This window comes from Drosophila gunungcola (assembly GCF_025200985.1).
Source record: "Drosophila gunungcola strain Sukarami chromosome 2R unlocalized genomic scaffold, Dgunungcola_SK_2 000013F, whole genome shotgun sequence".
NCBI lineage: Eukaryota > Metazoa > Arthropoda > Insecta > Diptera > Drosophilidae > Drosophila > Drosophila gunungcola.
In genome coordinates this window covers 3246-279081 of record NW_026453171.1, presented here as the reverse complement: position 1 = coordinate 279081, position 275836 = coordinate 3246, and the positions used below count along the sequence as shown (strand labels likewise).

Sequence of the window (275836 nt, the reverse complement as noted above, 5' to 3'; positions counted from 1 at the left end):
CCTACCTTTTGTGCCTAATTAGCCGGCAAGCCAGCATTTAGATGATTACCCAAGGCACAACGAACTCTCCAATTTAATTTTCTCAGCCACGACGATCCTTGGGCTGAATTAAATTTACATCAATTTTTACACTATTCACCACACCCAATTAAGTGCAATTTGTGGCTAGGGCATTCGTAATGAGGCGCACTCATCTCAGCTATTTCTCCTCGCGGAACCTGATTGTTAGCTAAACATTTTTTACATTTTGCCTTCGCCTACTAATGAGAGACGTCTATTTGAATTACTCATGGCTGGCCATAAATATCGATTAAGGGGCGGTTTTTCAATCAATTTAAGCAGTGTCGGGGGGCGGGGTAGTGGTAATGAGGCAGACGCCCAACAAAAAATCCCGTGGTCAAGGGCAGAGGGTCCGGGTCCGGGTCCTAAAATTCTTCCTTGCCGGCTTCGCTTACTAATCCAATTAGAATTACGCCGCCGGCTGGGAAATCGCTTTTGTAGGTGTTCCTAATTAGATTTTCGCTGGTCAGGCGGTTTCTCGTAGACAAAATTAAATTAATATTTCGTCTACGAATCCAGACATTGTTCTTCCAAAAATAGAAAAAAAAGAGTCGGTTTTTTTTTTTTTTACGAAAATTACAGTTATATATTTGGGTACAAAGCTGAAATGTTAATGGAGACCATTGTTAATCTTCGTCAAAGCATAAGTAATTTCAAAATATTTTAGAAAATTTTGTTATTCTTATTTCATTAAGAAAATTCCTTTTTAGCTAAAAAACTATTTAAACCAAAAATTTAGTCCCCAGTGCCTTTAATATCCACCAAGTCTTATGAGTCTTTTCGATTGGCTATAATACCGTATTTTGTGATTCAAAAAAAGTTTTATGGTAAATTTAAAAATTAGTTATAGCACGTGTTATTTGTGTATTTCACAACACTGAATTCATCCAACGATCGGCGAAATTAGGCACTTGGTGGGTAACTTGGATAGCCGCAAGCGGTGGCTCAAACCATTTATAAAAATACATTTAAATAGATAAACTCCAGAATCAAACAACTTAAATACAATTATCAAGAAAAAACACCTGCAATCATTAACAAACACCATACAAAATTTGAGTGAAGTAAGCAAATGCTGAAGTTGAAGTGCGCAACACAGGAGTGAAAAGTTAACAGTGGGCACGGAATCGTGAAATAAAAACATCGATGAGCCCCGCCAAACATCGATAGGTTCGATAATTTGAAAATGTCGATGCTATCGACGTTGAAGTCGAATTTTCCCCATATCTATGCGCGAACGACTCATCAACGAACATTTTTGCTTTTGCGGACGAATTTTTATTTTTTCCCTGCTTATAAGTTCGCGAAGTGGATAAATCGAAGCGCAAAGGCTGGAAAATCGGGTGAACTTTTCCAGGCCGCCGCGTATTTACCGGTGATCGCTTATTTGAGTTGGAAAATGAGAAAGTGCGGCCGAAAGTGGAAATTGTCGATTGCCGCACGACGACGTCATCGCCAGTCACAAATACACACTCGCACACTAATAAATAACCAGGTGTGCATGGAGAATTCAAATTCGTTGGGATCTTTGTAAATTATGAAAGCAATTTATCAAGCGGAAACTGGAAATCGAAAGAGCTGGAAGAAAGGGGAAGCAAAAGGAATAACAACAACATCGACGATAGCGGAAGAGGGAAGGAGAGAGCGCGAGAGATAAACGCGCCTTGATCAACGAATACACAAAGTGAGCGAGATAGAGAGAGAGAGAACGGCAGAGGACAAATAGTTATCTTTTTTGCTGGATAACTTCTGGGCTATTTTGACCTTTGGCAGCCGCATTTCTGTGTAAGTACACTAATTAATTTACAAACAAAAAAGCAAAACGCTTTAATTGCAAGCTCATAAACGAAATTAATAAAAACTGTGCCCAAGGCAACAGCAACAACAACAACAGCCATCTAACACCTCCTGGAAGGTTAACAGCCGCATAAAAAAGATGGTTAAGTGGCATGTTATTAACCCTAGAAGGACTTCTTCGATTTTATGAGGCATATACAAAATCAACTAAATTTGTGTAACATCTTTGAGCTAATAAACTATTCTAGATGTGCATATTTTTTGTTAGTTTTTTTTTCATATAAGGCTTTAGCAATGGGTATCTAGTGTAGATTTTATCTGCAAAAGGACGCCCACAAATTCTTGACATTCATTCACTGAATACATTAGCCAAAAACTTTCCGTTATTAACGTATAATTATTGTTGTTTTTGTTTTTTTTTTATTTGGCCTGTCATGCGTGCGACAAATATTAAAAAAGACACGAGGAAAAGATATATAGGAGATGCCGCCGACATATCCGCCGAGCGACAATCTAAAAATTTACGAAAATAAACACACACGAGCCAGCTGAATGGCCTCCCTCCGCACACCACCCACTTTGGCGCCCCCTTCCACGCCCATGACCATGTTTTGGTTTCATTTTCCATTTTTCAAAATTTACCACACGCAAAATAATGACTTTCCTATAATAATTTTGTGGATTTCGGCCTTAATTGTTTGTGTTTTCAGCAAACGTTTGCCACTCGTTCGTATACAGAGAGAAGTAGTTTGGATTTAGCAAACTACATTTTAAAGTATTGCTTGTACACATTGCAGTTCGTACTTAAAGCCAAAATGAGCCAATATATTTTTTTTTTAATTGAGAAAGTTTTTAATAAGCTTTGAGTTTTTTGACTTTTGTGGGTAATGAATTACAAATGTTACTTTCAAAAGACTACACAGTATCTAAAAAATTGTGTGCTTAGTTATCACATGGAGATTTATTTATTTTCATTAATTACTATAGCCTTATTGGATTATATTAGTACTTACTAAGAAGCTAAAGTGCCTCTAAAGCTGATGTGATTCTGTTTTTTTGTCCACAAATAAAGTCATACGCAGCCATGATAGTTTATTATTTTTTCTCAGTGCAATTGTACGTTTATTTATGCATTTCAACGTGTCTGCCGGTTATTTAGGATTCCCATATGCAAACAATCCAAATTACGGTTCGTCTGACTACCTACCTGTTTGGCTGCATTTTGGATTTTCGAGTGATTGCATACGATTTCATGCAATTGAGTGCGATTTTCTCCGTACTCCCATGTACTTACAGTTTTGGAGTCCGCAGTTTTGAAGTGACCATGGGCTAATTACTATACCCGATAAATGCTTGATGTTTGCCTTGTGGCTGTTGTTGTTTAAGCTGTACCTGCTCTTCATTGGGTAAACAAAAGATAGGCAAGAAATGTTGGTGTGGAAGCAGGTGCTCGCGAGTCTCGAGTTGCACACCAGTACATAGTAATACTATGAAACATGTATGTATGTATGTGCAAACGTGACAATTGTTGCCCCTGGCTTAATCGTTTACTCACCCACTCAAGCCCGCTTACTCATCCACAAACACACCCGCAATTTTCCATTTATCGAGCTGCAATTGAAAGCTTTTTGTACTGTTTGAGCGGCACTGCAATAAGTGGTTTTCTCCTCCGCAGAGAGCAGAAATCGCCGGAAGGAAATGGACACCCGAGTTGAGCTGGAGCTGGAGCCAGTTGGCAAGCAGAAGGAGCTGCCGAAGGATCAGCAGGAGGATGAGAGCGAATCGCAGGAAAACCAGGTGGAGCCGGAGCAGAAGAACCTGCTCACGCCGGTTAAGATAAGCCTTCACTTCCTCCGGAAGTCCCGCCGTTCAGGACCTGGAGGCCACGGCCAGGACGCCGCCTCCGATGAGTCTGCAGCCGGGAACATCGCGCCAGCTTTTCAGGGATGCCGCCCTGGCCCACGGCGGTCAGGAGACCACAGCCCTGCTGCAGCAGGAGCTGAACAACATTGCCGCCACTCAGACGCCTGCTTCGAAGCTCAGAAGTGCCAGCTCCACGCTGGATGCCAGTGTTTCCCGGAACCCCTCCACCACCGGGGGCAAGCACGAGAAGAAGCTTGGCCACCGCAGAGTGGCGGAGGGTGGCGAGGTGACCTACAAGAGGATCCAGTCCAAGCAGATCATGGGCTCCATACAGCTGGGCATCCAGCACACGGTGGGCAGCCTGGCCAGCAAGCCCAAGCGGGATCTGCTGATGAACGACTTCTGGGAAATGGAAACTATTTCGTTTCCCCCAGATGGTTCCTCCATAACACCTGCCCATCACTACAGCGACTTCCGCTTCAAGGTCTACGCACCCATTGCTTTTCGCTACTTCCGTGACCTGTTTGGGATCGCACCAGACGACTTCCTCATGTCCATGTGTGCCTCTCCTTTGGTGGAGCTCTCAAATCCAGGAGCCTCTGGCTCCATATTCTACCTGACGACCGACGACGAGTTCATAATCAAGACGGTGCAGAAGAAGGAGTGTGAGTTCCTGCAGAAACTGCTGCCCGGCTACTACATGAACCTCTCGCAGAACCCGCGAACGCTGCTGCCCAAGTTCTTCGGACTGTATTGCTTCCACTACAACTCGAAGAACGTGCGCTTGGTGGCCATGAACAATCTGCTGCCGTCGGATATCAAGATGCACTGCAAGTACGACCTGAAGGGCTCGTCCTTCCGCCGCAAGGCCTCCAAGGCGGAGCGGCAGAAGGCGAGTCCTACGTTCAAGGACCTCGACTTTGCCGAGCACCATCCGAACGGCATATTCCTGGAGACGGACAAGTACAATGCGCTGATGAGCACCATCAGGCGAGACTGCATGGTGCTGGAGAGTTTCCAGATCATGGACTACTCGCTGCTGGTGGGCATCCACAATCTGGACCTGGCCGCCAAGGAGAAGCGCGAGGAGCGGATCCTAAATGCGCGAGCCAAGCTGCAGCGCAAGGAGAGCGCCGCCCAGGGCCCCGCCTCCCTAAATCCGGATGATGATGCTCCGGAAGCGGACCAGAATCAGCTTCATGCGGTGGCCTCCTACGCCTCCATTCCGGGCACTTCGGCTGGAGCGGCCTTGAATCGCACACGCAGTATGAATCGCCAGCGTTTGGTGGCTCATTCCACGGCTCTGGAGTCCATCACAGCTGACATGGATGTGCCGCTGGAGGAGGACGAGGATGTGCCCGCTGGCGGCATACCGGCTCGGTCCGAAAACGACGAAAGGTTGATCCTCTACATAGGCATCATTGACATATTGCAGTCGTACCGCTTGGAGAAGAAGCTGGAGCACACGTTCAAGAGCATCCTGTACAACGGGGACACGGTGTCCGTGTGCCGACCCTCATTCTACGCCAAGCGCTTCCAGGACGCCATGGGCAAGCAGGTGTTCAAGAAGACGCCCACATTTCCACTGAAACATTCCCCCTCCAAGCGCAAGACCTCGACCTCCATGCTGCGTTCGCCCGCCTCGCGACTTCCACTGCTGAGCACCCCGACCGGTGGCCGCCAGCCGATCATGACGCTCTCGGGGATGTCGACACCGCCGCCAGCCTTTGACGACATCTCCGAGGAGGACATCACCGCCGCCTCCACCAACACTTTGCAGCAGCAGCAGCAGCAGAGGAGCAGTAGCCAGACGAACAACAATCAGGGCGAGCCGGAGGTAGTCACCAGGGGAGGGAGCAGCACGACGGGCGGCAGCGGGGAGCCGAGCAGCACCTATCACACCCAGTACTCCTACGACGGCTCTGGCCGGACGGGCAGTGCCCTGACCAGCGATTACAGCGACGACGAGTCCACGGGCACGGATCTGGGTGGATCCCGGTCGCCGCAGCACCGCACCCACCGGCTGACCAAGACGAGCGTTCAGGTCACGACGGTGGGCTACGTGGAGGACGGGGACCCGCTCCAGCCGGCGGGCGGAATAGATGTGGTGCACGCAGATGTCAACGGCAAGGCCACCATGACGACCACCACCCTGATGACGACCACGAAGACGGCCCACATCCAGGCGCCCAGCTACACGTCCACGCTCGTGCTCAACGATTTGCCGCGATGATTTTCTGAGCGGGATTCGGGTCATCAAGTTAGGCGAGAGATGTGTATAGCCCGTGTGTATGTGTGTCTGCAAGGTGTAAACGCCACTCCCCCCTTAAAAAAAAAAACGAAAAGGAATACTGAAAACGAGCTCGTTTATCATGATTAAACACAAAAACCAAAAGCGAATACGTATTCGATATTAAAATTTATGTGGCGCCCCTGCTAATTGACTGCCAACCAGACACGCCCCTTACACACAAACACACACACCTGCATATAGGGGGAAAGCCACCGTCTACTAAAATTGTAATTATTATTTCGCTTCTTATTGGTTGTAATTTGGACTTTTGTGAGTGTGGCCTTAAAGTTTGTTTTAATTATTGAAATTATTGTGCACAAGAAACGAAGAACTACTCAATCGAAATTGGGATAATGCTTGGAGAAAAGACGAAGTGTGAACTCAATTATTGTCTATATGTGTATGTTGCTGTATTATAAAGTGCGTTTACGTATTCTAAGATGCTCATGTAAATAACGGAACGAGAATAAATATATACCGAATTAAATTGGCAGGGCGTGCGTTGGGGGGCGGGCGTTTGGCAGGCGCTGACACTTATTGGAGCTTTTCCTGCGGCTGACCATAAATCACTTAATGATTTTCAATGTTGCTATTAAGAGCCGTTAATTTTTATCGCCTTGCTGCATTGTTAAGCCCTTTTCAGCCAGCCAGCGTCAATTGTGCAATATTTATTGTGCAACCGAAAGGATTTTGCCGAGGACTGAGCCCGGGGGTTCGCGATTTAAACGGAGGATGGCCTGGCAGAGCTCTCCATTAATTAGCCCGTGTCCTAGGGACAGTGGTTTTAATTTGTGTACCCTGTAATTCGGGATTGCGATGGGGGTAGAATGGCCAGCTTATGAAGAGCAGTTAACGTATTTTAAATGGGGGTACTTTATGCTCAATAGTCCGGATGAAAAAACACATGTATAACATTGTTAAAGTAAATTATTAAAAATAGTTACCTTTCAGAGACGTTTTTATTGTCAGCAATTTATTTAAGACTAATTGAAGCATTTACTAATAAAATCGGAGAACACAGAGCCAAATCCTCTATTCGAAACAACGATTTACGAAACAAAACCGCTCAAAAACAATATTATCATAAAATGCGTTAGAATCGCTAAAAATTGCATTATTAAACTGTGAATGAGCCGCAAATATTTGTTGGTATTTATAGGCGGTCATTTTGTACTAATTGAATATAATTTTAATTAATTGCTTAATGAATTCAATAAATATGTGTGTTGCAAAGTGTGAGTGTTACTATGGGCGAAAGTAGTGGAATAAAAATGTTCCGTCGTTTATTTATTTCATTTTGTTTACTTGAAAGCAGCACTTTGTCAATATTTGCTCGGCAGGGGAAGGCCAGTTGACCAAAGGCCATTTGGAGGCTAAAAAGACAGGGGTCAGAGTTCACTGGGCGTGCATAACTGCAAAATAAACTTCCCCCCCTCCCCCACTCATGCATATAACATAAATAGTTGCTGGTGGCACACCAACAAGTGCACTCCCCTTTCATTCTCTGTATGGTATATTATGTAATTATGGCGAAAAACAAAGTTTAATAAATATGTAAACGGCAAAGTGCAAAAACCACGCAAAATTAAACAAAATAAAACACGAGTTCGGTTTGCGATGTCACACGAAAATTGTTTTGCAGCATAATTAGTTTATTCCATTTGCATAATAGAGCCCCAAAATGTTTTGTTCATGCCGCATACCCCCCAGAAAATCATTTGCATTTTCAGTAACATCGGGCAGGTGGCCGCCCTTCTCTACTATGCCTGTAACTCCACAGATTTGGTCAGTGAAATCTGCATAAATGCCCACAATTTGGGGCATTCACATCAATTATTTAGAAATTATTGCACAGTAATGTATACTGGGCCATATGCCAAATGTCATTTTGATGGCCCCCAAACTTGAGGCTCAAGCTGTGCGCTCCTTAAATTACTGCAAAACGAAATTGTCAACTGAAAAGTCCTTTTTTGACAAGGTCGGGAAAAAAGGCGAGAATATATACAAATATGTAGTATGTACAATACATTTCATTGATTAAAATAATGATTTGTATCGCTGGGCGGAAATTTAATTTTTTCGTAACGGATATTAAGCCAATGTTCAGGCATGTGTGTGCAGTGCCCCTCCCACTTTCCGCCCATGTTACGGGGCGAATGACCCCGGAATCACCCGGGGGAGAAATACGGGTATTGGCAATGAATCCAGTCCAGCCAAGCGGCAATTGCATTAAATTTAATGAATTTAAGCCTGTTAAACGAATGAGTCCAATTTGTTTAAATGATGGACACCACTGATTGCCCGTCTCTGTTTCTCCATTTCAGGCATGTCCTTTCAGCGCAGCTACAGCAAGGTCTGGTGGGGCTCGGAGCAGTCCTCCTCCCTGACCAGCGGTGGTTTCTATTCGAGCTTCAACGGCGGCAGCAGCAGCAGCACCAGTAACTTCACCCCTAGGCAGCCCACCTCCCTCGGCCCCCTGGGCAATCTGTCCTGCATTCAGGAGGTGGAGGACGAGCAGAACACCTCAAAGCTATCCTGGCACAAACACGATAGTCCAGGCAGTCTACGCAGTCAGGTAAGCATTTTATTTGGGGCTACTCAATTCGGAGCACGAGAGGGACATTATAATTTTGAACAACCGTTGGGAACTCAATGATTTAGATAGCTCAAGTTAGATTGCAACTCAGTTGATTCAATCAATTTTAAACTAAAATTGACCATTGTGTTTTTTACTGTTTATTTAATTTCGAACTTGAAAATGTTAGGGCAAATAATTTAATAAGTGAAAAATATTAGATTTATTTTAGTTTCTATTTGATTTAAATGTATTTGTATTTACTATGTATTTTTTAATAAAACGAATTCAATTTCGTTAAAGAATTTATTTATTTATTTATTTTGGTATAGAGGAGTTATAGAATTTACAAATTATTTATATTTATTTATTTCGACAACTAATGGTATTACATTTTTTTCTGTGTTCTTTTAAGGATTCGGGCTTTTCGGACAATGAGGAATCGCATCAGCTGCAGCATCAGCATCAGGAATCGCCGCATTCGCCGCAATTGGACAAGCAGCAAACGCCCACGGCCACGCCCACATCAGTACATTCGGTGGCCACGCCCCCCACGGTGGTGCGCCGGGTGGGCAACTCCTCGTTCTACTCACCGCTGGTCAATGTTACGCGGCGAATTTCCTTCAGCAGCGGCCAGATTACGCCCAAGGCGAAATCCGGAGACGAGGATGCAGTGGACGCGGAGCTGGAGGCCAGCCGTAGCCGTCTGTTCGAGCAGCTCGACAGCATGAAACTGGACGATGAGGCGGCAGCCGAGGAGGAGCAGGATTCGCCACCACGTCCGGCCATAAGACGCCGCCGGCGACTGATGCGGAAAATCAAACCGGAACCGGAAGAGGCTTCGGCAAGTGAGGAGGAAGTGGTAACAGCGCCACCACCTCCGCCGCCGTACAACAACGAAACTGTTTACTTGGGCGAGGCGCCACCGCCCTACAACAACGAAACAGTGACCTTTGGATCCACCGAGCAGGATGAAACCCTTCAGTTGCAACCATCTCCCTTGCGAGTGAGGGCTTTGAGATTCACAGCTAGTACCAGTACGCCCAAAAGTGGCTCAAAGATAGCGAAAAAGTCGAGGAAGCACCCGGAACCGGTGGCCAGTTGGATGACGGAGCAGCGTTGGGCCGGCGAACCGGAGGTGATGTGCACCCTGCAGCACAAGTCCATTGCCCAGGAGGCGTATAAGAACAACACGATCACCACGAGTACCGTTTGCAAGCTGGTCAGGCAGCTGCAGCAACAGGCCCTATCGCTACAGGGGCACTTCGAGCGCAGCGAGCGGGTGCTCAGCGGACTGCAGGCCAGTTCTCTGCCGGAAGCCCTCGGCGGAGCCACCCAACTGTTGTCCCACCTGGACGACTTCACCTGCACGCTGGAGCGTCGGGGTGTGTTCTTCAACGATGCGAGAATCGAAAGGAGACGCTACGAGCAACACTTGGAGCAAATCCGCACGGTGAGCAAGGACACGAGGTACTCGCTGGAGCGACAGCACTACATCAATCTGGAGTCGCTGCTCGACGATGTGCAGCTGCTAAAGAGGCATACTCTGATCACCCTGCGACTGATCTTCGAGCGGCTGGTTCGTGTCTTGGTGGTCAGCATCGAGCAGAGTCGGGACGATCTCCTGCTGAGGGCCAATATCAACTGGGTGGCCACACTGATGAACATTGACTATGACGGATTTGCCTCCCTGACCGACGCCTTCGTCCAGAACGAGGCAGTGCGAACCCTGCTGGTTGTGGTGCTGGATCACAAGCAGAGTTCCGTGCGGGCCTTGGCACTCCGAGCCCTGGCCACTTTGTGCTGTGCTCCACAAGCCATCAATCAGCTGGGCAGTTGTGGGGGCATCGACATTGTGAGGGACATCCTGCAGGTGGAGTCCGCCGGCGAGCGGGGAGCCATTGAGCGAAGGGAAGCCGTGTCTTTGTTGGCTCAGATCACGGCCGCCTGGCACGGACCGGAGCACCGAGTGCCCGGCCTGAGGGATTGCTCTGAGAGCCTGGTGGCCGGACTGTCTGCCCTCTTGCAGCCGGAGTGCTGTACCCAGACCCTCCTCCTCTGCGCCGCTGCCCTCAACAATCTGAGTCGGATGGAGGCCACTTCGCACTACTCCATCATGTCCAACGAGGCCATCTTCCGACTGATCGACACCCTGGAACACCAGAGCTGCGCCAGTGTTTTCCTCTACGTAAGTATCTAGCACATTATGTAACAGGTTAAGGTTGTTACTTACCTACCATTTTTATTTTATTCAACACATTGAAATATAAGCATATATACAAATATCCTTCTGATCAAAGATATATAAACATTATAGCTCGAACAAATTTAATAAAACCATTTAGCTTGAGTTCAACTCAATAACTTGGTATGCTTAACACATTTTTGTGGCAATTTTGACATCAAATACCCTCAGTTTCTTCTTACTAAACCTATGAAATATATTTTTCCGTCTGAAATAAAAGGGCGAACCTGACCTTGGTGGGATTCCACCCGGATCCTGCAATTTTTCGGGCAATTTTATTGAAAGCTTCTCGGGCGCTGGCTCGTAAAATTTATTTGTGCATTTGCAAAGCAATTTTTTCTCAATCTTGGCCACGATTTTTCATTCCCCAATATATATACACACACACACACACACACATACAAGCCAGACCACTTTGAGATGCTTATTTTTTGCTCATCAACTTTTCCCCCTCTGTTTTATTTCATCCGCACAGGAGCAGATCGTTGGGATGCTGCACAACATGTCGCTGAACAAGAAGTGCCACAGCCACTTGGCCAACGGCATCATCATAAATTTTATCACGTCCGTGTACCAAACGGAATTCTACAAGACCTACGGCTCACGTGCGGAGTGCGATGCCCAGCGCCGCAGCATCAAGACCATCCTGCACACGCTGACGCGCCTGGCCAGCGATTCGCCCACCCTCGGAGCGGAGCTCCTGGAGCAGTGGCATCTGCCGGATCTGCTGCGCCAGTCGCTGGCCCTCAAGCCTTCCTCCAGTTCGCCGCTTCAGCACCTGGACAGCAGTTACGGCGGGGACATATCCCACTTGGCGCGTCAACTGCTCGGCGTCCACCGGCAGGAACAACAGCTGCTGGCCACTCCCACGCCAGCGGGATCCTTCTCCAGTGGTCACCAGACGCCCGAGGCCCAGACCCAGACCAGCTCCAGCTCCAGCAGCAAAAGCAAGGCCAAATCGTCCTCGTCGTCGCTGCTCAAATTCAATTTAACACGTCAGGAGAGTTTCGTCTAGTTTTCACCACCTGCGGGGAAGGGGACTCGCAAAGATGGGGTATCCCACATGCACAGCAGAGCTATGCAGAGAAATTATATAGCTTATTTACACCAGTTTCAAAATGTCAATACCATCAATATCAAGTTAATCCAAAACTCGATCTAATTTGTGTATACCAAAAATATAATATTTCATATTTATTTTTCAAATAATAGTTATTATTATATTAATATATATAATCCTTCATGTTAAATATTAATCAAGCAACAAGCTTACTTATTAATTTGATCGGATAAAAGCTTTGATTGCCTACAAAAAATTGTAGTCCACAACAAATATTTTTGCGATTTGTTCGTGAGATATAAATGAAGCGCTTTATCATATTGTTTAGAATTGATATTTTCTCTCTGTGTGGACACGTTCTGCGACCGGACACAAGCCGGAAACTCAGACGTGCGTCAAGTGTTATTACTTTGTCTAGAATGTTGCGTGACCCGTTCGGACTCGCTCTCCCTCTCGTTTTGAACCTCGTCCTTGCTGCTGGATGTAAACGAAGTAATTTTTATATTTCCACTCAGGCAAACAAATCAAACGTAGAGGCGGAGCGAGGAGCCAAATAAATAGAAACACAATTTTTGTTTACCTTTTTTTTTGTTGTTGCCGAGGCAACCTTTGGTATTCTTGTGTGCTTGTAACAAAAATGCTCTTAAAGTGATTTTTTACTCGGCAGCCAGATTTGTTTCATATTTAATTCAAAGCAAATGCAACTTTTGACATTTTGCATTCCCATTGTAAATATTTCTCCAAAAGTCCTGAAGTTAACCCCATACGGCTGGCAACTTAAAAACCAAAAATTCCCTAGCTGTAGGAGAGAAGTCCTTTGTGCCAAATGAAATGAGAAAAGAAATTCAAACAATTTATCTGTTTTGTACTTAAAGCAATTGTATTGCATAACATTGTATTATAAATGTATGAATGTGTTTACGCTTTCCACTGCTCTTTGGAGCTATGCTTAAGTTTATTATAAGATTATTAATTACACATTACTATGCCGCTGGAATAAACCATTGATGTGTTAAAATAAAAATCGTATTTTTTAATATATTTATTTAAAGTGGTTGATTAACTTTTGAGTAACAGTACAGACTATAATTTATTGTTCAGAATGTAATTTAAAGGGGCAGCTAAGATTGAAAAAGAGAAAGAGCGTGGCAAAGTGACAGAATATTCGGAGTCCAATTAACAAATTCTCCTTAATTAAATGCAAGGCTACCTACAAAAAGGTAATAGTAATTTAATATTGTTTCATATTCAAATCAACGAAATTATCAACTTTGTTTTCTGTGCATAAGAACTGGTACGAAGTAATGCCTCAAACGCACATATTATACTATAATAAAAAGGTATTACTCGAATATTCTGTGCTATACTCAAATGTTTTATGTTTTCCCTGACTAGACTTGACCATTTTAGTCCTTTTGTGCCCAGCATTAAAAGTGTTTTGTAGCAGTAGAACAAGCATACTTTTGTTAGACATACTTTCAATCCCTCGCATGCTTTTCCTCATCTCGCACATTTTCTTTTCCACACTGCCTTTCGACAGCAGTTTACTGGCTATTCGAGCACAGGCTCAGTTGAAATGAAAATATACAAAAGTAAACACTGCACTGATCACCATTTTGGCGTGCAAATCCACAGATACCCACAGACACTGGCATTTACACACGTTGTCGAGCATGGGTTTCAGAGCTTTGTGTATGAGGGTGTATGTGGGCGGTTGAGTGTCAAGAGACTTTTAAAGTAAATCTGGGATCTCATGGTTTATTCAACCAAACCAAACCAAAATAAACCAAGTTTCATTAGAAATGAATCCAATAGTAAACAATATTAAAAGTCGCAATGGGTACTTTGCATTTACATTTAAAGTTGAAATGAAATAATTTCCTTTTAGCTTTATATTTTTAACTAATATTGAAGGGCAATATTTACCAATCCCATTAGTGAAACATTTTTAAAAAGGTATATTATCCTTGCTGACTATTAATTTAATGATCAAATTAATTAATCATATATTGTATTGCTTAACAGCTTGTCATTTTAGTAATTTTTTTGTTTTTGTTTTTGCGCCAAAATTAAAACTTAATCGTCAACATCAGAATTTCTCCCCATATTTTAGAATGAGCATATATTGATATAATATTAATATATATAATTAGGATATATTTATCATTTTTGTTTAAGAAATAAAAAAGTTGTATCCGTGCTAAGCCATACAACTGAATCAATTCAAATCACACTCTCGATTTAAATATCGAAAGAAGGAGGAAACTATTCATAATGGACAGCTGAAATGTATGCTATGCAAAATGCTTTGGCCAGGCTAGGATGTCAAAAAGCATGCAAGCTCTATATCCTGTTGAGTCGTGTCCTTATATCCCACCTCCCCATCGCGCTGTCGATATCATCATCAGTCATAAACAAGTTCTTCAGAGAAGATTGAAGTTTTATAATGTTGGGATATTTTGCATGGCTGAGCCAGGAATGAGAGAAGATGCCTTGCCAATGTGCGAGTATGAGTTCCCATTGAAGTGCCCCAAGTCAGGAGAATCTCGTGTCCTGGCATCGCGTGTGTGTGTTTGTCGGGTTTGTCGGGTTTGTCGGGATTGTCGGGTTTGTTTGCGGTATGCGGCATGCGGAATGCCCGGCTCTGATCCAAAGTGTTGCGGCATTTGATGCCTTCCCATATCTTTGTGTCGCTGGCTGTCTATGTGTGTGAGCGTATTATGACAAGTATGGCTGATTTTTGTGAAAGAAAAAAGGATCTCAGCCAGGGGTGCACACAAGAGCTAAGAAATGGCAAGGAACCAAAACTTTTTGAGTGGACTTTTTTGGACTTTTATTCTCACTTGATAAATGCATTTTTTTTTTAAGAAACTCTACTGAAACTAAAACCAGAATAGGCTTTACTCAAAACGCTTTTTTGTAAGTGAAAGTTGAAATAACAGCTGCGACCAAATAGTAGCTTATAGTTATAACAATTATAAAAGTAAGTGCTTATAGAAAGAACATGCTTTAGTAACTTATAAACCTGAACTTCGATATGGAAAATACAAAAACAAATTGGGTCTTTGTCGTTTTGCTTAAAGTGAAGTTGGTTTGAATAAATTTATTTTCAAATTTTGACTACCAAACGTATTGTAGAATTTTTAATACCGCTTTTATATTTTTTTTTAACTGAAATACCCGATTTTCCAAATAATAAGTAGTATTAACCCATGAGCTTCAAGTGATCATCTCTGGTGTTCAGGAAATCGGGAACGACCCATTGACCTCGGCTGCAGTCTAACGCTCGTTTATCGTGTCGGGCTTATCTATGTGTGTATTTTGTAGGTGAGTAGTGTAGGGGGTGTGAGATTGGTGGGTGGTGGTTATGGCACAAACATAAGCACTGCTTTCATGATTTTTATGGCATTTGTTGCCGGTGCAGGAAGTGCCTTTAGTGATTTCCGCATGTGGCCGCCGCCTCGGCCCTGTTTACACAGCGAGCATATTGCGGTTGACACATTTTGTGCGTTTATGTTTTTGAAATGTGTTCGCTTTTCCCTCTTTTCTTCGCCGTTTTCCCTGTCCCAGCGACTTTAAAGTACCCAAGCAACAGCAGCCATGCAGGAATAAAAATGCTTCAGACAAATGCCATGAAAAATGCATGGCCGGAGGAAAAGCTCGTGGAAAGGGAAAGGAAAAGGAAAACACGTGTGGAAAAGGACGGGAAGGCTGGCAAGTGAAGCGTAAACAAACGATTTCTGACAAAAAGCAAAAACTAAGGGCTAAATTGTTTGCGGGCAGACACTGCCTGTAAGTAGGGCGGAGCTGGCGAATGGGGAACTAGTCCTTGTGTCATAATTAGAGCCTTTCCACGTGCTCTGGGCGGCAACGCGGCGATAACAGTTGGCCAAAACTTTCCTGACTACTATCAACAGCTAAAAGCGTTAAAAGTTGCCAGTTGGGCGAAAGTTGCACCTCCGAAGCGCCGCCGGTGCAACAATGATGGTGCAACAACGGCAATCGGCCGGAGAAAACTCTCTTCCGAGTGCCACAACAGTGGCAGCACAACGACTGCAAGTTACCCTGACAGCTTTCACAAAGTCTCTAGACTTTCAATCAAAAATTACTAATTTTTAGTAGCTATATAAATTATTTAGTAGGGAATTACAATATTAATGAAAGCTACGTAGTTTAGCAAATTATTTTTATGAAATTAAGTGTGACTAAAGAAAAATTCTGCCCCATAAAGAAAATGATATATATTTGCATATCCATTAGAACAATTTGAACAATTCGAGTTCTGCTAATAAGTTATTTTGATTGCAGTTTGGTAAGGCTTAGTAAGGTTTGGATTTTTCAGTAAGATTTACTTAATTAAATAAAGCATAGTCATTTTGCTTAATTTTAACAAATTTTTTAAAAAATACTTCAAGTGGCACCAGGAGCTTAAAGTTCACTGAATTGATGCTGACTCAGAGGTGCATGCCCTATCTGGTAGATAATAAGGCCTGGGATAAGTTTTTACGGGCACTCCACTTACGGGCCGTAGTTATCATAGGCACTTACTCGAACATCCCCTTCCGCTTACTTAGCCGCCATGCTGAAGCCAAGGACATGCAGGATGTGAGAACTGCACTTAAACGCAACTCCTGCAATGTTTTCCTTACACCCTCTTCATTTTTTTTTTGTGAACTACCAGCTTATCAGACTTTAGCCGCCGGGCAATGCAAACAGCCGCACACTCCCACACACACTTCTTCACTTACACCAAAAAGAAAAACACCACGCACACATGTGAGCTTTTCTCAGGCTTCAGGGACGCCAGTGCAATTAGGATAAAGCGCGATGGGCGAGTTTGAGTGCTGGGCTTTGAGCCGTTTTGATGCGGCCATAAACGAGTTGTCATTATTAATGGCGCCCTGCCCACCGCCCACCGCCCACGCCATTGAGACGACCCAACCTCTTTTCCACTGTCCCTTGCAATAAACCAAAGCATTATTAACTGCCCGCAAAAAGTGGAGAATGGATTGCGTATACGCAGCGTGTCCCACGAGTGAGAACTTTTGCCGCAGGCTGGCAGTCCAAATCCTTCGGCATTATCATGCGATTATTAGCCAATATTTTATTTCGCACCATTTCTTACACCATTCCAGGGCACACACATAAGCATACACATTACTTTGGCTCCACGCTGGGCAGAGTCATAAATTTTTATTTGTTGCAGCAAAGGGTTGTAAAGAGTCGCCATTATGTTTGCTATTTTTTTTGGGTTCGACTCGTCCTGGATTTTTGTTGGCTTTTTTTTATATTTCCCGCACAGACGTGCACAAGATGCGTCAAAAATTGGGGGGCGGAGGTTTTGTGCTGGGCGTGGCATCTGAATTTATGGCCACAAATTGATTGTAAGTGCATAACGAAAACTGGAGAATTTCCGACTGTTTCCGTTTGATTCCTGTTCGAGTGGTGGCCGAAATGCGAGTGCGAGTATTTCGCTGGCATTGTTTAACAACGAAAGACAGCAGTTTACAGGGTGCGGTTGTTATAGGCTGAGCACCCTTGGCTTGGCCACAAAAACAATCAAAACTGTTGACCGCAATTCGCAGCAATTGGTTTTGCCATCCATTTTGTCAGTTTTAAGCTTTGCGGTTAAGTGACGATGGAAATCGGGCGCAAGAACGGGGGAGTTATGTTTGCCACAGCTTGGCAGAGATATGAAACACGACAGGCAAACAGCTTCATTTTTGCTCAACTCTCTGTTTATTGTTGTCTTTTTGTGCTCTGGTCTCGTTACAAATTTTTTCAGCTTTTTTCTGCAGCAGCTCAGAAAATGCATATTGAAAATTGTGCAAACAAAACTGGGGAAAATGCAGTCAATTCTCCGTTGTGTCGTGTTGTTTTGTGTTGTGTTGTCTTCGGCTAGCTTGTCATTGGCAAACTGTGTCTGCTGTTGCCTTTTGTTTTGCCACATCTGGTTGCAGTGGCTACATCAACATCTTCCCTTCCCAGTGTCCTGCTTCGAAAATTGACACATTGAGCGATGAGGTTTGGTTAATGTGGCCAAGAGGGACGGAGAACGGGCGAAGGGAACTCAAATAATTGAAAATACTAGCAAAGGATATTATGTTCCTTAGCATGAAATTGCAAGCATCACACACTATTTTAGCTTAATTATTTGGGTTCGGTGGTAGACTGCTCAGTTACCACACAATTCAAAAATTTGATACATAGTTCTTGTACAAGACATGGGCAGAAAAATGTTTGTTCCAAAACCATAACTTGATTTCGGATTTGTATTGTATTCATATATGTATTTTCATATCTATATTTTAAATCTGCTTAAATGGTGCCTAACTTTTAAATGATTTGTGAGATTTAATTGTTTTTTTATTATATGGGGAAAAGGTATAAAAAGGGGACCGTGAATTACGCTTCCCTATATGAAAAACTAATTGTATTAAATTTATAACTCAATTATACGAATAATAATATACATATTATAATTATTTATAATTTTTTTATTAGATCCGAAACTGACAGCTTTTTTTATTTATAATAGTTTGTAATGAGTATTAAAAAAAAAAAAAATGTTGACTTCTATAAAGAAACTGAAAATTGAAATTGAAATTATTTTGACGCTCAGAAAATTAACAGAATATTAACAAATTAATAACAGGTTTGAAATTTTTTAATCATAACTTTCTGAATAATGGTATATAATACGTCCATTAGATGATCTTTTCAAATAATTGATTGTAGCAAATTAGTCTGTCAGTTAGGACAAAGAGTTCACAGATAGGATCGAATGAACCCTCATTCTTTTTCCTTTGCCGTCTTAAATCGGAGAACTTGAAAATCGCTCACCCACTTTTCCCTCGCCATTTGCACTCCCATTAAATTGTATTTTATCTCAATTAGCGCAAATATTTTGCGGCTGCCATTTCCATTGCCAGTGTCAGAATTGGGGGTAAAGTCGTTAGCCCAGGGGGCAAAGGGCCAGTCAGGAAGCTTCTGTTGCTGCATTTGCATTGCTGCGGAGCAATTTTGACGCTGCTGCCTTGTATTTGCTTGGCAAATGCTCTTTCTTTCGTTTACCCACACTGTTAGGGCAAAATAAAATACCCAGAAGCGAATCCTTTTTGTGCAATTTCTATCACAAACATTTGGAGAGGCTTTTAGCGCAGCGTGGACACAAAAAAAATATACAAAAATCAATTGCAAACGCATTAAAATTTGTGCAAAATTAATGACATCATTAGTAGTTTTTGGCCAGGGGATGAGTGGGCAGTGGGTGGTCCAAGGCCAGTGGAGTTTGTCATTTGTCAAATGCAAACGGCACAGATTCTCGGCCATTGCTGATAGCAATTTGAGTGAGCGGACGGACTGGCCAGGCCTGGCCTGGCCTCAAATGAATGCATGTAATGAAGGCTAACAAAACATTAGAACCGCACATAAACACAAACACCCGCAGGGCTCGCAGCACGTAGGCCAATGGTCGAGTCCGGCCAAACACCCGGATTCTGGGAGGGTGAGGGTTCGAGTTCGAGTTCGAGTCCGGCCCGGTCCCCGACAGCTGATGCTGATGACGGACGTGACAGCTGAACAATGCCGGACCCCACCACGACCCCTGGAGTACACAGCCGAAATGAATTCTTTATGTGAAAAGGTTTTCTTTTTTAAATAAATGAATTTGAAGAGCCCCGAAAATATCACACGGCAGCCGGAAAGTTAAAATTGTTCCCCGTAACAAAAGAAGTGAGCGATTCCAATGGAAAACTTTTCCAGACCGGTTGTTTTAGATGTGCCCTATGAGGACGAGTGCGTTCGCTATCTCACCAAGGATGGAATAAAAACAAGGAGAAATACTAATTGATTGGATTTGCAGTGGAAAAGTAAAATCAATTATATAAGGGTTAAATAAAACAGGTATACATTTTCCATTCAACCAAAAGCTCACATTTGATTCCACATGTTTTTCTAACTGATGTTTTATACGATATTTTTGGTCAGTATCACATGTAATCGACTACAATTAATAATTATGATTATACTTAAATCGCAAAACTGGCAACGAAAGAAAATGTTTATCAGAAATAACTAAGGTGCTTAGGTGAACTAAACAAATTCAGTAACTAATAGAAATCAAATATATTTGGGAAGTTGATATTATATATATAATTAGGAAACCATTTCTCATTGGATAAACAATAAAATGACAATAATATTTCAGCTTCTGCAGAATTTTGTAAGCTCTGAGCTCTCAAAGTTAAATAATATAAAGTACATTTTTCTGCACTTAGTAAAGTCTTGCTGCTAAAATATTTTATTAAAATTCCAATCTTAAAGATACAGTTTTCTTATATACCTCCGAATACACATGTGATAAAGTCAGAAACGTGCGTTTAAACCCTGCAAAAATTGTCCATAGTAAAATTCTTAACCCAGTCGTTTTATATAAATAGTAACTAAATCAAATAAATGTATGCTCTCCCAAAACTGGAAGCGAGCCATCCTTGGTTATTTATTGTTTTGTTGTTTGTATAAAGCAATGCACATCTCAATGGACTTAAAAATACAGACATGCATTTTAAAATAAATAAATCATAAATTTTAACTGATGAAAACGCCATGACTTTTCTTAAGTTTGCGACACAGCATTACAAGTGGTAAAGTTTTAAGTGATTATATATTTTATTAAAATATTCCATTAAAGGTAGAGTATATTTTGATTCACCGCTTAAAGTTTATCTTCTATGTTTGTGTTAAAAGATTACCAAACTGAGAAAGTTACACAAGGCTTTATTCCACCGCCCACTTTCTAACACTTTGTGTGTCAGTCTGGGTCTGAGAACTGGGCACAGGTGGTCAGTCGTGGCAAGCAAATGATGTCAGCCATTACAATGCAAGAGTCAAAAGTTGAATTTTAATCAAAAAAGCAAAAAATATAAAAAAGAAAGTGGAGCGGGAAAAGCTGCAGCCCACAGAGACACAAAGAAAGAGGCCACATGTTGTATCTGTGAGTGTGGGATTTTGTGAGCCAGCGTGTGTGTGTGGCCAGCATGATTAATGAGACGGTGTTGAACGTTTGCTTGACATGACCCCAGACACACACTCACAAAGCCCAGCCTCACACAGATACTCACTTACACAGCCAAGTAACCAGACCCAGCGAATACTCGCGTTATTGTGCTGCACAAATTGAACTCGACTCGACTGCAGGCGACATCGCTCAATTTGTTAGCCTTGAGCTGACTCCTCGGTTCAATTGTGAAAAATTCGCTCATAGTACAAGCGCTTAGCGATGTGACCTTGCCGGACCGCACTGAAATTGAAATCCAATGCGCAGGAAAAAATAATATTTGGCTAACCTGAATAGCCCCAAACTGGCAAATAAAGCCCCCGATATCTGGTTACACACATCGAACTCGCAGACTTGTGTTTCTCAACTTAAATTCACTTTAAACTATTAACAGGGAACGAGGCTGCGAACTCAGCTGAAATTTCTTTCTCTTTACGTATCAATTTTATAACCTTAGACCGAAAGGCGTACAAAATCATAAAATACAAATTGAAAGTGGAGCAGGGAACGTGTGGGGGCGCAGCCGTTCTGAAAGGACGAGTAGTGAAATCGAAGTTCGATAATTTATTTTCCTGCCATTCCAAGCGATTTCTCTCATGGGGCGTAGTACATTTATTACTTATGCTAAGGAGCAGCAGCATCCCACTCGCCCACAACTATATACGTATATATCGACATAGACGAAAGTGTGTGTGGCATTGCCACGGGAGCTGAAAGTTGCATGCCTCGGATTATATATGAGTGCGATTATTTTAAGTTACGTTGCTTAAATAGCAGCCAACGTATGAGGGAGCATCCTGCCCTTTCCATCCTGCCGCTTCGATGCCTTGAAATCGGAGCACAGGGCAACCTTGTCGACATTTTTATATTGAATATATGTATATACACAAGGCATTGGGGCGTTACATATAGTCCGAACGTCAGCCTTAATTTGCTTGTGGACGCTGCCTGTGGAATAAAATCCCTTTTCTTACTGCCTGTCGGGTTTACCCTGCGTTACCCAAAAAAATATTGATAAATGAAGGGAAAATAAGGCAAGTACAAGCTATTATAATTTTTGTATTATTACATCTTTTTAAAAATACAGAATTATACAAAAACAAATCCAGAACATTTTTAACTATGTCAAAATACAATTAGTACAAGTTACACATACTATATGTACAAGCACAAAAAATATGGACATTTTTAAAGTAACTTAAATACTTTAATTTGATATCAAAAATCTTCCTGAAAAAAACAAAAGATAAATAAATTGAAGTCAACTTTATTTCCCAAGAGTAAATATTTTTATTTTAAATTTTTTATAATATTTTAATCTTAATTGTCTTCCAAAATTAAAGAATTTTTTTTTGAAAGCTGCTCAAAGACCAACCACAGAAAACCAAAGTGATCTAAATAAGTATTAATATTACCATTACATTTATAACAAGGTCCTAAAACCAGGCGAAATGGATCAAACTTTATGATATTGTTGTTGCACCCTGATAAAAACCCCATAGAAAAACTATACATTAAAATATTTGAATGTAACATTGTTTTTAAAAATAAAAACTTAGTAAAAAATAAACTAAAACATTATAAATTAATTATTAACATATTAAATTGGTTTATCCTACAGGAAAATTGTGGATTACAATTTTTTTTTAAATTTAAAACTAAATTTTCCGAACTTAAATATTACAAGAAGGAAAGCAAACTTCGGCAAGCCGAAGTTCATATACCCTTGCAGCTATTGCATTAATTAAATACTTTTGAAAACATTTAAATTATGATTTACTTGAGTATGTGCTAAAAAAAACATTGAAACTATGATGATTTGCAGCTCAATTATTAGATAGTTATTTTTATATATTTGTATTATTTCTATGGGAGCTATATGCTAGAGACGTCCGATTTTGATAAAATTTATACCATAATTCTGAAATAATTAAACATTGCTATATGTCGAAGAACTAAACAAAAAATTAAAAAACAGAAAAGTTATAATTTTTTTTCATTTATTTTTCCGATTGTTCCTATGGGAGCTATATGCTATAGTCGTCCGATTTTGATGAAATTTAAACCGTAAATCGGAAATATTTTACCATTACTATATGTCGAAGAACTAAGCAAAAAAATTAAAAAACAGCAAAGTTATAATTTTTTTTCATTTATTTTTCCGATTGTTCCTATGGGAGCTATATGCTATAGTCGTCCGATCCGGCTCGTTCCGACTTATATACTACCTGCAATAGAAAGACAACTTTTGGGAAAGTTTCATGCAGATAGCTTTCAAACTGAGAGACTAGTTTGCATATAAACGGACGGACAGACGGACAGATGGACAGACGGACGGACAGACGGACATGGCTAGATCGACTCTACTAGTGATGCTGATCAAGAATATATATACTTTATAGGGTCGGAAACGTCTCCTTCACTGCGTTGCAAACTTCTGACTGAAATTATAATACCCTCTGCAAGGGTATAAAAATGGAAGTGTAATTTAATTTGAATTAAACACAACACCACTTGGTGCTAAATCACTACCGAAAATATTTAATTCAAAGTGAAAATAGTTTGATTTTTTAGTGTGATGCTAAAGGTAATTTTCCCTAAAACGTACATAGATTATTGATTTTTAGGTAATCTTGGTTTTTATGCGTTTTCAAGTGCACTTAAAATAATACATTTTTTTGAATTTCGTCCAAATGTAAAACTTTTCAATATGTTGTTGTCCCGTTTCAGACCCAATCAACATTGTCGCTGTCCTTGACCACTTCTTTCCTGGGTAATTGTAGCCGACAGCGGCTTTGTAGACCGTGAAATGGCTTATGAAAACGCACTCAACTCCATTACCCGACTCTGTGAATGACACCCTACAGAACAGGTCACCAACCGCAGAACCATAATGCCCCAGATCCCCATTCCGACGCCACGTTCACAATTTTAACGCGCTCAATGTGCGCTGGGGTTCAGTTTTTTGGGGGAAGCTCATTTATGTGGAAAACTTTTATGAGCCAGTCGCTCTTGTTAACTTTGCTTGTAATTTCGCCTTTTAGCAAGGTATAATTTTAATAGCACTCTTCTCGGCGCTCAAAGCTGAGCTCTTTGCGATGAAAGTTCAGCATTTCGCGATGCATCCATATTCTGCGCTAATGGAGCACGCTGCAGCAATTTGGACGCGTCCGCAAGCATATAAATTTCGGTTTGCATACTTTCTGGTCATTAGATATTTAGTATAATGTGAGTTTTATGCCCGCCGCGAGCTTAACAACGATATCAAAAATTGTATTATGATCGATTGCATACCTGGCCGAATGCCTGGAATTTTTACGAGCGGACCATTAAAAATATTTCCCTTTTCGCCATCGAAATTGTTTGATAGGATCCATCCATTTCGTTTCGCTTGGGAGATTAATTGAAATTCTATGATAATTTAATGGGCAACTTAATGTTTAGGGGACCAGCTTAGACAATAAGCAAATATTTGATTTGGCAACTTAGTCCAACTCGTCGCATACGTGATTTATGGGACGGGTTGTACTGCACACTTCCATATACTTGCTAACTGATGCCTTTGCCTAGTAAAATACCATTTTACACTATTATTACCCAGAAAATTAAAAAATGCTTTTGTTTTCGATGCAGCTGCATCCCATTTTTTGTGGAATTTTATTTTAAGATCTAAAGCAGACAGAGTGCAGTTTGCCCTGAAGGCTTCTTCCACCTGCGCTCTTGTTTATTAGCGCAGGTAATTTCAATTAGATTGCAACAACTGATACCAACCACTGAGTGAAGTTGAAGTGGCAGCTAATTAAATTACAACATTCACTCCAACTGCCTGCTCCGGCTTTATGTAAATTACTTTGTCTATGTCCTGGTTCTCTGCCAGTGGCAGCACAATCCAAACCGTGTTTGGTGCTGAAGCACCAAATTTGCATTCATCCTTGTCCTGTAACACCTCAAAATGCGGTTATTTACTAAATTTGAGGTCAATGAGGGATTTGATAAGTAACCAAAGGATAGTTGAATTAAAAATCCTTGAAATGAAATCTAATATTGAATTTATTTACTTTCTATATTAAGCAGTTTTTTTTATTTATAATTATAATTTTATTTACAAAATTATCACGAATACCAAACATTAATACTTAAAAACACGACTCTATTGTTTTGTAAATACTTTAATTACTTGAAACCACTTTGCGACACAAAATGTTAAAGGCCTAAAAAAATTTCTTGAAAAAATATCTCATTCTTCTAGTGATTTTTAGGCTTCACTAGTTGTTAAACACAAAATACAGTTGTTCGATTTTAAACCATTTTCAATGCTTAAGCCTCAATAACATCTATGAAGTGCTCCAAAGTTGAATGTTCGCCCACCACTTCCCAAGAATTTGCTCATTAATTAACGACTCTCTACAAGTTGCAACTGTGAGAGAAATTGTTGACAGCGTTTCTAAGATGTTGCATAGATTTGTGTGGAACATAAAGAGGAAAATAAATGAATTTCGTTATAATTAATTACGCTGAACACCCGACGAATCCACCCATCTAAACCAGTCCTCAATCCTCTATTCCGTTTCTATCTGACCCGCTTAAGCAGCTTAAGGCAGAACAATTCATATTAGAAAGTGAAATAAAAATGCCGCACAAATAGTTTACTCTGTCGTGCGGAAAATGGCCAGAATGACAAAGGCAAAATGCTGTATACCATTCTGCGGTTCTTGCGGAGGGGAAGCCAGCGGAGAGGCCAAAGCCAAGGCAAACAATTGGCCAACAAATTAATGATGGCAGAGAACAGAACAATGAACCGAGCAAATGAGGAGCTGGCTGCTCTGCAACGTCCAGATCAGCTTGATTAATTGCCCTTTCGTTGGCTTAGCACCGAATTTGTATGCAGATGCTGTCGCAGTTGCACTTGCAAATGCATAAAGTCAAAGTGAGAACTTGCCCGCCCCCCTGCCACTTTTCACCTTTTTCGCCGGGGAAAAGTGCTTTTCATAAGCAATAGCTGTGCCTTTGTCTTGCGTGGTGAAATAACTTGCATTCCAAATGGAAAATAGATGTGAAACGCCCACAATTCGGTTCCCACAATAAAATTGAAGACGAACTGCAAAAGACGTCAGATATGTACAGATAAAATGCCGAATGGCGTGGCGGTAGGAGAAAAAAAATTGAATAGGCAAATAGGCGTCAGGCGAAGTTCGAATTCCCTTTAAGGATTTTGGGAAAAACTCAAGACTTGTGAAAAGTTCGATTGCGTGACAACCCAAGTGTGAATGACCATCTATTTTAGGCGATTTAATTAATTGCTTATCACAGCTTGTTGTGATTGACACATAATTCTACTCTTCTTCTAAGTCCTTATAAATCAGACGAATAAGATTTGATAAACATATCTAAGACGTTAACATAATTGCTTGTCTATGTTTTGTATCTTCCGCAACACACATTATTCAAATTGCTAATTTTTGTTAAATTTAGGTTTTCATTAAACTGCCATTTTATTTAATAACAATAATATTTTTTTACACAATTAGCGAGTGGAAATTAACAATAATTTTGATAATATTAAAAAAAAAACTAAAAAAGTGCATATGCTTTGTTTTCAAAGGGTATTAAAAGTTATGCCGCAAAAAGAGCAACGCCTTTCTCTCTGCATCAAAGTGAAGCGAGAACAAAACTGAGGAAAAAAATAACGAAGTACTTTCCAATAAATTTGCATAAGTTGCATTGGCAAGCCACCAGGCACCAAGCTGAGGCCGAGCACAGCGCACAAATGCCGCAAAACGTAGCCCTGTGCAGGTTGATTTTTTTCCTATTTTACCTTAGCCCGGCAGGTCCTCCATCCGGATGCCTCCCCGCGAATCGTGGGCCTTTGTCAGCGAGCTGCGTTGCATAGTTGTGGGCGCTTAAGGTGAATTCTTGTGGGCGTGGAAGTCGATACGGGATGGAGACAAGCGGATAAAGACGGAATAGTGCTTGAGTAGAAGTATTTCGAATAAAATATTTACCCCGCTCTTTTACGCACAGGGTAATTGTCTGTTCTCATCCCAGGCTGCAAAGGATGTGACAAATGTTACGGAAAAATCTTGAGCTGTTTAAAATGTTGAACATTTCCATTTGCCTTTGATTGGTTTTGATTTCTAGACATTATTCATATCACATCGACCGCATCAAATCCAATTGAAAACCAGGCATATTAGAACTGATGAATCTGAAAAGGTCGGACATAATTGAGCAAAAGCCAGAGCAACAAACAAGTGATTAAATTTGAGAATTCAATTTAAGGCACGCCATAAATTGCCAACGAAAATACACACTTTTGTTTAAACCATATTCATTCTCCTTTTAAAAGGGAATTGCAATATTTTCAAAGTCACTTGAGAATCCTTGAAACTACAAATACAAATTAAAATTAAATATTTGATGTTTCTATTAAACTGAAGCAATCTAAAAGTGTCATTAACTGTAATTTTTTTTAAAAGGCAATCAGTTTAAAATATAAAACATCAAGTGAGCGAGTGAAAATGATTGAAATTCGTCTGAAAAATGTTTCGGCCAATTAAATTTAAGATAAATGTTTCTAAGTCATTTTATTCTTAGCAACATGTCCTGTTTTTTTCTGTGCAATACGACATTATGCAAACTCATTAAATTTAAGATAAATGTTTCTAAGTCATTTTATTCTTAGCAACATGTCCTGTTTTTTTCTGTGCAATACGACATTATGCAAACTCACAAGCCTCACGGTCGACTGGCGAATTATAAATTTTCGTTGAGTTGACACTTAAGGTCATGTCGGACTAAGCTCTTAATTTTGCACACGTAGCCAGCTCCGAAGGTGTCGTGGTCACCAGTGCGTATGCTTGTTAAGTCTGTCACCAGACGGAGCCTTGAAGCCGAACAGGGTTCGATTCAGCAAACAATTTTGCTCTTTTTTTGTGGCAAACTTCCATCCACACTGTAGCCCCGAGGCGCACACACACATACTATTCCTTTCCCCGGCCACTTTCCCTGCAAAAATTGATAGGAAAATGTAAAAGTTTTCTTTGCGTTTTTTTTCAGCCAGGAGGCTGTCCAGGACGTTATAGGTGTGGACTTTCAAGGACACAACTCGCACGTAACACAACGACACCCTTGGTATTTGTAATTACCTCGAGTCAGGTAATAAATGTGCATTGAAATTAGTTAAACTCATTTGTTCGGATTCAAGTAAAAGGTGAGTCCTTGGTAGTTGCGCAGCTGCAAAGAGCGGGCGAAAGTCTTATGAGTTGGGAAATTTTCTCTTTGGGTGGGCAAATACTTTGGTTTACCATTTGCGATAATTGAATACCAAGTTGCAATCAGAAACAAAGCAAAATTAATGTACTCACATATATTCTGCAAATTGAAATATCACTGGGCCATAAATTATTAGGGCTCGCCCACACTCACGGCTGGGAATATCCTTTCGTTGCCGTCAAGCGACAAATATTTTGTGTTCTTGGAAATCTATGAAACTGACACAAGACAAATGGTAATCGCAACATTTATTAGCTGGCTGTGAGCATTATGGCCAAATTGTGCAAAACACATATGAACATAATCGCCCAAATACCAATTGATGTCGTTCGAAAGCAATGACATAGTGTGATTATACGACTCAGTTAACTAAAAGTGCAATATTATTTTGATTCAAACAGACAATGAGGCAGGCTGCATTAAAAGCTTACGTTTCTTAAGTTGTTTATTTATAAATAAAATAATTACAATTCCTGTACACATTGAGCTTTGTTTGACTTATTTTCCGACTTAATTTCTTGGTAGGCAAATTATTTTTTCTTCAGAAAGGTTCAAATTGCAAACGATTTGTTAACCAAAAAACTTGGTTTATAATTCATAGTAATCAAGATACTAAGCTGCATTAAAGAGTATCATTATCTAATAACTTGTAAGTAGTTAAATTGGGCATAAAGTAGTTTTAAACCTATTTTAGGTCAACAACTTTTTCTTAGTTATATCACAGAATTATGGTGAATACCATAATTTAAGAAGTCATATTTATTTTTATTAAGAATGCCAAATATTGTTTTTTATTTAGATAATGATATGATTCTTTAGTAGAAAACTTTACATATTTCTTCTTTTTCTAAGCTTTTTCTTGCTAGATTAAGGATTATATTTCCATCATCGTCAAGGGTCACTCAACCTCAGACTCTGCAGCCAGACAATCTTCTGTGAAGTTGTTGTTATATAGTTGGGTTATTTAGAGCATAGCTTCCAGTAACAACATGTTGTTACTAAATGAATCCTCCAAAAAAGTTGATTTTACAGGCAGGCAATTTCTATTTCCATTTAATAGCCAAAGTTTTTATGCAACATTCGAAATTTGTGCCAAAAATATTTTTGGTGAGGCAGCAAAGTTTCTCGTTTTGCCATAAAAGTAAAAGGTGTGCCAGAGGGCCCAAAACGAAAGATGTTGTTGGGTAGAAATGCCATAAAGCAGAATCAGGCCCAGATTTGGGCCTTGCAACTCGATTTGAATTACATCGTGTGCTGTTGTTTTTTTTCCCTCTTCCGACTTCTTATTAAAAGGCTACAAATTCAAACTTCAGTTTTACAGAATTTAATAACAGAAAGACGAGGCAAATGCGAATTATTTACGGGGGAGGACAATTGAGCTCGTTGGGCACAGGCAGCAGAATTTACTTGGGGGGGGGTGGCAAGTGACGCGGGGTTGCGTTTTGAATTTGCAATTTCAATTTGAAAACAATAAACTAAGTCCATCGATTAAATCCTGCGCACGTAAGGCCGCCCGGCTTAGTTATCCCCGGCGTTGTCCCCATTGTTGTCCCTCGCCTCGGATCCTTCGTTCCGCTTTCGCCTCGGTTAGTCGTGCCTTATTTATGCGGTGGTCTCGGGGGGAGGTCCTTCGACCCTGGTCCTTGGTCCTTCATAATGCCGGCGATAGTATCGCCTGGGAAAGAGCAGAACAAGAGGGATGGCCGGCCTAATGCGCTTCGAAGGATATTTGGCGTCGGCTGGGAAGCGAATTCAAGAACAAGAAGTTACGGCCATAAAAATGTGCTCCCCTCGCTGTGGCCATCTGAATCCGGTTACATTTTACTGGTGGGCTGTGGGGACTGGCCAAAAAATAAATTTAGCGCGTAATCAGGGCCTAATGCTGAGGCTGGCCAAATCCACATAACAGCTGTCAATTAAAAAGGATAATTTCCATGATATCCATCACACTGCAAATGGCAAACTAAACCAGCGGTTGTGGGGATGAGGATGACGATGAGGATGAGGCTGAGGGCCAACTTGAAAATGGCTCAGCTCTTCGGCTGCGTCTACGGATTTGGCTTTCGGCCGGGCCAGTGAATTATGGCCAACAAATTAGTGCGGATTAACACGGCTGTGTGTGAATTGTGCAGATGTATTGAAGCGTAAAACGGAGCCCCGATTTCGTTTCAGTTCCGACAGCCTTTTAAGCCAAAGTCAGCCTGATTCATTGTGCACACAAGCGAGATTTTGATAGATTTTGAAAGATGCGGCTTTCCGAGGGGCCTTCTGGCTTGCCCAATTATTTCCTTTTTCGGCCTGCCACTTAAAAGAATAAACGGGAAACCTTTAGCCGGGGCTCTGAAATCCTGCAAGTGATTCTGTGAGTTCTTTGAGTGCGAGTGAATCGCCATTTTGTGTCGCTGTCAGAGTCATGTCCCAACACAATGACAGGCACACTCCCACACAGAACGACAGAAATATACCCGCACCACTAATCCACTGAACCAATTTGCTAGACAAGAGCAATGTATGAGCACCACAATGGTTATTGACAGCCGACATTCATATGGAGGCTGACGCTCTGAGAAAACCATAAGCGCTGTGGTAACACTTAGAGCAGCGTCCACATTGGATGCTCTATTCCTTGAATTAAGTGAAAAACTATTATGCTTTTTAAAGTTTAATAAATATAAGGAACCGCATAAAAGTTGGTAGCAGTTATCATAAAAAATTTTTTTTTAATGTATTTATAAAATATTAAATTAAATAAGAATGAAATTTATGTTTATTTAAAAATAAAAAACCTTCTTTTTCTATCTTAAAAATAAAGCGAAAACTGGAAAATAGTTCTAGAAATGTTAATAAATATTTAACTTGTCATGGCTTGAAATATTTATTGGGTAAACGTCTTATTTAGTGACGCTAAATAATTTATAACCGCTTTTCAAATATTTTTCAGAAGCCATTAGTGCCTTTTAAAACTTTAACCACTGCTATGAATTCTATTCGCATATGCCAGAACAAAACTTACTGTCAAAGCGAACGGTGAGGGACAGCTGTCCCAGGATCAGGCTGTGCTGCATGTTGTCTTAAATTCCTTTGGACAGAAAGTCTATTAAAGTTGCATACGCATACGCATTCCACTCAATCTCGAACTCACAAGCACAGGAGGGAATACTATATGTAGGCGCCAGCAATTCGGTCAGTGACGAGCCAAACTCAAAGGAGTCAGACAAGTTTTTTAGCCTCGGCGCAACCTTTTTTCTCGGCTTGGCACGTGCTGTCTAGTGCAGAAACATATGGAGCCCCGCACATTCTCATAAATGTTCGTCTCTGGCCGCAGTCAAAGTCAAAGTGGATGGCGGCACTATTAAAGCACAATCACATTTTAGCATTTATTGTGGCAATTTCGCCAGGAAACGACTCCCTTTTCCTCAATGTCTTTCTTTTGGGTCCTGCTGCTATAACTGGACCCTGGATATGTGGCCATTGTTGCGGGCCTGCGTATCAGTTACTAAATTCAAATATCCAATGTCAAAGTTGAGCCAATCCAATGAACCATCGCATGTGTAGCATGTTCTGCTTATGGCCCCATAACCATACCAATAATAATAATAATAAGGAAGCGTGGAAATCACATATGTTCGAATGCTTCATCCTAATTGATGGGGGGATGCGATCTGAGCTCGATTTAATTTCATTTTGCCGTAATGGATCAGAATTTTAAATAATAAGCAGCCTTTTATTGTGTATTGACTAGTCCACAAACGCAGCGAGCTTTATATTTGACCAATTCATATTGTAAATCTCGGTTTTCGTGGTTGTCTGACCATATCATTTGCTCGTGCCTTGTATCACTAAGCCAAGCAGCATTTATTTGGTACGTAGATATGACCTCATCAAAACGAAATGAATGCATTACCCGCCCATCGGACCGTCGACCAAATATAAATAGTGCACAGCCAATGGAAATGCACATCGCAACCCATAATGAACTGGGCCGGGGGCGCTGCGTAGATAAAGTGCTGAGTTTTCAATGCAATTACATGTAGATGGATAACCATTCGCTAAGGGGTCAGCAGAATATACAAAGCTCTGCAGTGAGTCTTCCGTTGGACTGGGTATACCAGACTGGATTTGTTTGAGAATATGTTCATCCTCATTTCAATTCGATTTTTTCTAATACAACTCATATGCTTAAATTACATTTCCTTATTACAAAAATTATAAGAAAAATAATTTGTATTAAATTTATTTTTGAACTAAAAGCACTCACTGGATTAATTACTGCGGATTACTAATTGATCTACCGTGTATAAACCTCTCTTTCAAAAAGGCATTTCTACTCTACGCATTCTACTCCTAACTTTGTTTGCAAATCGCTATTGTGAAATTGCCAGAACTATTTTTGCTTTCGATAAACTATTTCCCTCGGAGAATGGACCTTTTGAATTTGCAAAACTATTGCGTTTCTAGGAAAAGAAATTTCGATTGTGAGTGCACTGTGGGCATAGGACCTGTTCAAGTTTTAGAGTGCATCGCCATCGGTTCAGCCATTATTCTGCATTTGTAATTAGAAGTTGGAGGCAATAGCAGTTAACAATGATTGTTAACTTGTGCGTGCCGTTCGCTGGCATTTTATGCTCTCTTAAATTTTGCATTAATGTCGACCGAAACTTTTTCCTCGCTCCCCTCAAAGGGGGTGGTAAAACTGCCAAGGGGGTCGTTTTTGGGGGTGGCCTTGCGGGCGGTAGAAAGTTGATGTTGCAGTTGAACAGTTGCCTGAGTGAAATTGAATCAAAGTGTTTGTGTTGCGTCTCATGAGCAAACAGGCCACAAAGATTGAGCGTCTCTAATGACACGGCCACGCCCACGCGCAATAACTGGGAGGGCGGGTGACTGTGCCCTTGTCGGTGCATGAGCGTGTATGTGTGTGAGTGTCTGGCTCTGGCTTTTGTTATTGCCTCCGTGTGTTAACAGTTTTACAAGCATGTCGCAAACAGCTTCTTACAAGCGAGTCAAGTGGACTTGGAAACTTGGTGTTTTGGGTTGAATTTCAGTAGAGGGGGTATATAAACCAGCGGCGGGTGTCAGTTTTTTTTTAGGGGGAGAATTTTACAATGGATTTTTATTTATTATAGCATTATAATATGAAATATTCTGAGTTATGACAATAATTGTCAACCGAACACTATTTGGGTATTCCCGAAACGTCTGAATCTCTAAATTTCTTAAAATTCAGCAAAAAAATACTAAAAAATACTAAAAAGGTACTAAGCTGTTCTTAAAATTAATTAAAATAAAGTGAAAAAAGGATAAAAAATATTTTTGCTTTGTTTCAGTTTGTTATTGAAGAATTTTGTTCTTAATTTTCCCATATATTCCGGGGTGCAAGAGAAATCCTGTACATTTTTTTTGATGAACGTATTTCTTAACAAGATTTTTACATTAAAGGCTGTTATGCCCCTTTAAATTCTGTAAGGTTTACGCCACTGGTATGATATGTTCCTTCCTCTCCTCAAAACTTCGGTTTCGGGGCGTTAAATTTACAATGTAATTACAGTGGAAAAGCTGCACATGCATAAATGATTTCGAATACGAGCTGCAAACGATGTTGTCAATTAAAGCAAACAGGGATCAATGCATTGTTTATACAAAAGTGTGGAGTAGAGTGAAGTAGAGTGGAGCCTCGATAAGGGTGGTGGGGCCATCCTACTGTTTGTGCGGGGCCACTTTTGCGAATACGTACTCTTTTATCCTCTTAAAAGGCCCCCTTTGTGCGGGGCATTAAAGCAAATGCGAAACAATTGCCACATCGACACTCGATGATGGTCATTTGCGGTCCCCCTCCCACTCGCTCGCACTTTGCTTCGTCCCGTTTATAGCCATCAATTATTTATACGTACAATTATTCTTCAACCTTTGCGCAGCAGGAACTCATGTCCTGTTGCCTGCCGCCAACGATCCTTAATCGGACTTGAGAGCAGAGTGCAATTGCCAGTTGTTTGTGAGTTGTCTTTTTTTTTGCCGCCGAACGAATGGCTCTCTTGGCCTGGCCCAATTAAATGTGACTGGGTGACTGGCTGGAAGCCAAGTGCTGCACCTTACAGCTCCCCCATAAATCAAACTTGATTAATCGGGGTCAAAGAACACTACCCTGCACAACATGGGGCTCGTTTATAAGTTTTTTAAATCTTCAAGCATGTGCGACCATTGTTTTTGTTGACATTGCGTTGCAAATTGTAACGCATTACGCATACGCAGTGTATCTCTATCTCTGTTTTTTTGAAACAAATTCCAATAGTTTCTCACCCTGTTTTTCTTCTGCCTTCGGCCATTCAATTTTAATCAGCTGCAAAATCAGCTTTAAATTATTAACATGTGTGCGTGTTTTTCTGTGCACATTTGTCGCATCAAGGGAGTCAGAAACCCACCCCTCGCCCGCAATCCGAAAATTTTCACCTTTTGAAGGTTGTTTTTTTGTTGGCGGTTGCCACGTGTTTTCCTCACTTGTTTTTATGGCTTTCTCCAGCGTTCTTTTTGTTTCTTTGTATGAATTATTTTTGGGTATTGAAGGTATATCGGTTTTATGGTTATTTTCAGAACTGTCATTGTCAGCATTGTAGCTTGGCTTGAAAACCAATACCTACGCCAAAATTCGAATGACTAAGGTTTGATAATCAGGCTACCAAAATAGCTTACAAGACAAAAACCCCTAATATAAAAAAACGGGAACAAAATTTGTATAAGAAGTTTTTTACCAAGCCTTAGTCGTTAAAATTTCGGACTTATTGCAAAAAAAAATGTTAGGGATTAATCGATACATTTTTGCAGTAACTTAACTTAGCTTAGCTTAGCTCAGTAGCTTTAACTTTAACTTTAATTTTTAATCAATTTTTTTTCTAACTGTGACTTTGAAAATTACCTGATATTTTTGTACTGAGTAATAAATAAAGTTTTCAATTTAAGTTAAAGCTCAGTTTATTTAAGTTAAAGATAACTCATCATGCAGTATTCTTTCAATTTAAGTTTAAGCTCAGTTTATTTAAGTTAATGATAACTCATCATGTAGTATTCTTTAAGTCGAGTACCAAATATTTGACATTTTCTTTTCGTTTCTGTATTTTTGGGCTTTCCTTTTGGGCTTTTTGTTGCATTTGGCTTAATTGGAAATGAACTTCATTTTGTCGGTTCATTTAAATTTTCAACTTTGATGGCGAGCACACATGTGTGGGGCATTAGTCTGTAGGTCCCAGAGTTCAGGAGACCTGTCGGTGTGGATCTTGGGGAAAAGAACGCCATTTGGCTTCTTCCTCAAACGCTTCCTGCTAAATTAATAGAAACAATATTGGCTAACAAATTCCTGTGATTGTTTTTAGCTGGCGGAACCAACAAGAAGAAAAATAGAATTTTTAACTTTGTAGGATGCCGGTTTGCTCTGTGTGGTGATTCATAAACCAATATAGAAGAGGAATCTACGACTTTTTGTTTTGCTCATATGTTTTGCTATTGCATTTTATTTTGCGATCTGGCATCTAATGATATGGAAATAATTATTGATTGTGTTACCCACGCACAAACACACAGAGCTCCAAGTTGTGCTCAAATATATGTGTATATATATTGGATATGTATAATGTATTATATTCTCCATTGGAGCTTAATAGATGTTGGCGCCTTCGTGCGTACATTTCAGTTATCCTTAAACTTTTCCCTCCCTTTGCCACTCTGCCATCACATATGTGTGGTAAAAAGCAAAGTCCTGAAAACGGAAAACAAGGCAAAAGCTGTTCGTTCGGATGAATATATATGGCAAGCCATTTGCAAATAAATTGAATTCTCAATTTCAATAATTTTGCATACTTTCTGGCGCAGACAAAGTTGTTTCTAATCCATTTCGACGGGCGGGCAAGGGAAAGATTGAAGCTTTTGCTTATTACACATCTAGTTGAGTGTGAAAAATCTCCTAGTCCTCGGCTCATGTGGGTGGCGTTGTCTAAAAATATTCCAGAACGCACATCTGTAAAATGCGCAAAATCATGATTAAAAAACTTTGCCTGCCTCAAAGCAATTAAAGTTTGTTCTTCGGGCCATCAAACCGATTGCATAACTATTGTTCCCGAGTCCTAAGGTCACCGTCTAGACTGGGTTTCAGTAAACATTCAGTCGCTTCTGCTATGCCCCCACACATTTAATGATTCTGACAAGTGACTTCAGAGCAGTAGAGTCCTGCCATCCTCTTTATATGCCTTGCCGCAGGGTTTTCCATGCTATCCGTGGAGAAAACAAACCAATTGAGGAGCACACAGTCATTTAGTAAGCATAAAGAACTGAAAAGGGGCGAGTTTGCAGTGCACTGTTTCCAGTGAATCGAAGCAAAATCAACTGAACGAATGAATGAATGAATGGATGTCTGAAAGGGAAACCAGGCTGAATGCAGACTCGAATATTGTGCACATGATTGTAATATTGTAAATTTTATTCGTTATTTTATTTACATAAATTTCCCCTGGGAAATTCTACAAATACACGGACACATGGTTGCATGAATATCCTTGCACTTAATGCAGATTCGAGGAAGGCAGGCCTATGAACTGCCCGTCGCTCCATGTCCTTCTTCAATACTCAGGGCTGAAACTGAAATGTGTGTGGTGGCGGGGCTCAAGGACGAAGCCAAATTGCCATGGGTTTTGTGGCCAACAGAATTCCTAGTTAAAACCATTTGAACACAGTAAAAAAATGGTTTGCAAAGATCTGAAAAATAATATGCAAGAACTTTGTTGAATATATGTGTGTTTAAATACATTAGTATTGAAGTTTTTGTAATAAAAAATCTGTGAATAACAAAAAAAATGAAACATGAGAATAATACAAATAAAACAGTCTGTGTGTAACACCAAAATAAAATTCTGACCTTTTTTTTAGTATAAATAAATTTAATGTGCAATTTCCTAGAATCTAAGCTTTAATTGTCAAAAAAATTTGTTTCGATTTTTTTTATAGGCTGCTAAAATATTAGTTAATACAATCTAGTCGGTAACTCTTTAGTTTTAAAAGTAACAACTAAATTTTTTTCGGTGTTAATTTTAATTTTTTTCAGAGAATTTATAGTTTCTTAGGAGAGTCACAGCCCGGCCAGAACTTTTAATTTGTTGAGTAACCAGACTTCAAGTAAGTGTCTGTAGCTTTCATCTTTCCCTGTGGCCTGTCAGCAAAGGGCTCATACGATTTTCCCGAAAATTCGTTTGAATGGTTTTGGGGGCAAATAATTGCTGGGGCACATGAGATGTTTGTTATTTACAGTATATGTGTGTGGCCAAGCTTACCTTAGGGAAAAGTGAAAATGCACTTGGCTCTCTGTTTTTCCACTCTAGCCATGCAGCGTACAAGCAATTAGGGTTAGTTTTCCAGTGACGAGGTTCAAGAATGAAAAGCTCAACGGGTTGGGATGGTGGCAAAATTCCGCAGGAGAGCGTTTCCTCTGGCAGCAGCTTCCGTTTTGTGCCCGCACGCTTGGAGTGGCAACAAGTGCCACTTGCACTTTGACTGACGCGCCAGCTTCTTGGCCGTCTCCTTGGTTTTTGTTTGGGCCAGGTCTTCGCTTTTGGCCCGGCTTGGCAACTGCTAAAAAGTGCGCAAAATTAAGTGCCTGGCTGCTGTCTAAAAGGTGCTTCAGCCACTCGAGGGCGCGAGGAGCTGAAGGAACTGCGCTCATATTTAGCGGCTTTAGACATTCGCAGACTCTGAAAGGCAAACGAGCCAAGCTGTTTTGCCAGCTCGATGGCCCTCAGTCGACGTCGACTGCAACCATTTGGACTATGGTCGCAATTCAGAATAAATTTGTTGAAGCCAAAATGTTTTACGTTGACAAGGGTTCAGCACTTTTGGTTAAGTCTTTAAAAATTAAGATTTGAAGCCACAAAACCTTGTTGAATAGAAATTGCGCTACTTATCTAATATAATTTATAATACAAAGATTTCAAAGCCTTTAAAAACTTAAATCATAATTCAAGTCAGAAGTTTGCAACGCAATAAAGGAGACATTTTCGACCCTAGATATATTCTTTATCAGCAACACTAGGAATGTCGATCTGGGCATGTCCGTCCGGATCGTTAAAAAAATAAAAAAATTCAGCGGAAAATCGAAATAGCTTTGTTGTTTTTAAACATATCAGTGTGACGAATCGAATTTTAGAGTCTGAGAAGGAAACCACGAATATATATCCCAAAATTAAAAATCTGCTGTGATAAAAATTTGCAATAAAAAATGCCTGTATAGACAGGCTTTAATTTTTTGTTGAAGCGGGACGAAGGATAACATTTTAAAATGTTATTTCTATTTAATCGATTTCTTTACTATTGTTCATCACAACATTTGATATCGGAAATGTTGTATGTTGAAAGTGTTATCGTCACCACTTTTTTACATCGTTGAGAAGTGTTTTTGTTTGATACGCACAGAAATTAAAATATAGTCGTTTTAAGGATTGTTTAATTTTGTAATAGCATGCCGAAGCGTGATTCCTTTCTTGTTTTTATGTGCTTGAATGACTTACTAATGAACAAAGTTTTATTAAAAAAAACGACTCTTTTCTCCTTCTTGAAAGAATACTGAAAATACACGAATTCCACCCATAGTGCAATCTAGGTGAATCGGGATGAGAGACGAGCGGTCATGTTTGGCTAGGAAATTGAATTTCGGGGCAGCGTTTTCCGTCCGCTGGGGTCGCCAGCCAACGTTGCCAGGTGATTAATTGCGTGCAGGGGACAGCTGCTGCAGCATTCGGTGGGAGTGGGAGTTGGGGAGTCCCCGCGGTGGGATGCCCGGGGAATAGCTGACAAGCACGTGCCTCGCTCTGAAAAATCATTTTTCCTCGTATTTTTCAGCAGATTTATATGTTTCCTCCCTGCAATTACAAACAGAAGGGCAAACAAGTTGTGAGGTGCATAAAATAAAATATATAAAATCTACAATAGGTCAACAAATTGTCTAAAAAGAATTCTAAATTTAGAATCCCTCGATCAACAAAAATCCATATATGTTATGTCAATGAATTCGTTGTCGGAAACAGTTTAAAAAGCACAGTTGTTCCACTCAGCACTTGTAGTCTAACAACGAAAACTGAGTTCCCTTGTAGGATTTTTAATATTAATTTATTTATCCAATAAATTAACAAGGCTATTGTTATATTAGCATATATTTTTCGTAATCGATTTCTGTGACTGTCACTCAACTTATTTACCAAACAAAAACAGTTCACAATTTACAAAACAAACAAAATAAAATTGGATTATAACTTTTAATAAATGCATTCAACTACCTGGTACGTGTTATCAATAAACTAAAAAATTAAAATTACTACTGATTTCTAAACAGAAACCAAATTATACCATAGCATCTAATCAGTTAAAACAAAACATCAACTATAATTAAAACACCAAAAATACAAAAACAAATTCCATATTATAGGCATAATACTTATATATATATATTGTTTTATGTCTATAAAATACAAACGAAAAAAAAACCAAAATAAAACAAGGTCGGAAGTTTTAAAATGTTATACAATTCGAGAAATATTTTAAAAAATCGACAATTTTAATTCACAGCACCTTTGTGATACCGTCCTGTACTAACTCTGATCTAAATTTTAAATTGATTCTTCCCTAAATAGATTTTTTAAGTTTCTTCAATTACACACAATATTTTCCTTACCAGAAACCGACGAACTCTGCGTTTAGCACAGGGCATCGCAATTATAAAAACATTTTTAAATAAGTGGTCGGCTTGCTCGTTTTCCGCCGTTGTCTGCTCAGCCTGAGCTTGTTTTGCGGCATCACAATGGCCATGCGGTTCCTGCCGCCTCCTGGTGTCACATCCTTCGGCTTTGTTTTTGTCGTTGCTGTTTTTTGCTGTGCCACCTGTGTCCAGGTGTGCAGCGCGCTTTCAGGCTGATGTCGATTTCGGCATTCTGGTTCTGTTTTTTTTTTTTTTTTTTTTTGTTATTCGTTTAAGGTGGCAAAGCCAACCGAAAATATTCAGCAGTCTGATTTATAGTCAATTTGTCTTAAATTATGCATGTGGCAGGTAGCTGAGGAGCCCAGATAATGGCGAGCGATGCTGCACTGGCACTAGGATCTCGGCATTCTGCCGGGCATTTATCATATTTTATCACTGCCTAAATGCGTGCCATAAATAATTCGTTCAGTTCTTTTTCGCAACTGATTTAATAGACTGAAGAGCGGTTACCTGTAACTGCGCGAACTGCCGCATAAATTTAAGCGAAAGCCACACGCCGCTCGGTTTTGAAAAACTCGCAAATAATTTGGCAAATGCCAGAGGTGGCAGCCGTGGTGGTGGCCAGAAATTTATCGGGGCGCTTAGATCCCAGTGCATTTTGTCTCATTTTGTTCGGCGGTCTTCAAACGCCACCCATTTCAAAACGTCCGATTATCCTGATTCCCGGAATCGGGCTGAGTGCGGCAGCAGTTCGCTCAATTAAATTGCAATTGCAACATACTATGGCCATTCTGTAGGCAAAGAGGCGTGGCCTGCCCGCGATCAGCCTATGTGACCGTTAATTGGTTGCGGGTACTTTCGTTAAGCATCCTTACCTCAGATTACTGCAACTGGCACTGCAGCAATTTATTCATTTGGGCTGTAGCTCCGCGCTGACCGCTAATTACATTCTCATTGCCAAAGAGCAGAAACTAATTAGCTTGTTTATCGAGTTCGTGTAGCAGCCATCGAAGTTACTCAATATTAATTTTCAGGCTTATCCCATTGCCCTCTGTGCTTCTGTATCTTACTCTGATTGCCAATTATTGAATTGTTTTCCTAGCTGCAAATTCTAGCCTCATTTACCGCACATGCTAACCATTCAGCGAGGGCCTTCAAGTGGGCCATGAAATAATTAAAACTTTATGGCCGACAAAAAATAAAAAGAAGGAGCTTAGAAAAGATATAAACATAAGTACAAGCTGACTCACAGTTGCCCTGGCTGTTGACGGTATTTTACAAATTGAATGATGGCCGTAAAACAAAAAAAAATTGTTAAGTATTTTAAACTGGAAACTGAAGAGTAGTTGAGGTACGTTTGAATGGGAATTTTGAACAATAATTGCAATTGGAAAATTTAACTTCTACGATTATTTTATTGCTATTTTGTATTCAACTCATTTATATAACCTCAATCTGTAACATTCAGTTTAATCAAATTAAGTAATAGAAGTATAATTGTTTGGCCTATACCAAGTTAATTTATTTTTAAATATTCTTCAACTGTGAAAACTTGGATCTCTGTCTTAAGGAAATAGCCAAATTTAGAGAAATTATCATAAATATAAGATTTGCTTTTGTAGAAATACATTTTTTATTATTTAAGAAGTCGCAATGTTCTGCGAAATCCAATAGACAATATTGATACTTCTTAATTAGCTATATTTACGCCAATGCGATATTAGCTTGATAGCTTTTAAGGTTAAAGTTTTCATTAGTATTAAATAAGTGGAATTGCTCTAAAACCATTGGAATTGAGAACGATGCCTGGCCAACTCAATAAATTGCCGTCGCCGACGCCCTGCTGTTCCACTTAATGGTGGAAATTTAAGCGTAACCCAAAAACCGTCACCACAAACACTTACACACTCGCTTCGGTTTGGTTTGGTTTGGTTTTGGTCGGTCTGGTAATGGCCCCAGCAGGTTGGACTTGGACGATAATGGGGAGGTGTGCTTTTGCACATTCTTTCAGTTATGGTCTTCTACGCGCCGTTGTTGTTTTTCAGTTTTTCTTTCGACCAGCTATTTTACCAATGTGCTGAAAATCAAGCGGTCGAGTCGTAAACATTTTTTTAATTCATTCTCATCCAACACTTGGAGAGAAAGCAAGAATGTTGGCTATCAACCACACTCACACACACCGTTACGCTCACACCTACACTTAGAAAGGGAAGGCCATTAAACAGCTGCAGGGGCAACATTTACACTTGCAGAAATACTCTTAGTTAACATTTCCATTTTAAAGTCTAAAAATATGTATAATTTATTTAATTTAAGAGTTAAACGTTGTTTCCCTATTTTAACTTAAATGCAATTTGATCTGACTTGAAAGTAAATTTGGTTGGTTAATCGATTTGACATTCGGAAACATTAATTCAGAAAGGAGGCGAATTTGAATTATTTGTTTAAATTTATAGTTTTCCTGATGCTGATTTACATTTCCGTTCAATTAACCACACTTGAGCTGAATATTCGTTTGAGGTAGTTCAATTTTGACCTATGGGATCCAATTTAATCTAGAATTTGAGTAAGTAAAAATTCAACTTATTGAACAAATAATTTAATATACATTAATTTTTAATTTAAAAGGGCTGCTTGCATGAAAAATAGAACAATTTAAAAACAGGAAATCGCATCCTATCCAAATTTTTGTATACTTTTTGTAATGTGTAGAGAAGGAGCAGCCGATTCAGTTGGAGCTAAGCAGCTGTAGTCTGCCCTGGCTGGCGTGTTGAGTGTTTGCGTTTTTCAAATTGTGTGAATTTATTTTTTTGCTGCCTTTGTTTTTATGGCGCCTGAAATTATGCTTATTTCGCCATTTCTGCTTGGCTCTTAAAGAAATTAAAAAAAGAAGCAGCAGCTCGAAAACCCCCTAAGTGAAAGTGAAGAACAAGAAAACCACGAGGTAGTAGGACCTTGAGTGTTCCTTTGTGTGCGTGCGTCTGAGTGTGTATTTGTGTGTGCCTTTCGCTATGGCGCCTTTGCCGTAGACGACTTTGTTTTTGTTTTCGATACTCCGAGCCCTGAGCGAAAACAAAACCCAAAGCACTGTGTTCTCTAAAACACTCGCTTGTCTTCGCCTAATGCTCAAGGATAAAAAGGAGAGGAGCTCCCAGGCCAAAAGGAATTAAATGGCTAGGCGCCGAAATTGCCCTTTAAATTTTGCCCCCGATTGGCCGGATATCTCCTGCTGATATTTAATTCAGTATTTATCCTAGATGCTTTGATTTCTCTGGCCACATTTTGATTACTTCGACAGCAACTGGCAGGACTGTATATTTTTTGCTATTTTTTATGTTTGACAGCCAACTGTGGCCGAGCCTGACATTTCGACAGTCGGACATTCGGACAGTAGGAAGAACCCGGGCCATTTTCAAATTGACAAGAATAGGAAGAGCCTGGGGGAAAAAAGGGAACTCACGCCAATGAGGGAATATCAAAAACTCATTACAATCACTTCTGACGTAAATGTGGCTACCAAAAATAAACCTAATGGCCCAGAGGATGGCCAGCCCATAAAACACGGCCTGGACCGAAAGAAGACGATGCCATCTAGAAGAGGGTGACTGGGTCAGGGGAGCAGCCTTAATTAATGTTCACCTATTCACATTTCGGCGTCGATTCTTAATTAAAACTTCAATAGCTTTTATCAGAAGAATAGAAAAAACATTTTATTTGCCTTAAACTCGACATGACTTTCCAGCAATCTGAATGTATTTAATATGTGTATATCTATATGAAATATATATATCAATAAATGGTTTTTCTCTGTCTCATTTGTCTAGGCAATTTGAGTCCATAAAGCGCACAATAAAAATCGACATTAAAAGGCTGCCATTCAAATAAATATGGTCTTGTGCTAAACGAATCGTTAACAAAAACTGGAAGCAAAAAAAAAATTGGACAGCAAAAAAGCGTAAAAATGCGGGGGAGAACAAAATGAAAAGCGAAACACTTTTTCAAAATAATTTCACACAATTAAAGTGAAAAGCCATACGCAGACGTCTATTGTCGTGAACAATGGCCAAGTAGAGACGAGGGTTGGTTAAAGGAGAGTCGGCCGATTTATTTTTTGAGGGCAAATTATATTTGAAATACACACAGCAATGAATGTATAAAAATGTACTGAACAAATTGGTGCAACCAAAACGCCAGCACAAACGAATCGTGAGGAATTTGTTTCATTTCACTGGCACTCTTCATTTGTTATGTTGCCCCTTACCATTTTGAAGGCAACCAATTTAAGTACGTTTCGGGGCTTCCGGGAAGATGAAATTTTTAATAACTGTCTCTAAGAGCGTAAAACGCGCACTGCCTGCCATTTTCTTTTGAGCCGAAAAGTTGTCCTAACAATGCGAAATGCCATAAAAATGCCAGCTAAGTAAGTTCCACTGATATGGCTAACTTCATTTGTGTTTCCGCCACTCCGAGTACTTCCGCCGGTTGCCACGCTCGAACTCAAGATGGAAGAGCCAGTGACTTGGCCAAGAGACCCCGGCAGCAGGGGGCATACACATTTACATTTGAACGGAGGACGGCCCGGGCCAACGAATAGTTTATGGGCAGATGGCTAAGTCCGGTTGGCTTATTTATGGGGTCCGGGGTACGTGTTTTATAGTATTTTATTTGTCCCTGCATATTTCATAAATTACGTGGTAATCTCCGTGTAATTACCCTCCCTCCCTCCCGATGCAAATGCGTAATTACGCTCATTGTTTGAACAATCAGGTCGGGCCCAAGCACTCCATAACTCTTCTTCGATTGGCCCAGATGGATCGCCCCAAGTCATCGCAAACACTCATAATTGTGGGCCACCTTGGTTGGGCTTTCAATTGCTTCACCCTTAACCCCCCGGATCACAGCACTTGCTGGCACATGTTTTGGGGAAACAAATTGCGCTGTTGACCTTCGAACGATGGTTGGCAAAAGTTCTGCCTCGACTCAATTGAATCTCACAAAGGGGCACAGACAACTGCTTCAGCATATTTATAGGCATTATTTCTGTACTCAAGGATTTCCAGTCAACGATTTTGGCTCGTTAGTGAACTGGCTTCGCCGTGGCCGCTGTTGTCCCGTTGGCCGCAGATTTATGCCGCTGCCAAAACTTTTTTAACAACATCCGAAATTTACGATTTTCGGAACACGCACACTGAGCGAAGCAAAGTCATGTTCGGCGGGCCGGAGGAAATGGTTAACTAGCCTGGCCTTTGTATCTCCATCTTCGGCCTGTTGTTTGTCCTGCCTTGGATCTGTTTTGATTTAGTAATGGCTGGCGGACATTTAATTAGTGTCGCCAGAAAGTCTGCAAACAGGATCCCGATAAATAAGCCGACTTTTAGATGACAGACATCAACTATTGTTCGAACTTTATCTTTATAATGAGCTCGACCACCTTTAACTGGCAATGAAGTCATCGACTTTATCGGTCCGTTTTCGGTGGCTTTTGCTCACATTGTTGGGCCACGAAACAAAATTTGAATATGTAATGTGCGCCCCGAGTGAATTGAAAATGTTAATCGCAAGCCAAACAAAAGCTTACATTTGGCAACACCGATTCTGGTGCTGACAATCATGTTAATGAGGATGTCGCTGTCAATTAGGAACGCATCTCCAGGGCACCTGTGGCGACATAAAACGCTGAACACGGTGTCATGTTTATTGACATATTTTGTCGATCCCAATAAATCTTTGGGGGTATTCTAAATAAACATATTTAAAGTTGACAAGTGTGAAATGCTGATGTTATCAGGCTGTAATAAACAATAAGATAAATGAGTAATTAAAAAAAAAAATTTTGTTACATTTTCGGAAATCAACGAAAATTTAATTGTTGCAACGTTTATGTAAAGAAACATAAGCTTATAAAATATTTTCTTATTTATTTCGAATGAAGCTGGAAAAATTTACTGAAGCAGAGCTTCCCATTAGGAATCAAATACAATTTATGTGCGTCAATTTTTTATTCGGTTAATAAATTATAAATAAATAAATATTGAGCTAGTAGTGAATGTCGGATTGAAGATCTATCGCTTAGACGCACACCAATCCAATGCCGAAGATCTTTTTGCAGGGCTTCAGCGGGGTGGATTCGGTGGATTCGTCCGAATCGTGGTGGTGGCTTGGTGGTGGTGGCGGTGGTGGGGGTGGATAGTACGGGAAGGGTGGATAGTAGGGAGGTGGTGGAGGATAGTGTGGGTGATGATGACCGTGATCAGGAGGAGTGGGTTTCACGGTTGGCTTCTTGGTGGTCGTTGTGGTGGTAGTCGTTGTGTGGTGATGATGTCCACCTTCGTGTCCGCCTTCGTGTCCACCATGTCCACCATGTCCGCCATGACCGGGGAATGGAAAGGGCGGAGGAGGAGGAGGATAGTAGCCGGGGTAAGGGTAGTGCGGGTAGTGCGGGTACTGCGGGTACTGTGGGTAAGGCTGGTATTGCGGATGAGGCGGGTACTTGGACGGGTAGGGGTAGTACGGCCGCTTGGTGGTCTTTGGCTTCCTGGTGGTGCTGGACTGGGGGAAGCTCACCACCAGGTTTCCGCTGCTGCCTTCGCTGCCGAAGAGTTTGCGCCACGACGAGGGATCCGCCTCCGCGTCGTTCTCCTCAACGCTGTTCACCTCCTGGCTGTTCTCCAGCGGTGATTCCTGATCGAGGACCTCCTCCTGGGGACGAGCCATGGCCATGGCTCCGCAGAGCGCCAGGCATAGGCAGAGTACCAACTTGGTGCTCATGATGGGAAAGATGTTCACTTCGAACTGATTGACAGATGGCAACAGCTGCGCTTTTATACTAGTCCTATTCGCCAAAAGAAATGCGATGGCACCCCCTGAGTTGTTGCCAATAAACATTAACCCAGTTTGCTAGCATTTTCAAAAGATCTTTTACAATAATCTAGTCTTTTGCACGAAAAGTGTTTAGTCACTGCTTCGGCTAGCTTGCATATAAATTAGTTCGGCTATTAAAACCAGCTCAGAACACGCCCAACAAGTTCCTAACTTCATTTTATTTGCTTAGATCGGCATAATGGATAAGCTTGCTGGAATAACGGTTCATGCTTGAAAGGGTTATTCTTTGATTTTTTATAGGTATAAGCCAAAGCTGTCTTCTACTTAAATATGCAGAGCTATGGAGTGATTTGATCTTTATATTACATTGAGGCAGATGTCGGAATGAAGCCACTTCACAGGTACCGATTCAATTATCGAAACTTGTCAAATTAAAGGAGATTTGGTAGCAAATATTAATTTAATATTTATTTTAATATACTTTTATTTAAGAAAGCATTCATTAAAAGAAATGAAACAACAATTAAGGTTTGAGTAGTTATAAACTTACTTTTAATATTTTGTAGTTTTAATAAAAATCTTATTCGACTTTTCTTTTAAATTTCCTAATTTTAACTTACCTACATCCCGCCATAAAGATAATGGATTTTCAATAGTTGGAACCATATTTTTTTAACCACTTGTTAGTTTAGGAATATATCGCTTAGGCACCCAAAATGGACTTTAATTTATAAGCATTCAACCGAAAAATTGATCCATTAATTACAATTTAGATAAGTCTTTGCGTTGGGAATATAAAAGTTTGAGCGGCCAACAGTGCCTGGCATAGTCTTAAATAGAACTCAGGAACTAAGGAGGCTTAAATTTATTTTTAGCCATGTTTGTCCCTTTGATTGGTCTCACCCTGCTGCTAAAAGTCAGTTCAATATCAGGACAAGGATACCAAGTATATGGGTCACCCAATGTACAGGTGATATACCCGACTTCGTCGCAGGTTCAAGTCATAGGGTCAAGACCGTTCTTTCGTCGCGGGATATGGGAGATTGTAAGAAATCTTACGATCACTGCAAATGCAACTAGCCAGGATGTACAATTTGTCAGTCCTTCGGCCAACGCAAACTTTGCGTTGTCAAGTAACCACAATTCCGGCAACGCTCCTCTACGAAATCTTCTGAGGAACTTGTTTGGTCGCCAGCCCAATATCCAATATGTGAACCTGAACAGCAGAGCCTTCAACGACCGGTCCCAGGAGCCACATTACTGGGGTAATTATCAGCCCTTTGCCAGTCCAGTGGCTTTGGCCCGCACACGGGTTAAGTTTGTTCGACATGGTGTGCCACGCCGGATTTTGGTTCGGAATCTCAAATCCAGCCAGGCTCAGATGACCAATGTGGAAACTTACAGGATTCCAGTTTTCGAGGACGACTGGCAGGTGAGCGGGATATAGAGCCATGAATTAAACTTAACTATAATTCATTTTTTCTTCAGTATGACACGAAATATTCGGAATAATAACCTGATTTCAAAACTTGGTACGATATCTTAGGAGAATACTTACATGACCATATTAATAAAAAATAAAATATAAATTTAAAACAAAAATTTTATTTAGTAAATGTTTTGAATTTTACTATTGAATACAAAATCTGATACAGTGCTTCCTTAAAACAGCGAACTTATAAAAACTTGAAATGTCCCTTAGTAATGTTTTTGTTGTATAGGATTTTGTTGTTTTGTTGGTTCAAATTTTCATTCAATGCTAAGCTCAGACCGCGTTGGTCTATATCCCATATGACCATTTTTAATTCGGCGCAAAAGAGTAGAAAGCAATTTCTTTCTTAAGTTGAGAGGGATAACTAATTAACGAGAGATGATTTTTGTAAATTAGTTTAAAGATCTACATAGTTTTAACTTTCAGGTGTAAAAACCAAAACAGAAAACCAGTTTGATAGCAAAAGTGGCTTTTGACAAAGCATTCACCGGGTTATAATCTTTGTTGATGATTCAGTTCCAATAAACCGATTGTAAACGAATTAAAAAGGTAAACAAAAAGCTAAAAAAAAAGAAAGAAACTTAAGAGAGACTCGATCGATTTCTCCTATCGCAAACTTATTAATGAACCTACATTAGCATTTACATATCGTCGTGTGCAAATATTTGCTAAATATGCAAGACCAAGCCCAGACAGTGTTAGTTCAAAGGCGAACGCGTTTCGATATGAAACAAATCGGATTTCTACTGTGTTTAGTGGTATGGACCAGTATTCGAGTAAGTGCAGGTCCCGTGAGTTCAGAGCAGGAACAAATCCGAACAGCTTTACCATGGCTACTACTTCTGGGCTATCCGGGAGCCCTGGCACAGGTTCCCGTCCGCAGACCGCAAGGTGAGACAATCACCGGCACAAACAGTGCGATTATAAGGCAACCCCAGTCGGATGAGATGGTGAACTCTCAGCAGTCGAGTAATTTGGTACGCGAGCAATTCCTGCAAGGTATTCTACAGGGACTACAGCAGTCAGGAGACGAAGCGGGTGCCCCCACAATTTCCCCCGCTTTGCTGGCAGACTTTTTTGCTCAGGCCACCACAACAACTCGAATGCCGGCGGTTGAGAAAGATTTAAACGGTAACGATGAGGACTACGACTATATAGACTTTAAGAACGGATCTCGCATTAAATATGATTTGGACGAGTTTGAGCAATCGGTAAACAAAATTCTTCAGCAGACTACAAGCCGTCCAGCTACGGCTCGACCGCAAAGCAGTGCAAGCGTCCTCTACTATACACCTCCAAGAAGAAACGTATACTATAGACCTATATATAGGCCTGCTTCATATTACTACCGAGTTGGCTAAGCAAATATTACTTATCAGTGGAGATCAATAAAGATAAATTAGTCAATTAGCGATGTCTTGTAATAAAGGCCCGTTAAGTAGAACTTTCGTATTATGACAGGCCATTAGTCCGCTAAGTTATGCGAAATAAGCTTTCGGTTCACTTCTGTGATTTCACTATTCAAAACAATAAAAATTCAAATTACCGATTTGGATCATCACCAAGCCCAGTTCGAAATTTGATTTGACGCCCGTGTTCCAGTCCGGTCTTTTGTAGGTCCCAGACACAATCCACTTAATGACACCCGACAGACCGTATAAAACTGTTCGCATTTAGAAGCCGTCATTTTAGTTCTGAACTAACCGGAGCACCGTAGAATCTCTCTTCATAATGCTGATAAAAACCATAGGACTGCTGTTCTTGCTTACTGGTCAAGCCTGGGGGCAGTCCATTAGTTTTCCTGTTTACTCCGTAGGAAGTATTGTCTCGGCTTTAACTGGAGGCGGTGGAGGCAGTGGAGGAGGTGGAGGAGGTGCAGGACGTCCTTCAAGCAGCAGCAACAACGCTCAAGCTCAAGCGGACTACACTGACAATCTAAATCAATATTATAGCAATCTATGGCAACAGTATTACCAAGCTCAGCAGTACTACCAAGCTCAGGAGGCTTACAACCAATATTACAACTATTACTATGGACCCTTCGGCCCTAACGCAAACAATGGACAAGGACCGCAGCCAGTACCGGAATCAACCACTGCAGCTCCTGACACACCGCCGTCAACTCCAATGACCTCTACTGCCCTTCCTACAAGTACGGGAACGCCAACGACCTCTACTGCCCTTCCTACGCCAATTACTTCAACCGCTGTAGCCGGCGCATCTACAACCACAGCAGCTCCACCTACTTCAACTGCAGTTGCTACTTCTCCAGGATCCGACACCACTTCCACTGCAGTAGCCACCACACCCACAACGACAGCTTCACCAACAACTTCTACGGCAGTTGCTTCTACAGCAGGATCCGACGCCACCTCCACTGCGGTTGCCACCACTCCCACAACGACAGCATCTCCAACAACTTCCACTGCTGTAGCAACCGCAAACACCGATACGACTTCAACGGCAGTGGCGAATATGCGGTCTCAAACTACGCCTCTGCCCTACCACTATGTTCCCAGCGCTCTGATCAGTCCCTATGATCTGCACCGCATCAGTGCCAACCCAATTTACGTCCGTGGCTCCGCAGTGGCTTCGTCTGCAGCTCAGTCGTCGCCAGTATATATACCATACGAAAACATTTACCGTGGGGGACAGCCGTCTCCATACTTTGCATATGGCGGAAAAAAATAGAAGACTCATAGAACGAAAAAACTTTGGTGTATCTTACACATGCGAAAATTAATTTATTCAATAAAAAAGAACAACAGAAAGCAAAAAAAATTATTTACATTTCTTTCTCCAGATAATTGATTCCAAATCTAGGAAACAACGTTTTAGAAGCAGAAGTAACACCACAAAAACCTGCCGAATGAATGGCTAAGTCTAAATGGTAGCGCTAAGAACTAATTAGCATCAGCTGCACCGATTACGATGTTCGCCAGCTTAGAAGTGTTTTTTCAGTAAGGCTCGAAACTTTCAAAATCTATAAACAGTTAAAATATATGAAGTTAGATCTATTCAACCTTTTGTTTATGTATAGTATTATTTTAATTTTATGACTTCAGTGGCTTGTATAAAGCTCCAGGTGTCCAGCCGCTATCAAATCAGTTCTAGGCTAACCAGACCTCCGACTTATCTCAGCTCGGAATGATATTAAATGCTGTCGGTTTGTTGCTCCTGCTTGCCAGTCAGGCTAGGGGGCAGTCAATAAAAATAAGAATACCTGTGTGGGATGCTTCCACTTTATTCACGCGAATCACCGGAATTAGAATCAACTCAGGAAACAATAACAATCCAAGCCCATCGAATAATAACCAGCAGTATAACGAATACACTGATTATTTGAACGACTATTATAATAACTATTGGGCAAATGCATACCAGAATCCAGGACAATATGATCCATATGGATATGGATACTTCGGACCATATGGCCCCTATGACCCCAACGCATTTCAAACTACAACAACACCTTTTCCATTGACTACAACTGATGACGTGACAACATCAACTCAAGCTCCAACGACTATACCAACATCAACAACATCACCCATAACTACAGAAACTGCGTCGACAACTGAAAGCCCGATAACGTCTTCTGCGATTCCCACATCAACAACACCAGATCAATCCACAACATCAACTACAAGTTCAACAATGGAGTCCGCATCGACAACTGAAAGCCCGATAACGTCTACTGCGATTCCCTCATCGACAACAACAGACTCATCCACATCATCCAGTATAAGTTCAACACCGGATTCCGCATCGACAACTGAAAGCCCGATAACGTCTACTGCGAATCCCACATCAAAAACACCAGATTCATCCTACAACATCCACTACAAGTCCAACAACGGAGTCCGCATCGACAACTGAAAGCCCAATAACGTCTACTGCGATTCCCACATCGACAACGACAGACTCATCCACAACATCCACTTTAAGTTCAACAACTAGAATCTTCAACTACAACTGAAAGCCCGATAACGTCTACTGCGATTCCCACATCAACAACAACAGATTCCTTCACAACACCCACTTCAAGCTCAACAACGGAGTCCGCATCGACAACTGAAAGCCCGATAACGTCTACTGCGATTCCCACATCGACAACGACAGACTCATCCACAACATCCACTTAAGTTCAACAACAGAATCTTCAACTACAACTGAAAGCCCGATAACGTCTACTGCGATTCCCACATCAACAACAACAGATTCCTCCACAACACCCACTTCAAGCTCAACAACGCAGTCCGCATCGACAACTGAAAGCCCGATAACGTCTACTGCGATTCCCACATCGACAACGACAGACTCATCCACAACATCCACCACAAGTTCAACAACAGAATCTTCAACTACAACTGAAAGCCCGATAACGTCTACTGCGATTCCCACATCAACAACAACAGATTCCTTTACAACACCCACTTCAAGCTCAACAACGGAGTCCGCATCGACAACTGAAAGCCCGATAACGTCTACTGCGATTCCCACATCGACAACGACAGACTCATCCACAACATCCACCACAAGTTCAACAACAGAATCTTCAACTACAACTGAAAGCCCGATAACGTCTACTGCGATTCCCACATCAACAACAACAGATTCCTCCACAACACCCACTTCAAGCTCAACAACGGAGTCCGCATCGACAACTGAAAGCCCGATAACGTCTACTGCGATTCCCACAGCAACAACACCAGATTCATCCACAACATCAACAACAAGTTCAACAATGGAGTCCGCATCGACAACTGAAAGCCCGATAACGTCTACTGCGATTTCCTCATCCACAACAACAGACTCATCCACAACATCCACTTCAAGTTCAACAACGGAGTCCGTATCGACAACTGAAAGCCCAATAACGTCTACTGCGATTCCCACATCGACAACGACAGACTCATCCACAACATCCACTACAAGTTCAACAACAGAATCTTCAACTACAACGTCTACTGCGACTCCCACATCAAAAACACCAGATTCATCCACAACATCCACTACAAGTCCAACAACGGAGTCCGCATCGACAACTGAAAGCCCAAAACCGTCTACTGCGATTCCCACATCGACAACGACAGACTCATCCACAACATCCACCACAAGTTCAACAACAGAATCTTCAACTACAACTGAAAGCCCGATAACGTCTACTGCGATTCCCACATCAACAACAACAGATTCCTCCACAACACCCACTTTAAGTTCAACAACAGAATCTTCAACTACAACTGAAAGCCCGATAACGTCTACTGCGATACCCACATCAACAACAACAGATTCCTCCACAACACCCACTTCAAGCTCAACAACGGAGCCCGCATCGACAACTGAAAGCCCGATAACGTCTACTGCGATTCCCACATCAACAACACCAGATTCATCCTCAACATCCACTACAAGTCCAACAACGGAGTCCGCATCGACAACTGAAAGCCCAATAACGTCTACTGCGATTCCCACAACAACCACTACAAGTTCAACAATAGCATCTTCAACTACAATTGAAAGCCCGATAACGTCTACTGCAATTCCTACATCCACAACAACAAACTTATCCACATCATCCAGTACAAGTCCAACAACGGAGTCCGCATCGACAACTGAAAGCCCGATAACGTCTACTGCAATTTCTACATCCACAACAACAGACTCATCCACATCATCCACTACAAGTTCAACAACAGAATCTTCAACTACAACGTCTACTGTGACTCCCACATCAAAAACACCAGATTCATCCACAACATCCACTACAAGTCCAACAACGGAGTCCGCATCGACAACTGAAAGCCCAATAACGTCTACTGCGATTCCCACATCGACAACGACAGACTCATCCACAACATCCACTACAAGTTCAACAACAGAATCTTCAACTACAACTGAAAGCCCGATAACGTCTACTGCGATTCCCACATCAACAACAACAGATTCCTCCACAACACCCACTTTAAGTTCAACAACAGAATCTTCAACTACAACTGAAAGCCCGATAACGTCTACTGCGATACCCACATCAACAACAACAGATTCCTCCACAACACCCACTTCAAGCTCAACAACGGAGCCCGCATCGACAACTGAAAGCCCGATAACGTCTACTGCGATTCCCACATCAACAACACCAGATTCATCCTCAACATCCACTACAAGTCCAACAACGGAGTCCGCATCGACAACTGAAAGCCCAATAACGTCTACTGCGATTCCCACAACAACCACTACAAGTTCAACAATAGCATCTTCAACTACAATTGAAAGCCCGATAACGTCTACTGCAATTCCTACATCCACAACAACAAACTTATCCACATCATCCAGTACAAGTCCAACAACGGAGTCCGCATCGACAACTGAAAGCCCGATAACGTCTACTGCAATTTCTACATCCACAACAACAGACTCATCCACATCATCCACTACAAGTTCAACAACAGAATCTTCAACTACAACGTCTACTGTGACTCCCACATCAAAAACACCAGATTCATCCACAACATCCACTACAAGTCCAACAACGGAGTCCGCATCGACAACTGAAAGCCCAATAACGTCTACTGCGATTCCCACATCGACAACGACAGACTCATCCACAACATCCACTACAAGTTCAACAACAGAATCTTCAACTACAACTGAAAGCCCGATAACGTCTACTGCGATTCCCACATCAACAACAACAGATTCCTCCACAACACCCACTTCAAGCTCAACAACGGAGTCCGCATCGACAACTGAAAGCCCGATAACGTCTACTACGATTCCCACATCAACAACACCAGACTCATCCAAACCATCCACTACAAGTTCAACAATAGTATCTTCAACTACAACTGAAAGCCCGATAACGTCTACTGCAATTCCTACATCCACAACAACAGACTCATCCACATCATCCAGTACAAGTTCAACAACGGATTCCGCATCGACAACTGAAAGCCTGATAACGTCTACTGCGATTCCCACATCGACAACGACAGACTCATCCACAACATCCACTACAAGTTCAACAATAGCATCTTCAACTACAACTGAAAGCCCGATAACGTCTACTGCAATTCCTACATCAACAACACCAGATTCATCCACAACATCCACTACAAGTCCAACAACGGAGTCCGCATCGACAACTGAAAGCCCAATAACGTCTACTGCGATTCCCACATCGACAACGACAGACTCATCCACAACATCCACTTTAAGTTCAACAACAGAATCTTCAACTACAACTGAAAGCCCGATAACGTCTACTGCGATTCCCACATCAACAACAACAGATTCCTCCACAACACCCACTTCAAGCTCAACAACGGATTCCGCATCGACAACTGAAAGCCTGATAACGTCTACTGCGATTCCCACATCAACAACACCAGATTCATCCACAACATCCACTACAAGTCCAACAACGGAGTCCGCATCGACAACTGAAAGCCCAATAACGTCTACTGCGATTCCCACATCGACAACGATAGACTCATCCACAACATCCACTACAAGTCCAACAACGGAGTCTGCATCGACAACTAAAGGCCCATCAACATTAATTTGCATAACTTTCCCTGAACTTCCTATTTGTCAGTCTGCCAAAGCATTGAGCTTTGAATTAAGTAAACCTGGGATGTCTGATATTGCGGCATCGGGCACTGTATTTAAGCCAGAGCAACCACAGGCAATAACTTCAATGCCCCAATCAGTGACTTCGCTCTGTTTCTTTTACCCTCGTCTGTGCCTGAAACCGGAGGAAGCCCAATTTGTTCGTCTCACCGACAGAAATGGAAAGCCCCTGTTGCTAATATCACCGGTTGAAGGACGATCCGCTCAATCTCAACAGAAACCAGCTCTTTGGCGTGCTATAAGTAAAACCAATGGACAACATGACTTAACTATCAAGTAGGCTAGGTAGTCATAACGGAAAATATTATCTTTGGCCGAGTAGAGACATTAGGCAAGGAACGACCATAATCTGCTATAAATAAAGACCAAAATTATATTTAACTTAAAAATTTGAAACAAATCGAAAGTTCTTAAGTTAATATACTGCGGAATGACACTGCAATATATATACGAGAAATTCTAAAAACTATTTGCAGGATAAAAAGCAATGAAAAATATAGATTATTATTATTTTGTTATTAAAAAATAGGGTCAGAGATGTCACCATCTCTGCGTCAACCAAATGGGTTTGAAATGTGCCAGATTGAAAACTCGCTACGTGCCCAAGTACTTAAAGTTGCCTTCAACATGTAACTAAATATTTATTTCATATTTAAAATATGCCAATTTTACTTAAAGCTTTAGTTATTTTGAAAGTGTTGGTATTAGTACAGCACAGAAATATAAATACGGAATTCTCCAATAAAAAGCAGCTTGTCTAACACTTTGACTAAGAAAGAACGTCGAACATTCTTGCTTTGTTTAATGGCAAACAATCAACCAGCTCTATTGACAATTGTATTATATATAAAGCCATTGGGTCGCCTATTGCTCTGGGGCATCATCAGTGGTTTTTTATATTCTGATAAGTCTATATAAACGTTATTGAACATATTAGTAAGCTCAGTTTGGTTCAAGGCTTTAAAGTAACCTTGTCGATTCGAGATGTTTTCGAGATACGCGTTCTATATATTAGTGATCACAATACCAGTATGGGGTGACGGTCCAAAAGGATCTTCCAGGTTGAACATGCCACTCTGGGATGTAAGTGATCTTTACTCACGGTTATTTGGCGCAGCAAGCACCACCCAACCTCCACAGGCGTCCCAAGAAAATCCATCCGCAGCTGCTCCTTGGGACGCTTATTACAACGCGCTAATTCAGGAAGCTTACCACAAAAAGAAAGGGTTATACTCCACAAGCAATCTGCAGCCTGTTGATCCTTTGCCTCTGCCTGTACCTGTCCCAATGCCCCTCCCTCGTCCCCCTCGGCCTCTAAGGCCTCTGAGGCCTCAACTTCCGAATCGTCCAAGACCAAGGCCAACTAGAAATCCCACTAGAAGAAGCACGACAACCAGGCGGCCAACTACAACTACTATAAAAACAACAACCACATCAACGGCATCTTCAGTTTCTGTATCGAGTTCTTCATCCACTAGTGTTCCTACAACAACTGAGACGGTAAACAGCACAACAATCGCACCCACATCCAATTCAACGACAGAACAATCATCGACAACGGGAGGATCCTCTACAACGGGTGGTACTTTCACATCATCTTCAACTACAGAAACGGCCATTTTATCTTACCGAATCAGAGGAAATAAACTAAAACAAGCTACTACAGCCAATCCGTTATATTCGTATCAAAGTCAACTGCAGAGTAGTCCCCTTTTAACACCGACGGTTCTTAGTTTAGAGGGACAACCAACCTCCTCTGGCGCCCTCCGTCCTGAGTTGCAGTTAACAGTGCAATCGGAGCCTCAGTCCATGACGACGCTGTGCCACAATTATCCGCGACTGTGTTCGCAGCCCGAGGAAGCGCAATATGTAAGGCTAACTGACGGATTTGGCAAGCCTCTGCTTCTTATATCGCCTGGAGGCTTAGCTAAACCTCCACTTTTAACGACAACCATTGCTCGTCCCCTTTATTCAGAACCAAGGCCCTTGGGTTTGCGGCCACCCCGAAGAAAGAATCCCTCCAGGAGTAAATATATTTACCGTTTAATCAAAACAAAAAATAACCAACGACTCTAACTTATTTCTGTTTAAATGAAATAAACAATCTACAAATCATTTTATATTGAACCAAAATATATACTATAACAATACACTTTAGAATAAATATTTTTGAATACAAAAACAAAAAAGTTTGACCCCAACGGGGTCTTAAATGAAATTTATGTCGGCAGTATTATTTATAGCTATTTAGCTTAATTCTTTAATGAGGAAAAGTACCTTGTTAAAATCTTCAGGGTTTTTTTTAAGATAAACCTAAAACGACTTTTAACAACTAACAATAAGCTTTCCGATTTGCACATATGCTGTAAAATAGTAAAACCACTTCATGGTTTTCATTTCGCGCAATGGGACGAACAGCGTTTGGTGGAAGATGAGCATTTTTATTGGAAAAAAAACATATTGTCAGATGAAGCTACTTACACTACGAGTAACGGGTATAAAAATTCAAAATATCATCACGTTTTTGTATAGCCAACCTATATAGGCGTAATTGATATTTTATTTTTCCCAACTATGCAAAAAGCATGCAATTAATTTATGAAACTTTCCGATGAACTGAAAACTACAATACAAGCAGATCCAATCGAACTAAAGACAGCTATACGAAATACAACAAGTTTTGTTAATCCATAGTAAACAACAAAACTACTTTGCTAGATGTTGACTATGATGACTGAGATAAAGATTACAAATAAGCTTGTAGTCAATAAATTATTATGTTCTGAAAGCCATCAGTCTCACTACTAGCTTATCACAGAAATAGAATGAACCCATGAAAATGGCAATACCGTGGAGTTAATAAAATAATGAGTTTAAGGATTGACCGAAATAGTTCTTAGTTTGTTGGCCTCTTATTTTATTGTCATTAGTGATTAATAATCCACTTTCATGGGACATTATGGAATATAAAAAGGCGTTAATGACGACTCCACAGCAGTCTGTGCTTTAACTGAAAGCATGCAGCTGCTAAGAAGTGTTGTCTTATGGATCTGGCTAGTGGCAGCTGGACCTCAATGTCTTATTTCGTTAACCGCGGGCTATCAGGTCCAAGTCCGTATACCCGTGTGGGATGTTGGAGGCATTATCTCACATGTCACGGGTCTTACCAAGGGGCAAGCCAACAATCAGAAGAAGAAAGATCGACCCACCCATGAAGAGTATTGGGCTCCCTCATATGGATACTATGATCCTTCACCTCCAATTTATCCGCCGCCACCTTACTACCCATATCCTCCGTATGTGCCACCTACCAGTCCGCCGTGGCCAACACCTGGACCACCAACTAAACTACCAACGAAACCACCAACAAAGCCACCAACAAAGCCTCCAACTAAGCCACCAACGAAGCCACCAACTAAGCCACCAACGAAGCCACCAACTAAGCCACCAACTAAGCCACCAACTAAGCCACCAACTAAGCCACCAACTAAGCCACCAACGACAACAGAACCTCCAACCGATTCTACAACTGATGTGACAACGGAGATAACAACAGACTCAACAACGGACGCAACCACTGATGCAACAACTGTTGTAACAACTGACGCAACAACTGTTGTAACAACGGACGCAACAACTGTTGTTACCACGGACGCAACAACTGTTGTTACCACGGACGCAACAACTGTTGTTACCACGGACGCAACAACTGTTGTTACCACGGACGCAACAACGGATGCAACAACGGATGCAACAACGGATGCAACAACGGATGCAACAACGGATGCAACAACGGATGCAACAACGGACGCAACAACGGATGCAACCACTGATGCAACAACTGTTGTAACAACGGACGCTACAACAGAAGCAACAACAGACGCAACAACGGACGCAACAACTGAGGCACCAACAAATCCTCCTGTCCGAAACCTCTGTTCAATATATCCCTACCTTCCAGAGTGTCAGAAAATTAAATCAGTGCACCTGAAAAACAATAAGTTAAGCAATGTTTTTCAGCCCGAACAGAAGCTCTCGATCGAAACTATGCCACACTCGGTGACCTCGCTTTGTTTCTACTATCCCCGCTTGTGCATGAAGCCCGAAGAAGCCCAGTTCGTAAGATTGTCGGACGAGAATGGAAGACCGTTGCTCTTAATATCCCCAGTTGATGGGAAACCATCGCAATCTTTGGCGCAGCATAAGTTCCGGCCAAACGGAAAAAGAGTTTCTTAGCCAGATACATTCTCAAATCGAATAATTACAAGATGATCGTACTAATTTTCTTTTAAATTAATAAATTACATACTTTATATGAATCAGACCCGTTTCTGACTTTTTTTTATTTATTTAATAATTTATTATTTTTAGCAGACCGAACATCATGTCTTGCTTTGTTGAACCTCTCCTCCAATTCTGTATAATCGATTCAGAACAGCCAATTTTCTGTTAAAACTCACAACTCTTAAAGATAAAATTTAATAAGGGAAAAATTATTCTAGGACTGATTTTTATGGTTTACTTTACCGGAATAATGCATACTAAGGAATTTGAATTTAAGATCAGCTTTTGCTCTCCAAATCTGTGTTCGAGCTCGAGGAGTCACTATTCGTTCCTCTAACCGAATGCGAGCTGGTAGTACAAGCTAAGAGGGGAATGAACCAACTGCCCTCAGGGCTTTAAATCAATGGATGGCTGAGACCCACGCGAAGACCTTATTGGCAGAGACCATAAAAAACATATCTTACCGAGCGATCGAAGTTAACAAAGCTGATATAATCTGCGATAAATACAGTTTTGGAAGCTTAATTAAAACAAAATACTTCAAACTACAGGGCGTTGAAACTGCATTGAAAATTATTAAAATCAGAAGATCTGATAATTTAAATAAGAAGGGACTATAGATATTTCGTAAGATACAAATTCTACTTTCTATGTGAGGCCCATTGGAACTTCATCCGCAATTCTTTTGACATGACAAAGTTGACAGCACTCCAATCGAATCTATTCAAGCAAACTGGTTTCAGTTGCCCCACTCCACTTGGTCATCTTTCCAAAACGACCAGTCCAAGTTCGGCTTCCTGAGGAGGTGGTAGGTGAAGTCGAAATGTGCTCCGTCGAAGGCTTTCGAGCCCTGTTCACGTTTTGCATTCTAGTTCTGTGGTGCGAAGCTGCTCCACCGATCCAAGATGAGGCACTGCAGCAACTCAGGCAGTTGAGTTTGACCCAGGCGAAGCTCATTGTGGATAACTCTTCCGCCAAGTGCAGCCTGATCCCGAATCTTTGCGACTGGCAACTGCATCTGTACGAGGGCCACGTATTCAGTGTGCCACTTATCCAGCCCATGGAAAATCCCACCACGCCAGCACCGTCGAAGTTTAATCAAGAAGTCTTTGGATTGGCCCGTCAAGAAAATGGACCGCAGCTGTTTATTGTGGCCGATGTTGAGCCCAAGTCGAGACGAAAAGTGCGAGGAAAAAGAAAACTCCGGCGACGATTCACTCTTAATCACTTGAGTAAACAAAAATTTGTCCTGCTGGTCGTTCAATAAATAACCAAAATAAATATACACACTTTATTCATTTACATTATCATCTCTCATTAAGCCCAATCAATCAGGGGCAAAGATTTATTTCGGCTGACTCACAATTCGGAGGCAGCCAGTCTGTGAAATAAATTCCGCAGACATAAAAAAGATTCTGAGCTCATTAATGTCGGCTCGATTCACGCTTTACCTGCCGTGAACTCTTTGGTCCGCGCATGGAAGCCGTCCGACCACTTTCAACTTTAACCTGCGACGCTTTGGGTCTAATGCCCATTAAGCTGTGTTCAAGTTTAAACTAGAAGCATGCCGGCGCGGTTCTGGCATCCTCTATTTGTTTATTCAAATATGAATAGATGGGCTTTTAAGTGCCCAGACGAGTTATTGTTTTTGATCAGGGGACTTTTAATTAAGTCATCTTTGTTGACGCATTAAATAGAGATGTTGATGACTGTGCTGTGAAGTGATGATTATTATGATTAATAGGGTCAGATATTTGAACTAAAAGTGAATGTGGGTGAAAGGAAGGGGGAATTAAAAAGGGGGTTTGAAAGTATTAGTGGTTTAATAATCTTTTAACTTAATCAATATTCATTGATTGTTTTATTACAAATCATTGTGACCATAAAACAGAAATGGTCACATTGCCGACTTACTAGCTATTTGATCAGTACACAAAGTTGAGTCCCAGCGGAAATTCAATTCGCCGTTCGGTCGGTCACCCTATAAACACTAGTCCCGAAACCCTGTATACCCAAAGGGCCCGACCGTCGAAAACTCCGGCTTCACACATCATCCGTGGCACGTTCGTCGTCAGCATCATCGGCGATGGTATCATAAATCGTATTCAGAAATTTTCTAATTTCCGCATACGGGAGAATCTGCCACCAATTTGTCGTAGTTTCAATTTCCTCCTCCATTACTCCCGCGTTTGCAGGACGTCTCTGTGATTCCTGGCGACGTTTATCTTTGCCTTTACCCTTGCCCTTGCCCTTACCCTTGCTGTTCGTTGTTAAGGGACGATGCGTGCTGATTTCCGGTGATTGTGTTTCCAATTCCTTCGTCGGTTGCTTCGCCTTCGATGGACCACGACTTGGTCTCAGGATGGGGTTAGTTTCAGGGGATGAAGCAGCTGCAGGAGCTGCAGTAGCTGGGCTGGTGACAGCTTGGCTCGCTGACATCTTTGTATCAGTTTCATTGGACGACTTTGCTCCTGTTGGAGTTTGCTTTCGCTTGGCCTTCGGTCGAGGGGGTCGGGCTCTGGTTTCGTCCTTCCTCTTCATGCCGGAGTGAGCCTTTGTGCTCGTGTCACCGGCATTCTCCGTTGTCGGCCTGCTGACAAGCTGCTGCATTCCTGTCGATGCCATATCGATAATTGTCCCACTCGGGGCCATAGTTTTTTTCACACTTGTCAGGGACTCCCCCGCAGGAGCTGTCGTAGTGGCGTCTGAGGCTGGGCCATCTTCTTTGCCGATGCTATCCTGTCCAAGCAAGGCTTCTGTTTCTGCTGCATTGTGCTCGGGAAGCTCTGGCAGTGTCAGCTTCACCTTTAGCGGCTCCTGCTGCTCCTCCTGCTGCTGCCTTTGGGCCATAACTTCCTCGACGACTGGTTTACGTTCATGGTCGGTGGTCAGGGTATTCAATTGCACTATCTTCTTGGCCCCTACACTTTGCACATGGAACTCGTTCGAGTATAAATTCTCCTGTGCGTGCAGACCCGAGTTCATTTGCAGCGGCATCAATTGCATGTTTATGGCCGAGTTCTCAATTGTTTTGCTTAGCTCGCTGGCTCGACTCTGTCCTACCTCATCGTCAAGGTTCCTATAGTGAGACCTCTGGTCGGCGGATCGGCGACTGTGCTGGGAGATCTGCTGCAGTAGGTGATCCATGGGGGGCGGATCCGGCGAAGATCGTCTGGCCATCGCCCGGCGACCGGCGAGGTTCATCCGAGGCTTGTTGTAGGCATAGACATCCACGTTGAAAACTCCATGGGAGGGTGCTCGACGCCAGTGTCGGGCAGGAGTGGCTGCAAGAAGAGATAGTGAGCAATCACTGTACTTTCACTTAAACACCGTTCAGGGGGCTTACCTCTGGCCACAAGGGCACAAGACTGGATTAGCAATAGCAGTAGGGGCAGCTTCATTCTGGCTAATACATATTTTAGGCGTTGGCCCGGGCTACGACTAAACCGATTTTGGACCACTCGACCAATTTTATGGCCATCCGATTTGGGTCAGTCCGCAACTAATTTGCATCGTCGATTTATGTTAGCCAGTGTTCTAGGAATGTGAAAACACAGTGGACCCCACCGAAGCTCAAACCGATTGAAATCTAACATGTATGGACATGGAATCTTGTCGACTTGATGGTTCACTGTTCAGGGGAACTGGTTTTCCTGAATCGATTCCGAGCAACGGCACTTTTGACTTTTGCCAAGACACAATGGTTTAGTTTCGGCCCTGTTCTCAATGGCCAAGTTAATGCCGTGCCATAAAATATTATTGTGTTGCCACCTTGGTCGAGCCTTGGCCAATTTGTGTTTTGGGTTGCTTGGTCAAAAGTAGCGAAAGTTGAAAGTTGTGCTTAGCATTACAATGCCCTGCTAATGGAAAGTAATTGCCAGCGAATTCCGGAGAATGCAAAAACAAGAATCCATTAATTTTAAAATATTCTTAAATTCACATTTGATTGAAACTCTTAATCATCAATGAAATTTTTTAAAAATTCTATCTAGAAGATGATTGCTTTCTATTTGGCGAGACTAATTTAAAAAAAATCCATTTAATTTTTAAATAATGTATCTGCATAAAATACTTTTATTATTAGCAACATAAATTAGGCTTCCTTAAAAGCTACTAAAACGAAAACTATTAATTTGGAAGAACTTTTATCCGTACAAAGGTTATTCAAAACTTAAATGCAAAAAAAAAGGAAATTATAATTGCCCAGCAAAAAAATGGAAATTTAATTCGAACAACCATTCGGGAAAGTGATTTGCTTTAAAGAGCTTGTCAAAAACAGTTGACAAAGAGTCAGCAAGCAGCAAACAAACAGCGGGCAAACAAGCCAACCCGAGAACAGAACGGCTGACAGTTTCCACTCGGAGCACTTAAGATAACTTTGCGACGAGCCAGGCCAGATCACGGAGGCGTGGTTGGCGGTCTGAGCTGAGCTGATGATGTCCACCACCAGTGGCAGATTTATGAAAACTGTTGACATTTAGTTCTTCGAACCGTAAACTCTGAGCGGACTCAAGGCAGCGGAATTTACATTCAAACAATGCAGGCCGCAGCAGCAGGACCACACTGCACGGGACATAATGCAAAAGGAATCGAAGGAGAGAAAAAGCGGCCAGCAGACAGCGAACAGTAAAAAAGCCAGATGACAGGCGGCCAAGGAGGACAAAGGCAATTGTGCTGGCATGTGAAGGAAGGCCTGTAAGAGGCGAGTGCTGAAAAACGGGCAAAATCTCTATCCTTGATGCACTGCAAAAAAAAAAAAAATTATTAGAATCCAATATTTTTTTTCCTTATTCGTTTCGATAAATAACATTTTTAATCTAACCTGACACCATTTGTATAGTTCACCATTTTTAAATTTTTTATTACATTTAATTGTAATCACGAAACATATTTGCAAAAATATAATTATCTTAATTTGCCAAAGTTTCTATTCATAGTTCATGGAAACATAAGCACATAAACAAATTTTCTTTAACAATTTAGTTACTAAAACAAAAGACATGTTTAAAATAGGTTAATTTTTAATTTTTTCTTTATTCCAGTGTAATTTTTGCCTCTACTCTGGCTTATATGCAATTTGAATGGCGTCGAATTTTATGTAAATATCTGTTGTATTAAGGGAACTGCGCAGATAAAGCGATTGAATAGAGTGTGAACCTTAAAAAAGGATAAACACAAAAACAAATTGCTCCGATGGGTGAAGTCAGAAAGTGTCTAAAGGAAGCAGTTGCAATACCAACCTTACATAATCTGAAGTGGCACTTTTGATTCTTCAATCGAGTTGAGGGCATGGAAAAGACAATGACATATCCGCTGACGTTGAAATGCCTTGCACTGGACAAGTGCTATGCGAACGAGGATGAGGATGGGGTTGCGGAGCAGGCCTATGCAAATAAAAACAAGGAGGGGCCGGGCGAGTTGAGCGGATACGAAACGAGAGGGAATGAAAACAAACGGGCTTAGCACTGTGGAAAAACTTCATCACAATACCGGTATATATTAATATATAAAGTGTAAAAAAAATTTTTTAAATTTTCCATTTTACATTCCAATTTTTAGCAATAAAATGGTAACATGTATTGTTTGTGTTGGCTAAAATGGCATACATTAATAAATTTTTCAACTTTTTTATCAATTTTTGTAGGAGTTAAAGACAAAAGTTTCTTTAATAAGATAGCGTTTGATACATATGTTTCAAATCATTTGAATCGCGGCAGGCGGCAAAAACGTTTCAGAAAATGTTGTAATATTTAGATAAAGGCAGTAGCGGATGCTGTTGCATTTTTTGTAATCACGCTTAGCAATATAACATTCTGGCCAAATTATCTTTAACTTTCGCCTGAGTTGGTTTCCCAAATTCCATTCATTTCAACAATTTAGTGGTAACCAACTTCAGAGGAACTTTTTCCGGTGTAGTCAGAGAGCGGAGGGAGAATATAAGAAGTTACTGTTGTTGGCGTCTTAATTAAGCAGCTCAAACAGCAACAACAATTAGTCGAGTTGCGACTCAGGCGAAGTTGATTGTTATTTTAGCAGTGTCCTGAGTGACAGAACGAGGTAAAAGGATAGTGAAAAGCAGAGAGGGAGAGGGGAGATAGAGCTGTACTACTTGCACTTGTGGTTGGCTTACGACGAGACTTATTCAACAATTATTTCAATCGAAATTGCAGCAAGAAAATGGATGAGAACTTTAAAACTTTTCCAATTCCACTTCAAGTTGCCGGATTGTTTACGGTTTCGGTGTTTTTCTTGTGCTGTTGTGCCAGCAGATACACACAATTTGCTTTGTCATTAGACGAACACTTTAGGCACTCGACTGCGCTCTTTATCTGAGCCCATCTCTGTCAACTGCTTTTGCCTTAGCTGCTCATTTCCAGCTGTCCGTTTCTTTGTCCTGCTTTTATTTGACCATTCATTTGTTGCATTTGCCTGGCCAAATAACTGGCGAGAGGGAGCGAAAGGGACGCAACTATCGGGAGGGAGCGGGACGGACTGAGATCCATTCACAGCATTTTGCACATTTTCGCTTAATTTGAATTTTTTTATGCAAATGCTGTGCACCCAGAAGAGGCAACAATAGAAAAGCATCCGAAATTCAACTGTTTTTCGGTAAATAATTCTATTTTATTTTGCGTTATTTTTTTGTTCCAGCTTTCGTCTGCGCCAAATTGTTATTGCAATTTTCTTTGTGTACTTTTGCACATTTTGCAGCATTCGCGGTTCACTGCGCTGTCGTTTATTTGATATTTGTATTCCTCGGTGGATATATCCCCCGACAAGGTAGTTCAACTTTTTAACAGGTCCTCTCGGTGGGGGAATATCCTCGAATTGAAGCTGGTTGGATTTGCGTAGTAGATTGTGTTTACAATTTTATCGAGGGAAATATGGCCGTTAGATTTACCATATCTTTTAATACTCTGCAAGTAATATTTATAAATTTGAATGATGGATATTCATCACCAAAAATATTTTAAATTTACAAAGTTTTTAAATTAAATCAAAAGCACGCTCCTTATCCTAATTTGGAATGTTGTTGAAAAGAAATATAATTTATTTTCAGTAGATTTCTTGTCTTAAAATATATTGTAAATTTCAACTTCCCGTATTTTACTTTGCTTTTATTGCCCATTTCGATTTATAACTTTATATTGCATTTAAATTCTCTAATGAACCATAAAGCAAAGTTGTCGTAGGTCGCTTCGATAGAAATTAAGCTTATCTTTTCCATTTCACTCTGGTTTATCTCTTATTTGGCTCTGATTATTTTCCTTTTCCAATGAAATGAAATGAGAAAATGGCTCTCTGTGCGAAAGCATACTGGCTAATTGTTATGCAAAAGCCAAAATGAGGCCATAAAAATCCGATTCCCAGCCCGAATCTGAATCCGAGTGCCGATAAACTTTCCCCCTCCGACGAGATCGTGTTTGATTTGCCGCGTGGCCTTTGCATGCCGCAAACAAACGACACTTTGATTTAGTGCAAGGACAATGGCGAGCAAACAGAGCAGTGTCGGGAATGGCAATAGTCACAGTAGCAGTGGCAAGGATTCTATGGACAATAAAACAAAACAAAGCTAATGGCCAAACAAAACGAAACCGAAATGCAGTCGGCAACTTTATGGCTGGCATAAAAACCCCCTTCCGCAGTCGTCACCCAGGCTGTCTTTATCTATTTTTTCATCCCCCCTCCGGAATCTGTATCTGAATCTGCGACGAACGTCTTCTGAATGTCAATGTGCAGCCTGCCCCAAGGCGGCTCACAGTGCGTATGCGCGATACAGTTTATCGTCGTGCCGCAGCATTTCATAGTTATATCCGCCGAACTTGTTGCTACAACGTTGCCACAACTTTTGCCACCTAATGCCGCATCAATATGCAAAGCCGAGCAAGTTTCGGGCCAAGTCGAACGCCCCACTAAGCTGCTTAAAACATAAAAAAAGGAGAAACTTTAAGTTCATTTAACTTTTGCAATCATCTGGGGAAGCAGACAGGACCATCGCCTGCCAGGGCAATTTATGATTTATTAACAAAAAGCGAAACTCAATTTGTGCTCTAAGCCCGTTAAGTCAGCTAAAAGGATTTCTTAAACTTAAATGATTTTAATTATTGAGAATTATCAGCAGTGCTGAGCTCTGTAATGCGATTTTCCCCGATTGGGGATTCGGTTAACAGATGGGAGCTTCCTGAAACATTGAGAACTGAGAACTATTTCAGTTTGATTTATAGCGTTGCAAATACCGTTTTCGGGGTGATTAAACTAGAGTCAGTGAGGGCTTAACCCACCCCACTTTCCAACCCATCCCAAACTCACACTCGCACCGCCATTGGCAATTATCTAAGCAAGAGAGCGTGTAATGGACCCAGGACCTTTTCCTACTGGGTTCCCGGAGATTATGGGAGTGTATTATATTCCTTTGGCCTTATGAAATCATAGGCACGGATTTAAGGTAATGGTTGTTAAAAATTAAATAATATGGAAATTCGGCTTAAAAACGCCTGCTGAAAACCTTTAAGCCACCAGGTATCTTTTAGTCGGGGAATTTTATCTATGGACATTGTTCCTTTATTTTTTCCTTTACTTTGTGGCCCGCTGTATTGAAGAAGCTGGCCAGATGATTTATGATTGCTTGATGTGGCTTGGCTTATTGGAGGTGGAGAAGAAGTTCTCGTTTCAATAAATGCCCTGTTCGGGCATTAAATTTTAATAGTCTCGTCTGGGAGCAAAATAATGCCCGGCTGAGTTATTTATGAAGTGACTCTCTAAATTTATTTAAAGCGCTTGCAATAAATTCTAACAGATTTCCATGTGAAATTTATGAAACCTAATTCTAATGCGTATTTATGGCGGCAATGCGAGAACAATGTTCGATGAAAGACACAGAGTGAGACCAAAGGAGATCCAATCTGTGGGAACTGGTGAATTTGTCCCCAATCAATCATAATTTGTAACTGTCATCGCAAGCTGCGACCGCGTCCATTGAGTGATGAAGTTGTCGCCACGAATCACACCCACAAACGCAAACACACTCGCACAGGCACACACTCGCCCACTGTCACGGAAGCCAACTAAAGTCCACCACAAAGCCCTGCACAGTGGGATTAGGGACATCCACGAAAAAAAACCATAATTACCAAAGCAAATTAAGCGTAATATCCTTTTATTTTCTGCAAGCGATTTAATATTCCGTTAACACGATTATAACTTTTTACGAAAACCAATCTTTATAAAAATCTCTTAAAAATGTAATTTTCGGTTGGAGTTCTATTTTTGAGGCTTTGTTTTACTTAAGTATACGTTCTAATTATTAATCACATTTAAAACAGGCACCTTGCTGGGGATTCGATGCTTATGTTTTTGTATCCAGAACAAATTATATGTAAGTCGATCATTAAATAAAAAATTTAAAGAAATCAGTACCAGTACGAAGCAAGAAAAGAAAGTCCTGTAATATTAATACTGTTGTCCGATCAAAACATATTTTGTATTACTCTACCAAAACAAGCGTATTTTTTGTTCGAGGGTTCTGAAATAATGATTTTTAAGCTTACCAAAATACAAACGAAACTTTTCACGAAATTTGCTACAAAAAAAATTTGAATTGTGACGACTCTCATATCTCGTTAAAAGGTGTTTTTATTTGAAACAGCTTTGGATTATTAACTAAATTTTTATGTGGCGTGTTAATTGTGATAAAGTGAGGCATGAACTAAATATTAAGCTGGGCTTAATTAATTCAAAATTTTACTTTAACTCCGGTTACTCCAGGTTTACACTGGTTACTCCACAATATACTGATTTTGAAGCACTGTTCGCTGTAGGCTTGTCCGGTTACCGCCCCCGCAATCGTAGGACAATTTGGACATAGCCTCGCTCCTGTTTCCACCTGCACATGTGTGCCTATGTGGATCGCAGATTTATCGCGAATTTCGCTTTGCCATGCCGAACAGTCGAAATTCAAACAATGGAAAGTTCGCTGCAAGAGGAGAGTGGAAAGCTGATATGCTGACAAAAGTTTGATATGCGGTGAACTTGACAAATGTCTGACAAATCCCGTCAGCATCCAGTATCTCTAATGAAAGCCAATTGCTGCTTAGTCGTCTTCGCGGAGACGACAAAAGATCCGGGTTCCAGCTCCGGAAGCTGTCATCGTGCGACGGAAAATCTTTGGCACGTGATTCCGCTCATCTGCAGCCCTGCCTCATCCCGATTCTGTTTCAATTTCGGCTGCCCTCTGAGCCCTGGCATATATACCACATACACCCAGATTTATTATGATTTTTTTTCACACACGTGTGCGCAAAAAGCTGGCGTTAATAACGATTAAGTGCGCCATGCGACATTGACTCCCGTCGCAGAACGGAAGTTTGGCCAGATTTTTGTTATTCCCGACAGGTAGACGGCAAACGCGTCGTGCCAGACCTCATGGCATCCAGGCGCCCTGTTTGTTATGATTGTAAACAGTGACCACCATGGACTTCCAATAGTTTGCTCAGGAACAAAAGGTATGTAGCGAAAATTAAATGTTTGCCAGACAGCCCTTTTTATGCAGAGTGCAGGCTGTCAGAAAGGCAGAAAGGGGATAAACTAGCAACATAGTTTTTCTATGGTTTCATTATTTGGCAAAAACTATGTTTGCCGGTAAGACCTTTTTTATAAAAAGTCCAGAAATAGACGAAGAAAGACATATTTATTTTAAGCAATTTAAAAAAATTCGGTCCTTAAAATAATTATTCCAGAAATTAAAGTTTCTTTTGTTTTTTTTTTACTCTGGCCTTAATTTTCTTTTAGAATTAGTTTTTTTAGCAAAATAAAATAGATGAACAATTAGCCTTGTTACTCTTGCTCTTTTCAGTTTTAATTAAAAAAAAATAAAAACAAATTTAATTATAAAATAGGAAAGGATATCTTTCCATTCCTAATGGGTGTGTATTGGTTGAGCTGCGCAAAAGTCGGGCAAACTTTCGCCTTCTTCGTGGCCTGGGCTTTCATTTTTAAATGCCTATCCGATGTGATTTGTGTCAAACTGTCGATACTGGCCAAGTAAATCAAAGTCATCTGGCCAAAGGCCCCTGCACTTGTCCCTGGTGCGGCACGCTCACATCAGTTGCGGGAATCGCCCACCTCCTTCGACCGGCATACGTCATTTTTCATGTTGCCATGTTGCCCGGCGACGGAGACCCAGAACGAACGTGATTATTGATTGGTGCTCACCTAAATTCATGGCTACACTCGCAGCCGGACTAACCATTTATCTAACTATAACCAAAAGTCAGGAGCTTGTTAGTGTGTGGCCAGTGGCCACTGGTCGGATCTACGGGGAAGGAAGTTGGATGGCAGGATGGCTTGGTGGTGCAAAGCCACAGAAAATGAAATAGAAATGGGGGGAAAAAAGCATCATGGAAGCGCAAAAGTTTGACGTTTATGTGACATTTGAAATCAATTTGCACAACAATTGAATTTTCCATTTTCGATATCCACAATATCTACGTTTCATTGTTATTGTTTGCTCGCCGTTGTCGTTGTCGTTGTCGTTTTGGTTGATGTTGATGTTGCTGAAGCAGTAGCATTCAGTTGTAGCTTGTGTTTTTATCAATTTGCCAGTGCAGCTGATGGGCAATCGATGCGTTTACATGTCAATTAGCAATTTAGTGCGTGCCTCATAGTCAGCGTTATTATACAGCATGGCTGTCGGTCTGCAGCTGTATGGGTGTTTGGGTGTTTTTAGCAAAAAGTTGCATATTTAATTGGCTGCCGCAAAGTGGACGCTTTGCATTTTGGACATGCCCGAATAACCGCAGAGAGGGCCGCAAATGAATTGGACAGCCGCCGAGTGGCTGCCAATTTGATGAATTCCCAGTGCCAAATAGATAATCCACAAACATTTGATTCAATCGAATGCGCAAAACGATTTCCACTTTGAAATTAATCAGAGCATTAAACGAGGAAATTGCAACTCCGGTCTGGGCAATACCATCTAATTGGTCGATTGAATGTGTGACGGAAACAGACTTCTGGTGCGCATTATGGATTTCCAGCCATTCTGGGGGACCTCCAGCAATCTGACTGCGATTTAGGACTGCCAAAACCTCCGACTGATTCCCGTTGCCAACTGCAATATTTGTTTTTCAACATGGGCCAGCTGACGTGAACCCCATTTAGCTTCTGGCAGGGCATGCAGACAAACACATCCAGGCGGCAAACACATCCGTTTGGCAAGTGCAAGGACTGAGGAGTCTGAAGAGGAGCTCCAATTGCAGCTGCTGCCCCTGCAATTGGCCAGATTTATGCCGTCTAGCCGCATTCTGAGGCATTGCAGCCGACATATGGACATGGAGACCCATGTTTGCACCAGATGGACACTGTCGAACCGTTCCTAATTACGCAGAGAAGGTAATTCCGGGCAGCAAGGGCTAAGAGCGCCTGTGCCCCAATGGGTAGTTTAGATTTTTGAGTTTTGAGGTTTTGTTGAAATTAGGCATCAGCCTTTCTGCAGTCCCCATTTCCTGGAAGCAAATGGAGTTCCGAGTTGGGGTGTACCCTGGACCCCAGCGACTGGGGCATGAAAAATTCCGAACCCAACGGCGGAAGTAATATTTTTCACATCAGCATACGTTGCGGTCCAGCCCCAGAACAGATAAACATAAGCATATGCATAAAAAAGCGGGTGGGCGCAAAAGTTTGGGTTATAAATCGAGCACTCAAAAAATAATTTTAATCAAATTTTGCGGAATCTAAATAAATCGAGATTATTTCCCGATCTTTTAAAATTGGTTGCTTCAAGCAATCGAAATATTTTATTTCTATATTTCAAGAAAACTATGCTGTTTTACTCTGAATAGTTAACTTATTTAGCAATTGTAAACTTTACTACAGAGACTATAAGCGATAGAGTCAAGTATATTTAGGAATATTAGAAATTTCAAGAAGTAGGTCCTTTAAAATTTTAAATTCCATTTCAATTATCTTTTTACTTCATATCCATTTTATTGTAAGTTTTTAATAGGTTTTGGTAAAGCATCGAGAGTAAGCATTTAAAAATGCATTTAAATATGCTAGCACATATGAAAAAGAAAGTCTTCTTAATCCTTAATTAAATATGCTATATTAAAAAAGCGATCTCCCCTAGTTTTTTCTTATTTTCAAGCCATTTTGAACGACGATTTTTTTTGGGTGTAGAGATATTGCCTTTCCTTGTGGCTGCGCTCGCTAGGCAGAAGCCAAGTGGTTACCAACTTAGCCCAGTGTTTGCCGCTTCTGCTGCCGGCGGAAGTGTCTGAGGGTCCTGTTTGTGTCCTGGGCTCTCCCTTCCGCCAACACCATGCATATGCAGATGTATGGCCAGAGAGATATAGAGTCCTTTGGCCGTGTGTACATACATATTTATGTTTAATATTTAGTGGCAGCTGCTGCAAAGTTTGGGGCGTACGCGGCGTATGCGTGTTGCTCAATTGCCGCTGGCAGAACGGGCAACGACTTTTGCTGTTATTTATGCCCAGCGGAAAGGGAAGTTGGCTTCGTAGCCGTTAGATTTAAGAACTTTTCCGCCGCAACCAGAAAGAAGGGGTAGGGGTGGTTAGGAAGTTTTTGGCCCTTGCCGCATGCTGCTGCACATACATGCATTTAAACCAAACCACTGGCATCGTTTCGAGAACCATTTATAAGGCACACAATTAATTAAATAGTCCCTTGTTTGCTGTCCGGGTGATTATTGATTTCTGGCCTGCACAGGGGGGCGAAACGAGGACATTTACCTAGACCACAACACGCTCCACCTGTAACTGGCAAAAAATAAAAGTTCGATGTAGATTTTGTGGCATTTTCATAATTTATTATGCTGCCAGTTTGTCGGGAGCATATCACCATAAATAATATCTATCCCGCACACACATGCATGGGTATATAACCACATATACTATGTAGTGAAACCCTTTTTTATGCTGCCGCTTAATCTGCATAATTTTCGGTCCCTTTCACAAGCGGTTTGATTTACACAGTGTATAATCATTAAAAAGGCTCGGACGGCGAATAAAAAACAATTTTTAAGTTGCCCTCCCTCAAGGGTTTGACCGCTTAACTTGTTTATTTATTTTAGGTGGTTCAATGGGAACGAAGGGCAAGGGGCTAAAGGGGGAAAGGTTGGTTTGCTAATATACCTCGGACCTCATATGGGAAGGGCAAGCGATTAGAGTCCTTAGTTTGTAGCTCTCCTAGTTGATGATGTATGCGGGGGCTTCTGCCGCTTCTGTTTCTGTTTCTGTTTTCACTTCTCTGTTTTTGTGAAACCATTTACATAAGTGCCATGCACAGGACCCAGACATCAGTCTGAACCCGGCGATTATCCCTTTTTAATAGACTCATAAAACGGTTATTAACTTTGTTGCACACAAATAGAATAGAAAAACCAGCCCGGACACATCGTACAATGTTTTATTTCATTAAAGTCATTTCTGGACACTGACTTAATTTATTATTTGAGTTTTTTGCATAGTCCGTTGCCATTTTTCCCTTGGTTCCCCATGCAAAGAAATAACATTTGGCATTAATAAATGGCCCAGAAGTGGGCGGCATAAAGGGGCCGCAGTTTAAGATTCAGGGTTGGGCTAAAATCGTTCAAGTTCGGCATGTTGCAGGCCACAGCATAGTGCCTTATATAGTTCTGATAAAAAATGTAGGGTATATCAGCTAGCAATATAACTAAAATTGCAATGATATTATTTGAAGAATAAAAAATAACCCAAACGTTTGTTTAAAAACTTTATAAGAATATTTCGGAAAGTAATATCTCCTTAGTTACCACTTTATTTTTTCTTTAAGAAAGACTTTATTATGTTGTTCAAGTTATTTTACAATTATAGTCCAATATAGCTGACTATTTTACAGGGCATTTCAAGCCAACAGTCAGACTCTCATTGGCTGTAGCTATTCTACTTGTTATTCCTGATTTTGCAACTGGCCAAATGCAATTTCACTTTTATGCTGTTGCTCTGTTCCAGTGCTTCGGGCTCGATCCTTTTCCTTCGATTCCCCCGTTTTCTGGTCCTCCTGTGACTGTGAGCACAAAATCCACACAATAGTAGCAAAACAAGATAAATGAAATTCTGATGCAAATTTGATTTGTTTGTAAATGTTCGACTGTTATGCTGCAATGCTACCCCAGCCAAGCCAAACTTGCACTTTTTCCCCACTTTTCCCCCCGATCACTCTTGGGAAAGGGGGCTGTGGGTGGATGGTGGGTGATGGTGGGTGGATGGTGGGTTGATGGTGGGTTGATGGTGGGTTGATGGTGGGTGGACGACAGCAACATGTTGCCACTGCTCTCGCCTTTCCCTGCCCCAGCAGTTGACATTTTTATGCGCGCATGATTAATTATGCAATTTTGCCATCGGTTCCGCTTTTCCCCCAGCTGGCTTTGGGGTTTATGGCTGATGCTATTATGTGCCCTGCTGCGCTGCTCCAGCGCATCAATCAGCATCTAGAGCCCGACTTGGCCGGCGTAACGCTATCGGGACACTTATTCAATAGTCATGCATGCAATTAGCGGGCGGAAGGCGGGAGGAGTGGAATTTAAGGACGGCATTTAAATGAAATGTACACAGGGCGTATGCGGAATTTAATCACGGCTGGTCAGGCAACGGCGAATGAGTGGGGAAACGTGAGAGGAGCCCAAGACTGGGGACTAAGAATTCGCTCGCAAATCCCAAGAAGCGCCAAAAAGAATGCGGTCGACAACTGGAGTTTCCTGTTTAACCATCCAATAACCTCTCACCCCCCTCTTTCCCTCCACCCAAAAACAAAGTCACATTGATGGTTGCAGACAATCGCAGCTGGCAGGCAAATAGAGCCCGGAATATCGTGCCCATAATGCTGCACGGCCAATTTGAGGCACGTTTCAGTTATTAACGGGACCGGGCAGCCTGTAAAGTGCATGCCACGTTCCATTCGGGCACTGACCATTCGTGCTAACGTGACCAATATGCTTGTCATTGCCATAATAATCAGCTTTTGTCAGCACTGAATGCTAACTCTGCCATTCTGCCATCCCTCCCAGAAATGGTTGCCTCGGAGTAACGCACGTTCGGTTCGTTAGGGTGCCCCTTTTTGTAGCTCAAAAACTGTAGGAGGTAGTCATATCATAAAATGAACGCCCCTGCAACTTACAGAAAAATAAATATTCCTTTTTGTTTTCTAAAGAAAAAAGCTTAAGGGACAAATAATGTCTTAAGAAATAGATTAAATAAGTTTTTCTCTGCCAAGATTATGAAGCTTTCTAAAAATTTTTCTAAAGTTTGGATGCCATTTTTACTTGCTTTGATTTGACTCCACTTTAGATGTTATTTATATAGCAGAAATTTTCCATTAGTAAAGGTGATTTAATATACTCCAAAAGCAAATAATTTAGATGTCCCTTGTAGTTATTTTATTGTTTTGTATCTAAACCTTCAACAAACCCAGAAGAGCCACTATAATAATTAAACAGCACTAAAATCGACCCACCCTCATATTCCAGATAAAGTTGTGTGAACATGTTGCCCGTCACGACTCCACTGCTAGCATGCAAATATTTGCTTATCCAATCGCCGGAGATGACACATAGCTTAGCAATTGTTTGCTGCAACACTTTGCTCCGCTTGAGTTCTCAGCGGGGACTCAAATTGTATTAGACAGGCATCGCCATGGGTGGTGACGCGTGGCTTCAATTAGGCAGCAGATATCATAATTAACATCAGCTAAAAGGGTTCCGCTGATCACGTGGAAGTCCCATCAGTTAAGGTTCCTGGTTATTATTTGTTGCTACCACGAAATTGACTTGTTTGTCCTTAATGTGATTAAAAACATATTTATTCGTTGATTTTTTCTTTTTTTGGCAGCGGTGCCGTAAAGCGTTAACAAATTGGCCAAAACTATTGGAGTTTTACTCCCAATATTTGAATTTAACGTTACAAAGGATTTTCATTCATTTGATTTAGAAATGCGAGCCTTAAATTGACTTTTGTTTTCGTCAAACAAAAAAAAAATGGTATTATGTTGGGCAAGCTGATATGAAAATACCCTTGCAAATTTTTAAAATGCATTTTAACAAATTTACATGTCAATCACGCTAAGTTGGGCAAGCTGACATTTAAATACCCTTTCAAATGCCATTTAAATTTTAAGTAAAATATTTTAATATCAAATTAAAAAAATCTATACTTTAATAAAAAAAATGTTAATTAACGCTAATTATAGTTCTGAAAACAAGCCCATCGCTATTTGCAGAGTATTTATTGTTTTGCCTGTTAGTTATTCGATTATTTTGGCCATTGATTGAGCGAATGTATATTGTTGTTGTTATTCAAAGTAAATTTGATACGATTTATTTTTAGATTGTTTGAAGCAGTCAAACGTGAATGGGGCTTAGAGTTTATCCTGATTATGTTAGTATCTGCTGGAATTTATTATGGCCACAGGCTCGCGGCGGCAGTGCATGTTTGGTTTTTAATTGACTTACCTATACGCGATGGCAGACTCTCGAACAATTAAAGGCGGGAAAAGTTGAATTTGATTTTTACAGCTGGTGAAAAGGCGCTCCAAACAATAATTGGATTTCATGATTTACGTCCGTTGATTGCCAGATGCGATTGGTTTAATGTCCAGGCGTGTTTCCGTCAGCATGCGGTTGCCCTGGAGGCGGGGCACTGGGCACTGGCTTAATGAAGTTGTCTCGTTGTAATTAGAAGTAATAATAATTTCCTAGCCCGAGCACGGTCATTATGAATTTGGATTGCGGCCAAGGAAATGCCATTAATCAAATTAGCAAGCGCATAACTTTTTATGATTATGCTCCGTGATAAGCGCAACTTGGAGACTGAAAAAAAAGGGGGGGCGGTGGCGAAAGGGCGTGACTTTGCATCCGAAGGAAAACTTGGAGCGACGAGAGCGTCCCGGCCATTTGCTTCTTGCTTATTGTTTAATTCTATTTATTTTTTAATAAACAATTTTCCTAATGAAATGTCTGCCCGAGGGAACCAACGAAGGGCGAGGGGCAGGAAAAGGGGACAGGAGACAGGAGTCGGGCAGAATCCGCAAAATTAATTACGATAAACCAGCCACAGGGAAAGGACGAGGCGCAGAGTCCTGTAATGAGTCCGCATCAAGTTAATAGTAATTGAAAAATTGTAATGAAATGCAGCTGTTGCTATTGCTGTTGCTTTCCTGGGAAAGCGCTCCCTCCTCAAATTGAGCCTCCTGCTCAGACATTGTGTCGTGATTATGCGATACACCCGAGTGCAGGGGCACACAGCCTTGGCCTAGGCTTAATTAAACGAAAATATCGCACTGTGGGTGGGCATGTGTCTGTCTCGTCCTCCAAATAATACCTTGCATAGTTCTGCCCATGTCATTTGAATGCCTGCCATCTGCGAGGGCCAATTAATTGAACTATCTGCCCATGGCTCCGTTCAATAAAACTTCAGGGCAATTTCGTAAATCGATCTAGCCATTAAATCGCATAAGTGATCGGGGAAGACTGCTTTTTGGTTTAGTCATATTGTAGCTGATTCAAGTATATTCTGCCTTCAAGGTAATATCCCTCCAAAGGCAAAGAACATATTTTATAAGAGAAACATTTTTCCAAACAAACGACTGATTTCCGTGAAAAAACCAATGAGGCTTTTTCACAAATAATTGATTCGTTTTTAATTGGATTGCATTTTGAGGCCTTATTCTCCTCTGATTGGGGCATACGCTTTTTTTCTGGTAAATATTTAAAAACTGCACCAAAAAAATATTTTTCCATTAAAAATTTATACGTTTTGTTTTATTTTTTATTTGAAATTAATCAATTTTATTAACGTTAAATAGGACCAACATTTAAAAAATATCCGAATCTGTTGATTAATGGATTTAAATTGATATTTTTTAGCGTTTTTGGGCAAAGGCTTGTGAACAAACCGATAGTTTTGTGCTAATGGAAAAAATATATATATTTGGTATGTGTATAGAACTACTTTTCACAAATACTTAAAGCAAATGATTCCCACTTAGTTTTTGTTTATATGGCTCAATATGTTTTAAATAGTACAGAAACGAGTCATTGTCTTTGTTTTTAGTGTTTAAAAATACTTGCTTTCTAGTTCTAGCCACAAAAGACTCGAGACTATTTCGATTACCAATGCAAGCGATTTGTTAAAATAGCAATAAGGATGTTCAAAGACAACTGCAACCCGCATGTTTGGTTAAAAAAATTAATTTGTCGTTGGTTAAGTTAAAAAACAAGAGACCTTTCGACTAATTTATACATTTTCAACTTAGCTTCACGAAATAGTCCAAATAGTTTAAAGGGCGTAACAAAAAGGTACCAAAACAAATGTGCCTATGAATAAACAAATGTTTAATTTAAATATATTCAACAAAACTGTATTATTTAAATGCTGCATATGCCTGGAAATAACATTTGAAGATGACACTTGCAACTGTGCCATCCCTTTAGTTCAGCGGTGTTACAGCCAGACACTCATCTCCACTTGGAAGACAGGCTATTTAGCCGTTGGCTAACTTGTTTATTTTGACATTTCGTGCGGAATTGAACGCATTTCGACCTAATTTGGCACAACAACGGCAATGCGAACTACAACGACATCGACGAGGGCGACGACGACGATGAGGACTGGCAGCCAAAACCCAAATATCCAAAGTCGGCGAGTTCCCCTTCACACTCCATTCGAACCGGACTGCCACTGCACTTTGCACTGATTATGGACAAACAGCTTTTTGTGGGCTTCCATGGGAGGTTTTGCTGTAGAATTTTCCTGGTGCTGATGTTGCTGCTGCTGCAGTGTCTGCATTTAATGTGCGTTGTAAGTGAAATTAACAGCAAAACTGCATTCGGTCATCACCATTTGCTATTTGCCAATTTAGACATAAATTCCATATCTTAAAGCCATTAAAGCTGCTTGTTGGCCGGGGATTATGGCGGGGTGGCGGTGGCCAGGACGGAGAGTGCTTGAGCTGGAGCTGGAGCTGGAGCTGGAGCTGAAGCCAGATTGGCAGGGAAGGATATGCAAATTGGGACAGACTTTTGCCTCCTTGTAAGTTTCAATCAAAATGCAAATATTGATGCAGTTGACATATGACGTTGTATGCATCGGGATCGGATTGGGAGCCGAACTCGGAGCAGTCGAAACATGCCTCGCCAGCATGCAGATTTATGATAACAGCGGCAATCGGGTGGTGGGGATTCCAAGGGGGAGGTACCGAGAACCAAGGACCAAGGACCAAGGACCAAAGCCTAAGCCTGGCCGGGAAAAGCCATCGAGAATGCAATAACAAAGGATAAAATAATACGATTTACTCATGACTTACTCTTGACTTTGCCAGCATCTGTGGCAGTGGGTGCGAACGGGGCAGATCGGTGGGTGGGGCAATGTTTTATTAAAACATAAACACAAACAAGATTCCGACAACAGCAACAGCAACAGCAGCATCAGCAACTATGGCGGCCAGGACACCAACAGATTGAATAATGGCAGCGTCTCGAAAGTAAAGGCAGGTGCCTGGCAGAAGGGAAAGTGGGGAAAGTGCTGCGGGCTGCTGGATAAATTAAAACAAAAAGTGTGCCGGGAACCCATCGCATTAAATTAGAGCGGAGATACAACGACGGCTGCCAAGGTAACTTTTTGATATTATTTTTCAATTTCTTTGTCATCTGCTGCTGCTGCCGATGTGTCTGCTTCTTATTCAGGTTTGATGTCATCTTTCAAGTGGCTTTTAAGTGTGTGCGTGTGTGGACCTCGTGCATTGCTAAACCAATTTTGATTAACTTTTGCATAGAATATCCTTTTTGTTGTTATCAAGACACAAACATTTTTCCCACAAACGAAATTGAATCTTTTTAAACCAGCCGTAAGAAAAAGGCCAAAAAAGCTTTCATCTTAACAACATCAATATAGATTTTATTGCATAAAAACATACAATTTTACACTTCTAAATTGTGTGCATTTGAAATGGCATTAGTTGCTTGAAGTTATTTCACTGCAATTAAGCTACTAAAATCTATCGTTCAACTTATAAGGCAGCTTTTTCGCCCTTTTCGCTCCGCTTCTGATTTCATTTGATCGTCTTTCAAAGGCAATTCATCAATTTGACTGGCATGTGCACATAAATCAACCCAAACAAAACCATAAAAAAGAAAGCCAAAAAGGGAAACCCTTCAAACCCATTTATAGTTGTATTTACAGATGTGCGCGCGGTGCAGCCAACAAAATAAACCCAACGCACACAAATTTATATACATACGAGTTCATGGAGAAATGGGAATTGGTGAAGGGGATGCATGTAGATTGCCACTTAACAGCAAAATAAAGTTCTGCACAAATTTTTAATTGAATGGCAGCGCATTGAAAAACTTTGCGTTGCCACTAAAATTGATTACACTCACCAGTCCACACAGACGCACTCGAGGCTCGAGAACTTTGCGAGCTACACATTGAGATATTGGGCAAATTATTGAAGCAGAAATCGGCACTCTTGTCAAATGCATGACGTTGAGCCCGATTCCAAATCCCAGTACCAGAACCAGAAGCAGAAGCGCAGCCCATTGAACACCCAATATGGAGGCCTGTCCTTTTGCCAGCATGTTGCAATTTATTCTAATCGCTTGTCGGAGAAAAAACACGCCGATGGATGCGAAGCGATGCGTGTAACGATGCTGCACATGAAGTCATCGGTAAACCAAAGCCGAGAGACCAGACCAGAAAGGTTGCCAATTGAGTGGCGCCAATCAATCTGCTGCTACTGCTGCTGGTGCTGCTGCTGCTACTGCTGTTCTCCTGCAAAACTGTGTCAAAAGCGGGGCCCAACTAAGCCGGAGTGAGCCGAAGAGCGTTAAACTCCGGCCGGATGGCGGACTGACTGACTGACGGCTTGTTGTGTCGCTTATGGCACTTAATTGACGCCAATCGCATTGACTTGCAGTCACTCCATTCAGCCTCTGCTGATGACAAGAAAAATCACAGCTCGTTAGTGCTGCGAACATACGATTCAGGTCTCCAACTCGAAGGTGGTGAGAATAGGTGAGGGTGTGGCAGGGTGTATATTGATGCCAAATTGCCATTCCTGCTTTCAGTTAGCACAAGCTGACAGCAGATTATTAAATGCCAGACTCAGGCGTGTGCAGTTAGGAAATGAATGTTTTTCTATATAAATAGGACATTGGGTCTTCAGAATTTTTTTAAGCTGCTAAAAATACTTGTAACTATCAGAATTACGAAGTCAGTAAACTAAATTCAAATATTTTCCTGAGAATCAAATCGATTATTGCTGGCTAACTTGGCGAGGGATATTTGCTTGGTTACAATCTTTCAATTGATTGATGCGTATATTTGAATGTCTAAGATTTACCCAATCGTTGGTATTCATGAAAATTAAAAAGGTTTTTATCTGTTTATTACCAATGCGCTTATAATTTCAGGAAATGGTTTTGAAAGTAGTAAAACAAGTAGTATTTTATTGTTGTTGGCAAAACTGTTACTTATTTATTTTTTGAAGCCAGCTACTCTTACTACTTTTGTTGATAAACTTTTTGGGTATATATTCGGTTAGTCTCTCAGCTTTTCATTTTGGTGATGTAAAATACAGTTTTTTATTTTCATTTCCCTTTTTAACAAAATCCAATCTTTAAATGTTTACAGCGAATCCTACAGTTAAATTTCGCAATTTAACAAAGGCTGTCGGACTGGCTGCTCTCGAAGCTTCGACAACCGCAAATCAGATGAGCCACCAATTCAAGGGGAAGCAAAACCAACGTCAGGACAACTACATGACAGCCAACACAAGACACACACATCGCTTGCAAGCCCATTCCTTAAAAATCACACCATTGTTTGTGCGTGTGTGCGAGCGTTTGTTAATGACTATTTGACGCCATGTTTGATTGACGTGCGAACTCCCGCTACTACAGCCTCTTATTGTACACATTTTATTATCCTTGTGTGGGTACTGTGTACACAGTACACCCCTCCGAGTATAGCTCCAGCCCCTTCGCTGTGTTAATGGCCACCAAAGACCGCAATAACCACAAGGCACTTATCAATTTTTGCGCCTTAACAAAATGGCACTCGAGCGTGTATTTGTGTGCACACTTCCGTTTCAATATCAAAGACTTATGTACATGTGCGTGGTTGGTTCTTTGCAATGGCGTCCCTGCATTAATATTCCGTTAAATTGACAGTTACACGATGAACACAATTATGTTGTTGCTTGCGATGATGCTGCTGTCGTGCGCCCTGAATGGTTCCTTGACTTTTGCCCCGAGAAATTATTCAAGACCTAATTTATCTTCATCAACGCAATAAACATTTAAGAAAATCCAACACAAAATTCACTTAGGTGCTTAACTAACTTTACTTAAGCACCACTGAATGAGCAACTTTTCTATTGGCGTTTACGACCAAACCTCTAATGTGCCATTTGAAATCAATAAGAGCAGTGTTCAACCATTTAAGACCAAAGGTACCAATGTAAAGCAAAATTGAAAAGCACATAAGATAATATTTTAAAAGATTTATTGTCACAAATTAGATTAGGATAATTATTAAAGACATGCATAAGACACACTAGAATGTGTTATAAATGTGCTTTAAAAAATTGTTTGAAAGGAATGCACATTAGGAGTTTTCTGATTTTTTCCAAATTCTCATTTTGACAGTAAAGGAAACCACAAATGTTTTTCTTATATTTAGGTCCATGCTAACTTTGGCCTAAGCTAAGACTAATCACTTAAATCCAGCAATCCGTTTTCCTCTGGCGTTGACGACATCTTTGGCAACACTTATTGCCATTTTTAGAGAGCAGCATTTTTCGGGCAATTCCATTTTTTGTCTGTGTGCGGGCAACAGACTTGTAGTGCTTTTCGCAATTTGCTTACATTCAACACAGCCATGTCCAAAATGGCAGCTACAAGCTTTTCCCCTTCTTTACACTATGTGTGTGCTGGATGTTGTTGGATAAACTACGTAGAGTCCTTGAAAAGCATGCAGGCCATAGGAGCGGAATGCCAACGGCTGCAAAAACAACGAGCGCAACAAATATAAAAAATAGAAAGGAAAAGTTAACAGTTGACATAGTTTAGAGTTTCTTGGTCAGACGAAAGCTTCAACGGGGGGAGGTGGTGGTGTTGTGGGTGAAGTGGCCAGAAAGGGGGTTTCTTGTCAAGGAGGGGAGTTGGGTTCAACAGCCACAAGCGTGAGCCGTTGAATGCGGGCGGAATGAATGTCTTAATCAGGGCAAACGGGGAGATTGGTGGCAAACTAAATGAATTTAATTGCCGCAGGATATGAAAGTAATTATTTTGCAGTGCATAGACACAACACTGACATGGCGTAAATGGGTGGGCGTAGGGGGTGGCAGTGGTTGTGGCAGTGGGCGTGGCAGTGGGCGTGGCAGGCTCAGCTAAAAACGCAATGAGGCCAAAGGCGACCGTCCCTCGCTCCCCTCTCGCTCGCACTCGCTTGCATACCGCTTTCTAGCATCGATGCACTTGCACTTAACGACAAACGGGCTTTCAAATCGCCACGCCCACGCCGCCTGTCCCGCCCACTTGCGATGCAACACTGCCAATTGCCCCGCGGTTATTTTGAGTTGTTCTTTAATTTATTCTCTTTTACGCCAGTGCGTTAGTTGTCCTTCGCCAGCACATGACTTTGTGTCAGTATCAGTTTTACACTGGAAGAAACACTTTGCAACTTTTTTTCCCACCTATCTATATATTTATTTATTTTTTTAATTAATAAAATTGTTATTAAAATAACTAAATCAATCAAACAAAATACATTTAAAAAGTTTGTGGGGTTCCCTTTTATTTTAAGAGTATCTAAGTAGTGAAGTTAATTATCTATTGACTTTCAATAGCTGTCTCATAATTATAAAAAATTAATTGATTATTTTTTTGACAGTTCTTCAATGTTTATGATTATCATTATGTTTAGAGGTTTTCAGAGATTGTGGAATATTTTTTTAAAAGCTTTTTCATATTTGACAAACAAAAATTTGATTTATGAATACGATTAAGAGGATCTTTAGAAGGAATTATCCAAACATTTTTAATGCGGTTTCAGCATTAGCAAACAATTGTTCGACATAGCTTTCCCCATTGGAAGCAGGCAAAAATATACGTTATTGGTAGACACAAACTTAAAATTGAAAAGAATATACATTTTTCTCTGTGCAGCTGCAGTACAGAGGCAACAGCAGCTCTACAAAAGGCAACGATGTGTTACACTTTCAATTGTCGCTGTCCCCCAATACTCTTCTGTGTGCGTGTGCGCGTGGGTCCAAACGAGCAAGTGTGCGTGGCAGAGGAAAGTGTAATCCTGCTTGTTTACATGGTGGCTCTGTTGTGCTGCCTAGATCAACGTTTCTTTCTGGCATTGTTAGTGGCAGGACCTTGTAACACTTTTGATCAAACACGCGCAGTCACACGCACGCGGACGAACACACATCCAAAGTCGTAGGCCATCTAACACAAACATGCAACAAATGAGCGATTCTGCCACTCAATTCAAAGTCCAATTATGACGGCACATGGTCCTGCGATTGATGGCTCTCTGAATGATTCGTCTATCTGCGATGAGTTCCGCGTCGGGTGAAAAATGTATTGTGTATGCCATGACACATAGGTTCAACTGACTCAATTAAAACAATTTTTTGTCCAACCAAGTACCTTACCTCTGTTTTTTTCAATGGAAAATTGACTGTAAATATCGAAGAAACTTTTAAGAAGTATTCAATTAAATTAAAATTATTTTCTTCCAACACATAATTTTATAAATATTAATTTACTTTATTTTGTTAGAACATTTCATTTGTCTAAGGGAGGGTTTTTTTTCAGTTTTCCTGTTCATATTGCGGGGATCGCACGTAGACGGGAGCAGGATGGGTCAGTCCATAGTTCCGGATGACCTTGGGATAGGTGGTGGCGTACTCCTGCTTGGGATAGCTGGCTGGCTGATAAGCGGAGTGCTCCTGCTTTCCACTCCTCAGAGTGAAGCCCTCGGGCTGGTAGTACAATCCGTTGTAGGCATCGATCAGACGACTCGCCTCCTCTTCGTCATCGAAAGACCGCTTGCCTCCACCGGGATGGTGGGGCTTAGGGGTAGGTGGTGGTGGTGGGTAGGGGTGGGGGTAGTGCGGGTAGTAAGGTGGGTAGCCATAGTAGGGAGGATAGGGATAGTAGGGAGATGGTGGGTAGTAGCCTGAGCCTGGCTTGGGTCCATTTCCATGACCATGTCCTTGTTCATGTCCATGTCCGTGTCCGTGACCGTGTCCGTGTCCATTTCCATGACCATGTTCGTGATCTGGCTTGGGCGTGGTTGTGGTGTCGGTAGCGTTGACGATCAGGATGCAGTTGACAGTGGTCACATCATCATTGTCATCTTCATCGCTTCCACTGCCATGTCCGCTTCCGTGTCCACTGCCGTGTCCACTGCCGTGTCCGCTGCCGTGTCCACTGCCGTGTTCACTTCCATGACCACTTCCATGACCACTGCCATGACCGCTTCCCGATCCTGAGCTCGATTCGGTATTGGGTTCATACTCAATGCTCACCACACGACCCAGGCGTCTTTCCTCATCCTGATCGTGATCCAGATCATTCGTGGAGATCACGCACAGGGGACGGCCCTTCTTGGGCTGATCCTTGGTACCGGAACTGAAGATGGCTGGAATGAAGTTGCCCACGGCGAAGCCAGAGGCCAAGCCCTTGATGCCGGCAATGGAGCTGCTGAGCAGTCGAGCCTCCGATACCTCCGCCTTGCCCTGGGTGAGCCGGAGGAGCTCGTTGTACTCCTGCCGAGACACCTGGTGCAGACGCACCAGCTGAGGACGACTCGTGGCTGTCACAAGGAGATGATCATTAGCTACTAAACTATCATTAGGACTAAGCCTAGGAAACCTCACCAGCTTGGACGGCCGCTATGCAGAGCACGATCACTGCCAGAACTGGTAAGAACTTCATGGCGATTGCGAATAAGCTCCACTCGCGCTGTTCCCTTGCTTATATATTTCAAAAGTCTTTCTCTGCCGCCAAGTTGATGGCTTGACGAGCCAAAGTTCCCTTTCGGCATTGTCATTTAAATGGATCAATTCAAACTGTTCTTCTACAGTTATGGCTTCGCCCTAATCGACTTCAATCTCCATAAAATACGCGTTGACCCAGTTCTCGCTGAGCACCGCCCTGCCCATTCTCGTTTTATTAATGGCTCTTTGGTCAAAACACGACTCGCTAGACTAGTTTCACTGATTTAATGATAATATTCTTGTTTCTGGCGCAGCTCAATGCAGAGATCTCTCGTCCAGGGCTTTTACCCTTCATGAGACTGGGGATCATCCATAGTTTCCACACAAAAACGTCGAAGATCAACATCGATTGCAGAAATATCTAGGATCTTAGAATAACTGTCATTGCGTTCTAACTTTCCAAACTAACATTAAATAAATACAACCGCTAAATTTATTTAAATAAAATCTTTATTATCAGTAGTTATAGGGCTCGTTAATGGACACAGGTTTGTAGGAGTACAAACGTTTCTTATAGCGATAGTCATCTTCATCTTCGGTTTCGTAGGAGTCCTCATCTTCCTCCTGGTCGTCATCAGCCTCGACCTTCTCAGCTTCCTCAATGGCATTTGCTTGGCCCATCTGGGTCTGATCCCAGTAGGGATATCCGTAAGATCCATAGTACGGCTGAGGATTGTAGGGACCAATGGAAGACTGCGGACCATATGGCTGTTGTGGGTAGGGACCATAGGGCGATTGCCCATATGGATATGGTCCGTAGGGTGGTCGGGGACCATACTGCTGCTGGTTCGGATAAGGCGGGGGGCTGGGATAGGGAGTGTAGGGAAAGCCACCATATGAGGGTGGGGGTGGTGGATATGGAGCTCCATATTGAGGTGGTACTGGTGGGTATCCGCCTGGATATTGACGTGAATCATCGGAGTCGTCGTCCAAAAGAGCAGCCTTGGGGTAGGTGCTCTTGTTAACCTTCTTCTTCCTTAAAGGAGCAGGTGTGTCTTCTTCAACTGACTCTTCCTTCTCCATTACCTCTTCAGGCTGAATCTGCACAGCGGATTCGGCCAAGGGTTCAGGAACCTGAGGTTTGTTCCAGTACTGGGCGTAGTTCGGGTGAGGATCCTGGCTGGGCAGCTCGAAGTCACTGTCTTTCTTTAGCACCACTATGCAGTGGATGGCGGATTCTTCGTCGTCGGCTTCGATGCCTTTTCCCGAGCTGCGAGCGGAGGTCACCTCCTCATCCCGGCCCTCACCTTCTCGAGATTTGATCACACACAGGGGCTGACTGTCAAAGTCAAAGTCCTTCTCGGCCTCTTCGGTCCTGCTGAGAGTGGTCAGGCCCACGATCCGCAAAAGAGAGTTCCAGCCGGAACTCAAGGACTCGCTGACGGTGGCAAAACCTCCGTTGATCAACCTGGCTTCTGATATAACATTATTGCCCTTGGTCAGCTTCAGAACGCGCTCATACTGCTCCTCATTGATTTCATACACTCGCACCAGTTTCTCTTGATTGGGCGACGTAGGAGGTGCTGTTGGGAATAGTATTTAGCATAAGTTCCTAAGATGACCGAACAAAAACACACACCTGTCTCTAGGCTGGCGAAAAGCGCCAGAAAAAACAGCAGGGCCAGTGACAGCTGCAACATGTTCTTAGACCTGGACAACAACGGACTAAATTGAGTCCACCCGGCTCAAGTTTTATTTATACTTTTCGCTAGAATTGATGGCAAGGCGAATAAAATCAAACGGTGAAAAAGACCCACCAAATTTGGAGATGAACTGCAATTAAATAAATATTGGACGACGCCCATCACATCAGCATCATCATATTCGACATCATCGCACCAGTGAATCAATTTGAATAAAATTAGCCAACTTTTTACGGGTTCCCAGACATCACTAAGTAGAGTCAATGAACGCATTACTGGCATTCCTTGTCTAGCTATGTCGAACTGGTTTATCAACCTGAATGTGTGATTTTTGTGAGGGTGCATGTGAACTAAATATAAAATAAATATAATTCATTCTTATCTCACCATTTTATTTTTTTCATAGCCACTAAAAACAGGCTGCCAGATGTGGTGGCTGTAAGCTGTAGTAAGAAATATTTATATAAGAAAATGTATTATTTTATAATTACATTTTGGTTTATCCGGAAGCAAAACTTTAGATAAATATTATACTCTACCCAGCCCAAAAATAACTTTAATGCGGCTTCATAAATTTTCTAAATAATAATTTTATTGAATCAATTTGGTTTCATTTCACAAAACTCTCGCCTGCTGTGTCCCTGTGGTTGTTGCCGCTGTTCAACAATTCTATCTGTATATGCATATGTAGGGTACCTATCGATACGCACACATAAAAATGATTTGAGAGTACCTGGTTTATATGTGAATATATTTGTAGCTGCAATGCTGTGACATACCCTTGTTCATATTGTAGTAGCTGGGGTTTCGTTATTGTTTTTTGATCGGGGACCGACTTTAATACTTGACACTCAATTCGAATCCGACGCTTTTAGGTGTTTCTGTACGGATTTAGCTTGTTCCGATTAATGTAATGTCCATTCACTCTATTTACAAGATGCGTGCTCTGGGACAGACCGTATTAAATTTATCTAGGTTTTTACTATTATTTAAAGTGTGTAATGTGTCACGTTGTTAAGTTAATTTAGTTCTGCATGTGAGCTATGCCAATTTTGCCTCAGCGTGCGGCTTAACAACTAGGGTGATTCGCAACTATCGAATCGGTTTTATCTGTTTATGTCATTTAAGATAATTAAAATTACAATTTCGACTACTAATGAATTTATTTACAGTGCCTGCACACACTCGCATTGCATTCGTATCAATTTTATCGATAAGCACAATTATAAATTGCATTTATTTTCAATTTTCCCCTCTTTTGTTGGTTTTTTGTTTCTAGCCCAAACTAATTATATACAATAAAACGAACTTCGCCCACAATTGGGTCAGACATAAACAAGGTTTTTCCATAACTTTCGAGTGCTGGCGGATGAAATCAAGTATCGACTGCTGCAGTTTATCCGCTTATTGGCTAAACATTCATTTATAATCGTTCTTAATCATAGCTAATTCCTAGAACTGATAAATGTGGAAAGCCAAAAGAGCTCTACTCCAACACAAAATCTTCTTTTGTTCTGAATCGGCAAGTTTATAAATAGTTCGAAGTACTCTTGAATAAAATTCTATCGAATGGCAATTATATACAGCAAATATGAATCCAACAACTTGATTCAATGGGCTACTGGAGTGCGAGTTCGTTGGCAGTAAGAGATATTGCGTAGAGTTAGGGTATTGTGATTCCGAAGAACTGGGTTTCTTGCCGTGAATCGGGCTGTAAGGGGGTTTTATAGCTAGTAAGTCTTATTTTATAATGAAAGGGTGTGGAAGGTTTCGCTGTGGGTGTGCAATCGATGATCTGTAGCAAAAGAGAGAAATTCAGTGGCTGAATATCTCTTATCTCGGGTATTGTTTACGGCCATCGATTGTCTCTGTAGGTTTTCAATGAATTATTTTTTAACCAATATAAAGTAATTTTTAGGCAGTCCAAAAGTTAGTAAAAGAATAAAACAGGCGATACTCAACGAAACTGTAAGTGAATCGATTATTTCAAACTGTAAGTGAATCGATTATTTCAGAACAAAGTTTGATAAATACTCAAAACAAATATTTAATATATACCTCTTGATTGGAAACAAATTTGAAAGAATTGCACAAAACAAAACTATATACTTTTTAAAACATTAAGCTACATTAGGATTCTCCACGAAAATGCATAGGTTTTTTTTGAGACTTGCTATTAGTTTTCAAGGGCTTAGCATCCTCTCTTAACACTGTTAAATACTTGTTCGCTTATCAGATAATATGTTTGTTTTCCACTAAGTGCATTAATCTTAGAAGTAAGTAAATACTTATGGTTGAACCCCCCATGCGATACATAGAAAACTTAAATCACCTTGAATATGTGTGTGTATGAGTGTCTTGTGTGTGTGACGGTGTGTGTTTTGCCTTTTTAGTGTTTCTCTGCGTGTTGATTATTCCTTCATCTCAAACACCGAGTTGCCGCTAGGCGTTCTTTCAACATGTTGCACGTTGCTGATGTGGATGTTGCTGCTGTTGCTGTGGCTGTTGCTGCTGCTGCTGCTGCTGATGCAATTCCTCCTGTTTCGCTGGTCGTTAGCGTTGCTCGCCTCGGGGGCCGCAGTGCCGCCGATTTTACCGACGGTGCCGCAACATGAATATATCCACACCCTGCCTCATAAAAGTGCTGCAGGCAGCAGGACACAATGCTCAGCAGCATGCAGCAGATGCCGCAGTAGAAGCTGTTGCTGTTGCTGCTCGAATTGTGTTGCATGGCCGCCGGGTGTTCGCCTGTCAAAAAGCGAAAACAAACAAGTCAATTAGGGATGACAGGCCTTTCGATGCATCATCTGTAGTAGCGATATTTAGCGATAGTTAAGATTGACCTATGACCTATATTGCTCTATTTGATTTGTTATTTCATTTAAGAAAGGGTGATGAAAACAAAATTATTTGTAAACGGTTACATTATTACAAAGGTAAATTTTTATTTAAATTTCTTTAGATTCTAATAATATGACGTACAAACCGGTCACCAAAGATTTTTAAATATAAATATTTATATATTCCGTTGCAGAGCGTATTTTAATATTTAATCACATAGCTCTCATAGGAACTTTGACAAAATTTATAACTTGACCTTTTTTATTATTTTAATTATAACTCAGAAAACGTTATCAGAGAACTCAGAGAAAAATCGGCTTGCTGAACCTTGCTTCCTTTTTGTTAATTAATGCACTCAATGATTATAATGTTTTGCAGGTATATGGAGTAAAGGCGTTCAAACAGCCCCATATTGAGCATTCCTCATCTCCATGTTACCACACAGGTATTGAACAGAAATATGAGCAATTGAACGCGAAAGCTCTGTTAGTTCGTTGGATAATTCGTTGGCAGTCGAGTGGGGCTCAAAGCAGCTACCTGCTCCCACTGATTACCTTTGAGCTGGCTTTTCTTCGACAGATAAGTTCGCTTTCAGCTTGCATGCATGCATTTCCTGTTTGTGCCAAAGAAAAACATCGGCAGCTGAAGTTGTTGTAGTTCTCGATGAGCTTTTGAGCTCACAAGCTGCTGCCATAAATCTGACAAGCTCCTCAAGCCCCCGACTTTTTAGCCATTCACACACACACACATGAACCGTGTTATTGGCCTGCAGCACAGTTTCCAACTGCAGCGGCAACTAGAAATAATTTCCGTGCTGCTGCACAAATATAAACATGCGGGGGCAGCGAAAAAGGTCGGGAAAAAAAGGCGAGCAGCAATTTCTCGCCGAGTCTGCTGCAATGCAATTACTACACGGCCACTCCCCGTTTTGCACTTGGCATTACAAATTGCGAATGTGCCGCTGCTAACAGCCAACTTCCACTTCCCGTCATAAACATGCAAAACTCTCTGACAGCACGAGCACCAGAAATTGCAGCGCAGGTAAGCCCGCCGCCGTAGTCCTTACTTACCGATAATTACGTGCACATAGACGCTCGAGGTTTTTGCCACCGTCGGCACACAGGTGTAGTTGCCAGTATCGCCGGGCATGGCGCGCTTGATTTTTAATCTGTGCCGGCGAACCGGAGTGCCGGGGTACCGGGAAGGGAAAGAAAGCATAGAGAAAGTGAATGGCAGTGGAGAAATGCATGGGAACAAAGGAAAAGGGAAAAATGCCACGGAATGCCGGGCAAAAACATCAAGAAAAAATGCAAAACTTTTGATACTTTATGCGATAGCATAATGTGTACCGAGTTCCTTCTACCACTGACTCTAATTCGAAGTTACTTTACACTAGGACCAAATATTTGATTAAATTTATATTAAATTTTATATTTACATAATTTCAATTGACCTTATAAGATAGTTAAAAAAAACTTGTAATACTATTTTTGTGATATATGCGGTTTTTTTAAATTGTTCTTTTAAGCAACACAAAGATAATATTTTCTTAACTTTTTGGGGGTTCTCAGCATTTAAACTAATTATTGACCTAAAAAATGTTTTTTTTTTTTTGTAAAAGTTTATACTTTGTTTTAAATTTCTTTACATTTCTGTTAACCTATATCCCTGCTTTTATTTCAGTGGTTTTCCTTTGGTTTTTTTTTTAAAGAGAGCTTACTAATCCCTGGTAAAAGCCACTCTCTTTTCATCTCTGTCAGCGGCACCTGCATTTTATGGTCGTCTGGGTCGTTAGTTAACAGCACAAATGGGCAATGATCACGTGGCGGCACCAGAAGCTAAGCAACTAACTACTGCAGCCCCAGACTCTGAATCCGAATCCGGCTGTGACTAAGCTCTGACTTTGAGTAAGGCAAATTAAAAGTCACACACGGCTAGCTCGAGCACACACTGAAGTGATGGAATGGAAAAAAGTAGCTTCAGAACCGGATGATACTCTACTTAAACGAGCAATGCTTAATTTGGCCAAAAGCGTGCCATTAATGTGAGAAAAAAATGAATATGCCTTTAAGGAAATTTATCATGGTATTTATAACTACAATGCAATTACAAAAATGGTATTTATAACTACAATGCAATTACAAAAACTTAAGAGCTATAAATGGTATTGAAAGGGTTTTCCGGCTATTTCTCCTTTTTGACTATTTATTTATCTTTTGGTCGAGACAGTGCGCAATTCTACGGTTTTGTAGATTTAATTTTGAGACTGCAACAACCGGGTAGTACTGTTAAAAACGGTCACAACAAATTTGTACATTATTCAAATGTTTTAACTGACCACAAAAGTGCTATATGTTATCCTTTTTTCCTTTTAATAGCTAGGAAAGTACTTTAAAATTGAAGCAATTAGTTGTTGTTGACGACTACTTCGGCTAGTTCTATAGACAGAGCCTGTCCCCTGACTAACCCACCCCTCAAAACTGTTCAGATCTAGACTGCTGGAGGGTCCTCTAGCCGCCACTCGTCCTTCGCTTTGGCCTTAAAATGTCATTCAAAGTAGGGGCCCGTGTTTCCCTCAGCCGGCTGGTAAGGACATGGCTGGAAAAGTGCAGGCTGCGAGCCTTTAAAATCCCCACCCGAATGCTATGTACCTGGCCTTAATTAAGTGAGGCGGTATTTTAATGCGAAATAACTGAAATGCTCGGCACACATTTGCACGTTTGCCAGGCGGAATGGCATGGCGCAATGATGGGTGAGTCGTTACATACCTCGAAGTCAGCCCGTCAGTCCAATCATCCTCGACGCGGATCCGGGCCATGGAACTGTCGATTTCGTTCTCACTCTTGCCATCGAGCATTTCGCTGCCTGGAATGTGAAGAGTAGCAAATTGAATTGCGTAAATGAGGTGCGGAAAATGGAACAAGGTGCATGCTGAAGTTCATTACGCATACGCACCTTTGTACCAGAATATGTTGCCCAGCTCGTGGGGTCCCTGCATAATTTTACAGGTTAGGTTGATGTCGCTGCCGGTTTTCACCATCAGATCGCTGGGCCCGAAGATTTCCGCTTTGAGTTCTGCAAAAAAAATAAAGAGGAGCGGGCGAACAAAAAGTCACTTTAGTTGCTAGCACACAAAGCCAAGTCTTTTCCTCTCTTCGTAACAATGATAATAATAATAATGTTAATGATAACGTCCAAGTGCACGTTTGTCTCTACAGTGTAAGAGTGTGGGGACGGAGGACTGAGAACTGAGGCTGGGCTCTACTTTATTACACAGACGCGTGTCTCTATTATGCTGGCGATAAGCTTTTGTTATGCCATATAAAAGGCAGTCGGGCACCGGGTGACTCATACGCCCCGTGGTACCTGCAGCTTGCTGTTGTTCTCTGTCCTGCTCTCAGCGGAATTGTTGGCAAAAAAAGGAAAAAAAAAGACAGAAAAAGACAAAGCCCTGGCCCGGCAGATTGGAGAGAATTTTCTGCTTTCCATTTGGGGCACAAAATCAAAATGTCAACATTGAAGTGCCTTTTGTTGTTACAGCGTCAATGATTTCAATTGAGAAAAATCATCGTGGGCAGCCACGAAATGCGATTTGTACATAGAGCTTATGATGGCTGACAGTTGCTTTAATGGAAAACGTCCCAATCGGCTTTCCCTCAAACCCATTTTCCCCAAAGTGAGCGGTAAATGCGACAGCGGAGGACGGGAATCTAGCAGCAACTCATCCGCTTTGCTCCACTTTCACTCTCATAAACTGCTGCAAAGAAAAACTTTTAAGGCCCTAAACAAGCGCCAAAGCCCGTGGAATAAATTGCAGCCAAAGTGCGGATTGCAACTGGAACATCTGTGTATCGGGATCTGGCACACACATTCCCGCACGGATGTGGCCATGTTTTTGCTACGGCTTGGCTGCCATTCAATCGTGTGGCAAAAAACCGAATGAAACGAAATTTGAATGCTCCAGAAACGGCTGATGACTTTTCCATAACTTCCTCTTCCTCTCCGAAGCTTTAATTCTTCGGTCTTTAAATCAGGTGTGAGGGCTGCGTCCCAAAAATGTTAATCTAAATGAAATGCCAAGTGGAAAAAGTAATATACATCGCCGAAACAAAGGAGAAGAGTAAAAAAACTGGAACAGAACGAATGGGCCGGAGCAACCCCAAATGGAATTCGAACATGCTGGGCGATTATCTGGCTGTTTTATAGACCCGCACACATATATCTGGGGGCCGAGTTCCGAGAAAAGCGCTGAATGTGGCACGTTGTTGTCGCTGATGGCCGTTGTTGTACCTGGCAAAACAATTGTGGCAGCGAAAGCTAACCGTCTATGACTTCTGCGAACCCCAGTGCAGGAGGCCGTGTGTGCGAAAATTATTGCCATCCAACCTCATACACACATGCAGCTGACAACGCGCCTGTGGTTCCCACGAATTGGGGTTTTCCAAGGAGTTTGGAGCTGGGGGTTGGCCAAGTGAGCCCGGATGAGGTGGCTTCTTTGTCACCCCCTCCACTTGGCAGGCAAAATAAATGGGAACCGTTTCGAGAGGTTCTCTCCCGGAAAATTGCTTATTTAACTATAATTAGATTAAGTGGGGAAGGCAATTGGCAAGCTGCATTGTGTATGAGGGAATGGGGCCAAGTCAACCCACAGCTATTTGAAGTTTTCATTAGACCTGGCCGCAGTTGACCCAGGCCGAAAAGTTGCAAAGTCTACTCCTGGCCACATGCCAAAGTCGAAACGCCCCCGTTGTCCTCGCAAACAAAGTCCTTGCCGAGTCTTGTTTACACACAGCCAGCTCAGAGGCTCAGACTGTGGAGAATTTTTGTGCAGCCGCAGCAGAAAGTGCAGAGCGAAGGATCAAGTCTGGTGGAGGATGGTGGATGGGGGATATGGGGAAGGGAAATGCATTTCCATTTTTCTTGATTTCGCGCATAAAATGCGCATAAGCCTATATGGCCATAAACATTTGGAGCGATGAACTTTGCAGAGGGCCGGGCACAAAACATGGCATACTTTTTGGGGCCAGTGCAGCACAGACTGTGGCTGGCTCCTTGCTCGTTGCGGAGCCGGGCTGTAAAAATTTATTACCCTCGCCTGTGTTGATGCATGTTTGCACACATGTAACAACATCTCGGTATTTATTGCCCGAAAAACAATATCAAACTGGGCCATGCCGAAGCGGGCATATTCTTTAAACTCCGGACCTCTTTAAATGCTGGCGCCGACAATTAATCGGACGTGGACGTGCAATTGCTCGGAATTAATTGTCAAATCAAATAAGCAAATTCAATTTGTAAAAGTCAGCCGCACTGCCAGCACAATTGATGAAGTATTCGCCCCTGCTCCATTCCATTTGCCTGTCAGGATCCTCGGATCCTAGGCCCGGCAATCCTCATCCCAACAATGGCTAAATGAAAATGCCAAAACATCATCATTGCCCGAGTCCCGTTTCGGCCTTTTCAGTAGACGCCATTGTTGTGATTATTATTATTATTAATAATTCGACATTGCTGCAGAGACATTAATCATTTCCTCCTCCGCTCCTCCATCCTCTACTTCACGGCAATATCTTAGTAATTTATCATTGGGGCATTTTTTGGGCTAGGCATTCGCCGTAGAATGTAATTTGAGCAGCAAATGAACGAAATGGGAAGTAAAACATTTGATTGCCCGGCAAATTGTGGGGCCCAGCTTAGCCGAGCTCGTCCTCGTCCTTGCAACTTATTTATAAAAATTCATTATCCCTTCGCACATTCGCTCCCACAAATGGCTGGATGTTCTCTATCTCTATCTCCATCTCACCTGGGCGTTTTTAACAGACTCTGCTGGATATTGTATATATTAACCAAAGGAAAACTTTACCTCACGTACAATTTGCATGCGAACTGGGTCAGACAGAAACAACTGCACCAACAAATGGCTGTTGGCAAGACAATGAGTATCGCTTAACTTTTAAGCTGGCTCAAGTGTTCGCTTCTTGGGCATTCAATGTGCATCCATAATTGCCAACATTTTCTTGGTTTTCGTCAATTAACCTCTGCAAACAATTGCCGTCTTGGGTGGCAAAGAAAGTGGCGAACTTCGCCAACTGCTTTCGAGTATTGAGGGAAACTCTGGTTCAAACAAATTTCTTTGTTTTTGGCAAGGCCACGTTAATGGATTTCTGTGGCACACCATTATTTTTCCATTCATGCTGCCAAAGAAAACTCCCCGAGCTGAAACTAATTTAGTGCTGCTCGAGGGAAGTGAAGAGGCACTTCTCAAGAAAGTGTCCCAGTAGAAGTTATTATCGGTTAAGTCGTTTAAAGCTACAGTTTTAGAAGTTGGCAAATTTTCATGGCAATTATATATGAAGCTAAGAGTAATTAAAATTAAACACTGTGAAAGAGAGGATTTTGTGAGGGCGGTAAACGAGAATCGGATAATGGCATTAATTAAGTTTAACTTAACTTATTTAAAGTTCACATATATATATATATATATTACTGTTTGTTTCTCCTAGTAAATTTAGGTTAATGGTAATCTATGGTTCACATTTCATTTTTCGACGCTTCCAGCTGTGTATTTTAAACGAGAATTTGAACGTAAGTCCTTCAAAGGGACGAAGACCTGCAGCCCGAAGCTATTTATTGCTCCTGGCTTGCTTATGCAGTAGATTATTATTTGCGCTTGATTGCATGCAATTTGCTGGCTGCTAATGTCAACAACATCTCCCATCTAAAGTGTTGGTTTATGGAGCCCAAAATGAGCCATCTACTTGGCATCGCCATCTTGTCAGCTACGCACTCAAATTGCCTTTCATTCCGGCTCCCCGATCTTTTGGACGACTGCAGCTCTTCCGCTGGCTGTGCAATTTGTTTTCCACTCCACCTTTTCCTCGCTTTTCACTAAGCAAGGTAGCGCTTACGCTTGATTACATTCGCGCTGGTAAACAAATTTTTCCAGAACCATCAACAACACCTTTCTTATTATACCCTTAATGTGGGGTAAGCGAAATTTTCTGGAGCTTTTGTAGTGCGGTAAAGTATACTTCTCTTCTTATATATAGGAAACATTTCCTGGAGCAGTTTCATTTGCTCATTTTCGTTTTTTCACAACAACTTTTTTATAAGTAGTTTGATAAAGCTTACAAATCAAAGCGGTCATGAAGAGTATTTTACCCGTAACTATACTATTTGAAAAAATGCAGCTCAATGTACAAGATGGTGTAAAGGACCTTTTGAAAACATTTTTTATAAGCTATTAAATTTTGATATTCTTTAAAAACATCTTACTAAGAATGCTTTGTATAATTTGAACTACGTAGTTAAAAAATAAGAGTGATTAATTTTGAAAGTTTAAAGTTTTTGCACAAGTCTTCATTTTTAGAAAGAACCTTAGCAATCCCTGCGAGTGTATATCAAAGTCGGCTTTCTGCAGTTAACTGGCTTTCTCGATTTATTTTTGTTCGCCCCAGCACATAGCCTGCTCCTCGTCCTTGGCTGTCAGTTGGGTCCTGTTCTCTTGTTGTCGCTCAGTTTGAGTGGGACAGGGACACATAATTTAATTTACAATTTGCTCGCTTTATCAGCGTGTTTGGTAATTTGCCTTAAATTCAAAATTAAATCGAGTCGGGGCGACAACTCGGAGTCGTCTGAAGTTATCTATGTGCATATAAACATGCTTCCACTGCTGACACCTAGTTGGCAGTACCTTCCTCCATTTTTTGAGTCGATTCGAGTCGAGTACATAAAGTTGGTAATTTAAGCAATTGGAGCGGCTGCTGCAGCATTAAAATGTCAAAAATATTGCGGCCAAGGCGGAAGGCAGTGGGTGGTGGGCGGTGAGCGGACAAGGCGCAAAAGCGGAAGAGGCGGCCCAGACTGGAGGCGATTTATGTTTATGATGCTCTGGTCAACTTGGCGCTGTTTTGTTTATCACTCGCCGCGCTCTTCGCTTTCATCTCACTGCCCGTTTTTTGTCTGGCTGCCTGGCGTGTAATAGAATTTTCACTGGCTTGGAAACAAAACAGCAGCAGTGGAAGAAAAAACACAAATTTATGGAATTTTTAGTGCACATTTTTTTATTTGCATAAGCGCATAAAAATTCTGGCATAACAACAAACTTGTTTGCAACGACAATGACGGCATATCCAGCACAGTGGAGCTGCTAAAATGAGAAGCAAATAAAAGCGTAGGAATGTTTACTTTTTATAAACTTGACATATTTGACAATTTTTTTATTGATTGAAATTATTTTTAATACACATTTATTTGACACGTTTTAGGGCACACTTTATTTGCCAATAAAAAACCATAAGCTTTAATGTTGGCCAAGCCTAATGGCATTTTAAAGTGCAACTGTATGATTATAGTGGTTTTTCCACCACTGTCTACACTGACCTGCTGTTTGCTGTTTCCGCGTGAGTGGCATGTCGAATATTTTATATGCACATTTCTTTTTGGGCATTCAAATGAGTTTCAGCCAGCCCGGGAGTTTCAGCCGCCCACTAATGTGGGCGTGGCCGGGCTATATGCAGCCGCTCCGCAGTCATTTGCATTTCCGCAAATGTAATATTTATGACTCTATGAGTCTATGTGAGTGTTTGAGGCTGACTTGTCAGCCTGTCAAGTTACTGGATCCCAGCTCTGGCATGCGTGTAAACTCATATTCAAAGCTCTCGGTTATATTCCAGGGCGCACTAAAAGATTCATAACCGAGTCGGGGGCTGACCAAAGCATTTTATACTGGCCCCAAAGTCGTTTGTCCGTGTGGCTAAAACAACATCGCACCCACTGGGCAGACATGTTGTGGGGAAATCAGAGATCAAATAAGCTCATTGAGGGCACTCTTCCGCACCAGAAGCTTTTAGCCAAATGCATTTTGCTAATATCAAATGCGATAAAAATGCACCGAACAGGAACGAAACCGAAAATCCACAAGCAAGCGGGTGAGTGTGGTGTGTGCTCCCAAGGATAAAGTCTTTCAGGGCACAAGGCTCAGGACTCAATACTCAGGACTAAGGACTCAGCCATCCATCCAGGCTCAGCTGCTGAAGTGTGACAAGGGTCCTGACCCTGCCGAACCAAGTGCAAACTAATTACCCGGCCAATTGCCAAGACAAAGAGGTGAGCACTCGCTCACGTTTAACCCCCAACTTGTGCTGCTCAGCAAGCCAATTTGCACATAATCGAATTGAAAATTTTATAATCACGAGCAGCAGAAGAAGGCAGCTCGACGGGTGGTCGAAATGGCTGCCAACTGGGCTCACATGTTCCCGGGCAGAGGAGATTGAGAAAATAACATGCATATTGTATGGCTTGCTTAAGCTCTAAAAACCTGCATAGCTTGCTCAAAACTGCCGGCAAGCTTCAAGAGCTTAGCCCATAAAAGTAATCACTTCAGTGGTTTGTGACCAATTTCGAGCCAGACTCCTGTTCCACCTCCTTCCATTTCGATTGGCCTACTTTGCAGTGCCGGCTAATGGTCGAACTTTTGATTATAAGCCCCAGTCTCGAAAATGAGTCAGCGATTATGGTTATGTTATGTTCCTAGCTGTTGCGTTTATCTTAGCTAAGCCAAATTTAAAGGAATAAATAAAACTAGTAACTATCGCGCACCCGTTGTTTTCTATTAAGCCTCAGTCAACTCGAAGTCCCTTTGAATCGAGACCCTAAATTTACATAAATCATTTATTTCATAATTCATTTTAAACTCATTTATTTTTAATTTGAATTTGCCCCTGTTTTTAATAAGGTTAGATTTCGTTGTATTTAATTTGTTTATATGTTACAGCTCAAAGCTTGTTAAGAAAAAACAAACTTCTTAAAACTTTTATTAGTTACTGTTTACTTGATACCTTTTGAGCGTAGATTACATAGTTCTTTTTTTTTTAAATTGTGTGCTGGCAAACTGTAGGTCAGCTGTTTTTATAGTTATAACACAGCAAATATTAGTTTTTTAACACAAAACAAAGAACTTTAATTTCGTTGGTGTGCCTTAACAAACTCATCAGATCCAGTAATCTTTACAGTAGTTTAAGCGTTCTAATAAAGCTTATTTGTTCTAAGCTTCATAATGTGTTATAAATTTAGAACAATAAATCTGTTCCTTTAAATTTGGTTTAACGATCAACAAAAAATAAGTTGTTTACTGTGTAAAACAGAATGTTAGTTAGAAGGAAGTGGCCATAACTCACCGACTACGTTGAAAGTGTACGACAGTGACATCTTGGGCTCCGTGTTGATTTGGCACTCGTAGACGCCGGAGTCACGTGGCTGTGGATACTTGATTTGCAGGGTCCAATTGGCGGAGCCATCGGGTCGCAGAACCTGCGGCGAAAGGGCGAAAAACTTTCAGTCTCCACCCGGAGTCGGACAGCGGAGGGGAGGAAGGGGGGTTGACACTCACCTGGAAACGCTGATCGGATGTGTAGGTGGTGCCGCCGGCTGTGAGGATATGCAGATCACGTTTGCGTATCCAGGAGACCTACAACGAAAAAAAGGGATCGGAATGAAGTGCTTTTCGCAGTTGGACCGCTTGCCACTTGGCAAAGTTTCGGGAGCATTACAAATTCTGCACTTAAAACTTTTTTTTTTCGAAAGTGAGTTAAACGTGTTTTGTCTGCTGACACCACTCCCCGGAGTTGGGATGAGGTGGCAAAATGAAAAACAAAGCGCAAAGTTTACTTTCCTTGTATTTTTTTTTTCGTGTTACGTCTTTGGTTAATCTTTAGCATTTTGCTTTTTGTTGCTGGCATTTAATCAGCAGACAAACAAAACGTAGTCGAGCTGGGGAATACAACCAAAAAGTTGTCGAGCCTAAGCAGAGTACATCTCAGCGTGAAAAGGACAAAGTTGCGTATACGCCACGTTGCTAGGAAATGAACGATGCCCATACAAATGGCCCTTGACAATTGCAAACTCTTAAAGCCAGACAGGTCGTAAGGTCAGTCTGTCAGTGGGTCGGGGGCGGTTCAATTTTATCAAAGCTGCTTGCTCAGCGCGATTTCCAATTGTTTCAAATAGCCTTCAATCCTTTTTTGAACCCAGCGAAAACGAAAAGGAAAAGAAAAACGGCAAGCAATGAGACAGCTTTGACGCCATTTTCAGCCTTTATTTGGGAGCATTTTTATTATTGCTTGAATTACATTTTCATTTGATTGCCTAGCGCCCTTGCCTTCGCATTGGCCTTCGTCCTTGGCTGGAAAATCATCTGGGGAAAGCCATTAACCATGATTTTGTGTGTCCCACTGCCCGAACGGGCCGTGATTTCATGGCAGCCCGCCGCCCACACACTTTGTCCCCTTTTTGGCACATTGTTTCCAATTTATTTGATGACCTTAGTTTCCGCTGCTGTTGCCCTCGGCCATTGTGATACTCAATTTTAATTACATGGAAAAAGTTTTGCTCTTCTTGTTTGGGTTTGGGTCCCACACTCCTGCAGGAAACTTTAAATGTTTGCCGACTGTCAGCATTAAAGATGAAAATATGCTACCTCATTAATAAATTTAACTGCGATCGGCCCCGTGGGCTTTTCCGTTGAGTTGGCCACTAAACTATTCTGTAAATACAGATGGCCAATAGGCCAGCCAACTATTGGCCATCTAATAAATTCATTCGATTTGAGCCGAAATCGGCACACAGCCGAACGAAACCGGTCACGTAAAACGTAAAAATAAAAATCATTCGCTTGTAAAACTTTTATGCGCCTGCACTTTTACGCCCCTCAGGATCATAGGCGAATTGTCTCGGCCGAATGTAAATTAAACAGCTCGGCGCAAATAGGCGGGGAAAAGGTCAAATCTCGGCAACATTGAGGCGATTTATCCGTTCGCAATGGCGATTCTGCACGCCGTAAAGCGAGTTCGAAATGAACTGTAAACGCGACAGGCGGCACCAACTAAATAACTATCGGAAGGGTTAGTTTAACGCAACCCGATTCGAAATCGTTCAATTAAATATTTCAGACCGGCACTTAAATATTTAATCTTTGAGCTGGAAACGGCTGGAAATCAAAAGTAAAAAGTTTTACAACTCCACCCAAGCCAAAGCCGGCTCACAGCCATATCCCCTGTCAAGAAGTTGTCCCAATCTTTGCCGCACGTTGGATTTCTCCGGCGAGGGACAGGTTGCAGTCCCGTGAGTGCTGAAACTTTGCTCGGGGTATAATTTTCGTAATGTCTTTAGGTTTAAATAAATACCACAAGCATAGTTTTATATTATTTAACACTTTGTGTTCGCTGCGGCCAGAAACTTTCACTCTGCCCGCCTTCCACTCTTGCTTTCCCTTTGTTTTTCTGTCATCTCACAGCAAAATGCCAAATGAAAGAAGTTTCAGCTGAGGTTGCTGGAAAAATAGTGTGTGTGTATGATTGTGTGTGTATGTGTGTTCGTGTTTGTGCGAGCGTGTGGAAAACTTGGCGAAAATACATTAAAAACTTTGCTGACGCATTTTCTGCGTCTCTAACCAAGAGAGACTTTAAACTTGGCCGAACTCGACAGAGCCAAAAATAGTTGCAGTTGCAGTTGTTAGTTTGTTGCCACTGGCTTTGTCCGAGCTTAGGAAATGGCGTGAAAAGTTCCATTAGGCGCTGCGGAAAGCGTTCCCGATCCGCCATTTACTGGGGCTTCGCCTAATGAACTTGCGATCCAAATTAAATTGTTTTTTCCGGAGCGTCAACCGCGTTTCGGTTGAAATGAAGACTTCAATGCCAATGGCAGCATTTTGTAAACAAAGTTGTAAACAGATTTCGATTTATTTTTTTCCCGCCGTTTCTGGGAACGAAGGTTGTCGTGTCGGCATTAAAAAGGGTTCGCTGCCTTTTCACAAAGCCCAAAACTTTGTTTAATATACTTTTTTTCCGCGCTCTCGATTGCTTTTGTTGCCGCCGGTATTACACGAGTAAATTGCTTGTGCTCATGTTCGCTGATGTAGCCGTGGAGCGTTTATGGAAACGTTGGCGGCACTCGGCGCGTAATAAATCAACAGTGAACGGACAATCCTGTGAAGTCAAGTTGAACAAGCGGATTCAACGCCAGCTTCCGCCAAAGAGCGGTCGAAAACAAGAACAGAAGGTTTTGCTTCATGGGCCGAAGATTATCATACCCTTGCTGGACATCCAAGCGAATTAATTGCCTTTTAGACTTGTGGCGAGGTATGATAGCCAACGCTTAACTAAATGTCGGAAAACTTAAAATGTCGTAGGCAGCTGAAATTGATATTCAATTAGGAAAAGCATTCAATATGTGCACAAATTCTATACATTGGTTTCACTGCAGTCTGAAATAGTAAACGACCTTGCCCTGCCTTCAATTTTTGTTTTAATAGTTAAGCGTTACTTTAGATCTCTTAAACGAAGTTCCAATGAATTAAAACGGCGGAATTATAAACGTTGTGTTCAAATTAAAAAGAACAGTTTTTTTGTTCTCCATTAATTGTAATTATTGCGCAGGAGCCAAAGGGAGTTGGGAAAAACACAACCCCGTTGAAAGGGTATTAAAAAAGCACGCCGCGAAAGCCGAGCTCCGCCGGCAGTGTCAGCTGATATGGAAATGGCACCCATCCCTCGGTCCACAATCCCCGCCTGCCCGGAAAACTCACGGCTAACGAACTAACGGCACGGGCATAAATTACCCGAGGATGCTGGCTCCTCGTGGAGTGGCGCAAAATGGAAGCCAAGCGCCGGCAAAGTTATTTGCCGTAACTGTTACACTTTCAATTTTGAGTTTATGGATGCAGCAGAGGCGGCGGCGAAGGACTTGGGGCAGGATGCCCCCAGAAGCCGGCTTTTTGCGTGGGCACTGACAGCGCGGTTCCAGTCCGTCAATTACAATTAATGTGGGCGACTTGGCTGCGGGACAAGTTTGTTTTCCAGCCAGCACATGCTTCACCTTCCCATAGAAAAATAGACGACGACATAAAGAGAAAAAATCGAAAAGTTACTGCTTAAAGACTATATGCATATTTTAATTCATTACAAAATACAGGAACATAAAAATAGTTAGCCAAACTGCAAGAAAATCATTTCGTTTATTTTAAAAATTAAATTATCAAATACCTTAATTTAGATAACCACCAATTGCGTCAAAAATATACCATGTCAATTCTCATATATAAATATATATATCGATATTTATTTGTTATAGTTAAAGAAGAGAAGAAGTATCGGCATCTGCTTAAAAGCAAGTACTCCTTGAAATAGACAACAGTCTGAACAACTTAACAAATATTCCACCCGAAACAAAAAGAAAGCAAAAGCTACCTCTATTTTACACAGAGATGTATTAAAATTTTTGGTTAATTTCGGTATTCATCTGCCCAGAAATCGTCAAACGAATCACAGAATGGAGTGCCAAAAGTGTGGTAAGTTTCTGGGGCATCTTACATCAATCACACGAAATGTGCCACCCGAATTGTTACCCCCAGATACCACCAGCAATGCCGGTGACCAAAGGCTCGATCCGACTAGGAATCCCGTGGACCTCAAGCCGGAAACGACCCTGGAGATGGAGATTGAGGAGGCCCTGTCCTCGAGCAGTGCCGATGACACACCACCGGGAATGATCGTGGTGGAGACCCACATCAGTTGCTGGGACAAGATGCGACCCCATCAGTCTTTCGAGAAGAACGCCACGTTAACGGATGTGGAGGTTCCAGAGCTGCCGGCCTGCTCCGTTTCGCTGGGCAGGAAGCCCAATGTCCAATTCCAGAAGTTGCCGCACCCCACTCATCCCCTGGTCAGCACCGAGGCCTCTCTGGCCGCTGCCACATGCCCCGCCTATGCCGCCACCTGCACCCCCAAGTCATCAATCACCGAGTCCATTGCCACACTGCGCCACTGCATCGACGGAACCACGCAGTGCAACAACCTGACCTACGACTCCGTTTCCAACGAATCAATGCCCTCGCTGGGATCGCTGGTCTGTCGCATTTGCCACAACGCCGATAATCCCGAACAGTGAGTTAAATTTCAGGCGCCCCAATGAGTTGGGGGATACAGAATGTTCGCTAGATGATACCCAAACAACAATCTATAGTCCCCGATTTTAATATATGCACGTTCGCAGGGTGTTGTAACTTCCATTTAATTACGTACGTGCAGCCGCAAATGGTGCAAGAAATTAATTGCACGGCATTTAATGCATTTAGTGCAGGGCCCGCCAGCGAATGCATTTATTTATTTTAATTATTAAAATTAACACTGCAGGCATCCACCATCCCCATCACGATCAAGCGCGACATGTCTGATTATCTGGTTGGCTGTCTTTTTAATCCCCTGATTTTTCATTGTTACCGCTGTTTACCCACCAACACACCCCCTTCTGAAACTTCCGCCTTTACCGCTCCTATTTGTTTGCAGACTTGTGTCGCCGTGTTTGTGCAAGGGCTCGCTGACATATGTCCATGTGCACTGCCTGGAGCGTTGGATTAGCACCTCGCGCTGCACCACCTGCGAGCTCTGCCAGTTCCAGTACAACACCGAGCAGACTCTGCGGTAAGTTTAAGGCCACACTCGGAAAAAAGGCAGTAAGGAATCATATTGTTTTGTGCATGGTCCCAAAAATATGCGCACTTTTGTATAGATAAGAGCCACTTTATCTGTACAAAGAAATGTATTTTCAAACAATATAAAAAAGGAAAAATATAGTTCTGGAAAAAAATTGCAAATGTATAAGGTAGAGAAAACAGATTCTCCGATTGACACTTTTATAACCAACTCATTGGCACTTAGTCTAAATTTAAGCTCAATCGGTTGAAATTACAAGGTCCCCAGTTTAAAAAATAGGTTTTTAAAAACCAATTACAACTGAAATTTTGTCATAAAAAAATGTTTTCAATGTTATTTATCTTTAAACGGTTAAAAAAAACACTAAAGCACTCTAAAGACTTTTTTCCGAGTGTAGTTAGCATATGGCTTAAGCTGCCAGCAGTTGAAAGGTGCCGTTTGAAGCGGCAGAAGATGAAAAACGCCTGCGGTTCAGGTCTTTTTAATCAGCTGAGTTGGCGCCAGTTTTGTGGCTGATTCGGCGCCAGCTTCTGTTTCTGTGGCAGCAGGTTCCTTCTAATTGCCAGTCGGCTTTGGCTTTGTTAGCATTGTTGTGCGGCCGTGTTGTCGGGCGGGGTGTGCACTTCTCCAGCTTCCGTTGCAGGTACACCTGTCTGCAGTCGCTGCGTCTGTGGTATTCGCGGGCCATGAGCCGCAGGGCGCTGCAGGAGGACTGCCAGATGTTCTCGTTGCTCACCCTGGTGGCCTTCGGCATCATCGGCACCCTGCTGGTGGGCATCCAGTACTACGCCCTGCACACCCACTCCTGGGGTCTGAGCAAACTCTGGACCAAGTCCTGGATGCTGTTCTTTTTGTTCATGACGGTGGTGAAGGTGCTCGTACTTCCGCTAACTCACGACTAATGTACCCGCCGCCCTCAGATTATCGTTTACTTTGCCAACATTTACATGCTGATCAAGTCCCAGCTGACGCCCTGGTATCGGTAAGATATATAATATTAACTATTAGCTTTTACCTCTCCTATCACTATTTCAACAAATTTCATTAGTTGTTCTTATAAAAGACCTATCGAATCAAGATATTTTCCAACACAAACAAAGCTTATACCTTAATGTACCTTTGAAAAACTTTATTATATTTATAAAGTTTTTTATCTCAATATTTTAAGCAAATCCAAAGACAAAAGATCATAATTAACAAACCAAATTTTGAATTTTAATCTATTTTAAAAGGAAAAATCAATTTCATTCTTACACTCTATACTCCTTAATTTTCATTCAGTATCTTAATCTAAATAACTTGGTTATGGATTGAGTTAAATTTATTAAAAACTATATTTTGTCGTATCATTATTCTACCTATTAAGCTGGTGGCAGTCTGCTCGAGACATCAAACTTATCCTGGAGAACAGACGACCGTTTCCCAATCCGAGTCGCTTTCTACGGCCATTTCACCTGGAGACGGCCTCGACTACAGCCTCCATGTTCACCCACCACGATCAGCAGGAGGGGCCCATGCCCAGCCGTCCGCCGGCCATCAGCTTGATCAGTTCCAGCGAAGAGGAGGTCGAGGAGAGGTTGGCCCACAAATGGGGCACCCGCCTGGACAGTGATGTCCTTGCCGCAGTTGTGGCGGCCACTGTGGAATCGATTGCGGACGCCAGTGCCCACGAGAGCGACAAACAAGCCGAGCAGCAGCAGCAGCAGCAGCAGCAGCAGCAGCAGCAGCAACCTCAGTCGCAGCAGCAGCAGCAACAGCAGGCACAGCAGCAACATCAAGCTCAGCAGCAGCAACAAACACAGCAGCCGGAAGGTGGCAACTGAAAGGGCAATGACAAATACTGGACTCGGTCTCGGGGGGATCGGGAGTTCCTTACTCCCGGGTCTGGGCAAGTAATTAAGGCTCAAGGGCAAGGATTTTTGCTTGGCTTTCGTTGTTTGCGTGTCATTTGTTTAATGTAGTTTCAATGCTTTTAATGAACTTTCCCGATGAGAGCTCGAGTTAAATGGGTAAACATGAGCCCGCGTGCTGATGCAGCTCCTGTTCTAGTCGCTCCCCCTTTTCCTGTCTGGGTTCGTGCCTGCACTCTGACTGTTTCCTTCAAGACGCACAACTTCCGGTTTCCGGCCTTGGCTTATGGCTCTCACCCCGCACACTTCCCTTGGCCACCTTAAAGCGGGAAAATTAAAGCTGATAACACGGGGCGCACGAGGCTGATGGCTGAGCCAGTCACGTGATTGATGGCTCATAAATTAGTCATTTTGCCAGAGCAGCAGAGCGGCAGTCTATTTTAGAGTGTATGTGTATTTGGAAGCGGAAAGTGGGTGGGAGGCACTCGTTAGGAGAAGGCAACTCCCTGTCGCCTGTCTTGTTTGGCCATTTTTCTCCCAGCCTCGAGTGCAGCCTCGAAATCACCCGGTAATTTGGACTAGGGGGGGCCTCCTACCCATGCTTCTCCCTAACTCTCCCTAACTCTCCCTTTACACTTCTCCTTTTCCATGGCAAGCCATTTAATAACAGCACGAGTCCTGGCTGCTAATGCACATTGGTTCAAGGACCCGTCGGAGTGACTGAATTTTGAATGATTGGACTATCTGTCACCACTCTTTGGACCACTGCTGGCCAAAGGGCTAATCCTGGCTAAGAGATGCGAGCTGGCCGCCCACCTAATGTCCCAGTGATGTTGACATATTAGGCCGTACCACGCCCACCCGCCCCCTCGTTTGCGTACGGGCCATATATGGCAAGGGGTTAACAACCCACTGCGACCTTCAATCATTTGGCTTTCGACTAGTCCTAGTCCGAGACGAAACGTAACGAAACGAAACGAACCCCAATGGTTTGGCAATCACGGGCGGAATGATTGAGTGCCTGCAAATCCCAAGCGGAATTTTCATTTATTTTGCACAATTTCCATATGTTAAGCCTTCGACTTTCGTACCCTGGCTTTCAGGCATTTTCGCATCGCTTACCAGTCTATTTTTAAATTTATAATATAAAACATTTTTTTTTCAACAGATATACCTGGGGCACAATACAGAAAACAATTTGCAATTAAAATTAAAAAAAAAAACATTTTTTTCATTTGATTTTTTTTTAATTACATACTTTACATTTCATTAGCACAATATTCAATAAACCTTATTAAGAAAAAATAGTATAATGCCTAAGGGATAACAGAAAATGAGAAAACATATTTGGACTAATTTATCGATAAGAGCCCTTTTAAAAAAGAAAAGAAATAAGACAACCCTTGAAAAAAATAAATGCGAAAAAGTATTTGTATAATTTTTGCATATTTAGCACCATTGGTTTTTGTTACTGTCTTTTAATTAGAAATAATCTATATTCTTGTGTTTTAGCTCTAATATTTACTTATTATAATTTCCCGGAAGAACAACCTTGACAATAGGGTATTCGAAGTGCGGTGCCCCCGAAACAGCCCTTTGATTCTCCACTTTTTGTTGAAAATTTCTACTTACGTCCTTATCGCCGAGTCGCTCCACACGGCAGTGGAGGAAGCCGGTCTGGCCGACGGTTACGGTCAAGTTGCGCGGCACATCAAAGTCGAAGTAGGGCAGCAGATTCGAGGGCGAGATTGTTGTTGTCGTCGTTGTGGGCGGCGTGGGTGCCATAGCTGCGCTGTAGCCTGGAAATAAAAAACAAAATAGGGATGGAGGTCAGCGGAGTGGTGCGAGAGCAGCGGCATAAAAACTTGTGCCAAATGGAAATTTATTTTCATTTTCATTTGCACATACGTAGCAGCGTATTGTTGGTTTTAGCGGGGCATTCAAATGCCCCGAGCCTTGTGGCTGCCAAAGCCCTAACTGAAACTGAAAAGTAATAAAATTCGCATAAAAATTCTGCTCAAAAACGAAGCAGAAAAACAAATAAATGAACGCTGAGAGGGACATGGACGAGCATGTGTATGGCACCAAAAAATCCTCAACAAACAATTATACTTTCTTTTTATACCCTTGCAGAGGGTATAATAATTTTAGTCAGAAGTTTGCAACGCAGTGAAGGAGACGTTTCCGACCCTATAAAGTATATATATTCTTGATCAGCATCACTAGGCGAGTCGATCTAGCAAGGTCTGTCTGTCCGTCTGTCCGTCCGTCTGTAAATCTTAATTTTAATGTTTTCAAAAATGTTTAATTCTTGCAATAGCTGCAAGGGTATATGAACTTCGGCTTGCCGAAGTTTGCTTACTTTCTTGTTTTTATTTCTTTTGGCATTTGTTTGCTGATGCGTGAGCTTTTCATATTGCAGTGAAGTGGTGGAAACTAGGGGGTAGTAAAGTCCTAGGGGATGTTCACTAAAAAATATCCAATAATGTGCCTTGCTTAACCACAGAAATGCAAACAAAAGTTACACATTCCATGGAAATTTAGATAATATTTTGAAATTTTCCAATTTCAATTTCGTGAGATTTGCCACAGAAAGTAAAATGATTCATCTTGGATAATATGATTGAAAAACTTACATAACAAACTTACACACAAACATAAATCTAGCAACTACCAGCCCTATTTGCGGATCTAACCAAACTTTTTCCTTTATTTGATGTGCACGAAATCAGAAGTCCATTTTTCTTAAGTTGTCGGGCAAAATATATGAGCAATTATGCGCCCTTTTGTTCTCGGCCAACGGAAAAGATGCTAATTATGATGGTAAAAATGTTTTCCGGTCATCAGCACACTTTGGCAAGTTTATGGCCACGGCAAAGTTGGTCCACTAAATATGTCAAAGCTGGACCAAAGTTGCGTCCTACAGTCCACTAAGAGCTAAGTTAGATAACGGCCAGGCAGCCAGGGAGCCAGGAAACGGTTGAACTAAGTTCATCAATACGCAACGCGAAGGCAGATGGGGGGCTCAAAGGAAAAGCTGGCAAAACTTTTGCACATCAAAGCCCTGTACAAATCGGCGCAGATCGCATGCAGCCAACTGGAATACGAATAATTGAATGAGGCAAGACGAGTCGAACTCCTGCTGGCGTCAGTTTATCGAACTCTGGGCTGAACTCTAACTGGCAGCAAGGAATCAAGGGCCTCCCCCTCCCCCATTTCCATCCATCGTCAGAAGATAGAGGAAAACTGCTGTTGCACATTTCCGTTTCCGCACGCGCGCAAAAAAAAAAAGAAGTACAAACTTTCGCCGGGACACGCACACACCCACACGCACAACCACTTTTACCGAGGCAGCTGGAAGACATACGCAAACTTTTCACATGCGTAGCAACGTGAAAACACGAATCGACTCCACCACATCGACGGTGGTTTGGGCTTGGGTGGTTTGCTGGCTGTCGGGACATGACAAATTTTACGATTTACTTTTTGAAAATTTTCGAACACAAAGTTAAATTTAATGCGCACCCGCAACATTTGCGTACGTGCGGCTTTCCATCTTCGGGCAATATGCAAAACATTTCGGCATAGATAATAACGTAAGAGGACCGTCGGGGAAAAGTTTTGTTCGTTAATCGAAGTCGAGTTGCACTTTTATGAAAAATATAAGAGCAGTTACTAATTTTGAAATATTTTGTAATGTAAAATAAGAATGAATTTGAATATGAACTTTTAGATAAACAAAATGAATAATTAAAAATTTATATTTAACCCAACCAAAAACACCTTAATGGAAAACTTCGTTCAGAAATTGTTATGTTTGCAAAAGGATATAGAGATAAATTTTCGGAAAAGCTTATATATAATCTGTTATATATTTTTGAAATAACTGTTATATATTAACTTAATTTTTACAGCAAGGTTTGATAGCGACTTCCTAGGCAAAGTACCCGCTAATACTCTACTCCACTGCCGCATCGACAGAGATAGGTAACAGGGTATCAAAAGCGAGCGAAAATTAGCTTAGAAATGTTGCACGTATGCGTGCGTGGCGCATAAACGGCGTGGAAAAGCGTGGGAAATTCGCTGAGCGGAAAGCGCGCAACGCCAAAGCGGAGGCAAGGGGACAGGATGGCGGGAGTGGAACAGAACTTAATTTATTGTTTATCAGCGAACATGCAATTTATGGGCAGCCCTGAAAAGATTTTCACCAACATTTTTGGCCCAACCACCCATTTTGTGGGCGATGGAGAACGGTAGCCTTGTGCTAATTTTAAGTTTATGCATGGAAAATTTGCTCACGCTGTGAAAATTAACGATGCGGCTGCCGGGAAATGCCTAGCCCAACTTGTCGAAGCCTCCATTTCGTTGTTAGCCAGTTTGTTTGCCCCGTCATTTGGGCCCACATTGGCTATTGATAACAGCCGAACAGCAGCTGGCGGCTGTCAGATTTTGGCTTTGGCTTTAAGCGTGCGCTTAATCAAAAAAGCTCGGCGCCTGCAAATTAACATGATGTATGGCGTGGCCAAGGGGTATCCGGCCCCTCAAACTGTCACCCCGAGGCCCCTGAGCTGCGGTTAAGGACCAAAAATATTTGCCGACTTTCAACCCGAAAATTAGCAAATGTGGTGGAAAATGTTTGCGGTTGTGTGTGGTTTACGTGGCCCAATATATGCATATTTATAGCGGCGCTTTGCTTAGACCATAAATCGAAAATGCCTGCTATCGATTTGCAAACCATTAAATCAAGGCCGCCTTAATTGAGCGTGAAATTTAGTTAAGGTAGTATTTCAAAGCGGTCATCTCTTTAAAAGCTTTGGGCATATAAATGAAAACTATTCAGCCAAAAAACCAAAATCAGTAATCATTAATTTTAAAAAATGTATAGAAAAACGTCTCTGTATTTTACCTTTCAAGGTGGAAAAATATTACATTTAACCACGTATTACAGTGATTATTGCCGCTTTTACTCTGTCGAAGCAATAATGCTTATTTTGGCTTTAATTCTGTTATAATTTTTTCATTTTATTGCCTTTTTAACGTTCTTCGATAACAAGAAGCTTATAAAGTCAAAAGAAAAACATTTTCCAAAAGACTAATTGAACTGACAGTGCTTTCTTCTCTGTAAGCTGACAGAACTTTGCCTTTGGCCTAGTTAATCTCGCTTGGAGCCGAACATCAGCATGTGAGCATGAAGCGAAGACGAAAGCCAAGACTCCTCGATGAGAAGCGAGGAAGGTTTGGATTGTCCATGATCCTGGCACTTACGGTTAAGTTGCAGTGACATGATGATGCAATGATGCTTTGAGTGGCAGTCGATGCACTCCACGGGGTCCTTTCTCAACTTGGCCCACAAATGTCTAGACCCATGGAGCAAGGGGGCGGTGGGGGCGGAGCTGGAAACGCAGCTTGAGCTCCTTTAAATATGCTGAACTATCGATTATGCTGGCTGAGTGTTTCCGCTTTGGCTCCGAGCGAGTGAACAGAGCAAAATATTTGTGCAGCAAATTGCTCCTGACACTTTGCCACTCTATTTGCCAGGACAAATTAAATCGAATTTAAATTTGACAAAAAAATATTGGGCGTATAATCAGAAAAGTTATAGTATGTTTGAGCATGCACAAAGTAGCCAAAAAAAGTGCAAGGCAAGAAGTCGATTGGCTCAAAGCAGAGATGATTTTTAAAGCGAATTTGTTTAAATAAATTCAAAGCCGACTTTGACTCGCATATTTTCGTTTTCTTGGGCGGCAAAGTTTTTTTGTCGTGTGTCGCCATTTTTATGGCCGACAATGTCTGCCTTTCCCCACTTTCCTCCGCTCCGGCCAGCCATTTCATCACTCAGTTGGTTTTATAAGTGCCGCATTTGGAATTTATGATTATTTTTTCCTTCCCTTTTGGCCCCCGTCCCTTTTGAGCCCCGGCAAGCTAATATGGCCATATGAATTCTTAAATACAAATACGCATACAAATCGGGCCAAACTATAAAAACAGTCGGTCATGACTCACAATGAGGCACGATAAGTGAGCGCGGCGACATATTAGGCCATCATGTGTGGAAAACTGCGACTCTTGGCAGCTCTGTGAAAACTTCGTTAGACAACGCCAACGATGTCGCATTTGAATGAGCATACAATCCCATGAAAATGTTGCAAAGATGAACCGCCAGGCCACCCAATCCCCACTCCAAGTGCCCAAATCTGTCTGTCTGCGTGCCTCATTTAAAAACCGCCCGTTCGCATTTGCATGCGCATCGCATGTCACGCAGAAAAACGCAAAAAATCTGGGCCAAAAAAATGTGAAAAAATCGAAAACGAAATCAGATAACGCCCGCTGAATGCTGCCACAAGTGACGGATGTGTCTCGTAAATGCTTCGACGAAAGGCGAATGGCGAGATCGTTGGGCAAATGAAAAATAAAAGCCAGAAATTATCTGAAATCGGCTTAAGGCGCGCAGCTCAATCAAAGGTGAGCAAGTGGGGGACACTTGTCACCGATGGCTGTGTGTGCTTGTATCTGCCAGATGTATGTCTCCTTGTCGGCACCACATGCTGCTGCACCCTTGAGCATGTTGACAACGCCACCAGCACACATAATCATTTTCTAGGGCCACAACTGCTGGTGCTGGCAAGTTCCCACGACGAGACTCTCCAGCTGAGCTCAGCAAGTTTCGCCTCAAAGTGTGCTTCACTTAAATACAGACATTAATCGGAGCTCCAAGCTCTGTGCTCTGAGCTCCGAATCCCTATCCCCATCTCTAGTGCGGTCTGTTTACATGCTCCACTTCAAACACATACTTTATGATCGGAATCGATTTGACTCCGCTTCCTTTTCGCAATGGCAAGTGCAATGGAATCGGAACGCAATTGTAAAAACAATTTCAACTGTTTTATTGTTTGTGAATGAAATCCTATATTGGTTAACCGACAAGGAATAAAAGTTGTTGCCTCGCACCGACTTTCGAAAAATTGATTACACTTAATGGCGATGATAAAACCGTAAAGCCTGACCACACGGCGTATGCGTAATGTTCGAGCAATTATCATTGGCATATTGCAGGCCATCACTTTGGCTCTGCATTGGAACCTCCTGGTTCTGTCCTCCAATGCTGGCAATTTTCTATTAAGTTTGCCTCCATTCTGTCGAACCGAGTGCTCAGACGACAGTGTGCGCACTTAGGCGCGACAATTAATTTATGGCCTAGACGCTTTGCCAACACATAAATTATGCTTGCGAATGCCAATGAGAACGGGAGAAAGCAAGTGGAGAGTGGAGCGATGCCGGCTGGTTGCAATAATTGAACAACGTGGCGTATGAGTAACGAGAGTTGATACACAGGAAGGTTACGTAATCATTGGCATTATTACACAGCAAAATTACAATGGAGAATATGAATGGTACTAGTCTCTCTATTGAAGACTATTTTCATGGAATTGTGTTGAGTTACAATTTTTTTGTAGTACAAAAGATATTTAAGGAATAGATAATAGAAAATAACGTAAGAGGACCGTCGGGGAAAAGGTTTGTTCGTTAATCGAAGTCGAGTTGCACTTTTATGAAAAATTTAAGAGCAGTTACTAATTTTGAAATATTTTGTAATGTAAAATAAGATTGAAGTTCATATTCAAGAACTTTTAGATAAGCAAAATGAATAATTAAAAATCTATATTTAAACCAACCAAAAACACCTTAATGGAAAACTTCGTTCAGAAATTGTTATGATTGCAAAAGGATATAAAAATAGATAAATCTTATAAAAATTTTGTTATATATTTTTGAATATTAACTTAATTTTTACAGCAAGGTTTGATAGCGACTCCCAATTTTTTTATATTAAAAAAAATATTTAAGGAATATTACTATTATAGTTTACTTGCAATAACAAAGCTGAGCCAAGTTTCTATGCTACTGGTAAAATTAAAATTGCCATAAATAAATTTATTGAAAAATTCCACAAGCTGAGCTGATTTATTTTGACTTTAAATAAAATTCATTTTGTGCTGTGACTGTTTCCTTTTTTTTCTAAAATGTTTTTATTTCGGAATGAAGCAATAGGCACAATAGCCTAAAACTAATCGAGCAACCCGCTCCGTTATCGTATTGATTAATTACCCGCTGATATGCTAACACACAACTGCCTGGTCGGTCGGCAGCAGTGACAGGTTTGGTTACATGGGAGCTAATTGCGTGCAGATTGAATCGGCGGAGTGAGCTCAAAGCAATCAGCAGCAAAGGGAGCCACTATGAAGCCACACAGTTGCAGTGGCAAATGAAACCACTTTAAGATAACCCGGCAATGGCATAGTTTTTAGATGTTGCCGGTCTTGCCAAGCCCGATGAGGAATCAACTCAGCTGAACAAAGTGCCCTGACTGAACAATAAACAAGTCCTGGCATTGATTTCTATCTTGGCAGACTTTCCACTTGTGCCATCCCTCTCTGATGCTTTGTTCCGTTGCCTTTAAGTTGGCCAAAAGTACGAGTTTGCCTTGAAAATTTTCCGGTTGACTTCAAAGCAGAAATGCAAAAGTGACATTCACAACTAGTGCCCCACTCAAATGTTGCTGTGGTGGTTTGTCGAGGGCCAATACTGAATGGTATTGTATGCAGGCATTGAACTTTGCCGAGTTTTCCCCCGAAGTGAAACTGCCAACGGGGAAACAATACAATACGGGCCACTATTTCGAGTCTGTGTGAGTGAGAGCAAAAGTTAAAGCAGGCGGCAGGCAGCAGGACATAGAAAACAAAGCACACATACTGACACAAAAAGTGCTGCAGACTTTCGGGCGACGCTTTTATGGTTATCTCTGGTTGCTGTTGTTGTTGTCCATAGCCATGGCTGACTTTTTCATGATTATGTCCCTCATTGCGGAGGGACATGGATATAGAGCGGGAGTTTTTGCTAGCCGCTCTGATTTAATTTAACAAAATGCCGCCAGCTAGGAACTCTGGCCCTTGGGCCATTGCCATTTGGTCAATTTCTATGTGAGTTTTGTATCTCTGTGAGCCTGGCTTTCCCTCTATCTCACGCGTTGCGGCAATGTCCTGTCATAATTTACCACATTTTATTAGCCGTTTTTGCTTGGTCGATAAGACCAGTCTGTCGTGCACAGAAACATCGTAACAATTTTGTTCAAATGAATGAACTGATTTATATATTCAATTTGATTTCTGACCGTTTTGAATACCATTACTACACAACGATTAGTTTATAATTGCAATTTTTTTGAAAAACTCTGGCTGCAGTAAAATGCTTGAAGAAAGGAATTTCAATAAATCCCTTCGTTACCACTTTTGCCTACATACATTATTGAAATTGCATTTAAATTTAATTCGGGCATGACAGCGTTAACAATACAAAACATATTTCTTCAAGCGTTATCAAAAATTTCCTTTATTTAATAATATGAAATATATGATACAAATTATTTAATTGTTTTCTGTGTAGAGTCCTTGCCCATTGCCAATACATCTGACGTAGGTCGTGGTCGTTGTTAGTGTTGCCTTGAAGATTCCACATAAAATTAGGATATCCCGCCCGTCCGAGGGGTTGATCACTGCGTATGAGTGATTTTTATGGCCTTTTTATTTGGGCCTAGGGTTTGAGGTGTATATTGGATCGCACCCACTAAGCCTTGTCTAGACGTCCTTCAGCATCCCCAGAAGCTGCTGCTGCTGCTGCTGGTGCTGCTGGTGCTGCTCATTAGCCCGCGATGTTTATGAAGCCTTTGTCGCCCCTACTGTTAAGCACATTAACACTGCAAAAGTTTTCGCCGACAAAGTAAACAACTTACAACGAAATGCTGCATCAGCGAAAGAAAAGCGAGGAAAAATCCCATTTAATATGCATGCGCAAGTAAAATCGCAAGGGATTCGCGAAAGGGGGGAATACAAATGGCAAAGCCAAACTTTCGTTTGCTTTAATCAGTGCGTAAAATATTCAACTGCCACTTGCATGGAAAAGGGAAAATCGGGAACTTTTTCTTGGGCACCATTTTCTTTACTTGACTTCTGTCTTTCCTCTTCCCTCCTCGCCTTACATGCGCCTTAAAATGGATTTACTGCGTTTGCAGTTTGCATTTCGCAGGCTCTGTCGGTGACATCCTCTTTGCGAAACAATAGACTCAGCCGCGACTTAAGTCAGCTCGAAGTTCTTCGAGGGAATCCTGCGGCCACGTTGCTGATTCCTTTATTGTGTGGCTTGGCCTTCCACATGTTGGATGTCTGTCAACTCTGACTGAACACTGCGGCACTCACTCCCGGAAATTTCGCCACCCAGCAGATTTCTCAATCCGCATCTCTTTTCCTTTTGCGAATAAAATTAACAAGAAAATCCCGCGAATAAATTGTAATGAATGGCACAAGCGTTTATTGAAATTTTTACCGCCGTTTTGGCCAGAACGAAAGCGAAATAAATTTCCAAGGCCAACGGGATTAGGGGAAAATTGTCGTAGAGCGGAGAAAAGTGCTTGTAAATGACAGCCATAATTTTACATTTAATGGTTTGACATAGGTATAAACGCCAAGCATTATAATTATATTGCTACGTAAGCATCAAGAAGACGAAAGCAATTAGTGGACACGTTCTAAGAAAAATACATCGTGAAAAGATGACACAAAAATATAATTTATTTCAGAATGGCTGGATTTTTAAATGAGGAAAGGTTAAGGCTGTAGGTACAAATTTTACACTGTTTGACTGTGAATTATTTATAAGGATCTACAATTTTATTAAAAAATTTTATTATCTCTTCCTAAATTAAAAATATTTAATTTTTTTTTGAAACTAATTCTAGACGCACATGTTATTCTCTCATAAAAACAGAATGATGCGTGTAACGGTTCTTGGAAAACCATCATGATGTTAAGCCTTCCATGGAAATCAGTAGAATGTAAATGCAAATTGATTTGTACTTCATCTCCTGCCTCAGCTACTTTACATATTCGTGTGTTTTTTTAATGGCTGAGAGCTGTTCATGTTCCCTGGAATTGATTTCGGCACTGTCTGCTTCGTCATTCGGTGGCGGTGGGGGGAATCTCTTAAATATTCCGCCACAATGAGCCGTCACTTTAAGGCCAACGCAGGCGAATGCCACGTAAATATATCTACTTACAAAACTCTCAAGTTAATGGTCGACTCTATTGGGCTTAAAAGTCAACAAGTTGGCCACCGTTCATCCCGCCACCTCCGAAGGGTCTGACTTGTTCTGGTCCTGTCTTCTATTCAATTTGCATTGAGTGTCATTGTTGTTGGCTACACTGTTGTTGTTGCTGTTGTTGTTGTCATCCCAGGGTCACACACTACACAATGAACGCATAACGACTCGAACGAATGAAAGTGTGCAAATAAATATGTTTGCTGGAGGATAGCCAGGAAAAAAACAGGGAAAACTGTCAAGCAGGGAGCTTATTCATAGTCCGGTCACAAATTCAACACCTACGCAACTATTGTGCCAATTTGGGGACCCAAGTTGACCTTTTTTTTTTTAGATGCCACCACCCCCACAACCTGCGCCTGACAATGCATGCAAATGACGGCATTTTTCTCCATCCTAGGCAGTGGAATGAGGGGTGTGTTTAAGCTTTCTGCACAGGGAAAAATGGAACCATGTTTGAAATTCGTATTGGACATTTTTACTATCGGCTTGAATGTATCGGAGAGTGTGCTAGGATATATGAAACTTCGGACTTGCAGATAAAAAAATAATTTATTTTTAAATTACCCAAATTTTAACAATACTTAAAGATTGCCAGGACTTTTATAGAATCATCTTATGCTTAGGGTGGTTTGGAAATAACGAACTATTGTTATAATAAATTCATTTCTTGCGGTATACCTTTTTTCCAGGTTTTTTTTTGTACAGCAATTTTTCCTCTGCATAGCCGGCTATTTCCCTTTCATTTCGGAACCCGCCTTAGATGCCTTTGTACCGGGATCTACTTCATTTTTGGGTTACTTTGCCCGGCTCACTGCTAATGTCTTCACTTTGGTGTGGGTCGGTCCGTCTGGCCGGGAATGGAATGGTCTGCTCTATGAGCTTGTTAGCACCCATAAAAGCGCCTGGAAGTGTGCCATTCCGGGAGGCCTTTGTAATTTTATGCCTGGCCTGCGACATCAACACCAACAGCCAACATCCAACAGCCAACATCCAACAGCCAGTTGAACGACGACAAAGGAAAGCGGAAAACTTTAAGACTTCAAATGGGGCTACGTGTCGCCAATGGGAATCTGTATGCTAATTCCTGTTGCCGGGCTGCAAAACAAAGTCTCTGCTTCGTTTAGCTTTAATGCGTCATAATCAACACAATCATAATTTGCATGAGGCATGCTCCGCATAATTTTCCACATCATTTCCCGGGCAAAAGCGATGGTAGCGGCAACTAATATGCCACGGGAGCCGGAAATTAGCACTCTGCGGCCCCCGGATTCGTCTTTCATCTCCACGAAACTTATGAACGGCATATTGCGTAACCCCAAAGCCACAACAACAACAACAACTAGGACAGGAACAACATCTATGAGCGAGTGCAACTCATTTGTTTGGCCCACTAATTGAACTGCTTCACCAGCTCACTCAGCCGAGAAGGCAAGCCCCATTAAACCCCTTTTACCCCGGCACAAGCATAAGACCAAAACCTGATGTGGTACTTACAACAGTCTCTATGGCGAAGGCTTTATGAGTCCTGTGGCTCAGGAACTTTTAGTCCTACTCCTCAGCACACTCCCTGTTCAATTTTCTTGTTGACTGAAAAGTTTCCATCACATTTCTTTACTTTTTTTCCCAATACACGGAACAAACAAGTTATGAACTATGAGCACACTCTATCAATTAGTTCAATAATTTACAAATTGTGTGTTTAAATAGGTGCGTTGTTTATTTTAATGCTCATCAAATATATGCAAAGCGCACTTATTATAAGTTAATCAATTTAAATTAGCGGGCAACCATGAAATATGAATGCAACACATATTCTAATTGATCAAATGAGTGAGAGTGAATTGAAATTTGCGATGCAAACCCCCAAAGTCGAAATGTAATGAAGCCGCAAAAACACAAGCCACTTTAAGTTTTTCTTAGCTGGTTGACGGACAAAGCCAATTTAACTTGGCCAAAGTAATTGAGTGCAGACGAGGGATTAAAGTCAAACATAGTCAATTTACGCGAACACTGTCCTTGGCCGAAACTGCAATGCAAAGTGGTTAACTGAGAGCATTTCGATATTGTCAACCATTTTTAATGTCTGGCGGTTGGGCGGCGTGACAAGGAACTTAAATCGGTTGTGACAACGTGGCGTATGCGCAATTCCTGATTTATGTATGCTTAACTGCAGTCGCTGGCGCTAATTGATGCGTGACCACATGGCGTATGCGTCATATTTGAATAGTTTGCTTAATTATATGTATGGCAAAAACGTTTTGCGGTCGGCATGCCAGTGTAACTGCTGTGAGTACAGTTCTGACCCGCTGTCAAGCACTGAATTGCCAGCAGCCACATGAAAGCCAGGTTGAAAATTGGACAATGCAATCACAAAACTTTAATCCCAGTTTCACAGGCTAAAGAATTCCCACCAAGCTGACTAATATCCACGATCTGGGACCAGTTAGCTTGCTCCATCAAAGTTATTCCCCTCAAATCCCCTTCCCGCACATACAATTAAAGTAAATGATGCTCGGATGGAACATCTTGTGGCAATATGAGAAAATAAATAACTAGATGTAGATGGGAATTACTTTTGCGTATTTTGTTTTGCATTTTGATGAGTTTCGTCGAGTATCGGGCGCACATCCAATTTATGCCCACGGCTTTTTCCGTCTGACTACGACTATCGCAAGGCATTCACTCCACATGAGTCTCTGTGTCTACTTCTACGTTAATGTGTGTGTCTAATATATCACGGAATCGATTTTACGCCCTGGTGGAGCAGCTTCTCGTCCCATTCTCCTGCGGGCTTTAAGCGAGTTTGGCAACTTTAAGCACTTCTTATCACTTAAACTCGCCGAAAGTGACCATGAATGCTTCAGGAAGTGAATATTTCATTAATGCGCCGACAGGGACAGCTGATTGTCACCCAGTCCATGGCCATCCAAATTAGATCTGGGAGCTGGGCCGTAGGTATAAATTCCAAATGATTTGCGCTGATTGCGCCGAGTCGTAATTAAAGTTTTACAACCTAATTAAGGCCAGCGAACCGAGCCAAACCGAAACGAAGGAGTGCGTGGGCCAGCTCAAGAGTTCTTCAATTAGGCCACAACGGACAGAGGCATAAACATTTTAATGACTCACGAGAAAGGGCGATCAATGGCAGACAGTATGCGATGCAGTGAGTATCCATAAAAGCGGCCATTAAATGCCGGGATGTGTTCACATGCGAACCGAACACATCCTGCCGACGGAAATGAAGCCTTGTCTTGGGTTTTTATGGCTTTCCAATCAAATAATCACAGCAAACGTTTATCGCCTTCACAGGACCCAAGCGCCCGCAGACACATTCTTATTCATTAGCCTGGTCCGAACACCAAAAGGACACTCCACACCAGGCGAAAGGATAGCGCCCGCCATGGAAGCCCCAAGTGCGTCCTGGAAACTCGAGTCACTGCCCGGGGGTTGAATATCCAAACTAATTACTTGGCTTTTTAAGCAGAAAATGTAATAAAATTTGTAGCCAGCAGCAGTGCAATGCAGTTAAAACACCTGTGAGTCCTCTTCTGCCCTCCTTTAAATGTTGCACAGTTTTGGGAGGGCAGCGGCAGCCATAAAATTTGCGCCATTAGGAGGCACATTGTTGCCGGCTATTTCTATGATTAATACAAAACTTATTTATATACATTTTCGCTTTATCCTTGTTTTCTCCTTTCAGCTTCCTCTGGATGCATGATTTACTTATCTTTGCGACTCCAACTCCGACTACGCTTCCTTGGTTTTGGCTCCTTCCTCCTTGCGGCCATTTGAATTGCACTTTGTTTTTCTTCCTTTGCTTTTTATGGCCAACGGACGGAATTCACTGTGGCATACTTTCTGTGGCTAAATACATTTGGATTGCCCGGCTGGCTGGCTCTTGATGCAATTTAAATGATTAAGTATTTTTTTGCAAAGTGCTGCAGACTTGTGCCGGAAGGCTAAGCGAGAAGTAATTTAAAATGTTCATGAAATTTTATTCAAACTGCGTTGAAAAGCCCGCCTCACCAAAGTAAATTAAAAGGTTCATGGAACCGTTTTAATGGAAAAACTGGGACGCCTTTAAGCCTGTTTTACCTGATTCCGTCTCAGCCGATTCACTTTCATATTTTTTTTGCCATTTCAGGCCGCCGCAGCGAAGCAGAAGTTCCATTAATTTGGCCCATTCATTAATTGAGTCAGTCACTAATTTATAAGCTGCTGTCGGTGTCCACTTTGTTTCTGATGCCGAGTTTTTGTTTACATTCTGGCAAACAGGACACGACACGCGGAGGAGGGGGCGACAGGATGCGGATACTGACAATGGGAAATCATGAAATGTAAACCAAAGGAAAGCATCAGCAAACAGCAAAAGAAAGGCGGCAAAAGGACCGAAATGGACAAAGCGAAAGCTGGGCGCAAATTACATGTATAATCAAGTGAAGAAATACGAGAGCACATTAATAATCCAGATTCATTAGGACGAGGCCCCAGAGAGCTGGCGGATACACCAAAACAGGCAAAACAAACAAATTGCAAATTGCAGTGGGCAAGCAAAAATCAAGAGGAGAAAAAGAGGCAAAAAAAAAGGGTGGAAATAGCCGATGCCAAATGGCAAATTGCTTGGCCAACACTTTTCCGGACTTGAGTGCGCTTTTCGCTAATCTTACACAGCAACGGACTAAACAGCGAAACCCTTGACATCCGACTACCGCTACACAGGGAAAAAAATATTGTATTTTGTTTATTTAAAGTAGTAAGTAAACTACTTTTGTTAAATACATTCCGGAAATAAAGAAGTAAAACAGAATTTTTAAATTGTATATCAAGTTCAGAGTTGAATTTTTTTTTAGGAGCACTCCAAAAAAAAAACTTCAGTAATCATTATTAATGCTTTGCAATATTTATTTGTAATTTGAGTGGGTACTTCAAAACCACTTAACATAAGATTTCAGAGAAATAATGCATTCGTTTGTCAGTTTTTTATAACACTTATAATCACAGGTGCAGTAACCGTACAAAGTAAATAACGTGAGCTATTTACAACAATTAACAAACTTACCACAGGGTATAATTACCTTTTTATACTTTTCAAAGCAATTTAAACAATATTTACTTTCTTGACCCTCAGACATCTCTCTTTAATTTATAAATCCTCTTGATCCAGGAATAAAGCTTTTAAGCCAACTCCCGGTCAACTCACTTGTTGTGAACTCATAACTGGTAAATGGAAATTTGTAGACGATGTCAAATTTAATTAAACGCCACTTTCGACCAGGGCCATGAATAATCGAGTGCAAATAAAGAGAAAACGAAATTATTTTGGATTTGTCACTGTCGCGGTTTGTTGGCAGTAAGTGGATGACGGCTCTGCTCTGCTCTGCCCTGATCTGCCTTCGTTCCTAACCTGCTAACTCCACCTGGCCGCTCACCTGGTTGCCAATGAGACAACGAGCAGCACTCGAAACAAATTGCCACATCCTGGATGTCTCGTCTTGACTCGTCTGGAGCTCGTGCACCTTGGCAACCACAGCAATAACCTCAACTTTGCCGCATAAATCTTCATCAGTCAAAGTAAGTAGAACAACAGAGCAACGATTGCCACTGACATGCTCCTCTTTGCCAACTCAGGCAATTTACAGGTCTGAGACTCACTTTCGCTCTCACTTTCGCTTTCGTTTTATTTATTTATTTTATATTGCGTACCGGCTTTAATTAAAATTTATTTAAATACATTTTTTGGGCAATCATTATGCCTGCAAGGACACGCTCAAGTTTCCTTTGCTTGCGGCTGTGCGAGCGTGATTTATAATGAAAAGTTCACAGTCGCCGGTCGGAAACGCTAACGAAATGCAAACATGCATACTAATTACATTTAAAACCGTCAGCTAAGCCAACTTAAGCACGAGAATAAATCCTTTTCGGCTCAAGCCGGGAACGCGGAAAGGCGAGTTACAAAAAAAAAAAAATAAATGATTACAAGTGTAGGATGTGTAAAAAGGATCTTCCTTCCTTTGTCGTTGCTGTTGCTGGGCGCCTCATCCGTGGAAATTATTTGTAAATGCTGCTCAAAGCTGCCGCTGAGAAGCTTTTCTTTTTCCCATTGCCTATGGTTTGCCCATTCTCGTTTCCAGCTTATTATTTGCATATTTCAGAGAAATGAAGGAGTGGATACTTTTGGCTGGCACGTGTGAGTGGTGGATTGCTTCGAAGCCACTACAGTTGGGTCGGCAATAGTCGAATTCGCTCTGGACTGAACAATCTATGCTAATTCAATAGAAAGGCTAACCCAAAAATGAAATATCTCACTGCCACCTCTCTCCAAGGAGCGCCTCAATGTTTCTCATTCAACAACATTAAGTAGAATTAAATTCCAACACGCCTCTGATGTGGCTAAGAGGGTTCTCTTTCTTTCTGCCACCACCATTACACTTCTTACATTTCGTTGCCATCATCTGGCGGGTCCTCTGTTTGCACAGTTTTCTTTTCTTTCACCACCAGCTTTTGACGTTTTAAACAGAATTTCTCAAGCACAAACTCAGTGAGAGTGCGAGTTATAATGAAATTATGAGAGTGCGTGCGCAATTTTTTTATGATAATGTATTTAATGAAATGCCATATGGTTGTTTATTAGCATATTAAATATTTACGCTGACAGTTGGGGCGCCGTCGACTGTGGCCACATCACGTATACGCCCCCGTATCTAACTCGCAAGAGTCGCAAATAAACAGAGATTTATTTGTTTCTTATTTGCAGTATAAAATGGTAATTAGCTGCAATGTCGCATACAATTTTGATTTGTTTCTGAGAACATTGCCGTCCATCTGTTGCTTTAATTTTCTATCCCAGCGATTTAATTAACGGCAACCACCTGAAATCAGCACACATCTCAATGAGGATCTCAATGCCCGAGTGCCTATACGAACTTTCGCCTGATTGGTTAACGGCAGCTGCGACTTCTCCCTCAGTGTGTATCTGTGTATCTGCTTAGCAATTACGTGTGTGCCTAAGCTATGAGTACGCACACGGATGCCTGTCAGATGATTAAGCTAAGCAAACATTCATACAAATAGACGTTTCGCTGCTTCACTGCATTTCAATTATTCGGGCCTCGAGCCTCAGGGAAAGCAATTGAAAGTTGCTTTAAGGGGGATCAATAAATCGATGAATAACCCATCAACTGGATCACTTTATGAATATCGAAAGGACGGAATCGTGTAACACGCATACCCAGCCCGCAATTTTCTGCAACATGGCACACTTGTCACATTCACAGGCATGCAAAATGGGCCTACAACCTCGGTCGTTGGAAATACGTTGAATTGTTGAAAGTCACTGGCCTCTTGGCGTGTTCCCGCTCCACACGAAGCCCCTTTTTTGATGTACAAACGGAGAAAAATATTTATTTTAATTAAAAACAAAAAACAATACAATTTTAAAGTTGTATAAAATGATTAACTACCAAATTTCGAAGAAAAAGAGTTTAATAAAAATGTGGTATGGCTTAAATTTTTGAACTAAAAGCATTTGCCACCAAACTTATTCTGCACAATAAATATGGTTTTAATATACATTTATTTATTTGCTTAAAAGCTGTCCTATTCATTTTTTATACAACATACGAACAAAATTTGATGCTATGGCTAATGCTTATGGCTAGCTACAGTAAAAGTTTTTTTTAATGATACTTATCCGTTAATGCAATTTACATGTTTTGGTAAATGGAAATAGCAACCTAGCTGGTAGTTGAAATCATGATTACTCTTGCGATTTAATACAATTATTAGATCTTTAGCTAAAGAGGATATAGTTTTTGTGTTTAAGTACTTGTATTTCCAAAACCAAATGCGATACATTTTGTTGTGATAGGAAAATTCGGCCTAAAAAAATTGTACGACTTTGTTTTAGGTATTCAGCATAAAACTTAAGTAACTACTTTTTAAGAGGAACATTTAATCCTTAATTTTTCCTAAAACATATAATTTATTTCATACATTTATTTAGGGATTCTGCTCTCAATGCATGTGTATATAAGTATCTAGGTAACAAAGGCAGCTACAAAATGCTGGCAGGAATGCCGTAGATTAAGGCAAGTGATACATCAGCTGTTGGGGCGTAAAGGGGCGGAAGGGGCGGCAGTGAGCGTTGGGGGCGGGACAAGCCCGCAAGGGGAGTGGCCTGGGCCAGGCCTAAAAACGGGTTAATGAAAATGAATGCGACACTCGCAGCTCTTCCGACTCTTGATCAACACTTTTGTCATATACAATCTATGTTATGCACATGTGAGTGTGAGTGTGAGCGCGAGTGTGGGGCTCCTACTCGTGTTTCTGTGCACTTTCCATGGACCTTTTGTGTTTGTCCCATGGGGATTTTAACATAATGAATGAATATGAATTTACTGTGACATTTTAACTGTGGCGATATTTTTCGTGCTGCTGGCTTTTAGGCGCTGGCTCTTTGTTTTCTCGTTTGTCCCGCTGCTTCCGTCAAGTGAGTGCACCTAATGCGACCATCCCATATCCTTCATCCCTCGCACAGACACACTGATATCAATCATTGTGGATAATAAAATGTGCCAGTGACTGACTGATGCAAGACTGCGGAGCGAGGTGAAGAAAAACACAAGTCAGCAGCTAAGGTCGTTTTTTTCAGCTTTCTAAGGGACCCCTTGCGGGGCCAGACGGTTGGCAAATGTATCATTAATATATAATGCGCCAAAAAGTATGCAAAACTTTCGGTGCTGCGACTTTTTGTGCAAAAGCTGTCAACAGGACTCGACTCGACTCGACTCAACTCAACTCGACTCCCTACCCGCACATTAAGCGACTTTCGTGGCAGCTAAAAGCCAAAGTGGGATTAGACTGCGGTCCCATATTGGATTTTTATTTCAGAAGGTTATTAAATGATCCACCCATGAGTGCGACTGTCTGTCTCTCGGGAAAAACCAGAACGAGAACGAGAAATAAAGAGACTGTCAACATTTGCTTAACAACTTTCGCACACAAATCAACTTTAAGGCCTTCTGCAGCTAGGAACACATAAAACCAACAGCCATCGAGGCATGTTAAGCCAACTGAAAATTGCCTCTCGGCTGCAACATCTACTGTTGTGCCAACAACCACAAAAGAGTCGGCTTATTAACTGCCTGACAACTTTCGCAGCATACATCAGAGCAGCTGCAGTTGGGCTGCACCTGCAGCAAGCTTGTGGTTGCCAACAGAAATAATTAAAAATAATTACGACCATGGCAGCAGCACTACCGAATGGAAGTTAGACCTGCCGGGTACATGAAACTGGAATTGCTGCCAGTCTAAAGTCTCTCTTTCTAAGCTGCCCAATGGCAGTCGTCGTACTCGTTGCAGTCAAAATTAATAACAGCACATAGGAGCCAAAAAGAAACACACAGCATGCCAACCAGGCCCTGTCATTTCTTTGCAGATTTTCTCAGCTGCAGCTATTGTGAAATATGCACAGAGGAAAAAGCCCAACCGAAATGCAAGTGTTTAACTCTGATTCAAGGCACGCTTTGTCCTTAAAAGAAAAAGTTTAGGGGACTATACAAAATTCTCGTCTCTGAGTATTTAAATTTAAATTAGTACAGGTTAAACGACAAAAGAACTCATTTAATGCTTTTAACCACCTTTATTTAAAAAAAATAAAATTAATGCACTATTGCCTCTTCAAAGCTTTTTTCCTGTGTACGAAATGGCTTTCATTATAGAACTCCAGCAGATGCGTAATAATAGCAATTGCATGTAGTTTCTTCTCCATTTGCCTTTTTTGTCAAGTACTTAGGCCACACATAACGTATTCGCCATGCGGTACGTAACAAAGTCATGGGAATGTTACGATGTGTTGAGTAATTCATCAGTTTTCGGAATTTCACACCAGTTCAGTTTGCATGTTATGACTTTTGCTTTTTTCGAATAACTTTTAATCATGCATTCCGAAATCAAACCAAATTATAATTAAACCCAGTTCCATTGGGTGCCCTTATTCCTTCAATGGGTCTGAGGGTGAAACACGTGTAGACAATTCTCGGTCTGATAATGGGATGTGGCTTAAGTGCTACATGAACAAGGACAACCATTTAGCAAAAGGGGCAGCTCGTGCCAGGCCCTGCTCCTGGTCCTTCTCCAGATCCTGCTCCAGCTAAAGCTAAAATTATTTTAGATTGTCGCTCAAAGTTTGGACAGAAGGGCTGCTATACATCATAGGCCGTTCTAGAGGCCATTGCCTCGGCTTTCAGCTAAGCTTTGCTTATGGCCCGGCCAGCAAATTATCAAATCCATCCTACGCACTGTCCTGGACTTCGGGGATTGCCCGGAGGAGGCCCTGGGAGAGCCATCTAATGTCCGCACGTAGCCGGACGCCCGGCCTCTGGCCCTGTGAAATTGAACATATGTGCCCCAATTTGTAAGAGTGTGTCCTGTGTATTTGAGAATTGTGCAATTTTTCAGGCCGCACGCACACACACACGCCCATCGGGCCCAAGGGATAATCAGATTGCGACTGAAAGGAGCTGGAGCTGGTGCTGGAGGTTTGAGACGGAAACATTTGCCCAGTATGTATTCCTTTTGACAAACTTTATTTAATGCCGTAATTTATTGTGGCAGGATCGGAGAACCGGACCGGAGTGCGTGGCTACAAATTGAAACCGAATTGAGGTCCTGGCAGGACCAACAGCCTCAGGCCAATCGCTCGTCTTGGCCATTAGCTATTTATGCAATTAACATCAAGAGTCAGACGGCGGCTATATTGCATATTTGCACAGGGTGCCAATATTTGCTCAAATAATTTGCAGCTGATGCCGAAAACATTGGGTCCAGATAAAAGCAATTTGCTTTCAGGCTCGCTTTAATTACACGCAGGCATCGCTAGCAGGGTTCTACATTTCGTTTTTTAAATGGCTAGCTCCCTTTTTTTTTAAGATAATTCAGAGAGCTGTCAAAGCACAGCGCTCTCAGATAACAATGCCGCCAAAACTGCCACGGATTGTAGCTTAATATTCGGGGGAACCGCAAAAACGGCCAAACGAGAAAAAACTCAAAAATGGCAGGCCGTTATGGGAATTCGCCCAAAACAAACATTGGCCCAACGCCACGCCACTCGCACAGAAAAGCACAAACAAATTGTCGCGCTCAGACGGGACTGAAAATGTCTGCGAGCGATGCCGTTTTGATCAGCCATTGAGGCGGCTTAATTACTGCGACCAGGCAGCATGATGGCCCAAAACACCCGGCCAACAAACAAAATGGCCAAGTGAAAAATCCCCAAACAACACAGCCAAACGCGACCCACTCAAAAAAACACATTTTGCGAGCGAGCGTAAAAATTTCAATAGATGGCCCGGCTCTATGAATGTCAATGAGAGAGCGCTGGCATATAACCTATATAGCCCCAAGTAATATAAAATAAAATTCAAATCTTTATAGGCTGGCAAAGAACTGAGCGAATTTTCGGGGTCATCGAGCTGGCAGCGTAAAAAGTTTTCCGCTCAATCTTGCGCTGCACACAAAACTTGTAATTGCCCCAGACTAGACGTGAATGTGCTGCCTCATTCCATCGGCAAATAACTCAGAGTTTAAAACAAAGGTTGTGGGTGCTGTGGCAACCTTTGCCTAGTTTTCGGCATCATTTATTACGTATACGCAGCGTCTTCCGCTCTGGTTTTTTTCGTTCCCAAGTTTAATTGCTTTCTGCTGTTTTTAACGGCCCACCCAATTGTTACTTTGTTATTGTTGCCGCTGTTGGCCACTTGCCAATGCACTCGAATTCACACAACTGCACGCAGCTGCAATGCAGCCGCTGTTGCATATTCAGAAGCACTGCAGGTCGATACCCTAAGATAGGGTTAATCGAACGTAGTTAGTAACTGGTCGCAGTAATTTCAAAATTCGAAAATGAACCATATATTTAAAGAAAATTAATAACTGAAGTGAGTTTTTCAGGTCTATTTTAATTCCCTGCTTATTTTACCTAATTGGATATTTGACCAAAATATTATTTTTGATATTATTTAAGTTGATCAAAAATTGTACTTTTTTTTGGATTTCATTAACTTGTGTTCAATTAAATTGACTATAAATCTTTGGAAATTACCTATCTTCGACCTTTTGAATTTTGTAACTCTCTCGGCTGAGTCTTAACCATATAATATAATATATGTTTTCTTAAAATGCTTTTCAATTTTTATTATTCCCCGTCATAATAAAAGTGAAGATTGGTTGAAAATTACTTGATAATTTTGGTTTTTTGAGCAGAGAAAAATATACATCAATATTAAATAATAATATTTTCCCAATCCAATTAAATATTAACACTATGTTGTTTGTTTTTCCGTCGATCAAGGTAATTGAAACGGAATCCAAAGCGCTAACGAGAGTAAAATAAAAATATTAAACTTTTTCCTGTAAATTAAGAGTATGCGCAAGGTCTGCTTGGGTGCTCGAAGTAACGCCTACCGCTCTGTTTCTCTTTTTCGCCAAAGGACACCACAAAATTAAGCCAAATGCTTGAGTTCAGTGAACCAAATATGGAACAGTTGTTGGTTGGCTGCTTGCTTGTGTTTTCGTTAATTCTTATTTTTATTTTATAATTTTTACATTCCGCAGAGTGAGAAGGTGTGTGTGTTCCGCTTTTCAGAGAAAGCAAATGCGCATAATTGTCGAGACCGAGCCATAAAAATGTAAAACATGACAGGCGCCCATAATTGTTAGTTGGCTGTCAATTCGTGTTCGCAGCTGGATAAACGGGTGAAGTTTTTGGCCGGGACTGTTTCGGCTGGTTTAATTAAGTGCGCTCTGTTTTCGAGCCCCCCGCTCCCCAGCCACTCAGTCCCTTGAGTGGGGCAAATCAATTCGAAGCGGATGCCCCCCACTCAGTCGCCGAATATCAAAGTACATGAAATCGACTCGAGGGGAGTGGCAAACTTTCGGCCAACAATGGCTAAGAAAACGGGAAATGAAAAACGCTTTGACTGTATAAGAGCTCAAAAAAAGGAAATGACACATCAACACAATTGTAAGCTGTTCGTATGTGCGGCACTCAAGCGGCAGCATCAACAAAAAAAGGGACTGGTTGGAGGGGCGATTCAAGGCGAAATAAATAAATATGACACGCGCGAGCGCATGAGAAATGCGTCAAGCCCCCGGGCGCCAAACGCTGTTGACAATACCAACAACTGAGGCTGCAACAACAATAACAAGCCAGTGAGGCGGACATGTACGGCAAATAAATAAGGGCCAAGCGGAGCGCACCCACTTCAACAGTTGCCTATTTGATACCCCTTGAATTTCCAAATCGAAACATTAGGAATTTTCCCTTAACAAAATTACAATGTCATATCTCAATTAATTTAATAAATACAAACTCTTTTTTTTTTATCAAATAACATATCACACATAGCTGGTAAATTGTTTGCTCACCAAATGCAACCACTTTATTTTTTGTCAGAAATAAATTCTGCTCAATTAAGTCATTTTTGTGTGTTTGAAAACGTATAACTTTTTAATTTTGTTTGATATGCACTAAACGATAAGCTTTAAAAGCCATAAATAACAGTGCCGAGACCAAAACAAAATTTATTAAATTGATAACTAATTATTTATTTTGTAGACTTATAAAATATTTATTGCTTGCACTTTATCGCAATTTTAAAGTAACAGAAAATTGATAGCGTTGAACTAAACATAAATGGATAGTTTCGAAATATTCAATGAACTTATATTTATAAGTTAAATAATTTGTAATAGCGTATTTTCTTAAAGGAAAAAAATATATAATACATTTTAGAATCTTTCAAGTAAATTACAAAATATTCCTTTGCTTGGAATAATAAAGCAAATTGTAGAAAAGATAAAATATGAACTTCTACTACTACTATTAATGCCACTCCAAATAGTTTTCAGTTTTGAATATGCTTAAATATGCTTTCTTTTTAAATTGTAACTAATAATGGTGGCAGCTTAGTAAATTTACATTCCGCAGAGTGAGAAGGTGTGTGTGTTCCGCTTTTCAGAGAAAGCAAATGCGCATAATTGTCGAGACCGAGCCATAAAAATGTAAAACATGACAGGCGCCCATAATTGTTAGTTGGCTGTCAATTCGTGTTCGCAGCTGGATAAACGGGTGAAGTTTTTGGCCGGGACTGTTTCGGCTGGTTTAATTAAGTGCGCTCTGTTTTCGAGCCCCCCGCTCCCCAGCCACTCAGTCCCTTGAGTGGGGCAAATCAATTCGAAGCGGATGCCCCCCACTCAGTCGCCGAATATCAAAGTACATGAAATCGACTCGAGGGGAGTGGCAAACTTTCGGCCAACAATGGCTAAGAAAACGGGAAATGAAAAACGCTTTGACTGTATAAGAGCTCAAAAAAAGGAAATGACACATCAACACAATTGTAAGCTGTTCGTATGTGCGGCACTCAAGCGGCAGCATCAACAAAAAAAGGGACTGGTTGGAGGGGCGATTCAAGGCGAAATAAATAAATATGACACGCGCGAGCGCATGAGAAATGCGTCAAGCCCCCGGGCGCCAAACGCTGTTGACAATACCAACAACTGAGGCTGCAACAACAATAACAAGCCAGTGAGGCGGACATGTACGGCAAATAAATAAGGGCCAAGCTGGAGCGCACCCACTTCAACAGTTGCCTATTTGATACCCCTTGAATTTCCAAATCGAAACATTAGGAATTTTCCCTTAACAAAATTACAATGTCATATCTCAATTAATTTAATAAATACAAACTCTTTTTTTTTATCAAATAACATATCACACATAGCTGGTAAATTGTTTGCTCACCAAATGCAACCACTTTATTTTTTGTCAGAAATAAATTCTGCTCAATTAAGTCATTTTTGTGTGTTTGAAAACGTATAACTTTTTAATTTTGTTTGATATGCACTAAACGATAAGCTTTAAAAGCCATAAATAACAGTGCCGAGACCAAAACAAAATTTATTAAATTGATAACTAATTATTTATTTTGTAGACTTATAAAATATTTATTGCTTGCACTTTATCGCAATTTTAAAGTAACAGAAAATTGATAGCGTTGAACTAAACATAAATGGATAGTTTCGAAATATTCAATGAACTTATATTTATAAGTTAAATAATTTGTAATAGCGTATTTTCTTAAAGGAAAAAAATATATAATACATTTTAGAATCTTTCAAGTAAATTACAAAAGATTCCTTTGCTTGGAATAATAAAGCAAATTGTAGAAAAGATAAAATATGAACTTCTACTACTACTATTAATGCCACTCCAAATAGTTTTCAGTTTTGAATATGCTTAAATATGCTTTCTTTTTAAATTGTAACTAATAATGGTGGCAGCTTAGTAAAATTAAAAATCGAATACGAGGTAATTCGCATTGAATACATGTTTAGTGAATAGTTTTCCTTGGTACTTTTAAGCCTTTGAGCCACAATGGAAATCTTAAGCATATCCTTCAGCTCCATGTACCCAGAGTCACCTCCATCGCGTTTGCAGGATAACACCGAAAATACAGCGACTATAGGATAAGCAACCAATGCGGCTCAGTTCTGTGAAATGTCGACGCCGTTGCTTCTGATGTGTCTGTGTGATATATTTTGGAATGACATAGCAATAAAACTGCTTCATCGCAGCAAGAACAACGGCAACACCAACGGCCACACAGACAATTGTTGGTTGTTTCCTGCTAGTTGGTTGCCTTAAACATGCTTATTTCGGCATCCTTTCCTCTGTATCCAGTGTACAAACTCCGTCTCCGACTTCACTATATCCCCACAGTCCCCCGCTCGATTGTGTGAGGAATTTTTAATAAAAGCGGCTCAGACGGGCTCGAGGATAGGCGGCTCAAAGCAACATCTCATGTAGGTTACTGGCACGCCCCGGGAAAAACAGCAAAGGCATCGCAGCTCAGACCACCACGAAAACTTTGTCCCCAGCACGTGTGACGTGTCCCGGTGTTAATAAAACGAATTTTACTTGGGAAATCATTGGGGCCTACACGATTTTTAGAGGCGCGCAACTGGTTTATGTTGCTCCTGTGGATTTATCGACATCTCAAAACTTATAGCGAGTATATCTGTTTTACGACCCTTGTCTGTCTGTCGGCGAGTGTTTTGGTTCAATTTGGGTTGCCACTTTGGCTAAAGGCTTTAAAATAAAATCGAGCTAAAAGCTGAGAGAAAGCGCAGCTGGTGAAGAGTTTTCGATTGTGGAGTGCTTTTTAATAGCCGAGAATTCTGGCTCAAGGCTGTTCGGTGGTCGTAAAAACAAGCCCAAACAATGCTAGGAGTCGAAACGAAGAGGGGGCCCGAAGCAATCTAGTTTGAGCTAATTTATGTCAGCATATAATTTGCCCGACAATAAACAAAACAATTCGCAGCCATGCTTGGACTCTGAAAATTAGTTGAAATCAAATGCATAAATTTTCTTCTTTCTCGGCTGACGAAGTTTTCTTTGCTCTTCTCTATAGTTACGTGACCGAAATAGTTGAGTTCAGCTAGAAAACTCTGTGCCAAGTGAATCAAAAAATAATGCTCATATATGTATTTACGCACTGGCTCACATATCCCGCGTTCCGCATCCCCAGAAGCAAGCTCCCGTTGTGGCAAAATAAAAACAATTTTCATTTATTTTTCCTGACGAAAACCTAAAAAACAACAAAAGCACACACTCAAGGGGCCGGAGAGGCAACAACACAACCTTGCTCGCAACACATAACACACAAAAACCTTGGCTGTCATATAAATGTCAAATCCATAAGTGTTACGAAGGCAACGGTATAAAAAAATAATCTTGGCGGTTTGACCCGCCTAGTATTGTGGGCAAAATAAGATAACCCCTGGATTTGCCTACAAAAATATATACTTTTGATGTCAACAACTTGCGGAACTTTTCGTTATTTCTCGGCACTAAACTTTGAAGCAGCAGTTTAATTAAAAAACTATTTGACAGTACTTAACTACTAAAACTCGATTGCCAACGGGTTTTAATCATGAAGGAAAATGGTAAATGCGGCCCCCTTCTTCATATAATTATTTAATATGTTGTATTCATATATTCAAGTTATAAAAAAAATTTAATATTAAACTAAAATAATATAAACTTTTGTAAGTAAAAAATTAAAATATTAAAATCATATTATGGTTGGTATTATTTTCCTAAGAGCAATTATTATTTTTTTCATGATACACAATTAAAGATGAAATCAATCTAAATCACAATTAAATAAATATTAAACACAAAAAGTATGATTTGTTGTATATGTTGTAAGTTGAATCTTTTTCTATTAAAAACTAAAAAATCGTTCTGAAACACCTTTTTTCATATTAATGTGTTAGTAGATTTTAAACTGAGGATATGTACGGAATTTTTTAGCTTCAAACTTAATTTTATCTTAACGCGAAAAAGAAAAAGCGGGAATATATATTATTCAAAAGCCACTTTTACCAGCTTTACACCATCTCATGTAGTCCTTGACCATCCTTGACTGAAGCCCCTCGTCAATTAAATGATTAATGACACTCTTTGAGCTACTCTCTAAACTCCGTATGCAAAACGTAGTCTGGAGCCCTTCCGGTTGAACTTTTAACCACACATTTATCACAAATTTATGTGAAGCCATATGCCATTAAAATCAACAACAGCGAAAGTTTATTTCTTGGAGCAGCTTTTGGGAATAAAAAACATGTGTATTTTGTACCCATTTGTATGTGTGGAGGGGCAATATGACGAAGAAATCAGGTCTGCCGCCCACGACCAATGGATATTGTGTGTCGGCCTTGAAGAAGCCGCCGGGTTTTTCCCAGAAGCAAGTGTGAATAACCTGGACCTGTCGGCAAATAGATCCTGCGAACCCTTGAGTATGTGCTTTGCATACTTTGATGCGCCTCCGCAGAACTCGGCGAATGGAAATGGATGAATGTGCGTGATGTTCGGCATTTGTCTGGGCCAATGCGTCGGTTCATTCATCAGTCTGACACCGCTGAATGATGTGCTCCGCCCATTGCCAATCACTCCACAATCAATTATTTTTATGCCGCTCCAAAGTCGCATAACTTCAGCATTAACTGGACTCAACGGGAAATCACGTCAGCTATTATCTTTTCTCTGCTCAATCAATAATTTTTCCCTTTTTAGCATCACGAGAAATATTTACAAAAATACTTAATAGCGACTGGGTAAAAGTCCGCAACATGCGAGCTATGTGGTAAAAAAGGGAAAACCGTTTGTTTGCCTTAAATGGCAAACAGCTGTGCAAATAAGTGCAGTTTTGCATACAGCGTGACACGCACACACAAACATCCAAACCGCAAGGGCAAAATTTATTTATTAATAAACCAGAAAACCAAATAACATGACACCGCGAAAGTACACGATCGAAAGTTTTATGAATTCATTATGGAAATATCTGCCGGAATTTATCGAGTTTTCCCTGTCAATTAATTTGAGAAAAAGAAACAAACTTCCCATCTCTGTGCATGTTTGCATGCAACAAAATTTAAATATTCATTTTTTCAATAAAAACTCTCCTTGGACATGCAAATACCATTTTTTTAATTATTGGTCTATTAGACCAAAAAAAAGGTTCCTTAAAATATCATAAAGCCTTTCTGTCAAAGTTGGCAATTTAAAATATCATAAAAGACTGTTAGGTTTAAAAAATATATAAAAATATCGTATTTTAATAAGGATTTCTATGGAGCTTTTTTAAAGGTAACTACAAATATTAAAACACACTGACGTTGACGATTTGCAATTGAAATATATTGTAAACAATATATAACAAACATATGAGTTTTAATTTAGGAGTTGCAAGCAATGCTTACAACTACCCTGAATAATTTACTACTTTGCTTATTAAGTTATTTTATCACAACAACTACAACATGACGAGATTGTATACAAAATCTTCACTTTGTTCTTTTAAAAGCCAATGCTATATCCACATTTATATTAATATCCATAATCATATAATGAAAACATTATTAGGGTAATATAATTATCATCATTATATCTATTGCCATTTTAACTAAATTTTAACTAAATTTAGCAAAAACAAAGGGTCTTAGCAGCATGCATTCCCCAATGATGCGCCAGGAATTTGCTTGGGTTTCGTGCCTTTCTGCCGGTTTTCCATTGCCAAGATGAGTAATTTCTGTTTGTCTGTGCCTAACCAACTTCAAGTAGCTTTTAGCCAAATGAAATGGCCAGACAGATGCCAGAAGGCCAACAAAATGGGCGAGTGGAAGGCGAAGGCAAGTCAAAGGAAAGCCAGACAAGGGAAACAATTTGCGCAAAAGTGAATTGCATTCGGAAAGTATACCATTTGAAAATTACAAAGCCCAGACGAACCACTGCCAAGGCAAATGATGCAAAATTGTATAAAAATGCAATTTACTGTTTTCAGAAATGACAAACGGTGACTGCAAAACGGAAAGCAGAAAATTTAAAGCTGAAAGCTGAAAGCCAGCGGGCAGACAGCTAAAACCAGAAACTGAAAACCCAAAAGCCAAACCCAATTGCAATAGTTTCGTGTGTCAACTGCAACATGCCACATGTAACGCAGCAGCAACAGCAACAGCAACAGCAACATCAACAGCAATTGCAACTGCAGCTGCAGCCAGCAGCGTTTTGGCCCTGACCAAGCTTCAACAGCATTTTCCAAGTGTCTGTCGCTCGTTAGTATTTGTTAGTTTTTGCTTTATATTTTATTTTGCCACAATTCTAGCTCTAACGCGGTGGCTGTGCGTGCCTCCCATTTGATGCATTGAAAGTGAGACTTCTGGCCCAGTGCCTGGTAGTATTATACGAAACTTTTTGCCCAGCCCACACTTGCCAACTCACACGTTGCATGTGGCAGCCGCACTCTGCGGTTCGCCATTCATCCCCAGACCCTTCAAACGGTCGCTGGACCAACCTTGATGATGGCGAATCTAGGACTGGGACTAACACTAGGACTGGGTCATGACTGCACAGGAAATAAAACCCATATCTGCACTTAAGTATTACGCTCTTGATTGCACAGCACTTTGTACATTAAATGTTCAATTTAAACTCATTGGGTCATAATTGCACAGTAAGTAATAACCATATTTGCGTTTAAGTATTAAACTCTTGAGTTAAATGTTTGATTTGAAAGCCGGTACTTGAAAACCACATATATATATATATATATATATATATATATAATTTGGCCAAATTAAATGAACTGTTTATCAATAATTTATCTTACTTTAACAAATTTAAGTTAAATTTTATACTAATTAATTATTGTTATTTAACAATTGGACAACCATCGGCCAACAAAGGCGATCCGATTGAATTAAATTGAACCCCATTAAACAAAGACAATCAATAAAATAATGTTAAAATGAGATCACAATAAAGTCTGCCAAGGCCAAATTATATAATGTGGCCTCTGTCTCAGTTTAAAACTTTAAACTTACAGTTTGTAAATAAATAAAAAAAATGTTTGTTTTTTAAGGATATAATAAGAATATACATATTGCCCACGTGTGCTGTAAAAACATTTCTATGTTTTTTTCAAGCTCTAAGTTAAGTAAAAACAAAGATTTACATACGAAAGGTTAAAAAAACAAAGTAAAGTAACTTTATAAAACATACACCTATATATATATAAAAACTGACTGCCATTATTTTTCCTCTGTATATGCTTCTATTTGGCCAGAACGTTTGTGGGTTCTCCGCTTTTGGGGCTCACACACACAGATGGGCACTAAATGCTTTCACCTTTTGACTTGCGCCAGAGCAAACAGAGACAAAAGGGGAAACTTTTCCGACTTTGTAGCGAAATTAAAATTCTTAGCACAAAAATTAAAGAATTTCAATTCGCATTCTACCCACCCCCACCCACACCGCAACGCCCATGTTTTCCGGAAATTAGAAGGCGACAAAGGAAAACCTTCGAGAGGGTTTGCATGGGGCCAATGGGTCGGGGGCAATTAGAACTGCCAGCGCCTGGCGCAAACAAATTAAATTTAATTTGAAATTAAATGAAAATAAATTGGATTATTTAATTAAAAAGCCCGACGACTCACCTCTGAGCAGGACCATCGACAGCAGCAGCAGCCAGCCGATGAGCCAGTTGAGTAATCCGAAATTGGCTCTGGATGGCAGGGACATTTTGCTGCTGTATCTGTGGTTGTTATCCGCAAGTTTATTGTTATTACGCTTGTAGTCGGCACGCGATCCGCCAGCACGGGGGAGGACTTGGCTGGTCAACTAACGATTCCGTCAAATTAGAGCCGGGCCCAACTCTCGGATAAGCTCTGCCTGGGGAGCAATGAAAGTGTATTCTCGGCTTGGCCCTGTTTTTGGTTCGCTTTCACTAAGAGTTTTCCTTTGTTTGTTTTTTTTTTTTTGGGTCTTTCTGGTGTTTTATTTTGCTTAATCCGTTTTACACAACTTTTTTTTTGGGTTGGGGAGGGTAGGTTGGTTAAAAGGTTTTAACGGGCTCCGAACACTTCAAACAGATCGTAAGCCCAAAAGCCACTAAGTAGGCAACACTCGGAGGGGACTCTAATTTATAACACTGGTTCACTGTACTGTGGCGGTTGGTTCAGCTCATTACTGGGCCCATGCATGTGGCTATTGCATTTTAATCGCCCGTCATTAATTCGCCATTAACACGCAGGCCTGTAGACTCATTAGGCCTGACACCCTCCACACAACACAAGTCTGACAAAATATTTGGCTAAAATTCCGCGCACATAAATCAAGAAACGCGTGCTTCGCTTTCGAGTCGCAGGATGGAACTGAATAGTAATCGGAGTTCGTCCAGCCAGTGAAATGACGAATGCTCCACATTCGGCTGCCTTCGGCACTCGGCCCCATTCGGCCAAGGGCTAAGAGCGAAGAGAGAAAGCGGCAAGAGAAATGCTCTCTTCAGCCGGGTTATTGGAGCACGAAATTGCCAAGCAACTTTGGAGTGGCGCTATTAAGACTCATTGTTTGTTTATTGCAAGTGCAATGCCAGGCACTCACACGTTATTGCGTTTTCATTAAAATATTTGTAAACAATGCTTTTTTCCCATACCTTTGGTTGATAGTTTCCACATTCAACCATGTGAATTTTCATGATTTTTAAGCAAAACATGAAATTTATTAGATTTTATTAAAAATTTGTGCAGGCATAGGCATAGGCATATGTATGACTTTGGTTGTATAACATTTAATAAGCAATTTTAAATTTGAACGTGACTTTTAATTATTTAGCCTTTATGTGTATATTCATTTATTGGGCTATAGCTAATAAAGTATTTATAAATGTTACAAACTAAATGCAAATGAAAAACTTGGCTTTTTCTATAAATATGCAATGTTGAAATTCAAATTTTAGATCAATAATAATAAAAATAATATTTAAATAAATAAACCCTATTTTATGGAATATATTAGGCTATTAAACAGTAAGAAAGCCAAGGGAATATATCCTGGCGTAGGTCAGTTAAGAAGCCGTATAAGAGTTCGCTCTTATACGCGCTCGGGGTGAAGAGAATATTTCCCCGCGCTTGAAAGTGGTTTCTCTAAGTTTCCAGCAGTTCAATCGACCAAAAAAGAATTCATTTTTAATTAATGCTCGTAATTAGCAGTTTTTTTGTTTCCACCATCCTTCGGCGGTTTTATTGTCGGCACTCATCCCCCAGCCACGTACACAAAGAAAAAAGCACACACGAGAATTTTAATCAATGGCGAAACTTTTAATTACAAGTCAATTTAATTTTGAACAAACAAACAGATCAAATGCACTGGAAAGCCCCCGCCGACCTCTCCGCCGTTGGTCAAGCCGAAGCGTTTAAATCAATTAAATTAATTAGCGACTGTGAAATATATTTGCAGATTGGACCGAACTTTTTTCTAGCTGATTATATTTAATTAATTGGCCCAGCTTTTGGCTTTCCCAGCTTACGACTGGCCCACTTCCCACTGCCTATTGCCCAAAGTCAGACTGTATTGGACGGACAGTTCCAGTATTATGCAATCAACTTTCGGACGCGGACTTATAGACACCCCACCACCAAGGTCGCCGCAATTAGCGCCCCAAAAGCGATTACACCATTCGATAGACGATAGACACTAAGGCAGGAGATTTGAGGGGCGTGGCGTGGGAGGGGCACGTGTCAATTGCAAGCCGATTATAGAAAAAGTAAAAGGCGAAAAAGCAAAATCAGTAAACTTTTTAATTGAAACAATTTGTAAAATTTTGCCCAATGCCTGCCCATCCCACATCCATCTTCATCGCCAGAATTAAAGAACAGACAAACTTTCAGGTCTCGCTTTTAATCTTCCTTTTCGAGGCCTTGAGCGCTCAATCCACCTGACAGAAGCCCAGTTCCCCCTATTTCCCGAGATTTCTTTATTGAATTACCCGACTGCTTTAACGGAGGGGTAGTGACAAAACAATAGGAAAGGCTCCGCTCCGTATTGATTTTCTATATTGACAAACAAGGAACTCCCCAAAAATTCGACAAATCTGGCTCCGTTTATGTTCCAGATTCGTTTGCCACATCATTATTCCAATCAGAGACGCACGCTCGGCTCACAATTGGATTTGGATTCGGATATGGATCCGGAATAAAGGGGAGGATGATTCTGGGGGTGAACAAACAAATCAAAAATCTATTAAGACGTGCGATGCGGCATATTCAGACCCAGCCGTTGTCCCTGCGGTCACGTGTCGTCGCGAAGTTGCAATCGTGCACTCAAAAAAAACAGACTGAGTTTGTGGTTTCAGTTATGTTGAGGTAACTGGAAGCTGTGCATAAACGAACAAGTATAGAAAAAATCATTACTGGAAATCGTAAATCCTTTAACAATTATAATAAGGGACTTTAGTGTGCAAATAGTATTTTGATAATATATATGAATGTTATATATTTTATTTATTCGCAAATATTTTTTGAAAAATATATGAATACTAAATTTGTATTTTTTGTTGAAGTCATAATCATATTTTCAAAATGTTGTTATTACAATTGTAGTTGCACCAAAACATTATAAATTTCTAACCATTTCGGTCTCAAGAAAACGTTTTTTCTTAATTCTAAAGAAATTGCGGTCGGGATTTTTTTGTGGCTATTGAATTTGTAGCAGAGTTTGGTCTTTTTTTTTTAAGTTATATGAAATACATATCAGGGCCAAGCATGGAGCTATTGGTCAAATATCCATCCAGTTTCAAAAGCTGAACAAAGCTGTTTTTTTTCCGGTGTATAGATGTACCTCGACTTCTGTTGACAACAAGCCAGAAGTGGAAAAACCATAATTTTCGTTTTGGGGGAGTCAGGGCTGTGTCCCTGGTTCTCAAGCTGGAACTGGAGCTGGAGATGGCTTCATTAGGAGTGCAGCGGCGGACGAGATGACCCCTTGGAGGGCAGGAGTGGGCGGAGGAGGCGGGATACGAGGGTGGCAAGTGCCATTAATTGAAATGCCAAGCAACAGCTCGTTGGGGCAACGAGGCATGACCAAATTACGGCCGCACACACACGCGTGCTAGTCACCCCACTCCGGGCCTGCAACTTGTTTATACTTTCGAGATGAATTTGATTGCGGGTGTGAGAGGTCCCCATCTCTTCGGGGAAAACCTATAAAACAAAGGAAACCAAAGCAAGGAAAACAAACGGAAAAGGGAAAAAGAAATGAGCGGCAGTGCAATAAAAATCAAACCCGCATAATTTAACACAAGTGCGCGCACTCTTCACAGCTGACTCAAAGCCACCGGGGAGAAAGGAAGGAAAGTGGGCGGATTTGGGTGGATTTGGGGGCGGTGGCGCTGAATAAATGCGTGTGTGACGACACTCAGGCCCTCCGCAAAACATCTCAATTATTTGTTGACTTTGGAATGCCCATCCTCCCACACTTTTGCCCGATTTTATTATCAGGCCCGCAACATCAACATTAACATTTAAAACAATTTTCAATGTTGTAAAAAGCAACTGTAAAAATGCTTGCAAAATACCAAGGCCAGGAGCATTTACTATTTGTATTTCCATTTCCTCCCTCACAATTCACACGCCTGCATACTTAATGCCAACAACAACCACAAGGAGCAGCACATCTGCCCTCGAACTCTGACCCCCTCTCCCCCCTTCCCACCCCACCCAAAATGGAAAATCACTGGGGGAAGCTACCAAGTAAGCCACACAACAGTTTCCCTTATCGCTCAAATGTCATCGACTGTCGGCAGTTTTTGGCTTTCGCTTTCGGTTTGACTTCAGTTTTTCGGCTTTGCTACTACCCAGAAAAGCAACCCCCTCTGGCCATTTTCCGCCCCCGCTAACCCAAGAAGGGCGTTCATTTGTGAAATTCTAGCCATGCCCAGGGGCGGCACTTGCGGCATTTAGTTAGTAATTTAGCGCATTTAGTACGCAATTTCTGCCAAAGGCTTGGGAGGGGGACCACCAACTGCCCTTCTGGGTTCATGGCCCCGGTCATTAAGCTGGCTTTCTCTGCGCTGCTAAAGTGCAAAATAATTGTAGTTTTGCTGCTGATTCGCTCATGAATATACAAGCACACAGTCGTGTTTCCTTAAGCCGAATTTTTGGTCAAGAAATTAAAAAACCCAAAACTTAATCTATGAAACCAATACAAATTCGTTTATAAAATATAAACTATTTCAAAATATATAAGTTATTGATTAAAAACATAATTTGAAAGAAGAAGTTTTAAATGCGATAGGTATAACCAAATAAAAACTTATGCTAACTAAAATTAAAAACCAAAACAACATTTTCTTGGGATGTATATAATAAAGCATTAAAATTAACACACATAATTTAATAAAGTTCTTTTAAGATATGCAACTTTAGTTCCTTGCAAAAAATTAATTAAACCATTTTAAAATATTTTTTTATCAGGACATTGTGTATTTTCTATGTTCCAGTTCAATTCACTCTATAGAGTTCCGACTGTCATTACCATATGTACGCTTAGAGATAGTCTCAATGGCCGTTTGAAGAGGCAAATATATTGTAATTTGAGTTTGGTCGTGTCGCTGCCGCACTTTAATCACTGACTACTTTTTCAGACCATGACAGAACTTTCCAGGCATTAACATAAATAATAAATGGTCCCTAATGCAACTCCTGCTTAAGCATTGACAGACACTGGGATCAGACAATAACATAAACACTGCATTTAGCTTCGTCGTGAAAAAAGATTCAAGGTTCTGGGTAGAGGTCCTCTGACCACATAAATCCAAACATCCAAATCAATAAGCGGAGCCGAGGAAAATGCCGGAAAGGGGGAGCCGTTGACATCGGCTAGTGTTAAAGTTAATAAATTGTGGCCAAGGAGGATTTATGTGGCCGGGCCGCTGCCCTCGACGGCAATGACATTTCAATGTTTACATAAGGACCGATGGCAAAGTAAAGGGGAAGTGGGAGTGGCACACTGGGAGTGGCGTGCCTGCCTGGTTGTATTAATAACCATTCTGACACTGCGAAATGCGTGACGCTGCAAATGGGCACACAGAGAAAAATTTTGGACCAAAAGAAAATGGACTTAATAGGCTCCATTCACAAAGAGGAATTTTGCAACCATATTTTCAGGCGAGGTCTATGAACAAACCTTCTTTTCTCTCGGTGCCTTCGTGTGTGTCACATACGAATGTTTCGTTTTCGATAGCGAGTTCACTTTCCCCGTAAAATACCCTTCGATGAAGCCCAGAGTGCATGTCAGCAAATCATAAAATATGTCAATCCAAGATTTCTCCAAGTCATCCGACCATTAATAAGGGCCATGAAATACGGAACAATTTAATTTTAATAAACTAATCGAAATCAATAAATAAGTTAACTTAAAGTAGGGCCTATGCTGGCACTTTCTTAAAGCCTATGCCTGCGGAACTTTTTCAGTGACGGGCGGTGAGATGAACGACGTTTGAGGGTCGCAGAACGCAATGTTCCCGGTCGAATTTGCAGCTGACGCCTGCGACGTCCTTTTGACAGGACAATGCAGGTGATTCCAGTATTGCCAGAACTGGTACCTGTAGTAGTACCTGTAGTACCTGGGGAAGAAGTAAGTGAAGTAGTAGTAGGTGAGCTGACGCCAGTTGTAGTATCCTGTCTCCATTGCCCTTCATCCATGTCATCATTGCTCCTTCCGTTGATCACCTCTCCGTCGATACTGCGGCTATTAAAGCAGATCTCCTGGGCGGTGCCGTTGCTGGTTGAATTCGTTGAAGAGGCGGTGGAGTTCAGCAGACTGGTAAGGTAGTCAATCGTCACATTCGAGGTGACCACATCGAACAGAATGGAGCCGCCCACGCCTTTGGTGATGCCCAGGGCAAATCCACTGAGCCCGGCCAGGGCCGAGGCTACCGATCTTCCAGCTTCAGAATGTGTGTCTATGCCGGATTCCTTCAGAGCTCGGCGAAGTTCCCTTCCAGATAGTGGGCGAAGTGCCAGGCGACGAGCTGCAGATGGATAAAGGTATATACAATTAGCCACATAATTGATTCCAATTTGATCTTTGTACTTGTACTTAAAATTGTTGTATTTTTTGCCCTAAAAAAAAAGAATCGTCCATATTTCATAAACTACTTTTCACATAGATTGGATTTTTGGTTGGATTTCAATAAATAGTTACACTTTCGCAATTTACCTTCTACACCGGCACTGATGCACGCGGTGAGGATGAGTAGGCCAAATGTCAAATACCCAAACGATTTCATCTTCCCGACGATCTTTAACGTAATCGCGTAGAAACCCAACTGAAACAGCCGACGGGTTCTGCTTCACTTTTATCTGTGACGAGAGGCCAAAGAAAGTTTCAAGCTTTGCATATGCAAATTCCCAAATTCCGCAGAAAAAAATGCTTTGACCCCAGACGGGGCTGCGACCCCAAAACTGGTTTTATTAGTATCATTAATAAGAATAATGAGTATGCTTACCCGTGACTTTTTCGTTTTAAAATCACAGCTTAACTGGAGATATTGCGACTTAATTATGATAAAGCTATATACAAATTATGAACATAAGTTAAAAAAAATTAAAGCATTCAACATAAACTAAATTGTAATGTTTTTTATGCGTAGAAATGTCTTTAGGACCTACAATAACTTATACAAATGTATTAGATAGCTCTTAATTATTATTGTAATATACAATACAAGTTATATCTGAATGGGAGCTGCCAGAATCAAAGCATATCTCCCTAATCGAACCACTGTCCGCTGAAACATTGCTCTGTTCGACCTCGGTTATATTGGCAGTTATGACGTCGTAAATAAAGACACCAGTGAGGGCCTTGCCCAAACCCAGGGCAAAACCAGAGAGGGCTGCAAAGCCACTGGAAACGGATCGACCCTCGGGCAAAGAATTCTCCAGTTCTCGAATCTCCGATTGACTTAGGGGTCGCAGCCCCAGCCGCCTTGCTAAGTGAGAGGAGAAAATTCATTAGCTGATGGGCTTCGTTTACGTGGATCATCATTTCTACCCAAGGGATTGCCTTTGCAATTCAAAATAACAAGCAGGCCCATCAAGAGCAGCCTCGTCCACTTGTGGCTGCTGCTCATCTTGCTCCAGGAAACTTGTCTTGGCCCGACCTCAGCATTGATTTATATGCCTGGGCCAAGTCTTTAGAACTCATTTGCATAAACACTAATCACCGACATGACAGCCAATCAGTCATTCCACACGTACACATATGTTTATGCCTCGCTACTCCCAAAAGCAGGAAGATTTCTTTATTTTGTTTTTTTTTTTTTTTGCTAATCAAGCACTTTCACTTTGCTTGATATGAATATGGAAACTTGGCAAATGAGCAGCACAGAGGGCGAAAGCAAACGTGATAGGAGGTCGACAGTTTTTGCATTTATCAAAGGCGCAACAACAACAGAAATTCCTGTGACCAGCTGACCTGCCAATCGAACCGTGTCACAAGGTGCTCCTCATCAGAGGAACCCAGAAACGAGTCTTATGCAACAGCGGCAAACAAATTTGTTCTCGTTAGGACTCTGACTTGTTATTTAAGACCTTTAGCTCCTAATACCCTAACGAAGGGATGATGTATTTTTAGAAAGAGTTTAAGAACGTTTTAAAGACTTTACAACTGTTTCATAAGTTGTATAACAAACTTTTAGGTAGAAGAACATTATATGTTGAAAAATAAAAAAATTTAGATTAAAAAAATAAGAAAATATATAATAACCATTATTGTTCGTACAATGTTGATTCATTTATCAATTATCAAAGTTTGTGACGTAAAACAGTAAAACATTTGTCTGAACAACAAACACTACAAATTAGTAAACATTTTATCATTCGCTCGACTGCAGCCAAAAAATTTTGTATATAAATCGGTATTTCCTATTGTACCGTGTAGTTTGAAAAAGTTTTAAATAAGGAGTATTTATTAAGTCAAGTGTAAATGATTGTTATCTTTTTTTATCCAAAGGAAATTATCTTTTTTCTATGCATCACTTATTTTTAAGTTTGTTCTTCAGCATTATACTTACAAATCTGTTAATACAAACCATAAGAGCATTCGGTTGGGTAACCCATGAATCGACTGCTTCAACTGAACCGCCTTTTTGCGAGCTCTTCTTGTGTTGACTATAAATTCAGATTTTGTGGCTCGGCGGAAATATTAAGCTGATTTTATGGCTTACAACTACATACTTAAATCTGTTTCCAGGCCAAGCCAGCTCCAAACAGGGAGTGTTGTCTATCCCATTTGGCAAGCGATACGCAGGCGGTCCCCGGGTGCACTTTTATTTGCCACGTACAAGTTGTGAATAGCCGGGCAAAGTGGCGCATAAAAAGTTTTAGTTGCAGCTTTGTCAGACATTTGCTTTTTAAAATGGCTTAAAGCTGACATCTGCCAATTGTCGGCGAAGTTTTTGGCTATGGGCCCCGAGGAGAGAAAGATATAATGGAACTGATTCGCAACTCCCTCTGGTCTTTACTTTGGAGGACATTAAAAGTGTCAAGGCGAACCAGCTGCCGGGCAACAAGTGATACGCAGGCGATGAATGCCAAGCTGTCTGCGCACGCGAACAATGCCGCATCAACACCATTATTAGCATAATTATGCAGCGCCTGCAAGGCAATCCCCCCTATATAGATGTGGTACAACCCCGATTGTTCCTGATTTATGCCGTGACAGCGGGCGTTGCGCTCAACATCGTTTGCAGCTCATTAATCTGTTCTGACGCACGTGGGGCTGCAAAACCAAAACCAAGACCAGCTACCGACAAGTCGTCATGTGGCAAGAAAAGTTGCCGTTTCCCTGGGAACCTGCAGCATAATTGAGTTGCCTGCCTCGAAGGCAACTTTTCGTGGCTGGAGCGCCAATACTTCAATACCGCCGGTGCATACAGTATCGCATTTCATATAATTAAATTTTATTCTTGACAAGCTTACCGTAATTTTTTCTTAATGGACTAGTTTTCAATGTTTCATATCTATTAATACCAGCCTATAAGACAATTGTTGTATGCTTTAGTTTGCAAGTATTATTATAATTATGTTAATAAGCAACATTTTAGCAATATCACATAAAATCCTTAAATGAGAATTTTTTGATATTTTATTGAATTCCTACTTTTTTATACACGATATTCAAACCTTATATTTAAAAAGTAACTAATATTATCTTTGATTAAACACGTTTTTATGAAAATGATTTTTTTTTTAAATTTTTTATTTAGTTTTTATTACTGTAAGGCATTTTATTGTGAATAAGTTGAACTAATTCTATAAAAAAAAACTATTTTGGCATGGAAATTTATGGCATTTTGTATGATTTATTTGTTCTGTGTGTACTTATGTCCTCCTGCTATATTGTAACTGAACAGACTACTGGGAATTTGGAGGATGATGTGAACTAATGTACCCAGGCCAGAGCAGCACCCGCGGAATGCAGGGCATCTGTGCAACTTCGAGGCGTTGCGGATTGAGTGCGAGAGGTGAGTAGCTGCAGCACAATGAGCAGGCACCATAATTTCATCGCTTTTGCTGGTTTTATGTGGCACGGCTGAGTGGTTTTTATGCTGTGCAGTGGCAGTGGCAGGAGAACCGCGTGAAATGAACATGCAGCGCGGAAAAGATGGGCCAAAGATAGTGGGCAGCATTGCAGAAGGAACTGGCGCATATTTCAGCAGCTGTGCGAGATAAAACAGCTGTGATGATAACCCTTGACTATAAATATATTTATATATATATACATATATCTATACGTATTATGTTCGCATAAACTTTATGCATAACACAATTTATAAAAGAGCGACGGGAAAGGAGTGCACTTACTCCAGGGCCATTTGCTCGTTAACATTAAGCGTCTTTGTGCACGAACACTGCCAACTGCCGCGTTATCACTGCTCCTTGATGGGCGGACATTTGAGAGGTTGATGGGCCGCCGCTTAAAGGATGCTCTGCTCGATATATCCAATCAATGCAGACCCATTGGCGTCGTTATTGCCAAATACGGTTATAAGTTGCATCAAAAGTTGATGGCTCCATTGTGATGCGGGCCCTTTTATTTACGATGCGATTTATGAGCACTGGAAAGCGGCCTTCTTCCCCCAACTCCATCCCGGGGGTCAGCCTCTAATTGTGAGAACAGGAACATGCGTGGTCCGAACAGAACGTTAGTTAGCTTACCGCCATAAATCATTCTTTATTTCACTCACGCACACCATCCACAATGAATGGGCCCGGACATTAGCACCTTCTTGGCCAGCAAATCAAGTGACGTGAGTGTGTGCGTGGCCAGTAATTAATTATGGTGTTATTTAATTTAATTGTGAGCGGCATTAGGACGCACTCAGTCGGGCAATTGCTTACAAATGGGTTTCTGCTATTGCCAATTTGGTTGCCACCTTTAAAATTCATAAACGCAGTTTCTGGCTGAGGAAAAACTATGGAATGTTACCTACTTATTTATATTTGATTTACGACACTAAAGTTTGGAAATGATTACGCCGCCATCAAAAGAATAACAAATTATTTTCAAATTCATTAGTTAAGAAAGAGTTTTACAAACGTCAGCTTCTAAATGGGAAGACAAATTTTGGGAAATAATTGGTTTTAATATTTTAATTAACCCTTATGTGAAGCTCAGAGGTAATTGTATAAATGTGAAACAGAACGTATACCCTACAAAACTGACATACTATTTTTAAAATATTTTTCCTTTCGATAATGGTTACGACCACTTCAAGCTGGATGTTTCATAAACCTTTTTAACACATTTGAAGCTCAAAATTTGATTTGGCTCGCTTATTGGCCTCAATCAAGGCTGACAAGGAACGGTTGTCCTTTCTGTTTTTGCCGATTTTGCCCTTTGGAGAGTCAAGCCCGAAACACTGACAACGAAATTTTGATGGGGGTCATGTGGAAAACTGGCTGTGAATTTTCCATTTTTCCTATTTTCGGTAGTCCTCTCCAGATATGTTGGCATTTTAAATTAGCGTTAATTGAATCCATATGGGCGGAGATGTGATTTCCTTTTTTGTGACCCGGTGTTGTTTTACTTTCGGACATTTCAGAGAGTCAATCAGGCGGTCCATCAGTCAGTCAGTCAGTCAGCCAGCTGTCAGGATGTATGTGGATGTGTGGAAAAGGAGTTGGCGCGTTGGCGATTGACAAGGACAAATGGCCGGAAAAGTGCGGGGGAGATCCTAGAAAGTACATGCCTACGGCCCTTGAGCCAACTAAATTTAATTAAATTGGATCCGATTGGATTTGGTAATTGCCATTGTTAATGCAAATGTGGATGCATATGTTACTGGCTGTGCGTTGAGGCGGAAGGCGATAAATAATAAATACAATTTGCAAAAAACACTAATTACAGGATTGTACTCCCGACCGCTGTAAATAGTTTCCATTAACTGATTTGGGGCGGAGTTCATGCAGATTATTCCGGCATCACTTGCTTTTGCATTTCATTTATATCATTTATTTCCTAGTTAAGCTCCCAGAGGTTAATCAGCCAGAAAATCAACAGTTGCGCATAAATAATTTCGGGTTCGAATTTATTTATGTCTGTGTCCATGTGCACTGAACCACAATGTGCAACAAACAATTTATTAACCGACTCCATTCCATTCGGTTGTCTTTTGCAATCATTTGACGTTTTTCCACCCGGACACAGCCTAATTAATTTTACAATTCTTCCCAGCTGAATTGTCCCTTGGCTCGAGCGCGACTTTCTTTCGGGAATTTCATAAATATTTAATGCAAAATAATTAACAACGGCGAGAGTGGACTGGCGAAGGCGATGATTGATTGCCACCTGCTACCATTTAGACAATCATAAAATTCCCGTTAATCAAGTTTTGTTAATTAAAGCCAACAAATGCGACCCACCAACTGGCCCACATCTCTGTTGATTTCACCTTCCTTGATAAGCTGTAAATCATGCCTTATATATCACCGAACTGGCCCAGTTTGAAGGGTTGAGCTCTGTCACCGGGCATTAACAACTTTTCCCAGCTTGGCCATAATCCCTTGGATTATGACTGCTTTTTCACATTGTTTTCCAGGCTGCAGAAATTAAGTTATTCGATTTCGATTACAGCAGTTTTTTTTCCAAATTTATCAAAGAAGTAAGTCGCCACAAAACCAATTTAATTGAAATTCAACTTTTCGATTAATTTGTTAGACAGTTTTTGCGCTGACGGCCGTTTATTCTGTAAAATGCTACTTTTGAACAAACAAAAAATGGCATCTCCGGCACTGTTGGTGAATTTGTTTACCAAACTACATTTTTCCAGAGCAGATAGCTTCTGTAGATCTATGGAGCCATAAAAACTATATTAACTCCGAAACTTTTCGGCAGTAAGGTTAAGCCAAACTGCAAACACACAGCCTAGGATCTCTATATAGGTACTTAACCTATTTAGAAAGAGGTCAGTAAGTACTGGCTAGTCGGGACACTCGAGCATTATATTCTTGCTGGCTTATGTTCAAAACATGTTTATGGTTACCGCTTTTACCGAGATTACATACCACAGGCAATTGGACATGATAAATTGTTCATAAATTGGGAAAAGCACTTGTCAAAAGTTATCAGAAAAGTTATCAAGGTAATTACTATATTGCTTTAATGGCTGTAACTCATTTGTAGAAAATATGCACAGCAAATGAACGTAGACTTTTACTCTAAAGTTATAAATAATAAAAAAATAAAAAAAAAATAAAAATATAATAAAATTTAACTTAAAATTAACTTAATTTAGCGATGAAACTTATGGCTATAAAATTCTTTCTCTTTGTTCAAAAATTAAAATAGAACATATAAAACAATGTGGTAAAATCATTTTTTTTTTAACAGCTTTTTGTTTAAATGTAATTGAGATACGGTTTATTTTCTTTTTAATATTATTGTTGTTATTAGGTGTATAGACATTTTTATATAATTAAAGAGTCAAACTCACAAGCATTACTTTAAGTGCAAGAATATACAAATCGGCTGTTTGGATTTTTGTACAAAATAAAACATTAGTTTGACAACAGTAATCCTGCTTGATGGCCGTGTTGTACTTCTTTCGCGAACCGGAAACGGTCTTCGATTGTGCCGCCTTCATTTGTGGTGTGCAGTTCACGATGGGATGCAGCGGGCACGGATCGCACTTCAATGTCAGTCGATGGGGTAGGGTTTACTCCCTGGCGGCGGCCATTATGGTATTAATGGGTCTCTTCAGCTCCCTGAGCGCCCTTCTGGCCGTTGAGGATGTAAGAGAACGGCTGATGAAAGCCGATAGTCTGGTCCTGGGCATTGCAGTCCTGGAATTGGTCATGTCCACTTTCGTTTTTGCGGCCACTGTGATTTCCCTGCAAATATCGGCACACCGCCATTTGGGAATCTATCTAAGACTGGCTGCCTTGGACCGCAGGCTAATTAGAGATTTTGGAGCCAATCTCAATTACAGAAAGATGTTGAGAAAGAACATAGTAATGCTGGCTGTGGTCACATCTATTTATTTGGTGGCCATCAATTGTGCTGCCATCCAGGTGGCCAGTGGTGACAGAGCTCTTTTCCTGCTATGTGCCTTCTGCTATGCGATTGTCACAGGAGGACCACATTTCACGGGATATGTGCACATGAATCTGGCCGAAATGCTGGGCATCCGTTTCCGGTTGCTGCAGCAGCTACTCAGCCCGAAGTTTCTGGAATGGCGATTTCCGCAGATGCAAGTTCGAGAATTGCGTATACGCCAGATGGTGTCCATGGTACAGGAGCTGCACTACCTCGTCCAGGAAATCAACAGGGTGTATGCCTTCAGTCTTTGGTCAGCCATGGCCCACGATCTGGCCATGAGCACCAGTGAGCTATACATTCTGTTCGGCCAGTCCGTGGGAATCGGAGGAGGAGCACCTGACCAGCAGGAGGAGGATGGGGAGGATCAGATGAGTAGACATCGAATGCTAGGATACATGGCCCTCTGCATGATTCCGCCGCTCTACAAGCTTTTGATTGCCCCCTTCTACTGCGATCGCACAATTTCCGATGCTCGAAAGTGTCTTCGACTCGCCGAGCAGATGGACAACTGCTTTCCCCAGACGACCTCGCTGCGCCCCCTGGTCAAATCCTTGATGTCCTGGCAGTTGCAGGCCAAGATTGAGTTCACTAGTGGCCTCGGGGTCGTCCTCAACCGTCGAGTCATCGGACTGGTGGGTAACGTGCAGAATATTACACGAAACAAATTAACTCATTTTTCTTAATCAGTTCACTACAATTCTAGTCAACTATCTGCTTATCCTTATCCAGTTCGCCATGACCCAGAAGATGGGTGAACAAATCGAACAGCAGAAGATTGCCCTGCAGGAGTGGATTGGAAACTAAAAAATCGTTAGTCTTTACAAATTTTACATATAGGTTACCTAATTTATGTAAAATGACTCTTAATGAAATTTTTTTATGGATTTATTTATTATATAAGTTTATTGTGCGGATGACCAAAAATTAAATTGAATAATATGCGATTTTAAATTTTTGGTGTGGTTTTAAAATTGGAGGTACCATTTTTACATTAAAAAATCATCCTATTATTGCCTGTTGATAAATTACAAAAAAAAAATTGTATTATAACTTTCGTTCACTCGCAAGAATTTACTTTATAAAGGATGTGTGCAAAGTTTTATTTAGATCGAACCATTACTTTTTAAGTTACGTTACGCAACGTCAAGAAAAATGTAGTTTTGAGAAAAACGAGCCTAAAGTTTTTTACATACCTGTGCCTTGAGCACGTTTACGAGATAAGCGGTATCTCAGAGAGTTTTAGTCCGATCGAAAAGAAATTTTCACAGGATATTCCTGAGATGTTTTTCTCATATAAAAAATTATAAAAAAATTTTTATGTGTTAAATTAAATTATATTTTACCAGGGACCGAATAATAATTTAATAATCTGCAGTGAAATTTTCTTTTTATCGATTGACTAATGATGGTTATTTTTGAGTTTAATTATAATTAAAAGAAAGTGTCACTTAGATAATAATATAAAAATTCAAACTAAAATCAGCTTCATATTAAGGAAAAAGTTCAGAAGCGAAATTTTCGTATGAACTTGTATCATAAAAAAAACATGATATGTACTTATGGTATCGAAGTAACTTATAAATTTGTATTTACAATTTTAAAGATTAAAGTAATCCTCGATATAAGAATGTTAAGAACTTAGCTTCTTATTAATAAAAAATAACATTTACAATTTTAAAGATTAAAGTAATCTTCGATAAAAGAATTAGCTTCTCATTAGTAAATAATAATATTTGTAAGGTGAACACAATTTTGGACTTTGATTTCTTAACTCACGAGTAACAAAATATTAGTGTTAAAACTAAAAAAAAAAATTTACGTTTAATATAGCTGACCTGTAGATTTCTTAAATGGTCTCGAATTTATGGCCGACCCATAGGTATTATTTATCAGGGACTTAATTAATTCTCTGCGAGTGGTTCGTTAGCATGGAAACTCCATAAATAAGTCAGCTTCCTTACCAAACTCCCAATTGCAGGCATCTGTCCAGTGTCCTGAGTCGACTGCACCCAGGAGAGCCGCCTAATGATTATTACGTTTGTCGTTTTATTTTATTTGAATTTTATGTAAATTTCCCTTACGGAATGACCTATGGGCAGGAGGCCGTTTTATCAATGCAGTCCAACCCCTCAGGTGAAAGTATCCATGGGGTTTTGCTCCCTGCTAATTTTCTGAGACATACGGTTTCTATCGATTTTTCTGGTCAATCAGGAATGTGGCAATGAGAAGTATTTCGAGGAAATGTCGTGACATTTTGTTTCTTTTTGTGTCGGAATGCGATGCTATTTTTGCACCAACCATTCACACATTGATTTAATTTCGAAAATCAAAGTTGAAACATTCGCTTAAGGGACGAAACTATTATGAGTATTCCTGCGCGATCCACACGACTGTTATTACTTGAATTTACGACCATACGACCAGCACATTGGAGGCTGACTGAAAGGGCGGCTTTGTGTATTTATGGGAAGGCGGCTTTTATGCTCGTCGTAACCATTGTCCTGGACATGACGCGTAATTGAATAATATTTTTTCGCCCTCCCACCATCTCGCTCATTTCGCCGCATTCCATTTCTTTGCTGTATTCAAGTATTTTCGATTGGCATGACTGCAATCCACGTATACGCCAATACTCATTCGCATTTATACACAAATGTTCGGTGCCATATAATTTGCAATAATTACCAACGGCCTTTTTGCCTTTCAAGAAATGTGTTCGAAATTATTGCATGCGACTAATTGAAAATTGATTGCGCCCACTTTGGACGAATAATCACCCGAATAATGTTTGCGCCAATAAAATATCGAATGTGAGAAGCATAGAACATTTTGCATTAAATTCAGCCTGCTGTTTGTGGCGAAAACTATAACATATTTATTTGATTTCAACGAAATTAGCTAATTTTGTCATTGGCTTATTTTAGTTTCAAATTATTCGGTGTAAAGGTTTAGTTTAAGCTTAAACTGTAAGAGAAACAAATACATTTCGTATATGTTTGAATACATTTAAGGAAAGGACGTGATATTTAAGCTAAAGAAAACAACAAAAGAAAGAGTTGTTTGATTTCAACATAATTATAAAACATGTCAAAAAAGCTTAACACTATCAATTTATTTAATATTAGTTTAATGTGCTTTCTGTAGTCTTATTGTTATTGTTAGTCTTATTGTTACACTAAGTAACACATCAAATACTAATATTATATACATTTTTAATGTATTGTTTGGACGACTTTTATACCCTTATGATTGACTTAAATTTAGTGTTTCATTTTTTGAGACAAAATTTTGGCCATATTACCTATTTTTAGGTCCACTGTTTGCATTTAAAATCAATATTTTTTCTGAGTCTGAGTCTAAGTCAATATGTTTTTTTAGCATGAAAAGCTTTTACTCTTTCATAAAAACAAACAGGGACCAGAAATAAATTTGAAATGGACTTTAAAGAAGCATGCTTTGTGATATCCCAACTCTAAATGCAAAACAAAGAAACATCCCTGGGCTGTAATAGAACAAATACAACGTGAAGGTGGGTAAAGTCCCCCCAAACCTTCTTAAGTTTTCCCCCTGGCAAGGACTCTGGTCCTTACATATTGTTTTAGGCGAAGAATGAAAGCGTGTGGAAGCCCCAGCTCAGGCAAAGCTGACAAGCTTTTGTAATGTCCAAGCCAAAACTCATAATAACGTAACCCGCTTTACTTAACTAACTCATTTAAAAGTTTCACTAATAGCACGTCACACAGGCAGCGGCAGCACATGGCGTGTGCTTAGCCCAATTAAAATGTGGTCATGGCTGAAGATTTCACAGCTCGCGAGCTGCCCGCATCAGCTGGGAAAAAAGGGAGGTTTTAGACTATGAGGATGAATCTGACGCTCTGGCAGCATCTGCTTCGGCTTTGTGCACAAAAGTCGCAGCAACAATGCACAAATAGTTGAGTTTTTCACCTCGACTCCTCGGCATTTTCCATTTTGGTGCTTAATTAGCAGACGTAGCAGGCGCCGACTTTTTGCACCGACGACTCTCAAACGTTTTCGCACCTGTATGTGCAAGACAATGGCAATGTGTTTACGCCCAGGGATAATGGATAATGCGAGCTGGTACAAATTAGGGTTAAGTTAGCTGACAAAAAGGATTCATTATAATTATGCGGCCCAGCGGGCTGGCACTGAGCCAGCTTTGTAAAGTGAATCGGTCATTTGAAGGCATTTGTCAATAAGGAGTAGCTTATCCACATCCTTTAATTAGCTTTGTATGTTTGCCATCACTCCAGGCATAACTGTCATTCCACTCTGCATGTGTCTTTCTATCCATATATGCATCTCCCTGTCTGTCAAGGCAATCTACATTTATTTATTTGCATAACTTCCACTTAAAGTGTCAAGCTAAAGTCGAGATACATGAGTCTTTGCAATGTTTGCTCAGCATTTGACAGTCGAAGCGAGAGGAAAGAGAGGAAGGCTTCTGGGGCAGGTCGTATGCAAATATAATAGTTACGTTATCCTTCTGGGGGCGAACATTTAAACAGATTTGCCGGAAAATATTTGCGGCAGTGAGTTAATCGAAGACCAACTGCAATATCACGCATACAACACGTGCGCCGCGCAATATGCATAATTGATGGGCAATCAATTAAAACGCACTTCCTTACTTCCGGGGAAGGGCAAAAAAAGTTGTGCCCAATCTTGGCCACACCTAGAGTGCCATTGAATTGCCTTCGGGGACACTTTGAATCGGATTGTGTTTGCATCGAATCTCGCATGCAAATCCACTCAATTAAAGCAATTTCGATGCAATTTGAACGTCTAGGGTGTCAGCTTTAAATTAAAAATGCATTAAGTGCGAACGGCAGTTTGCTGCACTCGCAATGTCCCCCGGCCCTCGGCTTTCATTCCTAATGAGGCCAGACACAAACATTTGCCCACGTAATAAACATTTTACGAGCGTGCAAGTGTTTATTTATTCAAATGCATTTAAAATAGCATGAAATGCCATAAGGAGGCAACACTTAACGAGCCCAAGACGAGTCCCCACTATATGTGATATACCATATACTATATACCTACATATGTATTCTGATCCCAGTGAGACGAGCACGCAATCAAAGACGAAAGACGGCGAGCACGAACACGAGGACGAGGACGAAGAAGAACTCTCCAGGCTGAAGCATTCGCCATATTGCAGCGTAAACACTGAAGCCTCCTTTCACTCGGGGCAATGTCAAGAGCACCTGGCCCACTCACACGGAGGAGGCTGAGGAGATAAAGCGGTGAAGGAGCAGGTGGGCCAGGCTTTGGCTGGCATCCACATCCATTAATGCATTTACTACTCTTTACTGCTCGCTCATTTTGTTTACACAGTCCAAGCTAACGACTTCACAAGTGTCGCCGCTGCAAGGACATGGCTCAAAATAACACACATGCACGTCTAATTCAAGTGCAAAGAAACAAGCAAATTATGAGCATTTTGTGCACGCTGCTTAGCAAAAAAAAAGGGAGAAACCAAGGGCCAACAAAAAGGTTAAGGGTTAAGGCCACTTTTGGCCAAGCCATTCACTCAAGCAATTTAACCCGTGACTTACATTTTTCTTAAAGAAATGTTTATTTTTTTTTTATAGTTTTCCAATTATTGTGAGAAACAGCAACAAAACAAAGTATCACAGCGCATATTTTCTGGAAATCTGCCAAACGGTTTTATTCGAATTTTCAGTCGGCCAATCAGCCATTAATTAAGCATTGACTTAATGCATTTGAGCCTCGGTAGAGTCAAAAGCTTCGCTTTAATTCAAATACCAATAGTTTGATTTGCGAATTCTTTCCTTGGAAGCCAAATGCATTCATGAAGCACATGCAGACCATAGAAATCAGTTGGCTTAGTGGCGGCCTAACCAAATCAATGCCGCTTACCCCACACCATGAACCAAACAAAGCGCTCTCCCAAAAACTCTGTGTAACTGACCAAATGGCCAGACATCAGAAAGCATTCTATACTATTTACACCCCTTGGAATCCGCGTCCAGCTGCAGCCTATCTCCGTGGAAAATGAGCATGGGCAGCCCCGGCCGTACCCCAGTACACATAAAGAAAAGGTCACAGGACTCAAAAGGCTACCTTTAGAATTAAATCGATTTTAAATTATGATATTTTTTTAAAGGAACAATAAGTTATTAAGTAGGCTGCTACGATTCGATTACCTTCATTACCTTAAAAAAATTTTTAGTATGAAGTATTACGAAATATTAAGAAGTATTACTTCCTTTCCAACTAAAAAAATGATAGGTTTTAAATTCTATTTCAATATAATAATATATATATATATATCATAATAATTCTTTAAAATAAGTCAAAACTCAAAAATTAAAAATTCTTTTGGGTTGGGTCTTACCCATAAGACAGGGTCTTATAAACCTTCACTTTTTCAATTTTATGTACGTCAATTTTTTTCTATTGGTGTATTTTTCAACGCAGGCGAGTGCCATTGTAGTTTGTCATGCGTGTTTCGCACAAACTGCGATCAGAGTCGACAAAGCGACAAGTCAGCGACACTAATTCGATTGCATCGTTTCGAAGCCAGACCGCAATTTGTTGTCCTGCAGGCACTGCTTTAAAATCGCTCACAAATGGCATTTAGAAATAATTTTAAAGCGGAATTCCCAGTCACTTGCCCAGATCGGGAAATCTGAGACAAACACGTCCGCCGGATGACTTTGCCAAAATCAATAAGGTACTCAGGTGGATGAAGACAGAGTGAGATGCCAGCAACAGAAGCGAAAATCGTTTTGTAATTTGAATTCGATTTTGGCAAACCATTTTGGAATGCGGAAATTGAAAGCGCATGCTGTGAAGAAACTTCCTTGCTTACGTAATTACAAGCGGGTGGCTGATAAAATAACAACAGCGAAGGCCCTCCTCCTTCGGAAGACTCTAAAAGAGTATATAGCAACAAGCTGCAAGCGCGTTAGGAAAGTTTCGCGGTTACGGCACTTGCCAAATTGACTGACAATGCAGCAGCACATATACGCGCATATTCACCTACACAAAGTTCACATAATGGCTTAGGCGCCATCTTTTCAGGCACCGCCAGGCACCCGTCCTCTTTTCGACCCGCGCATCCATTTAATTGAAGTGAAATAACATTTTGTGTCAACGTCTAACGAGGACTTGCTCGCTCCTCTCCCCTCCCGTCCCCACACCCTTCCTCAATCGTAAACTTTTGCTGCAGCATCTGGCATACATTGCGTATGCGCAACATTGAGCTCGCTGGAAAGCGAAAATGTTTTGAGCCACGCGCAAATCTGTTGCAATGGCGACCAGCATGCAATTTGCAACATGCCCGGCAACACTCCATGTCCTCCAAAGGACTCGGAGTGTGTGCGGGTGCGTGTGACTGCGTGTGGTTTAAGTCAACTTTAATTGAATCCAGCCAAGATGCCGCAGATGGGGCGAACGCGTCCAAGTCTCGCCAACAAATGAAACGGCAACCCGTTGGTTGAGTTCAACTAATGAAATCGAGATGTTTGGTGAACTCGGTTAAACCGTATACACTTGAATACTTTCCGTTCAAAGCGAGGTCACATTTATTGGTATACACAGTTTCTTTATACTCATACACTTAGAGTGCAACCAAAAAATGAAAAACTACCTATAAAGTGTTAAAAATTATATAACAGTTCAGAAACAACAACCTAAAATATAATATAAGCGTAGCCCCTTAATTTAAGGAAAAAATTTCACAAGTTATGAGTTATTATTCTTACAAATAAGATAATTTTTTTGTGTATTTTTATTACAACTAACACATTAAATAAAAATGACAATAAATAAATACTATTTGGGTAATTATTAATTTTAACCGAAAATAAAATATATATTTTATGGGTTTAGGAAGGAAACTGTGTTCTATCTTATCTGTAAGAACTACAGGTTCTTTGTTTTAATCTGTTTTTTATTAAAAATGTATTACCAGCATGGGTTATATTTTTTTCATGAAGCAATTTAACATGATTTCAGCCTCAAATTCAACCAAACTGATAAACCACGCTATTAGAATTTAATATAATTTATCTTTCATTAATTTAAAGACAAACCTTAAGTAACTTCGATTAATGTATGTTAAACATTTTTAATTTAAGCAATAAAAAAATCTTGGGGGAAACATTTACTGAAATCAAGTCATTTTCACCTTGGAATGGGCCCTCCTTATCGGCATCCGAAACGGAATCAGGCGGGAAATCTTAGCTGACTTTCGACTTAAGGCGAGTGCGGCCTTAAAATGTGGGGCTGCAAGTGGGTCATATATCTGGCTAGCTGAGCCAGATGTCCTTGAGCCATTTTTCGCGCTACACACACATCTTTCGGTTTCCAACTTCAACCCTCCTAAGCAGATGTCGCCCCATTTGGTCAAGCTTTGCATTTGACTTATGCTTTTTACGCCGTTCATTTTAATTCGTTTAAGCTGAAGTCGCATGCCGCACCCGGAGGAAATGTGCCAGGAGTACCACAAGCGCCTCCTAGTGGCACATGTCCGAGCAGCTCTGCTCCATTAAGCTAAGTGCCGTGCGAAGAAGAAGGATCCTGCACTCGCTGCAGGATATGCAATGCATTTGTCACTGCGGAATGCGTTTTAGCAAATGTTGGCCACGCTTTCAAAATTACATAACACAAATACCAGGAGATGGAGCTGCAGCCCGGACATTGCTTCGAAAAGGGCACCAACTCCTGCTGATGGTGCTACAGTTTTTCCAGCTGCACATGGAAAAATATTACAGAATTACAAAGAAAACAAATGTAAGGTTTAAATCAGTGGTTAATTTATTTGTATATATATTTTTTAACCATCCAAGTTTATAATTTTTAATCATAAGTTTTCTATTCAGCTGATTATAAATGCTTATAGAGAATTGATTTTTGAATATCTTTTTTGGCATTACATATTATAATCCTTTAAAAATGATATTAAAATATGAGGAATGTATGACCATTCCTACAAGCATTCTAAGTTTTCAAAGAAAATGTAATCTATTTTTTTGTATTTCTGATGTTCAAATAAAACTTAAATGTATTGTATTAAAAAAAATTCAAAAGTGATAAAATGGATCTAAGCTTCAACTACAGTTTCTCCGTGTGTTGTTGCTGGCGTCGATGTTGCTGCTGGTGATGTTGCTTCAGCCTTTGTATGTTGCTGTGGCGGCAGCTGAAATTAATATTTGCACTCAAAATGCAATTTTCCAGGCATTTCCTCTCCTTTTCGTTGGTGGTGCTGGTGGTGTGGGTTGGGTGTTGTCACTTGTTAGAGCTGCTGTTGCCCCACGCACATGCCAGCCACTTCCGCTTAGCCGCCCGGAACACCACCCAAAATCTCCAGGCCCCATGCCACTGCCAGTCTTTCATTTTGCATTTTCCGTTTAGCAGCGTGGGAAATGCAGCGTCGCGTAAATGAATTTGCCATTTCTCATGGCTCAGTCCCGGAGCCACTACGGAGTTGGCCAGATTCCAGGCCCAGACGCGTGACATGACCATTTGTCAAAGCCAGGCTCATGTGTACACCCACCCACATTAATAGTTAATTAAGCAGCCGTTGGTGTTGCTGCAACATACCGGCACCTGCAACAATAATTGCATTATTCATGGGCTGTCGCATGTGTGGCTGCTATTTCGAGCAACTCAATTTCATAATAAGCGAGTTAGTAATGCCGTAAACAACAGGAAAACAGGCAGCAACAGCAGCCAAGTTCAAGAACTCAATTAAGATGGAGCAACTGGAAGAGCTGGCGGAGCCAAGGAGTCGAAAGGCAGCTGAGAGTCCCTCGAGAATCCTGCGCTGCCATCGTTAATCTTACATGCAAATTCATATTAAAACTATGCCCTTGCTCTGTCTTCTTCGCAACTGGCGCAGCACAAAAAAGTTGTTAATTTTGTATGCCAACTGTAAGAGTACTTTGAGCCCCTCTCGACCCCTTTCACCGCGCCTCTTTAACTCAGCCACTGCATTGCGCAGTGCTTCTCATTGCAATAACATTTTGTTTATTTGAACTTTTCTGCTGGTGGCGATGGAGGCAGGAGTATTTCAGCATAGCACTCGTATGTCTGCATCCATCCCACCAAAAACTCTCGACAGAGATGAGCAGGAATTGATAAAACCAAATGGATTCAATAAGAGAATATTTTATTTGATGAAATGAAATGATTGAATGTTTCAATTGGCAAAAAAAATCGTTTTTTATATTGTTTATAATATAATTAGATTGAACAAGTCTACACAAGAGTTTCAAGAAATAACAATGCATCCTAACGAATTAGTATCCTATTTGTAAACTTTATATTTTAATTGAACTTTTTATGTATTCGAACATAAAACGGTAGTGTTTCAAAAAATATTTAACTGTTGCGCCATTTAATAACAAATTTCATCAGCAAAACAGTTTAATTATAATAAAACATTAATCAAGTTTTTATACAATTTAGTTTCAATTCTTCATAAGCTAGTGATTGAGGATTAAAATAAAAAGTCTTAGTTAATACTCTTAGCACAAACTCTTATAAAAGCGATATTTTTTTATTGCTTTATAATTTTTTAAGCTCGGACTATTCTCTGCTGATTTTTAATATTGCATTCCAAAAAATTCAACAACTCCCGATTTTTGCCTGCACTTTCGTAAATGCAATGTCAATGCAGTGAGTAGAATTTTACAACGCGGCAGAGAAAGTTTGTCTCGCCGCCAGCCACCAAAAACAAACAACTATGAAAAATGCTAATGAGCCTCTACGTAATTAAAATCACACACCCATATTTGCTTACAAATGTACATACAGATGTCACACAGGTGAGCAAATGTGAAATCCTCGCTGACGAAGATGCAAATTCAACTAATTGGAGTTTTATTAACTAGAAAATGAACAGATTGTTGGCAGCCTGCGATTCGCCTGAATTAAATCACGCTCGTTAAGGACTCGACTTGAAAGCCAAGCAAATAGTTGGCTGAATGTTAAGCATACAGGAACCATGTCAGATCCAATCTGCATAACAAATGGAGAACCCGAAACCAATTTTCAAGGCCAAAGCCAGACAATCAGAAATATTTGCATTCCACAAAATATCGAAAACTTGCATAGGCATAATTTGACACTAATCCTCGAGTAGAAATAATAGTAAGCGAAATTCCCTACGTTTTGGGACTTTAGGACTTACTGAATTGCTAACAAGACACCAAAATTAGTTTTTATTTATAAATGTTTAAATAATCTTAGACCTTTTTTGTTTATGTATAGAAGGAACACCAAAAGTAGAAACATACTCAAATTAATAAGTCATGTTTAAATATATGTAAATTAACAAGTCTAAAAATTTAATAAATATACTCTTAATACAAAGCAGACTTATTTCTTAAAATCTTTTAGTTTAAAATTGATAAAAACTTAAGATACGATTTAAACGAATTTGTAGCACTCAGAAGTTCTTCACATTTGAATCAAAAGCACACAAAAGCATTTAGACACACCTAAAAATTACTCTAAGAATAGGCACACCAATTCCAACTTTGGAAAACCGATAAACCAGATTACTGTAGCGCATTCTGGCGCAATTTCTGTTTTTAGACCAAGCGAAAACATACAATCACACTGGCAGAAAGACAGTCAGATATACGATGTTATAAACAAACTGCTGTGCTCTCGTTCTTTGCCTTTTCCATATAGTAGGCAATTTTATAGAGTGTGTAAGAGTAAAAATAAAATACAAAATAAGGGAAAAAACAAGGGGGGGAGGGGCGAAGGCAGCCGCAGCAAAGGCAGAAAATTCAAATGAAAAACTTTCTAATGAGTCGGCATTACAATTTCAAATTTGTTGCGCAAATTATTATAAAAGTTTGTGTGTGAGCTGAACAACATACTCAAACTTATATAGAGGAGCCTGAGAGGTTGGCCCACGAATGCCACAATAATTTTCGGTCCCGAGGGGGAGTGACGAGGCCAGGGAGTCAATTGCAGGACGAGTAGCCTAGTTTTGTTGTTGTTTGACTGCTACCTTTTTACGCAGGACTTGTTTCTGCTTCCAGTCACTCAGCTTGACATTTAATAATTAAATTATATTTACAGGCAAATCGGTTAACTTTGTGCTGGTATCAGATTGCTACACTTTCAATGCGTGTTTTTGGCAGTCATATAGGAATTTAAATTCAGTATTTTGCCGTGCTTTCCCCTCCGAAATTGTTTTAGTGTCATAAATAAATGTAAGAAATTTGTACATATATACAAATAAAAGAGGAGGATGACAGGTCAGGCAGGGGCCACAATTCGCACCTAATTTAGTTTATTATTTCATGATTTCATTTATTTTTTGCCTGCGGTCGGCCGAAAATTGTCGGCCAAAAGTGGATTAGAGTCGGTTCGGGCCGTAAAAGAAATTTAAACTTTTCCGTGCTGGTTTTTTATTAAGCTTACAACAAATTGTTGCTTGCTGAATGGCCTGGAAGGTGGAAAGAGGATAGGGGAGGCGAACTGCTGGTTTAAATATTTAAATCATTTTATTTGGCACGCCACTTAGCGAACAGCGCTCATGGCAACAAAATGCGCCTGCACTTTTTTTGCTTTTGGGCCAAAATCAATTATTTAGGCAGAATGTCAGCCAAATCAGTGTTTTGTTGTATTGCACACACTGTTTGTGTCACGTTATGAATTTAGATTAAACAATTTAGCCATCATGTGGAATGTGCCGCGTTGTCGTTGGGAATAGAAATCAGTTCACGGCTTAATCACAACAGAAAAGTATCGAGCTCAAATCTTTTGCACATTGTTTTGAACCGTTTGTGGAATACTTAATCAGGATATTTAAAAAAGATATTTTTTAAATAAAATAAATATTTGGACACTTATTTAAACAAATTGTCTACACAGTTCGTTCCCAATCATTGAAGAAATAGTTGCAATAATATTGATTAGGTGTACGCTGTTCCACGACTCGAATTAAAATCTAACAATTTTGGAATAATGTCTAATACAGAACAATAGCTGCTTTGTTTACCCTTGTTTGCTATTGCATTGACCTTTATTTGCAATGCAATATTTGCATTCGTAAACTAAAACCCATTAAACCTTTAATTATGCATCTGAAGAGAATTCGAGTTGTTTGTGCAAAGATTGTTTTAATAGGGTTTAATACCTAGGTAATTGGTTATAATATTTTATGAATATATGAATGCTAGAAAAGACAATAAAATACATTTATAACTTTTATTACAACGCCGTTTATTATATCATCCATATATTAGGCATTCAATTATCGTAACAATTGATGTTAATTAAAGTATTCAAAGTACACAAATGTTTTATTATAATTGTTCTAATTGGGGCATAAACCTTTTTTTTTAATATAAAAATAAATTGGGTCAAATAAATTTGATACCAATTAGGTCAAATACTTTTTAAACCAAACAAAAATTCAGATACAGAAAGATTAAACAATATTTGGGACTTTAAGAACTTAAAATTGTTGAAAATGTAGGCTATTTCTGCTCATTTGTCTGCAACTTGCTTAATTTCCAATGCAATCAAGCTTCATTACGCCTGAAAACTTAATCGATTTTCGATGTGTTCTCGAGCAGGAAAACAAACGCAACCGTTTCAAGGCATCCAGCAAGTGCCAAGCTATTTTAGACAATTATGCTCTGATTACACACGTTTTAGCTGCCATCGGACACTATACCGAATCCGATAGCGATTCCGGATCCAGGACAATTGTATGCTCCAAAAGGGGTGAGGCGAACAAAGGGGGTCCTGCCTGCACCTTTGTTAATTGCTGTTGCAGGCGTCTTCTGGCCAATGAGCTGGCGGAAGCTCAAATGGCACTTGCTGTGCATTCAGCATTAGTTCGTTAGCTCCGGCAAATGGTCAACAGCAAAGAGCCCTCGGGCCCAAGGAGCGGCGACCTCTTGGCCAGAAGTCACAGCAGGGCCAGCAAAAATGTCAACTTGAGGCGAAGAACGGACTCAGACAAAGGCTACGTGTATATACAAATAGAGTATGGGGATATGTGCCAGGTGGGATGAGCGGCCAAAGGGTGAAGTATAACAAAAGAGCTGAAAATTAAAAAGAGACAAGCAATTAAAATGGCTTACAACCGGGCGAACAAGGGGTAAATCGTGAATGGAACCGGGATTCGGGGACCGGGGGCCGGGGACCGGGGACTGGGGACTGGGGGGGGGGGGGAGCGGTAACAGCTGTAACTGTAATTGTTGTTGCTGCTGCGGCATAATTGCCGACAGGATGCAACGCACGCGACCACTTCCGCTTGGCAGGCGCTTCATTCTCGGTAGCCATTCCGGCCCTCGTCCTTTAACCCATTAATGCACAAGCCGGGGTAAAGTAAGCATTTTTAGTTTGGTTTATTCCCCAGTTGAGAGCAATGGCAAGGTGGGATATATTCAAGCCTTATAATAGCTAAATATATATCACAAATATTTAGTTTATTACAATGCGTTACAAAAGTTCATACAAAAGTTAATTAGCTTCGGAGCGCAAATACCGAATCAACCAAGTCAACCATAAATGTACTTCAAAGTTAAAAAATATAATATTTATCGTTTTTAAACCAAAATAACAGGAGAACATTTACGTATTTTAAAGTGCCATTATTTTATTATTAAATATTTTTTCCAAAAAATGTCATACTTGTTTTTATTGAGTTATTAGCGAAAGAAAACTAATTTGTTGTTAAATAAGAAACGAGGAAAAAATCCCAAAAAGCAAATCTCTTTGCTTGTCATTGAGGTTTAAAAATGATTAAGGTCGTCATTACGCCAATTTTGAGATCCATATTTTATCTAGCTATTATTATTATTCTATCTATTACTAATAATTATAAAAAGCAATGTTTTAGAGAACAAAATTCTTATTTTCTGTAGAGCGTAAGTATCGTATTGATTTTTTAAAGAAATAAAGCCCAAAGGCAACATTTAAAACCAAAGGGTTAAATAATCCTTAGCCCAGAGGCAGCACAGAGACAGAATGGCTTTCCCGGCAACTCATAAGGCTGGCACATTTTACGTACAAAATAAATGGCAAGCCGAGTGCAGCAGAAATTAATGGCAGTGCAAACAACAAAAAGCCCACCTCTTCCTCCGGCTCAGACAGAGCTCCAGTCCGCTGCACTTTGGATCCGGACCCGGCCTGCTGATGCGTAAGTTGTCAGTTGCTGAATGGCCAAGTCCCCTTGTCGGTCATCCTGAGCCCCACCTCCAGCCTCCAGCCTCCAAACACCCACGTTGTGCCAGGCGTGGCTTTTACCACTGACCAGGACTTTGCATAATGCGCATACGACGGGTAAGCCTGTGGGCAGCTTTACGCCATTGAGTGTTACTTCCGGTTTTAAGGAGCTGCGCCCCAACTGCGGTGGCTAGAACAATTACAACAATTGGTTGTAACCACGCGAGCTGCAAGCCACCTGGAAAAATAGGAAGTCAAATGGCTGCGAGCTCAGAAAAACAACGACCACGGATTGCTCACGACATTTTACTGGATTAAAGTATAAGCAGTACGGAGTTAAGGAAGTTTATGAATGCTTTCACTCAATTTTGTTTAATCTTTTAATTTGAGTTCATTTTTAAGTGAGAATGTACAAGCTCTGCATTTCTCAGCATTCCTTTAAAAATGACCATAACATATACACATTAACCAAAGGAACGATCTGCTATCATATATATGTATATATTTTCTTATGTATATGACTATATATTCAAAATAGTGTTTTTTTTCAAATCGGAAGAATCTTTTATAACTTAAAGAATTAAAACATACAATCTTAAAGACCTTAAACATATGGGGACACATCTTTATTTTAAAACGTAGCCTGCTACTAACTTTATCGTGGTCTGTAAAACTAATATCATTTCTAAAGTCTTAAAAAAGTTTTCAAAAAATGAATTTTCAAAAGTTTGGGCATATCTAAAAATTATATAGGATCGATCATTTTTTTTATAAAACAAAATTTTACTTTAAAATAAGAAATTTGTTTGTGGTAATTACGACTTCGCAATGTAATCATCCTTTGACTGGTAATATGGCCTGGCAAGAACGGAGAATACTCTCGCATTTGGCATTGGCACAACCCAAAAAGCCAGGGGCACACAGATGAGGACTCATAATGAAATACATGGCATATGCGGAGAGTCGGAACAACCGAACAATGTGTGAATGCAACTCCACAGCCGGTCGTGGCTCCGGCATCCTGTGCACTCCGTCCGGATCCCAGCCGTCACGACGGCAATCATAATAATGGCATACAATTTAACAGCATTGCAAATCGGAAGGAAATCTCGGTGGCCGCAATCTGTGCCTCTCGTCTTCGGGCGGCTGTGCCTTGGACCCGGACTCATTGCATTTGCCTACTTATGTACTCAACCCGAGGGCGGTGGCCGAGCAAGGGGCGGGGCACCGGGCCACTGCAGACCGGTTAAATGGGTCACTTTGACCGCTGCACAAATGACAATTGCCGGTCAGCAAATCCTGGGGAATTGCTGCAGTTGTTGACCCGCCTTAAATGCATATGCATTAACAGAATAAATTATGCATTTTTTGCACATAAAATTCTGTCGCAGTCGGGTTTCCCCTGAGTCTTTCCTGGGGCATCGCCGGTGTCATCAACTGAGTCATCAACTGAGTCATCATGGCGCAGCTCCAGGAATTCATAGGTGTCAGCGTGCAGCGGTCGCCTAAATGAAAATAACAGGTTGCAGCTTAAAGACTCTCAATATCTCACTCACTTGCAATAAATGAGAAGGTGCCGATATTTGTTGCTGGTTTTGTTGTTGTTGGTTTCAAATAAAAGTCCTGGGCCAAGTGAATCACTGAAAATTTAGATGTGGCATAAAAAAAACGATTGAAAAAAACAGTTTTAAAAAAAATAAGGTTAAATTAATTTTCTTTTGGATAATTTATTGCAATAAAAATAGGAGAGTAGCAAAATAATTCCCTCATTTCATACCTTGTTGTATTGGTTCTAATAAAACCTACGAAAATCATAATCTTTATATAATAGCTGAACACCTTTTTAGAAAATAGCCAAAATCTTAAACCTGTTTGATTGTGCTGAAAACATTAAACATCTCTAAGTGCAATATTAACATTTGTCTCAATTAAGACTAGACTAGACTACTATTCGATTTCTTTTCGTGTTTCGAACTAGACCATCTGAACGTATGTAAAAAATACTGCACATCCTGTTCCCAATTACTGCTTACCTGAAATCATCACGACCGAGCTGGGGACGAGGCTACACCGATAGCTTGGCCACGGTCAGACTGAAGTCACGGCTGTCAGGAGGCTCAAAGTCTCAACTCCCCCCAACATGGCCTCTCCTATTTCTCCCGCCAACGTGTCCAGGCCATGGTCCTGCTTTGATTGCAGTCACCAATTAGCGTAATATTCGCAATATGCTTTTGTCTGCGTATTCATTTTTGTTATTTTTGCTTCGTTCTTTAAGACACCAGCACGCCTCAGGGACGGACCAGGAGGGGATTGCCCAGTTCCCATGCCATTCATATTGGCCGGCAGTGTCATGGCAAAAAGTTTACAGCGGCAGATGGTTTTAATTGCTTTTCGGGATGTTTTTTACGCTGGTCTTTGGAAATTAGTTTAAAGCACTTGAACGCGAAGGCAAGCAACTAATTGATATTGCTAAATATTTATGGGGAGTGAGTGGAAATGCAGTGCAATTTAACAAATGAAAAACCCCGGAAATGCAAATTGGAGCAGAAACAGCAGCAGTCATGGCAGCAAAGTGCTCACTGAAACCGGAGAGTTGCAAAGAAATTAGCCGACTCGAATGTGTGTCATGCACTCAACTTAACAGCGGTAACGGCAGGTGACTACTTTTGCCCCGCCCAAAGCATTTGGGCTCTTCGTCTGGAGCTGATAAATCCGTGCACGATATGCTCGCCCAACATGGCCGGCCCTCCCATCCGATTTGATTAGGATTCATTCACCCGCCATGACAGCAATGTGCACACGGTTTTCTTCGTCCGCATGTCCAACGCCGGTATCGTTTCGGCAGAATGTAAACAATGAGCGCTGTTGAGCCCGAACCTTATCAGTAAACAAACGGGGAAAATAGATAGGACGTTAAGCAATCGATATTCAGGTGGAATCACGCCGCCCCAACCCGGCGATTAACAGATTTTAAGGGCTTTAATGCTAAGCACACAGTCCATGACGCAACTTAATGGTATACTTAACCCTAGACATTCCTGACAAAATCCCCTATATACACAAAGCCAGAGCGCAGAGAGCCTACTCCTCATCCTTGATACAGTTTTCGACCAGCTCCCGCAAATTTGGGTTTTCCATGGCCGCAGCGATGCGCTCCTTGTCATTGATTTGCTTGTTGACTGCAAGAGAGGGTACAATTGAATTGGAATAAATCCATTGAAGCTGCTTGTCAGGTCAAACTCACTTTCTTCCTCCGTTTGGTGGGCTCCCTTTTTGATGTATATGTCTAGTTTTATATTGTGCGGCAGTCCACGTTCCACTTTCACGCGTATACAGAGTCCAATAAGCGTGGCGAGCGAGCAATGGGGCACTGTGGGATTGAACTCGATTCGTACCTGAAATAATTACACAAAATAGTTAATGGGGTTCTTATTTTTATACATTAAATAAAAAAATCTATTTACTTTCGATATTAAATATCCATAAAGTCCTCTTATATGGAGAGGACATCAATTTAAATTTTTAACTTTTAGAAAAGTGTATTAAATGAGACTTATAAATATTTATGTTTAAACACATTGTGAATTTCAAAATTCTTATAAGTAAATTTTTTATCTATTAATAGAATAATAGAATTATTGTCCATTTTGTACTGAATATAAATCCAAATATATAACATAAACCAGCCAAATCAACGTAAAAACTGCATTTTTCAACAGGTTATAAGATAACGTTAACATACAGCATAATGTAAATTTCATTCTAACTAAAAATAAAATTAATAACTTTTGAAGGGACAAAAAAACGTACAACTGAGACATTTGAGCGCGTGGGGGGCATCACGAAAATCCCATCCTCGTAGATGACGTTCAAGTCCTCCAAGGTGCACGGTTTCTCGGGATCGCGAATGCTGCGCAGCAGATCTGCGGAAAGAGATGGTGAAAATTACATAATTTTGTGGGAATTGTTGGGAAAAATGAGGAAATCAAACCGTAGATAGTCTCCTGCAGATCCGTGGCATTCCTGTAGCCCAGTTCGTGGAGGAGTGCGTCCTCGCCGAAGGCAATCGCCTCCTCATCCATCGACATCTGGCTCGTTTTGCGCACTAACTCGTCGGCGTTGTTGCTGCGTCCGCTTGTGCTGATACCGCTGCTGCTCGAACCGCTCGTACCGCCCGCGGCGCTTCCACTACTCGCGCTCCCGCCACACGAAGACGTCACAGTTGGGCCAGAATTGACGCCGCTGTCGGATTCGGAAAGCTTGCGCTTTATGTAGGACAGCATGTTTGGCACCTTTGGATTGTGTTATCTCGCCTTTTTTTATCTTTACCAATGTGTGCGCGTGTGCATGTGTAATCAGTACAGCATAATTCGTTCACCTGGCGCGTTATTTCCTTTGTTTTTCTTATTTTTTTGTGAAAAAAACCTTAAGAAAACCAAATCGCAGCAGCTGATTTTTGTTTGTGTGTGGACCAGGGCTGCGCAGTAACAGTAACAGCTGGCTTCTTTTCTAGGCAGTGTGGCAGCCCTTTCCTCAAGGGTGGCAACCCTTAGGCGATTATTATTATTTTAAATTTGTCAACACTATTTCCCTTATCAGTTTTTATATTCTCTTTTAACTTATTGTTTTGTTGTTGGCCAACAAGTTTCACCGGCTTATTATTGGCAAAGATTGTTTAGGCTACAAACCTAGCCAATTATCCGTACTTTAAACAAAAATAATATAATCATATCTTGTAGAGCCGGACAGTGGGCATTGTGGCATTTTGCGCCAAACTGCAGCTTCTATTCCCATTGTACTTAAGTGTAAAATCGTGAATTAGCAGGCTGTGCGATTGAACAAATTTCTTTAAATTTTCAGCACTGCCGGTGCATCAACATATAATTCATTTCGTTTTAGTAAGTCGTACGATTTGTTTCTTATTTGTGAAAGCTCGTCGAACGGAAGCCAATCTCGCTTTACCCTTTTGAAAAATAAAGGAAAAAGTTCGTAAAAAGCGAAAGAGCCCGTCGAAATCAACACAAAAAAGGAGTTCAATAAAGGTGAGTCCAAAGGGAAAGTGACAAAAGTGATTATGGTGAATAAATACTGTGAGAGTGTGCAGCAAAACAAAATGGCGCTCCTGGAAGGAATCTGTTAGTTATTCTAGAATCGCGGGTTAGTTCACCACCTGAAAGTTAGGGGCCCGGCACTTTGTAGAAAAAACCTTCACGGTTCACGTTTAACAAGGTTTCTTTTTAGCACAAAAAATATCAGTGAGTTTTGCTAATTGTATACTTATGTATATTTTTTTCTGGATTGCTTCCCCTAGATCATAGAGAAAAATGGTTGCCAATAATATCGATGCTGGAGTGGAAATTGCTGCTGCCGATCAGTCCTCGACGCCTGTGGTCGCCAAGGACGAACTCCCGGCCGGCAATTACATCCTGGTGGGTGTTGACATAGACACCACTGGACGTCGTCTAATCGATGAGGTAGGTGCCCTGATATGTGGAGCACCCTCACTCGGACCTAACCCCACTTTCGCTATGCCCCCCAGATTGTCCAGCTGGCAGCCTACACTCCCACCGATCACTTCGAGCAGTACATCATGCCATATATGAATCTGAATCCAGCTGCGCGCCAGCGCCATCAAGTTCGTGTTATTTCGATTGGTTTTTATCGTATGCTGAAGTCGATGCAGACCTACAAGGTAAGTCCATACAGCATTGATACAAATAATGGTAATTAACGTACATGTTAAATAATCAATATTTAATCTAACTTTCTTAATATAACATTTTCTGAGACCATTTGAATATAATTGCACCATACACTACAAAGCTAGTGTTAAATAAGAAGCGCATAACATTTATTATCTTTCCCCACATGAAAAGTATAATAATTGCAACATACACTAAAAAGCTAGTGTTAAATAAGAAACGCATTACATTTATTATATTTCCCCACATGAAAAATATGGTAGCTTTAAAAACTTCAACATATTTTTCTTGTAGATCATCAAATCCAAGTCGGAGATCGCTGCACTGAAGGATTTCCTCAACTGGCTTGAGCAGCTAAAGGCCAAGGCGGGCCCTGGCTCGGACGGAATCGTGCTGATCTATCACGAGGAGCGAAAGTTCATTCCATACATGATCCTGGAGTCGCTCAAGAAGTACGGCCTGCTGGATCGCTTCACCAAGACGGTGAAGTCCTTTGCCAACAGCCTCAATCTGGCTAAGGCCTCCATAGGCGACACCAACAGCAAGCACTACAGTCTGCGCAAGCTCTCTAAGATCCTGACCAAGTCCAAGGAGGATGGCACCCCAGTCTCTGCCTCCACTTCAGGATCGGGATCGAGTTCGGTATCGGTATCGGGATCGACATCGACATCGACCTCCGTCAGCGACAGCACCGTGGTCAATAGAAATAGCAGCATGGATGAGAAGCGATCCCCCAAGAACGGCATCCAGGCTGAACGTGATCTGTTCGACGGAAACGCCAGTGTGCGCGCCAAGTTGGCATTCAACGTGGCCCTCCAGCTGAGCAACTGTGACCGCAAACCGGAGCCGGAATCTTCGGAGGCGCTGGAGAATATGTTCAACGCTCTAAAGCCGTTCGCCAAACTGGTCGGTTCCGATGTCCAGGAGCTGGACACCCAGAACGAGAATCTGGAGCGCCAGAACTCGTTCCGCCCGGTGTTCCTCAACTACTTCAAAACCACCTTGTACCATCGAGTGCGTGCCGTCAAGTTCCGCATTGTGCTGGCCGAGAATGGATTCGATCTGAGCTCCCTTGGTGCCATCTGGGCGGACAAGCGCACCGAGGGTCTGGACATGGCCCTGCAGTCGATTGGGTCAATGAAGAGCGAGGATAAAGCCGAGCTGCTGGAGCTTCTAGACAGCTTCTTCGACCCCAACAAGACCACGATCAAGCCGGTGGTCAAGTCGCCTAACAATCGTCGCCGCAATCGCCGCTCTACCGGTCAGCCGACCAGGAACGGAGCGGTAAGCTCGCGGTCCGTCAGTACCGAGTTTGGAGCTGAAGGCGACAAGTCGCAGAGCGTTTCCTCGTTACCGGACTCCACCACTAAGATGCCGTCGCCCAACAAGGCGCAATCTCGTCCACAGCGCAAACGGAGCTCACGTCATAGTTTCAATGGCACCGCCAACGGTCTGAAGGTGGCGGATACCTCCTCCTCCGACAAAGCTGACCTCAACAACACGGCTCCACCCGCCGTTAACCCAGTTGTGGCCTCACCATCTCCAGTGGCCATTGCTGCCTCCAACTAATACCTCTTTCGGTGGATCCGTAACGTAAATACCTTATAGAGATCAAGTAGTTGCGAGTGTTCATCCCACGGGTAGATTGTTGATTATTTTTATGGATTACTTACACTTGCTTGTATTTTATTGAATTTTTACAAAAAACCGAAATAGAAAATCGAATGCGAAACAAATATTTTGCTTACAAACAAACTAATTTAATTTTTAAATAATTTAGTGTGAAGTAGAGTTAAGTTTTTGTATGCTTATTTCATTTAAAAACGCACAAAACATAGATACGGATCTTTACATTTTAAAGACCAGTCTTCTTATTTTACACCAGTGCTTGTTTCAAGGCTTTTAAAAAAATCAATGATTTTTATTTTAAACTTGTCCTTTCAGTAAAATCAAATCTTTGGAAGAGCATAACACACTAGCAATTTAGAGATGACCAAAAAGGACTTGGGCGGATAAAAAAAAAATATGCACTTAAACAATCACAAGAAAGGTTTGGTATAAAAACCATAAGCGAACTTTTTTCCTTTTTAAAGAACTGGCACAGATAGAAACAAAATCAAAATTTCAGTGAAAGCTAAATTTACAGTGTGCACTAACACACAAACGCATCACAATCATGAGCACTTCAGTGAATGGATACTGTGAGTAAACCGTTACTGTGACCGTGACGTAAACTGTGACTGTGGCATAGTGATGACACAGCTTCAATTGAATATTTCAAAACGAATGAACTGTTAATCGTGATGTTGGGAACTCGATGTGCAGCATATGAGTATGCTGCCGCCCACTGTAAACACACGAGACCAAAGATCAAAACTTTTGAGCAACATGCAAGCATATTTTAAGAACTGATCGTACGATGGAGATTATGTTGAAGAAACGAAAGTGACTGGCCATAACATGACTGCACAATAATGATAACCGCTACTGCGTTTAGGCATAGTTTTCCAGGCGAACCGACGCAGGATGTCGTACCAGGATGGGCGATTGGAAAAATATGAACCAAAAAACGCATCGATGAAAATTTTACATTGGGCAGGCCTCTCGATCCACACTCAACCCTTTAATATTATAAGCAAGACAGAGCCTGGCCTTGTCCAATGTTGAAAACTTTCACATTGAAGCTTCACCACACCGAACAAGAAAAAAACACAGTAAGACCTCACACTCGCCACGCAATGTACCAGAGCAAGCAATCAATCAACTACACTTTTTTCACACACTGAAAAAATATCAGAATAATGGATGAAGAAGAAACTAAAAGCTCAATTATCAGTACATGTCAACACTTCAAGCTGTATTTCATAAATGTTTCATGATAGCACTTTTTTCAAATCCAAAAGCAAATGTGATCTCTATATGAAGGCGTGAATAAACGATTTGAATGTACATGTATCACTGTTTTCAATTTAGCAGGTCAACAATTTACACTAAAGTTGACAAAAATACTTTTAATAGAAAAAGAAAATTTAAAAACTTCCGGTCTGATATTATTATCTCTTCCATTCAACAAGTGTGACTATCGCTAAGTCACTGCTTTCACTTTCACCTGTTCATCCCTAAGTGTGGCCGTTCGCGTCTGGAAAGTGTATTACCGTGCGACGGCCCGTGGATCGCTTCCATTCCTGGTGTTCACCGATCAGTGCAATATTTCACACATCTCGGCCAGAATGGAGGTCGATCCGGATGAAGAGCCTCGCGAGGAGGCGCACACTTCCATTTACGATGGTTACCCTCCCGATTTTGGATATTTTAACATGGCTCACGGGATGCTGGTGGAGATCTCCGAGGAGATCCGGGCTAAGTTTCCGCAGGAGCCGCGTCTGAGGTTCTCCCAGCTGAACAACCTTCACCTAGCGGCCCGCAATGGCCAGATGTTGAGCTTCGTCGAGATTTTGAACACCATTAGCTGCAGGGCGGTGCAGACATACCTGGTCAATACAGTGAGTACTCGACAGAGCGCACAGGCCGTTGATGGAACGCCTATTTGCGTAATTGCCTGAATTAACTACTGCGTCATTAATGAAAATCACCGCCGTACGTATACGTATTATTCGGTTTATACGTAAAAAAAAGTCTGCTGCTGCATAGAGCGCTTTTATACGCTCCACTGCTGCTTTTGGTATTTACTTGGTTTGTCATTGTTTATGAGAGAGAACGAGTGAGGAAGCGAGATGGAGATATATAGAGGAGGCGGCTCCACATGCTCTTTCGATTGTACAGGGGACCCCCGCTATTTAAATTGACATAAATCTGAATTTTAAAATTACGGACAGGAAGTAACTTAATTAGGTGTAGGCAAAAAAATAAATAACTTAACAAAAATTAAATAAAATATAATTGATATATTTACCTAATTCATTTGAAATATTTGATATTTCCATTTAATTTACAAAATATTTAGGTGTCGATACCTATATCTGTACCCTTAATTTCAATTTAAACGGTAATTAAAAAAAATTTAGGGTAGGCATTAAATTCTTTTGTTTACTAAAACAGATAATACGAAATCGTTATTTGGTGAAAAGTCAAGTCTGTTGATCTTCTAATTTCTGTGTTTGGACTTTAAAAATGATGAATACTTTTTTGGAAGTTGTAAATCTTGTTAATAACTTTTAAACGAGCCCTCACCGTACATGTAGTTGTTTAATGTTTATAACTTAACTGCCTGCCAAAAGGGCAAGCAAAATCGCATTCAACCCGCAGTATTTGCAGAGAATGTTCGAAATTAAGGACCGAACACTACAGATAAAACCCTATTTAAGGCACTGAAAGTCATTGTCACAATCAATTGGATATCAAGTGGATGACACTGGGGCCATCTTTAACCAATTACTCAGAGGTGGCGTGGCTATCTGGACACGGAATTGGCTTGTTGCCAGATTTAATGCTTTGCAATTTCCTGAAATCCTAAATGAAAAATGTGCTTTTATTAATTTGTTTATTAACAATATTATTTACGGCACCTTTGGTGCTGCGTCGTAATCTAATCGAGCTTTGTGTGCAAAACTTACATAGGTAACTGCAACTGATCTTTTTTCATTGTACTTGTGTAGGTTCATATAAAGGTAGAATATGGGTTAAAGATTTGTAATCAGAATTAAAATGATTTAACCTTCAAAATTTTTAATATTTGGTAAAATATTTTTTACTGCAGCTTATGGATTGTTAATATCAACATCCAAGTAAAGCAAAAATTTAGCGAATTTTTTACTGATCGGATTATGAGATAAGATAAGATAATACCAAAAATGCCAAACAATTTTTTATTCGGTAATTGTCTTATTATAATTCAATGTTTGTATAAACTAATTATTTAATTACTTAAATTTCTCCACCATCAACAAGTTTTGTACGGTAGATTTCACAAAAATGTATATATAGTAATATCTATGCAAGTAAAAGATATGGGTTAAAAAAATGTTCCAAACTATTAAACCCTTAGAAGTTGCAATAAATATGTTATTCGATTTCTGTTCAAAATGATTTTACATTTTGCTTAAAAAAATCATTTCTATTTACGGTTGGGCACTTTAAAGGCACTTTTACACTATCGTTTTTTATACCGTACACATCTTTCAAAGTTCAGAATGTAGTTTTGATGTCCTGACACAACAGTAATTGTTTTCTGTGTGGAAATGCGGTTGACTCTTGCTTCCACCCCCTTATTTCTGTCTCACTCTCTCTGAGCGTCGGTGGCTCGATGGAATGCTGGCGAACAGCTGCGGGCGGTAAACAAACCCTCAAGGACCTCTCTCCGGGAACAGCTGTTTGGCCCTGCGCAGGGTCTATCGCTCCCTCTCGATGCGATTCGCCTCGATTCAACCCCCAAAAAAAAAAAAGAAATAGGCTGCTTATGCAAACTTAGGGTTGAGAATGCAAAGGAATCGTGTGCCTGGCGAAGTTTCATCGAGTTTTTCGGTGCTCGCCTCGCCCTCAGGACCTCCACTGTCCAGGCAGCTGTCAGTTAAAATTCAGATTCCAGGCCATGCACGCGGAGCTGTATCGGTAATAGATGGATTTTTCACAGCTCCGATATCAAGAGACTCCAACTCCAAACCAAACCGCTTTTCCACAACTAATTGCAGCACTCGCAAGCGCTGGTATGAGTCCGCCTGGCCAGGAGCCGGATTCTGGCGAGGAGCAAACGACACGCTGCCCGTGACCAACTACATCACGTATCCGGCGGTGAGTGAGTGAGTGTGTGTGCGTGCGGTGTCCCTGGGCAGCAGTTTCTTGACCCAGATGCGGCTATTTCCGTGGCACAACGCAGTAGCCAAGTGTATGGACTTTGGCCTGGATGCTGTTTTGCCCGATTTTCGCCCATGTAAAGCGAACAAAGAAAGCATGCACGTTTTTCCACAGACTTACACATATACCTTACATTCATCACTTGCGACGCACTATTTTCGTCCAACCTTGACTGTGAAACGGCTGCGCACGCACATCATAACTTTTCATCGGCCCCTCCTCTAATGTCTTATGTTCGTTCTATTCCGTTCTCCCCCAGAATTTCGATCAGCCAGATGGACAATCGTTGAACCCGCTCACCATGGCCGCAATGACGGGCAATGTGAAATTCGTGAAGACCCTGCTTTCCCACTACGACGTGGACTTGGAGCGGGAGTGCAATGTTATCTTCGACGGCATGGTTGTCTACGGAGCCACCGCCCTGTGGGTGGCTGCCGGAATGGGACATCTGCAGATAGTCAAGATGCTCGTCCAGGCGGGGGCGGCCATCAATCACAACACCAAGGCGCAGTCGTCGCCGCTGAGAGCTGCCTGCTATGAGGGTAAGAATCGATCGATGGTTTACCCAAAATGGCTAGTGACAACATTTTTGTTTCATAGATATTGGTTTTTAAAAGCTGAATTTATTTTATAGTCATGATATTCATTTATTGCCCAATGTACTGTATTAAGTGGCGAAATTTAATTTTACCAAATTTTATAATTTTAATATATGATCGAAAAAGCAAACCCTTCATAGAAATAGATTGTATCTATAAAATGAGAATCATTTGTTTAACCTAAAATGTTTAAGGACTCCAGATAAAGTGTAAATAATTTTCCAAAACGGTAACAAGTAATCATACGTTTAATAATTTTACCAATTATTATATGCTCACAGGTCGACTGGACATTGTTGAATTCCTTATTGACAATGGAGCTGACGTGAATGCCACGAATTTGTTTAACAACAACACGTTAATGATTGCCGCCTACAAGGGCCACCACTTAGTGGTGAACACTTTACTGCAAAATGGATCGAGGGCCAATGACCAGGCCTTGTGTGGAGCCACTGCCTTGCACTATGCGGCGGAGAGCGGGCACCTGGATGTGGTGGTGGCCCTGCTGGATCATGGAGCCACTCTTAAAAAGAACGAGCTGGGCATCACGCCCGCCTTGCAGGCAGCGGAACGCCTTCACGAGGATGTCCTCGAGGCGTTCATCCAGCGGCCGGGACTGATGAGCTTGGAGGAGCATATCACAGCCTTGGAGCTTCTCGGAGCCACCTATGCGAATGACAAGACCAAGTACGATGTGAACAAGGCGTACAGCTATTTGCTGAGAGCCATGCAGCTGCGCTACAGCAATCCGCGTGGTGTGATCCGCAAGAAAGTCCAGCCCACGGTGCCCGCCTACGACAATTGGTTTGAGACTGAAAACCTGCCCGAATTGTATGCCATTAAGCTGAACCACCACTCTATCCACATGGAGTCACTGGCCATTAGGGAACGCATACTGGGCCGCAATAATCCAGAGTTGCCGCAGGCAATCATCTATCGGGGAGCTGTGATGGCTGATCAGGGCCGATTCTACCAGTGCCAGGTGCTTTGGAACTACGCCATCGATCTGCGAATGCGCAATAATGTGAGTTTTGACTATGATACGCAAGTTGCGTAGAGTACACAGTAATTGTTTGTTAAATCTTCGCCAGGTTTCGGTAGATCGCGATCTCTTACGCTTTGCCCAGCTCTTCGCCCAGATTCTTCGGGTAGAGAACCACAACCTGACGTTGGATCACGTTCTGCCCGTTTTGGCCAAGTGCCAGCAGGAGATCGAGAACAATAAGCTTAAGATAAAGGAGGCCAAGCCCAACTCTTGCCCCAGTCTGTGGCAGGACCAGAACAATCAGAACTGCATTACGGCGCTCTATCTGATCAAGATCGTTACCCACCTGGCGCGACGCAAGCAGGACCACGACATCAACGAGGATCACATCCAGCAGCTGTTCCTGGTGGTGCGCAAGTTCATACAGAACGACACTCGTCTGCAGGACGGACAGACCTTGCTGCACATCGCCGTCAATGGAGTGATGCCGGTGGATGAGTTCTACACGAATGAAATGTGCAGGTGGGAGTTTTATTTTTAGGGATTAAATAAGGGATAATAAGACTTATACCTTTGTTTCAACTAAAGATTCCCCTGCTACGCCACTGCTCTGGTCCTGGTGCACTGCGGCGCTTCTGTCGTAGCCGTGGATGCGGCTCGGAACACCCCGCTTCACATCCTGGTGACCAAGGTGAACACCGCACAGGATCGCCAGGCGGAGATGGCGCGCATTCTGCAGCTGTTCGTTGAGGCGGGCGCCCATTTGGACGCGGTCAATGCTTTTGGGCAGACAGCGGCCACGGCCTGCAAGCAGCGTAAGCCGCACAATTAGTTGCCACTTGATCTTATTCATATATATTATTGCTGTTGCAGCTGTCTTGGCCAATCGGCTGCATGGCCATCAGAATGCCCACACCAGCCTCAAGTGCCTGGCTGCCCGCACCATCGCCACCAACAGGCTGAACTTCAAGGGTCTGATACCCACGCAACTGGAGGCCTTCATCCAAATGCACAGCGTGCACAAGGTGCTCCCGTAGATAGCCAAAGGCATGAGCCGCAACTGAAGTAATTAGAACTGTGAATAACTAAGCCACGTTGGAACACATTTATGTATCAATATGTACAAGCTTTGGTGTCTGTATGTACGAGATATATCGAATTTAGCGACTTAATCTAGCCAAAAGAATGCCAAGGGAAACGTTTTATTTTTGTACACATTTTATTTAGTATTTTTCACTCTTAGTTTATTTACAGTTACAATCCGTAACAACTGCACACGTGGACTGACTGTTTGTTTGTAATCATTAATCATAATCATAACTATTAATCATACCTATGTAAAATCATTTTGTACATTTTTTATGTAAAACTACTACTATTATTCGCAGTGCAAGAGGCGCAGGCCACCTAAGTTGAATCAATCGAATTGATTATGTTTTTTAGGTGCAAGTGAAATAAAAAACCAACCAAAATATGTAAATCACAGCTGACCAAGACAAAGTACGCATATATATATACAATTTGATAATCGGGATATCCAGGCTAGATGTCGGCATCGCTGATCTTATGGTTGTTGTGGCGCACCTGAGGATAAACCTGCGGCTGGCGCATTACCTCCTCGTATGACGGTGGTGGGGCTTTAAATGAAAGCTATTACTACGGAACAATATAGAAGAAGAGCTATGCTCACCGTTGATCACATAATCCTCATCGTGCATGTAGGCAGGATTAATCACCGCATCCGTGGGATAGGTCCGCTCGATGGTCCGCTCCTCCAGCGTGGAGCGTTGCGAACGATGCGAGTAGCGCTGCAGATTCTCCGTGTTCCGATGAAAATTGTTCATATAGTGATCTTCTCGTTCCACATCATCGTGTTGCAGCTGGATCACATGCACCGAGGGACGTCGATCTGGGCGATTATTGTATAAAAATAATACTATTAACACCATAACAATCGGATTTAGCCAGCAGATAACAAAATTAAGTAGAAATCGCAATTAGTTTGCTTCATATCGGACCACATATCTAATGGCTGTCTAATTAATATATCTTGCTTCTGATATGATTGTGATAATTTGTATACCGATAATGTGAAAATTGAAGTTCTGTTGTTTTTGAGTGATTAAATCGGAACGGAGAACCCTACCCGTTTCGGCGATGGCATCTGTGTAGTTTTCGCCAAAGCGAAATGGAGCGGCCAAGGACTTTTTGCACTTGAGAAACAGGACGATCAGTATCCAGCCCAGGATGAGAACCAAGTAGACAAAGCCCAGCATGCTCATGTGAAGGCCGTTGGTCCGAACCCAATGGGTCTGCGGCGGAGCTAGAATTTTTCCTTGACTGCTCCTAGCGCTCCACTGGGGGTGCCGAAAATCGATAAATGCTGTCACGTTGACGGCGTCCAGTGGTCATTGTTGTCGCCCGACGGCTGGCACGGAACAACTGACCCCACTAGCCAGCTAGTCAGCCAGCCTGAACCAGTCGGAACCGTGCTGCCGAGGGACCGTCGCCATATCAGCGGTTGGCCACAACAGAAGCGCGGCTAAAACAAGTGGGTGATGGCCGGAGTGGTGGCGGATGGTGGGGGGTTTCCAAATCCAGCTCAATGCTTGTCAACTTTGATTTCTGGATAGGCTAAAATGTTGTTGCCAGTATGTCGATAAACAGGAAAAAAACAATGAATGATAGGTAGCATAATGGAGTACCCTGTATGAGCGCGTGCATGGAGTTATCCTCCTCCCTCGGGAATCAGCTATGAGCTCATTTCCATGGAAATTAGCTAATTCGCTGGACGACACTCCACTACGCATATGTTCGTGCGACGTCATGGTTGTGAGGTTAATAGCCCACTTAGCATTATGCGGCCTTTCACCAAAAATAGAACCCGAAAAATGGCCCATCTGACCTTAGGAACTCACTTTCGATTGCAATTGGCTTTTATTTTTCTTTTCACTCTTATTTACTTCATGTTATGTTTTTCTTTTCTATTTGGGTGCTTCCAATTGGTTAATAAATTATTAAAGCCTTAATTCTAAAGAGGCATGACTTACAAATTTCTTTCCTAACACAAATGGGGCGTAACCTAAGTTAACACTATGTCTGGATGGGACCAAGAGGGTCACCATTCGGGGAAATTCTAACAACAGAGGTCAAAAGAAAGTTTTGTTTTAGACTTTTTAATGTTTACCACCATTTTCAAAGAAAATTTGGTAATTTTTTGATTTTAAAAATATACATTTTATTTTGCTAAATTTTTGAATTGAAATAAAAGTTTTAAATTTGAACAACAACTTGTTTTTTATTTTCTAATGATTTAAAAGGATTATAAATAATAAAAATTTTTTACACATAATATATATATATTTTTTTTGACGTTGCTAAGTTAAAAAGTTCAAGGATCTATAGTTAGTTTTTCAATCAGAGCCCATCCTTTGCTATTCTTTTGACCCCAGCTGTGTATATGCGTTTGTTATATGGGAGTTTCGGGATACGTATTGATTAGCTTATGGCACAAGTGGGTTAGTGTGGGCCAACTATTTGGATTAGTGCAGTGGACCTTAGGGCTACGTATATCGTTAAGACTACTCAAGACTACTCAAGAGTAGGGAGTCGGTACAGTCGGTACTACTGTACTATCACATGGTTTTTTGAGTGGGCTTTTGGCTGGTTGCTTCTGCTGCCTCACAGACTCGTCGTGGCCTGGAGCTTGAGGTAGCGGGTCCCGTTTTCCGCATCCGCCAGGCGGGCTATGTGCTCCGAGGCGGCGTAGCAGGTGGTGGCCGTCGGAGTTCCCGGCCTGCTGTTGTTGTTGTTGTTGTGCACGCTGCTGCTGTTGCTGCCAATGCTATCGTTATTCCTGCCACCACCACCACCACCTCCGTTGCCATGGCTGCCGCCCGTCTGCCGGATCCGCGTGGCTCCCCAGATCAGGACCAGCACAGAGGTGACCAGCACTCCCAGGCCCAATCCCGGCAAGAAGCTCCTGTTCAGCGAATCTATGACCGTGTAGCTGTGCAGCAGCGTCGATGGCTGCGTCTGTTGCGGCTGACTTCCCACCACCGAGTTGAAGCGGCGCTGGTTCAGCTGGTAATCCTCTCCAGCTTCGTGCACCGCCTCCGGATTCAGCTCATTGGCGGTATAGTAGGGCCGTCGCTGGTACTGACGCGACACGGGAATGGCGCCCGGACTGCTCCTCTCCAGCTGGGTGATATTGGAGCAGCCAATGTTCAGCTCCGCCTTGGGATTCTTCTCCTGGATCATGACCAGGCAAAAGCGATAGCTGTCAATGGATACAGTTAGTTGGTCTTTTAATTTACTCAAAAGGGGGCATCTCACCTCTCGCCTATTTCCAGGGAAGAGCTATCCGGCACTATCACACTGACTGTGTTCTGGCCATTGACCACTTTGCTCTCGCAATGGATCTGCAAGGAACAACATTCAAGTAATCAGAAAAAAGGAACTATCTTTTTGGTGTATCAATGCTAATTACCGGTGAATTGTCTATCAGAATCTCGTTTATGTGCTCCTCCTTGTAGACAAAGATCGCATCGCACATGTAGTCCTTCTTGCTAAGATTGAGCAGCCAGGTGAGGATCAGGCCATAGTCCGCCGAAAAGTGCAGCTCATGTAGAATAATCTGTAGAACAAATTTTTTATTTTAAATGTTTCTGTCTTTAATGGTGAAGTATTTTTGTTATTTTCTAAAGTTTCTTTAAGAAATGACCACCAATGTTTATTTAATCTTCAAAAGTATTTTGATTAATAGCACTGCAATCTACATTTTTCGATAAGTCAATTAAAAATACATTTTCGGCAAATCAACTTTCAAAATATTTTAATATTGTTTGAGTTTTAAAAAGAATTTGTTCAACGTGCTGAAGCTTATACTATGCCACAAAAAAGTGACGAATAAATTACTATGAACTTTCGATAAGAAAACCTTTTAATTACTGAATTATACTATCCATTAAATATAACATTTTCAAAGTGAATGAATACATAAAAGCCTTGTTTTTTCGTTCGGTCTAAATGTGTATAAAACTTACCTCCTCGGAGAGATCCTTGATGGGCGAGGTTTGATTCGGCTTGGCCAGCGTCTCCAGGTGCTGCATGATGTTGGCATTGTCCTTCTCCACGTTGTCCATGTCGCAGCTGAGGGTCTCCACGGGAACCTGGAGAAGGGGAGCCCCCTCCAGCCTGGGCGGCGTCACACAGGAGGCACTCAGGCTGGAGTGGAGCTGCGACTCCTGCAGCCACTCGGCGAAGGGACGGATGCTGCAGTCGCACGACAGCGGATTGTCCTGCATCTGCAGACTCTCCAGCTCCCGAGCTCCGTCCATGGCGTTCCGGGCCACAATGGAGATATCGTTGCCCGCCAGCCGCAACTCCCTTAGCGATGGCAGCGGTGCTATCAAATCAGAGGTCAGGGCTCGCAGGAAGTTGTGGGTGAGATCCAGAACGGTCAGGCGGGACAGATGCTGCAGCGAGGAACTAGAGATGGCCACGATGCCATTGTAGCTCAGATCCAGGCTGTCCAAAGCCCCCAAGCCAAAGAAGGCGTGGTCCTGCAGCACATCAATCTGGTTGTGGCGCAGCGAGAGACTCACCAGTCGCGAGAAATTGGCCAAGGCCTTGTTCTGGATGCTCTTGATAAGATTTCGATTGAGGTTCAAGCTCTCGAGGCTCCTCATTCCGGGCAACGTCTGCTCACTCAGTGGTCCATTCAGGTTGTTGGCCTGCAAGTCCAGCTGCCGCAGGCTGAGGCACTGGCTCAGCGACCTCAAGCTCTGGGCATAGTCACCCAATCTGTTGCCGCCCAGCTTCAACACCTCCAGCTTTCGTAGGTTCCCGAAAGTGCGTTGGGAAATGCTCGAGATCTGGTTGTTGCTCAACTCCAGGTAAACCAGACTGGTCAAGCCCACAAAGTCGGCGGTGCCCAGGGCCTTGATCTTGTTGTTGGCCAGGTCCAAGCGCTCCAAGGCGCCCAGCGTGGACAAAGCGTTCCAGGGCACGCTCATCAGCGCGTTTCCGGGCAGGCCAAGTGCTTGTAGAGGTCCACGGATTCCCAGGAAGGCGGACTTGTGCACCCGCTTAATCTCGCCGGAGGAAATCACTAAGCCGTGCAGCGAAACTCCATCGAAGATCTTGGCATCGCTTAGGAAGGTAACGTTGCGCAAGGAACAGTCCAGCAACGAAATGGAGTACGGAGAGGTGCGCAGCCTGTCCGCCAAGAGCTGTAGGAAGTAAAATTAAAGATTTAGACAAATATAAGAAAAAATGTTTAAATCTTATTATTAGTTCCTAAGAAAGCTAAAGCTTTTGTTTATTACTTAACAAGCTTAAATAAGTCCAAAGTCGAATCTTAAGATTATTTAGGGTTGTCAATAATTAATGTTAAATCAAAATAGTATAATGTTTGTTGTCTTTATTATAAAGTTAGAATAAGCGGTGCTGAATGCATCTTATCTTATCAATATTAAAATTGATTTAAACGAAGAGTTTACTAATTAATTAACTTAAATATGAAATACTACTTCAAAAAGACTCCGTGGCGCAACAGTTCAAATCACGTCGGGGTCAAAGGTTGGAATTGATATAACTTTTTAGGTGGTAGATGTCCTTTTTAAAATTCTTTTTCCTAGCAAATAGTTATGTTTTACGGGGCAAAAGCTTGCAAAACAACTCATCTGGCGAAGCAATTGACGGACGGATTTTGCAATACTGCATTGGCTGTTAATATTGATCAAGATAAGTGATCTTGAACACTTATTTTTTGGGCAAGGGAAAGTTGTTTCTTAGATTTGGTTGACAAGAAGAACAAATTTGGTCATATTCATGAATAAGATTAAACTGGTAAGAGGTAAAATCACAATGCTGAATGAACCTATCTTATCAATATTTTAAAAATACATATTTATACTGCAGTTTCGCAAATTGATCAGCTCATATAAGCAAAATAAGTACAAAATGACTCCGTGGCGCAACGGTAGCGCGTCTGACTCCAGATCAGAAGGTTGCGTGTTCAAATCACGTCGGGGTCAAAATTGGAAAACTTTAATATGTTTTTTTTTAACTCTATATACTGGCAAAATGTTTGGATGATACAAAAATGCATATTTTGTTTGGAATATGATATAAAGTTGTGAAATTTGAATGCTTTCAAATTATCTTTATGTTTTTGTCTCTATATTAGACGGTACATATCATAAAAACTTTCTTTCTATGCTTTGGAGATTTAAGCTTTTCTACTTTTAAGTTTGAGTAACATGTTATTATTAAACTAAAATTTTTAATTTGATTTTTAGTTGGCCTTACCAGCATTCCGTGCAGATCAATGTTGCACCGCAGTGTGTGGGGCAAGTCGCATCCGCACTCGAGTTCCGCATTCCGAGTGCCCGTGATATTGGGGCACTTCCACTCCATGAGTCCGTCGTCCACGGGCAGCGGCAGCGAGGACACCTGCTCCGCCTTGCGCTTCCTGGGAGAACTCTTGTTGACGTACTTGCCGGAGGAGGACTTGGACTTTCCTCTGCCGGCAGCAAGGGCGGGAACTGCGGCTGCGGACACCACATAGGCGGTGGGCGTGGTGGGCGATGACAAAGGTGAGGGGGTGGTGGTGGTGGTGCTGCTGCTGCTGATCGTCGTGGTGCTGTCCTCTAGCAGATCCTTGAGGTCATTGGCCGCTGCCAGGGCGGACAGCAGCGAGAGCATGAAAAATGGGCTGTAAATGGAAAAATTTTCATGGAAATTAGTTGGACAAGCATTGAAAAGCGAAAACACTTGGACGCTGGGCGGGATGCACTCCTCCTCACACATCATCAGATCGTGCGTTTTTAGGTCAAGCCGCAGTTGTCACTGACACTCTGACACACAAACACCCACACAGTGCATCTGTATCCAGTGGATGCGTTTCGGGCTAAAGATTCCCATTGTTATCTCTGCAAGACAATTTGCCAATTTAGAGCTTAACGCAATCAAAGCGATTTATTGAATGCACTGCGAGATAATCTGGGGGGTTTGTACTTAAACTTGGCTATATATCTAGTAAAAATGGAACTTTTCTTTTTTCATGAACTTAGCCGGCCACATTACTTTGGGTAAACCAAAAGAAATGCTCAAAAATAACTTTTGAATATATGTATATATGGCCTGTTTTTTATTAGATACCCCCAGTGCCGAGTAACCCGCACACTTTTTTTCCATGTCACCGGACCGCTCCCGAGTGTCGCCTCCCACTTCCAGAAGAAAACAAAAACTGCGTGCGAGGCTTTAAAAACCCAGATTTCGGGCGCTACGCATCCAGTGCCGTAGGAATAATTCCGCAGCAAAGTGCCCAGTAGTCGCAGTTGCCGCGGAGGGAAGCGCTCTACAATCTCTCGAACCCAAAGGATTAGCAGTGGTCCCAGCACAGTATCCAGCACAAATCCCACCCTGTAACCCAACATGGCCAGTCACTTGCCCAAAGGCGGGGCCCTCGTCCTGGTGCTCAATCTTCTCCTGCTTTCGCAATGGGAGACCGAGTCCAAGCTGCTGACCCGCTGCCAGTTGGCCAAGGAACTATTGCGTCACGACTTTCCCCGCAGTTATCTATCCAACTGTGAGTATGGTGAAATGCCCATCAAATTTGCCAAGATACGAGTGTGCAACAAGGCAAAATACAAAATTAATTTCAACTTGTTTTTTACGCAAACTTAAAAATAATTTTTAAAAATTTGTGAAGCATAAAATTTAGTTTGGTTCTGCATTTTCAGTGTGTTTAATATACAAAATTTAACTCAACTTCAGTTTTATGTAAATTAAAAAATTATTTTTTTTTTAAATTGTGAAGCATGGTAGAATGTTAAATTTCTTAAGTTCATATTGACAAATTGTGGTTTAAATTATAAAAGGTCGAGTTCATATCAATATCAAATACTTTTTTAAATACCAAGTACTTTTTCATTAAAATTATCAACAAAAACATGATTAAAAGCTGGTAAAAACGAATATAACCTATATGCCCCAATTAAACAAGTATTTTTCGCTTTACTTTCAGGGGTTTGTCTGGTGGAAGCGGAGAGCGGACGCAGTACATCCAAATCAATGCAGCTGCCCAACCAAAGCGTCAGCTATGGACTCTTTCAGGTGGGTTAACCCAAGCTCCTTTTCCACTAATTTTTGGACCGCTCAATGCTAATCCGCCCATCCACAGATCAACAGCAAAAACTGGTGTCGCAAAGGTCGTCGCGGTGGCATCTGCAACATCAAATGCGAAGGTGAGTCCACAGTCTACAGTCCACATTCCCCGAACGCCCACGAAAAAAAGGCATATACAAATAGAGAGCTTTCCGTTGCAGAGTTCCTGAACGATGAGATCTCGGATGACTCACGCTGCGCCATGCAGATCTTCAATCGCCACGGATTCCAGGCCTGGCCCGGATGGATGAGCAAATGTCGTGGGCGCACGCTGCCCGACGTCTCGCGCTGCTAGGACTGCTCTTCGACTCGCTCTTAGCCTTAACTAACTCTATGCATAGCTACTAAATTACATAAAGCTTAAGTCATTATTTCGGAAGAAAGTGTATTTATTTATTTTATTTATTTATTTACTTGGAATTGCGCTATTAAATCTTTTCCAGGTATTTCCCGCTATCAGCTCTAAGCGAGATGTTATCGCAAACCTGGTGTTTTGCCCTGTCCAGACGAACACTATTAATTATAAAATATAACATGTTATGAGCTCTCTATGTAAATCAATCAAGAGCCACAATTTATGGTCTGTAAATTAAAGCCTACAGGGGAGCAGAGCAAGCACTTGTAATATCTAAGTGCCGGCCACTAGAACCTATGCAAACAGTTTTAATACAAACCTCAGCTAATGAGGTTGTTTTTTTTAGCAATCCCTCTGACGTTTTCCTCCAATTGGTAAGAGACTCGGAGAAAGAACCAGGACCTCTATATCGGTGACATACTACAACTAACAGATTGCTACAAATAATTGACACTTAAATCTAAAAGAAAATTGAGTATTTATTGTTTAACAAATTTTTAGCAATTATTTTAACAAAAAATAAAACAACATTTCATGTTAAATTGTGGTAAAGAAATCGTTAAATAAAAAAAACTATAAATTTTGCCTTCAAATATTTATTCTTTGCGTTCTAAAAATCGAAAAAGTGATAAAGAACCAGGACAAAATTCAAAAATTAAACCATATTTAAGAACAACTTCAAGAATCATATTTTTATAGCGACTGAAGGGTTTAATATTTATAGACGATTGGGAAAAAATACAATTCGGAATAATAAGCCTATTAATTGGCACTAATTACGGTCGACTAAATACTAACATGTTGAAATTAAAAAATTGAAATCTTCAAAATCAGAGAACCGACAGGCTCTAAATTAAAATATGTTTTTACTCTACTTACAGCTAGAGGAATATTTGTGAACAAAAAACTGATAATTAATGAGAAATAAAAAAAATTTCGCTAAGATTAGAATAAGTTACTTTCCCTTGTCATTATAATTAACCGTTGACAAATTGAAAATATAGTATGGAATATTAATTTTAAAAAGTGTCTTTTTTACTGAAACACCATTAAAATATTAAATTCCTTGTTTTTTTTTGGCTGAGATTTTTTAAATGACAAATTACTTATTAGCCTGTACTTGTAGCATTAGGATATAATAATAATAATAATAATAATAATAATAATAATAATAATATAATAATAATAATAATAATAATAATAATAATAATAATAATAATAATAATAATAATAATAATAATAATAATAATAATAATAATAATAATAATAATAATAATAATAATAATAATAATAATAATAATAATAATATAATAATAATAATAATAATAATAATAATAATATAATAATAATAATAATAATAATAATAATAATAATAATAATAATAATAATACAAATATTCTAAAACCAAAGATAAAATTCGATTTTTATTACTAAGAAATTTAACTCATAAATAATCTCAAGAGACTTATGCGACACTTTGCTTTCTCTTATTTTTTTTAAGTAAATAAAGTCCATAAATTGGATCATCGAACTCAAGCTTGTTCAATTGATTGCTAAAAATACATCGCAGAAGTAAGAAGTCTGAAAATTACAGGCCTCTGAGCAGAGTCATCCAAAATCGGGAAATACCCTCTCCTCTCCGAATCACTCTAAATCATCTGATTTGTCAGAAAGTTCAAGTGGTAAGTCAACCGTGACAGCGGGCCTTATCAACTTTATCAGGCTGACGAGCAGAGCAAATTCATATGGCTTTTACTCGGCGATCGGCGTTTTGGGAGAGAACTACCTCGACCGAGTTGAAAATAGAGGCGCATTTGTATCTGAGAAATACTTGGGCGTTCAGTACTTAAACTCGGGTCAGCAGCGTCGCAACGGCGGGCTAGCTTCTCATCGGATCCGATCGGTTGTGCAAATCATATGTATTTGAAAGCACGCCATCGCAAAACGAAAACCACGGAACGCGTTAAGAAGATACAGATACTCGTACACATACTCGTACTCCGCTCAACAAACTCGTTTCCTGTTGCCGCGATCGCTGTTGTTCTGCGTTAATTAGGTAAACAAAGTAAACAAACTGTTTGCTGAAGTAAAAGTGTTCTGCCGGGGGAAGTAATTCAGTCTCATTATTACATTCGCTTGCATGCAAATCTCGAAAAAAAGTGAAACGTGTACATGCGTGTACTTAATGAACCATTAAGAATAAGTCTCAATACGAAGTTTTTTTTATGATTTTTTACGATGTGGTAACCTTGAAAAGTTTAATTGTTCGTAGATGGATTACATAAAAGTAACATATACATATGGCAATATTATGGATTCTCCTGTTTAAATGCGTTTACTCAACTTAAATATGATATTTTAATGATTTTAATAATGTTAATTATAATTTTTAACACAGATTTCACTACAAATTGGGTTGATTTTTCAAATAACTGCTAATTAAGTTCTGAATCAAATTAAACTACTAAGTAAATATTTCCGTGTGGGCGTTTTTGCTTATAAATAACAATTTACAAACAAACAAATAAACCGATTAAAGCGGGAGAAGAAAATGCAAAGCAACACGACTGAATTAAAAACGTTCTGAATAAGTTTAACTGACGAAACATACTTACACTTTGGTATACTTAAATAAGTGGAATCTCCACATTACCGTCTTACGCAGACAAGTGTGATAGATATATTTTAAGATAGGCTATCTTATATATGCACTGATAAACTGATACAAGGCCATAAATTCGTGTGGGAGTAAACAAAGGCTTAAATAATGGTAATTGGTTAGTGAGTTCATCATTAGCCAGAATTCAGGTATTTTGACAGGTATTTTAACACTTTCACAGATGGTTTATGAAGTTCGTCAACCGATATAAGGTAGACTCTTTTAATCAAACTGACATCAGGTGTTATAGCTATGATATGACGAAGAACAAGGAAATTATGCACAGGGCTAAACTCGCTGAACTGTTTGGGTTAACGGTTAAGTATGTCCATAGATAATGAGGATCGACCCTTGCCCAATACCCTGTAATCCAAGCGATGGGTCTTTTAATTTCAGCTTTTCAGATAATGAAAACTCTTTGTCTGTGGCTTATGCCAGTGCTGATCCTGCTGCTGCTGGGATTGAAGCAAGTGGAATCCAAGAAATATCAGCGATGCGAACTCACACATGTGCTGGTGGAGAAATACAACTTCGATAAGTCTTTCATCTCCAACTGTAAACGGTTTTCAGATCTAGATACATGTACTTTATTAAACTAATCGATTTTTGGTAGGGATCTGTCTGGTGGAGCACGAGAGTGAACTGAATACCAGCAAAATAACGAACATGGAAAACAAAAGCAAGAACTACGGTCTGTTCCAGATCAACAGCAGGGGCTATTGCACCGAGGGAAAAAAAGGAGGGCAGTGCAATAAGAAATGTGAAGGTGAGGCGAAAATACTTCTCTATTCATAACTAGCACATATAATTATAGGTAACATCATGAACATAATTTGGTATACTTTAATTCTAGAATACTATAATAATTTTATAATACTTTTAATTTTCATTAAATAGTAATAGATGAGTTGAAGAAAGTTATAATTAAATACATAAAAAATGCTAAAGTAAACGAAGGTAGAAACTACTTTGTTGTTGACACAATTTACCTTATTAGTAATAAATTTATAATTTATTATTATAAACCATGTTTTTAAATTTATGTATATACAACATTTTAGCTGTGTATATCATATAACTAACAACAAATCTTAACTACAAACCGAAAATACAATTTTACTTAACAAAAAAATACGCAAAAATTATATTAAGTTCTTTAGCGAGAGCTTTTTTGAAACTCATTCATCTGTATTGTTGCTTAAAATAAAGGTTTATAAAAGGTTTTCAGAAAGTATTTATTTAATTGGATTAACATTTCCTATTTATTTTATTTATTTAACCTTCTATATTTTTGAACATGCACAGATTTCTCCAATGACGATATAGGCGACGACATTGCCTGTGCCAGAATGATCCAGGAACGCGAGGGCTTCAAGTACTGGAAGGGCTGGGAACGCTCCTGCCGCAACCAACAGAACCTGCCCAATCTTCGCGTGCTTTGCAACCTGCGCAGCCAATCGCCTTCGCGGTCAGCTCGCGGCTTCATCACGGGCTGAACACCTATTCCTGTGTACTATTTGAACATCAAACTTAACAGATACATATATATATATACATATAGCATGTGAATGCTTTGCATAATTGCTTGTTCGGATCTGCATTTGTGGGATGCCCACACAGAGAGTGCAAATCGGAGGCCGAGGGCGTCCAAGTGGGCGACCTGGTACATTGTTTGGGCGTTGGGATCTTGATGGCACTTTCCAATGACATCTCGACATCTGCGGCTGGGGGTTAATGGATAGCTGCAGACTGCAACCCGAGACCCATTCAGAGTCAATCATATTAGCGAGTGGCGTGCTAGGGTTCTTGCCAGTGGCCAAACGAACAATATCATTTTGCATTTCCGCTCAACAAAAGGCGGCGTTTCCGTTTCTGGGCAACAATTGTGAGTTGTGAATTGTGAATTGTGAGCGAACGCACCGCAGGGCATCAGGGAAGCGTGCAAAGCCAAAGGCAAAGCCAAACAATAACAGGTGGAGGCTCAAAAATCAGAGCGTAACTGCCAACTACAATGGATAAACGTGGCCAGAGGAAACACTGGCTCGCCGGTTCCATTAGAATGCGTTTTGCATATGTACGTGGTCAAAATAAATCTGAGCTGTGCTGGTATATCCACACACACGAAAAAATTATCAGGATACTTTTAATGGATGCTTTAGTAGCTCTGATAACACGATAAGTGATTAAGTGATTGATGAATTGATTAATTGCTTTTAATGATAAATCAGGAAGTTTATCATTACTTGTCCTTTATCTACGCTATTTTTAATGAAAAAGTCTGGTCAGCAATACCTTTTAAACTATGATAGTAATATTGAGCCTTGATTAATGCGCTCAATTTCGATTTATTTAAAAATCAAAAACAAGATAGACTTGTTAACAATAAAATAACACGCATTTGAACACGATTCTTAGCATCGGAGCTAGTTTTGAATTTTCAAAACAAAATTTTAATATAAAATATTAAGTTTAGATTTTTTTTTCTGTGCAGCAACATAAAGACAAGTGTTGTGTTGACCATTGCGTACACACCGCCAACATCCTCAACAATAAAAATATTTTAAAATGCAGCTCAGCTCAACTCCACCTCTGTCACGCTAACTGGTCAACGATTCGAAACGTTTGAGTGCCTCTAATTTCCGCTGTCCCCCGTCCGATTATTTGGTTTGGGTCCCCGTCCTCAGTGTGGCTAATTATGCATGATATGCCACGCCTCACACCTCCCAGCCAGGATTGGATCCCAGTGCCAACCTGTCGCCGCTGACTCAGCAGGATCAGGATCAGGATGGCTTGGAACTGCACTCAATCAAAACATATCCATCCGAGCCATCCAACTAGCCGCCTCTTGGGCCTCTGTTTGGTTTCAGAGTTAGCACGGACTCGCTAATCAAGAAGCCACCGCAACCAGTTCGACCCCTCTGAATCCGAAAGAAACCCAAAAGCAGTCGTCGCCATCACCTTTATGTGTGCGCAGACTGGAGACGCCAGTTCGGCTTGATTATTCATCTGGGCCCAGAGCTGCCAGCTCCCACACATCAGAATTGAGTTGGTTGTGCCTTAGGCGACTTTCGAATGCTCTTTTCTTAGTATATATTAAAATATTCCCCCGCAAAACGACATTAATTTCTTGGAAATTTAAACCTTTAAACTGAAATGTGTATAAATATTTTTATTAATATACAGCTCATAGTGAGCTTATTTATTTATACTATGTTTAAAAACATTACCTTCTTTAATGTCCCATAAGCCCTTGATGTTTTTATTGATTGTTGAACATTGCATAATTGTTGTACCATTTTAAAACAGCTTGTAAAAACTGAATCAATTCTTCTCAGAGCTAGTAGCTAAAGGCAGTTTTAGCTTAAGACAAAAGCTTTAAACATTTAAGTGTTAAATATATACTTTAGTGCTTTATTGATTTACACAAAATGGTAGTCATGAAGACCATTTAACTATTATCTGAAAGGTAATTGTACTAGGACAGTCCAAACTTTCTTGTGGGGAATACTATGAATAGGGTATGGCCAAACCTTCAACCTAGCTGTGAAATCATTTCCAGAGATTTCCAAATCTACCCTAGTTTCTGTGTAGGCGCTCGGCTCGGTTCATAGCGCCATCGTCATCGACATAGCCCATTATAATCATCTGAGCGGAGGCAGGGAGCCAAAGACCAGGAACAGCAGAAATGCGGCAAGAGCCAGTCCCAAACTGGCTGAAATTAAGGCACGTCAACGGAAATAAACCCTCTGGTATACATATGCAATGGTGTATGGTGTATGGGCATATGGGTGTAAGCACGGCCAAATGGTTGGAAATGGATTGCGTTGGTAACGGCAATGCAACGTTTTCTTCGGAACGGAACGGAACGAGTGTGCCGCCCGATGATGATGCTGCATGAAGATCAAGAGATACAACGATATGATAATGACGCCGCCAAATGGGTGTGAGTGTGTATCTTGCAGCTGGCTATAAAAACTTGCCACAGAACTTCAAAACTTGGAAATTGGAAATTTCAATCATTTGCTAACAACAAATCGTAAAAAAAACGATTCTTATTTATTTTGCACATAATTTGAGGCTTAACTGGCACACCAGCCAACATAATGTATTATTATTTCTTGTTTCTTGTCTTTATTCCCCCCACCTTTGCTTAACATTTTTGAGCTCCCAAAAAGGCCAAAACATGCGATAAGCCACCGAACAATTAAAAACGCGTTTTTGTTAGCTCGCCTTCTTTGGCAATAAGTGAAAAACTCGAAAAAAAGATAGCAAGTAAATGTGGATGGGGAGATAACGAATGGTAGTTGCTCTTAAAGTGAATATAAATCTCTAGATATTGATAAATCAAATTAAGATTTTTCTAAAGTGGGTTTGAATTAAAAAATATATAACACCCCATTTTTAAGTAAAGATAAATCTCTTGTTATTTTTATACTACAAGTTGTTTCGTTAAAGTTCAATTTCTTTAAAAACTGATACCAACTTTTCAAAGTAAGATTATTTAAAAATAGATTTGAATTTAAATTTTTAGATCACCGCATTTTTTCCAGTGTAACAATTTGAAAAGTGCAGTTTTGGCGTCAGCTGCAGTTGGGTTGCCTAATTATTTATTCGTTAAAATATTTTATATATTTTAGACGCTTCAACCGCAAACGAACTACAAAAAAAAAAGCTAATCATAATGACTGCAACATGTTGCACAGGCCAAAGGCGAAATAAGTAATTTGCTATTTTATTTTATTTTATTTTGGGTTGGCATATTGAATATCAACCTGCTGGGGCATTGTTCGAGTGTTGAAAGCGCATCGAAACGGGGAACTTGTGTGTGTGGCTGTGTGGCAAATGAAATTTATGCCTAGCATGAAAATAGTAAAAGTTGCTGCAAAAGCCAGCCAAAGGTCGAAATGTCACGCAAAGAGGCAACCACAGACGTGCGGCACACAAAAACCAAAAAAAAAAGGAATAAAATAAAATGTGGAAAACCGAAACAGCTGCTTTCGAAACCGAAGTAGCCACACCAACATCAACCATTGCGGTCTGCCTGGGTATTTAGGAAGCCCAAAAGGAGAAAAATGGGTAGAAACCGGGGACAGGAAGCAGAACACACAACTTGTGTGGAGAAGCCGCCAAAAAAGATTTAATTGTGATGCCTATCCTGGTCCTCTGTTCGGAAATCCCTTTCCCTTTTAGGCTCTGAGCATTCCAGTGCGTGAATGACTGGACTCATTTAATGGTCTTTCTGCTAAGACGGAAGCGGCTGCTGGCATTCGGAATAGGATCTTAAAAATTATATTTCCATATTTCCATACACAATGCATATATAACTGCAGACAACGATTTTTTATCAAGCTTTCTGTTTGGTTTGACAGCCCATTCAACGTATTGAAACGGTGGCAAAAGCTGTCGGATTCTAATCTTATATAGTCAATTTATTTATACTGATTTTTATATTAAGCTAACCGTACTAAGGATGATAGTTTGAAATATGACTTGGAGACTATTTAACAACATCTATTAATATTTTAATATAAAAATAGAGACCACTTAGTTGCCTAAATATTTCTTTGAGAAACTTTTCTGGTGCTTAAAATTTTTTTTAAGTTTTTTGATACTTAAAAGTTTTAACTTTAATTGTTATCACATGAAAAATATTTTAGATGTACATCTATGATCCTTAAAAATATATATGTATATATGTATAATTCTCGAGCCAATTGTTATAAGTGAGTCAGAAATGAATCTTTGAAATTTCACAACACAGCATTGGTTTTTGGACAATTTTTCACTTTGTATTGACTCCTATTGCCTTTAAATCTAAGTTTTCTTTCGGCAACATCTGTCTCAAATAGCTGGTAATATTGTCAAAGCGAACTGCAAATCACAGGTCTGACAAACTTGTTTCGGCTGTAAACGACAAACAACAGAGGGGCAAACAACAGCAACAAATCCGAGAAATAAAATTAGTGAGTATTATTTTTAAGAGTGGGCCGACGACAAGTCAACGGAAACGTGTGGGTGGCTGGCTGTCGACTCTGCTCCGCAACGCTTTGGTTTTGGTTTTTTTGCTTTTTTTTTCTTTTAGCTGTTTTTGCCTTTGTTGTGCTGGGCAAATTACTTTTTAATTGAACACACACGTGGGCAGCTGCTCGGCCAAGTACCGACACTCGAACAATTAACCAAATCGCAAACAAAGTAACCAATAAGTGACAGCAATTGCTGCAAGTCGAAGCCCCGTCTCTGGTGGTTTCCTTTGTTGGATCGGCTGAGGATGAGGCCAATATGTGAAATAAAACAAAATAAAATAAGTAGTCTGCGACCGAGGGAAGAACTGTTGGCTGTTTCTGATCCGATCCGCTTCGGAGCGATTTCCCCTGGGGCAAGGTAAACAAACCATTCGACGGAATGGCCTAAGCCGGGTTTTGTCCGCTTGCATTTTCATTTTATTTACCAAATCTTGCACTTTATGGGCCTCAGCCTCCGTCTGAACATGAACATGAATGAACTTGGACCAGGCTGTGTTTAATTTAAATTAAATTGGATTTTTCGTTGCCTTCGTTTTGAGCCGAAACGTTTTGAAATCCAAGTGTGCCTGTTTTTTTTTTTTTTTTTTTTGTACGCCATTTGCATATGAATATGGCCGACGGCAGCCGCTGCAAACAACTAAAAGCAATTTGAGCTCGAAATTTATGGACATTGTTTGGGTTCTGGTCCGATCGCTCCTGCAGCTCATTTCACTTGCCTTTGGGTCATTTATTTAATGCTCATAAAAGTATTTATATGTTCTTGACGTGAAACATTAACGACCGGCAAACTATATAGTAAACATCATAACAAAAGGCAAAGGAGAAACGAGACTATATGTATATACGCGAAGACAGGAAGAAATCATTAGGCTCAAAATTATATTCCTTGGAAGTAAAGCACTAAATTTGTATATGAACATGATTTAAAATTGGATTACACAAATTGTTTAGACCAATTTAATGCTTCTTTTAATGAATGCATTTGATTATACAATGTCTTTTTTATTTTTTTTTTAAATATTTTGGTTGCTTGTTATACCTTAATGTTTTATTTAGAATCTAATCATATCTTAATGATAATGACATTGATTAAATTTTAATATTTCCTGTTGTTTTAATAGCGACAGCCCCACCCAGAGATTTCTGCCACCCAAAAACGGTGGGCTCACAAAATGGCCCTCCATATCCTCCCCGAACACCTTCACACCAGAGCACTCAATAAACCTTAAAGCCAAGTTCACAGCCCACGCAAAATCTCAGAAATCCAGTTGAGACACGAGGAGGCCGCCAACGCATGTGCATAATGCTAAATCGACTGTTAATTGCGACATTTCGAAAGCCGAGACAAGTCGCGGCAAAACGCACAGACGCAGGCAGTCAATAAAATGGAAATCTCTGTTCGCTAGATTGGAAAAATCAATGATGTTTTGGGGAAAATATGAAACCAGAAGAAAGCCGCGTGCTGGGGCACGGAAATGGGCTTGAAAATAAACTAAATTAAACATATTATGCGACATCAGTTGGCAGATAGCAAACACAAGAGATCTTGGTCTAGCCCACACCAAGAGCTGGCTGCCCACACACGAATGCAAATGCCAGACAGACCAAAGTTGTGTGGCAAGAAATTGCTCGGATGCTGCGGAGGAGTATGCTAAGTGAATGGCTGTGTGTAAGTTATGCATGCACTGCCAGAAACTGGAGGAACCTTAGCACTCCCCATAGCCATTCCCTTAGACTTGGTCAGTTGTTCAGTTGCTCAGTCAGCGAAGCCTCATCTTTTACTTCTCAGATGGGGGGGAAGGGTTACCCAAAACCCAAAAACATTAGCTCATTGGATCGTCGGATGACAGCGACACACTTTGAGCACAAAAAAGTAAGTGGGCAGCAGTCATCAGGCAGCTGTTGTTGCGCTCCCATTGCCAAATTTGGCAACTGGTTGTGGAGCAACGCCAGCGAGCGGCAAGTAAGTAGCACAAATGTCTCTTATTTTATCTCTTTTCTGCTTGTATTTGTTGTATTTGTTGTATTTGTTGTATTTGTTGCTGTCCCGCATCGGGCGGACGCCCACGGCTGGCGCACAACAAAAGACTTAGGCAACGAACCTGCCGTCTCAAGCCAAGAAGAACAGAAACATCCGAGTGGGGGATTGGGAATCCAAGCCAGGCGGCTAATGAGCCGCATGTAAAGCAGTAAAAAATTATATAAACATTAATTATGAGCAATCTTTTTCTCCGCTTTCATTGTTATTGTGGGCGTTCGAAAACGTAAAATGTAAATAAAAAGTCTTTTCCCCATCTTTTCGTTTTCCATTGTCGCCGTAAGCTGAGCCCGAAGATCCAAACCTGCCCGCTGTGAAAATGATGAGTTATATGAAATTAGAAGAGGTTGGAGAAGCAACAACAAAGCGCTAATTGCGCGTAAACTGAGCGGGAACGACAGTGGAGCCTCCGTGTGTGGGTTTCTTTGATTGTCTAGCCCTCGAAAAGCGTGGGCTTCCTCCCTTGGTTTGAATTGGGAAAACATTAGCCCGTGAAATTATATGAAACTTGAGAGGCACACACAACAACGGAAGTGCCGTGCGTTGGGCGACGTTAAATGACTTGGAGCTGATTGAAATCATTATGACTTTGGATTTTAATACGAGTTCATTATTACGGCCCGCGGGCAGTGGCTACGATTAGGTTGCCTTCGATTCCGCCGCTATAATTAGATTAAAAGGTGCTAATTTCTGCCACACACGCGTATAGAGTGCAAAGTGAAAGAGTGGCGAATTCCGAAAACCACTCCGATTTCTATCTATCAATTCGCGGTGGGCGTCTTCTATTCAGAGCGACACGAATGTTTATTTGCCATCAAATTAACCCAGAGACGACCACTCACCTGAGCTTTGGCCACATTTCGATGGCTGGGCGAGGTCCTCTTTATCAGCGTGCGAAACTTAAACAGAGCGGTGCCAGCGCTCATAGAACAATAAACCGCATTAACCTGGCCGGGCCCGATATTTGGTTTCCGTCTACCTGACGACGATGACGACGTTGACGACCGGGTCTTGCCTTCTGCTCCAGAACGTTTGTGTTTAAAATGCGATAAAGATCTTTACGGTGCACTGACGACAATGCGATTGCTGGGCCGTCAGTTGACACCGCTGGAGTTCGGGCTCAAACTGGACGGGACCTGCGGCTCACACAAACACTCGCGCGCACACTTACACGGAATTAAAATTTCATTCATGAAAAAACGACTGACAGCAACTGACTGCAACAACAATCAGCAGAAAGAACCGGAAACGGATGCGCTGTTTGCTTTATGCCCCCCGCCAGGATTCCCAGAGTTTCGAAGGGATGATGATGACGAGGCCAGGTAGCGATGTGCGGCCAATTCCACCGACCGACGACAACCGTTCGAGTATTTAGTATTTGGTACTTGGGCAAATTTGCATTTTCACAGAGACGACTGCTTGCGGCAGTGGGGCGGGAAACACAGACACAGACCAATTGTAAGCGCAGTAAGCAGCCACGAACTGAACCCGACCACGTCTGAAACTCGACTGAGCGGCCTACGCTCAGGTAAGGCAGGTCGAGCCGCCAACAGAATGATTTCATATGCGTTTGCCTCTCCGCTTCTCGTTTTTCAGCCTGCCTTCGTTTGTGTTTGCCTTCGCAGTCGTCGGTTCATTCACAAATACTGGTCCGATGAATGGGCCACCGCCTCCGCCTCTGCATCTATATCCGAATTGTGTGGGCAGGCAGGCAGGCAACCAATTGAACATGGCTCGATTCTCTTTTTTCGGCTCGCCAAAGATCGCATACCGGGCCGCTTCTGCTGCCATTGCTGCTGCTGGCCTAACCCAAATACTAGCCACTAGGCGAGCATGGATAGCTGGAAAATAAATCAAGCACTGGGAAAAAGTTCTCACACTCGACATGGCATCTGCCTGCTTGGCCAACGTTGGCCGTGGGCTATTTGATTTTCACATTGAGTGTGCCGCAAAACAATTTTCTTGTTTATCCATTTATTTCCCCATGCGGACTGGGAGTAGCGCAAATGCACAAATATGGACACTGGAAAACGGGTTACAATGATTAGCACGCCGCACACACGTCGGCGTCTGGAGAATCTGCAGAAGTGGAAACGGGCCGCGTTAACTTAATTAATTTGTGCTATTGTCCAGAGCTTCGGTCTTGATGGGCACCAGTGAGGGCGGGATGTTCAGCGTCTGCATGGTTTGGATGGAATGGAGGAAAGCCAATTAGCCACCTTGATGGGGAAGCGTTTTCTTTGGTCTGGCGACTTACCTTGCCCGGACAGGCGGCCTCGTACTGGTGTTTTAGGCTTTCCATCTCGTAGACGCAGGTGGACAGGGCTGTGCGCAGCTCGCAGAGCAAAACCATATCGGAACGCAGCTCGTTGAAGGAGATGCATATGTCCTCCGTCGGCGGCGGAGCGGGATCTTCAAAGAACAAGCCAATTAGCACGGGCTGGCGAATGTCTTAACGTTACGACTCACCAACTTTGAACTCCTGGATGGCCTGCTCGAGGGCTTTTACCTTGCGCTGTCCAATGTTCGCCGGCAGCTTCATTTTTTGCGAACGCAGCGAAACGCCGGAACCGCGCAGGTCAGCGAACTTGATGCCGCTGCTGCCTATCTCTATGGCGTTCACCACCGAGTCCACCTTGGAGGGTCGCGGCTGGTGGTGTACCTTCTTCTTGTGCAGTTTCTTTTCGTACTTCCGGGTGCTGGGCGTGTTGGAGGCGTGTTCGTTCTGCTGATCCGCCTGTGAGATGAGCTTTTGCAGGTCCTGTGTCTTGCGCTCGCGCTCCTTCTTACGGGCCTCGATTTTCTTCATCTCGTTGATCAGCATCTGCTCCTCCTCGACCTGCTGTGTGGTGCGTTTGAACAGCTTTTCGAGCTGCTCCTTGCGCCGCCGCTCGTGCTCGGCATCATAGAAAAATACTTTCTTCTCGCTGGTCTGATTCTTAGCTTTGGCGAGCAGGGCCACCACCTCGTAGTAGCGCTCCTTCAGCTCCTCCACGGTCTTGGCGCCATGCTGCTGCCGGTTCCACCGATCCGCCATCACAATGAAACGGAGGTCGAAACTGAAACCATTGTACATATGAATAGTGTCCATAGGTTAAGAGAGCGAAGCCTACCGTCTGGCCAGATCGAACAGGTGATCTGTCTGCACCTTGCTCCAGTTGTTGATGTTGTTTCGCAGATGCGCATTGTACTCCGTCATGGTGTAGGAGGGCACCTCCAGCTGTTTGTTGAACTTGGCGAAGGGATAGTCAGTGGAGTCGTCGGTGACCCGTTTCCAGTGGTGAAAGACAGCGGCATCGTTGCGCGCCGGATTCGAGAATGGAGCCCACTCCCACTTGCGCACCTTCTTCATCCCCAGACGCGCCTTCGTCTGCTTGTAGCCGGCTCCAATGCCCAATGCCGTGTCCGTCGGCAGGAGCGGCGGAGCATCCTTTTTGTCTGTGTAGAGGAGGGCGAACACCTCCCGATGCATTCCCTCCGGTCGACGGGATGCAGTCTTCGTCCTGCCATGGTATACAATTCAAATTCAATTCAAAATAAACACTACCCAAGTGAACGCAATTGTTTACCGCTCGAAATTACGCTTCTTGGTGGCCAGAAACGAATCCCTCGTCACTTCAGGCGTGTTGGCACGCTCCATGTCCAGAATATCGCGCACATCGGCCGACATGATTACTTAGTTATTAATAAGGTTTTAAATAAAATAATCTGAAAATAGTTTATTTTGCTAATTTCTTGCAAATATATATGGCTACAAATTTTAAATGTGACCATAAATACTTAACAGAAAAAAACCGTCTTTCCACAAAAAATACTACTTTTAGTATATTTCATGGCTATTGCGTTTTCACAAGATGTGTCTCAAATTTGCGTTGATCACTAGGCTTCCACCTCTAGGCGCGAAGGTTCTAACTGTTTTTTTTTTGACCCGACGCGCACGAGCTTTTTGTTAATATTTTCTATATTTTAGACCTAATTGCAGGCGGGCTAACGCAAAATGACGGATTTCAATGCCTCCGCAGCCATGTTGCCATTGGGTGAGTGTTGGTAAATTTCCCATTTCGTTCCAATTTAAGAAACCATAATTTTCCATCCAACAGATGAGTACTACCAACAGTGTGTAATACCAAAACCAATAGTTCCGCCCCGTTACTCCAGTAATCCCATTCCAAAGAAAAACAGACGCCAGGCCGGGCACCTGCGGTCTTACAGGGAGGTGGGCCAAGATGACGACGACGATGATGAGGATGAGGATATTCTGGGCGCCGAGCTGGAGAGGAACAACCAGGAGGAAGGCGCCAGCAATGCAAATCTCAACTTTGAGATGAAAGACTTCAATAAGATGTACTGGGAGGAGGCGGGTTTGCCGAATCCGGAACTCTCGCAAAGCTCTGCCCAGTGGCGCACTTACGGCAACAACTTGAACCGGCCAGCGGGAGCGGCTCCTCTGGTGCCCAATGAACAGGCACGTAGCAGTGTCAAGTCGCGTCTGGATCTGAGAAATGGCTCTCGTTTTCGAAACAGCAACAACCAGGGGCGCCATTTTAACAACTCGCAACATCGCAACAACTTTCACCGCGGACAGCAGCAGGCACAGAGCGCCATGGAGCACCGCATGCGCACCGCCTACAACGCCTTCAGCAGCCAGACAACAACCAGCCAAGCCATACATCCAGGCGACGTATTAACGAACATAAGCAATCATTTCCAGTATCCTCAACAGGGCCCCAGTGACCTGCTTTCCAGCACCAACATGATGGGATTCGAACCCAACGACTGGACCGGCTCCAGTTCAATCAACTCCCCGATCGATTCGGTCTCCAATATCCCGGATAATCGTGTCAATAATCGTGTGGGCTTGAGTTCGCACATTACCCCATTGAACGACAATTTTGCCAGTGGAGCACAGGACAACTATCTTCAGGAGCCAAGCTTGGATACCACAAACGATTCCGAGAGCATGAAAGTCAGTAAAATGGCCCACAACGTGCTACTTTTGCTCAAGAGCGTCGCTCAGAGGACCGAGCAAGGTGCATCCACTGACTTTTTGCAGGTAATGCAACATTTTATGTAGTTTGACTTTAATTTTCCGTATTTTTTATGTAACATGAGAGTCTAGAAAAACTACAGACCTAAGCTTATTTTTAAAATTAGTTAATAAACACACATATAAATGAGAGTTGCTTAGTTTTTAAAAATGATTAATCAAAATGGATGAAAGCAATCTTTGACAAGTTAAAATTTATTGGAGCTATGTGATATAGCCGTCCGTTTTTCTGAAACATTATTACTATGTCTTGAAAAAAAATCACAAAAAATTAAAATTATAATTTAAAAAAATTTTTTTTCGATTGTTTTCGTAAGAGCTGGTTGTTTAATCCGGCTCGTTCCGATTTATATACCAGAAAGACTTTTTTTAAAAGTTTTATACGGAAATGGCTGGATCTTGGTGCTGATCAAGAATATATGTATTTTTTAGGGTCGAATATGTCTCCTTCACTGCGTTGCGAACTTCTGACTGAAATTATAATACCCTATATTAAGCAAAACATAAAATAAGAAAACCCAAAGTCATTTAAGTATTACCCGATTTGTTATTTAATTTACTTATAAATTAAAATTTATTCTTTTTAAGGCCAACTTTATAAATCTGAAATAATTATTTGATTTTTCTAGAACATCGACTGGATGAACGGGCCGGTAGAGGATCTCCAAAGTGACGATATGCCAGGATTGGTCGGACAGTACCAGCAGCAGCGCTTCAACTAGTCATCCTACAGCAAGTTAAACTTAGAGGGCTAATCTATAATAAGTTATATTTTTAAGTACCAACCACACGATGTACAATTTTGAATTAGTTGGAATTAGCGGGCACTTTCTGTGCGAATTGTTAGTCGGTGCAGAGCAAGAAGAAGATTTTGGTGAGGTTCAGTGAATGGCAGCGAGTGAATAGACGACGACGACGGAGGTTTTTTTTATATACAATACATATTTCGGCTGATAAGAACAGGCTGGGCCGCTTATCAGCAATGCACAACAAGAAGCACACACGGACGGGCGAGATGTGAGAAGCGAAAGCGGACGAAAATAGAAACAAACGGCGATAAATTTACAGCGAAGGCGAATTTTTATACATAAGCGAAGTGCCGCAGAGGAATATAGTAGTAATCAATCAGTTAATCAGCCAAACAGCCGGAGTGCGAAGTGAAAATGATCAGTGGGAACGGATAGCGGGATAGTGAGCAGTGATCGTAACTCCGGATAGTACTAAATATCAACCCAAACCCAACCTATGTGTTGTGCTTTGTCGAATGTAGAACGGCCACCTAATTTGTTATTTTTTTGTTGGTCAAATGCCGACGAAGGCAGCCAACTAAACAAACAGCCATTGATTCTTTTCATTTAGTAACTTGTAGATCGTAGTTTTGTAGCGGTACCAATCTCCTAAACCCGCAAATAATACACAATAAACTTAAATCAGAACCCTAAATGTTCGTTGTTCGTCCTCGCCAGTACCCAGCATGTTGAAATCGAAGCAGTTGCTCCAGCAGTTTTCCAAAGGTAAGGATCATCACCGGGTTTTTGGAGCTGAAATGGCGCAATTTCAGTTATATTACACACATGAGCTATCTGTGTTTTCGTTGCCGCCTTTATTATCAGCTTTAGGCATGTGCTGGAATAAACATAATACTATATCACCACCGCGTAGGCTCGCCTTGACAGGCCTTAATCGCATCTGACTCTAACCAAGCCGAAGATTATCAGTAAACACTTTTTTTTGTCAAATTCTTTGTCATGATGAACTTTCCTTTGGCACACTGGTGAGCAGAAGTATATTGACATAGAATGGATATTATCAAAAATAACATTAAAATGCAGTTCCAAAAAAACCTTGAAATTTTTATGCTTTTGCCAGAAGCAGCATTTTATGAAATGTAATTACATTTTTTGAGTAAATGCCACTAATCAGTAGACAGAAGCATAACCATTAACCTATGTATGTATATGAATTTTTTGAATTCCATAATATAAGTTTTTCACGTAATAACGTTCAAATATCTTACTGAATCGGTTTTAAATAATTATTCATCAAAAAACTGTTATCCCTAACATAAATATCTTGTATTAAATAGTTATATTTATTTATGGTGAAAATTTCTATCCGCTAACGAAGATAATAAATGTACATATGTACATACATACTTATGAAAGGTGGATTAGAATTTCCTGAACACAACAAATTTTAGATAAAAATAAAATAAATAAGAGAACAATACATATGTAATTCAAAATTATAGTGAGGCAATACTTTCGTAGACGACTGTGTTGCCAGTCAGCTGTTCTGGGAGATTCCAGTCGAAATCGGTTTGTTGGGTTTTGCTTTTCGAGCGCAGAATGCTCGTAAGCGGCAGGTCGATTTTACCAAAGGAATTAAGTAAATTTTCACTCCAAAGATTGGAATATCATGGTAAACCTTTCACACCTTCTCATTTTACAGAATACGCCAAGTTTACGCCGGCCAATTTCAAGCTTAAGCGGGCTCTGATAGTCACCAAGTTGTCCCGCTATGAGTTCGAGCAACTGCGTCATCCGGAACTATCGCCGGATCAGCTGCAGCAGAAGCTACGCGACCGGGGAACCGACGTGGAGATGGTACTGTACCTTCACAAGGTTCACAAGGATTTCGAGCGCCGGGTCGTGCAGAGCTTCCAGGATGTGGGCTGCGAGGTGAAGCTGTCCAGCAGGTGTGTACATCCAGTTCCACTTTGTCCTCATATTAAGTGATTGAAATGGTTTTTTACGTGGATGAGGTTATTGGTACATAGGTATTGCATATACATACTATATAAGTTTTGATTCAGTAGCAGTATTAAGAGTGATTTTAAATAAATTATACAAACAGGTTCATTTCCTTATATTTTTTAGGGATTACCATTATTATTTTTTGATGGAGTAAAAGGGTATATCACAGGTAGAAGATTGATTTCAACCATAAAAAGTATATTTATTCTTGATTAGGATCAATAGCCGAGTTGGTCTTGTCCTGATGTAATTTATTTTGAAATTTATTATGTAATTACATGATTACATTGCATCACATTTTTTTTTTTAAATCAAATACGCCTACTATAACGCTTACAAATCGGAAACATCTTTAGATACATGGTATAAAAATGTTTACGATCAACATCTACCAATATACCAACAATTTTTAAAATCAAACAACTATTTAAGGACTTATGTATAAAGAAATAAAGTTTATTGACCACCTGGTAAATAAACCTGACCGCCAGATGGCGTCGCATCTTTATTTCCATCTTATAAGAGACTATTTTGTTTTAAATTTGGTTAACAGAGTAACGCGTATTTGATAGTCGTGGTACTCGACAAAAGCTCTTCTTTTTGCTTAACTTAATTCTTAGGTAAACATGTCGACGCTTTAAAGAAACGTCAATAAAGGTTTGCATCCAATAACACCCACCCAAAGACCTTCAACCACTGCTCCCAATGTTGTGCTGTGTGTCTCGTCACCTCGTCACATGCTATACTTTATATGTATCTTCGATTCGTGACTACTACCCGCTACAATTGATCTCCACCATCACACACTTCGTGTCTCCCATGCGGCCCCTCGCCTTGCCTTGTGTGTTGACTTTACTAAACGAGCAGACTTGAATTTAGAAGCTCGTTGAGCAAGGACGTCATGAGCTGGGCGGACGTCATCGTGCCGGTGGGTGGCGACGGTACCTTCCTTCTGTCCGCCGGACGCGCCAGTCCGCTGTTCGCGCTCAGCCAGCAGAAGACGCCAATCGTGGGCTTTAACTCGGATCCGCTTCGCTCGGAGGGTCGACTCATGCTGCCCAAGCACTATTCGGACAATCCCGCCGATGCCGTGTCCCGCATCAAGAGCGTAAGTCCTGTAATCAGCACCTTTTGATCGGATATATCAATGTCTCATTCTTTGGCAGGGCGACTTCAAGTGGATGCACCGCTCGAGGGTGCGGACCACGATGCTGGGCAGCAACGGAAAGATCCCGGAGTCGACAGACCTCTTCCGGCACACGGAGGTCAAGATGGAGCAGGTGACCACTGCACCCGAAATGCTGGACCGGGACATGGCCTCCAAGTACAAGGCCAAAATGAAACGCATCCTACCGTACTTGGCTCTCAACGAGGTTTGGCCATGAACTACTGTTTCCGAGACTATAGCTTACAAAATATTTCAACTCCACAGGTATTTATCGGGGAACACCTCTCAGCCCGAGTGTCCCACTTGCAGCTGGTGCTGGACCACCAGGAAGTGGTGAACAAAACCAAGTGTTCCGGTCTGTGTGTCAGCACGGGCACCGGCTCAACATCCTGGCACACCAGCATCAATCGCATCACCAGCCGGGATGTGGACGACCTGCTGCGCTCGCTGCCCAATAGTAGTTCGAAGGACGTGATGATGCTGCGCCAGAAGGCGGAGGAGATCGCCCAGCGGTACAACCAGGGGCTGCTCTTTGCGCCGGACGACCCGCGTCTCTGCTACTCCATCCGGGAGCAGATCTGTGTGGGAGTGTGGCCCTCGCCAAAGACCTTCAAGGAGCGCGATTTTGTGCAGACTGTGTTCGTCAAGTCGCATTGCTTCGATGCCAGTAAGTAACTGATAGTCCAGACACGAAACAAGATATAATTGTGGAAAAATTTGCTTTTCCACAGACCTAGTAATAGATGGCAGCATTTCGTACCCCTTCAACGATGGCGCCAAAGCTTTGCTGGAGGTCCATCCCGAGGATGCCCTTCTGACAATCGCTTTAGACTGAATCCAGTGATGCGTCCCAAGTGCCTGGTTATCTAGCCCTAGCATGTCTGAATTTTTGAAATTATTTAAGTATGCATTTTGCAACTACTTAGCAGTGTAAGCTCAAAAGTTAATTTGTTATTATATAAACATATATTTAAACATCACTTTTTAGCTTTCCTTTTGATTTTCGGGTGTTTTGTTTGCCCCTCTGGGCTGGGGCCGGCTTTCCTTTGTTGAGCCTTTTTAATGGCTTCTTTTCAGCACCCTCCTTGGGGGCTCGACTCCGACCCTTTCCTTTTTTCTCGAATCGAGCGCTGTCCACAGACTTGAAGCGTTCATCCTGAAGCAGAGCCTTGCCCTCCCCGCTAGCCGCTGACTCTTCCTGCTGCAGTTTCCTTTTCCGCCGTATCTCCTTTAGTTTATCCTTCTGCTTTTTGCGATAGCTGCAGTTAAAATTGAAATGAGTTAGAAAAACGTTGAGAAGGAAGCGATTTCCACTGCTTACAGCGCTTCCATTTGGTCTGGATCCTTGCCCTCCATTATCCACGTTTTGCGTCGGTAGTTCTGGGCCCGTTCATCGAAATCGTTGTTGTCCAACAGCATTTCAGACTCACGGCGCGTCACATTCACTTGCATGAAAATTCGCTCCACCATGCGTTCTAAAATATTTAATTTTGAATTTAAAAAAGAGCTCTATCACTAAATCTATTCGAAGCTTACGATCGATGGGATGCTCAGTAAGCTTTGTGTTGATCTCCTCCTCGATGGCGCCCAAGAGCTCCAGATCGCGCGGAAAGCGGAATATGGAGATGGACATGCCCTTTCGCCCCGCCCTCGCTGTCCTGCCCACGCGATGGATGTACTCCTTGGGCGTCCGGGGAAGCATGTGATTCATAACCAGCTGGACACTGGGTATGTCCAGACCTCTGGCAGCCACATCGGTAGCAATCAGTGTGCGAATGTGGTTGGACTTGAAGCGACTGAGGGCAGCTACGCGCTCCTTCTGCCGCATGAAGCCATGCAGGCAAACATTGTCAATGTCCATGTTCTTTAGGGTCATCGAAAGAAGCTGGCAGTATCTGCAAATAGTTTTAATTGGATTTATATACTTTAACAAATTTAGTCTAAATCTAGTAAGTCTTTTACATAAAGGTTCTCTTACTTTTTTGTGTTGGTGAAGATCATTACATTGGCGTTTTCGTTCTCCTCGCGATACTTTCTCAGTGACTCAATCAAAACCATGTCGCGATCGTAGTCGGCACACAGCAGATAACGCTGATCCAGAGTGTCTACCGTAGCGACATCGGAATCCTGCGACCACTCGAGGCACTAAACAAGAAATAAAGATAGCATTGGCACAACCTCGCATTAGCATGCTAAATAAACTCACATCGCTGGCAATGGGAAATATGCTGGACTCCTTCATAAAGTCCTTCATGGTGGCGGAGAAGAAGAGGTTCTGCCTCGTCTTGGGCAGACACCTTTCGATGACGGCTAGGCTCTCGTCGAAGTCGCCGTTCAGCATGCGATCCGCCTCGTCCACAACCAGGTACTTGAGATTGTCGAAGGAGAAGGTGTCACAGCCGGTGAGGTGATCCGCCAAACGTCCGGGCATGGCCACCACGATGTGCGGTCGCTGCATCAGCTTCTGGCTCTCAATCATCTGGTCGGTGCCGCCGGAGACGACGCACACGCGCACCCCCATCGCCTGTCCGGCCACAAGGAACTGCTCGGATATCTGGTAGGCCAACTCGTGCGTGGGCGTCAGCACCAGGGCGAAGTGGCTCACTGGCTCCTCGCTCAGCCGCTCCAGAATGGGCAGGGCGAAGGCAAACGTTTTGCCCGATCCCGTTTTGGCTGCCCCGATGCAATCCTTACCCGCCAATATAGCCGGAATGCAGTTTTGTTGGATGGGAGTTGCTCCTTTCAGGCCTAAAAAACAGTCGCGGATGAGTTTTAATTACTTGGTTCCCACAATGGCTGACTAGACATTACCCAACTTGGTCAGCTGCTTCACCAACCAGGGACGCAGACCTAGGATCTGGAAGGGATTAACCTCTTTCCGTTGCATTTCGGTAAATAAAAATACAACGAAGTTAGGTATGAAAACAACGTGCGCGAGCGGTAGGGATGGGAAAATGCCGACTGTTGATGGCACTTAAAACTATCGATTGATGATTGTTACTATTGCATGATTTTAAACATATGTTTTAGTTTTATTTCCAAAAACAAAAATACAAATAATTTTGTTATATAAAACAATGCATTAAACAATATAGAAAATTATTTTGGTTTTTAAGTGTGCATTTTTATAAAAAAAATTTACAAACACAACAAAATGTTATTTGATGAAAACCCAACTATCGGCTTGTTTGTTTATTACATCTCTATTAGCTGTAGTGGCGTTGTTTTCTTTTACCTCTATTAACTGTGTTGGCGCGATCTTTTTGTAAACACACATTGGTTTTTGTATCCAGCTTCTTCAATTAAAGCAAAAATGTCTGAAGAATTTGAGAATATGACTGTATCCCTAACCTTCAGCGAGCTCCAGGCTATAGACCAGGAGGATATCATCTTGCTAGTAGACGTGGATTCGGCAGTAAATATCTCTAATGCATGTATCGCTAACAAATCCGCCGATCGTATAGAAGTCTTGACCTTGTGGATCAGTAAATTGTTAAAGGCGTATCTGGAGGAGTCTGTGTGCTGCCTCCGAGCCGTTAAGGAAATGTGCCAATGGTTTTATCTTGTAGGTCATGTCACATACGTACTATGTTCCCTTTAATTAACTTCAGATTTATTCCAGGAGTCAGACCATTCCAAAGGAGTTAACAGCGATCAAAAAAAACTTTTCAAGGAGACCCTTGCATTCTTAATCGTATCCAGGAATCATTTGCTAAAAGCAGGCGAACGTTTGGTGCACTTCTTTGCCTATCTTCTATTAACAATGATTGACTTTATCCTTGGAGAAGGGTAAGCTCTGTTTAGATAAATCTCTTTATAAAAGACGCAGTATTTATAATACATTTTATCCAGCAAAGAAACTGAGCAGCAGCTTCTTGCAGATCTTCAATTAGCAGTGCTTTCCCTGCTAAAAGAGAATACCTCCGAAGCAAAAACATTCCACCCTCGCATCACGCCCTGTAAGTTGGGAAACTATAAAAAGTGTGAAACTATCTTCTAAAAACTTTCTATCAGACCTGTTTCGAATGCAATTTTTGTACTCTTTTGGACATAAGTATTAATATCCAGAAAAGGACATTCAGTCCGAACCTCGGATCGAAATCGATTAAAATGTGTAAATTAAAAGAATTTATAATTAAGGATTAAAACCGAATCATATATCGGTTTCGGTTACTGTTATGGTTTCTAACCAATATAAATATTTCGATTACGATTTTGGTTTTTGTTCAAATTTTTTATTTTGGTTCCGGTACGGTACCAAAATAAGTTGTGGTTACCGGTATTGAACCGGATTAAATAAAAAATTTAACATTTTTTTTTTTAAAGATATAATCTTTCTATTAATGCAAAAAATTAATGATTAAAGCGAAAAAAATAATTTGAAGTTTCAAGAAGCTTGGAGTTAATTTATATATTTTTCATCATATACCCAAATTATAAGTATTTACCTTCCGACACATCCGAACCATTGTTTCATGCTTATTTTTTTGTGTTATTATATATATATATTTCGGGTACGGTTTCGGTTGGGCAAAAAAAAATTATATTTCGGAGCCGGATTTGATTAGGTTTTACCGGTTAAGGATAACGTTACGAATACGGTGGGATGTTCGCCAAACAGCTTAAACCTATCTTCTCTGTTTTTTTAATTTTCAGTGATGCAGAGGATAATTGAAATCGCAGATTTCGAAAGAAGAACACTTGAGGATCTAGAGTTACCTGTAAAGACAAGCGAGACAATTACTTTTATGTGCGTGCACTACATGTCGTGCGTTAATCTCAAGGACGAACCATTACCCCAATGGCTCAAGGAAACGGTTTTGCATCTATGCAAAATGGTTCTCGGTTATTTGGAGGGTCTTTACGAAAATGTAAGTTATGCTATGATTTTATAAACTTTGCAAAACTAAAAATTGATTTTCAGGATGTACTTACTGTTCCCGCGGAAAATTTAAAAGGGTTTATGGAAGTCGTGAGGGCCTATTTCTTAATGTTGCAGCAGATTTTCAGTAATAGTGCAACGCACGTTGACCAGGATGTAGCTGTTTGTCTTATGGATCTGTTCATGTGTGAGGAAGCGTAAGTTAGGACAAATTCAGAATCATTTCCTATGACAATTTTTCTTTTTAGTACATCATCATATTATTCCGACAAGGATATTCAACACCTTATATCTTCGTATGTGAGACCAAATATAATGGAACTGTATGAGCTGGTTTACTCATTCGACGAATGTCAAGAGGTAAGATAGAAACAATATATCAGACATTTTTTTTAACACATGAGTTTATGCTCTAGTATTTACTATCCAGTATTCTTGGTCCACCAGAAGAGGATTACTTCGAGGTTTGCATAGATTTTGTAACTGCTGTATCTACAGACGAAGCGGTTGTCCTTCCAAATACTTGTCAAACCCTTAAGAAAATCTTTGAATATTTGTTTAAAGGTAAGGCTTCATAATTCAAATCGATTATGTATATGATTTGCTGGTCCCACAGATTCCACCAACTTTGTCAATGCCGAGCGCTACGAACAAGTAATGGATTCTTTTGGTAGTCTTCTTTATTTGGTGGCCAACAGAGAACTGCATAGCTATTTCTGTGCTGGCATATTTCAAAAGGATATAATCACATCCCAAGTGTGTGCTGATATACTCATGCTGTGTTATCGGTTAGTAATGGTATATTTGGCGCACTTTTATTTGATTAATAAAACTATATTCCAGCTTGAAAGAGGAAAATAAATGTTGGAGCCTTAGCGCTATAGAACAGGCTGTGGCATTCTGGAATAAGTGTAACAACTCGTATTCCATGTTTTCACACAATCCCAGCCAATGGCATGTGCAGCGTTTCCTGAAGTATTTTCACTGTCTGGGAAAGCTGGAACTTCCTGCCTTGAGCATTCGGAATTATCGCCACCTCTTGGCAGTTATTACTGAAGACGAACATATAGGAATAAAATTATTGAAGCGCTTGGACTGTGTCTCATCTTCAGTCCCCACAAAAGTAGAGGTCTACTATGAAATGGTTAGTATCAATAGTATTTTAAAACTTAAAATTATAACTTCTGCTTTATCAACAGACTGCTCTTCTAGAACTTTTGGTGAAACACAGAAACACCGACTGTTCCCAGTGGTTTCAGCGGACATCAGAAATGGCCAAGCAACTAATGAGTCTAGAAAAGAGTACGACCTTCACTAGTACCTATTTTAAACTGTTGGGTAGTGCTAACAAATCCACCCAGTTGCTGATATTACGGGGACTATCTCCAGACAATGGATGCACCAACTGGCACCGACAAAGATTCATCGACGCTTGCAAAGTCAGCGATGATGCCCAACTAAAAGCATTTAGTGCCCGCCACTCAATCGAAGCTGAAGTACAGCTGTTGCTGCAGGCCTTGCGACAGAAACCCAAAACTGCAGATACATTAGTAGATGGTTTACTTGATGTCAGTAAATTGAGCTACACGCGAAACTCGGAGCACAAGTGCTTAGTTTCTAGCCTGAAACGTAAGCGGAGTGAAATACCGACCAAGCAAATCCTACTCGACATTTATGAGAGCTCCCTTCAATTAAGCCAGAGCAGAGAGGACTTTGATGCTACCGATTGGGATCTCCTCAAAAAAGTTTTGGCTAACTTGAGCAGCATTTTACCAAGACCTTAGCGTTATCCATTGTTTTCCATACTCATAATTTAAGATCGGACATCCACATCCACATGTCGCAAATTAGTCTTTAATAGGTTTTTTTGAAGTCAGGACGGCGAATTAAATAGTCCTAAATAAGAATACCTAGAGAAGCCGGTGCTTGCGTTATAATAATACAGACGAATTGAAAACTACATGAAAACACACCTGCAATGGATGCTGATGTAAAGCTGACGAAGCTGCCGGAAAAGTAGGCTCGGACGGCCACTTTGGTAATGTCTGGTCGTCGGGTTGGGGCCATTGCACTAAGCCCAGCGATGAGGATTCCCAGTGATCCGGGATTGGCAAATCCGCAAATTGCAAAAGTGGCAATTGCCGCACTCCGTGGCTGTAATTTGGTGAATGGATCTACAATTTATAGGAGTAATATAGATACCTACATCGACCTTTTCTTCCCTCATTAACTCGCCAAGGTGCTTATAAGCGACAAACTCATTGATCAGCGATTTCTCGGCCACGATTCGCCCAATCTCTTGACAGTCGTGCCACGGAACACCCATCACGAATACGACTGGGACAAACATCTGGGAGAGCAGGTAAAGCAGCGTTATGTCCTGCAGCCCGATTAGCTCGAATGTCCACTCGGTTAGTGCGTTAAGGAAAGACACAATGGCCAGGAAGGCAATGATGTTCGCCACGATTCCGAGCACAATCAACAGGGCCGCTGCGGCCCCACCGGCTGCTGCGTCCAAAATGGAGTCATCCTGCCTTTACCAGGTGATTAGAGTTTCAAAGATAAAAAGAAGAGATTTTAATAGAAGGCATGTTCGTCTTACGATTTCTCCAGCTTAATGTTATCGGACCTGGTCAGCGACTCCTCAGTCTCTGGGTAGAAGAGCTTGGAGAAGGCCAGGGCACCCGGAGCAGCCATCACGCTGGCCGAGATTAGGAAGGCGGCCGAGGCGCCAAAGCTTACGTAAGCCCCAAAAACGGATCCTGATACTGACGCATAGCCGGAGGTGCAGATCGTGTGCAACTCGCTTATGGTCAGTATTGGGATGTACGGTCGGATTATCAGAGGCCCCTCGGTCATGCTTAGAAAGACATTGGCCGCCGCATTCACGCTTTCACAAACGGTGGTTCCCACCGTGGCCTGCAGCAAAAACCCGAAAACGCTCAGGACGAACTGCATCCAGCCCAGGTAGTACATGATGCTGGTTATCACGCTGAAAAAGAACACCACCGCCAGTATGGCAAAGGCAAAGACGTACTCATTGCAGATTCGATCTCCGTACACGAAGCGTGCTCCGTCCTGGGTGTAGGCCAGAAAATTGGTCACCTTCTCCCCGAGGCATTCAAAGACAGCCTGGCCGATGTTGACCCGCAGGCAGATAATCCCCAGAAGCAGTTGGCCCAGGAGCCCGTGCGTCACGATGCGCCACGGCACTCTTTTGTGGTGCTTGGAGGCTGCAAATCCTATCAGGATAAAACACAAGGGTCCCAGCAGTCCGATCGCCTTGTTGATGTCGGAGCGACACTCATAACCGAGGTAGGCCACCGCCACTGAGACCACAACTAGCAACATTACGCCAGAGACAATCCTATAATTGTAATGATTACAATTGAACATACAATTAAAAAACTTTTTCTGAGTCTCCCTTAAAACAGTGAACTAATTAGAAACTCCAACGATTTTTTTTTGGTTAAATATAAATATAGAACGATAAACATAGATTAATCGATCTTAAAGAAGTTATTTGTTTTCAATATTATTGTTCAGTCATATTTATTTTAAATTCGAAATATTGTATAAAACGTCTTCAATGCTTGTTCTTTTTATGTTTTGAGGACTTGGAGGTCGCAATAATTACAAAGTTGTTATAAATAAATTAGAAACTTCCCAAAAGCGATAATTTAAGTGAATACTTAACTACCTGTTCACTTGTTTTAAATTGCTTAGTCTTTTGGCGTTCTTTGTGGTTCTTATGGTCAAGCATTATATAAGTGGTTCAAATAATTAAGTGTTTACTCCCTTTTTGGCAGTTTTCCTCCCATTAGATTACAACCATGTTTTCACTCACCATGTGCGACTAAACTTAATCCATAAGTCAATGGCTGGTTCTAGGTAATTATTATATAGCTTGATGCCCACAAATGGCTTAAACACCCAGTAGTAAAGCCACAATATATAAAATAAAACAAAGAATATGAGTAGAAATCCGTATCCATGGCACCAGTTCATGTTACACAGAATTTTTGGGGTAAACGCTTTCTCCGGAGTAGATAAGTTGTCTTTGAATTCGGCTGAGGTTTCATTTGTGGTCACTGGTTCTAGTTCTGATGAGTTTCCTACCGTTTCCGTGGTTTCTTTGGCGGGACTCTCAGGTGGCACGCAATCATCGGATTCCTTGTCTATACCCCCCTTGGATAAGTAATTTCATACTTGTTAGGGCGTGCAAAACACTCACCATACAAAACAAATATGACTGTTGCTCCAATAAAGTACAATATGAAGATTGTGTGAAGTAAAACATGAATGACTGTATAGGTAATTTGTTTTGTCTTTGATGGAGAAGGCTTCGCCTCCGGTTCTTCTGCTGGAGGCGCCGGGTCAGCCATTTCGAGTAAAATAAGAGCAGAATGAATATAAATATGTATGACTCACATCCCAAAGCCTAAATAGTAATAGTCTTATCAAAAATATTTATTTAATAAATAAGAATTTGTGTATTTTGCTTATTTTGATCAGCTAATTATCACGATCTAAAACTGCAAGGAACTAAAACTCAGTGGCATTTTTACGACCCAATTTCTCGAATATCCTGTTGTAGCTCACCCGCTCATCCTCTTCTTGTATAAGGATGCCTACAAAAAATACAAATAAATACAATTAATGATAATTCTTGAGTATTTTAGTAATCGATCTACTAACCTGCAAAACTGGCTGACACGAAGCAGACGATGCTTCCCACCACAAAGGCTCGGAAGGCCACCGCAGTGATGGTGGAGCGACGATGAGGCGCCATGGCACTGAGGGATCCGATGAGGATGCCCAAGGAACTGGGATTGGCGAAGCCACAGATGGCGAACGTGGCAATTCCAGCGCTACGGGCCTGCAATAGTTCAATGCGTTTTAGTTTCCCCATAGGTCCCCATAATTGAATCGGGCGATTGCAGTGAACTTACGGTGATTTCGTTATTTTCGATGTATTGACCCAGTCGCTCGTAGGCCACAAATTCGTTGATTATGGTCTTGGTGGCCACCACCTTAGCAATGACGTCGCAATCTTCTGCCGGAACGCCCATCGCCCAGACGAGCGGGATGAACAGCTTGGAGAATATCCACTCGAAGTCAATGTCGTCCAGACCCACCAAGAAGCCGAACCAGCTAACAATCCCGTTGAGGAAGGTGACGAAGGCCACAAAGGCCACTATGTTGGCGATGATGCCAAGGACAATTGGTACGGCGTTGCTGGCTCCACTGGACGCAGCATCCAATAGGGAAGAGTCCTGGCTACATGTAGAAAATTGGAGGGTTATGGTTCGCTTTCTAAACTTTGAACATACATTTTTCTTTAATTGCATAACGTAGTATATCATAAAAAAAGCTACCTATTCAGCAAGGGTTTTTCCAAAGTGTTCTTTCGTAAAAACCTTCTTCTGGCAATTAATAAGGACTGAACAAAAAAAATTGAGTTGAATCGGCCGAGCCCTTTGAATCTCTTTATGTATTGTTTTTAAAATTTGTTTTTTTTTCTTTAATTTAATTACATATTATTATACAATTTTTAAAGAATGTAAGAAAAAACGTTTAAAGAAAAATAATTCGGTTACCGTCATAACTCGTATTAGAAAAAACATATATATATGCATTTTGAAGCTGATAAATTTTTCAAGGTAATCACGAAGAGGTTTTTTTTTCTATTTTTTTGAGCATTTTGAAGTGAACAATGTGATAAAAATAAATGAAAAAAAAAAGTTTGAAACCTTGCTCTTCCCATCAATAATTGTTTCCTTTCTAAGCTCCTATTAATTTGTAAATAAGCTTTGTTGATCCAAACTACTTACGATTTTTCCAGCTCAATCGAGTCCGATGAGGTCTGACTCTCCTCCGTCTCCGGCATGTAGAGTTTGGAGATGGCCAGTGTGGCTGGAGCAGCCATCACCGAGGAGGTTATCAAGTGGGCAGCCGAGGCGCCAAAGGACAGATAGGCCGCCAGCACCGTTCCGGAAACTGTCGCAAAGCCGGACACCATGATGCTGTGGATTTCGCTCTTGGTCAGCTTATTGATGTACGGCCGAATGAGCAGAGGACTCTCTGACATGCCCAGGAAGATGTTGGCCGCCGCCGTGACGCTCTCACAGACGGTGGTGCCCAGGATCGACTGCAGGATCCAGCCAAGCTTGATCACAATCCACTGCATCGTACCCAAGTAGTACAGGACGGAGATGAAGAAGCTGAAGAAGAAGATCACCGGAAGGATGGCGAAGGCAAAGACATTGTTTTTCACTAGGTAGTCGCCGAACACGAAGAGCGCTCCATCGGTGGCGTAGCCCAGGAACGTGGCCACCTTGTTGCCCAAGCACTCGAAGATCTTGCGGCCCACCTCCCAGCGAATGCAGAAGATGCCGAGGAGGAACTGGCACGTGATCCCGGTGATCACGACGCGCCACTTGATGGCGCTCCGCTTTGTGGAGAACACGTAACCGCACAGGATGAAGAAGCAGGGCGCCACCAGGGACACCAACTTCTGCGGCTCGTCACGGGTCTCGAAGTACACGAAGATGGTTAAAAGGGCCAGGAGCAATGCAATGCTGGCCAGTGAGACAACTCTGGAAGTAGGAAAGGTATAAGAATAGTGTCAAGAATTTATTTCCTTAGCAGGACATTTTTCGGTTCTATTTTGTAGTGAAAAAACTTAATTTTTTTCTCACTCTATCATAGATTTTATAACAATGGCTTGGTCTCAGCTTGGTCTCGTAATTTGTCTCACTTTATCACCTATTTAGTAACTTTTTATGTTACAAAAGAAAAATTTGAAATAATTTTAGGCGAATATATTTTTGGACTATTTTTTTTTTGTCGAATCATTTTCAAAATTTTAATTACTTTCGCAATATTTTAAAAAAATTTCAGTTTCACTTTTGTTTCAAAATACAAATTTAAAAATTATATTCTGTCACTTTTCCCTTGTATGGAACTGTGATTATGGAACAGGGTCAGATAACTTACCTGGTCCTGCTAAAACTGTGCCACTTTTTGGAGCAGGGACGAATAAAGCCTCTGTACAGGTTGTGTCCCACCATTGGCTTGAAAATGTAGTAATAGAAGAGGCCCAAATATATGAATCCCAGCAGGAGCAAGAGCATTCCATAACCGGTGCAGAAGTTAATACCACACAGCTTGTTATTGCTTCCCCAGGAACATTCATAATTGGCTAAGTAAGGCACAAGATTATCTCCGGCAACAAGGATTAATTGGTGAAATACTCACTGATGTCGTGATAGTGATAGGTGGCATACGAAAAGTAACCTACAACAACGAGGTGCAACAGAATGTAAAGCGAGATCCTCACAACACGAGCAACTTTCGGGTTATTATCTAAATATCCTTTTCCCTTTGCGACCTCTGTAATATTTTCCAGCGGCAGTTCCTTGAATTCCGCAGAGTCGTCTATGTCCAGTTCTTTCTGTGAAAAATTGATACCGTTTAAACCAAATACCATAAATTTTGTTTCATAATGCATCTTACATGATCCAGTTCGTAGCCATTGTTAATGGCCCCCTTCGGTGACTCGGCTGACATCTGCAATGAAAAAACCCCACAATTAGTTATTTGCAATTGCGGTAATCGTTATCTGGCATAATCTGTATCAAATTATTTCAGCCATCGAGTGGGCAGATATGTACATGGAGTGTCAAATTCTACAGATAGCTTTCTTTTGGCCAGCGTAATCAAGGTACGACAAGTTGGACAACTTATGCCCACTTGAAAGAAAGCGATAAGTCGCGAAAAGCCGTTTTCAAAATATCGCACGTGGGCTGCAGTTTTCTATTATACTTGGCACTTGGTTTTCCAGAGTCAATGGCTTTAATTCAGCACGTGGATCAACACTCAATAAATTTCCGGTCAATAAACGAAAAACGTTAAGGCAATGGTTGTAAATAAACCACTTCAACCATTGTTCCTGATATTTGCGGGTTGTAAATCCAATTCAGTATAGTATATATCCCCGTTGGGAGGTCTTTCGGTTAGAATTTCCCATAGAAGGTAATCGAAACCGTGCTGATAGCACTATCGGGTGACATTTAAGCAAACTCGTGAAAGTTAATAAAGCTCCCAATTATAATCGACTAATTCTGAGAATACGCTTATATATCCCGTGTTGCATGCACTTAAGTAACTCTTCATGAAAGCACACTTGTTTGTTCACAGAATATTTTTATTTGAACGGAAACTTGAGTAAAACAAACAGATTTTACTCGTGTGTAAATACCACAATTAATCACTTTGTGTTTAAAAGTCTATATAATTATAGCGCCTTGATTTCGCGCAAAGTCAGTTAATTCACCTTTTTATAATATTTGTTTTCGCTTTGTATCTAATGAGTACTATCGGCTTGTTGTGGCCAAAACGGGTTTTCAATGTCGTTACTCTCGGTGCGTACTGGCCGAATACAAATGACTGATTAATGCATCTGCTAAGCGTAACTAAATTTTGCGGCTAACTGCCATCGTAGCTCGTTGAAACTCTCGGCAATACTAAATTCGAAAAACTTCGACAGGGCGTTTTTAATACGATCGCAAATACACGGTACTTGATAAGGGCATATCAGGTTTGGATCGGCAAAGTTGGTTTTTTGCTTTAGAAACCTATCTTTTGATTTATAATATCTTGGTATCATTTGGCCTTGCCGATTAAAAGAGATCCTACCAGTTGGGAGCAAGGCAAACCTCCAGTTTGCCTTAATTGCTATTAAATTCTCAAAATTCATGTTTAGGCTGATTTTAATTTGCTTTAAGTGATTCCTGGCAATGGGTACTTGACAGCTCCAACTCAATTTTGTTTCGATTTAAAACGAACACTGGGATTTATTTTGGTAGGCGTTAATTTGCTTTAAATACACAGAGAAGAAATTATCAAACAAATATTAGTTTAACAGTGACAACTCAATTTATACAAATTATGTTGCAACTTAAAATAAAGCCGAATGCATTCAGGTGATTTACACATCACAGCTTTGGTTAATGTATAAAATTAAGAAGAATTAGGACAGATTTTTTAGGCCTTTGCACTTTTAAAAATAGGATTTTCAAAAGTTATTTTTCCCTCTGATTTTCCCCGCACATTTAAAGTACAATTATTATTTTCTCTCTGTATATCTCGACAATTAAGTGGAGTACACCTGCTACATGGCAGTGTAGCGTTGAATAGCCAATTTGGATGACATACACTGTTTATCAGCTGTTTGTTGAAAAAGAGAGGTGCTCGGCATGCGATCTATGTCGATATCTGTGCGAGATAACTTCCAGCAGGGACCATAAACCTCTCCGCAGATTGCAAACGATAGCGATGACGTTTGAGGAATCTGATTGCGATTGTGAGGAGGTATACTTACTGGGCTACGGCGATTTGAAGTCGAACATCACCCACTCATTGATAGAGGTCTGGGGCATCATTACTGTTGGTCGAAGGCAGCAGCGATTACAAAAATGTCACAATTGATTGGCCAATCGCTGAGAGCCATAAATAGTCAAGTGCAAAGTTGAAAAAGATTTCTAATCGCAGTTCTGTTGGATTTTATAAGAATAAGAAACATATCTTATCGCCGAGCCCCTCGTGTTCCAATCTAATCCAAAAGGGGGATAACATAAGTAAATCGGTAGTCAACTCGCTTCATATTTAATTCGCAACTTTTAACGCTTGCGACTTATATTTATTAATATATTTATTTTTCATTGCAAAACTACACCAATGTACTTAGTTAGGATGGAGGTGGAGGATTATGCATCGATAGCAGTTTGACTTAATGAAAATGCGGATCTTATAAAATCTTATAAACAAAACAGAACAATGATTTCCAATGAGTCAATTTTGAGATTTAGGGCTGCTCGTCGTGGTGCTCCGTTGCTAGCAGGAAGGCACTTTTAACCTAATGACTTATTTGTATAACAAAACTTTATTCCGGGACTATAAGCGCTTATCAATGGAATCGAAAATGCTCGATTTGGTTCGTCCTTGGCTTGCTGGTTTTCGAGTGGATTGTGCAGAAGTCTGGGATTGTAATGCTCCGATAAGGCATTGGTTAATTTAGTTTACCATCTAAATATGTTACTTAAATTTGTATTTAACGTTTTCCGGGCTTGCTTTCCTTCTTGAGTTTCTAACAATTTTCGTAGCAAAATATGTGCGAATTCAACCACATCTAAATCACAGGCTTCTAATATAAGAGAGATTTTAAAATTAAAATCGAATTTCGACCGAAATTATGCACTTATCTTACAACGAAATTTAAAATATAATTTAAATAAGGTTACGCGGCAGGAGATACCAATATACCGATCAACTAAAAACTAATTAAGTCAACTGGCCCTAAAGTTACAAATACAAAACAAGAAATAATTATAAGACCAGCATGAGTGAGGGTGAGAGAGAAGGTTTAAGGGGTCTATGGATGATTCCCGATCATCTATTCCTGCGGGTGGGTGGGAATCTTATGGTGCTTGGGGTGGTGGCGCTGATGGTGGTGATGCTGGTGCAGCTGGTGCGGATGATGGTGGTGGCCACTCCGATGTCGGTGGTGGTTTGAGACGGGCTCCATCTGCTGTTCGCTGTCGCTCGCCGAGGACATCAGCTCCTCAGCCTCGATTTCGGCGGATTCGGAATTCGATTGGTGACTGTGGTGGTGGCGTCGGTGGTGCAGGTGGACGCGATCCCGCTGCTGGCTCTCGTATTCGCCGCTCTCGTCCAGCTGGTTATCGATCGTGGGTGAGTTGGATGTGGTGGATTCGATGTACGTTCTGCTCTTGGGGGTGTTGTGAATGCTCTTCATGGAGTTGCTGCCGTTGAAGAGAATGTCTAACCTTGGTTTTCTGTGGAAAATACAAGTTCATTTGTTATAATAAATAAACCAAAGATAGGTTCTTATTGATTTTTCATATTTCGAGTTTTCTTTATGTATTTACTGATCTAAAATTGTAAGAGTAAGTTAATGAATTAAAATTTTCCATATGTATATAGATTTATAGATTTGTTTTTGAATTTGGTGATTAACTCTTTTAGTGGCTGTTATATCAAAAGATATCTAAGATATTTTTTTGTAATGTATTGTTTCACAAAAAGTTATTCTTGATCAACTTTTATTAGGTACAAAAAGATTGCTAAAACTAGTTAAACATTATTTTAATTTTCTTGTAGTGACGAATGTATTAAATAAAGTTGTTTAATTACAAAAAATTTTAATTTTTTTACTTAAGAACTTTACTTTTACTTTACAGAGCTCAGCTAAGCAGTATACAAGCAGTATGTAATCAATATGCAAGCAGTGTTAAGCAGTTAAGGGGATCAGCTACTTAAAGCAGTGCTTGGCGGTCAAAATTCAAATTGAAAGTGTAAAATTAATAAAAACCGAATAAGGGAGTTCGTAAACGGCACTTACCTTGGCAATGGCCAACTCGCCAGATGAGACTTAAACGGTTCTGTTCGGTAAACGCTCCATGGGACAGCAATCTCTGCAAATTACACGTTGCGAAAAAAACGGTAAGATTTGCTTCCAATGTATGGTAGGTCATGCAATGCTAATTGGAAATCGCGCAAATGAAGGGGCATGCAAAATAGCAACGGCAGCAACAACATTGACAAGAATTTTGCGCAGCAAAAAGCGCAGGAACTGAACAACAAACAAAGCCGAGCACTGCGCACAACGGTGCGTATGAGTAATTTCGATTAGTAGCACCTTGAACTAAGTTCTTCGTCAGCGAGTTTGTATCTTACCGATCCAGGGCAATAAATTTCAAGACATGAATAAATCCTAAACAGATCTCTAGATTTTCGTTACTTCCGCTCCACTTTGGCCATCGAACCTCATGAAATTCAAATATACGGACGGAAGCATTTCGTAAGGGAAACGTAAACGTGCTTGGTACAAATTGTAAATTGAGCCTTAGATTCTGCTGACTTAACTGCACAATCAGACGACTAGGTATTTGTTGGATTACGTCTACTGATATTGGAATTCTGTCTGAAATTACACTTTTTTTCGATTTTTTATTTTTGGTCGGCTCAATTTACGTCTGCCGGCTGTCCGGCCTCCGAAATCGCCTGAGTAATGACCTTTTCGATAATGTAAATAAATTCAAATCGACGCGGTGGTGGGAAAGAGGCCTGTCCCAATCGAGATGAATGGAACTTATGAAAAGTGAGATAGTGAGATAGAGAGTGACTGGTGGGGAGGCTGAGAGATGCCTCCACTCCGTTCCTGGGCCAGTTAGTTAGACATGGCAAACAACACGCTTACCTGCCTGTTCGCAAGTGGGTGGCTCGAAGTAGATCCCCGGCTTCAACGGATTCTCCTCGTCGTCGTGCACCTCGATCATCAGAATCCCCACCACGCTGGAGATCAACTGGGGCTGCATCGGCTGCTGTTGGCGAAGTTGCTGGCGGTGCTGTTGCTCCTGCCGGTGCTGCTGCTCCCAGTAGGCGAGGGCGCACTTCACGTCGATCTCAACCCAGCCGGTGGAGGAGCTGCTCAGCATGGCGGTGTTGCAGGTGCGCTTCTTGCGCTCTGTGGATCGAAAAAAAGAATTTAAATCAGTTAACGCAGTCGGAAGAAGTTATCCTAAAATTTAATATGCCGACCAAACGAGCTAAAACTATTTTTTTTTAAGTTTATCTAAAGCAGCATTACAATTGTAAAGTATTTATTTTAAATTATATTGCCCGTTTATATAATCAATATTAGTTCACTGGTAAAAAAAACGTAGTGAATACAAATATTTAATTAATATAATTAATTTTAAATAAGAAAAATGTAAAAAAAAATTGTAAAATTTTTCATTTGACTATTTTTAAATTAATTTTAAAATCTGAAAATGTAATTTATATTTAAACCTTATTCAGATTATGATTTTATTTTTAATTTAAATTTTAAGTATACAATTTTAATTCAATAGTCGGATATTTATTTTTACTATTCCATTTTTCTTGTCAGTGTTATTAATTAAAGAATGAACACATTTTGCTGACGGAAGCAAGCGGGCAAAAGAGGCGAAGTTTATATAGATTGATTGTATAATATATTTTTATATATTAACCACTATTTAGAAAAAAATGTAATGTTAAATAATACAATAAATATATATATATATATATATATATATGTATATATATATATATATATATATATATATATATATATATATATATATATATGATTGTTTATGCTGTTAATAATACAATTACGGAATACAAATTCGGAATCAACAACTAATGTTCTGTTTGTTTCTGCTAATTTGTATAATATGTAAATATAATTCTCTTATAGCTTGTAAATACTTATTTAGGTATTCTAATCACATTCTAACGATGCCTACCTAACTTACGTTTCTTCCTCTGCTGGAGGACAATGGAGACGGTGACCCGGATCTGGGGACCCACGGCTAGCTGCTCCGCACAGTTTGGCGCCGTGCTGCCTGGCGTCTCCGTACTGACCGGCTGAGCGGGTACCTGGCCGGGATTCTGGTCGCGATTCTGGCCGGGATTGGTCTTATAGAGGCGGAGCAGGGCGCTGCTCAGACGGTCATCGTTGTTGGAAATAAAAACACTGCTGGCGAACTGGAGCGTCACGTTGTTGCCCAACTGCCATTCCTCCGGATTGGTAGTCTCTGCATTGCAGATGGGAAAGCCGGCCTTCTCCTTGGACACGCTGCCATTGGGCTCGTTTGAGATGGCCTTTTGTACCCGCTTGATGATGTCGTTGAGTCTGCAAGAAAATAGGAAATTAATGTATTGCTAAGACTATACGATACCCCTTATTCTCTTCAATATTTTAACATTAATAAAATATTTTCTAGATAGTTAATTAATCCTTTTGAGTTCTTAAAAAGCTATTGAAAAGTCAAATGTTTTAAATTAATTATAAGATGGGAAATGCTTTATAGCTACTAGCTGCTACATAATTCCAATATACCCCTTAAGCTTTTGGGTGCTGGGTACTAGAAGCTGGCATCATTTCATGGCTCATCTTAAAACTATTTGTATGCCCCCATCGTCTGGCCCAGGAAATTTAGTTCAAGTGTTTATGTAAGGCTCACTTAATTGACATTAGAGCGCGGTCTTCGTTACAGACATTCAAAATAGAAAAGCCAAGAGATGGTCAGCGGGGAAAACGTGCTCGTTTCCATTTGGCGGGAATTTATATCTTTGATTCAATTTAGGCGAACAACACACGCAGCGAATAAACTAGTTCTTATCCACGGACTTGCTAAACTGCCACCGAACGGAGGCCAAATATTTGGGAACCACCCATAAATGAGTAAACTATTTTCCATGAAACACAATCGCATGGTAGCCAGAGTTCGATGTACTGATTGGCAATAAAACTAATTTCCGATACCGATTATTTCTATATATACCTATATCAATTGATAGGTAACAGTTCAATTTTCAAGATAATCAAACTACTTTGGACTTGTCGCCTTTGAAATCTGAGATTGCTGGAGTTCTTAAAATAATTAGTTTTCGATATTTGGGGGCCAAATAAACCGTTTTTAAAAATAAACTACGCATGTTGGTTTTTAAGTAACTGACTGATTAACTGACTACTAATCTTGACAACATTTGCTTGTTCAAATAACAACAATCCTACTTAACTATTTTTCTTCTTTTCTTTGCAGTACAACTAAATGAGACTGGCCCGAGACATCAGTGCTGATTAAATGCCTTCACGTGATTCGTTCATTCGCGTTATTTCCTAAACTTGATTATGAGCTAAGTGCACATAGTGGAGCAAATGACAGCACCGTGTCACTTAAAAACCCATTGAGATCGGGACAGACCTCTGTTTGTCAGAGCACTAGAAAAAATATCCTAGCAACAAAAAATGCTCCTAGCTAAACCTTTAAATTCCCTAAATACTCTGGAACGTATAAACTAAAGAAACTTTGCATAAGAACAACCTCTTTGTTTTTTGTTTATTGTTATTTAAGTAGTATTGTTGTGTATTAAGTAGTATGGCTTATATGCAAATTCGGTAGCTATATCATTTATAGACATTTCGTTCATTGAAAAGAGTAAATTTAAAAAGATTTTTAAATAATAGTAATATGCAGGAAATTGTTTTTAGTTGTAGTAGATCTCTTGTTTTTAAAATTACAGATTTAAGTTCTAAAACCCAAAGTTCCAAAGTTTATTTAGCCTCAAAATTTGTGATAATCTTATGATAATTTCTTAAAGTGCACTATCATCGGGAGCCGGGCAGACAACAATAGTTAGTTAGCTATGATCTAATCTGGACACACTCACTCGCCAGAAAATTGGACAATTGTATGCGTCTGGATCGGTAATTGAGACGCGCTTGACGTTTCGCTTTTATTTTCCCCACACGAAATGCACAAAAAGATCAAGAAAATAACTGATTAATTGTTTTGGCTTTTGGCTTTTGGCTTTCGGTGTGCCCGCGGCGCATTTTGTCTAGCCAAAAAATAATTATGAAACACGGTCGCCGCTGACAGTCAGTCTTCCAGTCTTTCCGTCTTTTGCACTCCACCGAAACTGAACCAAGTCGAGGCGAATCGAGTCAAATGGCCCGTGGCTGATTATCGGTTCTTGTTTATGTTTACGTTGTGATCGCATCGAATCGAATCTGTCTGGCTAGTTGGCTAACTGGCTAGCTGGGCTGGCCAAGGAATGCCTGAAAGCGGAGTCGTCTGGAGCTGGCTGTGTGGCATGAACTTGAAAACTCGTTGAGTCGTGCCGTCTGTCTGGCCACCGTCTAGACAGAATGTCAGTCTGTCAGACAGACGGTCTTTCCGTCCGCTTGTTGTTTGCTTGCAGCCTGTCTGCCGGCCTAGATGCTGCACCGAAAAAAATCACACAAAATCGGGGTCAATCTGATCTCTTTCGTGTCCAAAGTGCTTGAATATTACAGAGCACTCGATATTACAAAAAATTTTTTTTAGCCGAATGAGTTGGTTTTTGAGGTCCTTTTAATATTGTTTTTTAATGATGCACGCTAAAAAGCTCAGTCATTTTTATATCTTATATTAAAAAAACAGAAATGATTTTAGTTTTTGTAGTTGCTTTTGCTTTACTATATTGAATTTTTTAAAATCATTTAAAAGAATTTATATGGCGATACCTATGACATTTAAAAGTTATAAAAACGCATTATATGAACACATAAAATTAAAACAAAATTTTAAGAAGATTTGGATTTAGTGTTCAAAAAGTTCCAGCATAGGAAATTATTAAATAAGTAATTGTTGATAAAAATTTTTATATATTAAAATTTGGTTTAAATTGTTGTCCTTCCTATCTTAAGCTTTTTTAAATTTCCTTGTGGTTTTTGTCATTTAAAATTAAAAGAAGAAATGTTTGGGTTTTTGGGGATCAAAATAACTATTTTTTCGGTGTGATGTTGATGCTACCGTAGATGTTCTGCCGGTTGTGGATACTATTTCTTTTCATGCGTGAGTCACGCATGCGCAGAGGCAGGGTTCCATCTGAGGGGCAGGTGCCTTGGGGCAGGAAGGAGAAAATTTGCATTGGCCTCCATTTGCTTGGGGCAGACATCTCTGAATACATCGCCTCAGTGTCTGCGTTTGCGGTTTTGCAGTCTTGCAGTCCGTTGCCTTTGGCCACAGCAGCAGCGGCAGCAGCAACACCAGTAGCAACACAACAGCAATAGCAACAGCAACAGAAGCGACAGCAACAGTAGCAACAACGGCTAGACAGTGTCTCGCCGGCTGCACTTCATTATCATGCAACCAACAGCGAACTGCAGTCAGTATAAATGCACACGCCTACAACTGTTTGCATTGCACCATTGCGCCAGTTGCTGGGGGCAGACATGTCTGCTGTCCCGATATTACTCATACGTCATAAGTTTTGCCTTTTTGCCTTTTTGTGTTTTTGTGCTTTTTTGTTTGCCGTCTGTGCGGAACTCTGCCAAAGCAATCAAATAAGATGAAACAATTTAGATATCAGCTGTTGGCCCCCACGAACGCCCGCCTCGCATAGCAACGACCTACAAAAAGTTCATTACCGGAGAGCCGGAGACTCAGCCGGAGACGGAGACGGATTCGGAGCCGGATAGCTAGACATGGCCCAGACTGCTCCCAGACATGTGCCAGACATCCGCGGGCACATCGAGGGACACACAGAGATACAAAGAGACAGAGGTCGCCGCCGTCGCCGACGGAATTCGATGCAGCCTGCATTGTGCAGCGGCGTCGCGACAGTTGCACTACAGTATCTGATGGATACAACAGATACCATTGATGGATCTGGGGCTGCCAGGCCCTCGACACTCTGATCTAATTGATTTTGAGTGGTCAAATTGTTACTTAAAAGGTCTTAAAAGCTTTTTTAAAGACAACTGAGTCGCTGGGTTTGTAACTTTAAACATTGTTGCTTAAAATGTTTTTTGAATTATAATCTAAGAAAAGATAGCTGGTTAATAATCTTTTAACGAATTAAGTTCGTGTCGTTTAATTCTAAGTGACGTTTCAAGTTCATCACTACATGGAAGTATAAGTATTTTGATCTCTTTGATATTTTGTGACCCAGGGTATTACGGTCGAAAAGGTTTACCAAAATGTAAATAAAATTATTACCCATAAGATATTCTAAAATTAACTAGTTAATATATGTTTAAATAGTATTTTATTTTTGCTTTAAGCTTGAAGGATTGGCTACAAACAATTGATTAAAGACTAAGGAAATCAAGAAATATAAATACATTTCTAATTAAAATTATTATATTTTTTCAAAATATTTCGCAAAAAAGAAGATAATCCTTTTCCTAATTCAAAAACTGTCTAAAAGGTTTAATTTAATTTAAATTACTATTAAAAAATCACTCTAGTTTTCCTATGATTACCAACAAAAGACGCAATTTGTGGGCACGCTTCTCGTGTATAGCTAAAATAATTTATTGATCATAAGTTTCGGTCTGCTAAGCGAGGCCATTACATTTATGACTTTTTGTAAGAACATCATGCATTTAGTGAAGCGTTCAATCAATAAATAAATAATAATCGAGTGCACATGTGGAAAATCTCATGGGAAAGTATTAATTTTCATAACTTATTTTTATTAATTCGCCGAATCAGTTTGCATGGGGAGAAATCGTGTTGAAGATAAACCAAATGAAGCAAAGTGTGTACAATGTACTTTTAAAAATATACTCGAATAAGTACGGCGCTATAGATTTTTTGGGGTGCTTGGCCAGAACGGCGAGTTGCACAAATGTTTTTAGCCTTGAGTGAAATTGGCCTGTGTTTGGACAAATTTCTCACTTAACAGACGTCAAATATTTTTGAAAATTGGCAGCAGAAAACCGTGTTTACACACAAAGTATTTCCGAAACTGATTGGGCATTTTATTGCCAAGTGCACTGTTTGGAATGTTTGTATACAATATACCCACTTTTTATACTTTTTGGTTAAACATTTTTTCAGCCGGTCATTTGTTTGAGTAAAACACTTTTCTATTTAGATTTCTATTTGGGAAGAGGGGTTTCTATTCTGGGGCGAGGCGTGACAGTGATTGACAGAGATTGTTTTGACAATTGGGAGGTGTTTTGGCACTTACCGCTGAGTGGCGACTTGCTCCAGATACTGTTTGTTGGAGGACTGGGCAGACTCGTCCCTCATATTCGGATTGCTGCGGTTCTGGATGCTCAGGATTTGCTCCTCGGTCAGGTTGAAGCGGTTGAGGATGGTGCGGTTGAATGGGTTCACAACCTCTGACTGTACGCCCTCCATAAAGAAAGATGAACCGAAGGGAGAGCCCTTCGAGCTGCCGGCCATCATGACCAACGCCACTACCAAAATTAACTTTCGTATGCCGTTCCTTCCGCACATTTCACAACGCACAGCACTGGCCATCTTTACGTTCTGTTTTTAATTGTTTTCACTGGTAAATAGTTGTCTTTTATAATTAGCAATCACTGGATAGTTCACAAATGTATTTAAGTTTATTTTGTGCACATTTTTCACTGCATCTCTGCCACCAATTAAAAGGCTATCTGTTCCTCTTTAGCTGGAAACTGGCAGGCGAATTTGTATAATCTTGTAGGTGATTTGATTTTTGTTTTTTTGCCTTCTGGCTGTTTTTCAGCTTCTTGATGTGTTCGCTCTAAGAACCAAGTATGAAGTGATTTGCGCGAGTCGGTTTTTTAGTCTTAAATAAGAAAAAATTTGGTTGTGCAGGGGCATATCTACTTTGTTATGGTCGTAAACGCTGCGTTGCTGCCGACACTGCACGAAAATACTAGCGCCTTACATTCGTTTGGTTTGGTTTATTTTAACTAACTTATCGTTTGATTGTGTCTTAACTCATTTGATTCGATTGTTGATTTGGAATATCAATAGAAATAGCTGCCAGGACAAACCATTTAATTTGAATCTAAAATTAAACTGGTTTTTATGCCCGTAAATAATAATAATTTGTAACTCTTATAAGAGTTTTTTTGATTTGAAAAATGTACATGTTTTAACGGAGATATATTTTAATACAGAGATATTACTCTTCAAATAACTCCACTAGGAAAAATATATCATAAAATACTATGACAAATACTATTTTTAAAAAATATCTTAAAATAAAAAATGCTGAACCATAGTTTTTTAGCTTTATTTGCATTTATTATAACACTGAAATATAAAACCATATTAACCGATTTGGCAGTTATGTATTTCCAGTTGATACCGCTTCGCAGTCGACTTAAGATCGCAGTGTAGTGCTCGGGCACTTCGGCTGGCGGTTCGGATGGGCGCTCGGCTCCGACGCGGCCGACCAATCAACGCAGCCTGAGGATCTGCCGGCGCAACTGACGTCGACATAGGCATAGTGGCTATGCGTGGATATGGAAGACGTCTGTATGTGTGTGGGTGTATCTGTATCTGTGATTGTGCCTGCGTGCCTGAGATGGAGCTTATCTTTGGGCCCAAAAGTGATACTTGTGGTCCTAACCTAGGTTTGTTTGGCGACTTCCTTAGGTAACTGCTTTCAGATACAACTATTCGATAGAAACGTGTCAATATCTCGCCACTTCAAACAGCACTCGAATCGAGCAAACCAAAAAACAGCTCAAAGCACTGACAATCTTCTAAATTTGTTTTTGAACTTATCAAACCCGACAAATTCCGCAAATACTCATAATAGCACTGGTAATTCCTATTATTATGTGCGTGGGGGATTAGATTAATTTGAAGTGATTTTCTACAGGCGACCGCACAATTAGTATGACTTAATCAAATTGTTTTGATTCCGCAGCTATGTCTGTTATCATTTCTGGGTTTCGTGGCACAAAATCCATGATGCCTGTGCTTTTGACTTTCAGTAGTCGCCGGGATTTGTGCGTGTGGACTAATCAACTGACAAGAAGATAGGCCAGAAAGTGCGTAGTCCATCAATTGAAAGGTGAATTGGGCGGATATATCCTATTAGAGGTGCGTGCGGTGCCTGGTACGGCATTAACCCCAGAAAGCCCATCCTTTGATCCATTGTTTCTATCTTCGCTTAAGGAATACCAAACAGTTCTGACGCTATCCCGTATTATTCATTCGCGTCGCATACGGAAATCCAAACAGCCAGACTTCAAGGACGTTCTTGATTTATTTATTTTTTGTAGCATCTAAACATCTTTCCCAGCGTTTCGTCTGGACCAAAATTGAATTTCAAAATGATTGTATAATTCGCAGCACTTTATAAAGTCTGGATTCGGCTGCGTCCCGCTGTCCATTCATGTGATATGTCTACACACCGTTTAAGCTCTGAATAGAGTGTCGGCGAGAGGGGGGAGGTTGTCCAGACGTCGAGTGTTATGTAAAATTGCAATCGCATCAAATGCCCAGATTCATAATCTAGCTCATGGATAAGGGGGGGAAAAAAATGAAAACAAGATATACGTAGAACGCAATCAGCGCCTCTTGTTGCGAAGTTTATATAATAATGTTTGTTTATTTGAGAGCTCGCATAGAATTTGTCCCACTTTGTCGACAATGTGGATGTCAGCAATAACAGAAAAAGAGCCAGACATGTAGATATGTTTGCATATCTAAGCAATTAGAATGCCAAATGAGTAAAGTCAACTCTCAGTTTTTGATTTTTCATTAACTTTTCAAGGCTGTTCGATCGCGTGGAAATATAATTGGCCAAATTCTAAATACAAAACCTAAACACTTCTGGTTTTCTTTTGATCTTGTGAGACAGATTTTTTGTTCGGCATTTCTCCGCGGTTATTTTTGAAAGCAATTCTGTGACAAGTCCGCACTATGCCTCACGCTCGTGCCAATTTGTGCGGCTTAATTTTAAACGGTAGCCGGCAATTGCCGCCAATGAGCAACAATTCCTCCCAGCTGGGTGTGGAGGCATGTGGGGGGTTCTAAAGACCAGTAGCACCACTGGCACCATTATCACCACGCCGTAGTCTTGCACAGACCCACCTGGCTGGAAAACATCTGGCAATTGACGTTTAAGTGATTTTCTGGATGGTTACAAGCGCCGAACTCTGTTCTTTATTTAATCGATCGCATCAGTCAAAACTTTTGACTAATAAACTGATATGGCCAAGTTTTTAAAACCACAAACTTATCAGGGTAACTTGGTGAATCTTGTGAAATAGTGCGTATTTATTGATAAAGACACTACGATTATTGAGTACTCTGTTATAATCCAATTTATATTAGAAAAAACTTTGCCGCAGAGATGAAACTGCTTTGACTGAATGAGTATAAACGACACATAGTTTTTAGGACCCAAAATAAATAATTTTGTTTCTTAAGTTTAAGTCAATAAATAAATATTTAGCAGACAATTAAACAATTAATTCCTTTAAAAGTATATAACACTTAAAATAAGGTTTGTGCTAAGAGTAAAATTAAAAGAGCCTCAAAAACTCTGTAATACAGTATTTGTTTTATTAAAAAGCCTTTTAAAAGTTTAACTAGACTTTAATCTCTGTGTAGTGCTCACCAAATTTAAGAACTATAAATTCATAGATTAAATTTATTGAATGACTATTTTGGAAGATATGTGTTAGCAATCGTCCAAACTAAGTAAATATACATTTGACACTGTTATTAAAGTGCCAACTATTGGCTTATCGTTTTGTTTTGACTTTTCATAGATTTGGGAAGTTCTTATCTTACAGAAGTTTTGGCGGCTGTGAGGCGCTAACATAAACTTTATTGGGCAGTATTAGCACAACTAATGGAGCTATAAATACTTTCAGGAGAGTGTGTGATTTGACCTTTAAAGTGTCTGAGCAAAAGGGTGGGGAATTTCTTGGAACTAAAAAATACCTAACATAATAATACAATGTTTAATCAGACTCGTCACATCCAATTCCAGCTACATTAAATATGCAAGTACCGAGTTTAAATTATTTAACCATCAACACGTAGTTTACATAATAATCCCTCACGTCAAACTTTGAGCGATTCAAGAGGGATCGGGATCCTCTCCTTCACAATCAACTGCAACGAAAATAACACTGACGAAAAACTAAATGTTTAATACCTAAAAAATATAAATAAATATAATTCTTATAAAAAATTTTGTTGGGTAAGTTTCACATTAAAATATATTTAAGAGAGTTCGATTTTTAATTATTTTTGTAAGAAAATGTGTTAAGCTCAAGTGAATTTATTTTTTTTTCTTTTTATAAAACCTCGTGAATGTCCCGGTATATATTTTAATATACTTTTATACCAATTGCTTAACGATCTTTTTTTCAGTTAAAAAAGAAGCAAAAATGAAAAAAACATTAAATGGACAGGGGGAGAGACAGCCTGCGGTTAGGTCCGGTGGGTTGGTTCAAGTCTATTAAAATACCAAGACGATGTTCGTCAGCCAGCGATCCAGACGTGTCAAGTCAGCACCGGCTAAGACCAGGCCCGGCCCAAGTAGTGAGTCGAGACCCCGTACGAGGCCCAGCCATTAGGCATGGGTGCTGCTTGGTTTGCCAGTGGCTAAACGGGCGGGCACCGAGGAAGTTACCATCTCTGGCTCACTGACTCTGCCTCTGGATCTTAGCCACTGGCTTTCAGCCATGGCTTTTTTCGTGATTGTTGGCTCAGATTGCATGTGGAATGCAAAGACCAGAAGCCAATTTGTTATTGTGTTGTTTTCTGCCCTTCAGGCCGCTGCTACCGTTTATTTGCAGCCACTTCTTGTGGTGCTGTTTCGGGTATACCCTGCGCTTTGGCATCGTCACTCTTACGCCCAGTTTAATTTAAATGGAAGTTGTTAGGAATTTGCATATAGCTAATAGTCTCTTTCAAATTCTGTTTTTCATTTTTAATGTTGTGGCATTTTTGCTTAAAAGGTTTAACGATTATTGAACCTAAACATTGAGGGTCATACAATTTATTATTTAGTTATCATTGTCTTGAGTTAAAATGTTTTAGTAAAAATGTTCGAAAAAAAATATTACATTTGCTTGAAATTATTATTATTTCAAGAATCAGTAAGTAAGTAAGAAGTAAAGTTCTCCTTAGTTAAGGATCAGCTTTTGCAATAATACTAATGTTGCTTGAGAGCAAGGAGTAAGATGAAGTGTCTTAATCGCACAACAATAAGAATTAGTGTATTTGGTATTCGCTGTAGGACTGCTGCCTCCAGGCATGGTTGTTATTAATTTTTGCGCATTTTCATTTTCAGTTTTTAGGACTTTCGCGTGCCGTCGTTTGGCTTCTGTTGGTGTTTTGTTTTGGGCCCAGCGCCTTCCAGCCAGATCCAGATCTCAGCAGACGAAGACGCAGTCCGAGACCGAGACCAAAGACCACGAGACCACGAGAGCCAGACAGCCCGTCGCAGAGACTGCGGCTAAAATTGCTACACGGCGAAAAATATATTATAAGATCGATTATTTTAAAGTAATTCATAAAAAGATTATTATATTCACAATGGCATTTATCTGATTTATCGTTTAATGTGATTATTTTTAAGTTATTTTTTAACACATGATTATCATTGGAAATTTGTATTGTCTACAAATCTATTTCCCCAGGATTGCGTTCATTAATATTATAAATAACAAACACCATTTTTAATAGGACAAATTATTTAATTATATTTCCAACAAAATATAAATAAAATTGTAATGTATTTTCGTTTTCTGTTCATCACAAGTTTTAATAAATAAGCTTTAAAAAACGGGGACACATTCATTTGAAAGTTATTTACATTTTTTTTGATCTCTTAACATATACTTTAAAAAATATAGTATATACATTCTCCATTATATGTTTTTCCTCTGTAAGTGATGCTGTTGATGCAGGGGCATTTCAGATGGCGTATGTGTAGCCGCGTCTTGTTGATTGTCAAAATTGACAATGAATGCGTTCGCCGGAGGGCGGAGGATGGTCGGTGCAGAGTGGAGGGTGGCGGATGGAGGATGGAGGGACAGCCGGCGATGGAGTTGGAGGCTGACCCAGCGTGCCGGAGACAAGTGCATGTCTCGCGTCTGTAGTTTGTCTGGAGGCCGTGGCAGACACTCGGTGTTGCTGCTGTCAATATTGTCCTTAAGTGATGCAGATGCGCCGCCGTTGTTGCATCCAAATATGGACCATGGTCTGGACAGACGGATGGGGAACGGGAATGGGAATGGTCGACTCTGCATTTCTGCAGCTCTGTAGCTTGGTAGCTTGGTAGCTTTGCTGCGGCGGAGCAGGTGAACTGGAGGATAGTGCCTGCAGTTTCACACTTGTGCTGTGCGACGGAAAGTTATTTAAATGATATGCACATGCAGTGCTCCTCCGCCGCGTCGTGTTGTCTGGTAGCTGTAAACTGAGACTTCGACTGATTCTCTGTCGTCTGCGATTTCGCCTGGGCCTTTGGGCTTGCCTCTGCCAGTGCCTCTGCCAGCAATTATGAGCGTCTGGTCGTCTGGCATTTTACAATATTTTTAATTATCGCGTTTTTTCTAAGCACAGATAAGTATCTGTGCGCGACTGAAGTTGCTCTTCTGCCACTTTTCGAATTTCAATTTGAGGCCCCGAAGGCAGGCCGAATTGTCGCCGCTGTTAATTGCCTCTGCTGGTTAGCAGCAGCAGCTATCTTGATGACTAAGCGTGGAGCTCGTCTTGAAACATGGAGCGTCGAGCCTCCTGGGCTCCCGGCTGGCTGCCTTCTGGCCGTCTGACCATCGCTGGCCGTAAATTAATGCAGATTCAAGCAGGTCCATGGCCAAGTCCTAGCCCTTGTCCCGTGCCCAAAGTGGAAGCAGCAATTTGGTGGCCATGGCCAGGTAGTAAAAGTGAAAAATACCTACCGGCTGTCAGTCGTCATTTGCTCTATTGATTGGGCACCTGTCGTCCGCCTCAGAGGAGCAGCCCATTCAGACACAGACGTAGTCATTGGGTTCTCTTTCAACAGTGATGACGAAGAACGGTTTAAAGCACATTGTCACTTGCAATCTTTTTTTTCTTTTTTACAACATTTAACATTCGGTCTGTATTTTTTCTATGAAAATGTATGCTTGATAAGATAAGTAAACAATACCTTCTTTCTTGTGAATAAATCTTTAGTTCACTTTGTTAAAAAACGGTTTTTTTAGTCGGATTAGAAGACATACATTAATTTTAATGTTGCAAAAGTAAACAGTGATAAACCAAAAAACCATCAGAGCTTTTAAAAAACAAAATATTAATAAGATGACATCATCAACTATTTGATTTTCAGAAAAAAAAACTAATAGGAAATATTTATAAAAAAGTTTGCAAGATTATAAACACTTTCAAGCATCGAAAAGGTTAACTAGCTATAGTACAAATTATCCAACAATTGAAAAGCACACTGTTGAGCTACCATTTGTAAAAAAAATAATCAGTTTCATAAATTAAATAGAACAAGAACTAGCTAAGACGACAGCACTGTGGTTGACTGATGCGTTCTTCAATGCTAAAGCACTGCCAGGGTAATCAAATAAATGAAGATGCAAACCGACCATAAATGGCGCAAATACCACTCATACTCCTGCATTCCCCACTTGTTACGTGCAGCTCCTTCCCTATGCCAATGTATATATGTATATGAAGACTGTGTATAACTATATCGGTTATGGGTTGCAGCGTATTTATAGGACAGGTATGACGCGTGCCGGCACGCCAGGATGCCTCGGCTTGGAGACCACGTGGTCGACAATGGGAGCCCATTGTGGAATAGGATACATAAATGAATGAAATGGCGTTTATGGTAATTCGCCCCGACCAAGTTTGTGCCTTCAGTTCGCAAACTATGCTAATGATACCGTGGAAGTCTTATGCTCCAAAAGCAGACTTCTAGTCTTGCTGCTGGCAGGACTATGCCGAATATGAGGAAGCATTCCGCTCTTTTTATGGGGGGAACACTTTTGGCGTTCCACAGAACTGCGGCGAGCCGAGTTTTACATATTTTTAGTTAAAGCTATTTATAAAATGAATCACAATTAACAACAGCCACGAGGTTTATGTGAACTATTTTAGTTTTGGGACTCCATTGTGCCATTGCGAAACCACTTTTTACCACCTATTTGGATTGCAGCAAAGGTAGTTTAGTTCTCGTTAAGACGTAAGCAGGGAAAAAACTTGGAAGTAGGCTATAATTTTATTGCAGATTTTATATACAAGGAAAGTGGAAAGCAAATATCTTTTATTGGAAAATTATACTCAATTGAATGAACTGTAGTTAAATTGAGTTTAGAAAACTAAGAACGGAATGGTGTTAGCGATCAAATCAATAATATTTTAAGGTTAAGTTTCTTAATTTGTTGTTCTTAAATTTCAAAATAATTAAATTACTTGTTTTAAGCTACATTAACTGTAAAATATAAACATTGGTTATTTTACATAAATTTTTTTGTTGGCTGCCGAAAAGTATGCAGCATATGTCCCGATTTAGTTAGTGATTTCATTTTTATTTCTCAGGCAGTCTGCTTTGACTAAGTTGTCATAAATTTGCAATACCTAACCAAATTACTTTTCATTGCCTCCACACGAAACAGCTCAGAATGTGCGAAGTGGACCTCCCTTGCGAATACAATCCGAAGGAATGCCCGACTCCTTCGCCGGAGAAAAGCCGTTTATTCACGAACCTGCTCCTTTGCTGCTGGCAGCGGGAGTACGACAAACGACCCTACCAGCAATTCCAGTTCAAGCGACTGGAATTTGAGGACCGGATTGGCCGGAAGTACAACTGCGTCCGTGACTTCCGGGTCATAGTCAACTATCTCCTGCAGCGCCACCAGCTGGCAGTGAAATTTTCGGGCGTAAACGTTAGCAACTGGGATGCAGGCCTGCTAAAGGACTTTGCCCGCTCCCTGATCCCTGTGTGGTACATCGAGTTGAATCTGATGCGATTGCCCCACGAGTTCTTTGTTATGCTGCGATTGAATGCGAAAAAGATGGACGTCAGCCAGCTGAACCTTGAAGGTGAACTAGATTTAAATTATTTTATCCTCATGCTATTCCTATAAGTGGCTCTTGAGAAGAGGCTTCCCACAAGCTTTAGCAAAAGTAAATATTTTAACCTTAAAATAATTAGAAGGAATTTAAGTTTAACCAGATTTTTGGATACATGTTTTTTGCTATGAAATGTATCTGAAATTTATAATTTCCCAGGCACTCCCCTCACCAACGACGACGTGCGGATTCTGCGGGAGTTCCTGCTGGTCAGCCCTACGTTGCGCATGCTCAATGTGTCCAGATGCAACCTGACTCAGTACAACTTTGCGATGATCGCGGACGGAGTCCACAAGTCGGTGGGACTGCGTCGCCTGTATGCCGACCGGCTGCTGGGACTGAGTCTCAGCCTGGACACGGAGAAGATCACATCAGTGCTGAGTTCGCTGCTATGCAGAACAGACTCTGGAGCCTGTCGTTGCAGCACTGCGAACTGACCGCCCAGGACATGCTTCCCATTGCCGAGTACTTGGAACTGCCCACATCGAATTTCCGACGCCTGCGAATCGGCAGCAATAAAATCGGCCCAGATGGAGCCATGTTCCTGCTGCGCGGAATCGCCATTGGAAAGCGTCTGGAGCTGCTGGACATAAGCTACAACTCGATTGGCACCCATGGCGGTGAGTGGGTGGCCATGTACCTCTCATCGTGCCTGAAGCTGAAACATCTGCACTTGAAATACAACGACATTCAGCCGGAGGCGATAAATCATATTTTGCTGACCCTGAAGAAATGTTGCTGGCTGGAGCGCCTGGAATTGTGTGGTAACCACTTCGACTCGCGTTCCGCGGGGATTTTGCGCCGGCTTCAGGATGCCCAGGTGCTGCTCCACCAAGAGGTGGACATCAGTTACACCTACGACGAGTCCTTGCAGGACTACAGGGTAGTTCCTTGGAGATAGAAAGCTGCTAAGAGTTTTTTTGATTGTTCTGCATAACAATGCATTGGAATGTATAATAAATTGAAAATCTGTACTTCGGTGAAAATGAAAATTTCAATTATTGAGCTAGAAACTTTATTTTAAGCTTAACGTCAACAGTGCAATAGAAGTAGACTAAACTTAAAACTGTTATATTAAGGTCTCGAAGTGCCAATTTGATCAAACACCAGAACCAGGTCTGCCAATTTCGATTATTTCCCGTCAAATCTAGTTGTTTTGAAGCCCGATGCCGAAAAAAATTATAAATTGCGGGCAGCGGAAATTCAGGATTTTTAAGAAACAGCATTCCATGAATAGGCTAAAGTTTTAATGTGAAAACTACTTTTTTATTTAAATATACAGATACGGATTGCGAAGATAGCTGCTTCAACCATGAAGTGCCTTAAATTAAATTAAATTAAATTAATCTTTTTTTTCGAGAACGAAGAAAATCCAGGAAAACTTGATCAAGTAATAAAAACATTAAAAAACTAAACAATTTTTGTAATAAACTTAAAAATATATATTTTAAATGGCTTATTTTGGCTTAAATGGGAAAGGTTAGGTTTTGTTAAGGAATTTAAATTTATATGATTTTAGATAAAGACTTTGCGTTCGGCCCACTGTGCTAATAGAGCTTTCCAACCACGTGCTCGCTCTTTATCACTCTCTCCCGCATTTCCTATGAATGAAGAGACAGTGCTGCCAGACTGCCTTCGAGTGGGTGGGGAAAGCTCGGCTTGAGAGCGAGCTTTCATGGCCAAACAGCTGACACGACAGTGTGGCAACTTTCACTTTCGTTTCCGGCTTCTGTTTTGTTATTGTGAGAGCGCTCTGTGTGTGAATGTGTGGGTGTGTGGTGCGATTTCAAAGTCAGACGGCAACAACAACGAGAGCATGGCATAATGAGCGAAAGAGAAAACAGCTGCGACGCATGGAAGAGAGAGAGCAGAGCGGGAGCAGAACTTCGGGCAGCGACGCCACGGCGAAAGGACAACGCTAACGGTATCCTTGTTGAGAGTTTCGCAATATATTTTTATTGCAGCAGTCTCATCGAAAGCGTCAAAGCAACCAAATCGCATCGAACACCCGACAAATCGGTTAGACAATGCAAAACTCCATTAAAAAATCACACATTCCCAAAACAACACATAATAAAATAAACCAGGAAATACTTAAAAACACAAAGTCAGACGTCCAGAAAAACCCATAGCTTTTGGTTTATTTATTGTTCGGTGACAGTGCTAGTATATGTGCTCCAGTTCTTGTATAACTCTTCATAATTAACAAGAAAACATAAACTGTGTTGAGCCTGTGGCCAAATTGTGCTTTTCCCCAGTTATTTTATCTTATTTCAGTTGAAAATTTGTTTATCTTCTTGTAGGCGGCTGCTCGTATATCGCATATCCAGCTACTTCATAAAGGCCAGCCAACTACCCACCTAAACTAAACCAAAATCCAAAACTAAAACTAAAACTACAACTTAAACTATACCTAAACTCAACTAACTAAACGAACTAATATAAATTTGAAGCCAGAGGCTCTTAGAACTTTTACTTTTAGCAAAGTTAGACCAAAAATAGAGAAAAGAAAGCCAGACCAAGCAAAATGAACGACAGTCGACGCAACACGGCCACGGAATTCAGCTATATACTGCAGCGCCAGGTGAGTCGTCCCGTAATTAGTTAGTTAGAGAACCGCCTGTTTTTCGATTCCTCACCTCCAAAATCTCCAAAAGCACCCACAACTTGAGCACTTTCCATGCGCACACACTAATTGCACACATCTCGGCCGCAGGAACTCCGACTAATTGCACCCACACGAAGTGACTGATTGGCCAACTGTCCGCAAAGTGCATAATGACCCGGGATATGGCAAAAGTCGGGGTTCTCAGTACTGCATTGTCGCCCCACAGCTGTGTAGATCCACTCTGGAGTATCCCATTATTCATTCGCTCATATATATTTTTGCACTATCGAAAATAAATTTCCATAAAAACAATTTCTGTAATATTTTAAATCCATAAATATATTGAAGTCATAATTTTTAATTTGTTTAAAAAATGTATTAAATTTATATTAAAAAAACCCAAGAAATTGATCACATCAATATTAAAACTTTAAATATGTCTCTGTATATAAGCAATACATGTTTTTCAGCTCTGCTAGTATTCTGTTATCAAGTTGAATACATACAAATTAAAAGAAAAACTTTACTAATGATAATATGGCATTTCATTATTATATCTGTCTGTTTATTAGTTAACATGAACAAGTAACAAACATATAAAACAAAGTAAATATCAAATTATTAAGAATTTGTAGAATTTTATAAAAAAATTAAAGAAAAATCGATTTGTTCGAGTTGAAATGTATCCCTTTATGTTCGAAATTTTTTGTTTTGGTTCTATCTAGAGATTTTTTTCGAGAATATCGCCGAAGGCGGTCGGATTTCGAGACGAGAATGAATTACATTTGACAAAAGGTAGTACGAGAAACAAATGATCGAGCAAGACGATATTTTCAAATTGCTCGTCTCGTCGTGCAGCACTAGCCAAACAACTTGTCGGGGAAACCAAATTAAATTTCCCAAGCAAAAAGCCGCAATAGATTTAATGACACGTTGTTATGGACGCATTCCTGGCTTGCCCAATGAATTGTTAACAAACAAAATGCCCGTCGATCAATCATGGCTTCATAAACGCCCCAGCCCCGCCGACATTTGCATATGAATCTGGCAAAAGGGATTTGGCTGGGGATTTTGAGAGATGACGACGGGTTATGCCCGATAATCCCTTAAGCTCGTTATGAATTCCATTTCGCTCAACTGCTGAAATTGGCTTGCGTGTCCTGTCTGCACATACGCAGACACACACACACTCGAAATCGTGGCCCGCAACTCGTAACCCGTACTGTGAAAAAGACTGTTAAATCAATTTGTTTTCAGCACCACCAGTGGCACAGAAACGTAAACGTCCTTACCCCTCGCAGACTGAGACAATGACACATTAGAACCATCGAATCGTGCCCTGATTGAGTGATTATCCAAAACACAATTCGCATCATGCTATGATTGATGACTAGCAATTGAGTCACTTGGGGCCCCAAGGATTTTATTGCTATTTATTGTCTCACCCATGACCTTTGACAGGCGTAAAAATTTGTCCGAGATCCTTCAAGATTTAATTAATCTCTCCCTGGGGGGTGGCCGCCAAAATACTTGAGATAATAGAATCAATAGGCAGCGAGCTTGACCTTTAATTACACAACACCCCCACTTATGGCGGCGAAGGATTTATGAGTCCTGCTCCAGTTCTAAATTAACGGTCGCAGCCGCAGCCACATCCACATCCACTTAATCGCCGCTTAGTATGCATGGCATGTGGTGGCTTCGCCGCGCATCTGTTTTCTGGCCTTGGACCTGCTGCTTCCCCTCCCGAGCCTTGTGCTCCTCCTCGTTTTCCCCCAAGTTGCAGCTGTGTCGTGCCAGCTGAGGCATCAAATAAGAATGTCGGCAGCAGCACCCCCTTGTGAGATAACAGAAATCAATGTCAGCTGCAGGCAGTGCACTTGGCCCTGGGGAGACATAGTTTACAGACACTTCGTGCCGACAATTAAGTCCGCACTGGAAACTCAAATTGGCCCGCAAGCCGCTCTCCAACACTCAACTCAATCCCACTTCCAATTGACCCAATTAAATCAAACATTGTTGGAGGAGGAATGGGAAATCGTAGACCGGAAAACCCAATTTAAATAAATTTCAAAAGCCCAGGCTATTAATGGTCCTCAACAATTTTTCCTGGCAGTGACAGGAAGTAAGAGCACTGTTTGAGTGGTTGGCCAGCAGCCTAAGCTAACATGGCGTATGGGTAACAAAGGCATCACATCACGCATACGCCGCCGCTCGAGTTATGCAATAACTGTTGCATACCCCAGTGCTCCTCAGCTATTCCGGCTCACAGGCAATCAAGGTGAATCGCCAAATCCCATTCGAGACCCGTCTAAGTCCATCTCCTGGGCTTCTAGTGGGTGTTGGTTGTGCGGTGGATGGCTTAAATGGTTTTGATTTCGACGTCTTGCGGATTTCGACACCTCTCCTACTCTCCGTTGTGGCAGCTGAACAATAAAACCCCGCACTGCTCGCGTCCGTATCTCGGAAATTGACGGCCAAGACAATAAAAAAAGAGGGAAACACAGAAATCCATTGAACTGGCGCTCGCATTTCCCCCAGCGATATATAAAAACACGTGTTCCATAAAGATATGTGCGCACTCTAATATATACCATATACAGATATAACATATGAATTCGGCATGCGAATAAATTGGAATTTTTTGCGGTATGATTCGTATATATGCATGTGTGTTTAATTTGATATGTTTTTTACGTTTATGTTTTAAGCGAATCATTCAGCGAGCACTCGATTGTTGTGAAGTGAACTCGATTTAATGGTTAACAATTTGATTTTCATGCGTTTCACCAGGGCAGCGATGTGTCGGTTGCCGAGGCTTATGCATTCGATGACTTCAACAATATAATGAAGGTAAACTTTGACCCACATTCCCAACCCGGCACTGCACTTGCATTGCGAACCGTAGTCGTATTCACATTCTAGTCCCCTTTCACATTCATTAAATTCCAAGTGACGCCAACACTCGGTCGTGCAGAAAGAGACAGCAGGATAAGAGCGATAGAGACGGGGCGAGTGAGACATATCAGGCATTCTGGCCGCGACCTTCTCCGGGGTCTTTCGGGCGGTACAAATTGCTTTTGGTCTCTGGACATCAAAAGAATTTTCTTATTAAGAAATACTTCCTTGCCTATTTCGCGAGTGCCTTATTAAATATTGCATTGGGCCAAGTCTTGTACGAGTTGATAATGATGACAAATTACAATTGAAAATGTGTACTTTTATTGCATACTTTCGGTGGAAAAATAAAAATTTTATGAGAACTTACTACTGCGGTTGTGAGAAAGATGTACTTTGCTAGTAATAAAAAGCAGCTAAAAGCATAGGAGGGAATAGAGACAATTTTGTATGTTTTTAATAATAGGAATTTTAAAACTTTACTAGTTTATTTTTTGGCTAAGTTTAAAGCTCCAATCGTTAATCTAAATCGTTCCAAGTTATAAAAAGTGAGAAAAATGTTAAATTTCATAATAATTTAGATAATAATTTACGATTAGCTAGATATTAAAATTTTACTCAAGTTAAAAACATATTTTCAAAATTTTTCGCTTCATCATAGATGCGTTTAGTCTTTTAAAATATTAAATTAAAGTATTATTTTGGTTAAGTTTAAGTGTTTTGACGTGATATATAAAAGTATTGACGCATTTTTAGTTTTTTTAGAGTCAGACTTTTATTATATTTCCGTAAAAATTCAAAAAGTCTTTCGAATGATATGATCACTTTAAGCTTGAGGACATGTTTTAAAGGCCACCTCGCCGGATGCGGAATAAACTCGTCCATCTAGTTTACTGCCTATTTAATGCTACCAAAAAAGTGTACTAAGACCATTGAAAGCTGGTTTGCTTTAAGCCGAATCTAATCCCCGCAACTAATACCAGAGAATGTCTGTCGAAAAAAGCAGGAAAGGATTTCCCATACATATTCTCGAACATAGTTGGGTATTTTTTTCTTAGGGCAAGGGAAGGGAAATGAAGGCGGCGAGCGTTGGCCCAGAACTTGAAGGGAACATTGTGTAATATTTGATGCATTACCATGCATAAGTAAGGAACGCCAGTGAGTGAGTGTGTGTTTCGGCCTTTGTTGTTTTCTTAGGCCTGGCACCGAAACTTTTTTTGTTGGCAAAGCCATTAGGCAGCCAAGGCTGGCCAAAAAATTCCAGCATTAAAGAGTGGGAGAGGGTGCGAGTAAAACAAGCCAGAAAGCCCTGATTGTTTGCACAACTAATGGTCGCGCCGGCTCAAAGGCAAATTGCCAATAGTTGAGACACTCTGCTGGCTGTTTCTCAATTAGGTTAGTTCCAGCGGAAAGTGGAACAACTCTTGGCCAGCGGCACAGACTACTCATTAATTGCAATGAAAGGGAACTGCAAAAATTAAATTAAAGACAAAAACAGCCAAGCACAATGTAAGCACACAAATGCACTCTAGAAAACATTTCCCAAAATTTTCAAAAATAGAAAATAATATCTGAAGACTTCAGTTTAATTCAAATCAAATGATACCATAACGAATTTAATTTTTAAAAGAATATATTTCTAATGCATGTTAAGGCATTGTTTAATATAAGAGCCTTAGAGCTCTCGAAGGCTTTTACATTTTGAAAAACAAAACTTTGGCAAGGATCTCCTCACTCTATCCTACTTTAAAAGTTATCAAATGATACCATAACGAATTTAATTTTTAAAAGAATATATTTCTAATGCATGTTAAGGCATTGTTTAATATAAGAGCCTTAGAGCTCTCTCGAAGGCTTTGACATTTTGAAAAACACAACTTTGGCAAGGTTCTCCTCACTCTATCCTACTTTAAAAGTTATAAAAACGACTTACCAAATGTTTCCAGCTTATCTTAAATTCCAAAGACTATAAAGTTTAATAAAGTATGCAAATTAAGCGCCACTCTCATTTTTCATTTAATAAAATGTTAGAAAATATTATAAAGTTTTTGAACTCTCTTTGAAACTTGTATAATGTGAATTGAGCCAAACGTTATTGAATTATAACGTTTTTGTCGCGTTAATTGGAATTCCAACGCAACTTGACTATGTCACCGCTTTCGTATTATTCTTGCTCTGCAGTCGGCAAAAGGTCAAACGCTTTTTTCATTCCCCAAAACAACCCCCCTTTAGTGCCCATCCCTGGGCATAAAACCTGACCCGGGGACCATTTGGCTGCCTTGCATGTTTGTGTTTACTTTTGCACTATATTTGCGGAGATCGGGGGACCGGGGCAGCATATGGCTGGCAGTAGGCTCTGTTTGTATATCGGTAGGGGTGCAACCCAGGCAACGGCTGAAACTGAAATGACAACAATGCCGAATGCCGACACGGCCATGTCAATAGTTCAGCGGGGCACGAAAATGCAATGCAAAAACGCTGCAGCTGGCGGGTTTTTGCTAGCACTGTGTCATTTTGCCTTGCTCATAATTTCAGCTCCCTGGTTAATTGTTTGGCTTGCCCCAGAGAGGTCCCCTCAATTTGCGATGTGAATGTGTGTTCGGTGTTGACCAAAACGCTTTCATTAAAGTGCAAATTGTTGCTCCCCATTGTGCTGCCGTCGTCCTCTAATTTCATTAGGCCAGCCAAATATGTGTCCCAGAGTTTTGGCCAAACAAACCACTTGTTCGTTCCGTTTATAACATAAGGTCTGGGGTATCCTTGCCCTTAGATAATATTTGTCAAAGAGGTATTGAAATTCGTATTTAATTGTTGAATATTGTTATTACCTTGTTGACCAAAACATTTGCTTAGCAAACTAGTTACCAGGAAATAAAATTGTTCTTTGATCATAGATTTTTTTATTTCCAATTTTTGTTATATTAGTGTTATTCAGACAAATCAGAGAACCAGAAAAACAACTCTTCATATTTCTTAGAAAATATTCGATTGTTCATAATGGGTTACAAAATATTAGTTGCTTGCAAATACCTATTAATTATAATTACTAACTGAAATTTTTCCAAGCTATATTTTATGGCCTAAGAACTTTCTTGCCCGTAATTTGGCGTTTTTTTGTGTTATGAAATTTTAGCCCTGACAATTAATTAACATTTTAATTTCCTTCTTAGCTGCTTCTCGTTTCAAGAACCCCTATAAACCTTTCCACAGTTATAAAAGCAAAGGGTATTTTAATTCCATTATTCGGGTACATGAGTTCAACTTACTTGGCTGCTGAACAGGAAATAGGAGTTGGAAATGAAAGTTTGAGGGGCGGTGGGCCAAAGACATGAGTGTTATTAATTAAAATCGTGCAGTGCATAAAATGGTTTGTTTGCCAGAACATTTTCAGGATCTGCTTGGTACCCAGTGGAGATTGGCTTTCGTGTGCGGCGTTGCTATTTGTGTTCGAGTTTGTATTTGCCTTCCACAATGTTTGTCTTTTATTAGAAACGTTCTGCTCGACAGGTGAGTAGCATGTGTGGGCACGTGCTCGTATGCTGAAACACCAGTACCTGAGAGGCCACCGAACAATTTTCATCTCATGTTTTCTATTTTTTTTTTCGTTTTCCCCGTTTTTTCAGTTTTTTCAGTTTCAAACGCTTTTGAATCAATTTACCACTGGAGTTTCCACTGGAATTTCTGTTGGTGTTTCGTTTTCCTTTTTCCATTGGTAAATTAATTTGATGTGTGAGGTTTAATTGCTAACGGGGGAATGTTCGCAAATTATTTATAAGAATTTCGGGCGAATTTTAATGGTTGCTCTTTGAGTCCCAATATGTGGGACACCCGATTTCGAATTCGACCCAAAAATACGCACGATTGAGCACCGGAAACAGATTTATTTATTCATTGATATCATTTATTCAGTCAATTATTTATGATTTCCGATGCGCTTCGTTTGGTTCGGTGATGAAACTTTAACTCGCCCAAGGACAAGTGGCCATAACAACTTAATGGCGGGGTAATGTTCTATATGATAAACTAATCAAGGCAGCTGGCTATAAATTATCCAGTTGAGAGTGTGTCAGCCTTCGAGGGTTTTCCGCCCCGGCTCGAGATTAACGTTTGCCCATTTGCCTTCGACGGCGCAATTTGTTTTTGCTTGTTGTTGTTTTTTTTTTGGACGAAGGACTGACAACGGACACTCTGTAATTTCATTGGGCCGCAGCTGCTGTAACCTTGCCCTGCTGGCTCGGCCTTGGCAGTGAGATTGTTAGTTGACTTTGGCCGGGTTTCCCGTGCCTCGTAATTAGCCATTTTCTTTGATACTTGACGGCACTTTTGCGGGGCCTGGCCCAAACCCCAAAAAAACACCTTGCTGCGACCTTTGATGCCACTTAATTGAATTGAAAGCTCAACTGAACTCAACTAGCGCGAAATTTGCCTGTGGAAATGTTCATTACCCAAACACCTTCTGAAAACATTTTAAAGTAGTTCTGGCGAATGTTTACTTTACACTCGCTCCCTTCATAAAAAGGGCGTTGGGGGTAAAGCTGCAGAAGTGTAAACTTTTCCGTTGTTTGTTTGCTGTTTCTCTCGAAGTTCAGTTGCGAAAACTTCTTTAATTGCCAGCTGGCCAAAGTTTTTCTCCAATTTGGCTTATCCCTTCGCTTGTTTTATTATTTCTGCTGTTTTATTTTTTAGTTGCCATGCTGTAAATGTGGGCTACAACATTGGCCTGATTTTCGTGCCTTTATGACGTGGCTGAGGAGTTTTATTTATGTTTATGTGAGAGCTCTTGATATAAAATTGTCTTTTATGGCAGGCGGCAGGAGCCGGGGACCTGGGAGACTTGCGATACCAACACACATAGAAAAACAATTTAAGTACAAGTTGTAGTAGCAAAATGATTGTTTCGGTCATAAGATTTTGAACTTTTCAAACAAAGTGAGCGCAAACTTAAATAAAGTGATTTTATAATTGATTCTCTTGAATTAAAGCAGTAACTTAAACTCGTTTGAACTATTTAATGATTCTTATATAAAAATAGTTAAACTTAACTTAATATCTATGTTATTTGACCACAATAATATACTAAAATTGATAATTGAATTTCTCTGTGTGTAATATTTAAAAATTTAGATGGGATACTTTATGCAAACATCGTTTTCTTTCGAAAAAAATCATGTATCAATCAATAATTTTCATTCTTGAATAGCTTTTTTCTGAGTGCATACACAGAATTGTGGGAGAAGGGTTTTGTCTCAACCGCAATTTACGATACGGATACGAATTGCCTTTGTCTTTACCTGTACCTGAATATTGCGTATACGCAACATTTACCAGCGGGGCGTGGGGTGGGGGTTTTGTGTGGATGGATGGTGGGTCCCGTTGGTTTTGCTTTTGATGTAAAGAGGCACTCGAGGCACTTTTGCGTCCTTATACCAATCAACGTACAGTAATAGAGAACACCAGGTAGACCAATTGCTAACCTTTGTTGTACGTTACATCTTGCGTCCTAGAACAACCATCAGACTCATCAGCAACAGGGCCAGCCGCAACAGCAACATCAGCAGCATCAGCAGCAGCAGCAGCAACAACGGCAACCTTCGCAGCAGCAGCCACAGCAGGATGCCGGACTGGGCGACACGTTGTCCTCGCTGCCACAGGCCTCGTTCAACTACATCAACTCCATCGTGGGCAGCGGCGTCATCGGCATACCCTACGCCCTCCATCGGGCCGGATTCGGACTGGGACTAGCCCTGCTCATCCTGGTTGCCTACATTACCGACTACTCACTCATCCTTATGGTGAGTGGCAAGCCCTAACTCGACGATGCCTTTCCCCAAATCGATTTAAAGTGGCAGTCAATTTCGATCCCGGGCCTAGCATTTCCGCTTAATTAACGAGCTCACTCATTTGCGAGGGCGTGTGCAGCCGTTTAAGTCTCATTTCACTTGCAGGTCAGATGCGGACACATTTGCGGCCGGTTCAGTTATCCGGGCATCATGGAGGCCGCCTACGGCAAGTACGGCTACTACCTGCTCTCCCTGCTGCAGTTCATGTATCCCTTCCTGGGTGAGTCGACCAACTCCTCGTTTCTCTTAGGATAAACATTAAATTGCACAGTGAAAACATTTACATATATATAATTAAATACATTTAAAAAGTTTTTGTCTTTTCAATTCAATTAAATATTTATTAAATAAATGTTAAACCAAAATCTTCGGCTTATTGTAACTTAAACTATAAAGTTAAACATTGAATAGTTACGTGTCTAAACGCAGATTACAAAATTATGAAAATTAAAAAAAACATTGGTTTTTTATGTGATTTATTTTATTTTCACAGTTGTTAAACTTTTCAAAAAATATTGACAAGGGGAACAAAATTAACGCAGAATGGACTACAAATTAAACTATTGTTTTTTAAACTTTAGTTAAACTTCCCTGACCTGAACATTTATAGCTCATAGTCTCTATAAATCGAACTAATATTATGGGCAAAAGAGTGTGTAAGTGTATGACTTTGTTTTGGTGGTAAATAGTGGTTCGTGTTATCGAAGTTTAATTATACCACGCTGCCATCCTAAAAAAGTATGTTGTGAACTTTGTTATGTTAATCAATTATAATTTGCTTTTCAAAATGCCTCCCAGCTATTATCCAAAAAGACTTTTTTATGAAGTAGTATAATATTTATGACCAATGTTTGTGATTGAACTTTTCTGATATTTTCCCCAAAACCTCTTTACAGCCATGATATCCTACAATGTGGTGGTGGGCGATACGCTGTCGAAAGTGCTGGTTCGCTTCTTTCCCTCCTGGGGCGCTTCCATGGGCGCTGTCCGGCTGGGCGTGGTCTTCTTCGTCAACGTGGGCGTGGTAATGCCCCTCTGTCTTTATAAGAACGTCTCCCGACTTGCCCGCGCCAGCTTCATCAGTCTGGCCTGCGTGGTGTTCATCCTGTTTGCCGTCATCATCAAGCTCATGTCGGGCGATTATAAAGTGTAAGTGAACAGCTAACATGCTTCTTTGATTTTTTCTACCCAGATATAAAATACAATAGACAGACAATGTTTGATAATCTTAGTATGTTTTGGCCACAAATTTCACCCCTTTGTCCAAACTAAATTCTTAGTTTACATGACATCCTTTTTCCTTAAACGTGTATCATTGTTATCATTTTGCAAGACAGTTTAACTTGTTATTCTCAAATGTCACGAATCTAACCCCAAAATCCATCAATTAACCCTTGAATTCAGCAAATATTTTGCAATTGTTCGAATAGTTAATGGCTGACCTATATAAATAATTCATTATCAAAATTTGCCTAGCGAGGAAACATAACAAATTAAATTGGGAAAATACGTAAATTAAGAGCATCGCGTTTTCAATTACTGGCAATTATATAATCAATTAATGGAATACATTACACTTAGTTGAGTTTTTCATAGATGTTATTTATTCATTATAATGAATTTAATTCTAAAGTAAGGAAAATTTCAAAGCAGATGGTTTTCCGCCTTCTTTGCAGAAAGAAGAAAGGCTTGTGAGTACGAAATGTAAGCCTTGAACACCATTTATTTTGAAAAACTTTATTTTGTGTACAAGAAGCTTAGCTTAAAAAATTAATATTTATATTTTTAATTTTTATTTTGGTTTTAAAAGTAAAAAAATTAATATTTATATTTTTAATTTTTATTCTGGTTTTAAAGGTGATTTTAGTTTAAAGACTTATACATTTTGAAAGCATATACATACATACATACATGAAAGCAATTAAAAAAATTAACAATTGACTCAAATGCAATTAATAAGAGTGGGCGGAGAAATGAAGATTTATTTGAAATTTAATTATGATCAAAATGAAAATTATTTATTTTGATAAACTTCTTTTATTGCCTATAACTTACTCACGATTTTAAAGGCTTAGATATTCAACATTCAATTTTGCCGAAATCATTTAAACTCTAAGTTGTTTAAGAAGTTCAAAGCCACGATTGCAATTTATAAATATAGTTAACTGGCTCAAGCGGCATTTTAGAAAAATGACCAATAAAATTGAGATTTATTTGCATCTCTCTTATGATCTGAGAGCTTTGAAAAATATATTGATAATTTCGATTATGTAGACCAACTTAAGGAAAGAACGTATTTTATTTAGTGATTTTGCTGTTGATTTTATTTAATAGAGCTTTAGACCTTGAAAATTTAATGTTGGCTAAAACATTTTAACAGGAAGGTGTTTATAAAGTTAATAGACACGAAAGCAATTTATAAAAATTAGCAAAAGCAAAAACATAAATGTTGCGGGGAAAACGCGTAAAGATTTATTAGCATTTTAATTGCAAATTGTGTACTCTCCTCGATTTTCCCAAGCCGCGAACAAAGTTGCAACCAGTTGGACCTTAGCTTGGGAATAGGGCTGTGGGTGTGTGGGTGGTCAGTGGGTTCGCTGGTGTTGGTGGTTTGGGCGGTGTTGGGGGTGGTTCTGGGCCTTAGTGCTAAGTGGTGCTTTAGTGCTTTCAAATCTGTGGCAACTGGCCGTGGGCGGTGGTGCTGCTGCTCCCGCTCCCGCTGGTGGTGCACAATCTGCTGGGGAGCGCTGAGCTCATAAAATTTAGTGTGCCACTTGTTTGCCTTTTATGGCTTTTCATTAGGCGAGTCGAGTTGAGTTGAGTCTGTTGCAGTGGCAACTAAGTTATATGCATACATACGCATATATATGCACTGCAAAAGCGTAGGACGCAACACTTTCCCCCTTCAGCAGTTTCAAGGTCACCAAGGGGGATGGGCAGAGGCTCCCCTTTCCACTGAGGGTGGGTTTTCGGGCGGCAAACCTTGAATAATGCGTCTGCGACTGATATAAAATTTAAATAAATTTCCAATTTGCGGCTGCCTGACTTTACTCTTCTTATCTTCCAGTCCGCACCTTTTGTTTTTACTCATTTTTATGCGAATAATTCACATTTCCCTTGGCTAAACGAGGGCGAGCCAACGAAATGTTAATTTGGTGTTAACTTTTGTGTAACGTTTCTCGGAAAAACCTTTTTTCGCACCTTTTCCTCTGCTTGATTTGCTTTCAGTACGGACACGGCGGAGTCCTGGCGGTTTGCGAACTCGGATCTTATCCCGGCCACAGGCATCATGGTTTTCGGTGAGTTGCGAGTGAGAGTGGGAGTGCCCTCCCCGTATCCATCTATCTATCGATTGGCCATCTGTCTGTGCAGCATTCATGTGCCATCACAACACCTTCCTCGTTTATCAATCGATGCGCGACGCGACCATGGAGCGCTGGGAGAAGGTCACCCACATTTCGATCGGATTCGCCTGGACGGTGGCGGCCCTGTTCGGCATCGCTGGCTACTCCACCTTCCGCGCCCTATCCCAAGGTGAGCGATTGACACAAATTGCATTTAATTGCACTGACAGGCAATTTGCGAATGTTTCCTGTCTCCTGTTTTTTTTTGGCATTCACTATTTACGGCCACCAATCCCGATTTGCAGGCGATTTGCTGGAGAACTACTGCTGGGATGACGACCTGATGAACTTCTCGCGCGTGCTCTTCTCCATATCGATACTGTTGACCTTCCCCATCGAGTGCTTCGTTTCCCGCGAGGTTGGCCCGGCTGACTTGAGAAAGTTTGTGCAACTCACGTGTGTTTGGGCTATTCCCCACAGATTGTGCGCGCCCTCGTCCACCGGTTCGTGCTGAAGGAGCCCATCAGCGAGTTCACCCAGGACAAGGACCCCAGCCTGGAGAAGGGGGCCATAATCGATGAGTACTCGAAAGCCATTACCATGGCCATCGTGTTCAGCGCCTTCGTCATCTCGCCCATGACCGACTGCCTCGGTTCGGTACTGGAGCTGAATGTGAGTAGGATATTTCCATGTCCTTAATCAATGCCTTCTGGCCACGTCCGGTCCAAAAATGTGGGCTTGCCATTCTTGACCAGAACAAGTAGGCGCAAATCCTAAACCCTAATATTTTCACTTTAAATTAAATATTTTCGGTACTGTTTTGGTTTAAATTTTTATGTTTAACAAAGATTTAAAATTAAAAAAAATTGAAATCTACAATTTCCTATTGAATAAACCAATTGAACATGTTAATAATTACATAACCATTCTTTTAGTTTATTTTAAGTAAGTTTATATTTTGAAAAGCCATGTTAATTTCAAATATTTTAATGTTTAATTTTACTATGCCGTTTTTCTCTGGTTGCATAGATACCAAAAAGTAATACAACAAAAATGTAACTTAAAATTGTATATTTAGAGCCTTGAACTTTTCCAAGGCAATACTATAATTTATAAAAAAGAAAAACAATAAGTACTTAGCTTTTGTTTGCTTTCTATCTCCAAGTTAAGACTTTAGTTTTACTTATTTGCGTTGTGGTATTATTCAGCAGCATACTTTGTTGCTTAGCCGCAAAAAGCAAGAGTTCTGCTAACCCGATTAAAATGTTATTTATGACTTTTCGGTTTATATTTTTATTCAAGCCAAGGCAATTTAGTAAGAACTGTTAGGTCTAACCAACAAAGAATATGCAGTGCTTCATTAAATACATCTGGGACTTATTCGAACTCAGTATTCACATGGCCCAGTCCAATGGGGATAGCCATGTGGCCAAGTTTATTTTCAGCAATGAGTCGTTTGCCCCTTGTATTCTGGTCACGGGTATTGGCCACATTGCCGATCCCGAACGGCATCCACAAATTGTGGCCCGCCTTGTACTTGCCATGCAAATTTATGCCCTGGCCCACTCAGCCTCACACCCACTCAACCTACAACAAAAAACCTACAACCTACAACACTACCATCCATTTCAGGGTCTCCTGGCGGCCATCCCCTTGGCCTACATCCTGCCCGGACTGGCCTACATCCAGATGGAGCCGCACGCCCTGCTCAGCCGCGAGAAGCTGCCCGCCTTGGGCCTGGTGGTGTTCGGAGCCGTAGTGACCATCCTGGGGGCGGCGGTGCTCCTGCCGGGACTCATGGGCGGCGACTGCCGTTCGGACATTGTGATGGGCTACTGCCGGCAGGAGTTCCAGAACTCCACCGCCGCCAACTAAGGGCCAACGGTTCGGAACGGAAGTCAACCCTCGACTTGGGATGTGGACTGGGATCGTATTTGTTTGTTTTGGGTTGAAACTTTTGCTTTTACCTTCGGTTAACTGGTTAACTCACACTCAATCACACACTCACAGCTGCACCGAGTCGCATCGAAAGAAACTTGTACCTGAGTCCCAGACGTTCAAAGTATCTGCGTAAGTAGGAGTAGTAGGCACAGTGCTGCATTGGCTAGTGTATTGGAAGTGTGATACGGGCGAACCTCAGTACAAAGGCCAGGCATTCTCTGCGATCGAGCAACCCATGCATTTTTGCACCGGATAGTTATTATTCATGTTGTGTACATTTCGTTGGATCCCCGTTGTTGATGTCGATATTGTTGAATGTAGCGAAAGTTCCTCGAGGTATGTAAGCCGTTTAAATGAATTGACAAAAAGGGAAACGAATCGAAGGCAAACAAAACCAAAACTAGAACTAGATGTTATCCGTAGCTTTAGCGTAGTCTGAAACTATTTGGGCACCAATATACACATGCAATCCTTAACGACAACCGACTCCCCAAGTTGAGAAGCAAAAGCAAATCAAAATCGAACAAGTATTATACCGACAACTATTTGTAACTATATATGTATGTATGTATATCTATGCCCTGACGTTACCGAATCATATTCCAACGTTTTATATGTATATGTATACAAGGAGTAGATAACTGCGCTTCAAACCAAACTAAAATCAAACTCTTTTCATCAACACATCGATTTGGACAACAGTTTTAAGTTGTTAACGGCACTGAATTCTTTTTTGAATTGCGTATATACACCACACACGATCGAATATTTATATATACACGTACATAGATATATTTTTGTACAACTCTTGGTTTTTTGTATACTGCACGATATTATGTAAATACATGTGTATGCATTTTTGGATGTGATTAAAGTCTTTACACCAACACCTACAGCTATCACTTCTTACTTTCTCTTCGGGCTGAGAGATCGGAACCAAGCTGAAGACCCCGACCCCATCAACTCTAACTCTAATTCTAAGAGCTTAAACACTACATATCATGGCCAACGAACACGGTACATGCCCTGGGCTTTTCTAAGATACTTTTTACAAGATCTAACCAACTAACCAACTGAAACTATCGCCTATACACAACGAAGACGGAAAGGGCAGCAAACAATTTCTACAGACTTCTTGTATATACACGCCAAATAGATCCGCTTGTCGTACGATATTTCTCATGTTCTCATTCGCCAAATATCTCGTTGTATCTCTTTTTAGCGCTATGCTATATCAAAAATGTATAACAATGAAGTAGTAGGGTATTGGGGAAGTGTTGATCGATTATAGCAGAATTGTAATTATGATTATTATTGCCGTGTAGCCACATATATAAACATATAGTTAATTGTGTAGATGGGATGTAGGCGCAGAAGTTTTGATTTACAACGCAGGCATACCCCAGAGATAACCGAAACCGATTTCATTCCAATAGTACATATGTATAGATAAGCTAAAGCGAAAAATTAAAATATTCTTGAGAAAATAAAAATGCATTTTAGAACTATGCTGAAAAACAAACAATGCGGTTTTCATGCCCTGCCACATGGCCACCTTATCAGTGGAGTTTTGAGCGAGAGTTCCCATGCCTTCTGCGGTTCTAGTGATAAAGAGGGTGCCCCAAATTGGGTATAAAGGCCCAGCTATTCCCAGTGTATAGTCACAGTTGTGAAGTGACATTCACTCAGTAAGTTTCCTTCGAGAGATCCAGCAAACTACTACCAACTACCTTTGAAATGGCCGACAAGAAGAACCTCCTGCTGCTCTTCGACCATCCCACCGAGCCCGTGTTCATGGACAAGGGCAAGAGGGTGACCGTGTTCGATGTGCCCGACTCCTTCCTGACCGACCGCTACCGCCCGATCAGCAACGAGGTGCAGAGCCGCGTGGGCGACAAGGTGGAGCAGCGCATCCCGGTGCGGGACATCTCCATTCCCGACCTGCGGATCCCCATGTCGCTGGGCCGCGACGAGCAGTTCTCGCTGTTTCTGCCCAAGCACCGCCGGATCGCCGGTCGTCTGATCGACATCTTCATGAACATGCGCACCGTGGACGACCTGCAGAGCGTGGCCGTCTACGCCAGGGACCGCCTCAACCCGGTGCTCTTCAACTACGCCCTGTCGGTGGCCCTGCTCCATCGTCCGGACACCCAGGGCCTGGACCTGCCCTCCTTCTCGCAGACCTTCCCGGACCGCTTCATCGACTCGCAGGTGATTCGCCAGATGCGGGAGGAGTCCTTTGTGGTGCAGCCCGGCTCGCGGATGCCCATCACGATTCCCAGGGACTACACCGCCTCCGACCTGGACCCCGAGCACCGGCTGTGGTACTTCCGCGAGGACCTGGGCATCAACCTCCACCACTGGCACTGGCATCTGGTCTACCCCTTCGAGGCCGCCGATCGCAGCATCGTGAACAAGGATCGTCGCGGCGAGCTCTTCTACTACATGCACCAGCAGGTGATTGCCCGCTACAACCTGGAGCGGTTCAGCAACAACCTGGCCCGCGTGCTGCCCTTCAACAACCTGCGCGACCCCATTGCCGAGGGCTACTTCCCCAAGATGGACTCCCTGGTGGCCAGTCGCGCCTGGCCGCCCCGCTTCGAGGGCACCAAGCTGAGCGATCTCAACCGGGAGGCGGACCAGCTGAATGTGGAGATCGGCGATCTGGAGCGCTGGCGCGATCGCATCTATGAGGCCATCCATCAGGGCTTTGTCCTGGACGTGAGTGGTGGCTTGTCTAGAGGCTACGCCTAAGGGTGGTCTCAAATGATTTTGTCTTGTTTCCAGGAGCGTGGCAACCGTGTTGACTTGGACGAGGCTACGGGAATCGATACCCTGGGCAACATGATTGAGGCCTCCATTCTCTCGCCCAATCGTGTGCTGGTAATACCCTTTGGTTCTTTATTTGGATTAGATACTTAACGCTTTCACCCCCCAGTATGGTGACCTGCACAACAACGGACACACCTTCATCTCGTACGCCCACGACCCGACCAGCAAGCACCTGGAGTCCTTTGGTGTGATGGGCGATGTGTCCACGGCGATGAGGGACCCGGTCTTCTACAAGTGGCACGCCTACATCGACCGCATCTTCCAGGAGCACAAGTCGCGTTTGCCCGCGTACACGGACACCCAGCTGAACTACTCGGGCGTCTCGATCACGGGCATCCAGGTGGACACCAATGGGGGGCAGCCCAACACGCTGACCACCTTCTGGCAGCAGTCGGACGTGGACATGTCGCGCGGCTTCGACTTCCTGCCCCGCGGCAACGTCTTCGCCCGGTTCACCCACCTGCAGCACTTGCCCTTCACCTATACCATCAGTGTGAACAACGACAGCGGAGCCCAGCGCTTCGGCTACGTGCGCATCTTCATGGCGCCCAAGAACGACGAGCGTGGCCAGCCCATGCTGATGCGGGACCAGCGCGGCATGATGGTCGAGCTGGACAAGTTTGTGGCTTCGCTGAACCCCGGACCCAACACCATACGCCGTCGCTCCACGGAGTCGAGTGTGACCATTCCGTTCGAGCGCACGTTCCGCAACCTGGACGCCAATCGCCCGACTGCCGGCTCGCCGGAGGAGCTGGAGTTCAACTTCTGCGGCTGCGGCTGGCCCAACCACATGCTGGTGCCGAAGGGCCTGCCCGAGGGTCTGCCCTGCGTGCTCTTCATCATGGTGTCCAACTACGAGAACGACAGGGTAAGTGTGCAATCTAATGATGCCATCCTGAGCTAAGCCCTTCCCTTTGTCATGTAGGTTGACCAGCAGTTGGTGGGCCGCTGCAGCGATGCTGCCTCTTACTGCGGCGTTCGCGATCGCCTGTATCCGGATCGCCAGTCCATGGGCTACCCCTTCGATAGACTGCCCCGCACGGGAGTCGATCGTCTGGTCAACTTCCTCACTCCCAACATGAGCATCGTGGACGTGAACGTGCGCCACGAGAACCGCACCGTTCAGCGCCAGAACTAGAATCCGCTCCTGCTGATCCACACTTCGACGCCCTGACCCGATTTGATGGCCTTGCCCACTACTAGATATATAACTCTTAGCAATCTATTGCATTTTTATTGAGGCGCTTAATAAACAAGACATCACGAACCACACATTCCACAAAGCAACTTGTGTGCTCAATTATTGTGGCCTGGCCTCCCATGGGCGGGAATCGGAATCTCTCGCTGATTGCGCTTATCAATCGCCCCCGGTGGCGGCTTTAAATGCTGGCTCCACGGCGAAAAACGGCTCAGTTCGAGCAGATCCGGTGATGAGTGCGAAAGTGAAACCGATTCCAGAGGAGATGAGCCTGCCGCTGCTCCTACTACTGATAGTGGGCATTGCCGTAAGCATGGTTGCGATTAAATAATCTTTGATTCCGTGCTAAGATCTCTCAGAAAACATTGATTTTAAAATACATTCCAACGCATCTTATTGCGTAGCTGAAAAAAGTTGAAGTGATTTTCAATGAAACAAGTTTTTCCATTACATATATTTTATATAGCTTTGGAGCTGACAACTACCCATACGAAAAGTGAAAATAATAAACAGAAGAATAACAGAAGTAACGAATAACAATTTTCAAATAAATAATGATGGGTTATTGTTTAGTTATTAAACATTAGCTATTCAAAATGTTAATTATAAATCTACAATAAAGGGATGTTTTACAAACTATTCGAGGAAAAAGGCTTAAAGACTTAAAAAAACGGGAAAAAGTGAAGATAAAGATAACAAGCAAAGAATTTATTTATAATCAATTTTTAAAAATACTTTTGCTAATGAAATTGTATTATTTTAACTTTGTATTGTTTTATTAAAAGCTCATGCTTTGATAACGATCGCAATGAGCACTGAGTCTTGCTATGAACAATTATAATTCAATGTCTTAATTCTTATTTAAGTGCGCAAATGCGGCTGCCAACTTTGACCTCGAGGCCAAGACGTTTGTGAATCAATCGAGTGGTCGCTACTACAAGTTGTACAACGAGATCGCCGGCGAAACATATTCGGCGAACAACGAGGAGGACTTCGAAGCACTGTTCTCCAAGCTGAACAATGTGAAGCGCATTGCCGAGGAGCTGGTGAGCATCTCGCGCCAGGCGGCCGGATTTAATCTGGACAGGATTCGCGACCCGGAGACGAAGCTTGCTCTGCAGGAGCTGCGCACCGCGGGCGATTTGTTCGTGTTGGGCGACGACTACTTCTCGTCCGTTCAGATGAACCTGGCCGCCCTGCAGACGCTGTCCACGGACAAGGACATCGAGCCGTACCTGGGCGGGGCCAATATGCCCAACGAGGACGACAGTGCGCTGGCTTACTTCCCGGACATCCAGAAGATCGTGCAGACCAGCCGGGATGCCGACGAGCTCAAGTACTACTGGGAGGCGTGGCGCGAGAAGAACCAGCTGTGGGCCTCGCTCAACTTCTACACCATAGTGCAGTCCTATCAGCGGGCGGCAAAGATCCTGGAGGTGCCGGTCCATAAGCTGTGGTACCGCTACGACAGCCAGGAAATGCTGCAGCAGATGGAGCAGGCAATGGTGGAGCTGCGTCCCGCCTATCAGCAACTGCACGCCTTCGTGCGCCAGGAACTGCACCGGAAGTACGGCGGCGAGGTGGTGAGTCCCAATGGACCCATACCGGATCACCTGCTGCAGCAGGTCCTGGAGCAGGCCTGGGCAGGTGGCAGCATCCTGGAGCAGTACTACCCGCGTGCCCAGTTGCCGGAGTTCGATGAGTTCGTCAAGCACCTGAGTGCCAAGGCCATGGTCAACGAATCGGAGAACTTCTACACTTCGCTGGGCTTCGAGTCGCTGTCCGCCGAGTTTCACAAGAACCAGCTGAAGGAGCCCAACCAGGACAGTCCCAACGACGACTGCCGGCCCTCCATCTTCGACCTCACCCCGCACGTTTACCTCATGTATTGCGAGAAGGTCAGCTTCCGGAAGCTGATGCAGTACCACAGCCACATGGCCAGGGTGTACTATGCGCAGCAGAAGAGCCACCTGCCTTCGTACTACTTCAAGGCCTACAACCTGGAGTTCGCCGTGGGCGAGGCTGTGGTCCTGTCCGCCTCGGCTCCGGCCCATCTAACTGGACGCCGTCTGGCCAAAACGACGCTCAGCGAGACGGCCCTAATGAGTCGGCTCTTCCGCATGGTGAGTGCCCTTTTCGTTTCCGAAAACTCAAGTCTAATTTAAATCCGGAATTTAGCAGAACGAAGAATTTCAAGAGGCTTTTAAATGCATTTGCCAAATTTGACTGAGAAACAATAGTCAAAACATGAAATGTCATACATCGCAGAATTCGTCATTAAATTGCCAATCAAACAGCCATCGCAGTTAAACATTTTTCTAAACCGATTGTGGATGGGACTCTTTCGGATTTAGTTTTTTAACAAGTCTCCAAAAACCTAAAAAAAACCCCTAAAAAATCATGTTTTTCTATCAAAACGCTGAGAAGTAATAGTCAAATGTTGGAATGTCCATACGTCGCTGAATTCGTCATTAAATTGCCTATCAATCGGCATTCGCAGTTAAAAATTTTTCAGATTTTCAAAATTTTGAAAAAATGTATGACCCCCACCCTTATCAAAAATGCAAAAATTGGTCATAAAATTAATTTCTTCAAAAAATCGATTTTTAAAAATCTGTTTTTGCAACAAAACTTAATTTATTTTTCTAAACCGATTGTGGTTGGGTAGTATAGGTCGCCAACTATACAAAACAGTCACTCCTATGGCTGTACGTCTAATTTTGTCCAAGTTACAACGAAAAGACTCTTTCGGATTTTGTTTTTTGACAAGTCTCCAAAAACCTAAAAAAAACCCCTAAAAAATCAGTTTTTCTATCAAAACGCTGAGAAGTAATAGTCAAATGTTGGAATGTCATACATCGCTGAATTCGTCATTAAATTGCCTATCAATCGGCATTCGCAGTTAAAAATTTTTCAGATTTTCAAAATTTTGAAAAAATTGATGACCCCCACCCTTATCAAAAATGCAAAAATTGGTCATAAAATTAATTTCTTCAAAAAATCGATTTTTAAAAATCTGTTTTTGCAACAAAACTTAATTTATTTTTCTAAACCGATTGTGGTTGGGTAGTATAGGTCGCCAACTATACAAAACAGTCACTCCTATGGCTGTACGTCTAATTTTGTCCAAGTTACAACGAAAGGACTCTTTCGGATTTTGTTTTTTGACAAGTCTCCAAAAACCTAAAAAAAACCCCTAAAAAATCAGTTTTTCTATCAAAACGCTGAGAAGTAATAGTCAAATGTTGGAATGTCATACATCGCTGAATTCGTCATTAAATTGCCTATCAAATGGCATTCGCAGTTAAAAATTTTTCAGATTTTCAAAATTTTGAAAAAATTGATGACCCCCACCCTTATCAAAAATGCAAAAATTGGTCATAAAATTAATTTCTTCAAAAAATCGATTTTTAAAAATCTGTTTTTGCAACAAAACTTAATTTATTTTTCTAAACCGATTGTGGTTGGGTAGTATAGGTCGCCAACTATACAAAACAGTCACTCCTATGGCTGTACGTCTAATTTTGTCCAAGTTACAACGAAAAGACTCTTTCGGATTTTGTTTTTTGACAAGTCTCCAAAAACCTAAAAAAAACCCCTAAAAAATCAGTTTTTCTATCAAAACGCTGAGAAGTAATAGTCAAATGTTGGAATGTCATACATCGCTGAATTCGTCATTAAATTGCCTATCAATCGGCATTCGCAGTTAAAAATTTTTCAGATTTTCAAAATTTTGAAAAAATTGATGACCCCCACCCTTATCAAAAATGCAAAAATTGGTCATAAAATTAATTTCTTCAAAAAATCGATTTTTAAAAATCTGTTTTTGCAACAAAACTTAATTTATTTTTCTAAACCGATTGTGGTTGGGTAGTATAGGTCGCCAACTATACAAAACAGTCACTCCTATGGCTGTACGTCTAATTTTGTCCAAGTTACAACGAAAGGACTCTTTCGGATTTTGTTTTTTGACAAGTCTCTAAAAACCTAAAAAAAACCCCTAAAAAATCAGTTTTTCTATCAAAACGCTGAGAAGTAATAGTCAAATGTTGGAATGTCATACATCGCTGAATTCGTCATTAAATTGCCTATCAATCGGCATTCGCAGTTAAAAATTTTTCAGATTTTCAAAATTTTGAAAAAATTGATGACCCCCACCCTTATCAAAAATGCAAAAATTGGTCATAAAATTAATTTCTTCAAAAAATCGATTTTTAAAAATCTGTTTTTGCAACAAAACTTAATTTATTTTTCTAAACCGATTGTGGTTGGGTAGTATAGGTCGCCAACTATACAAAACAGTCACTCCTATGGCTGTACGTCTAATTTTGTCCAAGTTACAACGAAAAGACTCTTTCGGATTTTGTTTTTTGACAAGTCTCCAAAAACCTAAAAAAAACCCCTAAAAAATCAGTTTTTCTATCAAAACGCTGAGAAGTAATAGTCAAATGTTGGAATGTCATACATCGCTGAATTCGTCATTAAATTGCCTATCAATCGGCATTCGCAGTTAAAAATTTTTCAGATTTTCAAAATTTTGAAAAAATTGATGACCCCCACCCTTATCAAAAATGCAAAAATTGGTCATAAAATTAATTTCTTCAAAAAATCGATTTTTAAAAATCTGTTTTTGCAACAAAACTTAATTTATTTTTCTAAACCGATTGTGGTTGGGTAGTATAGGTCGCCAACTATACAAAACAGTCACTCCTATGGCTGTACGTCTAATTTTGTCCAAGTTACAACGAAAGACTCTTTCGGATTTTGTTTTTTGACAAGTCTCCAAAAACCTAAAAAAAACCCCTAAAAAATCAGTTTTTCTATCAAAACGCTGAGAAGTAATAGTCAAATGTTGGAATGTCATACATCGCTGAATTCGTCATTAAATTGCCTATCAATCGGCATTCGCAGTTAAAAATTTTTCAGATTTTCAAAATTTTGAAAAAATTGATGACCCCCACCCTTATCAAAAATGCAAAAATTGGTCATAAAATTAATTTCTTCAAAAAATCGATTTTTAAAAATCTGTTTTTGCAACAAAACTTAATTTATTTTTCTAAACCGATTGTGGTTGGGTAGTATAGGTCGCCAACTATACAAAACAGTCACTCCTATGGCTGTACGTCTAATTTTGTCCAAGTTACAACGAAAAGACTCTTTCGGATTTTGTTTTTTGACAAGTCTCCAAAAACCTAAAAAAAAACCCTAAAAAATCAGTTTTTCTATCAAAACGCTGAGAAGTAATAGTCAAATGTTGGAATGTCATACATCGCTGAATTCGTCATTAAATTGCCTATCAATCGGCATTCGCAGTTAAAAATTTTTCAGATTTTCAAAATTTTGAAAAAATTGATGACCCCCACCCTTATCAAAAATGCAAAAATTGGTCATAAAATTAATTTCTTCAAAAAATCGATTTTTAAAAATCTGTTTTTGCAACAAAACTTAATTTATTTTTCTAAACCGATTGTGGTTGGGTAGTATAGGTCGCCAACTATACAAAACAGTCACTCCTATGGCTGTACGTCTAATTTTGTCCAAGTTACAACGAAAAGACTCTTTCGGATTTTGTTTTTTGACAAGTCTCCAAAAACCTAAAAAAAACCCCTAAAAAATCAGTTTTTCTATCAAAACGCTGAGAAGTAATAGTCAAATGTTGGAATGTCATACATCGCTGAATTCGTCATTAAATTGCCTATCAATCGGCATTCGCAGTTAAAAATTTTTCAGATTTTCAAAATTTTGAAAAAATTGATGACCCCCACCCTTATCAAAAATGCAAAAATTGGTCATAAAATTAATTTCTTCAAAAAATCGATTTTTAAAAATCTGTTTTTGCAACAAAACTTAATTTATTTTTCTAAACCGATTGTGGTTGGGTAGTATAGGTCGCCAACTATACAAAACAGTCACTCCTATGGCTGTACGTCTAATTTTGTCCAAGTTACAACGAAAAGACTCTTTCGGATTTTGTTTTTTGACAAGTCTCCAAAAACCTAAAAAAAACCCCTAAAAAATCAGTTTTTCTATCAAAACGCTGAGAAGTAATAGTCAAATGTTGGAATGTCATACATCGCTGAATTCGTCATTAAATTGCCTATCAATCGGCATTCGCAGTTAAAAATTTTTCAGATTTTCAAAATTTTGAAAAAATTGATGACCCCCACCCTTATCAAAAATGCAAAAATTGGTCATAAAATTAATTTCTTCAAAAAATCGATTTTTAAAAATCTGTTTTTGCAACAAAACTTAATTTATTTTTCTAAACCGATTGTGGTTGGGTAGTATAGGTCGCCAACTATACAAAACAGTCACTCCTATGGCTGTACGTCTAATTTTGTCCAAGTTACAACGAAAAGACTCTTTCGGATTTTGTTTTTTGACAAGTCTCCAAAAACCTAAAAAAAACCCCTAAAAAATCAGTTTTTCTATCAAAACGCTGAGAAGTAATAGTCAAATGTTGGAATGTCATACATCGCTGAATTCGTCATTAAATTGCCTATCAATCGGCATTCGCAGTTAAAAATTTTTCAGATTTTCAAAATTTTGAAAAAATTGATGACCCCCACCCTTATCAAAAATGCAAAAATTGGTCATAAAATTAATTTCTTCAAAAAATCGATTTTTAAAAATCTGTTTTTGCAACAAAACTTAATTTATTTTTCTAAACCGATTGTGGTTGGGTAGTATAGGTCGCCAACTATACAAAACAGTCACTCCTATGGCTGTACGTCTAATTTTGTCCAAGTTACAACGAAAAGACTCTTTCGGATTTTGTTTTTTGACAAGTCTCCAAAAACCTAAAAAAAACCCCTAAAAAATCAGTTTTTCTATCAAAACGCTGAGAAGTAATAGTCAAATGTTGGAATGTCATACATCGCTGAATTCGTCATTAAATTGCCTATCAATCGGCATTCGCAGTTAAAAATTTTTCAGATTTTCAAAATTTTGAAAAAATTGATGACCCCCACCCTTATCAAAAATGCAAAAATTGGTCATAAAATTAATTTCTTCAAAAAATCGATTTTTAAAAATCTGTTTTTGCAACAAAACTTAATTTATTTTTCTAAACCGATTGTGGTTGGGTAGTATAGGTCGCCAACTATACAAAACAGTCACTCCTATGGCTGTACGTCTAATTTTGTCCAAGTTACAACGAAAAGACTCTTTCGGATTTTGTTTTTTGACAAGTCTCCAAAAACCTAAAAAAAACCCCTAAAAAATCAGTTTTTCTATCAAAACGCTGAGAAGTAATAGTCAAATGTTGGAATGTCATACATCGCTGAATTCGTCATTAAATTGCCTATCAATCGGCATTCGCAGTTAAAAATTTTTCAGATTTTCAAAATTTTGAAAAAATTGATGACCCCCACCCTTATCAAAAATGCAAAAATTGGTCATAAAATTAATTTCTTCAAAAAATCGATTTTTAAAAATCTGTTTTTGCAACAAAACTTAATTTATTTTTCTAAACCGATTGTGGTTGGGTAGTATAGGTCGCCAACTATACAAAACAGTCACTCCTATGGCTGTACGTCTAATTTTGTCCAAGTTACAACGAAAAGACTCTTTCGGATTTTGTTTTTTGACAAGTCTCCAAAAACCTAAAAAAAACCCCTAAAAAATCAGTTTTTCTATCAAAACGCTGAGAAGTAATAGTCAAATGTTGGAATGTCATACATCGCTGAATTCGTCATTAAATTGCCTATCAATCGGCATTCGCAGTTAAAAATTTTTCAGATTTTCAAAATTTTGAAAAAATTGATGACCCCCACCCTTATCAAAAATGCAAAAATTGGTCATAAAATTAATTTCTTCAAAAAATCGATTTTTAAAAATCTGTTTTTGCAACAAAACTTAATTTATTTTTCTAAACCGATTGTGGTTGGGTAGTATAGGTCGCCAACTATACAAAACAGTCACTCCTATGGCTGTACGTCTAATTTTGTCCAAGTTACAACGAAAAGACTCTTTCGGATTTTGTTTTTTGACAAGTCTCCAAAAACCTAAAAAAAACCCCTAAAAAATCAGTTTTTCTATCAAAACGCTGAGAAGTAATAGTCAAATGTTGGAATGTCATACATCGCTGAATTCGTCATTAAATTGCCTATCAATCGGCATTCGCAGTTAAAAATTTTTCAGATTTTCAAAATTTTGAAAAAATTGATGACCCCCACCCTTATCAAAAATGCAAAAATTGGTCATAAAATTAATTTCTTCAAAAAATCGATTTTTAAAATCTGTTTTTGCAACAAAACTTAATTTATTTTTCTAAACCGATTGTGGTTGGGTAGTATAGGTCGCCAACTATACAAAACAGTCACTCCTATGGCTGTACGTCTAATTTTGTCCAAGTTACAACGAAAAGACTCTTTCGGATTTTGTTTTTTGACAAGTCTCCAAAAACCTAAAAAAAACCCCTAAAAAATCAGTTTTTCTATCAAAACGCTGAGAAGTAATAGTCAAATGTTGGAATGTCATACATCGCTGAATTCGTCATTAAATTGCCTATCAATCGGCATTCGCAGTTAAAAATTTTTCAGATTTTCAAAATTTTGAAAAAATTGATGACCCCCACCCTTATCAAAAATGCAAAAATTGGTCATAAAATTAATTTCTTCAAAAAATCGATTTTTAAAAATCTGTTTTTGCAACAAAACTTAATTTATTTTTCTAAACCGATTGTGGTTGGGTAGTATAGGTCGCCAACTATACAAAACAGTCACTCCTATGGCTGTACGTCTAATTTTGTCCAAGTTACAACGAAAAGACTCTTTCGGATTTTGTTTTTTGACAAGTCTCCAAAAACCTAAAAAAAACCCCTAAAAAATCAGTTTTTCTATCAAAACGCTGAGAAGTAATAGTCAAATGTTGGAATGTCATACATCGCTGAATTCGTCATTAAATTGCCTATCAATCGGCATTCGCAGTTAAAAATTTTTCAGATTTTCAAAATTTTGAAAAAATTGATGACCCCCACCCTTATCAAAAATGCAAAAATTGGTCATAAAATTAATTTCTTCAAAAAATCGATTTTTAAAATCTGTTTTTGCAACAAAACTTAATTTATTTTTCTAAACCGATTGTGGTTGGGTAGTATAGGTCGCCAACTATACAAAACAGTCACTCCTATGGCTGTACGTCTAATTTTGTCCAAGTTACAACGAAAGACTCTTTCGGATTTTGTTTTTTGACAAGTCTCCAAAAACCTAAAAAAAACCCCTAAAAAATCAGTTTTTCTATCAAAACGCTGAGAAGTAATAGTCAAATGTTGGAATGTCATACATCGCTGAATTCGTCATTAAATTGCCTATCAATCGGCATTCGCAGTTAAAAATTTTTCAGATTTTCAAAATTTTGAAAAAATTGATGACCCCCACCCTTATCAAAAATGCAAAAATTGGTCATAAAATTAATTTCTTCAAAAAATCGATTTTTAAAAATCTGTTTTTGCAACAAAACTTAATTTATTTTTCTAAACCGATTGTGGTTGGGTAGTATAGGTCGCCAACTATACAAAACAGTCACTCCTATGGCTGTACGTCTAATTTTGTCCAAGTTACAACGAAAAGACTCTTTCGGATTTTGTTTTTTGACAAGTCTCCAAAAACCTAAAAAAAACCCCTAAAAAATCAGTTTTTCTATCAAAACGCTGAGAAGTAATAGTCAAATGTTGGAATGTCATACATCGCTGAATTCGTCATTAAATTGCCTATCAATCGGCATTCGCAGTTAAAAATTTTTCAGATTTTCAAAATTTTGAAAAAATTGATGACCCCCACCCTTATCAAAAATGCAAAAATTGGTCATAAAATTAATTTCTTCAAAAAATCGATTTTTAAAAATCTGTTTTTGCAACAAAACTTAATTTATTTTTCTAAACCGATTGTGGTTGGGTAGTATAGGTCGCCAACTATACAAAACAGTCACTCCTATGGCTGTACGTCTAATTTTGTCCAAGTTACAACGAAAGACTCTTTCGGATTTTGTTTTTTGACAAGTCTCCAAAAACCTAAAAAAAACCCCTAAAAAATCAGTTTTTCTATCAAAACGCTGAGAAGTAATAGTCAAATGTTGGAATGTCATACATCGCTGAATTCGTCATTAAATTGCCTATCAATCGGCATTCGCAGTTAAAAATT

The 275836-nt window shown here is 40.9% G+C and overlaps 37 protein-coding genes, 2 long non-coding RNA genes and 1 other non-coding gene across 62 annotated transcripts in view; 24 read left to right on the top strand and 16 right to left on the bottom strand.

Annotated features, from left to right (window-relative positions):
* LOC128256235 (phosphatidylinositol 4-phosphate 5-kinase type-1 alpha) overlaps positions 1-6500 on the top strand; it is a 9269-nt gene extending 2769 nt beyond the window's left edge. The window contains 2 exon segments of the mRNA XM_052986490.1: positions 3533-3705; positions 3707-6500. Coding sequence (XP_052842450.1) covers positions 3556-3705; positions 3707-5953 — 2397 coding nt within the window. The 5' untranslated portion in view covers positions 3533-3555 and the 3' untranslated portion in view covers positions 5954-6500.
* LOC128256234 (uncharacterized) overlaps positions 1-11980 on the top strand; it is a 14748-nt gene extending 2768 nt beyond the window's left edge. Inside the window, exons 2-4 of the mRNA XM_052986489.1 lie at positions 8338-8588; positions 9004-10776; positions 11309-11980. Of these exons, the coding sequence (XP_052842449.1) occupies positions 8340-8588; positions 9004-10776; positions 11309-11848 (2562 nt within the window). The 5' untranslated portion in view covers positions 8338-8339 and the 3' untranslated portion in view covers positions 11849-11980. The remainder of the gene's footprint in view (positions 1-8337; positions 8589-9003; positions 10777-11308) is intronic.
* A 25247-nt stretch (positions 11981-37227) lies between these two features.
* Positions 37228-48294, top strand: LOC128256243 (uncharacterized). Of its 2 annotated transcripts, XM_052986499.1 has the most exons (4): positions 37228-37241; positions 37306-37376; positions 47643-48199; positions 48256-48294. In XM_052986499.1, exons 3-4 carry the CDS (start codon positions 47645-47647, stop codon positions 48277-48279), a joined length of 579 nt encoding a protein of 192 aa, XP_052842459.1. In that variant the 5' UTR covers positions 37228-37241; positions 37306-37376; positions 47643-47644; the 3' UTR covers positions 48280-48294. The 2 variants fall into 2 exon arrangements, with proteins under 2 accessions (XP_052842459.1, XP_052842458.1); XM_052986498.1 differs by lacking the exon at positions 37228-37241 and having other exon boundaries at positions 37243-37376.
* On the bottom strand, positions 45946-46713 carry LOC128256241 (nematocyst expressed protein 4). The gene has a single exon (XM_052986496.1). The coding sequence runs from the start codon at positions 46711-46713 to the stop codon at positions 46015-46017; it is 699 nt and encodes a 232-aa protein (XP_052842456.1). The 3' UTR covers positions 45946-46014.
* Positions 48295-48954: 660 nt separating the features above from the next.
* On the top strand, positions 48955-49824 carry LOC128256242 (uncharacterized). Its single transcript, XM_052986497.1, has one exon. It carries the CDS (start codon positions 48985-48987, stop codon positions 49618-49620), a length of 636 nt encoding a protein of 211 aa, XP_052842457.1. The 5' UTR covers positions 48955-48984; the 3' UTR covers positions 49621-49824.
* Positions 49825-49952: 128 nt separating this feature from the next.
* LOC128256240 (uncharacterized) lies at positions 49953-51174 on the top strand. Its single transcript, XM_052986495.1, has one exon. It carries the CDS (start codon positions 49991-49993, stop codon positions 50948-50950), a length of 960 nt encoding a protein of 319 aa, XP_052842455.1. The 5' UTR covers positions 49953-49990; the 3' UTR covers positions 50951-51174.
* Positions 51175-51352: 178 nt separating this feature from the next.
* On the top strand, positions 51353-56492 carry LOC128256214 (uncharacterized). Its single transcript, XM_052986445.1, has 5 exons — positions 51353-52124; positions 52208-52394; positions 52553-52681; positions 52799-53665; positions 53900-56492. Exons 1-5 carry the CDS (start codon positions 51407-51409, stop codon positions 56172-56174), a joined length of 4176 nt encoding a protein of 1391 aa, XP_052842405.1. The 5' UTR covers positions 51353-51406; the 3' UTR covers positions 56175-56492.
* Positions 56493-56840: 348 nt separating this feature from the next.
* Positions 56841-57986, top strand: LOC128256238 (uncharacterized). The gene has a single exon (XM_052986492.1). It carries the CDS (start codon positions 56879-56881, stop codon positions 57968-57970), a length of 1092 nt encoding a protein of 363 aa, XP_052842452.1. The 5' UTR covers positions 56841-56878; the 3' UTR covers positions 57971-57986.
* A 926-nt stretch (positions 57987-58912) lies between these two features.
* LOC128256213 (uncharacterized) lies at positions 58913-60130 on the top strand. The gene is made up of 2 exons (XM_052986444.1): positions 58913-59654; positions 59805-60130. The coding sequence occupies exons 1-2, from the start codon at positions 58913-58915 to the stop codon at positions 60128-60130; spliced, it is 1068 nt and encodes a 355-aa protein (XP_052842404.1).
* Positions 60131-60710: 580 nt separating this feature from the next.
* LOC128256111 (uncharacterized) lies at positions 60711-61445 on the top strand. Its single transcript, XM_052986206.1, has one exon. The coding sequence runs from the start codon at positions 61002-61004 to the stop codon at positions 61443-61445; it is 444 nt and encodes a 147-aa protein (XP_052842166.1). The 5' UTR covers positions 60711-61001.
* Positions 61446-62221: 776 nt separating this feature from the next.
* LOC128256170 (uncharacterized) lies at positions 62222-63579 on the bottom strand. The gene is made up of 2 exons (XM_052986305.1): positions 63525-63579; positions 62222-63462 (listed from the first exon to the last, which is right to left on the bottom strand). Exons 1-2 carry the CDS (start codon positions 63577-63579, stop codon positions 62222-62224), a joined length of 1296 nt encoding a protein of 431 aa, XP_052842265.1.
* A 22459-nt stretch (positions 63580-86038) lies between these two features.
* LOC128256048 (SKI family transcriptional corepressor 2) lies at positions 86039-87301 on the bottom strand. Its single transcript, XM_052986098.1, has 2 exons — positions 87110-87301; positions 86039-87045 (listed from the first exon to the last, which is right to left on the bottom strand). Exons 1-2 carry the CDS (start codon positions 87165-87167, stop codon positions 86039-86041), a joined length of 1065 nt encoding a protein of 354 aa, XP_052842058.1. The 5' UTR covers positions 87168-87301.
* A 384-nt stretch (positions 87302-87685) lies between these two features.
* On the bottom strand, positions 87686-89437 carry LOC128256212 (actin-binding protein WASF2). The gene is made up of 4 exons (XM_052986443.1): positions 89364-89437; positions 89260-89308; positions 88809-89188; positions 87686-88752 (listed from the first exon to the last, which is right to left on the bottom strand). The coding sequence occupies exons 3-4, from the start codon at positions 88867-88869 to the stop codon at positions 87686-87688; spliced, it is 1128 nt and encodes a 375-aa protein (XP_052842403.1). The 5' UTR covers positions 88870-89188; positions 89260-89308; positions 89364-89437.
* Positions 89438-89442: 5 nt separating this feature from the next.
* On the bottom strand, positions 89443-141963 carry LOC128256047 (zwei Ig domain protein zig-8). 2 transcript variants are annotated; one of them, XM_052986095.1, is made up of 8 exons: positions 141261-141963; positions 110684-110850; positions 102104-102181; positions 101892-102024; positions 94669-94788; positions 94482-94578; positions 92784-92881; positions 89443-91620 (listed from the first exon to the last, which is right to left on the bottom strand). In XM_052986095.1, the coding sequence occupies exons 1-8, from the start codon at positions 141343-141345 to the stop codon at positions 91292-91294; spliced, it is 1107 nt and encodes a 368-aa protein (XP_052842055.1). In that variant the 5' UTR covers positions 141346-141963; the 3' UTR covers positions 89443-91291. The 2 variants fall into 2 exon arrangements, with proteins under 2 accessions (XP_052842055.1, XP_052842057.1); XM_052986097.1 differs by lacking the exon at positions 92784-92881 and having other exon boundaries at positions 91371-91620.
* Positions 105873-109220, top strand: LOC128256045 (uncharacterized). 4 transcript variants are annotated; one of them, XM_052986093.1, is made up of 6 exons: positions 105873-106057; positions 106121-106652; positions 107055-107189; positions 107787-108067; positions 108122-108183; positions 108568-108961. In XM_052986093.1, exons 1-6 carry the CDS (start codon positions 106039-106041, stop codon positions 108811-108813), a joined length of 1275 nt encoding a protein of 424 aa, XP_052842053.1. In that variant the 5' UTR covers positions 105873-106038; the 3' UTR covers positions 108814-108961. The 4 variants fall into 4 exon arrangements, with proteins under 4 accessions (XP_052842053.1, XP_052842051.1, XP_052842054.1 ...); XM_052986091.1 differs by having other exon boundaries at positions 105874-106057; positions 107845-108067; positions 108568-109220; XM_052986094.1 differs by having other exon boundaries at positions 105874-106057; positions 107787-108064.
* On the top strand, positions 122454-123639 carry LOC128256050 (uncharacterized). Its single transcript, XR_008267694.1, has 3 exons — positions 122454-123158; positions 123226-123366; positions 123513-123639. It is a non-coding gene; the product is annotated as an uncharacterized LOC128256050 (long non-coding RNA).
* Positions 141964-147044: 5081 nt separating the features above from the next.
* Positions 147045-147915, bottom strand: LOC128256049 (uncharacterized). The gene is made up of 2 exons (XM_052986099.1): positions 147823-147915; positions 147045-147634 (listed from the first exon to the last, which is right to left on the bottom strand). The coding sequence occupies exons 1-2, from the start codon at positions 147890-147892 to the stop codon at positions 147045-147047; spliced, it is 660 nt and encodes a 219-aa protein (XP_052842059.1). The 5' UTR covers positions 147893-147915.
* Positions 147916-148304: 389 nt separating this feature from the next.
* On the bottom strand, positions 148305-148735 carry LOC128256211 (uncharacterized). Its single transcript, XM_052986442.1, has 2 exons — positions 148657-148735; positions 148305-148594 (listed from the first exon to the last, which is right to left on the bottom strand). The coding sequence occupies exons 1-2, from the start codon at positions 148733-148735 to the stop codon at positions 148305-148307; spliced, it is 369 nt and encodes a 122-aa protein (XP_052842402.1).
* A 5956-nt stretch (positions 148736-154691) lies between these two features.
* Positions 154692-156009, top strand: LOC128256210 (putative gustatory receptor 57a). The gene is made up of 2 exons (XM_052986441.1): positions 154692-155837; positions 155893-156009. Exons 1-2 carry the CDS (start codon positions 154692-154694, stop codon positions 156007-156009), a joined length of 1263 nt encoding a protein of 420 aa, XP_052842401.1.
* A 17318-nt stretch (positions 156010-173327) lies between these two features.
* On the bottom strand, positions 173328-174902 carry LOC128256249 (MIP18 family protein galla-1). Its single transcript, XM_052986512.1, has 4 exons — positions 174392-174902; positions 174211-174323; positions 173645-173795; positions 173328-173579 (listed from the first exon to the last, which is right to left on the bottom strand). Exons 1-4 carry the CDS (start codon positions 174681-174683, stop codon positions 173482-173484), a joined length of 654 nt encoding a protein of 217 aa, XP_052842472.1. The 5' UTR covers positions 174684-174902; the 3' UTR covers positions 173328-173481.
* A 369-nt stretch (positions 174903-175271) lies between these two features.
* LOC128256246 (maternal protein exuperantia) lies at positions 175272-179051 on the top strand. Of its 5 annotated transcripts, none has more exons than XM_052986507.1 (5): positions 175272-175442; positions 175719-175874; positions 175940-176092; positions 176397-177695; positions 178047-179051. In XM_052986507.1, the coding sequence occupies exons 2-4, from the start codon at positions 175725-175727 to the stop codon at positions 177669-177671; spliced, it is 1578 nt and encodes a 525-aa protein (XP_052842467.1). In that variant the 5' UTR covers positions 175272-175442; positions 175719-175724; the 3' UTR covers positions 177672-177695; positions 178047-179051. The 5 variants fall into 5 exon arrangements, with proteins under 5 accessions (XP_052842467.1, XP_052842466.1, XP_052842468.1 ...); XM_052986506.1 differs by having other exon boundaries at positions 175712-175874; XM_052986508.1 differs by lacking the exon at positions 175272-175442 and adding an exon at positions 175513-175655 and having other exon boundaries at positions 175712-175874.
* A 251-nt stretch (positions 179052-179302) lies between these two features.
* LOC128256245 (protein fem-1 homolog B) lies at positions 179303-184997 on the top strand. 3 transcript variants are annotated; one of them, XM_052986505.1, is made up of 7 exons: positions 179464-179605; positions 181751-181850; positions 182173-182455; positions 182794-183536; positions 183604-184019; positions 184086-184312; positions 184371-184997. In XM_052986505.1, the coding sequence occupies exons 3-7, from the start codon at positions 182215-182217 to the stop codon at positions 184532-184534; spliced, it is 1791 nt and encodes a 596-aa protein (XP_052842465.1). In that variant the 5' UTR covers positions 179464-179605; positions 181751-181850; positions 182173-182214; the 3' UTR covers positions 184535-184997. The 3 variants fall into 3 exon arrangements, with proteins under 3 accessions (XP_052842463.1, XP_052842465.1, XP_052842464.1); XM_052986504.1 differs by lacking the exon at positions 179464-179605 and adding an exon at positions 181286-181670; XM_052986503.1 differs by lacking the exon at positions 181751-181850 and having other exon boundaries at positions 179303-179605.
* On the bottom strand, positions 184997-186310 carry LOC128256251 (uncharacterized). The gene is made up of 3 exons (XM_052986516.1): positions 185644-186310; positions 185188-185406; positions 184997-185134 (listed from the first exon to the last, which is right to left on the bottom strand). Exons 1-3 carry the CDS (start codon positions 185777-185779, stop codon positions 185040-185042), a joined length of 450 nt encoding a protein of 149 aa, XP_052842476.1. The 5' UTR covers positions 185780-186310; the 3' UTR covers positions 184997-185039.
* A 105-nt stretch (positions 186311-186415) lies between these two features.
* On the bottom strand, positions 186416-205238 carry LOC128256244 (insulin-like growth factor-binding protein complex acid labile subunit). 2 transcript variants are annotated; one of them, XM_052986500.1, is made up of 6 exons: positions 204589-205238; positions 190812-191217; positions 188543-189730; positions 187987-188133; positions 187833-187918; positions 186416-187776 (listed from the first exon to the last, which is right to left on the bottom strand). In XM_052986500.1, exons 1-6 carry the CDS (start codon positions 204603-204605, stop codon positions 187179-187181), a joined length of 2442 nt encoding a protein of 813 aa, XP_052842460.1. In that variant the 5' UTR covers positions 204606-205238; the 3' UTR covers positions 186416-187178. The 2 variants fall into 2 exon arrangements, with proteins under 2 accessions (XP_052842460.1, XP_052842461.1); XM_052986501.1 differs by lacking the exon at positions 204589-205238 and adding an exon at positions 192866-192974.
* On the top strand, positions 190466-190537 carry Trnaw-cca (transfer RNA tryptophan (anticodon CCA)). The gene has a single exon. It is a non-coding gene; the product is annotated as a tRNA-Trp (tRNA).
* LOC128256252 (lysozyme) lies at positions 191777-193059 on the top strand. The gene is made up of 4 exons (XM_052986517.1): positions 191777-192093; positions 192532-192620; positions 192688-192751; positions 192833-193059. The coding sequence occupies exons 1-4, from the start codon at positions 191940-191942 to the stop codon at positions 192964-192966; spliced, it is 441 nt and encodes a 146-aa protein (XP_052842477.1). The 5' UTR covers positions 191777-191939; the 3' UTR covers positions 192967-193059.
* On the bottom strand, positions 192602-193186 carry LOC128256253 (uncharacterized). The gene is made up of 3 exons (XR_008267710.1): positions 193086-193186; positions 192810-193015; positions 192602-192731 (listed from the first exon to the last, which is right to left on the bottom strand). It is a non-coding gene; the product is annotated as an uncharacterized LOC128256253 (long non-coding RNA).
* Positions 193271-197266, top strand: LOC128256250 (lysozyme). 2 transcript variants are annotated; one of them, XM_052986514.1, is made up of 5 exons: positions 193271-193400; positions 194528-194708; positions 196082-196240; positions 196299-196451; positions 196991-197266. In XM_052986514.1, the coding sequence occupies exons 3-5, from the start codon at positions 196093-196095 to the stop codon at positions 197179-197181; spliced, it is 492 nt and encodes a 163-aa protein (XP_052842474.1). In that variant the 5' UTR covers positions 193271-193400; positions 194528-194708; positions 196082-196092; the 3' UTR covers positions 197182-197266. The 2 variants fall into 2 exon arrangements, with proteins under 2 accessions (XP_052842474.1, XP_052842473.1); XM_052986513.1 differs by lacking the exons at positions 193271-193400; positions 194528-194708 and adding an exon at positions 194835-195082.
* A 465-nt stretch (positions 205239-205703) lies between the features above and the next one.
* Positions 205704-207511, bottom strand: LOC128256247 (DNA methyltransferase 1-associated protein 1). The gene is made up of 5 exons (XM_052986511.1): positions 207316-207511; positions 206860-207249; positions 206216-206805; positions 206004-206158; positions 205704-205924 (listed from the first exon to the last, which is right to left on the bottom strand). The coding sequence occupies exons 1-5, from the start codon at positions 207414-207416 to the stop codon at positions 205859-205861; spliced, it is 1302 nt and encodes a 433-aa protein (XP_052842471.1). The 5' UTR covers positions 207417-207511; the 3' UTR covers positions 205704-205858.
* A 95-nt stretch (positions 207512-207606) lies between these two features.
* Positions 207607-210236, top strand: LOC128256089 (uncharacterized). Its single transcript, XM_052986156.1, has 3 exons — positions 207607-207783; positions 207847-208799; positions 209423-210236. Exons 1-3 carry the CDS (start codon positions 207744-207746, stop codon positions 209513-209515), a joined length of 1086 nt encoding a protein of 361 aa, XP_052842116.1. The 5' UTR covers positions 207607-207743; the 3' UTR covers positions 209516-210236.
* LOC128256088 (NAD kinase 2, mitochondrial) lies at positions 209630-213697 on the top strand. Of its 4 annotated transcripts, none has more exons than XM_052986154.1 (6): positions 209630-210307; positions 211245-211491; positions 212429-212657; positions 212716-212922; positions 212982-213384; positions 213449-213697. In XM_052986154.1, the coding sequence occupies exons 1-6, from the start codon at positions 210268-210270 to the stop codon at positions 213550-213552; spliced, it is 1230 nt and encodes a 409-aa protein (XP_052842114.1). In that variant the 5' UTR covers positions 209630-210267; the 3' UTR covers positions 213553-213697. The 4 variants fall into 4 exon arrangements, with proteins under 4 accessions (XP_052842114.1, XP_052842112.1, XP_052842115.1 ...); XM_052986152.1 differs by having other exon boundaries at positions 209666-210307; positions 212417-212657; XM_052986155.1 differs by lacking the exon at positions 209630-210307 and adding an exon at positions 211037-211181.
* On the bottom strand, positions 213665-215677 carry LOC128256087 (probable ATP-dependent RNA helicase Dbp45A). The gene is made up of 6 exons (XM_052986150.1): positions 215529-215677; positions 214924-215465; positions 214696-214862; positions 214254-214612; positions 214039-214192; positions 213665-213976 (listed from the first exon to the last, which is right to left on the bottom strand). The coding sequence occupies exons 1-6, from the start codon at positions 215602-215604 to the stop codon at positions 213688-213690; spliced, it is 1587 nt and encodes a 528-aa protein (XP_052842110.1). The 5' UTR covers positions 215605-215677; the 3' UTR covers positions 213665-213687.
* Positions 215678-215943: 266 nt separating this feature from the next.
* Positions 215944-219383, top strand: LOC128256103 (uncharacterized). 2 transcript variants are annotated; one of them, XM_052986191.1, is made up of 10 exons: positions 215944-216282; positions 216340-216506; positions 216570-216676; positions 217374-217588; positions 217642-217796; positions 217848-217959; positions 218016-218163; positions 218216-218387; positions 218443-218743; positions 218799-219383. In XM_052986191.1, exons 1-10 carry the CDS (start codon positions 216031-216033, stop codon positions 219381-219383), a joined length of 2214 nt encoding a protein of 737 aa, XP_052842151.1. In that variant the 5' UTR covers positions 215944-216030. The 2 variants fall into 2 exon arrangements, with proteins under 2 accessions (XP_052842151.1, XP_052842152.1); XM_052986192.1 differs by lacking the exons at positions 215944-216282; positions 216340-216506; positions 216570-216676; positions 217374-217588 and having other exon boundaries at positions 217700-217786.
* LOC128256105 (sodium/nucleoside cotransporter 1) lies at positions 219379-222050 on the bottom strand. Of its 2 annotated transcripts, XM_052986194.1 has the most exons (6): positions 221834-222050; positions 221447-221777; positions 220202-220966; positions 219806-220133; positions 219573-219753; positions 219379-219509 (listed from the first exon to the last, which is right to left on the bottom strand). In XM_052986194.1, exons 1-6 carry the CDS (start codon positions 221982-221984, stop codon positions 219496-219498), a joined length of 1770 nt encoding a protein of 589 aa, XP_052842154.1. In that variant the 5' UTR covers positions 221985-222050; the 3' UTR covers positions 219379-219495. The 2 variants fall into 2 exon arrangements, with proteins under 2 accessions (XP_052842154.1, XP_052842153.1); XM_052986193.1 differs by having other exon boundaries at positions 219496-219753.
* Positions 222051-222068: 18 nt separating this feature from the next.
* LOC128256106 (solute carrier family 28 member 3) lies at positions 222069-226115 on the bottom strand. Its single transcript, XM_052986195.1, has 8 exons — positions 225938-226115; positions 225118-225171; positions 224860-225055; positions 224599-224803; positions 223434-224198; positions 222552-222879; positions 222298-222478; positions 222069-222230 (listed from the first exon to the last, which is right to left on the bottom strand). Exons 2-8 carry the CDS (start codon positions 225169-225171, stop codon positions 222145-222147), a joined length of 1815 nt encoding a protein of 604 aa, XP_052842155.1. The 5' UTR covers positions 225938-226115; the 3' UTR covers positions 222069-222144.
* A 1197-nt stretch (positions 226116-227312) lies between these two features.
* LOC128256161 (protein anachronism) lies at positions 227313-236746 on the bottom strand. Of its 3 annotated transcripts, none has more exons than XM_052986294.1 (5): positions 236179-236746; positions 230958-231346; positions 229883-230149; positions 229025-229097; positions 227313-228458 (listed from the first exon to the last, which is right to left on the bottom strand). In XM_052986294.1, the coding sequence occupies exons 1-5, from the start codon at positions 236472-236474 to the stop codon at positions 228056-228058; spliced, it is 1428 nt and encodes a 475-aa protein (XP_052842254.1). In that variant the 5' UTR covers positions 236475-236746; the 3' UTR covers positions 227313-228055. The 3 variants fall into 3 exon arrangements, with proteins under 3 accessions (XP_052842254.1, XP_052842255.1, XP_052842256.1); XM_052986295.1 differs by having other exon boundaries at positions 230967-231346; XM_052986296.1 differs by having other exon boundaries at positions 228308-228458; positions 229887-230149.
* A 7767-nt stretch (positions 236747-244513) lies between these two features.
* LOC128256060 (leucine-rich repeat-containing protein 34) lies at positions 244514-246024 on the top strand. Its single transcript, XM_052986113.1, is given in 3 exon segments — positions 244514-245003; positions 245193-245420; positions 245423-246024. Coding segments are annotated over 3 exon segments (1161 nt in total). The 5' UTR covers positions 244514-244582; the 3' UTR covers positions 245935-246024.
* A 961-nt stretch (positions 246025-246985) lies between these two features.
* LOC128256016 (putative sodium-coupled neutral amino acid transporter 11) lies at positions 246986-263170 on the top strand. 2 transcript variants are annotated; one of them, XM_052986012.1, is made up of 11 exons: positions 246986-247052; positions 247337-247617; positions 250435-250494; positions 256044-256331; positions 256485-256599; positions 257276-257528; positions 259608-259678; positions 259752-259913; positions 260029-260141; positions 260204-260395; positions 261356-263170. In XM_052986012.1, exons 2-11 carry the CDS (start codon positions 247561-247563, stop codon positions 261596-261598), a joined length of 1554 nt encoding a protein of 517 aa, XP_052841972.1. In that variant the 5' UTR covers positions 246986-247052; positions 247337-247560; the 3' UTR covers positions 261599-263170. The 2 variants fall into 2 exon arrangements, with proteins under 2 accessions (XP_052841972.1, XP_052841973.1); XM_052986013.1 differs by lacking the exon at positions 250435-250494.
* Positions 263171-263315: 145 nt separating this feature from the next.
* On the top strand, positions 263316-265779 carry LOC128256015 (phenoloxidase 2). Its single transcript, XM_052986011.1, has 4 exons — positions 263316-264385; positions 264452-264547; positions 264603-265364; positions 265422-265779. Exons 1-4 carry the CDS (start codon positions 263402-263404, stop codon positions 265632-265634), a joined length of 2055 nt encoding a protein of 684 aa, XP_052841971.1. The 5' UTR covers positions 263316-263401; the 3' UTR covers positions 265635-265779.
* LOC128256018 (angiotensin-converting enzyme) lies at positions 265779-267935 on the top strand. 2 transcript variants are annotated; one of them, XM_052986015.1, is made up of 3 exons: positions 265779-266001; positions 266561-267817; positions 267873-267935. In XM_052986015.1, the coding sequence occupies exons 1-3, from the start codon at positions 265927-265929 to the stop codon at positions 267918-267920; spliced, it is 1380 nt and encodes a 459-aa protein (XP_052841975.1). In that variant the 5' UTR covers positions 265779-265926; the 3' UTR covers positions 267921-267935. The 2 variants fall into 2 exon arrangements, with proteins under 2 accessions (XP_052841975.1, XP_052841974.1); XM_052986014.1 differs by having other exon boundaries at positions 265814-266001; positions 267876-267935.
* Positions 267936-275836: the final 7901 nt, after the last annotated feature.

What these genes read in the sequence shown, in the direction of transcription:
- LOC128256249 (XM_052986512.1), bottom strand. Translation starts at nt 174,683, where the DNA reads ATGCTGTCCTACATAAAGCGCAAGCTTTCCGAATCCGACAGCGGCGTC. An exon ending in TCTGCAGGAGACTATCTACG is followed by an intron (nt 174,324 to 174,391) that starts GTTTGATTTCCT and finishes CTCTTTCCGCAG; the next exon opens with ATCTGCTGCGCAGCATTCGC. An exon ending in CCACCAAACGGAGGAAGAAA is followed by an intron (nt 173,580 to 173,644) that starts GTGAGTTTGACC and finishes CCTCTCTTGCAG; the next exon opens with TCAACAAGCAAATCAATGAC.
- LOC128256212 (XM_052986443.1), bottom strand. Translation starts at nt 88,869, where the DNA reads ATGTTGCAGCTGTCACTGGCCCTGCTGTTTTTTCTGGCGCTTTTCGCC. An exon ending in TTTCGCCAGCCTAGAGACAG is followed by an intron (nt 88,753 to 88,808) that starts GTGTGTGTTTTT and finishes TATTCCCAACAG; the next exon opens with CACCTCCTACGTCGCCCAAT.
- LOC128256243 (XM_052986499.1), top strand. Translation starts at nt 47,645, where the DNA reads ATGTTTGTCCCTTTGATTGGTCTCACCCTGCTGCTAAAAGTCAGTTCA. An exon ending in TTTTCGAGGACGACTGGCAG is followed by an intron (nt 48,200 to 48,255) that starts GTGAGCGGGATA and finishes TTTTTTCTTCAG; the next exon opens with TATGACACGAAATATTCGGA.
- LOC128256250 (XM_052986514.1), top strand. Translation starts at nt 196,093, where the DNA reads ATGAAAACTCTTTGTCTGTGGCTTATGCCAGTGCTGATCCTGCTGCTG. An exon ending in TAAGTCTTTCATCTCCAACT is followed by an intron (nt 196,241 to 196,298) that starts GTAAACGGTTTT and finishes GATTTTTGGTAG; the next exon opens with GGATCTGTCTGGTGGAGCAC. An exon ending in GTGCAATAAGAAATGTGAAG is followed by an intron (nt 196,452 to 196,990) that starts GTGAGGCGAAAA and finishes GAACATGCACAG; the next exon opens with ATTTCTCCAATGACGATATA.
- LOC128256245 (XM_052986503.1), top strand. Translation starts at nt 179,333, where the DNA reads ATGGAGGTCGATCCGGATGAAGAGCCTCGCGAGGAGGCGCACACTTCC. An exon ending in AGACATACCTGGTCAATACA is followed by an intron (nt 179,606 to 182,172) that starts GTGAGTACTCGA and finishes GTTCTCCCCCAG; the next exon opens with AATTTCGATCAGCCAGATGG. An exon ending in GGCCACGGCCTGCAAGCAGC is followed by an intron (nt 184,313 to 184,370) that starts GTAAGCCGCACA and finishes TTGCTGTTGCAG; the next exon opens with CTGTCTTGGCCAATCGGCTG.
- LOC128256105 (XM_052986193.1), bottom strand. Translation starts at nt 221,984, where the DNA reads ATGGCTGACCCGGCGCCTCCAGCAGAAGAACCGGAGGCGAAGCCTTCT. An exon ending in AGTCATATTTGTTTTGTATG is followed by an intron (nt 221,778 to 221,833) that starts GTGAGTGTTTTG and finishes AGGGGGGTATAG; the next exon opens with ACAAGGAATCCGATGATTGC. An exon ending in TGAGGGAAGAAAAGGTCGAT is followed by an intron (nt 219,754 to 219,805) that starts GTAGGTATCTAT and finishes ACCAAATTACAG; the next exon opens with CCACGGAGTGCGGCAATTGC.
- LOC128256015 (XM_052986011.1), top strand. Translation starts at nt 263,402, where the DNA reads ATGGCCGACAAGAAGAACCTCCTGCTGCTCTTCGACCATCCCACCGAG. An exon ending in TCTCGCCCAATCGTGTGCTG is followed by an intron (nt 264,548 to 264,602) that starts GTAATACCCTTT and finishes TTCACCCCCCAG; the next exon opens with TATGGTGACCTGCACAACAA. An exon ending in CCAACTACGAGAACGACAGG is followed by an intron (nt 265,365 to 265,421) that starts GTAAGTGTGCAA and finishes TTTGTCATGTAG; the next exon opens with GTTGACCAGCAGTTGGTGGG.
- LOC128256242 (XM_052986497.1), top strand. Translation starts at nt 48,985, where the DNA reads ATGAAACAAATCGGATTTCTACTGTGTTTAGTGGTATGGACCAGTATT.
- LOC128256244 (XM_052986500.1), bottom strand. An exon ending in TCAAGGATCTCTCCGAGGAG is followed by an intron (nt 188,134 to 188,542) that starts GTAAGTTTTATA and finishes TTTGTTCTACAG; the next exon opens with ATTATTCTACATGAGCTGCA. An exon ending in TTCTGATAGACAATTCACCG is followed by an intron (nt 187,919 to 187,986) that starts GTAATTAGCATT and finishes TGTTCCTTGCAG; the next exon opens with ATCCATTGCGAGAGCAAAGT.
- LOC128256247 (XM_052986511.1), bottom strand. Translation starts at nt 207,416, where the DNA reads ATGTCGGCCGATGTGCGCGATATTCTGGACATGGAGCGTGCCAACACG. An exon ending in AAGAAGCGTAATTTCGAGCG is followed by an intron (nt 207,250 to 207,315) that starts GTAAACAATTGC and finishes ATACCATGGCAG; the next exon opens with GACGAAGACTGCATCCCGTC. An exon ending in CATCCAGGAGTTCAAAGTTG is followed by an intron (nt 206,159 to 206,215) that starts GTGAGTCGTAAC and finishes TGTTCTTTGAAG; the next exon opens with ATCCCGCTCCGCCGCCGACG.
- LOC128256106 (XM_052986195.1), bottom strand. Translation starts at nt 225,171, where the DNA reads ATGTCAGCCGAGTCACCGAAGGGGGCCATTAACAATGGCTACGAACTG. An exon ending in CACAGTTTTAGCAGGACCAG is followed by an intron (nt 224,199 to 224,598) that starts GTAAGTTATCTG and finishes TCCTACTTCCAG; the next exon opens with AGTTGTCTCACTGGCCAGCA. An exon ending in TCGAAAATAACGAAATCACC is followed by an intron (nt 222,479 to 222,551) that starts GTAAGTTCACTG and finishes GAACTATTGCAG; the next exon opens with GCCCGTAGCGCTGGAATTGC.
- LOC128256251 (XM_052986516.1), bottom strand. Translation starts at nt 185,779, where the DNA reads ATGAGCATGCTGGGCTTTGTCTACTTGGTTCTCATCCTGGGCTGGATA. An exon ending in AGATGCCATCGCCGAAACGG is followed by an intron (nt 185,407 to 185,643) that starts GTAGGGTTCTCC and finishes ATAATCGCCCAG; the next exon opens with ATCGACGTCCCTCGGTGCAT. An exon ending in TGAGGATTATGTGATCAACG is followed by an intron (nt 185,135 to 185,187) that starts GTGAGCATAGCT and finishes TTTCATTTAAAG; the next exon opens with CCCCACCACCGTCATACGAG.
- LOC128256047 (XM_052986095.1), bottom strand. Translation starts at nt 141,345, where the DNA reads ATGTCCCTGCCATCCAGAGCCAATTTCGGATTACTCAACTGGCTCATC. An exon ending in AGCGACTCGGCGATAAGGAC is followed by an intron (nt 102,182 to 110,683) that starts GTAAGTAGAAAT and finishes TTTTCGTTGTAG; the next exon opens with GTCTCCTGGATACGCAAACG. An exon ending in ACTGACGGGCTGACTTCGAG is followed by an intron (nt 92,882 to 94,481) that starts GTATGTAACGAC and finishes TCGCCGGCACAG; the next exon opens with ATTAAAAATCAAGCGCGCCA.
- LOC128256241 (XM_052986496.1), bottom strand. Translation starts at nt 46,713, where the DNA reads ATGAGCACCAAGTTGGTACTCTGCCTATGCCTGGCGCTCTGCGGAGCC.
- LOC128256246 (XM_052986507.1), top strand. Translation starts at nt 175,725, where the DNA reads ATGGTTGCCAATAATATCGATGCTGGAGTGGAAATTGCTGCTGCCGAT. An exon ending in GACGTCGTCTAATCGATGAG is followed by an intron (nt 175,875 to 175,939) that starts GTAGGTGCCCTG and finishes TATGCCCCCCAG; the next exon opens with ATTGTCCAGCTGGCAGCCTA. An exon ending in AGTCGATGCAGACCTACAAG is followed by an intron (nt 176,093 to 176,396) that starts GTAAGTCCATAC and finishes TTTTTCTTGTAG; the next exon opens with ATCATCAAATCCAAGTCGGA.
- LOC128256240 (XM_052986495.1), top strand. Translation starts at nt 49,991, where the DNA reads ATGCTGATAAAAACCATAGGACTGCTGTTCTTGCTTACTGGTCAAGCC.
- LOC128256087 (XM_052986150.1), bottom strand. Translation starts at nt 215,604, where the DNA reads ATGCAACGGAAAGAGGTTAATCCCTTCCAGATCCTAGGTCTGCGTCCC. An exon ending in GAAGCAGCTGACCAAGTTGG is followed by an intron (nt 215,466 to 215,528) that starts GTAATGTCTAGT and finishes ACTGTTTTTTAG; the next exon opens with GCCTGAAAGGAGCAACTCCC. An exon ending in TATTTCCCATTGCCAGCGAT is followed by an intron (nt 214,863 to 214,923) that starts GTGAGTTTATTT and finishes TTTCTTGTTTAG; the next exon opens with TGCCTCGAGTGGTCGCAGGA.
- LOC128256252 (XM_052986517.1), top strand. Translation starts at nt 191,940, where the DNA reads ATGGCCAGTCACTTGCCCAAAGGCGGGGCCCTCGTCCTGGTGCTCAAT. An exon ending in CCGCAGTTATCTATCCAACT is followed by an intron (nt 192,094 to 192,531) that starts GTGAGTATGGTG and finishes CTTTACTTTCAG; the next exon opens with GGGTTTGTCTGGTGGAAGCG. An exon ending in TCAGCTATGGACTCTTTCAG is followed by an intron (nt 192,621 to 192,687) that starts GTGGGTTAACCC and finishes GCCCATCCACAG; the next exon opens with ATCAACAGCAAAAACTGGTG.
- LOC128256238 (XM_052986492.1), top strand. Translation starts at nt 56,879, where the DNA reads ATGTTTTCGAGATACGCGTTCTATATATTAGTGATCACAATACCAGTA.
- LOC128256045 (XM_052986091.1), top strand. An exon ending in AACACCGAGCAGACTCTGCG is followed by an intron (nt 107,190 to 107,844) that starts GTAAGTTTAAGG and finishes CTTCCGTTGCAG; the next exon opens with GTACACCTGTCTGCAGTCGC. An exon ending in CAGCTGACGCCCTGGTATCG is followed by an intron (nt 108,184 to 108,567) that starts GTAAGATATATA and finishes CTACCTATTAAG; the next exon opens with CTGGTGGCAGTCTGCTCGAG.
- LOC128256103 (XM_052986191.1), top strand. Translation starts at nt 216,031, where the DNA reads ATGTCTGAAGAATTTGAGAATATGACTGTATCCCTAACCTTCAGCGAG. An exon ending in CTGTTCATGTGTGAGGAAGC is followed by an intron (nt 217,797 to 217,847) that starts GTAAGTTAGGAC and finishes TTTTCTTTTTAG; the next exon opens with TACATCATCATATTATTCCG. An exon ending in CATTCGACGAATGTCAAGAG is followed by an intron (nt 217,960 to 218,015) that starts GTAAGATAGAAA and finishes TTTATGCTCTAG; the next exon opens with TATTTACTATCCAGTATTCT.
- LOC128256211 (XM_052986442.1), bottom strand. Translation starts at nt 148,735, where the DNA reads ATGAGCAGCAGCCACAAGTGGACGAGGCTGCTCTTGATGGGCCTGCTT. An exon ending in TTGCAAAGGCAATCCCTTGG is followed by an intron (nt 148,595 to 148,656) that starts GTAGAAATGATG and finishes CCTCTCACTTAG; the next exon opens with CAAGGCGGCTGGGGCTGCGA.
- LOC128256170 (XM_052986305.1), bottom strand. Translation starts at nt 63,579, where the DNA reads ATGAAGCTGCCCCTACTGCTATTGCTAATCCAGTCTTGTGCCCTTGTG. An exon ending in TTGTGCCCTTGTGGCCAGAG is followed by an intron (nt 63,463 to 63,524) that starts GTAAGCCCCCTG and finishes CTCTTCTTGCAG; the next exon opens with CCACTCCTGCCCGACACTGG.
- LOC128256214 (XM_052986445.1), top strand. Translation starts at nt 51,407, where the DNA reads ATGATATTAAATGCTGTCGGTTTGTTGCTCCTGCTTGCCAGTCAGGCT. An exon ending in CAAGTCCAACAACGGAGTCC is followed by an intron (nt 52,125 to 52,207) that starts GCATCGACAACT and finishes ATCCACTTTAAG; the next exon opens with TTCAACAACTAGAATCTTCA. An exon ending in ACATCAACAACAACAGATTC is followed by an intron (nt 52,682 to 52,798) that starts CTTTACAACACC and finishes AACATCCACCAC; the next exon opens with AAGTTCAACAACAGAATCTT.
- LOC128256161 (XM_052986294.1), bottom strand. Translation starts at nt 236,474, where the DNA reads ATGGCCAGTGCTGTGCGTTGTGAAATGTGCGGAAGGAACGGCATACGA. An exon ending in GAGCAAGTCGCCACTCAGCG is followed by an intron (nt 231,347 to 236,178) that starts GTAAGTGCCAAA and finishes ATTTTCTTGCAG; the next exon opens with ACTCAACGACATCATCAAGC. An exon ending in GAGGAAGAAACGTAAGTTAG is followed by an intron (nt 230,150 to 230,957) that starts GTAGGCATCGTT and finishes TTCGATCCACAG; the next exon opens with AGCGCAAGAAGCGCACCTGC.
- LOC128256048 (XM_052986098.1), bottom strand. Translation starts at nt 87,167, where the DNA reads ATGAAGTTCTTACCAGTTCTGGCAGTGATCGTGCTCTGCATAGCGGCC. An exon ending in CATAGCGGCCGTCCAAGCTG is followed by an intron (nt 87,046 to 87,109) that starts GTGAGGTTTCCT and finishes TCCTTGTGACAG; the next exon opens with CCACGAGTCGTCCTCAGCTG.
- LOC128256111 (XM_052986206.1), top strand. Translation starts at nt 61,002, where the DNA reads ATGTGCTCCGTCGAAGGCTTTCGAGCCCTGTTCACGTTTTGCATTCTA.
- LOC128256210 (XM_052986441.1), top strand. Translation starts at nt 154,692, where the DNA reads ATGGCCGTGTTGTACTTCTTTCGCGAACCGGAAACGGTCTTCGATTGT. An exon ending in ACCGTCGAGTCATCGGACTG is followed by an intron (nt 155,838 to 155,892) that starts GTGGGTAACGTG and finishes TTTCTTAATCAG; the next exon opens with TTCACTACAATTCTAGTCAA.
- LOC128256049 (XM_052986099.1), bottom strand. Translation starts at nt 147,892, where the DNA reads ATGAAATCGTTTGGGTATTTGACATTTGGCCTACTCATCCTCACCGCG. An exon ending in CATCAGTGCCGGTGTAGAAG is followed by an intron (nt 147,635 to 147,822) that starts GTAAATTGCGAA and finishes ATCCATCTGCAG; the next exon opens with CTCGTCGCCTGGCACTTCGC.
- LOC128256018 (XM_052986015.1), top strand. Translation starts at nt 265,927, where the DNA reads ATGAGTGCGAAAGTGAAACCGATTCCAGAGGAGATGAGCCTGCCGCTG. An exon ending in TACTGATAGTGGGCATTGCC is followed by an intron (nt 266,002 to 266,560) that starts GTAAGCATGGTT and finishes TTCTTATTTAAG; the next exon opens with TGCGCAAATGCGGCTGCCAA. An exon ending in TGAGTCGGCTCTTCCGCATG is followed by an intron (nt 267,818 to 267,872) that starts GTGAGTGCCCTT and finishes TCCGGAATTTAG; the next exon opens with CAGAACGAAGAATTTCAAGA.
- LOC128256088 (XM_052986152.1), top strand. Translation starts at nt 210,268, where the DNA reads ATGTTGAAATCGAAGCAGTTGCTCCAGCAGTTTTCCAAAG. An exon ending in GCTCCAGCAGTTTTCCAAAG is followed by an intron (nt 210,308 to 211,244) that starts GTAAGGATCATC and finishes CTCATTTTACAG; the next exon opens with AATACGCCAAGTTTACGCCG. An exon ending in GAGGTGAAGCTGTCCAGCAG is followed by an intron (nt 211,492 to 212,416) that starts GTGTGTACATCC and finishes CTAAACGAGCAG; the next exon opens with ACTTGAATTTAGAAGCTCGT.
- LOC128256016 (XM_052986012.1), top strand. Translation starts at nt 247,561, where the DNA reads ATGAACGACAGTCGACGCAACACGGCCACGGAATTCAGCTATATACTG. An exon ending in ACTTCAACAATATAATGAAG is followed by an intron (nt 250,495 to 256,043) that starts GTAAACTTTGAC and finishes CTTGCGTCCTAG; the next exon opens with AACAACCATCAGACTCATCA. An exon ending in GTTCATGTATCCCTTCCTGG is followed by an intron (nt 256,600 to 257,275) that starts GTGAGTCGACCA and finishes ACCTCTTTACAG; the next exon opens with CCATGATATCCTACAATGTG.
- LOC128256213 (XM_052986444.1), top strand. Translation starts at nt 58,913, where the DNA reads ATGCAGCTGCTAAGAAGTGTTGTCTTATGGATCTGGCTAGTGGCAGCT. An exon ending in AACAACGGATGCAACAACGG is followed by an intron (nt 59,655 to 59,804) that starts ATGCAACAACGG and finishes CAACTGAGGCAC; the next exon opens with CAACAAATCCTCCTGTCCGA.
- LOC128256089 (XM_052986156.1), top strand. Translation starts at nt 207,744, where the DNA reads ATGACGGATTTCAATGCCTCCGCAGCCATGTTGCCATTGG. An exon ending in CGCAGCCATGTTGCCATTGG is followed by an intron (nt 207,784 to 207,846) that starts GTGAGTGTTGGT and finishes TCCATCCAACAG; the next exon opens with ATGAGTACTACCAACAGTGT. An exon ending in CATCCACTGACTTTTTGCAG is followed by an intron (nt 208,800 to 209,422) that starts GTAATGCAACAT and finishes TGATTTTTCTAG; the next exon opens with AACATCGACTGGATGAACGG.